The 288,358-nt window shown below is 44.9% G+C and overlaps 1 protein-coding gene across 1 annotated transcript; it reads right to left on the bottom strand.

The window, feature by feature from the left end:
- Window positions 1–82,456: 82,456 nt before the first annotated feature.
- On the bottom strand, window positions 82,457–210,487 carry SLC18A1 (solute carrier family 18 member A1). Its single transcript, XM_069213456.1, has 16 exons — window positions 210,069–210,487; window positions 188,219–188,422; window positions 187,041–187,395; window positions 184,502–184,560; window positions 178,769–178,852; window positions 175,385–175,477; window positions 165,898–165,987; window positions 162,219–162,262; window positions 160,768–160,828; window positions 151,486–151,581; window positions 136,188–136,266; window positions 123,628–123,679; window positions 116,156–116,219; window positions 88,822–88,941; window positions 84,502–84,635; window positions 82,457–82,639 (listed from the first exon to the last, which is right to left on the bottom strand). Exons 2-16 carry the CDS (start codon window positions 188,337–188,339, stop codon window positions 82,529–82,531), a joined length of 1,563 nt encoding a protein of 520 aa, XP_069069557.1. The 5' UTR covers window positions 188,340–188,422; window positions 210,069–210,487; the 3' UTR covers window positions 82,457–82,528.
- Between the last annotated feature and the right edge of the window lie 77,871 nt (window positions 210,488–288,358).

Here is a 288,358-nt window from a genome sequence, read left to right as displayed (position 1 = left end):
AAAGCATAGCTATTTTTTTAGAGAAAAGAAGAAAACTTTTCAGAACTTTGTAAAAACGTTTGCAAAGTTTAAAGAAATTTTTAGAAAGTTAGAAAATTACTTATAGGTATATACTATGTATGCTCTAAGTATTGGAGCAAGGTATTCTGTGAAAAGCACCAGTAACAAAGTGGTAAAGCAATTGCAAGTGCTTATCCCACCGCTGCACCACCAATGTAGGAGGCTGGCCTGGTTTGTAGTGGGTACTTTGGGTACTTACACCTTATACCAGGTCCAGTTATCCCTTATTAGTGAAATGTAGTAGTGTTTTAGCAGCCTAGGCTGATAGAGGTAGCTATAGCAGAGCAGCTTAGGCTGAACTAGGGGACATGCAAAGCTCCTGCAATACCACGTATAGTCACACAGTACTTATACACAAGTAAAGACAATACTCACTGTTACCCAAAATAAAGGTAGCTTATTTTGGTGAAACAGTACTAAAAATATCTAAGAGACAATACTCCTTCTGGAGGTAAGTATTATACACAATATATACACTAGACACCAAAATGTGGTAAGTAATTAGACATAGGGTAGTACAAACAATAGGAAATGCTATAGAATGCAATGGGAGAAAAATAGGTCTAGGGGCAACACAACAAATGTACTAAGACAGTGGAATGTGAATCACGAATTCCCCCCTAGACAAGTGTAGTGTGTGCAGAATCGCTGGGAGAGTAAGAATACAGTAAAGGTAAGTAAATTACCCCACCCCAGAGCCCAGAAAAGCAGGAGTAAAGTACTGCAAGTTTCCTTAGGACACACTACAAGTTGTGATTAGAGTTATTGCAATAATCAACCAAGTCTGCAAACAACAAATGGTGGATTCCTGGACCTGAAGCCCTGCAAAGGAAGGAGACCAAGTCCAGAAGTCAAAAGAAGTTCCAGGAAGGGCAGGAGCCCCTGCTAACCCAGAAGAGGATGCAAAAGAAGAGTCCCCAGTTGAACGAAGACTGCAGAAATGCACCCAAGGAAGATGTCAGCGGGTTCATGTTTGATGCACTGGATGTCCCACTTCCTGAAGTTGGATGCAGGTAAGTTTTGGCACTGGATTCCTCCAATAAGCCTTGGTTTTGGCAAAATCGCATTTTGCGTCAACTAGGTGCTATCTGGACCCAGGAAGGACCTGGGGGCCTAAATTCTGTGTGAGGAGGAAGAGTGGGCTCTCAGCACTTCAGAGAGCCCTCAGAGCACCAGATTGCACCCATGCGAGTCCTAGGACACGGGGACAAAGGAGGTGCAAAATACGGTTGGTGCAGCACTGCAAAGGAAGGTCCCACGCCACTGGTGAACAACTCAGTGAGTTGAGCGTCGCAGGATAGAGTGCTGGGAACCTGGGCCAGGCTGTGCACAAAGGAATTTTGCAAATAGTGCACAGAGGCCTCAGGAGGTGATGAAGACGCGGTGCAAAGGGGAACTGTTGTTCTGGGGGAAGGCAAGGTCTTACCTCCTCCAAGTTGGGACAGCAGGACCTCAGGACAGTCCGTGTCAAAGGGGTCCACCCTCTGTGTAACAAGGAGCACGCTTGTCACCAGGAGAGGAGACCAAGAGAACCAGTCGTCGACTTAGAAGGTGCCTGCATGAGCAGGGGAGTGACTCGTCACCCCACGGGAGATTTCTTTGGTCCTTCTGGTGCACGGTGAAGACAGGGAGTCTTCAGAGCGTGCACGCCATGGAAACTGTTGCAGTTGCTGGCTTGAGCTGAAGTTGCAGAGGCAGCAGTTCCTGGAACAGGCTGCGGTTGATCTGAGGTCAGAGGATGAAGTAGTAAGCAGAAAGAGCAACCAGGGCACTCCGAGGTAATAGTTTCAAGAAGGAAAAGCTTGCAGAATAGTTTTTAATCCTTATAAATGAAAGATCGAATACAAATCAAGAGATATCAACGTCCATATGTTGGGATATCAACGTCCATATATTCAAACAAAAATATGTAAATTCAGTAACGGCCTAATCCTTAGGAATGAAAGATCTAATACATATACAGAGATGTTAACGTCCATATATTGTACAAATATAAGAGAACACGGTAACAGCCAACACGTGTTTCGTCCAAAGGACTTCTTCAAGGCTGAAAACAAAAACAGATTGGAACTTTTAACAGATACAATCACTACCAGCCGGTAGGTACAAATAGGAGTGACATGTCAGTTTAGGATAAAAGTTAACAGCAAGCAACATTATTTTTTTAGTATAAATTAAGGTTTGCTTTATCTTCCTGCACCACATCCGTATCACATTACTTTTAGACTAGAAACTCTTTTCAATAACTCAATGTCTCTTGGATCTCCTTCACAGATTTAGAATCCTCATTCGGAGTACTAACGGAAACATTTTAGATAATCCTACTTCTGTCCTCGAGGTAACCCACATTTCTCTAAGGACACTATTATGTCGCACTTACACACATAGGATGTGAGCTTTATCACTATCCTGTATCCTAGGTTTAAGGTGCACCATAGTTTCTGCACGCATTTCCTGTGTGATGGCTTTTCACTGTCTTGCACATTTGTACATAATCTTTCTCTCTCAACTTTTTATATATCCACTGCTATGTTTTCTAGAAAACGTTTCTCTTGATACACAACACTACAAGACTATGGGTATCTCTATTCTGTCTACTCTCATACTGTGAATGGACGTTTACTTTGTATGTCAAAAAGTAATGTCGCTTGCTGTTAACTTTTATCCTAAACTGACATGTCACTCCTATTTGTACCTACCGGCTGGTAGTGATTGTATCTGTTAAAAGTTCCAATCTGTTTTGGTTTTCAGCCTTGAAGAAGTCCTTTGGACGAAACACGTGTTGGCTGTTACCGTGTTCTCTTATATTTGCACAATATATGGACGTTAACATCTCTGTATATGTATTCGATCTTTCATTCCTAAGGATTAGGCCGTTACCGAATTTACATATTTTTGTTTGAATATATGGACGTTGATATCTCAACATATGGACGTTGATATCTCTTGATTTGTATTCGATCTTTCATTTATAAGGATTAAAAACTATTCTGCAAGTTTTTCCTTCTTGAAACTATTACCTCGGAGTGCCCTGGTTGCTCTTTCTGCTTGGCATTTTGTTATTTACAGCACGGGACATAGGTGGTTCTCCTGTATTGCCGCCATTGTTTCTGTGCATTACGAAACCCGTGGTGGTTGGGTTTCTGCACCAGGCTGGCACCCTCCACATGATTGTACCATCTGACTTGTTAACCTTGATTTCTCGGTCTCAGATGTGCGACGCTTAGCATCAACCACCGTATGGAATAACGTTGATCATAGAGGATGAAGTAGTAGTTGCAGAGGATTCCTGCTGAAAACTTGCAAGTAGAGTCTGAGGAGAACCCACAGGAGAGATCCTAAATAGCCCTGAGAGGGGGATTGTCTACCTTATCAGGTAAGGACCTATCAGGAGGGTCTCTCATGTCACCTGCTGGCACTGGCCACTCAGAGGCCTCCAGGGTGCCCCCACACCTTGCAAAGCAAGATGGCTGAAGTCTGGGACACACTGGAGGAGCTCTGGGCACCACCCCTAGGGTGGTGATTGACAGGGAAGTGGTAACTCCCCTTTCCTTTGTCCAGTTTCGTGTCAGAGCAGGGACAAGGGATCCCTGAACCAGTGTAGAGTGGCTTATGCAAGGAGGGCACCATCTGTGCCCTTCAAAGCATTTCCAGAGGCTGAGGGAGGCTACCCCTCCCCAGCCTGTTACACCTAGTTCATAAGGGAGAGTGTGTAACACCCTCCTCCCAAAGGAAATGCTTTGTTCTGCCTTCTGGGACTGAGCTGCTCAGACCCCAGGAGGGCAGAACCCTGTGTGTGAGGTGGCAGCAGCTGTAGCTGCAGTGCAAGCCTCAGAGAGCTGGTTTGGCAGTACTAGGGGTACATAGTGGTACCCCCTGGGTGCATGGAATTGGCTCCCCAATGCCAGATTTGGAATGGGGGGGCAATTCCGTGATCTTAGACACCTTACATGGCCATGTTCAGAGTTACCATTGTGAAGCTACTTGTAGGTATTGACCTATATGTAGTGTACGCGTGTAATCGTGTCCCCACACTCACAAAGTCCCGGGAAATGGCCCTGAACTATGTGGGGGCACCTTTGCTAGTGCAAGGGTGCCCTCAAACTTAGGAACTTTGCACCTAACGTTCAGCAAGTGAAAGTTAGACATATAGGTGACTTACAAGTTACTAAAGTGCAGTGAAAATGGCTGTGAAATAGTGTGTGCACTATTACACGCAGGCTGCAATGGCAAGCCTGTGGAAGGGTTTGTCTGAGCTCCTTATGGGCAGCAAAATAAATGCTGTAGCCCATAAGGATCTCCTGGAACCCCAAAGCCCTGGGTACCTCGGTACCATATACTAGGGACTTTTAAGGGGTGTCCAGTGTGCCAATTGAAATTGGTAAATGAAGTCACTAGCCTACAGTGAAAGCAGAGAGAGCATAAGCACTGATGTTCTGGTTAGCAGAGCCTCAGTGACACAGTCAACCACTACTGACAACACACACATAAGCCACAAACTATGAGCACTGGGGTCCTGGCTAGCAGGATACCTGTGAGACAGGCAAAACACACTGACAGTTGTTTTTTATCTATGAGCACTGGGGTCCTGGCTAGCAGGATCCCAGTGACACAGTACAACCACACTGACACACACTCTCAAACAGGCCTAATGTGGGGGTACATGCTAGAAAGAGGCTACCCACTACAAACCAGGCCATCCTCCCTCGTACATTCGTGGTGCCGTGGTGGGATAAGTACTTGCATTTGCGTTATCACTTTGTCACTGGTGCTTTTCACAAGAAAAGTGTACTCCAATACTTAGAGCTATATGCAATTATACCTAGCAGTCAGTTTTTCACTTCCAAAAGGTTTTTCCAAACTTTTTAAAAGTTTTTCAAAGTTCTGAAAAGTTTTTCTTTTCTTCTAAAAAGTTAGGTGAAATAGTTAGCTACTTTTTACTCTAATCCCTAACTTTTTCTATCACTATGGTGGTCATTATGACATTGGCGGTGACAGTTAAAGTAGAGGTAATTACCGCCAAATTAAGACCATGGCGGTGTAGCCTCCAAATGCCAGTCGGAAGACAAGGTACCGTCCACCATATCATGATACTGCAATCCGCCACGATTTCTGGGGCGGTACCAATGCCATCAAAAGCCTGGTGGAATCACTGTGCAGAAGGCGAAAGGCTCACCATCAGAGACACAGAGAAAAATAACGTTCCTGATGCTCTTCTATGCCATGCTGCATCTGGAACACCAACACCGACGAAGACGACGACGGTGAGTACAGCCGCCTAGCACACAAGGGAGGGAGGGAGAAAAAGGAGAGTGACACACAAACACACAACACACACCATTCACACACACACCATACACACAATCTGTTGCAGAGGAAAAACAATGGCACACAACACACGTCATAATAATGCAAGGACTACAGTAAGGCAGCACTGAGAATATATTGAATGGGAACAGTCACCAAATGAACCAATTGGATAACAAAGACATATGTACAATTGTCCAAAAAGAGCCAATGCCCAGCCCAAAGTACAAATGGCCTACATGGCCACAGGGCACAGTCCAAGGCCCAACTTGTTTCCTGATTACATCTGCACAGAACTGTGCAGGGGCATCATTTTGGAAGTGGCCAGGCACCTCAGGAGAAGGGGTGGGGGCACCTCAGCTGAAGTCAGGAACTTTCCCACTGGTTCTGGAGGGGGCTCCATGCCCATTATCCTTTGCTGGGGAATGCAAGGTCACATTCTCACAGGTGGGGTACTTGCCCACTGGTTCGGGAGGTGAGGGCTGCAGTGTCTCAGCTGGAGAAGGTGCCTCCTGGGCAGCCTCTGCAGGAGGTGAGGGCTGCTGTGTCTCAGCTGGGGATGGTGCCTCCTGGGCAGCCTCTGCTGGAGGCGAGGGCTGCTGTGTGTCAGCAGGGGATGAGGGCCCTGTGCCCACTGGTGGTGGTGGTGTTGGTACCCTGCCAGCCTCTGTAGGTGGTGAGGACTGCTGTGTCTCAGCAGGGGAAGGGGCCTCATGGGCAGCCTCTGTTGGAGGCGAGGGCTGCTGTGTCTCAGCTAGAGGTGAGGGCTTTTTCCCTTTCATGGATGGAGGTGAGGGCTTCTTCCCTTTCATGGCAGGAGGTGAGGGCCTCTTCCCTTTCATGGCAGAAGGTGAGGGTTTCTTCCCTTTCATAGCAGAAGGTGAGGGCTTCTTCCCCTTCCTGGCTGGTGGGTGGGATCCTTCCCCTTCCTGGCTGGTGGAGTGGGATACTTCCCCTTCCTGGCTGCTGGAGTGGGATCCTTCCCCTTCCTGACTGCTGGAGTGGGATCCTTCCCCTTCCTGGCTGGTGGAGTGGGATCCATCCCCTTCCTTGCTGGTGGAGTGGGATCCTTCACTGCCTTGCCTCCACGACTAGGAGGTGCGTCCACCTTCACCGTGGACTGTTTGGCTGAGGTGCTGGGCTGGGTTGCTGGGACCATGCTCTTACGGGCAGGATGGGGGGAGGGATAGGGAGGGATGGGGAGGGAAGAGGTCAATTTGGGCAAGGAAAGGCTTCTTAGGGATCGTGGGGTGGGATAAGGGAGGAGGGATGGGAGTGGATGTTGAGGGAGTGGTTGTTGGAGGAGTACGTCTGCTGGTCTTGGGTGCAGGTGCATGGGCAGTGTGCAGATGTGAGGTGGATGGCTGTTGGGTGTCTGAGTGCCTGCGTTTGTGCCCTTTTTAGGGGGACAGACAGGGTGGGAGAGGACACAGGGGACGAGTGGATGGATGTTGTAGAGGTGTCTGCAAGTGAGGTGCGTGTGCTGCTTGGTGTGGTGATGCTGGTGGTGGATGTTGAAGCAGTGCATGCAGGTGTGAGTGTGGACGTGACTGTGACGGAGGTGGAGGCGGATGAGGGAGAGACAGTGGAGGCAGTGGATGTGGTTGTGTGTGCAACTGTTTGGTGTTTGTGGGAGTGCTTGTGAACTGAACTGTGGTGCCTGTGTTTGACTGTGCCACTCTTGTGTGATGTCTTGTGTGCATGCTCGTCTGTATGTGTGCATGGGATGGGTTGGGGTTGAGGAGACTGGGACTGGGAAGTGGTAGTTGGAGGGGGGATGGTAGGAACAGGGACAATGGCTGCCATCAGAGAGGAGGACAGAGCCTGAATCGATCTCTGTTGGGCCGCCAATCCACCGTGGATGCCCTCCAGGAATGCATTGCATTGCTGCATCTGGGATGCCAGCCTCTGGATGGCATTCACAATGGTTGACTGCTCTACAGAGATGGATCTTAGGAGGTCAATAGCCTCCTCACCCAGGGCAGCAGGGCTCACTGGTGCAGGGCCTGTGGTGCCTGGGGCGAAGGAGATGCCCACCCTTATGGGTGAGTGGGCATGGGCAACCCGCTGAGGGGCTACTGGGAGGGTGGTGCTAGTACGGGGGCTGTACCTGCAGCTGGGGTGGTCACAGAGGTATCCGTCACCACCAGGGAGCTTCCATCGGTAGAGGTATTGAGTCAGTGTTGTCACCTCCTGTCTCCGCAGTGGTGCTCCCCTCACCCTCCGTCCCACTGGTTCCCTCGGCCTCCGTGGACTCTGCCTCCTGGGTCCTGTGGGATGCAGCTCTCTTTGTCGCCGGTGCCCCAGCTCCTCCACCAGATGATGGTAAAGCACACATGAACAGGATGACAGAAGGAGAAGTGGGGGGAGGGAGAGAAAGGGAGCACTGGTTCATTTACAGCACCAACACCACAGTTGGCATACACAGTACCGTCACACACAGGGATCAGCATTGAGCACTATGCATTGCACTGGCATTCAATTGGCTAGATGCCACAACAAGAATAAGGCCAACCACCGCTAACTTTACCCCTCCTGGGACCCACTATGCCCTGTCTGACATGGAATGGAACCTAGCTAGGGTACCTGGATTTGCTATACACCCATTACCCTGGAACTGGATCACGCTGCAATGTTTGTCCTGACATTAAAGGGCACCCACTAACTCACAACCACCACCCGGATCCCATGCCACCTAAGGCCCACTTGTTGTAAGGCCCACTGTGCTCACCCCCTTGTGGCTGATGTGATGCCTTCAAGCACCCATCCAGATCTAGGAAGGCCACTGCCAGTATGCGGGCCATCAGGAGGGTCAGGTTCCGACAGGCATCCCTTCCTCGTTGGGAGGCCATCCCCAGCTGGGCCTCCGCAGTCTTCCAGGCCCAGCTTCTCAGGTCCTTCCACCTTTTCCGACAGTGGGTGCTCTGCCTGCTGTAGACCCCCAGGGTCCGCATGTCCTTGTCGATGGCACACCACAATCCCTTCTTTTGATGGGCGCTGACCTGCAGGGGTGATACAGATGGGAGTAAGCCATTACATATACAATCCAGCCTGTCACACATATGGCCCACCAATCCCGTTTCCATCTCCATTGGCACACACACATCACCCGGTGCCCACCATGTACACTACCACCAGACATTCCCCCCGATGACACGATGCTTGCACACACATCTCCATGCATCCTTCCCACATGCATCCTGCCCAAGGTGTCCTCACCTGTTGGTCTGGAGGCCCATGCAGCAGACCATACTGGGGTAGGACCCCATCCACCAGTCACTCCAACTATTCCGAAGTGAAGGCAGGGGCCCTTTCCCCGGTCACACGGGCCATGGTAGGTTCCAGACACAGGTCACAGCTGCACACGCAGTGTAGGTGTTGCTCTGTGGGAAGTCAGGAAACACGTGAGGATTTAGATAGAAAATGGCAGTCACGTCCGCAGCGTGTACACCATCACCGCCGGCGCTAATCCTCATTGGCCACTGTGCTCCATAGAGCCCCATATTAGCCAATGAGCAATTGCACGGTGGTGCAAGACTGCCCTCTGCCACGATGCCTAACGTCGGCGGAGTTACCTCACTTCCATCTGTCCCAAGATCCAGGACAGGCGGTCGCCATTTCATGGTGATGTACAACTATCAGATTATCCATAACTGCGTCATTGTCTACAATTGCACATACATTGCAATTCCCACTGTCCCATCACATTGATGCTGTATGTACACTGAGGTAGTGGTTCCATTGTTCAAATTGTGACAGCCTACTCACTCGTGTCCCTTAGATACCTACTGGCTACACTGCAGCACAGACACATTATACTCACCTATAGACTGGACAGGGCCACAATCACAGAGCTGTGTGCCCAATTGGAATCTGACCTGATATCAGTTATCCGTCATCCCACTGGGATCCCCCCTCTTGTGCAAGTGCTATCAATGCTGCATTTCCTGGCAACTGGTTCTTTCCAAGTGACAGTGGGCTTGGCAGCAGAAATGTCACAACAAATGTTCTCAATCGTGCTGGCAAGGGTATTGTCTACCTTGTCGAAACACATGTCCAGCTACATTGTTTTCCTCCAGGTGGGAGATTTGGCCACTTTGAAGACAGGATTCTATGCAATGGGGCATATCCTCTATATTATTAGGGCGATTGACTGTACACATATTGCGTTTGTCCCCCCTCGCCAGAATGAACAGGTGTTCAGGAATCGGAAGAGTTTACACTCAATGAATGTGCAAATGGTGTACCTGACGGACCAGTACATCTCCCACGTCACTGCCAAGTATCCTGGGTCGGTGCATGGTGGCTTTGTCCTGAGGAGTAGCAGCATCCCAAATGTGATGGCCCAACTACAGAGGCACAGAGTGTGGCTGATAGGTGAGCCAGAGTCCCCACCCACTGTTTGTCAGTGTATGCCTTCAGGTGATATCCCAATAGCATTGTGTTAGGTTAAATTGTGTCCCTCAATATTTGCAGGTGACTCTGGCTACCCAAACCTATTGTGGCTCCTGACCCCTGTGAGGAATGCCAGGACAGGGGCTGAGAACCGTTATAATGAGGCACATTGGCGAACCAGGAGGATAATCGAAAGGACCTTCGGCCTCCTGAAGGCCAGGTTTAGATGCCTCCATCTGACAGGTGGATCCCTGTGCTACTCACCGGGAAGGTCTGCCAGATAGTAGTGGCATGCTGCATGTTGCACAACCTGGCCCTCAGACGACATGTGCCTTTTCTGGAGAAGGAGGAGGAGACTGGAGATGCCCCTGTGGCAGCAGTGGACCCTGAGGACAGTGAGGATGAGAAGGCAGAAGACGAGGATGTGGACAGCAGGACCTCAGTTATACGTCAATACTTCCAATGACATACAGGTGAGACAGTGGAACTGATCATTGCTATGACTATTGATTTAATCTGTATGAATGATGCATGATGGCATTCACTTTCTTTGCATCTCAACTTTCTGTCATCTATGGCTTGTCATTTTACAGATGTTCGTGATATGACAACAGAGTCCTAATGTGATTACTACAGAGTGTTACAGGTCATTAATTGTATGCTATCACAGTGTTCAGATCATTTGCACTAGATGTGACTGTTTCCATAAATGTACATTTTCAAAACATAAAATACTATCAGTCAAGTTGTATTCAAAGGTTATCATTTTAGTGCTATAAAATTGAGGGAAAAGTGCAATGGAATGGGATGATGGTAGAGGAAAGTTCAGGGTATTGTTTCAGTCTGTTTGTAGCACAGGTCCAGTGTCCAAGTGGCCATAGGAAGGGGAGCAAAGACAGTTCAAAGTGGACAAGGTGACAGGGTGGGACAGAAGGGGGACAATCAGGAGAGTCTCATTTCCCGGCAGTGGTCTTGGTCTTGGCAAGTGTCTCTGGCTTCTGTCTGGGTGGCAGGGAACATTTACGGGGTGGTTCACCTTCTGCAGAGGGAGGGGTGCTAGTGACATGTGTGTCCTGTGGCGGGGCCTCTTGCCCCCTAGCTGCAGCGGAAGTAGAGGGCTGGTCAATAGACTGGCTAGTGGCTAGTGGTAGTGGTAGAGGCCCGCTGCTGTGCTTTTGATTCCCTCGTGATGTTGGCGATGTCTGTCAGCACCCCTGCTATGGAGATCATGGTGGTGTTGAGGGCCTGCAAGTCCTCCCTGATCTCCTGATGGTGTTCCTCCTGCAGCCACTTGTTTTCCTCCATGTTGTCAAGGATCTGGCCCATCGTGTCCTGGGATTGTTGTTAGGCCCCCAGGATCTTGGTGAGTGCCTCCTGGAGAGTCAGTTCCCTGGGCCTGTCCTCCCCATGGCACACAGTGGTCCTCCCAGTGTCGCTGTTCCCCTGTGCCCCTGTCCTCTGAATGGTGTGCCCACTGCCACTGACCCCAGGTCCCTGATTGTCTTGGGGGTGAGGTGTGGACTGGGGTCCCTGTACAGGTGGGCACACTGCTGATTGACGTGTCCTGGGGACAGAGGTGTGGGGATGCTGGGTGGGTGTTGTGGTGTTGGATACTGATGGGGGAGGCTCTGTGGTGGACTGTGAGTGGGCTGGGGTGACCAACTGTCCAGTCGCCCTGGTGGGCCAGCTTGTTGATCCAGATCCTGAAGTCCAGAGTTACCGTCATCACTGGGGACATCTTCTGTGGGGGACTGGATAGTCGTGGCACCTCCTCTTTGCTGACATTGGCTGGGGCACCTGCAAGGATGTAAGTGATGTATTATGCTTCACGCCTGTGATATATTGTACATCCCTAGCTTCCCCTCTATCGTTGCTGTTGCCCTGCCACCTTTGTTTGTGTACGTTGTTGTGCTGTGGGATTGTTAGTTCCCCTATGCTGTGCATGCTTTTGTGATGGGTGTCCATGCAGGGCTGGTGGGCTGCCCATGCATTGGTATAGCATGCAGGGCTTGGCATTGGGGTTAGTCAGATATGTAGGTGCAGTGTGTGGGTGGAGTGGAATGATGGGAGTGAGGGTGAGGGTGTGCGATGACATGCAGGTATGGGGGTTGATAAGAAGTAAATGTTGAGTCACCAGTGTCCAGTCCTCCGGCAACTCCACTGATTCCCCCAGGATGCAGTAATACCAAGACTTTCTCCTCCTATGCTGTGAGCTGTGGGGGAGGAGATGGGGATCCACCAGCAGTCCTCTGTATGGAAATCTGGTGCCTTGCTGCTAAGGAACGTACCTTCCCCCGTAGGTCACTCTACCTCTTCCTGATGTTGTCCCTTGTTCTTGGATGCTGTCCCACGGCAGTCACCCTCTCCACGATTCTCCGCCATACCTCCATGTTCCTGGCAATAGATAGTTACTGCACCTGTGCTCCAAACAGCTGTGGCTCTACCCTGACTATTTCGTCCACCATAACCCGCAACTCCTCATCTGTGAAACGGGGGTGCCTTTGTGGGGACATGGGTGCTGTGTGGTGTGTGTAAGTGTATGGGTGTTGGGTACTGTGGTTTGGTGTGCGTAGTGGGGTGCGTGAGGGATGTATGGGTGTATGTGGTAGGTGTGTCTAGTTGTCGCAGTGGTCTTGGTGTCAGTCTGGTGGCAATAATTTTTTTCATAAAGGTTCGTGGGTGATGTGGATGTGTGTTTATAGTGCTGTGGGTGGGTGTGGTGTGCGTATGAGTGTCAGGTGTGTGTTTTTGGTATTGGCCAATGTTGTGTGGTTTAGTATTTGGGTGTCTGTTCTAAGCGCGCCTGTATGTACTGCCAATGGCTTACCGCCATTGAATGTCCACTGAGGTGATTCGTGGGTCATGGTGTAGTGGGCGTTGTTTTGTTGGTGTAACGGTATGGGTGTTGGTACCGACAGTTTAACACTGACCTCTGGGCTGGCGGATTTGTGTATGTGGCAGTATTCTGTCAGATGGTATGTTGGCAGCCGTCACCATGGCGGTAAGCAGGATTTACCACCAATGTCATGATGAGGGCATATGTCTTCTATTGAGGCTATCCCCAGGGTTGTCAAGACTACTTATGAAAATTTCCATTTCAAAAGTCTGAGGGGTCTCTACTTAGAAAGAAGCTTAGGGATTTGGAAGAACCCCAATAAGGATTTCCTCTTGAATCTCCTCCCACAAAATGACCAGGGGCATCCTTATGGTCATGTACAATCAGAAGGGGAGGTAGGGGGAGATTCTGACCAGGTAGATTCAGGAGAAGGTCCTGAAGATACAGGGGAAGGTCCTTCCACAGATCTTTCTCTCAACAAACCACCTTGTGTAGCTGATAGTGAGAAGGGGGCACACACAAGTAGGGCACCCTTCACCCCTAGAGGCCAGGTCACTAGGGTTACGCAGGGTAGGGAAAGATCAACCTCTGCTTACTCCCATGTCACTTCTGTGTCAGAAGTGTCCCACACATCCAACCCTGAGGACCAGTCCCTAGAGAGGGAACTCAGAAAGCTGAGGTTGGAGGAGGCCAGACGTAGGTTACAGCAGCAACAGTTGGCCTTAGATAGGGAATCCCTAGCTGTGGAAAGTGGAAGAGAGGGGTTGGGGTTAGTTCCCCATGGTAGCAGCAGCATTAACAGTTTCAGAAGTAATGAGGTCAGGGAGGACAACATTAGCTCCAGAAACGTACATAAAATTGCTCCCCTATACAAGGTGGGGGATGATATTCAAAAGTGGTTTGCTGCACTTGAGAGGGCCTGTAAAGTTCAAAGGGTCCCTCAAAAGCAGTGGGCTGCTATACTTTGGTTGTCCTTCTCTGACAAAGGGAGGGACAGACTCCTCAATGTTAGGGAGGAGGATGCAGACAACTACAACATTTTAAAGAATGCACTCATTGGTGGTTTTGGGCTCATCACAGAGCAATACAGAGTATAGTTCAGGGAAACCAAGAAAGAATCTTCACAAGATTGGGTTGACTTTGTGGACTGTTCTGTGAAAGCTTTAGAATGTTGGTTACATGGCAGTAAAGTGTCTGATTAGCAGGGCCTGTATAATCTGATTTTTAGACAGCATATAATGAATAGTTGTGTGTCTGAATTGTTCCACCAGTATCTTGTGGACTCAGACCTGACCTCTCCCAAAGAATTTGGAAAGAAGGCAGGCAAATGGGTCAGAACAAGGGTGAGCAGAAAAGCTCATACAGGGGGTGATAAAGAAGAAAGATAGGAAGAAATTTCAGGACAAGCATGGGGATAAAAGTAAACACAAAGATCCTTCTTCAGGTCCATAACACTCCTCTGGGGTGGGGATAAATCAACAACATCTTCTTCTCACTCTACACACAATAAAAAGCCCTGGTGCTATGTGTGCACAGGTAAAGGCCATAGGCCAGGGTATAAGTCCTGCCCAGGTAAAGCCCCTGAGCCTGCCACTACTAATACATCAACTTCAAACTCTAGTGCCCTATCAGTAGTAGTAATAGTGGTGGGACTACTGGCAATAGTCAAACAAGAGGTGTAGTTGGGTTCACGTTTGGATCCATCCTAGAAACTGGGGTAGGTATAGAAACTCCCTAGACAGTTTCTGTCACACCTGGTGGCATTGGCCTTGCCACCTTGGCTGCTTGTCCCCTTAACATGGACAAGTACAAGCAGTCAATTTCAATAAATGGTGTTGAGGCCCAGGCCTACAGGGACACAGGTGCCAGTATCACTTTGTTGACTGAAAACTTGGTGTCACCTGCACAACACCTCCTTGGACAGACGTACTAGGTTACTGATGTCAACAACTCCACTCAGTCTCTCCCCTTAGCTGTAGTGCAACTTAGTTGGGGTGGAGTTACTGGCCCAAAGCAGGTAGTGGCATCACCTAGCTTACCTGTCGACTGTCTCTTAGGTAATGACCTAGAGGCCTCAGATTGGGCTGAGGTAGAGTTTAGGGCCCATGCATCCATGCTGGGTATCCCTGAGGAATTGCTTCCTCTCATTTCTGGTGAAACGAAAAAGCAAAGGAGAGAAAAAAGCCTGAAATTTCAGGATCCCTCTCCACCAACAGGTAAAAAGAGTATCAAAGTATCCCTTCCCCACCCTGCCACTAAGGATACCAATCCTGTGGTGGGAGAAACCTCTCCTGGGGTGGAACCGGTACCAAGAGAGCCGTCAGCTACCACAGCTGGACTCTCAGAGGAAAAAGTACCTCTCTGTGGAACCACTAAAGCAGATGTCCAAAATTGCACCATTTGAGTAAATAACTCTCCAGCCCTCCCAGCGAAATTTTAGTGCAGCAGCCCTGCACTACCTCTGAACACTGAGGCATGCCCTTAACTAAATTAGCTCAGTTTACGTCTGTCCCTTTTAGGGTTGATACCCTGGGTTTGTGGGCCCAGTCTACCCATTGTAAAGGCCACCCCTGTTCACATACATGCCCATTCTCAGACCCTCGTCAACAGACAGATTTACAAGAAACTGACGCATCAACACTGATGCGCCAGATTTCTTGCGTCATCTCTGCCCCAGCTAACGACATCATGGATGCGCCGTATTTACAATACCGGGCAGCATGGTGGTCGTTAGGACAGTGGCGCTTTGATGCTCTAGCATCAAAAATTTTGGCAACTGTGCAGCAAAGTGCAGGAAGGCCCATTGATTTCAATGGGTGCGTAATTTTAACGCCGGCTCTGAGCAGACGTTATAAATGATGCCAAAAATGGCGCAGTGAAATCTTGTAGATTTCACTGCATCATTTTGTTGGACCTCCTAACACCGGAAAGTCCCCTTGCATACATTATGCCGGATGCAGGCACAATGTGGCGCAAGGGGTCGCAAAGTGGGGCAATGCATGCATTGCACCACTTTGTATATATGGTGTGATGAAAATTGCCTCCTTGAGCCACATTAGCATAAAATAATGACGCTAATGTGGCGCAAGGAGGCGCTAGGGGCTTGTACATCTGGCCCAGAACGTCTTCCTTCTCTCATCTCCACCTTTCCCTCGCAGGCACCTCTTTATTTCTCTCTCCACCTCCACTTTTTCTCTAGCCTCTCTCGTACACTGTTGCATCTCATTCAAGTACCTCTTGCTCATCTCCTTCTTCTCACTCACAGTTCCCACATAATTTCTCTTTTTCGTTCTCTAATGTATACAAACGCAGAAACATAAAGGGGAATATTTATACTCCGTTTGCGCCGAATTTGCGTCGTTTTTTTCGACGCAAATTAGACGCAAAACTAACTCCATATTTATGCTTTGGCGTTAGACGCGTCTAGCGCCAAAGTTCCTGGAATTAGCGTCATTTTTTTGCGTGAACACCTTCCTTGCGTTAATGATATGCAAGGTAGGCGTTCCCGTCTTAAAAAATGACTCCGATGCTATTGCGTCGGATTTATACTCCCGGGCAAAAATGACGCCCGGGAGTGGGCGGGTCTAAAAAACCCGGTTTAGCGCCGGATTTTAGCGCCTGGGTCAGGGCAGGCGTTAAGGGACCTGTGGGCTCAGAATGAGCCCAGAGGTGCCCTCCCCTGCCCCCAGGGACACCCCCTGCCACCCTTGCCCACCCCAGGAGGACACCCAAGGATGGAGGGACCCACCCCAGGGACATTAAGGTAAGTCCAGGTAAGTATTTTTTTTTTTTTTTTTTGTGGCATGGGGGGCCTGGTTTGTGCCCCCCTACATGCCACTCTGCCCAATGACCATGCCCAGGGGACAGAAGTCCCCTGGGCATGGCCATTGGGCAAGGGGGCATGACTCCTGTCTTTGCTAAGACAGGAGTCATTTCAATGGGGGATGGGCATCGTAAAAAAATGGCACAAATCGGGTTAAGACGATTTTTTTGCCTCAGCCTGACTTGCCCTATTTTTAGACGCCCAAACGCCATTTTTCCCTACGCCGGCGCTGCCTGGTGTACGTGGTTTTTTTTCACGCACACCAGGCAGCGCCGGTCGGCTAACGCCGGCTAACGCCATTCAATAAATACGGCGCCCGCATGGCGCTTCAGAATGGCGTTAGCCGGCGCTAATTTTTTGGGCGCAAAACTGCGTTAGCGCAGTTTTGCGTCAAAAAGTATAAATATGGGCCAAAGGATTTTTTTTAGGCTCTCGATCACTTGTGCAAATATGGACCGTTTCCCATTCTTACTGGTGAACACCAAGCTGTGCTCCCCAATTAGGCAATATCTAGAAAGCGTGCTTGCTGGTGGTGTCTGTAGAAAGAAACCCTAAGCATCGCTGTAGACGTAAATCAACGCAGGAATGATTTTAACATGAAATTTGGATAATTGTGAAAAAGAAGTAAAATAAAGTCTGATGGTATTTAGAGAGTGTTGGACTTAGTGTTGATCTGTAGTTTTTCGTGTTTTGGGCAGTATCTCTGTAACCTAACTGTTCACTGTTATTAAGAGCATCCCGCCACCTCAAAAGTAACTAAGTGCAAGCCAGGCACACAATTGCTAATTTCTTCAAAATGGATGGAGTATGTGTGGCCTGGAGTTTCCAGGATGCTTCAACTGCTCAAAACGATTTGGGCCTCCACGGCTGAGTAGTTTTGATTCCACCTTATGCCTCTCCCTTCCACCATCCTTTGCTTACACGTGTTTGTTTTTCATTCCAGTTTTCTTCCTTTGTCACTGTTTTGTTATCTTTCTCTTCACGCCTGCTTTATCCCTTTCCTACCTTTCTCTTTCTTGCTCTGGGTTAAAGACTTATGACGAAAAATGAGTCCTATTTGCGGAACATGGGTTCTGGTGCCCACCACGAACGCAGTCACCGGCACAAATTAAGCACTACCAGTCTCAATAAAACTGACATATTTTACCTGAGAAATACATTAAAGTACTTTTCAGGAGGTGCATGCATTGCATTTATTTCGTTTCTCTAAGTATATTTAGTTGTTCCTCTAGCTCTCTAGAGCTTTCCTCACCCACCGAGGGTTCCTTGACCCAGTTATTTCCTGGCAGACTCAATGACGCACTCTCTCAGTTTATACACTAGTCTCTTTTGATCTTCAAGTCATCGTTCTGTGGTAGTTTCGTCAGTTTTATTCTCTCATCGACCGTGATCTTTATGCGGGCCGACAGGAATCTTCTTGACGAGAGCAACAGAAGTTGATGTATCAATAAGCCAATTCTACAAACGCCTAAAAACCTATCATGGAGCCACTAGATACAGGCGTGCCTTTACATACATGCTGTCATACCCGATGCAGGTGAGAGAGACACAATTTGTAAGCCTAAAAGTCTTTTTTTAGCTGTCTCCTACTTAAAGTTGCCTGTGCTTCAATTTAAGTCAAAGGGGAAAATTTCAGCCTCCTGATTGTTTTGTCAAACGCCCCCCCTTTCCACTATCAAAATGTTGGCATGTATGAAATGTTGGCATGTATGTGCTAGACCAGGACTTTTAATAAAAATATTAATGAATATTCATGTATTCTGAGTAATGGATTTGCGTAGAAAATGTAATCACATAGAGAAAAATAATGGACGCATTTGAAAATGTGTCCACATGAGTGGCCGCCAGTGTTCACCAAGTAAACTTATTAATGGCTTATTAATATGAAATATGGAGCTTCTGTTTGATTAATGTAGTAATTTGTCATATTAAGGGTTATGCATTATGTCTTAGCTTTATTAATTGTAGGCCTTACCTTAGCGGAGGTCTTGGCCTAGTTGCACGGCCTCATGTCAAGCTGTATTTCTTAGGCGTTAATAAAATGTTTGCCTAGACGATTAAATTTTAATTTTCCACTGTGCTGACTAAATGTGCCCATAGCTAAAAGTCTTTCTCATGAGAACTGCTTGCTAGAGCTGTTCTTGTAAAATGTAACAGTATAAGTGTAATGTGTGTAAGTCTGACTTTCTCAGGAGGAGAACAATGGAACACTGACTGGAGTATAAGCTGCAACAATATTGTTACCTGATGAACTGGACGATGAGGACATTACAAGAGAAGCCAATCAGTGACATGTGAACTGTGTACTAATAGAAATTATAGATTTGATATTTTAGTTTTATTGGACAAAGTATGAACATACGATACCTTGACCACTAGGGACTTGGGAAGCAGTTTTAGGAAATCTAACTTAGCCGGACGCCCTGAGAAGAAGTTGCCATTGTGCATTTGCCTTTTGCCTAGCGCATTTGCCCATTTTCTCTTTGCCGAAAGGTCATACTTTGCTGAGCGTCTGGTTACGTGCTTATCTTTATTGCTTGAAGACTTTGCGTTTTTCTGAACTTTGATGCTGAATCCTGATGCCTTGCTGACCGAACTGATGTCCTGATGACGAAGACTATCTTAGCTTGCTGATCCAACTGAGGAGAGGTATACTTTTACCCATGTGTTTGTTATGTCTATTTGCTTTTTTCATAGTTAGATTTTTTCTAAATTTGTGTTGTCTAAATGTTTTGCATGAAGCCCAACATGCTAATCTGGTGTTAGATAAGAATCCTCAATAATGAAAGTCTGCTATAGGGGGGAATAATCGATGTATTTTCATTGCTAAATATAAATTTAAGTAATATCGTTTGCTCAAATGTTCTTGTTATTAATTTGCACTGGAACCTTAGAATGTGTAGTTGTTCAAGCTTTGATTAGATTATGTTTCTTTTGCCGCTTTGGGCAGCCAGTCATGTTTCTGTATGTTTATCATCTGATTTTGGGATTTTTTTATGTGACATTAGCATTGTTAATATAGGGAAATAAATATTATAACTTTTACTAAAAGGTATGGTTATTCCTGACTGAAAGGTCATGGTGTGTGATAATTACTGACTCCAACTGATTACTAATGCTATTGATTATCATTGATTATTGGTGTTACTGATAGGTTACTGATTATTGACCTGCATATACTGAATCTATAGTGGAAACATTTTAAATGCGAGTCAAAAGGTTCATCTACCTTTTTGCGTCCCCTTGTAAGTTTACTTATTAAGGTCTGATGCGTTAACATATGACTTCATCAGCCAAACTCCAACCTGCTACATAAGAGGTCTTCAAACTGAGGGGCAGGCCCACCTAGGGGGCCCTCACATGATCCTGGGGGGGCACCAGGGTCTTGCCAAGAGAAGCATTATGCTGATACCACAGCTTTGTTTTAAACTGAAAAAAAATGAGCAGCAGTAAACTGCTCTGTTATGGGCCTTCACTAACATGTTTTGCCATTTATATCCAAGCTGGGAATATGTGCCAAAAGAGAAGGGACTCCAAATACTCTGCAAAAACCCCACCCCACCCCCACTTCTAATAATCACACTGTGGATACATTTACACAAGGCCTGCCTGACCAGAATAGCATGTCTGACATCATCTATTTGAGTGCATTTTTCAAACAGTAAGAGAACTTAAATGCACTCTTTTAATGATTCTAGGCATATTTAAACATTGCAAGTGTAATAGAATAATTGTGAATAATTCAGAGGGGGGTGCGCAATGATTTTCTTTTCACTGGGGGGGCAGGGGGCACGGCAATACAAAGTTTGAAGACCTCTGCGCTATATGCTCCCAAGATCTCACGCATTCACCAGACCTTCGAGCTAGTCCAGACGTTACTTTTTACTCTAATTCATGAACTACTTCCAAGAGGCGGAAAAGGGAGGGGGTGAAACTGATAGTCAACACCACCAATCAGGACACAGTCAGTGACACAGTGTTTATGTAGTGTAAAAGGCCATTTATTTAGGACAGGATTGCCTCATATACATAACATTGTACATACTGAACTTCAAACTAACTTTAAAACCCCCACCCCTTTTAAACTTCTTCCCAGTCCTCTTTTCACTCATTCCCTCCATTTGCCTCCGTTTACCCATCTTTCACTTCAATTCACCCACACTTCCCCCTTTTCCTTTCATCCCCTGCCTGCTTCAGACATCCCCCATGCTATCATCCTTCACCTGCTTCTTTCTCCTCCCTGGAAGGGTGGCCAGGCCCACATCTGACTCTCCACCCTCCCCCATCTACTGCCCCACAACCCCTGTCAGCAGCGTGCCCTAACTGGCGTCAACCCAACCCCACACGAACCACACAGGACCCCCATCCTGAAACCTTTCCCCATGTAGGGCGGGTGGGTGGCCAATCTTCCGACCGCGCAATGGGCTGGCGCAGAAGAGGCCAGTCCCTCCCCCTCACACTATTTATTCCACCTCCTTGTTCCCACCCCCACGCACCCTAGCCCAATCCTGCCTCTTTTACGCCACTTCCCCTCCTGAAAGCTCCCGTGGAGAGACTAGACTGCGTCTGCTCTCCACGGGGCCCTCCGTCGGGACACAGTCAGTGACACAGTGTTTATGTAGTATAAAAGCCCATTTATTTAGGACAGGATTGCCTCATATACATAACATTGTACATACTGAAATTCAAACTAACTTATAAAAACCCCCACCCCTTTGAAACTTCTCCCAGTCCTCCTTTCACTCATTCCCTCCATTTGCCTCCGTTCACCCATCTTCCATTTCAATTCACCCACACATCCCCCTTTTCCTTTCATCCCCTGCCTGCTTTGGGCATCCCCTATGCTATCATCCTTCACCTGCTTCTTTTTCCCCCCTGGAAGGGTGGCCAGGCCCACATCTGACTCTCCACCCTCCCTAATCTACTGCCACTCAGCACAACCCTGTTAGGAGTTTTGCTGCCCCACCAGCGAGCCTACTGCAATATTGCACAACCATACACCTTCTCCTTGAGCTACATCCTTTCCCCGACAAATCCACCAAAAGTAAGTGAAGCTCCATGATGTAATATGCATTACCCAGCTCGTAGAGGTGCACACCATCAGACCTGAAAAGCCCCGCCTTTTCTTCTGTAATGTCCTAATTTCAACACCTTTATACCATGCACCCAGCAGAAAACCCTCATTGCTCTATTGAGCTTCCTCCGAGCCCTCTCCATATCCCCATGTTTCAGAGCCCCTCTCCACTTCCTCTGAGGTACAAACTCGGTCCAAACTAAGCAGGTACCGTGTATCTTTTGACAAAGAAACTCCAGATCCTGTTGCATATGTTGCAGTATGGTGAATCCCGAAAGTTTTACCAAGTCATTTTCCCCTAGGTGCAATAACAGCAGATCCGGACAACCCCAATTGGACATCATTGATGTTTGAAAAGGAAGCTAATTGCCCCACATCCTTCCGCTCTTCCCCCACCACAATACTTTGTGACGGCTACTTGGCAATCACAATGAGCGTCCATATATCTGCCTTTCCGCATATTTCGCCGCCCAATGGATGACTGAATGACCGAGCATCCAAGTGATCATCTTCACACTCCTGGGGCCGGCCACACAACCTGCAAAAAAAACAAATTTTAATACAACATTCACAGCTCCCCCACCCTTTTTCAGCACCGTCCCGTCCTACTCCCCAGTACCTACCCCACAAATCAAGACCTCACATAACGCTTGCAGCATCTAGATCTCCACCTACCAATTCGCCTAATCCCCACCCAGTCCCAACCTAAATGAGCTGCAGCTGTAGCCACCCCTATTCTGAAAGAATTAGTCCCATATCACTGTGCCTGTCTCCTGATCCTTCGTAGCTCCATCCGCAAAACAGCCAACAACTAGAACGCAGTGAGCTTCTCGCCACTCGCATGGGTAAAAATGCCGGCCCCACTAGTCGCCCATTAATACCGAAAATTGCTCCACTGATCAATCGGACAAGCAGCTGCATCACCACCTTTCTTCAGCCACACCCACTTCCTCTTTCCCAACTGATCCGTCTTTGACTTTCTAAGCCATATGCCCAAGCGTCCCCCTCTCAGGCAGATTTCACCCTTCTTCACACCTACACACCTGCCCACACCCAAAAGCTCAGACACCTGAAATGCTCCAAAAAACATCCAAACCATGCACAATTGAAACAACACAAGCTCACGAGGGTCAGTACAACAAACCGGCAGCACATGCAACTATTCCAACAATAGCTCAAACTTAATAGGTTCCCTCGCTGCCTTGCCTGTCCCCGCTCTACCCCACCCCTTCAACATTTTACCCAGGATATCATCCTTTGCCGGGTCGCAGCCCAAAAACTATTTCCCATAAAAAGACACGCCAGCTAACTTGCAAATCCCATCTCCCTGGTCCCACCTCCACGCACCCTAGCCCAATCCTGCCTCCTCTACACCACTTCCCCTTCCGAAAGCTCCAGTGGAGAGACTAGACTGCGTCTGCTCTCCACGGGGCCCTCCATAAGCATAATATGAAACATGCAAGATGTTTTCATAGAAGACGGTTATCTTATGCATCAGAAGAAAACACTCGGATGAGGAGTGCTGAATCTCATGAGAAAACATTTTGAAAGCATGCCAAAGTGCCTAAAACAAGCAAGTACACGGCCAAATTTTAACATTTTAGTAGTAAAAGGCAGATTTATGAACCCCTTATATGAATTCGACCCGGTGACACTGCACCCTGTTCACCAATTATGAATATTCCCTTAAATGAAGTCTGTTATGGGGGAGCAAGCACAAAAAAGAACGTGATGTCTTATCTGACTCATCTGTCCCAGTTAGGAGTACACAGTGCATGTGACTGCGCATTCCCTACGTGCCCTGCAGGCCCACTTCCGCTCCAGCACATAAGAAGCAGGTTCATATGAGTAAGTGAGTGGGTCGAGAATGGCCAGAGCGTCATGCACGCACACACACACAGAGGCCCCTGCCTCTAGCCTCTGAGGATGTTGCTTATTGGATGACGTACACAGGGGATATTTTAGGAGTCTGACAATGCAAGTATTTACTCTTACAGTATGTTTCCACCTTATCATCATTATGCCCACATGGTTTCGACATCCCTGCAGGGTATTATTTGTCTCTTATTTGTACTGCTTGACGGTGTGATTTTCTTTAGTCAAAAGCTACAATAAATATTTCTCAGACTTCAGGTTTTCAGAGTTCAACCAAGCCTCATTGAAGCACAACATGAGCCCCTCTGGTTTTAATTCCATCGTTTTTATGCCTGGCTTGACAGCTCAGATGTTGGATTATCAGATAACAGATCTTTAAAACATAAAGTGTGGGCTTTGGCACTGTCACAGTGGTGGTTTTCTCTCACCTCATACTATTGGTTGTTTAGTATATTATTTCACCTCCTACTGAGTGAGTGCTTACATTGCAGGGCAGAAGGGACTATTCAAAAGTACACTGAGCAATCACATATTTCATTCTTTATTTCATAGATACACTGTATACATAAAGTCGCAGTTTTACTTTTTTTTCCATTGCAGCAAGTTTTTAACTGTTCATTACTCAATATCCAAGCCAGACCTGTAGACATTGACAGTGAATTTTTAATTAACATGTCTTAAACTGCCACATATGGTAACCCCCTGGTTGGTTTTCCAGTTCCTTGAAAGCAGGGTTCTGATTTTTCAAGGTATCTCAATAGGCTATTCTCTTCGATTCAACTTGTCTTTAGACCACTAATTTATTCACTCACCTAGCAAATGGCCAAAACACACATTCATGAATTGATTGATTTAGCAATAACGATTCTCATTGAGAGTGAGGCGAGATAAAACTGAGGTTAGGCTGAGGTGATACTGAGGTTGAGAGAGACACACACTGGGAGTAAAGCTTTCTTAAAGAGTTCATGGGATAACACTTCCATTCAACCCTAAATCCTCATGGTCACTCCTGCTGTCCTCCATTGTTCCACGTGGAAGTGTCTGCCAGGGCTTGTAGAATGTGTGCAGTGGTGTAACCTATATCCGCGGTGCGAAATTCCGTATTCAATACGGAGTAGAGATATTGCTAATTCGAAGGAAAAAGGCTAAAATCACAAGGGCTCTCAAGGTGCATGAAAAATTATCACAGCATACATTATGTTTCAGCAAGTGTAGGATTCAATTGACTTGTGTGTTAGTTCTGTGGAAGATTTACATTTTCTATATTTTTAAAATTATAAAATTAAAAACCAGAGTACAAAAAACACAGATGTTCCTTGGGTCACACAGGAGTACTCCCTTGCACTGAGTTCTTAGAGCTTCCATTTGTCAGCACAAGCCAGGCAACCATGTTATGTTTGGTAATAGCAGGTGCTCTGAAACTAAAGATGCAGCAGTTACTACTGCAGCTCCAAACCTGGAAATTGATTAGAAACATAATAAATAATAATAATAACTAAATAAATTGTATTTTTATAGCGCTTGCTACCCCAGACGAGGCATTGAAGCGCACTGTGGTGAGTAGTCGGCAGCCAACTGGTTATTGGGGTTAGTTTCCATGTGGTAATGGTCGACACAGATGTGATCATTAGAGGGGAGGCAGGGGAGACACAATTCTTAGTTGGAATTAATAGATATTGTTATGGTTGCCAAAGAGCTTTAAGGCTGTTAGGCATGACATTTTTAGAGTGAGACAGAAAGTGGAAAGAAGCAGAGGCCGATTTAAAGAACATAAGTGAGAAAGACCAATTTTTCATGCAGGATTTTAAGTGTTGAGAGTTTTGCATGCAATTTGTGGATGTAAACCTGTTGAAAGAAACAGCTTTAAAGATACTTTTCACAGTAAAAAAGACACCATATTTAATACTATGCTATAAAGTACTGTTAGTTTATGCAAATTGTATGCACCATAAACAATATATACCCACCAACTTAAAAATATAACAAGGCAACTAAAATTGACACATTGCAGTAACCATTAGAATATTCAGTGCTGTGGATGTCACCTATTCAATGTCTCGTTTGGAAGGTGCTGCCCCTTCATCTGCCGCATGAGCACCCCCACAAAACAGACACCAGGTTCAGCAGAATGGATGTGTCTGGGTCCACCTTTTGCTTCCAGCATCCACTTTGCCTCGTGGCAATAATCTGTTTTAAACATTGACAGTGCAATTTTCAGAACAGTTCCTGGAGGGAAGAAAAGTTAGTACATTTTACAGGTAAGTACAAGACATACAGTTCCAGTCTACAGGAGTTACAAAGTCCACAGGTTGGGGTTCAAGTTAACCTTAAACACCTGCCACCAGCAATACAGGGCCGGCCGGGTGCCGAGGTCAAATGTGAGGCAACTTTAACATGGGCTCCTATGGAGACTGGGGGCACTATGGTTTCAGATCTGCTTGGAGGTAAGTACCCGCGTCCTCAGCGGGCAGACCTGGGGAGTTTAGAGGAGCACTGGAGGGGCCACAGGTAGGCATCAAACACACACCCTCAGCAGTGCAGGGGCAGACGTGCGAAGAGGGCAAACACAGCATCAGGCTCCCAATGCTTTATTATGAGGGTTCCCCCTGGGGTTGCCTAGATGCTGCAGACTGGGTCCAGGGGGTTGGTCACTCCTCTCTGCTTTCCCTAATTTTCCCAACGGACTTGCCGCCAAAAGTGGGCCAGGCATCTCCACTAGCTGAGTGCTCTGGTGCACTGTAACAAGAGACTTGAACCTTTGAGGCTCACCACCGGGTGTTAAAGTTCCTACAGGGGGGAGCTGTGAAGCACCTCCACCCACTGCAGGCTTTGTTTCTGGCCACCGAGAACACAAAGGCTCTCACCCCATGTGGCCAGAAACTGATCACTCAGTGGCAGGCTGGCACAGACCAGTCAGTCCTGCACTAAAGGATTGGGTTAAATTACAAGGGGCATCTCTAAGATGCCCTCTGGGTGCATTTTTCAATGAATCCAACAATGGCTTCAGTGTGGGTTTAGTGTGCTGAAAAATTTTATAACAAACTTCCCAGAATTCAGGGTCTAAGACTCTGTAGGGGCATATTCCTCATGCAGCTATGCCCTCACCTGTAGTATAGTGCACCCTGCCTTAGGGCTGTAAGTCCTGCTAGAGTGGTGACTTACCTTTGCCACAAGCAGTGGCCGGTGGGCATAGCACCCTGACCTTTCCTGGCCACAGGGACCTTGGAACCATGGGTACCTTTTACAAGAGATTTATCTGGGTGCCAGGGGTGTGACTATTGTGTAAGCAAAGGTACAGATTTTGGGAAAGAACACCGGTACTGGGGCCTGGTTAGCAGGATCCCAGCACACTCTCAGTCAAAGTTGGCACCAATATCAGGCAAAATGTGGGGGTTACTATGCCATCAAGGGCACATTCCTTCAGCTAGTTACTGGCCTGACGGTATGGGGAACCCGCTCCGTGAGGGGCAACCCTGAGGTTTTGAAAGCCAAACCCCGATCACCTGCCGGTTAACCCAGCTGGATGATGACAATGGACAATGACACACTGGTTTATATGGTTTGGACGGCCAGCGGTTGCTCGGCTACTGTTGGGGAGGGGAATTGGGGTTGATCTGTTTTGCCTATTGTAACCCGTGGTCACTTATGGGAGCATACTGCATTACTGGGGTACCATGTGGGGGGTTGTGGGGGGGCAAGGACTAGGTTATCTAACGAGTTTAGTAGATGCTATGGCGGTCACGCATTTTGCTCTTAAAGTAATTTCCTGGAATATCCGGGGTTGGGCTCGGTGGCCAAATGTCATAAAATTCTTATGTACATGAAACGCAAGGGGGTACACATTGCCATGCTGCAGGAATCACACCTCACTCAGGTGGAAGGGGAACGTCTCAGAAGGGCAACTATTTGCAACTACAAACTCTGCAATTTGCAAGAGGAGTGGCAATCTGGGTGACAGCAGGGGTACTCCTTGAGACCTCCTCAGTGGAGATAGACAAAGAAGGCCGTTATGTACTTGTGGAGGGATGCTTCTTTGGGAAAACTGTAATGATGGGGAGTATATATGCCCCTAACAAAGAGCAGATCCCCTTCTAGCATTCTCTGTCTGCCCGTCTGACAAAATTCATTGACGTCCCATGGAAATGGAAAACAAAGGGGCCTTTCCACTATTTTTAATTTTATGCATAAATAAATGTTTGTTGCAATGCAGTGAAAGGTCAGTAGCAATTAAGATCACAGAGAACAACTTTCAACAAAACACTGCACAGATTTTCTTGTTATGTATATTGAAGTACATTATGTGGCTTCAAAGGGATAACATTTGCCAACAAACATTTGTCAGTCTGATCCTATGAAGCATGACTGAATGGGGAGCAGGAAAGACAATGTTGTGCAAAAAAGCTTATTTTTAAAGTTTACAGCTACTAAGAAAAGACATTCATTTTCGTTTGAGTTTTTAAATCCTGGAATGTAGTCATAGGAGAGATTCAACGTACATTGAGAAAACAAACTAATACACATTTGTGCTACCCTCGAATGCACACTAGGCCAAAAGCACTCTGATTTATTAGTGAAGTCTTTTTAATATCTCAATTTTTGAGTACATGTTGACAAACATTACTCATATGTTCAAGAATATTAAATTACAATGCAGCCTTGAACCGCATTTTTGCAAAAATGTCTCGAACTACCATCTCATCCACCTCCTTCTCTATCACAAATGATCATCCCCATTGAAAGATTTTGGTAGTTTGTAGGCTCATGTGGAAATTTTCATTCCGCTCGCAGAATTGGCAGAATTTGGCGACTCTGCTTTATTCTTTTAATGCAGACTTCCAGGCAAAATCTGGCAATGGTGGGCTTTTTTTCTCCAGCGAGGCTCCACTGGCGAGCGCAAGAGAGGTTTGTTGTCCCCTACCGGAATTTCGGGTTGCTAGAAGAGCTTCCGGCAAGATTTTCTAACGCAGGAGGTTTCATGTGGTCATTGTCAGGGGGCTGCTCTCAAGTGGATTTTCTAGATGCAAAATCAACTGGTGTGGGCCTATGCTCATACGCTCCACGTGGTGCCGTTCACGCTGAATTTTCAGTGCGGAAAGGGCTACCGGCACCAAATCACAGAATGCGCAGTGCAAGGTGGAATGAAATTTGGCAAGTTTCGCCCATCCCTATGTGCATTATTATCGGGGCCACTGGATTTGTACGGCAGAGGAGGACCAGATTATGCAGGCTATTTGAGTAAATTAGGAGGCAAGAAAAAGCAAATTATGCAGCATAATGTGGCATATTTTGCCATAGTATTATTTGATTATTTTTTCATTTTTTACACATGATAACACTAACTGGCCACCCTATGAGTACCAGTTTAAGACGCAAATACAGCAATAAGCAGTTGAAAGATGATCAGTCAGCCTTTTGCAAAGGGCTTTCCTCTACACTGATATACGCTGCCAAACCTATATTAACTTTAGTAACTTTTGATCGGTATGAACTACAGACACATTTTTGGGGGGTAAAATTTGCAAATTATGCATCAGATGACGCATTAGGTTGCAAACATGGCAACTCTATAATTATGCGAAAATGCAGCAGCCACAGATTTGCATAATTCCAGTGGCCCTGATTATTATATTGTATGGTTGTGCAATCTCACCCTGTAATGTTACAGTTCTGTAAGAGGTCTAGTCAGGCTTGTTTGTGAAATCTTAGCACGATTATGGGTAGCTGTGACACAAAGCAGCCAGGCTTTATCGAAGAAGCAAGTGCAAACCATTTGGAGGTAACCTAACAATAAATTAGAAATGTTAGACCTGACATCCTTGTGTGGTAGTGTTTTGCCTTTAGCCCTCCTGTTTTGCTGAATTGTTTTTGTTGGCTTGAAGACTCTATGCACTTTACCACTGCTAACCAGTGCTAAAGAGCTTGTGCTCTTTCATTAAAACATGGTAACATTGGTATGCACCTGATTGGCACATTTAATTTACATGTAATTCCTAGTAGCACTACCAATGCCTGGCAATTAAATGCTACATGGGCATTCAGCACTCATTGTGCCACCTACTAAAGTAGAACTTCAAAACATGCCACAGGCCCTCCACTGCAGCTTGTAGTGCAGTTTTAAACCACTGTTTTGACCTAGCAAAATAAACATTTAACCAGCCCTAAAACATTCTTTTTAATACTTATGTCACTCCTAAGATAGGCCGTACAGCACCTTGGGCAGGGTGCATGATAACGTAGGACATGGGTACTTAAGTTTTACTGATCCTGTGAGTGAAAAACTCTGAAAGTCGTATTTTACTGAGGTAAGGCCTATCTCTTCCATTGACTAACACTCAGTTACTTTACTGCCTTTCATAACGGAGGCAGATAGAGATATGCGGTTTAGATTGAAATTAATTGTAACATTAAATCCTCTATAATGGTAAAGTCAGATTTTAAGTCACAATTTTGAAAAATTGCACTTTTAGAAAGTTGGAATGTTCTTGTTGCAACCATTTGTGCCTTCTGTCAGTGTCCTAGGTCACATGACTGTGAATAACTCTGCTGTTGGTGTTAGTGTATTCATCCCAGGCAGTGACACAAAAGGGACTAGGGATTACCAGGATGGGTCATCCTGCCAGCTTGACTGGGAATAGGGCTCTACTGATCCCCACCTACACTTCAAAGTGCTTTGTCTCCTACTCATACACAAAGGAATCTGACACAAGGCCTACCCTATATGTTGTCACACAAGACAGTTTGGAACCTTAACAGGGGAAGGGGAGAACTTTCCAAAACTAGATGTGGAAGTAGGACAAAGAGTTCACCCACACACAAAAGCTGGCATCTGGTTTAAATATTGCCCTCCCGCCGCAGAACCACTCTTCAGATCACTTCTGGACCTGTGGAAGACTCAGAAGAAAGATTGCACTGCTGCCCGCCTGCTGGAAGGACTGACCAGCTGCCCTGCTGTTGCAAGGGCTACCCTGCAGCCTGAGGATGGAAGACTGGACCTACTCTGTGAACCCAGGACCACCAGAGTGACACCCGGGGCTAGCCAGATGGCCTGCAGTATGTTCTATAAGAACACAAAAGATCCAGAGACTCTGCAACGTACTTGCCTGTTGCTACTAGTCCCTGCTAGATGAGTCCTAGCCAGCAAGTGGTGCTCCCCCCAAGTCTGGACCATTGGTGATAAAGTGGCCTCCTCCTACCAAAAAACAAAATCTGCAATTTGGAAACATTTTCATCAAAACCTGCTCTGGGAACCAACAGGAGACCATGGCCTACCTGCAAGTTGATCTGACGAAGATGCATCACAGGTGAGACTGACTTCTCTGCAACTTCCTCTATGTCCTTCTCCGCAGCAGCAAATCCTCTTCAGCGGGACCTCCCAAAGACTTGTGAAACCCTCTTGGGCTTCAGCCAGCAGTCTTGTCCTGCTGGGTGAATCCAACCTCCAGGAAAACACCAAAGTCCGAAGGAAGACATTTTAACCAGACTCGACGATGGCAAGCACTCCATCAACGACAAGACATCATCGGCCTTAAAATCCAGCATTCTCTTGGTCAGACCTTTTCCTGCCCTCATTGACGACTTCACAAAAACCGTGTCATGCGACTCCCTGTCAACAACTCATCCGGATGCCGCTTGGTGCCCTGCCTCGCTGAGATTTTACCTTCTCCAGAACTTTTTTTGAAAATTCTTCTGAGTCCAAAGGTTAGCTGAGACCAGGCCCAATCCACCCCATGGATCCAACACCTGCTCCATTGGAGTTGGCCTTAACTTTTGACTTTGACAGGTCTCTCGCGACCAGATGCACGCGGTTGGTGCTATGAGCTTTTAGGTGCTATTTTCACTAAAAACTTTTAAAATTCGTAACTCTGGTTCAACTGATTGGATTTAATTTGTTTTATGTCACTTTATTTATTGGAATTTACTCTATTTTGTAAATTGGTTTGGGATTTTTCTTGTGTACTGTTTTTATGTTGTTGCTGCTTGCTTGCAGCATAAATACTTTGCACGTTGCCTCTAAAATAGGTACGAATGCTTTTGTGCCAAGCTACAAGAGGGTTAAGCACAAGTTCACTCATTGATGTTTTTTGGTTCACACTAACAAGGATTGTGTTTAATACTTGACTGGGTCGTCTACTGTTCTCAAGTAATAACCCAATTTCTTGCAAGAAGAAAAATGGCACAATAAAATACCAGCATCAATTTCTAAACATAGATTATATTTTTATCTTTAAAACATCTGAAGAATGGAAATCTACTGGAGGGATCCAATGAATGATTCTTAGTAAAAACAATAATTCACTTATTTTTCACTCAATGTAATAAAACACTGTGGTCTACTGTAATAAGAGTAGCCACAACAAGCAAATTGAAGCCAGCACTCTTGGCTGTGCCAGCTTTGGTAGGATGCCAATCATAGGGTCCAGAGAAGTCTGAGGGGACAGTTACCTGACACTTTTACCAGTCTCCAGTTCTGTTATGAATCCTTAGGTCCAAACGTATTGAAGTTAATGGAATGGTGCTGATGCAAGGAAAACAGAATGATGAAGATTGTTGAAGGATGCAAGAGATGCTTGGGGTGCTGGGCAGGTGTGGGGGTCCTTCCTTTGGCTACCTGTTGCCCTCATTTATGGGGCCCATGCTTAGCCACAGGGGCCGTTTTCCAATGGGGTCCAGGCGAAGTACAACACAGATCCAATTGCCATTGGTCAACGGGTCTCTGGTTACAGCAAAACAAGAGTTTTCCTTTAGTTAGAAAGAACTTTTTGCAGTGCAAACAAACTGCACTCTGATGGCCTACACAGATCCAGTAAACTTAGGGGCACCTCATAAGGGTCAGAAGTCAGTCTTCCAGGCTCCTGCTCGGTGTCCAAGGATGGAAAAGCCAATGGTATTGGGCTCTCAAGGGGGAAGGCATCTCACGGCAACCCATGGTCTGTGGTTGTAATAGGGTGCCAGCCAACTGACTCCTGCAATCACTCCTTCTTTCTGGTACTTGTGGGCAACTTCTCCAAGAGTAGGTCACCGCAGGCACAGTCCTTCCTTTTCCAGTCATCAGGTGCAGCAGGTGCAGTTCAGTCTTTTGTGCAGTCTCTCGTTGCTGGATGCAGGTAGCAGCAATGCAGTCCTTCTTTAGTCTTCTCTCCAAAACAGTATTGATATGAGATCAGGGTGCCAAGGATGGTATTTTATGCCCGCTATGAGCCTAAGTGGTGGTTGCATCTAACAAGCCAATGGGCTACTAGGTTCGCTCTCACCTAATGACTAATGTCTGTGAAGTGGGGAATCTAACTATCCCAGTGTGCACTATTCTGCCAATTCTGAACAAGCCAAAACCCTTTTCTTGGTGTGTGGAACTCCCTAGCCCAAACCCGGAGATGAGGTTACCTGGGGGCGACACTCCCCTTGCAATACCTGTTTGACAGTGGGTTTTCCCTCTCCGCCCAAGATGCCAGCCTATTTGCCTAAACAAAAGTCTATCCACCTCCAAGTGTGAATATCATTTGCCCTTCAAAAGTGGCTTTCCCACGCCTCTTCCCTCTGCAGGTCCCTTATTCCTCTTCCTGAGTGTCATTCTCACCTCTCCCCAGGAGGACAGCAGACTATCTCAGGGGCAGCAGCTGTGTGCACCAGAAACCGGTCACTGGAAAACTTTAAGTAACAAAGTGGCACCTTTCTAAAGTGCCATTTATGAAATAGTTCCATTAAAATCAGCCTCCGCAGCAAGTCAGGCTTAATGTCACATTTCTTTTGATGCCTCAAAGTATGATATTTAGAAGGCCCATTTGCAAGTCTGCACTGCTGAGTTGTCTGTGTGTAACTTCATACTTTAATCACTAATGGGGCTGCTAACCTCAGTACAGTAAAAATGACAATGCAGGGTTTTTACTGTCAGGACATGTAACTTCATCACATCTTCTTCTTTTAAATATTATGCATCTTGCCTTTATGGCTTGTTAGGCCTACCGTAGTGACTTATAAATATTAAAAAGGAAGGTCCGGGCTTTGTCAACAGTTGAAATGGCAAAGTTGAGTTAGCAGTTTAAAAATCACTCTACCAGTCTGCTAACGCAGGCTGGAAATTATGCTTTGCTTTGTCACTCTCACAGTGGCACAATCATTGCTTCAGTTCACAAGGGACACTTAATATATAGGCCCTCGGTACCCCTGAACTTATAAGTAAGTTAACATGTGCTAACTGGGTGTAAACCAAACAAACAAATATTTTTTTAAGGATCAGCGCACTGGCAGTGTGGTCTGGTTGGCAAGTTTAATTGCACTTTCAGATTCATAACACCAGCTGCATCAGTCCAAAAGATTGAGGGTGGTTATGCAAAAAGAGGCATTCCCTTATACACTCATTCATTAACAGCAGGATTTTTTAGAACCCCTATAGTTGTAGTGTGCTGATGCCCCTGACTAGCACCCCCAGGCAGAAAATTGTTCCACCACCATTCAGTAATTGAGAAAAATCCATTTCAAAATGGGAAAACACAGATTTTCATGAAAAATATTCACACCTCTCACCTTGCACTGATGTATATTTCAATATGAGAACAACAAACTGCAATCCCTCCTAAGCATGGCCAGGATATACGAACCTTCTACTAACTTCCTACTGTGCTATCCACTTTTAGTATTACTCCTGCAATAATCTCCTTACCGCTATAATAACCTCCTTCTACTTGTGGCTACAGCAATGGCAAAATGTAAGAACCAATACCAACCCCAAATTTAAAGAAAGTGTTTACAATATATTTTTAGCAAACTGCATATTCAACAAGCATTGGCAAAGCCATTAGGTCTAATGTTGTCTGTGAGTCATTTGGCGTTGCCATAGGGCCTGATTTAGATCCAGGCAGGGGGGTACTCTGTCACAAATGTGACAGATATCCTGTCCACCGCTTTACGATTCCCATAGGCTATAATAGGTTTGGGATACCCATCACATTTGTGGCAGAGTAACACCCTCTGCCAGGATCTAAATCATGCCCAATACCTGTTTTTGGCCCAGGATCACAGACATTTCTGAGATGAATGATACGAAGGAAGGATAAGCAGCGGTATGTAACAATGGTGCCTTTATTGCATGAACAAAACTGGTTTATAGGGAACAGCCTTGATCATGTTACGAAGTAAAATGCCTTGATCACCCTTCTACTATGTAAAGACAACTATACTATTCCTACACAAACAACACAACTCATCCTTGGAGGGTGGGGCTATGCCCTAAATGCCCCTAAGTGGCAGGCCTTGTGGTAACCAAAATCATATGTCATGTCAGAGAAACTCCTGCTAGGATTGCTGCTCTTTTTCATTTTTGAGGAACTGCCTTTAACTTCTAGGTTATATGTTTCTTGCCATATAAAAAGGTGCCCCAGGGTCCTGGAGGTGTTTGGCAAACTATTATTATCAAGTACAAAGGTTACCTTCTGCAAGGTTCCTCTTTTTAATCATGATATCTTTGTGTCGGTGGAACCACTTTAGTGCATTGGACTCCAGGGCCATACATAACCGTAAAGTTCAAGGGTGGCTGACCAAAAGGGTTGCACAGAGCAAAGCCCACCAGAAAAGGACAGAAGTGGAGGAGGAGACTGATAGGCCACCCATCAGTATCCCTACTGCCAGCCCGGTAGCTGAAATCCAGCAGAGCTGTATGCATACACACAATAACATGAAGGGGCAGGCACCTTCAAGTTTGCCCCAATTTCAAATGCCTATTATTTGTATGATAGGAAGCGGTGAAGGCAGGCTGGCAGGCACAGCAAAAAGTGCCAACATTTCCAGAACTCGGTGCAGTCAATCTGCTTAAGCGGAGCCATGAGAAGAGCTTAGCCTCCCCCTTAACACTCTCCCTCCTACTCCTCTCCTTGGCTGGCCCATCAGAGAGATCTGAGTGTGGCACAGAGCTCCCAGCAGCCATTATTGCTCACACCAGTATTTTTCTAGCTCTAACTGCTTCCTTTTTTTGTGTCTACTACTCCTTGCCTCCTGGTCTGTCACTTCCCTGTCTTGTCCCTGCAGCCATGGTCCACCTCTTCAGCTTCAGTCAGCTTTCTCTGTCCCTTGAGCCTGTTGAGGGCTGGTATCATGTGGTTACTTGTCACAGGAGTCTGTTGCTCCCTCTTTCTGACACCTGCTTCCATAATTACTTGGATGCTGGAAGAAAGGATAATGAGGTGCTGAGGCCAGGATCACTGCCATACACCAGTATGTGAGAAGTTAACTCGGCTAGAGTCACCTATGTGTGTGGCTGTGTATGACTGAGCGTGTATCAAACCAGTTCTCTGTGACATATGTGACACAAAGGGAGCGAGGCAGCCCAGATAAAAACTATTGCAGCTGCCTTTAGAAACATAGGAAGTGAATTTTACAAAGATCTCCTCCTCGTCGTTGACTTTGAACATCAGGGACTAGCAAGGTCGAACAGTCAAGGCCTACTCTTGGAGAGTGGTGTGCAGCAGAATGAGGAGTCCAAAATGTTGCTCTGAACAAGCCAAAATGCTGGCATGCCCAAACTGGTTTGAATCAGGTACCACAAAATGAATTTCCTTCTCCTCACTACTACTTAATACTCCAAGCAAGACATATGATTTACACAGAATTCTGATGTGAGGAGCAGCAAAAGGTACCATGCAGTGAGAGTGAGAGCAGAGACACCAAGCACTGGCTATCACTAAACCCTTAACCCAGGCACTTTTTCATAAATTCAGACTAATACTGGGAAGTAACTCTATTACAGACGAAGGCCTCAGTACTAAGCCTGCTTCAACTTTTAGGAAATCTACATCCCTGCGGAAAGGGTTAGTTCCTGGTGATTTGCAGAAAGAGGAAACCAGCAGCTGGCTCTAGAGAGAGGAGGTTTTCTATAAATCTAAGAAGGACAAAACATGCAAATGTGGCAAGAATATAAAAATGCTGGAAAATACATTATTTGATATTAGAACATTGGAATGTTGAGAGCTCTATTGAATACAATGGAGTAGCTCCGAGCTTATAATGGCTGGTATAAACACTGAGGTCTGAAATTCACATTCCAATGTTTGAGTTCACGTTTCTCCCTTTTTTAATTTGGAACATTCTACATGTAGTAGGGGGAATGTTCGAATATCCATATATCCCTTCTGCCTCGGGCTATATCAGTTGTTAAAGCCCTTCCCCTTCATTATAGGCCCTCACCTATGGCTCAGCCTATAACTTGGGTTCGGGGTTTTTAACAACCTGTATATAGCCCTATAAGGCTATACCATGAATCCTACTCAAGAAACATTTCAGCTGTCAAAATGATTATGAAATATATATGCATATCTGCCAAAAAAGATACATTGGCAGAACTAATCTACCTGTAGATTTAAGAAGAATGCAGCAACTTCAAGCTATAGAACATAAAGACAATATGTATCCATTAGCAAGACATTTTCTGACAGTTATATGAGGGCAACAGCACACTACTTAAATATAGTGTCATTGATAATATACCAAGCACTATGAGATGGGGAGTTAGAGAGAAAGCTTTCCGGAGTTAGGAAAGTAGGTACATGTTAGAGTGTGACAGGATGGAACTGAATGGATTATATACAAATGAACAAAGGTTTGTTAATGTATGAAGTATATTTTTTTAGAGAATGTAGTTACCACCCTCTTAATTGTAATTAAGTTGGAATATGAGCTACTGTTGTTTTAATTTTTAGGTTTTCATGGGTATTGGGATGAGATCCATAGAGTACGCAAAATGAATAACTCCGGACGTTGAGCTAAGCACTTGTGTTTGTTTTTGCCTGCTCAGTTGATAATATGATTATTCAGACATGTGGCCTTATTAATTGATTTTGAAATAAAAGTGATGAATTATCCCACTTGGGTACAAAGTTGTTAATTGTGAGGGTTAACTTGAGAAGATATTGTCTAGACAATAAATGATGCACTTGGAGTGACTTTCTAACATCTCGGCAACCACCACAGACTCTACACCGCTGTTACAACTCTGTCGTCCCATCACTATGGGGCTCTGTAAAGGGACTGTCTGTAGCCTGGGAATCACCTTGAACACTTATCTAGAGTCCCTTTCTAACTCTTGTTTGTTCCCCTTTTCGCTATTCTATGCTTTTGTAGAACTACATTTGCTTCCTGGGACTGCAAATCCCATAATGCACTGCCTGGTAGTCAGGAAACCATGGATTCTGCTATACATTGTTTTCTATGGGAGAAGTCTAGTTGCTCCTTTTTACTGGATTCTCTCCTCCAGGACTTGTGAGTGTCTGAAACTACACACACCTGAGACCTCTCTTGGGTAGCCCAGTCATATGATGCCACCTGGGGTTTGCTGCAGCCTGGAACTGCTTATAAGCAGCCATTTCCTGAAGATCCTCATCGTGCATTGGAGTTCGATTCCTTTGTGTTCCAGACACTTTATCGGATGGTGTTCCAGTCTTGTTCCTGTTCTGTTACAGCTTGAACCTGCTTTCTGTTTCTCTGCCCTGTTCCTGCTTGTTCCAGCCAAAGTCTGCTCCCTGTCTCTTACCCTTGTTCCTGTTTGTTTCTTCCAGAGCCTGCTCCCTGTTTCTCAGTTCTGTTCCTGCCTTGCTTCAGCCTAAACCTGCTCTCAGTTTCCCAGTCCTGTTTCCGGCTTGTTCCAGCTCCCTGTATTCCAGTCCTGTTCTTGCTTGTTCCAGCCAGAGCTTGCTCTAAGTTTTCCAGTCCTATTCCTGTCTTTGCTTCAGCCTGAGCCTGTTCCCAGTTCCTGCCTCTGCCTCCTAGTTTGTTTCTTCTGCTTTTGTTTCCTCTTGGGTATTTGGGTCTGGTAAGTGTACTATCAGTCTTCACCTGTGTATGAGTCTTTCCTTTGTACTAGGGTTGCCTCCTGGTTTCCAGAGGGCAATTCCAGCCCCCATCCTTTGTCTAGTGTTATACGTAGTCTTTAGTGCCTAACAGTGACAGTGTGCTATTGCTGCTTTTTCAGAAATTGCAATTGTGTTTCCAAGTGGACCCACCAGGGGTTGTCTTTTCTATGTAAGTACAATCCTTGTTGTGCTCTAAGGGTCCAGAGATAGAATCACTTCTGCTGCCTCCTTTCTATGGGGCTTGCGGGTGACTATCTGTAAGAGCAATCTACACAGAGGCATTGACATTCCCTGTTGCTGTGGGATGTTCTGAGCCCTACCCTGTGTACAACCTTAGTGGTAACCCCAGTGTGTTTGTCCATTAGTGATCCGTTTCCTGTTTGTTCACACTAAGGTTGCTCTGATTTTACTTTCCTGTTTCCTGTGCCTGTCCACAGCTGCCCTTTCCCGTGTATGCCTTTAGCTGCTCTTCTGCCCCAGTACACTACCTCTTTGGGATATTCTGTGACCTCAAGGGGTGACCCAACCAGAGTCCTGATCAGACCCGCCCAAAACCGTGACAACCGCTGGACCACCCTCACCACAGATGAGACCAGCACCATCATGAGCAGCATCCACTCCAGAGCCCCTACGGACCCTATGCACCACATTTTCAACTAGGCCAACTCATCCATTACACCCGAGCTCCGACACACCCTCAACTGTTCCATAGAGACAGCCACTTTCCCAGAGGACTGGAAGCAAGCCGAGATTTGCCGGCTCTTGAAGGAACCCACGGCCGACCCCCTCGACCTCAAGAATTACTGCCTTTCCCAGCGAAGGTCATCGAAAAGGCCATCAACGCTCAGCTCCATAAGCACATCGAGGACAACAACATCCTGGACGCCTCCCAACCAGGCTTCAGGAGCAATCACAGCATGGAGACCGCCCTCCTCCCCGCCACAGATGACATCCACTTGCTCCTCGACCGCAGCCACACAGCAGCCCTCATCCTACTGGACCTCTCTGTCGCCTTCGACATGGTCTCACAATGCACCCGCTGCTCCAGGCTCCACGTAGCTGGCATCCGCGGAAAAGGCCCTACATTGGATATGCTCCTTCCTTCCTGTCTGGCTGAACACAGAGAGTCAGACTCCTGCCTTACCTGTCATAACCAACGGAGATCAGCTACGGAGTCTCACACGGCACCTCCCTGAGCCCCACACTCTTCAATGTCTACATGGCCCCGATCGTCCCCTACGCCGATGATACCCAGCTAATCACCTCACAGACCACAACCCCGACTGCTGCCAAGAAGAATTTCCACAACGGGATGGAAGCCGTCACCGCCTGGATGAAGGACAGCTGCCTAAAGCTCAACTCCGGCAAGACCGAGATCTTCATTCTGGGACCATCTACATCAGCCTGGGACGAATCCTGGTGGCCATCGACCCTCAGCACCTCCCCTTCCCCTACAAACCACGCATGGTACCTCAACGTCATCCTGGACTCATCGCTCACCATGACCCGCCAAGTCAACTTAGTCACATCCTCATGCTTCCACACACTCCAACTTCTCCAGAAGATCTACAAATGGATTCCAAAGGACTGCCTCTAAACTGTAACCCATGCCCTGGTTACCAGCAGACTCAACTATGGCAACACCCTCTACGCTGTACCACCCAGAAGAACCTCAAGAAATTACAGCACATCCAAAATGTCTCCACCACACTAATCCTGGATATTCCCTCCATGAACATATCTCCAATCACCTAAGAGACCTCCACTGGCTCCCTATCGGGACGAGAATTAACTTCAAGCTCCTCTTCCACGCTTACAAGGCCCTCCGGGACCTAGAACCCGCCTATCTCAGCCACCGCATCACCTTCTACTCCCCTACCAGACCTCTCCGCTCTGCTCAACATGCAATAGCCACCGTACTCCGCATATAAAGACCTCAGCTGGTGGAAGATCCTTTGCCTACCTCGCAGCAAAGTGCTGGAATAACCTGCCCCTGCACCTCAAGCAGTCACCATTACTACTCCAATTCAGAAAGGACCTTAAAACCTGTCTGTTCGACTGAAGCTCAGAGGACAAACCCCCTTAGTGCCTTGAGACCCTTAAGGTGAGTTGTTGTGCTTTACAAACTCTGATTGATTGGTTTGAGTGATTGTTTTTTCTAACACGCCTTACATTTAATTGTGCCTTATTTACAATCAATTTTAAAATTGTATTCTCATGTTTATGAAATATGGTTTTCGTACTTAATATCGGAGTTAAAAATAAGTGTAATAACTTTACTATATTGAAACATGATGCTATACTTTTCCATGTTAACTAAAAAGTGGAAACATTTTAAGTTTACTTGTTGTTGGTATGACGTAGCGCTGCATTATAAGTATGATTTCAATATGGCACTCTTTATTGTGACCTAGGACACACATTAGTCAAAACGCGTTGAGATTTCGGTCTTTGTGAGGCACAATAAACACCTTACACTTCTTTGAGTATCTGGCACCTTCTTTCATATCAGTGGAGAAAAGTAAGGGCCTGATTTAGAGTTTGGCCCGGTGAGTTACTCCATCACAACTGTGACGGATATCCCGTCCACTGAAATATAAATCCCATTATACCAAAAGGGATTTATACTTTGGCGGACGGGATATCCGTCACCGTTGTGATGGAGTAACCCCTATGTCAAACTTCAAATCAGGCCCTAAGTGACGTTAGTCCTGAGGAGGGCGAACCTCAGAGTGGTTCGAGAATTAACTCTGGTCAAGCACCTGGGACACCGCCACGCTGCAGGACGTACATTTTTTAATATAAACACATGTGGGCTTATGCAGGTATACATGCCAAACTACCTAATTGGGATCGAAATTGTGATGAGGAGAAAGTAAAATTAGATTTCTGTTGGCCCATTCAAGATCAGATGGAATCTTAGCATCTTCTTCTCTGAGGCAGTATGCCTGTGTATACTACTCTTGCTTCTGAGCCGTAACAAGTCGGATAACCTTCAATAGTGTGATATAATAGTGGTTCCAAGTCAGCATCATTTGACCATCATGAGCTTACTTGGGGCAGGTTTCAGGCAGTAGAAGACCCTCGCCTTGCTAGGGGTACTTTGGCCACCAGTAACCTCAAACTTCTGCATTTTACAGGTGTAAACAAGCATGTAGAGGTTGTTCAGCTCACAGCATCATCTGTTTAAAGATGTTACTACGTGCTGTGTTTTTCCACCATTTAATCACCCTTAAAAGACACCGTAAGCTTCTACAGATCCCTCACTTGCCTTGCCTTTAGTGGAATTAATTTATTTTGCTATTGGGTCGGATTGGTAAAGCGGGCACTCGGGCAATGGCCGGTGGGCCAGTGTCCGAGATGCAGCTGTGGGCCGCTTGTTAGGGCAAGTGGTGACCAATTTGCGATCGATCTCTGCTGTTCAGATGCCGCCAGCGTCTCAGCGAGGGCCTAAGTGGCCTTCCTGGAAGTCTGTACCACTAGGCAGATGGACTTCTATTACCTTCTTTTTACCAACAAACAGGTCAAGAGTCATCAATGCGAGAACCCCGCTGGGCCGGCCATTGATATAAGAAGCTAACTCAGCTAATGTATGTAGATCAGAGGTCTTCAAACTAGGGGGCGGGCCCCCCTTGGGGGGCCTCAAGTGATCCCAGGGGGGGCGCCAAACTCTGGCCAACAGAAATATTATACAGATAACATGCCATTGTTTTAAGCAGAAGCATGTTATTGCAGTTTTAAAAAGGTAAGAGTGCTAAACTGCAATGTTTAACGAGGTTTAGACCTATTTAAACATTGCCATCTTTCTAAAATAATTGTGAAAAATTCTGGGGGGGGGCAATGATTTTTATTTTTCAACTGGGGGGGCGCGGCATTAAAAAGTAAGTTTGAAGACCATTGATGTAGATTGAGAAGAGGAGTGGGGGCGGGCTGAACAGAGGTGACCCAATGATATTCAGCTTTGGATCACTTATGTGAACTAATCCATGCACAAGGAGTGCTGGCGATGTTTGCATTTTTTATTTTATTTTACTGGAGTTAAGAAAACAAAAGTTAAGTATCAATAACTATTTCATAGATCTTGGCCGCTAGACTGAGATAATTCAGTTTTTTAGATGTCCCTCCTTTGGAGAACACCCCCCTTCCTTATTTTGATAATACTTAAAACAGGGAAGCAGTATTATGAGAAAAGGAATAATCCGCAGTTGTGGGCCGCTTTTTTTATGGTGCCCAGGTCTATTTTTCATCCCAATCCGGCCATGATTTTGAAACATTGTTTCTGCTACCGCGGAAGTCCATATTGTATTTTATTAGGTCCCTTGCTCTTCTTTGTCACCGCTAAAAGCTCCTGCGCGAGAAAGACGCGTTATAAACGGATGGAGGGAAATCATTTGTCTTTGATCAGTAAATATGGTAAAGCAAACTGGAGGAAATTGCCAATAAAACCTAGCAGACAAAAGACTCAATCGCAGCTGCACAGCTGTTCCTTATTTCCGCCTCTCATGCCGTCCTCACGCTAGTCGAGAGCTTTTATCTAAGAAACTCACCTGTTAACGTCAACTACTCATTCATAATGTGACCCATGGCCTGAGGCTCGAAGATGACAGTGTGCTTGAGGTGAGCAGGGAGTCCGAAGCAGGTGCTCAAGCGTGTGTGAACGTTGACATCTGTTTTAAATCCTTTTCCTAGACCCGCCCCCCACCATTTAACTGGGGTAGTAGCCCTCCTTTGCCTTTTTTTAGTGTCATTGGCACTTCCTCTGCGGTCTTAGGGGCCATGAACATAGCAGGGGAACATAATGTAAACCGGGCCCTAATATTTCTGTTCACTTTTGAACAAGACTTTTCAGCCATGTCTTCGCAGCACCATTCAGACCTTCAGCCAAATGAAAATAAAGCTGGCGTGGTGCTGGGGGGGCGGGATGTCGGGTTGTTCAACCTCATTCATCCACTGGCACTCAATGTTGCTCCATGGGTGTGTGATGTCACTTCCGCTGCTCCTATCATTTCAGTCAACTGACATACATGCGTTTATCCGGGAGTACAGTGATGAGTGAACATCATATGCATTTTCCTCTCACGTAAGATGCATGTATAGTCAGATATTTAGAGTCATTCCAGGTCGGATCAAGTACTGCTGAATAACTTCTTTTAGTGAACATGAATGATAGTTTATGAAACATACTTCGCTATTTGCCCTTTAGCAGTGCTTTAAATGGAAACATAGAAGTGCAGGTGCTCACTATTCATGGTACATGTTTGCTCACGAGAAATGCTGGTATTCTCCACCTAAAATGTATTGCAGCAGTGCTGAGAAGTGCAGGTTCTCTCCCTTTCAAATGTAAGAAGTGAAAGTACTCGGTACCGGACGGTACCTGCCCATGTAAAGTACTGCCCTTTAGAAAATGAGGAGATTCCCCACTGGCTTTCTTCTCCAGTAATGCTACTGGGAGTAAGGTGGGATTTGTCAAAAGTATGCATAGTCCAGTGACCGTGAAAGAATGGTGTCTTGTGTAGTATGAATTCTCCTTTCAAGGGGAAATACATTTTTAATATCACTGTGATGTGGTGCCCTGTCCCATTGGGTGGATAGGGTGTGGGGAGCCCTCTCTCTCCATTTTTTGAGTTTATGGCACAACCACCCCTTTTGCACTGGTTTGCTGCTCATGTGATATGGAGAAGACAAAGGGCTGATTACGAGTCCGGCGGATAGAAGAGTGCCAGACTCGCGGTGGCAGTCGGACCACCGCAGCTTTGGTGGTCCGATCACCACATTACGAGGTTGGTGGGCAGACCCAACAATCTACCGCCATCCCCGCCAGGATCCAAAATCCCAATGGGCTGACGGCAGTCCTGGGTGTGATCAGCCGGGCGGCACTGAACTCAGCGCTGCCCTGCTGATTACAACCTTGTCCTCCGCCATCTTTTTTCATGGCGGTTTCACCATCATGAAAAACTGGTGGAGAGCAAGTGCAGGGGGCCATTTGGGGCCCCTGCACTGCCCATGGCACACTGCATGCATCAGCATTGCCGCTGGCTCAATTATGAGCCAGGAACAATGCTGTCACATCTTTCTTTTTTAGGGTCGAGCCTGCGTTGCATGCGCTCGCGCATGCGTATCGCTAGCGAGACGCTTTAGGTATTAGAAAAGGGCTCGGAGCCCTGTCGAAGTCACGTCAGTGTCTTTCATTGGCAGGTTGGCTTGCCTGTTAGAATCCGCTTCTTTTGATTAGTGGAAGGCACGCATATGTCATGCCTTTTCCGGAGGTGAGCCCTCCTCGAGCGCAGCGACCAAGTGCAGAAAACATGCGAGGCTCACTGGCTTTGTGGACTACTTTTTCTATTTTTAAAGCGCGATCTCGCTGGGCAGAAGTCCAGCACTTCGAATACTATCGACCTTGTTACTCAGTTGATTGCACTTTTGCCGATAGGTATGATAACTGAACTGTATTGAACTGTAGCAGCGCGATCGCGCTGTTTTTTTGTTTTGTTTTTAAAGAAAAATCCGTTTTGGAGTTTACAACTGTGAACAGCTGTAACTAGGACAAATGCGAGACCCTAGTGCATTGAAAAATGATTGTTAAACTTTTGACATAATTTCAGTGCTCGCAGGCTGCTAAAGAGATCGCATCTCATAATCCTCCTAAGCCCATATAGTCTCCCAGTTATATTGCCTTCTGCAAACCTACAGATTGTTTTGTTTCTTGAATGCATTCCTGTGCCTAACATTCTCCTTGACCGTCACTAGATCATGTCTACTGGAATAAATATAAAACCGCCCAAATTCTCGCTAGCAAAGTCTGACAGGTCTGCAAACGCCACTGTATGCTTCTCGTAGGCACCAGCACCCACCTGCAGCTTGTGCCACTTATGAGTTAAGCTTCCCTTTTACAGTGGAACTCAATCTTTGTGGTAAAACATACCTCAAGCACTGTAATATAACTGATGGTCACGTAAAGCACTTCAGCATATCTTCAGAGCGAGTTTGCGCCATTCAAAACTGAAAGAAAAAAACATGAGCAGGCACATAGAGACTGCGGAAATGGTGGTTTCACCCCCAGCTCAAGAGGGCTCAAATGCAAACAACAAGGGAGCCGAGTGGTGAGAGAAGGGGCCCCCTACATAGTGAAGCAGGTCTGTAATGTGTGGACCCGAGTGGTGTCCTCTGTATTGCGTTGGTACCCTTACTCTAGGGATGTAACCATCTAGGATATGCAGGCTTTTGTGGGAGTCGCTATGGACATCTCTATGAAGCATTGGAAAGACGGCATGTGAGGCAGTGGGAGATCTCTGTCTTGGCGGGAAATTCATTAGCCAGCAGGATGCGGTAGATGAATTTCAGTTGGGGAGAGGTCAGATCCTACGATATACAAAGATACCGGCGACAGCACATGGTCTGTGTCCTAAATTTCCTGATGAACCCCTGACCTCTGCTACCCTGGATGCATTATTGTCCCTGGGAGGGGAGCAAAGACTGGTTTCACGCCTTTATAAAGCTCTGAGCGAGGATGCCCCGAGTACTACTTCAGCGGCACAACGTAAATGGGGAGCAGTGTTGGAGGAGAAGGTTTCAGCTGCAGAATGGAAAGGCAAGTATGAAGCGGCTAAGACTAGCAGTTCAAATGTCAGGTTCAACCTCATACAATATAACTATAATCATCAAACATACCTGGCCCAAAACATTCTTCAGTGTATATACCCTGAGCAATCCCCTTGCTGCCCCTGCTGCGGCTTCTGCAGATTTGTTCCACATGGTATGGCAATGTAGTACTCTGAACTTATATTGGGAGTGTATAACAACGGCCTTGGAGAGGACTCCGGTATGGAAATTGTTGTGTACTCCAAGGTGATACTGCTGGGATTGTTGACTACTCATAGGGGAAAACAGTTAAGCTGCAAATTTATGGTGTTGGGACTCTTGTTGGCCAAACATTGCATAGCGATTAAATGGCTTAAACCCACTCCCCTGAACTATGGAGATTGGTATGGAGATTTCGCTGAATGGGCAATAGCGGAAGAAGTTCGTATGAAATATGTCTGCACAGATGCCAAATTAGCAGTAGATGTAACGACTTGGGCACATATGGTACAGGACCTTAGGGGGCCGTATATTCAACCAAAACACAATGAGTGATGACTAAACAATAATAATATGCATGTGTTGGGAGCTAATGAGGCTCAATGTAGCACACAGAAATGAGGGTTGAGGGAATACTAGGGTGTGAGATGCAGACACCAGTAAAGAGTGAGTGTGATGAATTTGCTAAAGACCATTCTTCAATGGCTGCTGCCTTGAAAGCACTGACAATTGTGAAAGCCATTTTAAATGCATTTAAAATTTATGTTTTTTAAAATTTACACATCATATTCAAGATTGCCACAATTGATGTGTATGCATTAATTGTAGCCTTCTTTTTAGGGGAGTTGTAAAAATTAAGCCTTTTAAGCACTGGCACTTGTAAGCGGCCATTTTGAAACAGTAAAAAAAAAATAAGATGGCCGCCCACTTGCTTGGAAGGACAAAGGACACTAGGTGAGCATTGGAAACTTGAAGGAAGCTAATACAGAGAGAAGCTGAAGGAGTGTGAGAGAAAGAGAGAGATAAAACAGTCCCTCACATTCACTGCAATGCAAGGTCTGATGTCAGCAAAGGAATGATTAATCTACCAATGAAAACTCTGTGAGACCAAAATGCTTCCTGGTTGGGACAGGTACAAGAATAGGGAGGTCAGTCATTGAAGCAGGAGCAGGGAACTGATATAGGCAAAAAAGTCATCCAGTGATGAGCAAGAGGCTGACCCATTGATCATTCCATGAACATGCAAGCTGTTCTAAACAATAGGTCTCCAAAAGGCAGCTACACTCCTAGTAGCCAATAATTAAAAATGAGCAGTAGGGGATTGCTTTAAGATTTAATGTTCTACCTAGGTGGGAAAACAGTATATGATAAACAATTGAACAGTTTTTACATAAGATGTAGCCTTAAACCTTATAGCTATTGGACCTTAAACATGAGTGCCTCCAAACATTTTCAAATCCATGCAAATCACTATTTGCATGGGTGCTGAAATCATACGTTTGACAGGTTCTAGCAACAGTTGGATTTTTTACCTATAATTTTCAAGGGGGTCAGTGTGACAAAAATTACCGGGTGAAAACAAGCCTAGGAAATATTGGGAAATGCAAATTTTTGTAAAGTACGTACTAAAATCCAAATGTTATGTCTCATTTTCAGGGAAAAAACTCATAGTTACCTTTAATTATCACTTCTGTTAATCACAAAAATGGTGTACTGGTATTTATCAGATGAAATAAGCAACATAGCAATAACTAGGAACTCTCAATTGAGGCCATAAAACAAACACGCATTTGTAATGCAATAGGTCTTGCATTTCCTTGAATTAGAGCTGTTGGCATTGTAAATTCATAACTGGACTTTTCTTGCCACATACATTGGTCAACCCTGCCTCATAAGTTTGTCTTTTCCTGCCATATAATTCCAGATGCCTAACAATTAGCAATTTTTGGGTCAGTGAAAATTTCTCCTTCTACTGACATTTCAAACGTCTGGAATTAACTTGGAGGGCGCTGTTAATACTGCACATTTGACCAGGACAGAGACTGTAATATTACTGCTCGCAAACAGCTCTACCGTATTTGTTTCTCAACGCCAAAATTCTGAGAATTGCCATTTTTTCCCCTGGTAAGTCTAAAATCTTTCTGTAGGCCACAAAAGGCTGCTGGAGGCAGTTTAGTGATTTACATGCATACGAATGGTGTTATTTCAGGGTACCCCGGTAACAAGCCTGTTTATTTGTAAAGACTGGTGCTTAGAATTGTGCAAAGCAGCAAAAATGTCGGCAACATGATTAGTGAACATTGTTTGCAGATGTGGGCTATAAGAGCACCATGATAAACAAAAATAACTCTACTGAAGATAAAACTGACAATCTCCCTGCAACAGGTCACATGTTGTGCTGCTGAGGTGTCCGTTAACTAGCAGAATACAAGAATAAGGGGTTAAATCCTCACACAGAGAGACATTCTCTTCACACAGATGTAACAGGTGCAGGCCTGGTAACAAAATAATCAAACAAGCACTCCGAGATAATAAAAACCAACACTGCCATCCCTTACCTCGAGGTTACTCCGTGTTTCCAGTGTGGTCCGAACCCTGAAACTCCACAAAAGAAGCAGCAACAGCCCCGCTGAGTTAGCAGCCAGCCATCTCCTCGGCAGGCAAGGACCCACCCAGTGACAAAAAAAAAGTTCAGGGCATTCCTCAGGGGCTCAGGAATGGACCCTGAATGGCAGTCGCAATGGCAGGCCCAAAGGTGGCACTGGCAGGCAGGCACAACTGGCGGCGCTAAAAGAGTGTCAGACGTGGGGGCACGGCTGGGGCAAGCAGCTATTCACATTTTTGCAAGGGCATTTTAAAAACGCTTGTGCCATGGGCCAAATGTAAAAGCCTTTTTTAATCTTTATTTAATGCTTTTGTTGGAAAGCGCGGCAGCTGTTGTTAGCAGTATCGGAGAACTATGCACAAGGGGTTGTCAGAAATATTTGCCCTGGAAGGTGGAGTCCATGTGGGGATGGCATGTTGGCTTTTCACTCATTTCCGTAGGAATCTGAAGAATGTGACCAGTTCTTCAATATCACCGATCGAGTTCACACTGTGGTGCCTGTTCGCACTGTGAGCACTATGGCCGTCATGCCACAGGAAGGGGAGAGACAAAAGAAACAAGCTGATTTCTAAGTGCCACCACCGCCATGAGCGTGAGAGTTATTGGCTCCCTGCGTGAATGTTTCAAAAGGATCGCGGCTAGGGTGAAAGGCACACCAAACCTGAAGGAGGGGCCATCACATGCTGTAACAGGCGGAAGCGTGACGTAATGTAATGGCCAACAGAAATGTTCACTTAGTTAAAATACCTGAGGAGGGAACTCAGCACACAAAGGAGGGACATTTCACAAAATGCACCAGTAAAAATTAAACATTTAAGACAAGCACAACAAAGAATGATAAGCAAAAGTGGGCGTGGTTAAAAGCCCACAGAGAGATAACAACAGGCTAGAGCGCTTGCACGCTGGTCCCTAAAAAGTATTGGAGACATGGGCATTTTGCAAGGGGCAGACATGCATGACAAGTACACTGAAAAACAAACACAGGTTGAAATAGGGGCATATGGAAACATACGCTTGCACTGGGAACCCTGAGCAAGGGCACTGGGACAGGAGGATAAGTGGTTTCTGCACGGAAAGGTACAACAACTGTCACAGGGATCTACAGTGAATAAGACAACGCAGGCACTGTTCAAAGGGACACCGCAACTGGGAAAGGACAGGCAGACAGAGCCACTGAGAGAACACGACTGAAGTACTTTCACTGGGTAACAGAGACCCAAAGAGACACAAAGGGGTGCAAGGGCAATGCAAAAAGTGAGAGTTATCAAGCCACGCAAGGCCACATTGCATGGCTTGATAAATCTAGAGTAAAGCAAGGCAGCGCAAACTGCTGCCTTAAATCACTCTGCGGCAGGGAGGCACCCTACAACACAAGCACCCAGGCACCATGACGCAGGGGTGCCTGCACTGGTGCTATGCAGCCTAAAGTGCACCAGTGCTAAGAAAGGGCAGGAATATGCCATATAATGTTAAATATGGTGCATTCTTGCACTTTCACACAGCACAGCAAGGTGGCTTGCTGCGTTGTGCTGCATGAAAGAATGATAAATCTCCCCTACAGTCTCCTGGTCAGGAAGACACAGACAGGATGATATGGGCACATACAGAGGAACCGGATTATGCAAGGACACAAAGAAATGGACTCTTGGACAAAGAGATGCAGACACGACTTGAAGTAAGTAGACACTGGACAGTGGGGCTGCCATTGTGATGGGGCTGCCATTGGTACAGGGTGGTATCATGCTACATGGTGACACAGACACTGGAAAAATAGCCACTAGGGCAAAGAGATGCAGCTATAGGCACAGGAACACACAGAAAGGGATAGAAAGACATGGGCCAAATTCAAAGCAAAGTAGTAAATCTCACCCATAGAAGTCCTACCCGTAAGACTGCCGATTCACTACTTTTGTGAATTCTGAAACATTCACAACTGTAAGCCTGGAAAGCTGCACCAAGTAATGGTTTCCTTCCATCCTACTGATAATTTCATGTGATATATCTCAGGGACTCATATTCTTCCTGTGTGGAAACCTACATTGCATAGATATAAGTACAGGAGAGGCTTTCCCCTAAACCTACATCAAATGTGGGGGTGATCAATTGTTCATCCCAGCCTGTAAGGGGAGTTACTGCAGATCTTGGCTGGAATAAATATTCAATAGTTTCCCGGTTGAGAAAGGGTCAACAGGAGTTTGAGAAACTTACAAATGTATAATTTTGTTGGGTTTCACAAATTTACCAGAATAACCATGCCATGTAAGGCTCACTTGCATCCCAGGCGTAGGATATTTGTTATTGTGGATTTCTCTGTAGATGTGGCGGAGAAATCAGGACTGGTACATGGATTTAAGTCTACCAGTAAACCTATTTGTGATGTGTAATGCATGTGATTCTTAGTAGAATTTAGAACAAGGAATCTAGTAGGAGAATCTAGGACTGTTGTACAATTGTGTGTTACCTGGATCTGTGTATTGGTGAGGTATATTCAAATAAACCTTATAATCTACTGAACTCACATTGCGTGGAGGAGTCTATGTTCAATTTCACACTGGTGACGAGGGGCCAGGGGATACACCTCTACATGGATATTACGGAATAAACTAAGGATATTATTTGCCACAATCTGAGAACAGCGGTGAATGCCTTAGACTTAGCAGCAGTTAAGGGGTATCGAGTGACATCAATCAAAATCAGAAATCATATGTTCTGTCCGCTGTGGAGGACTTGCTGAGGAGACTGGAGGCTACATTATCTATGGGGCAGAGGGATGGAATCAAGAGTCACTGCTCTTGCCATGGAGGCTGCGTTGCCTCGAAGGCGGAATTGAGACGCACTGCGCATGAATGGCTGCCATCTTAGGAGTCTAGGGTATGACTGTGGAGCAAACACACTAGACGCAGTAGGTACTGCCCATGAAATGATGAAGTAACACGCATCACACAGAGACAGAGGCCATTTTGGGTGCATCATGGTAAAGCGATTTTGCCTGTTACTGAATATTTGGTGATAGGCACACTTCTTATTCCTGCAGGTAGATCGGTGTATACAGAGTGCCACTGAATATTTGGTAACCGACACACTACTTTAGAATTTCAAAAACCTGTTTCAGTGGCAAGCACACTTTGCGGTGAGTGACATTGGCATTGGGAGACTAAATCAATACTTACATTAAGCCTGTTGTCAGTGATAGGCATGCTTTCTAAATAACTGGATTGACTTATGGTGTCTGCATTCAGTGACAGGCACACTTCTTAATCTATATGGGTTGACTATAGGAACCTGTTATCTGTGACAGGCGTTTGTTGAAAGTGGTATCAGTGACATACTGAACCTGTAAACAGTAACAGACACAGTCAATTTGTTATTAAGGAGAGCTGACATACTGCATCTCCTCTTTTGAATTATTAAGGTTTGTGTAAAATTTTTAGTTTCGACAGGGTGTGGAGAGATGGTGTACACTGTGCAAAATATAACTCTACAACTGTTCTTTTTAAACAGCCCAGAGGAACCACAAGTACACTGGAGTAAATGGAAAAAAATATTCACCCATTATGCAAGAATATGTGGTCCAATGCTAAGTGCGGAAAGGAAGCATGCATTATTGATGCATTATCTATGGGGTGACGGACAGGAAATTTTTGAAAATCTTCCAGAATTAAATGCACAAGAACAAAGAAACTTGAATGAATATGAAATTTGTATATTGAAAATAGATAGACACTTTCTACCAAGTTTTAGCACAGTCTTGGAGAGATATTAATTTGGAAAAAAGGGACAGGGAAAAGACGAAACTGTAGAAAAATATATTACAAGTCTTAGGAAACTAGCAGCTACATACAAGTTTGGCAAAACTTTGGAGGAGAGGATTTGAGATCAGTTTGTTTTAAGATGTGGGAGTAATAAGATCAGGGAAGAATTATGGTTGAAGGATGAGCCTCCATTGGAGGAGGTAATAATGGTGTCTAAAAGAGTAGAACACATGTTAAAGTGTGTCTCTGAATTAAGTTCTGAGAAAAATAAAAATGGAACGGTTTCTGAGAAGGTAGCGGAAATAGTACATGATGTGAAAAAAGAGCTGGATAAAGAGAAAGACACACAGGCAGAGTTCTTGGGTGAGTGTCTTAGGTGTGGCAGAATTAGACATAAAACGAATGTAAATGAATGTCCGGCATTAGGAGTATATTTTAATGGTTGTGGCAATAGAGGCCATTTCTTCAAATGTTTCCAGGGTAAGACTAAGAGAAATGTTAAAAAAGAAGTAGAAGTGGTGAACCAAGAAATTATATTTCAAGCAGACAAATTAAATGACAAAAAAGAGCATCCTTGAGGGTATGTGGTGATAGATGAGGTAAAAGTACATATGAGATTTGATTCCTGCTCACATTTGACGATAATATCACAAAAGATTAATGAAAGTTTCTTTCAAGAAAAAAATAAATTACATACCTTGGATGTGATGCAAAGAGCTTATGGAAGTTTGCCGATAAAGATACTAGGTGTCAACACTAGAGCAGCACGCGCTCTATTGGCGACAAAAATGCAAAAACCGAGCACTCTCAAAACAACGTAATTTATGCATTGTGCTGATATGTTGTGGTTTAACCTTTTGCATTGCAGAGTTCAATCCTGAAAACTTATTTTTAATATGCTTACAAATACTGTTCCTTTGCAATGTATTACTGCAGGTTTTCAGAGTGTGTTAGGGTGTGGCCCCTTTCCAGGGCCTTCCAGAGACTTTCCCTGCAACATGCCTGGGCGTGGTTCTGGGCGGGGCAAAGACTCTATAAAAGAGAGCCAGCCCAACTCCCAGTGCTCACTATTCAGAGGTCCTGGTGCAGAGCAGCAGCTTCTTCCTGCGCTCCTGTCCCGGCGGCCTATTTGGATCTTCCAGTCTTCTGCCCTTCATCCTTCATTGGTGATCTGTGTTCCAGGCGGTAAGACGGTGATTGGACTGTCCCAACACCGTTATTGAGAATTTTCATATTCTTGGTTTAATTCTGAAAAGAGTAACAGATTACTTGCAACGCTACCATTTCTTGACATTTATGTGGTAGTATACAAATAGGCAAGATGCGCTATTTGTTTCATAAAGGTTTGACTTTGTTATTCCTTGCGTGCTACCATTTCTTGACATGGGCAGGGTGGCTTAAGAATTGGCAAGACGCGCAATTTGTTTTATGGTGTTTAAACATTGTTGTCCATTGCGCGCTACTATTTCTTGACATTTACATGATGTTTTACGAATTGGCAAGACGCGCAAATCGTTTCATGAGGATTTAACTTTGTTGTTCATTGTGCGCTACCATTTCTTGACATTTACATGGTGGCTTAAGAATCAGCAAAAGAAACGCAATTCGTTTCATTGTACTTTGATCTTGTTATTTATTGTGAGCTGTTATTTCTTGACATTTACATCGTGTTTTACGAATCGGCAAGACGCGCGATTCTATTAATGATGATTTGACTTTGGTATTCATTGCGTGCTACCATTTCTTGATATTTTACATGGTGACACTCGAATCGGCAAGACGCACGATTCTCTCCTCGAGTTTATTTCATGTTGTTTATTGTATGCCACTATTCTAAGATATTTATTATGTAATATTCGAGTTGACAAGTTATGTGATTTGTTTCCTGAATCCATATTGTGTTATTCATGGTGCACAATCCTTTTATGGTGTTTGCTATATATATATAGATATAGAGAAGATCTATCTACAAAATACATGGCTCGCTTTTTAGATATGTACTAGATACAATCTTGGTTTAAGACATTGAATAGTTAGAAATAGAAAATTAAGTGTAGGTTGACACTGAAGTGGGAAATTGAAACTAATAAGATCAAACTTCACAGAACATAATTTAGATACTGTAATTTTTAATCGATAGGAGATCGAATTGATAACATATAATTGGTTTTTATTCTGAACTCAATGATGAATTTGATTTTATATATTTAAATGTCAAATTATAATCTCATTGATAATTATCTTGTCGATTGTTCTTAGACATTGATAAATTTTGTATAACAAACCTTTTATAAGACTTTACAATACCTTCTAATTGTTAATATTTTAATTATTAATATTTATAAGATCTGTGATAAATTGATCAATCATAATAATTGAAAGAATTACAAACAATAGCATACCTACGAAGACAATATATATCTCACAATTTTTTATCCCAAAAAAATATACCTCAAAAATATCTGACATATTTGAATCTTGTAGGTTGACAAGAACAACTGATGATAATGGTTTTAATGATGTATTAAAATGCAATGCTAGATATAGAATTGTTAACCCATGATTCTCATGAAAATGGAAAAACGAATTAATGATAAGCACTATACATTGTGGATATTTATGTGATTTATATGATATATGATACATCTATGTTTAAACTATTTAAACTATTGCAAGATATTCATGTACTAATTGTAGGTTTTAAATCCTAAATTGTAGGTCGTTGCATGTTTTAAGATGGCCGCTGCATTGGACCAAATCACTATGCCATGAAAACAAATGAAGGATCTTAACTTGTATTGACAACTTATTTCAGGACTCTGTGTTACCCTGATAAGAAATAAATTTAATGAACTGAATTGGCTCTTGCTCCATACAATGTTATTTCAATAATTGGGATCTGACTCACGGGACTGGTGCAGCCGTCAGATGGTTATGGTTCCATCTGTTGAAGATTTTATATATATATATATATATATATATATATATATATATATATATATATGCAATATGCGCTATTTGTGTTGAAACATTTTAAGAGTACACAGAAGGCCAGAGTTTCTAGATGCAATATTGTATGGTCCTAGTATACATTCTCAAAACAGGATTTATATGACTGGTTTAAAATTTTGTCAGAATGTTTTTCTGATCCTCATGTAAAGGAAAGTACTTGAATAAGAAAGTTTTCATTTAATTCATCTTGATTCCCCTACAGGTATCCGGCCACCTTGAAACTTAGTCATTTTAAACTTAACTCTTAGATTGTTCATGTTTTCAGAGTGACTAGGCTTAGAATCATAGTCTAGTATAGATTTCAGGAGATATAATTTTCATATTGTGTATTCTAACCTTTTTCTTACCACAGGTCTCCTTCCCAGCTGTTCCCTTCCTAATCTCCTCTTCCCCTCTTGAACTCTCTCAGTCTCTGTGATTTATCTATCAGAGTCTTGGAGGTGTTCAGTGGTGGACGTGTTGGGAACGTGCACAGACCCCGGGGATCTGGTGACTCTGACACTAGGCTACTTTGAAGGATGTCCTGAACTGGGAGGTAAATATGTGATAGGGAAAATCTATGTAGCAAAAATTGTGATAATTTGTTATGCTGGCCACATCAAAGACCTTTGGGGGGCGATACTTAATCCTAACAGAAGCCCACAGGTTCAAGTACAGGAAGATGAACAGAAAGGGGTAGATTGTGTCACAGAGTTTCCAGAAGTATTTTCTGAAGAGTTAGGACGCTTCAGAAAATATAAACATCATGTTAGACTTAAAAACGGGACGGTACCTGTTGTTGTGAAGGTGAGAAGGATCCCTTGAGGATTACAAGAACAAGTTTATTCAGAGTTAAAAAGTTTGGAAGCTACAGGGGTTATGGAAGCAGTCAAGGTGATGAAATGGTTAGTTCTGATTGTAGTAGCTAAAAATATAATGGTGACATGAGCTTATGTGTAGGTCTCAGGGCACTCAATCTTGAGTAGTTGGTGGTTCACAAATTTGCTTTCTCAAATGTAGAGGAAATAATTTAAACTGTAGGAGAAGCTACATTTTTCACTGCATTGGACTTAGCTTCAGCCTACTGTCAGGTGGAGTTAGATGGTAGGTCACAGAAATTAACAGCATGTGTAGCACCTATAGGAGCATACAAATTTAGACAGATGCCATGTGGGCCGGTATCAGCCAAGTCTGTGTTTCAATGGAAGGCGAGTAAAGTATTGGAGAGTATGAAAGAGATAAAGTGCTACCAGGATGATGCATTGATATATGGTAACACAATTGAAGTGCATAACAACCATGTGTGTGGTGTCTTGAAAAGATTGAAAAATGCAGGGTTGACACTGAAGAAAAACAAGAGTCAATTTGGAATGCCAGAAGTGGTATATTTGGGATATCTGATATCAGGAGACGGTGTAAGACCTAGGCAGATACTTGCAAATATCATTAGGGAGTTGCAAGCACAACAATCAAGAAAGAATTAAGTTTTTGTTTAAGGAATATTTGAATACTTTAGCAGATATATAAGGAATCCAGCTGGAAAGTCAGGCACCTTTTAGAAACATGTTAAATAAAGGTAAAGAATTTGTATGAAGTGAGTTATGTCAAGCAGAGTTTGATGCCATAAAGGATGAATTGAAGGAGGCACCATGTCTACAAGCATTTATTCCTAGAGAGGAAACATTTATTATAACTGATGCTAGCTCCACAGGGTTGGGGGTTGTCTTAATGCAAACACATGAAGGAAGTGAGAGATTGATTGCATGTGCCTCTAAATCATTAAATGATCTGACAAAAATATGCAGTAATAGAGAAAGAAACACTAGCAATATTTTGGGCACTTCGAAAATTTAAGAATTTTATCTGGGGAACAAAATGCGTTGTGTATTCTGCCCATAAACCTTTGGTGGGAGTGTTCAAGAAGAAATGGTTAGATTTTATTTCTGCTGCAATACATAGATGGATAATTGTGCTGCAAGAATTTAAGTTCAGAGTGGAATATCTATTGGGAGTAAGGAATGTTAGCTGTGATTGCATTTCTCCATTACTAGATGAAAGTAGGTAAGAGATCAAACAAAATGAAATTAAGTTGGTGGAAGATGATTTATGAGAGATCACTCTTGGGGCATTAACTGAAGAAGAATGGAAATTAGAGTTACAAAAAGATCAGCTATTAATGGAAGTGATGAGGGCCATACAACATGACAAGTTTAGGAGTTTAGAGAAAAGATGGAGCATGATAAAAGATTAATTATCAGTCAGTCAAGACTTATTACTAAGAGAAACAAGATTAATTCCACCGGCAAGCCTGAGAAGTAAATTGCCAAAACAAGCTCATATTGGTCATTTAGGTCTTGTGAAAACTAAAGAGAGTTTGAGATTTTTGGTGGCCAGGGATGGATGTGTAGATAGAACAATTTTTACGTATGTGGAATGCTCTTGTAATGGTTCAATTCTAAAAACACATCAAATTCCCATGGTCTGTAGAAATTTACTGAACCAACCTTGGGATGATGTGTTCATATACATTGCAGGCCCAATGCACAGAGAACATTTAACACCTTGTTTAATAGTGATGGTGGAGCGTTATTCTAGGTGGGTTGAAGTCACAAATGTGAGTGACACACATTCATCTGGAATTATAAAAGAGAACGTTTTCCCAAATATATATTGGCTGATAATGGTCCATGACTTGGTTCTAAAGGGATTGGGAATTACTTTGAACTATGTGGTATTGTTTGGTGTTGTTCATAAGAGAAGTGCCATTTATTATCCAGAAACTATTGGTGGTAGTGAACTCTTTAATACATATATAAAGGAGAGCATGCAATTAGCAAAAGTCAATTGTTTGGACTGGAAAGTAGAACTACAAAAAACAATAACTGAGTATCGCATGTCTCCACATACTTCGACAGAGAAAGCATGTTTTGAGCTGTTTAAAGGACGAGTGCCAAACACAATGTTGTGCCCAAGTTGGATGGACTGGGACAAAGGCGTAAAATTGTATGGAGGTGGTGATGGGAGAAATTGAGAAAGGAGACTATTACTTCAGCTGAAGGAAGAGTACGATGTGAGAAAGAGAGTTAAGGAAGTACAAATTCAGACACATGACTTAGGGCCTGACATAGATCTCAGCGGAGGGGTTACTTTGTCACAAAGGTGACAGATATCCCGTCCACTGAAATCTAAATCCCACAAAAAACAATGGTATTTAGGTTTTGGCTGATGGGATATCCCTCACCATTGTGAAGGAGTAACCCCTCTGCCAAGATCTAAATCAGGCCCTTAGTCAAGAACAAAACACCTGTAGGGTGTGACAGCTGGTCCAAATATACTAAATTCCAAAGTCATCAAAGTCATTCATAATGCTATAAAAATCGCAGATGGAAGGATTCTGAATAAAAGCTGAGTGGTGGTCATGAAGCGGAAAGAGAGTGAAAAGGAGGAAAATAAAATAAAATTTGCTTTGAGGATATGAGAAATTACAGTAGTAAGATGAACAGGTGTGAGAAAGTGGTGAATGGTCATGAGGAGCAATGTGGAAATAATAAAGAGTCTAATACAACAGTGAGGTGCAGGCAAAAAGTATGCCCTAAATATCCTAAAGATTTTGTTACTAATTTATAGATTCAGCAGTTGGTGCTGCAGCAAATCTAGAAGATTGCAGACAAGAACAATGTAATACATATATGAGCCTTGGCTTCCTTTGGTGCAGCAGATGCAGTGGCATCGCTCTACAGATGCCCGAGGGCCCCACCGACCCTGATTATTGATGTATTTTGCAGTTCAAACAGCAGCCAAAGGGCTAAATTCATTCCTTGCACTAGGACCCATGAAACACTGAATAGGCATGTGCTGTACATACAACAGTGCTTTTCCTTAATGCGCACCTGCTTGCATAGTTTCTTCAATGATCATTTTTTAGACTTCTATTCTATTCCGATTATATCCTATTATGTTCTTAAATATGTATGTTTTTCTCTTACTGTGAAGCCCTCCACAAAAATATTAACAATAAAAAACACGAAATCTGTGATAAAGTGTATCATGGTGTCTGTGAGTAGTGTTCCGAAGGGTAGTCTTTCCAATGGGTAACATCTTAGATTCTTAAACCAGGGATGGGTGTGGGGCTGTTAAAGTTTATAATATCCTGTGTTAAAAATAGAGTCTCTAATTGGCAGTGGGTTGCAACCTGTCCAGTCGGGACCCTCACTCTGGTAAGGGAGTCACACAGCTAAGATAACCCTGCTCACCTTTTTGGTAGCTTGGCACAAGCAGTCTGGCTTATCTCAGAGGCAATGTGTAAAGTTTTTGTACACACACACAGTAACACTGTCAAAACACTGCAAAAGTACTCCAGACAAGATTATAAAAATAGCCAATATTTATCTTTATTTATCAATATTTAATATTTATCAAGACCAAAACGACAAAATTCCAACATACACAAGACAAGAATTTTCAAAGATTAAATCTTAGTATAGCTCTTCCAAACACAATAGCTACAGCTACTGTCATAGCGTCATGACAGAGTCTCTTCCAACAGTCCAACACCACTCACAAGGGAGTGCCAGCTGGTCACGGAGTTGAACAGACCCTGGTACAGTACCTTGCAAACTGATAAACTAAGTCATTGCCAGGGATCGGGAAGGTGATGTGTTACTGGAGCTGGTGCAACGTCGGTTCCTTACTGCTACCGGGGAGCTGAGGTGTCAGATCCTTATTGCTAGGCAGGGGAGGTGAGGCGTCAGTTCCTTACGGTTGCAGGGGAGGTGATGCAGCATCGGTTGTGAGGCACCATTTCCTTACGACAAGGCAGGGTTGATAAATCCAGCAGGTCAAAATGCGAGGCATCGACTTTGCAGAATTGCGATCACACCACGGGGACACTGGTGCTGCGGCAGAGTCGGAGTCGGGTGGCATGGGTGTCAGTGACATGGCACTCTGGGCTCTTGTGGCTGGACTTCGGCTGCACTGCACCTGCGTATGTCACGGTCATTGCATGACAGCAGGATGTAGAAAGACAAATACACTCCTTTCACTCCCAGGAGAGAAGCAGCAAGCAGCAGGGCAGCACAACAAAGCAACAGGCAGAGTGGAAGTCCCTCTTACAGCATCCAGTTTTTCTTCCTGGCAATGTTTCCTCAGTCCAGATGGATTCTAACTGTGTGGTTTCTGAGGTCCAGTACTTATACCCATTTCTGTCTTTGAAGTAGGCAAACTTCAAAGAGAAGTCTTTGTTGTGCACAAGACCCTGCCTTGTCCTGACTGATACCAGACCTACTCCAGGGGGTTCGAGACTGCTTTGGGTAAGAGAGGCACAGACATAACTAGGTGCAAGTGTCAGCTCCTCTCACCACTCAAGCTCAGGAAGACCCATCAGCTTGGTGATGGGCCCTCAGGGTATGTAGGGCATACCTCAGCTCCCTTTGTGTGACTGCCTAGAGTGAATGCACAAACAGCCCAACTGTCTTCCTGACTCAGACATATATTCCACAGACAGGCAGAGGAACAGAATGGTTAAGCAATAAAATGCCCACTTTCTGAAGGATGTATTTTTAAACCTACAATTATAAAAACAATGTCACCAAACATTGTGTTTTTAAATTGTGAGTTCAGAGACCCCCCACTCCATATCTCTATCTGCTCCCAATGGGAAATTACACATAACAGGTATTTCAAGGCAATCCCCATGTTATCCTATGGTAGGGAAAGGACTTGCAATAGTGAAAACCGATTTTAGCAGTATTTCCCTATCAAGACATGTCAAATACACCAGTACGTGTCCTACCTTTTAGATACACTGCACCCTCCCTTTGGGCTGTCTTGGGCCCACTTTAGGGGTGCCTTACATGTAATATAAGGGAAGGTTTGGGTCTCATAAGTGGGTGCACTTGCCAAGTCAAAATGGCAGTGTAAAACTGCCCACACAAACACGCAGTGGCAGTTCTGAGACATGTCTACAGGGCTACTCATGTGGGTGTCAAAATCAGTGATGCAGGCCTACCAGTAGCATTTGGTTTACAGGTCCTGGGTACGCATAGTTCACTATACTAGGGGCTTACTAGTAAATGAAATATGGTAATCATGGATAAACCAATCACCACTACAATTTAAACAGCGAGCACTTACACTCTAGCACTAGTCAGCAGCGGTAGAGTGCTTAGAGTCCTAAAGCCAACAAAAACGAAATTCAGCACAGGATCAAAAACAGGAGGTCAGAAGCAAAAAGACAGTGGAATCCACGCCAAGAGCTGACAGGTCTAACATCCTGTTTATATCAGATATCTTTGCCTCAGACTGGCAGTCATGCCATCAAAAAGCAGACAAAATGTGGATATTTTCTAAGTCAGTCAATTTCTTTCAATGAGTTAACATATCTGAACATAACAGAACAATGCAATACAGTTGAGCTGTGTGGTAGTACCCTCAGAGGTCCCATATCACAATCTTCGAGTAGGATAATTGTTTTTCTTTGCACCAATCCCAACCACCTACAGGGAACGTAGAACAAAATATGTGGGCATACACTTCAATTTTTACAAATTATTTTAACGTTTATTGGAATCCAAAAGTGTGAAGCAACAACTTACATGTTTTGTGTTTGTTAGTTTTCAAGGCTGTTAAAACAAATGTGCTGCACTCCTATTCCTTTACTGTTACTTCTTAGTCACCTCTGAGTCCACGCCACATGATGTGACCTAGCTGGAGCTCTACAGTTAATTATGTCATGTGGTATGTCACTTCCATTTTATATCTGTAATGTCAAAACAGTTAAACCTTCATGAGCCTGGGTCAAAAACTTGACTCGGGACTCCACTTCTGCCATTTTTGGCTGGTGCCATGAGCTCCTGATTCTAAATATAAAAAGAATGCCCGCCAGGGAAAAGAAAACACAGCAATTCTAGCATCTGGTGGGATTTGGTGGTATGGCAATGTGAACTCCTTCATTGATAATAAGCAATTGCTCTAAAATGTATAAATACATGTTGTTGTAGAAGCATGGGACTCTGAAAAGTGCATGGCCTGTGTCAATGACCCTTTGCAAGCCTCTGACCACTATATTGATTCCATCTCATTTTTGTTACCACTAAGGCAAACCCACTAACATTATTTAGGTATGTACCATCACATGTACAATGTTAATTCAGTATCAGTATTCAATTGTTTATTTGATCATTAAAAAGATCATAAATTCATATTTTAAACATAAAATAAAATAAAATTAATCACACAAAAATACATCAATAATTAAAAATGATGTAAGACTAACTGCACCAAAATCATACCTACCCAGCTACCTCCCCGCCATTGAGTTTCTATTATGAATAGCCAGCTTGAGAAAGTAGCACACTATATAACAAATGTTAGGGCTGTTTAACATTTGAAGAAACATTAAGGATGCTCTACATTTCTCAAAAACTTTTTTTTTCAATAAAGTTTTAAGACAGAACTGACAGAACCTATGATAAAAGCTACAAAAAACATAAAGTGCAGCAATGATTGTTCTGCCTTTCCATTACAAGGACAAGGGGGTAGCAAGCTATTCCATGCATTAGCCCCATTATTAAAACATACTAAACGCCAGACAGCCCCCACCTAAATCTAAAAAGGAGGGACTTCTCCCAACAGGTTAACTCTTGAGTAAGTTGGAAAGCTGTATCACCAATTGCCAAAATAAAATAAAAATGGAAAATGGTAGGTTTGCGAATGGCGTCCTGGGTCCTCTGCAAAGAGGTGCGTTTGCCAAACCTCAACCCCACCACTATATAGGTCAGGAAGGCCAATATCGGCCAGAGATTTGCTGACATAATTCAGCCTGGGAATGGGGAGCCCATTATCTAGATTCAGACAATCCATTATTACTTCCCTGTTGAAACTTGCCTGTTTGTTACTCCACACACTCATCCAGAGCCACAGGAGCACCAATCTAATGTTATCTGAAATATATTCCAGATTCAATTTGGTGTGCAAAATAAAATTAGTTCTCGAGGGCAGGAGGTTCATCAATCTCCTACAGATTCTATTTTCTTCTAATTGTATAGCAGCAGCATTTTGGTACCCACACTGCCCAGCTCCATATACAACGGAGGGAATGCATTACATTTTATACATTTTGACAAATGGGGAAATTATCGACCTGACGTTTTTTTTTAACTAAATTAACCTTCCAAGTTTCCACCGGGCTGTATTTACTTGTGTCTGCCAAGTATTGCTTAAGGTAAAATTCAAGCCCAGGTAACAAAAATTCCCAACAACACTAAGATAATTTTCGTCCAGTTTTAAATCTGACAATGCCTTCCTACCCGGGCCATAAGTCATAATATGTGATTTTCCAAAGTTTGTTTTCATATCCAAGCTACACATTAATAACACAAAAGAATCAGTCAGGCAACATAATGCACAAGGGGTTCTAGCCAACAAAACTGCAACATTGGCATATAATAAAGCCGGAACAAGAGAGTTGGCAATTTTCAACACATCCAGAGTTGAATTAGATAAAAAAATTCAAACCATTAATATATAGAATAAAAAGTAGATGTGCTAACATGCACCACTGCCTCACCCCACTTGCGAATGGGAAAATATCAGACAGTTTGCCAGACTGGCCATATCGCACCCTAGTGCCCAAGTTTTCATGGAGGCCATGCAAAAAAATTAACTACGGTAACATCTACCCCTAATTTAATTAACATAAGCCATAGCTTACTTCTATTTATGCAATCAAAAGGGGTTGACAAGTTTATAAAGGCCATTTACTCACTATCAGGTGTAAATGTAAGCACTGTTCCACTGTACCTAGCCCTGGATGGAAGCCAAAATGGCATGGGGATAGCATTTTATTCTCAGTAACCCATAGTTGCAGTCGGTTAAAAAAGACCCTCCCCAATATCTTAACAGAACTGTCAACTAAAGATATGGGCCTATAGCATATCACAGGGATCCTACTGCATAGAGTTACTAAATAGGTTTGCAAGTAAGGGTACCCATAGATCTGAATCACTTTTAAATAGATCCATGGTGATTCCATCCAGACCTTACTGCCGGCTCTAGCATGAATAGCTCTACCTCCTGAAAAGTGACTTGCAATGGGTTCAAGTGGACGAGGGACTGTTTTTAGGTGTCCTCACACGCTCTGTCCCTCTCTATTTGATATATAATTATGAAATGTGTTACCCATTCCAGACCAGAGATATTACTACTCAGAAGGTGATTCGGAGGGACTTCTCTCTGATAAAGCCTATTTACTATTCCCCAAAATATCTTGTTACTATTATATGTAGTGACCATTTCAATGTTTCCCAATTTTTTTAAAACAGGAAGTACTTCCTTTATTTAATAGTCGATTTATACATTTCTAGCCTCCTGAATTGCTCTTACATCACTAGGGGTTCCAGCTAATGCCTTCCTCAAGCAACGATTAGCAGCCAAACAACTTGCATCTGTTAGAAATGGGGTCTCTAGTTGGCAGAGGTATACACCCTTGGCCAAGTAGGGCCCACAATCCTAGTCAGGGTAAGTCATAACACAATCCAAATTATCCTGTGCCCACCCTCTGGTAGCTTGGCACTGGGCAGTCAGGCTTAACTTAGAAGGCAATGTGTAAAGTTTTTGTGCAATAACTTATACAATAACACAGTGAAAACACCACAAAGATACATTACACAGGTTTAGAAAAATAGAGAATATTTATCTGAATAAAATACTGTTGAAAATATGAAAATATGATGTACTCAAGCAGTTATGAATTTTTAAAGATTAAATCCCACTAAAGCGCTTAGAAACACAGTAGCTCCAACTGGGGCTACCACGGCATTGTTTATGGAGTCATTCCCAAAATTCCGAAGCCACAAGCGCCAGTCACAGAGTCGCATGGACCCCCAGGTACAATACCTTTTAAACATGAACAAACAAAGATGTCTTATGGAGTCAGGGTGATGAGGCATTGCTGGGGACGGTGTGGCATCAGTCCCTTACGCGTCCAGGGAGATGAGGCATCAGTTCCGCACTGCGAGGCTGGGGGAGGCGAGGTCTCAGTTCCGTCTTGTTGCAAGGGGAGGTGGTGTGACGTCAGTGGCGAGGTGTCAGTCCCTTGTGACCCAGGAGGGTCGATGGATCCAGCCGGTCAAGACATGATGTGTCAACTTCACAGTGTCGCAATGACATTGCGTCACATCAGCGGTGTTGCAGCAATGTCAGACTTGCATTGCAGGCCACGGTTGTTGCGTGCAGCGATGTGCACTAGCAGGAGCAGACTGCGGCGTCTATGCTGGAATCACTGAAGTCGTTCCCGGTGTCGCTGAAGTCAGGAAACTAGCTAAAAGCTAGTAGGTGAAGTCTTTGCTGTCCCTGAGACTTCAGAACAGGATGCAAGCTCAATCCAAGCCCTTGGAGAGCACTTTTGGTTAAGGCAGATTCCTTCCAACACAGCCAGAGATCAGCAGGCAGCAGGGCAACAAGAAGGGCATCAGTTCGTCTCAGTAAAGTAGTCCAGATGAGAACTTTGGGCAGCCACGCAGTTCTTCTGACAGAGTTTAGGTGTAGATCCAGAAGTGTCTGATTTAGTGGGGTCAGAGACCCAGTTTATATACCCAAAAATGCCTTTGAAGTGGGGGAAACGTCAAAGAGTGGCTATGAAGTGCACAAGCTACCCTTTCAGCCCAACCCTGTCTACCAGGGACCCTGTCTGGGGCATTTCAGTCCTTTGTGTGAGGGCAGGCCACTTGCCTTTGAAATGTATGAGAGAGCCCCTCCACCCTTCCTGCCCAGGGAGACCCATTCAGTATGCAGATGTGGCTGAGTGTCCTGTCTCTATGGCTGTCTGGGTGGAATACACAAGGGAAGCTGTGAACCAGCACGGACCAGACATGGATTGGAGACAGGCACAGAAATGTCCACTTTCAACAAGTGGCATTTCTGAAATAGTAATATTAAATCCAACTGCACCAATAGGCAGGTTTTTGTATTACCATTCTGGCAATACTAAACATGACAGGGCTACTCCTTCCAGATCAGAATCTCCCTCTTAAAAGTATGTGAGGGCAGTTCTGATGCTAGTCTATGAGAGGAGCAGGCCTCATAGTAGTTGTAAAGAAATGGCTCCCTGTTGCAGTTACCCCCCACTTTTTGCCTGATACTGATGCTGACTTGACTGAGAAGAGTGCTGGGACCCTGCTAACCAGGCCCCAGCACCAGTGTTCCTTCACCTAAAATGTACCATTGTATCCACAATTGGCACACCCTGGCATTCAGATAAGTCCCTTGTAACTGGTACTTCTAGTACCAAGGGCCCTGATGCCAAGGAAGGTCTCTAAGGGCTGCAGCATGTCTTATGCCACCCTAGAGACCCCTCACTCAGCACAGACACACTGCTTACAAGCCTGTGTGTGCTAGTGAGAACAAAATGGGTAAGTCGACATGGCACTCCCCTCAGGGTGCCATGCCAGCCTCTCACTGCCTATGCAGTATAGGTAAGACACCCCTCTAGCAGGCCTTACAGCCCTAAGGCAGGGTGCACTATACCATAGGTGAGGGTACCAGTGCATGAGCACTGTACCCCTACAGTGTCTAAACAAAACCTTAGACATTGTAAGTGCAGGGTAGCCATAAGAGTATATGGTCTGGGAGTCTGTCAAACACGAACTCCCCAGCACCATAATGGCTACACTGAAAACTGGGAAGTTTGGTATCAAACTTCTCAGCACAATAAATGCACACTGATGCCAGTGTACATTTTATTGTAAAATACACCCCAGAGGGCACCTTAGAGGTGCCCCCTGAAACTTAACCGACTATCTGTGTAGGCTGACTAGTTTTAGCAGCCTGCCACAAACCGAGACATGTTGCTGGCCACATGGGGAGAGTGCCTTTGTCACTCTGAGGCCAGTAACAAAGCCTGCACTGGGTGGAGATGCTAACACCTCCCCCAGGCAGGAATTGTCACACCTGGCGGTGAGCCTCAAAGGCTCACCTCCTTTGTGCCAACCCAGCAGGACACTCCAGCTAGTGGAGTTGCCCGCCCCCTCCGGCCAGGCCCCACTTTTGGCGGCAAGGCCGGAGAAGATAATGAGAAAAACAAGGAGGAGTCACTGGCCAGTCAGGACAGCCCCTAAGGTGTCCTGAGCTGAGGTGACTCTGACTTTTAGAAATCCTCCATCTTGCAGATGGAGGATTCCCCCAATAGGGTTAGGATTGTGACCCCCTCCCCTTGGGAGGAGGCACAAAGAGGGTGTACCCACCCTCAGGGCTAGTAGCCATTGGCTACTAACCCCCCCAGACCTAAACACGCCCTTAAATTTAGTATTTAAGGGCTACCCTGAACCCTAGAAAATTAGATTCCTGCAACTACAAGAAGAAGGACTGCCCAGCTGAAAACCCCTGCAGCGGAAGACCAGAAGACGACAACTGCCTTGGCTCCAGAAACTCACCGGCCTGTCTCCTGCCTTCCAAAGATCCTGCTCCAGCGACGCCTTCCAAAGGGACCAGCGACCTCGACATCCTCTGAGGGCTGCCCCTGCTTCGAAAAGACAAGAAACTCCCGAGGACAGCGGACCTGCTCCAAGAAAAGCTGCAACTTTGTTTCCAGCAACTTTAAAGAACCCTGCAAGCTCCCCGCAAGAAGCGTGAGACTTGCAACACTGCACCCGGCGACCCCGACTCGGCTGGTGGCGATCCAACACCTCAGGAGGGACCCCAGGACTACTCTGATACTGTGAGTACCAAAACCTGTCCCCCCTGAGCCCCCACAGCGCCGCCTGCAGAGGGAATCCCGAGGCTTCCCCTGACCGCGACTCTTTGAACCTAAAGTCCCGACGCCCGGGAGAGACCCTGCACCCGCAGCCCCCAGGACCTGAAGGACCGGACTTTCACTGGAGGAGTGACCCCCAGGAGTCCCTCTCCCTTGCCCAAGTGGAGGTTTCCCCAAGGAATCCCCCCCTTGCCTGCCTGCAGCGCTGAAGAGATCCCGAGATCTCTCATAGACTAACATTGCGAACCCGACGCTTGTTTCTACACTGCACCCGGCCGCCCCCGCGCCGCTGAGGGTGAAATTTCTGTGTGGACTTGTGTCCCCCCCGGTGCCCTACAAAACCCCCCTGGTCTGCCCTCCGAAGACGCGGGTACTTACCTGCAAGCAGACCGGAACCGGGGCACCCCCTTCTCTCCATTCTAGCCTATGTGTTTTGGGCACCACTTTGAACTCTGCACCTGACCGACCCTGAGCTGCTGGTGTGGTGACTTTGGGGTTGCTCGGAACCCCCAACGGTGGGCTACCTTGGACCAAGAACTAAGCCCTGTAAGTGTCTTACTTACCTGGTTAACCTAACAAATACTTACCTCCCCTAGGAACTGTGAAAATTGCACTGTGTCCACTTTTAAAACAGCTATTTGTCAATAACTTGAAAAGTATACATGCAATTTTTATAATTTGAAGTTCCTAAAGTACTTACCTGCAATACCTTTCAAATGAGATATTACATGTAGAATTTGAACCTGTGGTTCTTAAAATAAACTAAGAAAAGATATTTTTCTATAACAAAACCTATTGGCTGGATTTGTCTCTGAGTGTGTGTACCTCATTTATTGTCTATGTGTATGTACAACAAATGCTTAACACTACTCCTTGGATAAGCCTATTGCTCGACCACACTACCACAAAATAGAGCATTAGTATTATCTCTTTTTGCCACTATCTTACCTCTAAGGGGAACCCTTGGACTCTGTGCATGCTATTCCTTACTTTGAAATAGCACATACAGAGCCAACTTCCTACATTGGTGGATCAGCGGTGGGGTACAAGACTTTGCATTTGCTGGACTACTCAGCCAATACCTGATCACACGACAAATTCCAAAATTGTCATTAGAGATTGATTTTTGCAATTTGAAATTTTTCTAAATTCTTAAAAGTCCTGCTAGGGCCTTGTGTTAGATCCTGTTTAGCATTTCTTTTTAGAGTTTAAAAGTTTGTTAAAAGTTTGAAATTAGATTCTAGAAACAGTTTTAGATTCTTTAAAAAGCCTTCCAACTTTTAGCAAAATAATGTCTGATACAGAGATGAATGTGGTGGAACTCGACACCACACCTTACCTCCATCTTAAGATGAGGGAGCTAAGGTCTCTCTGTAATATAAAGAAAATAACCATTGGCTCCAGACCTACCAAAATTCAGCTCCAGGAGCTGTTGGCAGAGTTTGAAAAAGCCAACCCCTCTGAGGATGACTTCACAGAGGAAGAAATTAGTGACTTGGAGGGCAATTCCCCCCTTCCAGTCCTAAATAGGGAGACCAGGGCCTCTCAAGCCCTGTCTCCAAAAATGATAGTCAGAAATGTTGCTTCCCTCACAGGAGGGTCCAGCATTTCTGAAATCACTGAGGATGCTCTCAGTGAAGATGACCCCCTGTTAGCCAGGATGGTCAAAAGATTGGCTTTGGAAAAGCAGCTCCTAGCCATAGAAAGGGAAAGGAAAGAGATGGGCCTAGGTCCCATCGATGGTGGCAGCAACTTAAATAGGGTCAGAGATTCTCCTGACATCCTAAAAATCCCCAAAGGGATTGTAACAAAATATGAAGCTGGTGATGACATCACCAAATGGTTCACAGCTTTTGAGAGGGCTTGTGTAACCAGAAAAGTGAACAGATCTCACTGGGGTGCTCTCCTTTGGGAAATGTTCACTGGAAAGTGTAGGGATAGACTCCTCACACTCTCTGGAAAAGATGCAGAATCTTATGACCTCATGAAGGGTACCCTGATTGAGGGCTTTGGATTCTCCACTGAGGAGTATAGAATTAGATTCAGGGGGGCTCAAAAATCCTCGAGCCAGACCTGGGTTGATTTTGTAGACTACTCAGTAAAAACACTAGATGGTTGGTTAACTGGAAATGAAGTGTGTGACTATGTTGGGCTTTATAATTTGTTTATGAAAGAACACATTTTAAGTAACTGCTTCAATGAAAAGTTGCATCAGTATCTGGTAGACCTAGGTCCAATTTCTCCCCAAGAATTGGGAAAGAAGGCAGACCACTGGGTCAAGACTAGGGTAACCAAAACTTCCACTGGGGGTGACCAAAAGAAAGGGGTTACAAAAACTCCCCAGGAGAAAGTGGGTGACACTAGAAACAAAGAAAAAGAGTCCTCTGTAGGCCCCCAAAAACCAGAACAGGTGGGTAGGCCCCAAGACACCACCCAAAACAAAGGTGGGTACCAGGGTAAGAACTGGGATGCCACTAAGGCATGGTGCCACAACTGTAAACAGTCTGGGCACCACACCAAGGACACTTCTTGTCCCAAAAACAAACCCCAGAACAAAATTCCAGGGGTAACCAGTGTAGCCATGGGAGATGACTCCTCAGATGAGGAGGTCTTCCTAGCCTTCAACTGGAAACAGGGCCCAACAGGTGAGTTGGAGATTCCAGAGGGAAGTAGACACTTCCACCACCTACTGGTGAATGGAATCCCAACCACTGCCCTGAGAGACACTTGTGCCAGTCACACTATTGTGCATGACAGGCTGGTGCTCTCAAACCAGTACATCCCAGGTGAGACTGCCAGGGTAAGAGTTAGCCTAGACAGGGTCACTAAGAGGCCTGTGGCTTTAGTGCCCATAGAAGTGGGTGGCACTCTTAGCTGGAGAAGGGTAGTAGTCAGTACAGACCTCCCCCTTGATTGTCTCCTTGGAAATGACTACCCAGAGGTTAGTCAGAGCCCAAGAGAGGAACTGGTCCAGTGCCAGTCCTCTCCCAAGGATTCTGGAAGTCCTGCCTCTGCAGTAAATGCAAGCAGGCCCCAGAAGAAGAAGAAAAGAAAACAGAGTAGGAAGGGTGGACAACCTTTAGCCAAGGTTACAGCAAGCCAAGGAGATTCTACTCCAGTAGGGGAGAACTCCAAAAATGGCCCTGATAAAGTCCAACCTGACCCACAAGAAGTCCTGGCTAGTCAGGCAACTGTTAAACCTGAGTGGGTGGCTCCTCAGCTAACAGAAGAAAGAGTGGAAGAAGGGTGTTTACTACAAGATGTGGTAACCCCCCACTCTAATACAGCAGACAGGCAACCTGAACCCAAAGAGGCCTGTAACTTAGCCCCTTCCCTTTTAGGTGAAGAGCTAAAGGTGTGGTTCTGGGCACTGACAGCTGTCAGTGGCCTCTGCTGGGTGTTAGCCTTTATGGCTGCACTATCCTTAGCATGGTGGTCTGACCCCATGCCAAATAGCAAGTTAGGCCCCCTGACCCTATTAGTCATGGTGGGGTTACTCCAGCTCTGGGTAAACTCTCTGGGTAAGCTAGGGGTAACCCTGGCCAAGATAAGGTTAGCAGAGGTGGATACCTCTAAGACCAAAATAGAAAGAATGGGTGGAGACATTGAAGAGGCAGACAAGAGGCAATTCAGACTAGGTCCTATCGCTGTGGAAGTAGGTCAGTTCCCCAAAGGGAATGACCTGAACAGAAGGATGTAAGGCAGAGTAGGCCCTGCAACTAACCAGCCTATTTCTCCTACTCTTCCTCGCCTGACAGACTAGGAAGACTCTCCCAGCTTGGGCTGAGTCTCCTGGCCTGTGGGCTGGGGGGGGCTTGTGTAAAGAAATGGCTCCCTGTTGCAGTTACCCCCCACTTTTTGCCTGATACTGATGCTGACTTGACTGAGAAGAGTGCTGGGACCCTGCTAACCAGGCCCCAGCACCAGTGTTCCTTCACCTAAAATGTACCATTGTATCCACAATTGGCACACCCTGGCATTCAGATAAGTCCCTTGTAACTGGTACTTCTAGTACCAAGGGCCCTGATGCCAAGGAAGGTCTCTAAGGGCTGCAGCATGTCTTATGCCACCCTAGAGACCCCTCACTCAGCACAGACACACTGCTTACAAGCCTGTGTGTGCTAGTGAGAACAAAATGGGTAAGTCGACATGGCACTCCCCTCAGGGTGCCATGCCAGCCTCTCACTGCCTATGCAGTATAGGTAAGACACCCCTCTAGCAGGCCTTACAGCCCTAAGGCAGGGTGCACTATACCATAGGTGAGGGTACCAGTGCATGAGCACTGTACCCCTACAGTGTCTAAACAAAACCTTAGACATTGTAAGTGCAGGGTAGCCATAAGAGTATATGGTCTGGGAGTCTGTCAAACACGAACTCCCCAGCACCATAATGGCTACACTGAAAACTGGGAAGTTTGGTATCAAACTTCTCAGCACAATAAATGCACACTGATGCCAGTGTACATTTTATTGTAAAATACACCCCAGAGGGCACCTTAGAGGTGCCCCCTGAAACTTAACCGACTATCTGTGTAGGCTGACTAGTTTTAGCAGCCTGCCACAAACCGAGACATGTTGCTGGCCACATGGGGAGAGTGCCTTTGTCACTCTGAGGCCAGTAACAAAGCCTGCACTGGGTGGAGATGCTAACACCTCCCCCAGGCAGGAATTGTCACACCTGGCGGTGAGCCTCAAAGGCTCACCTCCTTTGTGCCAACCCAGCAGGACACTCCAGCTAGTGGAGTTGCCCGCCCCCTCCGGCCAGGCCCCACTTTTGGCGGCAAGGCCGGAGAAGATAATGAGAAAAACAAGGAGGAGTCACTGGCCAGTCAGGACAGCCCCTAAGGTGTCCTGAGCTGAGGTGACTCTGACTTTTAGAAATCCTCCATCTTGCAGATGGAGGATTCCCCCAATAGGGTTAGGATTGTGACCCCCTCCCCTTGGGAGGAGGCACAAAGAGGGTGTACCCACCCTCAGGGCTAGTAGCCATTGGCTACTAACCCCCCCAGACCTAAACACGCCCTTAAATTTAGTATTTAAGGGCTACCCTGAACCCTAGAAAATTAGATTCCTGCAACTACAAGAAGAAGGACTGCCCAGCTGAAAACCCCTGCAGCGGAAGACCAGAAGACGACAACTGCCTTGGCTCCAGAAACTCACCGGCCTGTCTCCTGCCTTCCAAAGATCCTGCTCCAGCGACGCCTTCCAAAGGGACCAGCGACCTCGACATCCTCTGAGGGCTGCCCCTGCTTCGAAAAGACAAGAAACTCCCGAGGACAGCGGACCTGCTCCAAGAAAAGCTGCAACTTTGTTTCCAGCAACTTTAAAGAACCCTGCAAGCTCCCCGCAAGAAGCGTGAGACTTGCAACACTGCACCCGGCGACCCCGACTCGGCTGGTGGCGATCCAACACCTCAGGAGGGACCCCAGGACTACTCTGATACTGTGAGTACCAAAACCTGTCCCCCCTGAGCCCCCACAGCGCCGCCTGCAGAGGGAATCCCGAGGCTTCCCCTGACCGCGACTCTTTGAACCTAAAGTCCCGACGCCCGGGAGAGACCCTGCACCCGCAGCCCCCAGGAACTGAAGGACCGGACTTTCACTGGAGGAGTGACCCCCAGGAGTCCCTCTCCCTTGCCCAAGTGGAGGTTTCCCCGAGGAATCCCCCCCTTGCCTGCCTGCAGCGCTGAAGAGATCCCGAGATCTCTCATAGACTAACATTGCGAACCCGACGCTTGTTTCTACACTGCACCCGGCCGCCCCCGCGCCGCTGAGGGTGAAATTTCTGTGTGGACTTGTGTCCCCCCCGGTGCCCTACAAAACCCCCCTGGTCTGCCCTCCGAAGACGCGGGTACTTACCTGCAAGCAGACCGGAACCGGGGCACCCCCTTCTCTCCATTCTAGCCTATGTGTTTTGGGCACCACTTTGAACTCTGCACCTGACCGACCCTGAGCTGCTGGTGTGGTGACTTTGGGGTTGCTCGGAACCCCCAACGGTGGGCTACCTTGGACCAAGAACTAAGCCCTGTAAGTGTCTTACTTACCTGGTTAACCTAACAAATACTTACCTCCCCTAGGAACTGTGAAAATTGCACTGTGTCCACTTTTAAAACAGCTATTTGTCAATAACTTGAAAAGTATACATGCAATTTTTATAATTTGAAGTTCCTAAAGTACTGCAATACCTTTCAAATGAGATATTACATGTAGAATTTGAACCTGTGGTTCTTAAAATAAACTAAGAAAATATATTTTTCTATAACAAAACCTATTGGCTGGATTTGTCTCTGAGTGTGTGTACCTCATTTATTGTCTATGTGTATGTACAACAAATGCTTAACACTACTCCTTGGATAAGCCTATTGCTCGACCACACTACCACAAAATAGAGCATTAGTATTATCTCTTTTTGCCACTATCTTACCTCTAAGGGGAACCCTTGGACTCTGTGCATGCTATTCCTTACTTTGAAATAGCACATACAGAGCCAACTTCCTACAGTAGTGGAAAACGAATTTGTGAGTTTTTCACTACCAGGACATGTAAAACACATAGGTACATGCCGTGCCTTTTACTTACATAGCATCCTGCCCTATGGGTTACCTAGGGCCTACCTTTGGTGTGACGTATATGAAGAAAAAGGCCTTGCAATGGCAGGCCTGAGACATAGTTATGAGGCTACTTCGTTGGATGGCACAATCAGTGCTGCAGGTCCACTAGTAGATTGAATTTCATTTACTGACCCTGGGCACATGTAGAGCATTTTACTAGGGACTTACAAGTAAATAAAGTTTGCCAATTGGGTATGAGTCAATGTTACCATGTTTTAGGGAGAGGGCACATGCACTTTAGCACTGGTTAGCAGTGGTAAAGTATCCAGAGTCCTAAAGCCAGCAAAGATGAGGCCAGAAAAAAGGGAGGAGGAAGGCAAAATGTTTGGGGTGATTCTTCAGAGAGGGCCATTTTCCAACAGCATCAAACCATTGAGGGTGTTCTAACAAGGGTTCAAGAGTTTTTAATAAAGAGTTCTTAATAATGGCACATAATTGCTGATAACTGGAAAATAACTCATCCCTGGACCCCTCCTCTAAATAGCCCAGGAAAGTTGAACGATTTTCTTTAAGAGAGCCATTTAAATTCACTGTAGGATTTTTAAGGTGCCACTCTACCCTTAATCCATCCCTGGTATGTTTGCTGATACCATCACACGTTGATGGACTTTTATCCCCATAATATGGAAAAGCACCTTCAACTAATAGGGCATTGCCATTGCTCCAGTGGGTTTAATCACTACGCCATTTACACAATACTGCAAGCATCTTTTGGAGACAAACATATAGTCAACAACTGACCTTTGTTTCCCTCCTCTATACTTTGGCTTATCCAAACAAGGATCCTAAAAATAGTTGACTACATCTTCGAGATCCAATGCACAACTGAATCCCTTAGCTCAAAACCACTAGACTATCTGGATCAGAGCTTTTGGAACGAAACTCTGCATTTTCACTGCTCATCTTTGCATTAAAATCCCCCCAGATTAAAATTCATGGTTGGGAGATGGTACCCTTCCCTCTGGATTTCAAGTCTGCGATAAAACCAAATAGCTCCACATATTAACCACTATAGGAGTTAGAAAGATAATTATTATAAAAATTAACTAAACTAAAGGAGCACTTACAATCTCAGATAATCAAAGCTTCATAAGCGGAACTACCCATATTCATGAGTGACACTTTAATTCTAAGGTTAATCTTAACCTAGATGGCAAGGTCTCCTTTAGCTCTCCTGTGCAGAGAGGCAGTAGCCGGGCAAGAATAACACAAAAAAACATTACATACAATTGGTGAAACAGCCCAGGTTTCCTGAAAAAACAAATCAAAATTATTATTAAAAGAAAGCCATTTTGGATTGAAGAGCTTACTTTTAAGGCCAGCCACATTCTAACGAATCAAAGCAAAATCCTTATCACCGCTTGGACCTTCCTCATGCGGCTCTGTCTTTCTCTATAAGTCCCCCCCAATGGGAGTAATATGTGTCAAGGTTAGGGGAGTATTAGCTGTGCCCGACCCAATAGCGGGAACACAGGGGATCTTTTCAATAATTGAATAGAGAACATCCCTACTAAAATATCCCAGAGTTAATTCCCTATCATTGATACATAAATTCAGTTTCTGGAGACCCACAGACTGTCAATCCTGATAATTAAGATCCGTTAACGGTGCAAAACGATTATTACACACAATATTAATTTCATAAGAAGTCTTAAATGCTAAGGGTCCGAGGTTAGAGCCAGATGCCCCCCAAGAAAGGGGGGCCTATAAAAGAAGCCAAAAGGGAGAATCCTAACACCACCATTCCCAACAAACAACTGACAATTCTGAGGAAAAAAGTTCCTCACGATCATAGGGTGCCTAAATTTAACAACAATACAGTCTCCTTGAATGGACTTGATAGTGGTGCCAGCCCAGTTAGCAATGGTAATTATCGAAGTTACATTAAGGCTAACTTGCAATTAGATTAACTGAAGAAAACATAAATGGGCACCATGGATAGGGATAGAGTTAGTAGCCTGTTTAGAATAAGGGTAATTATTTAATGTGGTTTACTTGAATGAAAATTAATTCAGGGGTCGGTTTAGTATTGGCATTAGGTTATCATTAAATTGATTTAATATAATTTGAACTAATTAAGGAACTGGATTAAGTTTAGCATTTTGAGTTTGGCACAGAAAATTATTTAAATTAATATAATGTAATTCAGGGTGAATTTAGTCCTATTTATTTTTATTTTAATTAAATTTATATATGATAAAGGATAGATTAAAAATAATTACTCATTTAAAGTATCCTAGGGGCTAGTGCTACAATTCTGGTTAGTGTTAGGTGGGAAACGGCCTTAATAATGCGGGCTAAACCACGCATGCCGTTTCAACGCAAGCATAACAACGCTTACCTGAACCACGACTCTCCAGATCTCTGACTTAACCATGCATATGCCTAAATAATGTATATGCGTGGTTAAGGCAGAGAACGGTATGCGGTCTAGCTGTGCAGATGGGCAGAGAAGAACAGGAAGGATCGGGAGAGGTAAGCGGGCCGGGTTGGTGGGGTAGTTTTTAGGGGTGGAGGGCGGTTCTAGGGATCAGGGCAGGTGGGTGGTCGGGGTAGTTTTTTGGAGAGGAGGCAGGGTTTTAGGGTTCAATGCGGGGGGTCCGGTATTTTTAAGAAGGAAGGGGCAGTTTTCAGGGGTGGGGACAGTTTTAGGGCTGTGGGCGGGGGGGGGGGGCTGGCATTGGGGTAGTTTTTATCAAGGAGCCAGAGAGTGGAACAGGAAGGATTTGGAGAGGTAAGTGGGGCTGCAGTCGGGTTGGGGATGGTAGGTTTTAGGGGTTGGGGACAGTTTTAGGGTTCAGGGTGGGAGGGCTTGTTGTAACTTTATGGGCTGGGGATGGGTTTTAGGGCTCAGGGTGGTGGGTGAAGGGGTAGTTTTAAGGGCAGGGCGGGTCGGTTGTAGGGCTCAGGGCAGGGGGGGCTGTGGTAGATTTAAGGGCAGGGTCTGTTTTAGGGCTCAGGGAGGGTGGTCGGGGTAGTTTTAAGGGCAGTTTTAGGGTTCAGCGTGGCAGGGTCAGGGTAGTTTTGAGGGCAGGCAGTGTCAGTTTGGGGGTTCAGGGCCGGGGTTGCGGGGGAATGTTCACTTTTAAGGGCCAGAGCAGGGTGGATTGCAGGGCTGGGGTATTGGGCACTAGGGGTAGGACCGGGGGGTGGCAGGATGCAATTTACCACGCATATTCCTTTATCAATCATGCTTTTACAATGAAATTTATTGTAAAGGCACACGTGGTAAAGAAGCGGTTGCGGTTCAGACAGCGTTGTTTAGGCATGCATGGTTGTGTCATACAACCGTGTTAGTTTATTTATATAATATATTTAAATATAAATGAACTGAAATAATTATACTTTAAATCCAAACTGTTAATGCAATTGAATGGTCAAGGCTCTAGGTTTGAATGACTTATAAAACACCTTACAAGCATTTTTTTATTATGTAGTTAGTTAATTTGGACTGTAGTGGTACCAGAAGGTAGTGAATTCTGATGTCCTAACGTACACCCGTCAAACTTCAAGGTGTCTATATTTCCATTATTCCGCGTACGTTATTATATACTGTACATAACGAAACCCTACAGTCACAGTATCACAAAGAATAATGCTCACGTCATTGAATGGGACACATGTTCATACATCTGCTATTTTCCCAATTGAAGTCATTGTTTGGAAGCCAAAGAGATGGTAATGACATGATGCGATTACCTTAGCGAGGCTTTCCGTCACGTGTCATTTCCATTCTGTGTCTGTCAGAGCTGTGCGGGTTTCTATTGCGCCAAGCCTCTGCCTGAATATACATGGCCCGTGTCAATATTGACTCCTGCTTCTCACACAAGTGCCAGAGTAAAGGATGGCTACAAAAGGTCAGCCCGACTGAGCTGGAGGAGGGCGATCAAATACCCAATGCTAATTAATGACGGCGGGGCTGGACTACCGACGTAGAGAGCCAAAAAGGGAGAACGAATCTGTAAGGAAGAGAATGTGAATTTAGGGATGGTGAAAGTGCAGTCAAAAAAGAGAGTGAAGAACAGGGAAAGATAAAGGGCTAGTAAGTACCCTGAGAATGGCTCACTGTGATGCCCCAGCCTTACACGTAATTATTGTAATTACTGTAAATGTGGCAAGTTAGGCAGATAGATAGGAAACTGGAATAGCTAGAGCCGAGCCGGGGTCTGGCTTGGCTCTAAAAGCCACAGAAAATCAGAACCATAAAAAGACTCGCTGTGTAAGTAATGCAGCAAACGTTAAGTGAATACATGATAATCTTTCAAATTAAAGATTAGAATATTCTTGAGCGCCTGTGTTTCACTAGAGGGCATTAGATTATGTCACTGGGCTCTCACCAGTTAAAAGTAATAGTTCTAAACATGCACTTTTCCACCTATGCTTCCCTGACCACACTTGTATGAGGAAACCAAGAAATGTCAGGTTCTCATGTGCACTGTATTACAGTCCAATATTGCAGACTGCGGACCAACATTATCTATTAATCCTTACATTTGTGCGATCTTTATATAATACAATCCGGAACTAAATTCTATGCAAGGTGATCTCAGATTTGACTCGCAATCAACTGAAGCACAGTGCCGTAAAGTAGTTTGCATTGGATCTCACAGCTTGGTCAAGTGTAGAAGTGGGGTTTCAATCTTAATTTCCTGTTTACACATCGAACAATGCATCCATAGGATGGTTATCACTTTCTCTCTCCAATTTAACACACAGGGTCAATGCTTTGTATTTATTTCAGGTGCTAAATCAGTACACCGTATAAATAACCCACGTAATAAATGTTAAAACAAGCTGACCCAGGAAGTCTTTTTAGAAAAACGTACGAGTTTAGGGGGATGTACAGCACATTCTAATTTCTTTTTATTTTGCTATCACTAGGACCCCTGTACTTGCCAGTTAAGGTTCATCCCCACAGCAACCACAATTATAGTTCTTAGCAAAACAAATGTATTTGTTGCAAAGGTAAAGGTCTTCACAGAAACAAAGGTGAAGTGCAGTGCTCAGTTGCACACAGGTGGCTGCTTTGGTTTTCTACATTTTAGTTTGACTGTTGGGGTTGGTCCAGCCCTTGACAAAAGACTACTGCACAGTAGGAGTGTGGGTGACTGGGGACTTTAAGAATGAGGTGGAAGCATGGAAGATGTGCGTTGCTATGGGCCTGAGAGTCCTTCTGGACTTGGGGCCACTGGTGTAAGTATGTCAGACCGTCTATCCTGTTAAGGGCCGACGCGTTAATGTGCTTTTTCTTCTTATGACAACCCGGAAAAGCCTGGCAATCTCAAACAGAAAACAAAATACCCCCATATCCTGAGAGTAAACTCCCAGGCTGTCATTGTTATTTGTTTTTGTTTTGCTAAAACAAACTCCCACTTTGGGATTTTTGTATTCGAAAAAAACAAAAAAGTTTTCTGAGTGGCTGCTCAAGAAACGTACTACACTACAGAGAAGTTGAGGTGATGACGTCTCCTCTTAAGGCATATGGATCTCCACAAGACAGAGGGAAATCTCTAAATGTGGTGGGCAGTAATCCTCGATGCTGGTGGAGGTAATAACCTCTGCAACTCTGGCAGCTGAGGGGGGGAGCGCTTGCCACAATTTCAACTAAGGCCTTAGTTCCGACCTCAGATTTAAATCATTTAACATATTCACTTGTCTCACGGTAAATGAGTTACAGCTGCTCAGCACTTCCTGAAGAATGCCTAAACTGTGTCTCCTTATTACCCTTGGAGATAGTTTTAAGATAATGATGTATTCTATTGGAGCGTTATAGCATCTAAGGACCTGGCACATCAGTTGTGGGAGTCTAAACCACAGACAATATCCAGCAGCCACAATAGCACCAACATTTAAACAAAAGGCCTCATAGCCTGTATGGTTTGGACGACTTAAACATATACTGTTATCTTCTTGAGACCTAAGAATGAAAGACTTGGGTACACACAATGCTCTTAGTATTCAGTGATGCTGCAACGAGAAAGATAAGTTTTCTTGTGAGAATGAAAAATCTCGTTCAAGGCAAGCATTTAAAACATTCAGTCTTAGGTGTTACATTGATGTTTACAGCAACAAACCTGCACAAACTGTACAAACAGACAGATAGGTGTTCTAGGGCCTATACTTCTAATCCTTCATACGAGGTAAGTAGCTCTGCTGTGTCTAAACTTTGGTCATTTTTAACAGCTGGACAGACAGCGTACTATGCCAAAACATGGCAGTGTCCCTATCCACCAAACTGAAGGTACACCTGCTCTTTTTAGAGCTGGATGGACTGTTATGTTTCCATTGCTGGTGCTCTTGTTGGCTCCACTGACAGAAACCTTACACCGAAGGCCAGACGGACATGTGGCCTTTGTTGCAAATACCTCAGTGTGCCTGCCACATTAAGAGTGGAAGTTCTGAGGGATTATTTTCTGCTTCAGAACCACCATGTAAATTCCAGTGGTATCGAATAGAAAAATGAAGAAATGACTCCCACTCCATGGGAACGAATTCCCAGGCTGTCAAGTGTTTATTTTGTGTTTACAAAAGGAAACTCTAAAATGTAGGGTTTATTTTTGTAAACAAAATAGCTGCTGAGCAACCCCATGAATCATGGTGGCTGCTCAGCAATCTTTAAGTGCCTTCAGAGAAGCCACAGGGTAGATTGGCAGATGGCTGGCCATCTGCCATTTTCTAAATATGGGCCTAAGTAAGTAAGATGCACTTTGTATAAATGATAAGGCTCTACTTAAACCTTGACAACATAAGATTTGAATAACAATGTGATAGGGTTGTTACTCTGTTCTGCTAAAACTTAGGGCCTCATTAGGACTTTGGCGGTCAGAATGATCCTAGCGCTAAAGCCACAGAGAGGAGGCTGCTGTCATACCGGCGGCCTCCCTCCCCCTCATATGACCTCAAAGATCGTGTTATGACTTTTACGCCGGTCAGACCAGCAGAAACAGTGCCACAGCACTGGTCTTGGCTCCCTGGAGGGAGCCAAGACCAGTGCCGTGGCACTGCAGCACCCTCAGAATGCACACTGTCTGAATTGCAGACAGTGCGCATTCCGATGGTGCAGGCAGGGGGGCCTGCAATGCCCATGCCATAGCATGGACAGTGCAGGCCCCCCTCTGAGGCCCACAGCATTAGCTTTCTGCCAGCCCCCTGCAATTAAAAGACTGCTGGAAAGAGAATTCGTGATCAGCATGGCAGCGCTGAACTCAGCGCTACCTTGGCTGACCATAACAAAGACTGACACCACCCCGCCAGGATCCATGATCCTGGCAGTGGTCCCCTGGTGGTCAGACCACCAGGGTCGTAATAGGGCCCTTGTGCAAAATTAGGATAACCCAAGGGATAGCTCTGCTATTGATCCCAATCTTTGACTATCTGTGTAATGCAAGAGGACAGCTCTGTGTGGAATATTTATATATCTTGAGAGAAAGCTCTAATATCTGAGACAACCCTCTAATGTTTGTGGGCTCAGCTTGTAAGATTTGTGTAACCTCAGAAATTATATTTAGTTCTTGGATCTTTAAGGACTAATCTTTGTAATTTAAGTTATCACTCTGTTAAGCAATCCCACATTAAGATGCAGTCTTCACCCACAGTTCTGATTAGAATCCCTCACTTTAATATGACTATCTGAACTTCAGATTCTAGAGTGACCCTGTTCCCACCTATCTCTGAAGATAACCTTGCCCATTGAACACAGTTGCCTCTATGCTGCCTGCTTCACCACGGATATGTTGTGAAAGTGAAGAAAGGATGCAGGAGGTCTGAGATATTCTTATGAAGAACACACATTCCTTAATTAGAGATGGACACTTCTAAACTAGGTCAATGTACAAGGCATGGATGGGCACTTAGTTTGTGATCATATGCCTTGTGTTCCCATGCAGATTGCAATCAGTGAAGAACACACTTCTTTGGCCTTCTTCTCACTCAAAACCAATGATTTAGGCAAATAAAGTTCATCTTGTGTTTTCTCACATATTTATTATCTTGCAAAGAAGGATCAGTTACAGAACAGAAAGTGAAGAATGAATGGAGTCTACTATTCACTCGCTTCTTCCTCGTCACTAGGGTCTGACAGTGGGAGCTCCCGCAGGTTCTTCTGGGTCATGTAGCATTTTGTGTCCATGGGGCATTCCGAATTTAAAATGGCCTGCAGGCAAAAACATTACAGGTATAGTCATTAGGTGAGCCTTAGGCGATTTGAGAGTGTGCTTAATGTTTAAATAATACCTTGATCATTGAGTGGCAAATCTTTGTTCACAGCCAAGATGTTGGGAGCTGTACACATCATCCTCATGAACAGTGAAGATGTTGCATGATTTAAGGTTACCATTACCTAATCTGAAATTCTTCCTGGAATATTTTGTGCTAGATCTTTACAGATTTAGAGTGGCAAGGTTTAATTTAACTATGTAACATGTATATCTAAACAGCATTACCTGAAGAATAATCTGAAGTTGAAGGACAGAGTGGTTGAGTTTCAGCTTTAATACACTGTAACTCACAAATGGCCTCTTGACAGTCATATCTGTCACATTTCAGGTAAACCAGGAAATTAGGAAATAGAAAATCCTCCTTGGAAGCACTGAGGTCGTTAGTTGACAAAGTTACTTTTTCATTGCAGACCGGATGTAAAATTCAAGTTGTATTTACAAACTAATGCAAACAGCTTTGTGTTGTTTTGTAATAAAAAGTAATGCAACGTGGTACAATGTGCAGCCTTGTGTTACTTATCGTCAAAGGGGCATTGGATGGGTGGTGCATGAAGGCTCCCATGCATCCATCGATGGATTTTACACAATTCCATTTCTAGAATGAATTGTAGACATTGATTTATGGCAAAATCCTTTGCCTCCATGAGGCTGGTGTAACAAGGCAAAATATTTTAGTTTCTCCTTGTTTTTTCATCTTTCCATATGTTCTTCATTCTGCAGCCTACAGTCAAAGAGTAAATTGTCCTAAAACATGTTTTTTTATGACAGAAGGGACTCCTTCCTGCACAAAAACTAAACTGACAGCAATGCAAGCTGCCCTGAAAAATCTTTAAAAACAACCAAATGTGACACAGGGAGAAAACAGTGTCCTGCCCAGTAAATAATGCACAATCATTGTCTTAGGGCAGACATGCACCAAGTCTAAAACTGCTAAATAGATTAATACCAACATATTTTAAAGTTGCTTCTTATGAGCAGGTAGCCAGTGATCAAAGATTGCCTTTGTGATATGTTGAAAGGCAGAGAGATCGAAGGTGAGGCAAGTAAATGAATTTTGTAGCAATTAGTAGCTCCGAGTCAGGTGTACTACTTTTACAAATTACTTAAGAAGCTCGCTCTAGAGGGCACACAAAGCTGTACTACCAAGCAAAATTCTTCCTAAGAAACATGGATTTACCACAGCGCAGTAACTTGTGGAAAACACCAAGATATAACGGCATTAAACATTCACAGGGAACTGCAAGAAGCCCTTCTTGTTTCCTGAACATGGTGATTATTTACCCCTGAATTTAGAAGTAAGAAGATAGCCATAGGTTTCTAATAAGAAATGCCAGCAGACATTCAGTTATAAGGACATTCAATCAAAATGTACTGCCGAGTATCAACTCTACAGTATTGTTAAAAGCTTCTGTCATGTAGAAACTCTGGTGCAGATTCACAAAGGTATTTCTGAGTAAGTGAAGTAGTACTCCTGTAGTACTGCTTTACATACTGATACTCGTCTTTGCGAACTGGCCCCAAAACACCTACAAGGGGAATGCAATGTGAATATTTAGAGACTATTCATATACAAGTAGTACAAAAGACTATGCCATCCTTGTTGCACTTTCACCAGTATGGAGTTGGACATTTCTGTGCTCATTCACAAAGGCATTTATAATTATATGTGCTTAAATTCCTGTATTACTACTTAATGTCCTCAAAAATGCCTTTGTGAATACCTCCCTTTATGCTGCACGACTGGGTCATATGAGGCAATTATCAAATGTATCTAAGAGCCACTGGCTTAAGGACTCACCATCTTTTCTTCTTTGGATGGGGGGCTCCGTAGACATACGCAGATAGGCGCATAGGCAATGTTAATGACTCCAATAATGACCATGAGCCATGGAAAACCTATGGCTTTAACAACGGCACCTCCTGTAGATGGACCTATGGGTAGATAAACAAATGCCAACAGTATGTTGCATACTATTTTTTTTAAGTACATTCTTCACACGCCAGAATGCTGCCTTGTCTCGTACGTGCCACACCATTGTGCTATGTACTAAACATAAAATTCTAGTTCTTAAACATTTGAATTTCAAACAAATCAAAATCCAGAATATTTGTGTAGCACTTGAGCTTCAGAAGGTCATCCAATCACAATAAAGGCATCATCCAATGAACATCGCACACTGATCTTTGTTCCTTTCTGTGACAAACATGCTGTATCATCAGAAGACAGGAGCTTTAGTTTCCATCTGCTATACACTATGGGTTAACTTTCTGTAAAAGAAGTAAATGTGGACATACCATAAAGCATATCAGATATTATGCAAAAAAAATGTTTGAATTAGACGCAAACCTAGTTGTCCCAAAAGAGGTGGTACATTTGAACCCCTATTGGGGGGCTTAGTCTTAAACTCTTGCCAATGAATGCAGCTGGGTGTAATCCACATAATCCTCAAAATGTTTCTTGAGCCCTCATACCAACATCAGGAAACAGCCTTTACAATGAAGGCTGAACCCAGCATGTCATTACCACGCATGCATTCACAATGAATATGCCTTTACCACCCGTGCCATTACAACACATTTGGTTGTAAAGGCCTGAATGGTAAAGATAGGTATATATTATTATTATAATATATATATATATATATATATATATATATATATATATATATATATATATATTTATTTATATATTTTAAAACCAAAGGTTACAGGGACGTTATAGTTAGGCTCACATTTTAAATGTACCAAACCATAAAAATTCACCATTTATAGTTATCTCTAGTAACTATAACTCTTGCCCTAAGTTAACTATGACTCGCACCTCCGCCATGCACAGATTTTTCTTCAAAAATTTTACTACACATATTACATTAGTAATAACAATGTTTTTATCAAAGACGTCATGAGTGCTGTAATTTGTGCGGTATTTATCAGTGTATGGTGAGGGCGCAAGTAATAGTTACTTGATATAACTAACTATAACTGGTATATTTCTATATTTTGGTATATTTAAAATGTGAGCCTAACTATAACTTCCCTGTAACCTCTGTTTTTTAAGTGAATTTCTTTTTTTTTAAATTCTATTTTATTACTAAAACGTCCCTATAACCTTTGCTTTTTTCAGTGAATTTTGATTTTTTATTTAACGTAAAATAATTTTTATTAATGTATGTTTTCACAACCACCGCTGCGCACAGCCTTCAGCTGTGCGTGGCGGCAATTGGCCACAGGGCCTGGCCTGAATCCAAACCCTGAGGCCAACTCTCCTAACCACCCAACTTTACGTTGGGCACAGCCCTTTGGATGTGCGCAGTGGGAGTTGGCCGCAGCCTGTCTCTCTGGGTGTGAGAATAGGTGTGACAGGGTGCAACCGGGTGTGAGAGGGGCTGTGAGAGTGTAAGTCTGGGTGAGAGAGTGGGTGCCTCATTGTCTTAGTGGGTCTGTGAGTGGGTGTGTCAGTGTCTGTGAGGGTCTGTAGGTAGGTGCGTGAGAGTTTCAGTGGGTCTGTTAGCGGGTGTGTAAGAGTCTGAGTGGGTCTGTGAGTAGGTTCGTAAGTGACTGAGTGGGTCTGTGAGTGGATGTATGAGGGTCTGAGTGCAGCCGTGAGTCGGTGCATGAGGCTCTAAGCGGGTCTGTGAGTGAGTGCATGAGTGTCTGAGTGGTGTGTAAGGGTCTGAGTGGGTGTGTGAGTGGGAGAAAGAGATTGAAAGAGACAAAGAGAGTGAAAGGAAAAGGGAGTCTTTTAGGCTTTGATGGATGATATACTGAGAATGAGATATTTCTGAACAAATTGAAAAGAAAAATGTGTTTGTCAATTAATACAGTGAGATCACCTTTCAGTGTGATCCTTAAACTTTTTAAGTTTAAAAGAAATTAAAGGAGGGAGATGATCAAGGACACACCTTGAGTAGAACCCTCAATTGTCAGTGTGAGGGTCTGTGACGTTAACCATTAAGCCACAGGTGACTGTGCTCTGCATCAAAACGTAACGTTAACATCCGACCACACATGTTGCTGGTCTAGCTCTTTGAAGTCATTGCATGGAGAGACCATGCAGTGACAATCACTCTCTCTCTCTTCCAACCCATAATGGGATGGAGGAGAGAGAGAGAGAGAGAGAGAGAGCGAGAGAGAGAGAGATGACAGGACTGCAGGGCAGCATCAAGGCCCCCATGGTCCTAGCCAGCCCACCACATCCTGTGGGAGACAGCATTGCTCCCACAAGTAGGGAACTGCTTTTAATAGCAGCTCCCTGCTTGTGTATTCATCTGTTTGCCCTGCAAGCACATTTGCATGCTGGGAAGACAGATGAAAAGTCAGCTGTTTGACGGCTCACTCTGTCGGAAAGTGGACTTTATATGCTTTCGCTTGGCGGGAGTTGTCAAAGCTCCTACCAAGCAAAAGCAAACATCTTTTTCCTGGGGTGGGCACCCCAGAACATAGCAGGAGCCGGCCCTGGGTTTGGGATTCACCAGAGCCATCAGTAGCTCTACGAGGTGGGCCGCGTGGTCCACCTCCAATGTGCATAGCCCCTGGGAGGTGGTGGTCTCCGGGCTTCGTGGGGTCTGAAACAGACCTTCACTCTTTTGGTATACCCTGTGGAGGTAGTGTTCCACGGGGAAGCAGCGGGGGCTGGGTGGCCCTTCCACATTAAATTACTTTTGTGACCCAGGGATGTGTCAGTCCCTGGAGCTGCAGGGGGGGGGCAGGTGGCCTCCATGGTAAATTGCTCTTGTGCCCCGGGGAAGTGGCAGTCCCTGTGGCTGTGGCCTGCAACCCCCGCACACAGTTTAATGAATGCTCCGGGGAGCTGGTGGTCCCTGGGGCTGGGGGGGCCACGTGGCACCCCACCTGATATTAGTTGGAAGCCCTGTGGAGGTGGTGGTTCTCTGGGATGCAGGGGGGGCTGGGCAGCACCACCGCTTTACAAATACCAGTGCCCCCAGGAATGGGCTTAACCCGGGGGCTTAGGTATTATAAAGCACGGGAGTCGTGACCCAGTCACGATTCCACAGATTAAAACAGTGCTTTTTTCCCATTGGGGTTCTTCTGGACCCCAACACCAGAGCTAAAGGGCCAGGGTGTCCCTACCCTGGCCCCTTTTGTTTTTTTTAATGTTTTTTTTCTGGGACTTGGCTGAAGCCGAGTCCCAATATAGCTGCCAACAATTCCTTTTTGAAGTGTTGGCAGCCAATCAGATCTCAGAATGAGATCTGGAGGGGTCACAAATCCTTGGCGTCACTCTATGTTTAAATTTGGCTTTTCTTTAATTTCTCTAAAACTACTGAACAGATTTATAACAAATAACAAGAAAGTTGCTTTCTGGACCAAGAGCTACCTTTCTGCCAAATTTGGTGTAAATCTGTCCAGTGGTTTTGATGCTATCGCTGTTCAAAATCCTTATGGAAAAAATTAATGGGCAAAATACGTTTTGGGACACCCCTCCTTTTTCTCAGCCCCCACTTGACGAATCATCCAAAGCTTGCCAGACAGCAGCTGACATGACTGGTGATTTTTTGGGGAGAATGTTGTGCAGATTCATCAACTGGCGCCAAAGATATAGGCAAGTAAACATATGCTTTTTCTATAGAAAGTAGGTCCTAACAATTGCCACAAGGTTATATATATATATATTTTTTTTTTCACTCAAAAAACCAAAAGGTTACCGGGACGTTATAGTTAGGCTCACATTTTAAACTTTCAAAGCCATAGAAATTCACCTGTTATATTTAGAGTTATTTCAAGTAACAATTACTTTACCCCTAAGGTAACTAGAACTTGCGCCCCCTGCCATGCACAGTTTCTATGAATAATTTTACATGTATGCATCTGTGTATAAAATATAAATACATATATATGTATTACACTTATCACACACGTCTTTACCAATCATGCCTTTACAATGAAATTTTCATTGTAAAAGCATACATAGTAGAGGTTTATTCAAGGTAAGTTTTCATTTTAAAGGAATGCTTGGTAAAGACGCATTTGTTGTAATGACCGCGGGGTAAATGCATGCATGGTATTGGCATGTGTGGTTCTGTCATACAACCACAGAGATCATTTGTGGATGATTGCTTCCTACTCCTACTCAGGATGAGAAAGTTAAAAATATTACCAATGGCAAAACCCATGCAGAAGGCCACATCTGCTATGGCATATACACTCCCATACACGGATGTGTGACGAAGATCAACAAGATGGCCCATGATGGGCATCATGGAGGAATCCACCATGCCTAAAAGAGAAAGATTAGAGTTTAGACATTAGCCCTATCGCCTGGTAGGATAATTCAAAAGTCAAGTCTCTCATTGTGTACAGTATTTACTACTATCCAGAAACAAAGTACTTGAGATCAGGGGCAAAAATCTCAACATCTACTCATTCTTATCAGTCACAGATTAGAGCACCATAATGACCAATTAGTTCCACACCTCTGCTCCTATATTGTAGGAGCATGTGGGATTAAGAAACATTGAATGACAGTGCACTTATTTATTGGTCATAATAATTGTATGGTGCCAATATTAATCAAGGTCTATGACTGCCAGTGTTGCAGTTCCTAAATCATGAATGAACATAGGCATGACAGTCAGAAATGCAGATCATGTCCAGCAATGCATCCTTTATTTAGCCATTGCTAACACAGATTATGTCAACCAAGACTGCCTCTCTAAGACAGGGGAGAAAACAGACATTGCCAATTAGAATCAATAGTCATTGAAGGCACTGCTGTGAAGAGAATGCTGTTTGAGTAGATGGCCTTACCAACGGGAATCATATACCATGACTAAAAATACGTCCATAAAAAAGTATTATTTTTGGTATGTGACTGCCCACCTCAATGCATAGTACCAGTTCTTGTCACGGTATAACCTCAGAGTAACTAAATTAACATGAGTTCTGGTAGCCATGACACAGAGTAGATGGGCTTAAACTAGGGGAATTTGAAAAGTATTAAAGTAGTACCAAAACAGTAATAAAGAAAAAACAGCAATCAATAAAAATACCAAACCGAATTCGAAAGGTACAGTAAATTTGAGAAATAAAATGACACCTTAAAATCCAATATAAGGAACAGGCAATATGAATTTTTTAAGTTTTAAGGAAATGGTACCAAAAAGCACAAAGTGTTACTGATCGTTTATGGGAGCCGTAGGCTAGGACCTAGCCGACGGCAATGGAACCCTGGTAGTATACAACAAGTGTTTTAGTCAGACACTGCCATATTGTAGCCCCTGACATGGAACCGAAGGCTGTATGCCTGAAGCAAGTTGACGCTGCTGGAGCTCTCGAGCTTTGGAGCTTTCTCACAGAAATTTTTTCAAATCCCATTGCAGAATGGGACATGGTAATATTTTAGGAGGTTTTGGAAGCCGTGACCAAGACAAAGCCGAAATTCAATCCAACACCATGGAACTGCAGGTCAGATACTTTATCCTTGAGGTCTCCCTGAAACTCTGTAGCTTTGGTAGAACATTTTCTAAAGTTTCCACACTTTTTTCTTGTGCCCAAACACCCACAAAAGAACACTTGTAAAGCCCCCAAGACCTAACGGGAAGGGCACTCTGAGAGTCTCAAGGTATCAGCAGACTCCAACAGCAAAGACCAGTGCAGGTCCTGCTGCCACTGCTCACCTGAGCACTTCAGAATTAAGGTCATACCTTCTTGCATCCCTGTAACCACGTAGGAGATCAGCCAACTGACCCTTGAAGTGCACTTCTTTGTCCAGGATACGAGGGTGAGCTGATCCAGTCCTTCAAAACTCCACTTCTGCAGATCCAGAAAGTGTTCTGGGGATGTCTTGGGGTGCAGCATTTATGCCTGACATCAGCCTTTGGGTTTCACAGCTAGTTGTGGGCACTCCTTAATCATGGGGCAAAAGTTCCTGGGGTCAACCCTCTCACTTTATTAGCAGTTTCTGTTTGCTGTACTGCAAACAATCCCACAGTGTTTCCGAAATTCAAGATGGGGAAGATCTTATGATGGGAAGATCTTCTCCCCCTTGTGCCTACAGAAAGGTGTGGCCAGAGTAAGGGTCAATCTCTGTGCTGACACAAAACTGGTTCTGGGTATAGCTTTTTCCCCCTCTCGGTTTGTTGCCAGTCTGACTATGGGTACAAAGGCTGGGCTTTTCCGAGTGTCACCTAACATTTGCTAGTGACAGGCAGGCCCTGTTGAAGTTATTAAAGTTCCTGGATCTACCCTGGCTGATCTCACTTCAAGAAGAAGAAAGCACCTCTCCACGCTCAGGCCATTGTCTCTAGTCAGGGGGCAATTTTAACATCCCTTGCACATCTCATTTGGGCCAAGCATAGGCTGGGCAATGGTTGGAGAGATACTACAAATGAGCCTCCAGCAGCTTTCGGGACGGTAAAAGCTAACATTACTTGTCATCTATATTTAAGAAAAATCTGACTTCACCATTAGATTGTTTATTTATTAAATATTAAAACAAATCTTTGAATGGAGTCTGTAGCTGCTAAAAGTGAAACGTTATAGATTAAAGCATATAATCTGCACTTTGAATTATCATATGTACCAGTTAGAGCCTGGCCAGTGACAATGTTGTTTTGTGCTTAGTCACTGGGAGAACATGCCTTTTGTAATGTCATTCATGTTCCACTCCTTAAAAGTTTGCACCTTACCTTGCGAGCAGCAAGGTGCGCTTAGTGATGTTTTTTTAATATTTAAAGTCAGGCTTTCCAACTTGTCAGAAGGGTGACTTTGACAGGTCTCGGCAGCAGGGTTCAAACTGCTGCTTTGAGACTACACAGGATAGGCCTTATGGCATATTTTCCTTGCCTCTGTAGGCGATGGCAGAAGAGTTGCTGCAGTCAAAAGGTTGTACTTAACTCTCCATGTAAGCGGTAGCCTTATAAAAAAGTGAATTGCACCAATCAGAGCTAGGCCAATGTCGACCTGTTTAAAGAGGGAGCCCAGACAGTTTACTACTGTTTATCAGGGTTAAAATGCAAGGAATTCTAACCTTAGTAAAGCAGACAACAACAATTGTTGGGACATCACACAGAAGATGGTTATTTCCCACATGCCCTCTCTCCTCGCAACGTCAATGGGAAAATGGAAATATTTGACACCCTCCTTCCTGGCTGCCTGACTACTCTGCTTGTGCCGGCACACAAGTTCCTGTTGCCCCATCTCTTCTCAAGCTTCAATGCCAATGATGAGCCCATCGGCTGGTTTTCCACACCTTTCTCTGGTACTCTCTCCACACTGCACCTTCCTTCTCCATGTTACTGTCTTTCCACGTGGTAGGCCAGCTGCACCTTAATTTTCTTCTGCCTTCTGCTTTTGTTTATGTGGAGGGGAGCAGAGGAGGGAGCAGTTCCTTTTTGTGGCTGAGGTAAAATCCAGCTGGCTGCATTTGGGCAGGGGTGACTGAGCCATTGGGAGGAGCTTTCACAATGCCCAGTTTTGGGGGAGCAGGGGGTTCTTGAACATGCGACTGGATGTGTGCCCTAGCCCTTTGTGGCTTGTCTCACCCCCTCCCCTTTGCAGCTTATTTAGAGGGCTAGCACTGGATCCACCACAATCTTTTAGCCCCTGTTATTGTTGCTGGGCTGAATAAAAGAACACAAGAGTAGAAGAGGAGCCTACTGCACCCACTATGAGACAACAACCATGACTTCATCCATCAGTGAAGAGCAGTGACTAGTAGAACAAATGTTCTTAAGTGGCTCTGAGAGAAGGGCAACTTCACCTCTGTGGGTGGTGTCCGTGTCTGTTGTAAGGCTATAGGGAGGAGGTAAGTCTTCTACTACTGTTGCAGCTATAGCTGTGTTATAACTGTGCCAACCATTGTTTTACCTTTTTCACTCAATTTGCCACTCACCATCATCCACTGCTCGTCTTCTGACCAGGCTTCCACCTGGCTGTCTGCCCGCCCGGTCTCACGTGGACCAGCTCCACTTCCTCACTCCTCTGCCCAGTGCAAAACTCTGGGGCATTAAGTTGTGTGGTTGAGCCTACCCTGCCAAACTACTATCAAACTATAAGAGCTGTTGGGGTCTAGAGACTACTGGACTAGCTGCTAGCTACAAATCTGCACAAATGATCTAGCAGTGCCTTGAGAGGAGAGATCGGCTCACTATACCCTCTGTTTACACTTGTGTCTTTGGTGCCGTGTTATTACAAATCATTATATTAAGGCACTGGTTATATGTGGGTTGTAGTGTTTCCTGTGTGTTTTTATCCAGAAATGTGGAAGTGTAAACTTGGGACAACCATATCAAAGATATCCAAGACACCTGGGTCTACCTCATCCTCGAGTTCGTCTATTTCAGCCACTATGACAATCAAAGGTTTTCTAGCTCAGGCAGCGCGGGTAATATTTAAAGAGATTAAATTGGCAGAAAGACAATTGTCACTCATGGGAAAGCCAGCTGCTTTTGCTTCACATGAATCCTGATGTTGATCCCCAAGCATTTGCATGCGTTCCCCAGCTGGCCCAGTCACCTCAATTCCACAGTGTGCCTGTGGTTCCTGCAGCTAAGCATAAAAAATGACTGCCAAATTCAATTCATAAGAGGGAGAGTGCCCAGCCTTCTGCTATGTCCTCGGATGGTGTGGGAGCATTAACAGGACCCATGCCAATCAATCACGTTGCCCCCAGGGAGTTGTTATGTTCCAAGGTTGCCTCTATTTAAGACAGCAGGTTATGTTCTATCCATGCTCATCTAGACTCAAATGAAAGATGTTAGGAGAACTACGGGGGAAAGGAGTGAGGATGCTGCCACTGGGGGCAACCCACAATTCCCTGTGATCAAGAACCACCTTGACTTCCTATCCAGGTATTGTGTAGGAGGTCAAATTAGGCATCCAAAGGGGGCAACACAAATCAATTACCTTTCTTGTCACCATCCCAGCACCGAGCCTTTCCTTGGTGAGGGGGAAATTTATTCCAGAGGCCACAAGAGGAGACCCTGACAGATTGGGCAACAGGCAGTTAGAAACGTTATCAGCCTGCTTATGGGCCAGTTTACCTGGCCATACGATCGATCTCCCTCTGGAAGCAAGCCTTATGTAATTGTCTTAGCAAATGGTCCTCCTCTGAATCCTCATCCCCCGGAATCAAAAGAGCAGCTATAGAAATGTAAGGCATAATATCAATGCATTGGATAAAATGTATTGGTGCAAACGGTGGGTTGGATTGGTCCACTGCCAAAAATCTACTCTGACTATTGTGTTATTATCAACTTCAGGAACCCAGACATCTCCAAAATGCTTTTACATCACTTCCATCAATTTCCTATCTATTCAGGTCGGGTAAAACACTTGCCATTGGGTTACTTTTATAGACACTTGAACCTGGCAACATGGAGAATACTTCCATGCACCCCTGCCATTAATGTGCCCCCACCTATTTCCACTGCTAAACAGTTCTCTGCATTGTTGTTACTCCAAGAGGAAAATTAACTCTCATATATCTTGCCTACTCTGTATGGTTTTAGGTACACTGAGCCCAACAATCCATTTATTGTGCTTGATGACGTTCTGGGAAGAGGGAGCGGCTGCTAACCCCAAAAAACATCAAACCACTGGTGCTGTACAGATGCAAGGGATGGGTCCAAAAAAAAATCTCTTCTAACAGCCCCTATCCACTGTCTGGTGGAAACTTATTGATGAATATCAATTATATGTGTTCCAAGAGACACGGGCTATAGACAATGCTTTTGTTGTTAGTTTAAGGAGTTTTTTGTTCCTTCTGTCCCGTCATGGGCTGAGAGATCTTCTGGAGGGCTTGGGGTATGGATAAAATGCTCCCTACAGTGTTCTGAAGAGAAATACCAAGGGACTGAGGGTTACATCTGACTGGGATATGCCCTTTCTTTTAGTCAAATCCTCAAACAGAATCGGCCACACTTCAACTACATAATATTCTCCTGACTAACTACTCTCATTCTCACCATCTTTTAGTCACAAGAAATTTTAACCTAACATACAAACCATCGTCAGTGGCAGGTGACCTAATGAAAGATTAGGATAAACTGTGGCTATACCACATCTAACAACCTTATCCAAGAGACATTTGAAAAGATAGTCTTTTCACATGATTGATATGACACGCCCATGCCTGCAATGGTCGCTCACCATTCAAAACCAGTGCTTGATCAACCTCTTGAAGAGCGGCCTATAGTAGCAACATAGACTATGGTCCTCATTATGACCTTGGCGGCCTCTGCCAACCCGCCATATCCTCGCTCAGACCATCAGGGCAGTTGGACCCCCCGAGCCAGCGGTCCAATGAAGACCACATTTTGGGCAGAAAATCTTCAGTAGCCGTACTGCAGGTGGAGGCACATGGGACGGTTCTACCACTAGCCCCGCCCCGCCAAAAGACTCTGCCAGCCATATTACGACCTGTAATAAGGCCTGGCAGTGTCCTGACGGTGGGGCGCTGCTGGTGGTGGAAGCACCCGTTCCCTTCCTGATGACCTCCTCGCCGTACAAGATAAGATAGGTGTCCAACGGGGGTGGGAGGGTGGTAGTTGTTGTGTGTGTGAGTGCGTGTTGTCTACGTGTGTGCATGTATGTGTGTATGGGTGTTTGTATGGGTGTCTGCATGGGTGTGTGTGTATGTGTGTGTGAATGTATGTGTGTATGCATGGTTGACTGCATGTATGAATGCTGAAGTGAGTGCGTGTGTGAATTTTTAAGTGAGTGCATGTATGAATGTTGAAGTGAGTGCGTGTATGGATGCTTGTGAGTGTATGCGTGTATGGATGCTTGTGAATGAATACGTATATGTCAGTATTGGTGTATGAATGTATGCAAGGTGAGTGAATGAGTGTATGCAGGTTGCATGTGGGTGTCTGTGTGCATGTGCGTGTATGCTTGGGGTAGGGGGTGCTGTACAGGAAGAGGGGGTGGGGAGCGGTGCTGTATGAGAAGGAGGGGTGGGGTGCTGTTCTGGTAGGGGGGTGGGGGTTCTGGTGTGGAGGGGTGGAGGGAGTATTGTGCTTGCTGGGGGTGGGTGGGGGATTCCTCTGCCGGTGACAGGGAAGAAATTGCCTGGCCCTACCCCGGCCAGTAGTAGCTGAACTACTACATTTTCAAGACCTGGACTATATACTCCAACAGGCACAATCTAAGGGCTCCTTCCCTGTTAACAATGCACAGGTCTCCATCTTCCTGGGCTTTATAGTACCATTGCATCATCTGCAGGCCTCCTTCTTGGCAATGAAAAAGAGACCGCATGAACGTGGGATCATCTATGCCTTGTTGTTTCCTGCCATGCTTCGGATTCAGCTGGATGGAACTTCTAGAATCCTCGCCACACCAGAGGAGGTAGGACAATGGGCGGATACCTATGACCCAGGGAGCCTCTGCAGAGGGACAGCACAGATGCAGAGTGTTCTCTAGCTTGAAACAGGGTGGGTGTACTGCTCACTCAGCAGCAAGCACATGAGGGGAGATAAGGAGTCATTGCAGCAGCGGTAATGTTGACAAAGGCTGGGTCTTGGGGGGGCTAGCTCAGATAATGATGGTCAACCTAATGTGGGTAGCACTTTGGCTTCTGATGTTAGTGTCCTGATGCCCATAGTCAAACGCCACACAGTAGACAACCTTATTTGACTACACAGGGCATGTATACCACATCCCCGGTCTGTTCTTCCATACTGGTGTGAGAATTCTGGCTATATCATGATACTCCTGCACTAGGCCATACAGTGGTTTTGCTATATTTCTGTTTAGCCCAGGGCTTTATTGCACTTTTTAGGTATTACTATGACTCCCCCCAGTGGTGGCTCGGGAGAGAGGTAGGAAGCCGACTTCTGCAGGAGCACCAAGTTATTTCACAAATTGGACAGTTTGGACAAGTTGCTACGGCGCTATCATCATGCACGGGCACATTTGGGGTTTGTTTGAATATGGTTTGTTTTCTTTTTCTTTTTTTAGTATTGTTACCACCTTCTGTAATGTTGGATGTGTGGAGATTGCTGGATTTGGAACTGCAGGTTGGGTTCTGTGTGGGACAAGTGAGGGACGTAATACAGGATAAACGCTACTCTACACTCTAACGTTAGAAAATTCTCACAAGAAATGTGCATGCTCTGAACTCCCCTAGCAAAATATATAAAATCTTTAGACGTAAGGTATAGATTGCCCTACTACAGGAAACAAACCTCACTCAGGCAGAAGGTATAGCCTTGGAAAAAATGCAGCGGGCAGAGTCTACTCTGCAACCTACTCTGCCTTTTCCCCCAGGGCGTACTCATAGGATTCTACCTAGAGTACCCTTTTTACCAAACTTTGTGGAGATAGACATGGATGGGTGATTCCTAGTGTTGGTAGGCAAACTAGATGGGAAAGATGTGGCAATAGTGAACCTTTATGTTCACAATACTGACCAACCAGCTTTCTTGAAATCAGTCTACTGACCTTTCAGAACTTTTGCATTACTCATTGACAGTGGGCTGGGACTTCAATTGTTTAGCTGATACCAACCTGATAATGGTCACACCCTCCCCTACATTCCTCCCCAACACATGCAATGTCCAGGGCATCAAGAGTGGGAACTCAAAGATATATAGGGGGCGCACCATCCCCAGCATAGTGTATATTCTTATTTACCGGCATGCACATTCTGTCCATGCAACTAGACACACTACTTTGTTGTAAAACACTTAGGGCCTGATTTAGAGCTTGGTGGTGTTACCACCATGCCGTGTTGGTGGCGGTCCCGAGAAGAGAGTCAAATTGGGAGTGTTCTGTCCGTCGCATTTAGATCTATTGCAGCTGAGCTGCAGACCGCCACAATAGAGTGCTTTTCATAGCCATCAGCCAGGAGGGTTCTCGACGCCCATATTTAGACGTTACAGTTGGACAGGAGGTGTCCTGCTGGTGGTTTGCTGACCAAGGGAGGACATCCGTGGACCCAATGGACATCGGACTATGGCAGTGGTTTATGGAATAGAGGTGAGTCATACACACACACTCAACCCTTCACATATGCGATCTCCTGCATCACCCATGACACAACCACCACAACTACTCACTCATCTACACAAACACACGCACACACATGCACAAATACACTTAATAACTGTGAGTGCCACACAACACCCACTTGAATTCTGCATGCAGCAACACACAACACAACATACACAACAACATCCACGCCATATGCAAGTGCCACACATACTGACACAACATCACCCACTACACCTCCCTCCACATCACCCAGCCAATTGCATTGCACACACACATACATATACTGACTCACACACACAACTTGAAGCACAATATGACAGATTCCTTGCAATGTGGTCACATCAGCACAGTTGACAAGTGTGGATGTACCATCATTATGGTGCCAGCATTCATTTGGCAATAAATACTGGCACCATCATGACAGTTGTATATGTGTGTGATATGTGTATCAGTGTGTCCTTGTCCATGTCTGTAGAGGTCCGGCTGCTACGTTTTGCTTGGTGGTAAGGCACATTCAAATCTGCTCGGTGGTAAGTGTGGCTGGAGTCCCACCGTCAGTCACTCTTTCCTATGGCGCCATTGTGGCTGATGGGATTCCTCAGCGGAGTCGGTGAGACTCGGGCGGGTTAATGTCTATGGGACCATAAACATATAAATCTGCGGGCGGACCATCATTGGATTTCAGTCGCAAAACCGACAGTGGGGCTGTTACCGCAAACATCTAACTCAGGCCCTTAATTTCATGGTGATTAGCACAATGTACTTGGGTAAGACGCACTCAAACCATAACACCTTCCAACTAATGCTTAGCTGGGAATCCCATAGACCTCCAATTCTGACTTGGAAATTAAACACAGACACTTTAGAGGACCTGTTGTTCCGGGACTCCCTGGCAACCGCAGTGCAAAATTATTTCTAAGACAATGATCGGACTACAACTTCAGAACTGACTGAAGGGGGGATATTCAAGGTAGTGGTGAGAGGCACTACATTGCTACAGTGGTGGGAGTATGCACATTACTACTCAAAGAAGTTGCCTAGCAATAACAGTTACTTGATGTGTTAGAAAAGAGAGTCTCCATGACCCTGTGGTGCAGCAACATCACTCAGAGGCTAAGGAGAAGCTTTTGGAGATGTTAGAAAGGCTGGGATTTTATGATTACCGCGTATATCTTACCAAACCACATAGCAAGTGAGACAAGACAGATTGCTTACTAGTCTGTCTTGCCAACCCCTCGTGCAGCCACAGGCAAATGCTAGTAATCGTCATGGGCTCTGGTGAGAGGGTGCACATCCAAGCTGATATTACTTCAGAATTGCGAGAGTGATACGCAGGCTCTGCAGGACCTCACCTGATACCAACCTGCAAGCTCTGCACAGATATGTGCTTAATGTCTGGACTTCTAGGGTGGGCAGCTCAGTGGCAGAGATTGTGGGGGGATATCCGAATTCAGGAGTTGCAGGGTACTAATAAGTCCCTGCCCCAAGGCAAGGTCCTGTGGACAGACGGGCTTCCCTTCGAGTTCTACTCGACCTTTAGGGATATCCTAGCCCCTAAGCTGACTCAGCTTTATAAGGTCGCAAGGGACAGGGGCATCCTACCCCCTACGATGCAAGAGGCCTTGTTCGTGCCTCTCCTGAAACCAGTGAAAGAGTAGGACCTTGTATCATCTTATAGACCCCTTTCCATTCTAAATGTGGATTATAAAATTCTTAGTTAGAACTGGTCACCAGACTTCAACACCATCTGCAGGAACTTGTGCATCTGGACCAGTCTGGATCCATATGCCGAATATCAGACAACTGGTCCATGTCTTGCACTTCCCACTGACGACTTACCCTAAAGCGATGGTAATGGAGAAAACATTTGACTCTTCAATGGGAGTACTTGCACTTCATAATGATGACTATGGGTCTTGGTAGGGGATACCTTAGCTGGGCCAAACTTCTTTACATGGACCCAGAAGCCTGTGTCAAGACTGGGCCTTTCCTCTCAGTGCTGTGCCCCATTGAAAGGGGCAACCAACAGTGTTACCCATTCTTGCCAGTGTTATTAACCAAGGTTGTTAAACCCCTGGCACTTATGCTCTGGCAAGGTCATGCATACCGGGGTCTAACATTTTATGCCTCCACACTGTACATTTCCCTGTACACGGATGACTTACTACTTTGTTTTTCTAGGGAGCACACCGATGTGGAGGGTGTGATTACGGTGCTCAGTGAATTTAGTGAGATCTCCCTAGGTACCCTGTCTATGAACCAGTACCCGATACAAGGTCCATGAACATGGGGTACAGCTATGCTGGGAACTACATGCTTTTTGTCACTTGGAAGTGAGGATCTATTGTGCTACCCCACTATTAATTGAGGGTAACATACGAGCGACGTTGGTCTCCCAGCACCCTCCAGGAGCTCTTTGGCATAAACTCCCTCTTGTTGGTTAATGGTCGAGCAGCCCTTGGGAAAATGATAGTCTTGCAGCGACCGCTGTACTTCTTCTCCATGCTCTTTATATGAATACCCCACACAATATTCCAGGAAATAAGCAATTTCAGTTTTGACTTTACTATGGGATATGGGACGCCATAGGATCTCCCTGGCCAAAATCCGACTGTCTGTGACTGAAGGTGGTCAGGCGGTACCAGATTTTGAGCTACATTATTTGGCCGCACAACTGACCTGGATGACCAATTGGAGAAGTACACTCTGTAACTGGCAACAGGCATTGCAAGGACTATTCCCACCTGAGCTGAGTGGGTTCACTTAATACTCCACCCTCTTCAAAAGACATAAGCTGCTACCACTCATATACTAGTGGAATCCTTAGAATAGTCTTGGTCCAGAGAACTACAGAGAATGTAGCAGGGGCGGCCTTATGCTCGTGGCCTCCCTTTGGCGGGCTTGACTGTTCTTCGCCAAGGGGCGACTGGAGGGTTTAAGGGATGGGGAGGTGGCTGAACTCGCCCCGATAAGTGATTTATTTGAAAACCGCCCTTTAAGGTCACTGCAAGACATTATTGAAACTTTTGGGACCCCCCCATCATTTCCTCCTGTATGGGGCTGTTAGTGCCATGGTGAAAGCACACTGGCATACAGGCAGAAGAGAACCATTAACTCACAATGGACTTCAGATAATTTGTACCATGACAGGCAGGGTCAAAGCCATCCCTCAACTTTATACTGCACTCATATGGCAAGCCGCTGGGTTTTTGGAGGCTCTGCACGATGTTTGTCATGACATGGAACTCTCCCTCTCTGAGAAAGATTGTGTTTCTATTTTAGAACATACTCCATGCACTCAAGGAATGCCAGATTTAAACCCGTACAATACTATTTTTTTAAATAGATCATATATCGCGCCAAAGTGCATCAACCTAATGTTCCCTAAAGTGCAAGCACCATGTCCTGTACGCACTTAGTTGGGGGCAGACTTTTATCATATGGTCTGGGTGTAACCGGCATGTAAAAGCTGGCGAAGAGCGGATTCATAATCCCCTGGGCACTGCTGCTTGCAGCTCTGCTATGGCGGATTGAGACCGCCGGCACCGCCAGGCCATCAGCTGGCGAAAAAGTGGCGGTGCCGGCAGTCCGCCCATGGCGCGTTTGCCACAGTCATAATCTGGAGGCCGGACTGCCGCTTTGCCGGTGGTCCGACCGCCACTGCGAGTCTGGTGGTCCTAGGACCGCCAGACTCCTAATGAGGGCCTAAGTTTGTGGTTTTTTTTTTTTTTTTTGCAAGAAAACTTTTAGGGGAGTTTTGGAGGTTGTGGGAGAACCATCTTGAGAGAGTCTCTGAATTTGAATATCTGGGGATTAGTTGGATGAATAACTTTCGAATGCCATAAATTACAAAAAGCTCTCTTCTTGTAAAGCACAAGGCTGCAGCTATTCTCAGGTGTGCAAACTATACTTCAGATTATCCAATTTCCCCTGCAACAGAAGTTTACAAATCTGAAGCATTTAATGCTGGTCTTTATGTAGCAAAACTTTGGGGCCATTGTGACATCTTAGGCCTAGGGTCTGAAGAAACAAATGCATTTTGAAGGCCAGGCGACTTCATTTCTGGAGCATCAATGAGTTAAGTTCATTCAGGATTGTACCCATGAAATAATCACTCAGCCTGGGACATCAAGGGTCCCCTGACTAAGCAACATCAAGAAATCACTGGTAGAATTTGGCTTGAGGGAATACTGGCATATCCCATCTTCCAGTTGCCCGAATGCTGCTGGTAAACTGAAGGCAAGATACTGGGATTTATTTATGGAAAAGAGAGAACCCTGTATAGGCACTTTATTGCAAGCATTTCTGCACCACAAATCGTTTTTAAGTTTGAGAATTTTTGTAATCATATTAACCCACCATTTTAAAGATCTTTGTACTTGAAGTTTAGATACAGTTCTTTACCACAGGTCAAATTTACATACAATCGGTCTTCATCTGTGGGTAAGCCCAAACAATGTCCTTCAAGCCAATAGACCGAAGAATCTGAGGCGCACTTACTATTCTTTTGTGTTGCTTATTCTTGACCTAGGGATAAATGGGTCGCATCCTTTTCGTCGGATAGAATAAATGCCCTATGAATATGTAGAGTGACTGAAGAAAGTTTTTTATGGTGTATTTTGTTTCCAAATTTCTTTACCAAACAGGCTAACATGATCTCAAATATGGAGTTTGACACAGTTAATTCATAACAAAGTACTGATTGTTTAGCCCCTATGGTGCCCAGTACGAGACCAGCTCGTCCTGCACCCGGATCATGGGCACGGATGGAAGGGGAATCGCTTCCCCTTCCACTCCCGACAACCCCCCTCCCTCCCCCCCCACCCCTCCAGTGACGTCCGATGTCGTGTGCTGACCTCATGAGAGATCACCTCCCATTGCGCTGGATGATCGGAAGAGAAATGCATAGCATTTCTCTTCCGATCGGGAGGTGGGGCAGGCAGAGGCTGGAAAGGAAAGGACTTTCCTTTCATGCCTCTAAGCATTTCTTCAGCCCAATCGTGAAGCAATCGGGCTGCAGAAATGCCCACTAGACACCAGGGAGTTTGTTTCTTTTTTCTTTCTCTTATATTTATACATAAGGGGTGCGACCCCTTTGGCAAGGGCCACTCCTCAGGGGGGCAATTAAGTTATTAGGCCTCAGGTTATTAGGCCTTTCTGCCCACCCATGGGGCGGATTGCCTATTTTAATTAGGTCGATCTGCCCCCAGAGGGGGCAAAACCCACTAGACACCAGGGATCAGTTTTTTTAAAGTTTTTTTTTTTACATGTGGGGAGCGACCCCTTAGGCAAGGGTCGCTCCCCTGGGGGCAAATTGGTTTTTAGCCATTTCTGCACCCCTTGGGGGCAGATTGGCCTATATTTTAGGCCAATCTGTCCCCAAGAGGGGCTGAAACCACTAGACACCAGGGAATTTTGTTTTGTCAATTTCACGCAAGGGGAGAGACCCCTTAGGGAAGGGTCACTCCCCTGGAGGGGCAAATTTATTTTAGGCCATTTCTGCTTCCCTTGGGGGCAGATCAGCCTATTTTAATTAGGCTGACCTGCCCCCAAGGGGGGCAGAAACCACTAGACACCAGGGATTTTTACTTTTTTTATTTTTTTACACATCGGGAGCAGCCCCATAGGCAAGGGTCACTCCCTAGGGGGCAAATTTATTTTAGGCCATTTCTACCCCCCTTGGGGGCAGATTGGCCTATTTTTATCAGACCGATCTGCAGGGCAGAAACCACTTAGGCACCAGGGATTGGTGTGTGTGTGTGTTTTGTTTGGGGGGGCAGCCCCTTTGGCAAGGATCGCTCCCTGTGGGGGGGGCATTATTGTTGGCCATTTCTGCCCCACTTGGGGGCAGATTGGCCTATTTTTGTAAGGCTCATCTGCACCCAAGGGGGCAGAAAGCCCACCAGAGACCAGGGAAGATTTTTTTCAAAAAAAGAGGGTCAGGGTATGACCATACCTCCACCCAAATTGGGGACAAAGTTGTTCTGCCCACCGGTGAGCAGTTGGGGAAATTACTCCAAATCTACTCCCCGGGGGGCAGAAAGCTTACTAGATGCCAGGGAATTAAAAAAAATAGTGGGCTGGTGGCTACCAACCAGTATGGGCACAGTTATGCCCACACCCCAACTGAATGGGGTAACAGTCTTTCAGCTCTCTCCTCGCACACTATAACATCTTATCTTATTGCAAGCAAGAGGACATTTGATTATTTTGGGTTTTGGTTTTACATTTGGGCCATGAGAGCTTGTACAACTCTCAAAATCTTCCCACTTGGAATGATGAGGGCTGCATTTGTTTTACTTTGGGAAGCTGCCATGTAGAAAAATCTATGAGACCTAGACACATCTGAAAACTAAACATCTGGGTGAGTCCAGGGTGGTGTGCTTTAGATGCACCCGCACCATTTTATTACCCATGATGCCCTGTAAACCTCCAACTTTGCTTGAAATCACACATTTTCCCCATATTTTTGTGATGGAACCTTCTGTAATCTTCAGGAATGCACAAATTTCCTACCACCCAGCATTGTCACATCTATACTGATAAAAATTCTGCCCCATTTGTCAGCCTAAAAACATTTTTTTTTTTCAAACTGCCTTTTTGGATCCGCTTTCGTTCCCCCTCATTTTCAACTTATTTTTGGCTCTTCCCTGTCACAGGCACTTGGCCCACATACACAAGTGAGGTATCATTTTTATTGGGTGACTGAGGGGGAACGTTGGGTAGAAGAAAATGTGTGCGACTGCGGTGATCCCACACAGAAATGAGTGAAAAATTCGATTTTTTTTTTAAGCTAAATTTGAGGTTTGCTGAGGATTCTGGGTAAGAAAACACTGGGGATCCACGCAAGTCACACCTCCCTGATCTCCCTCGGGTGTCTGTTTTTCAGAAATGTCCAGAACCTTGCAGAACCGAAATGTGAGGAAAAAGTGTTTCTTTTTGCTAAATTTTGAGGTTTGCTAAGGATTCTGGGTAACAGAACCTGGTGAGAGCCCCACAAGTCACCCCATCTTTGATCTGTTAGGTCTCAGATTCGAGAACTTTCGGTCACTAAAATATGAGGGGAAAGTGGTTGTTTTGCCAATTTTTGAGGTTTGCTAAGGATTCTGAGTAACAGAACCTGGTGAGAGTCCCACGAGTCATCCCATTCTGAATTCCCCAAGGTGTCTAGTTTTAAGAAGTGTACAGGTTTGCTAGGTTTTCTTAGGTGCTGGCTGAGCTAGAGGCCAAAATCCACCGCTAGACACTTTCGAAAAAACACATCAGATTTTAATGTAAAAATGTGATGTGCCCATGTTGCGTTTCCTTTCGTGGGCATTAGCCCTAACCACACAAGTGAGGTACCATTTGTATCAAGAGTCTTGGGGGAACACAGAATAGAAGAAGAAGTATTATTGTCCCTTGTTTTTCTCTACATTTTCCTTCCAAACGTAAGACAGTATGTAAAAAAAAAAACTGTTTGAGAAATGCCCTGTAATTCACATGCTAGTATGGGGACCCCAGAATTCAGAGATTGCAAATAACCACTGCTTCTTAACACCTTATATTGTGCCTATTTTGGAAATACCTATTTTTCACTCTATATTTCACCAAATGAATTGCTGTATACCCAGTATACAATGAAAACCCATTGCAAGGTGCAGCTCCTTTATTCCCTCTGGGTACCTAGGGTTCTTGATGAACCTACAAACCATATATATCCCCACACCCAGAAGAGCCCAGCAGACGTAATGGTATATTGCTTTTGAAAATCTGACATTGCATGAAAACTTTGCAGAGTAAAAAGTGGAGAAAAATGACAGTTTTTTCACCTCAATTTCAATATTTTTTTATTTCAGCTGTTATTTTCTGTAGGAAAACGTTGTAGGATCTACACAAATGACCCCTTGTTTAATTCATAATTATGTCCACTTTTCAGAAATGATTAGCTGTCTGGTATTCTGCAATGGTTTCCTGCCCATTTCTGTCACTAACTGGAAGGAGGCTAAAAGCACAAAAAATACTGAAAATACACACACCTGATACACATACACACACCACACCCACACACCCAATCAATATAAAGCACACACCCACAAACCCTTACTACCAGAAATTTGAAAGCAGGCCAGAGAGAGACACTACCTAAAACAACACCAGCATCCACAGACACACAACACCAACACTCACACAACAACACATCCCCTCACACATAACAACAGACACCACCTTACACATCACCCACATCATGGCACCTCAACAACACTCCAGGTTCTCTGAGGAGGAGCTCAGGGTCATAGTGTAGGAAATCATCCAGGTAGAGCCACAGCTATTCGGATCACAGGTGCAGCTGACTTCCATTGCAAGGAAGATGGAGCTATGGCGCAGAATTGTCGACAGGTTCAACGCAGTGGGACAGCATCCAAGACCACAGGATGACATCAGGAAGAGGTGGAACGACCTACGGGGGAAGGTGCGTTCCGTGGTCTCCAGACACCAGATTGCTGTACAGAGGAATGGCGGTGGACCCCCACCTCCTCCCCCACAACTAACAACATGGGAGGAGCAAGTCTTAGCAATACTGCATCTTGAGGGCCTCGCAGGAGTAGCAGGAGGACTGCACTCTGGTAAGGCAAATCTTAACTACTTTATCCCCCACCCTACCTGCATGCCATCACATACCCCACCCTTACCCTCACACCCATCACCCCAACAACCCACAGATACCACACCAACACAACCCACACATCCCAAAAACAAGCCCTGCATGTAACACCAACGCATGGACACCTATCACCAAAGCATGTCCACTACAGATAACCACACAGACCCCAAACCAACTATCACACAAGGACAAGCCAAGAATGCAAGCACTGGAGTACAGGGTCACTCACCCATTGCACACAATGGCACACACAGATGCAATAATCATGCCTTTGCACCCCTACAGGTCCCCTACCACCGGACAGCGGACAGGAGGTGCCAGACATATCCTGTCCCCCCACAGAAGAGACCCACAGTGATGAAAGCAGCTCTGCACAACTGGATCAAGATGACCAGTCCCGGCCCATCAGGGACCTCGGGAAAGTTGGTTCCCCTGACACAGTCACAAGCCACAACAGAGCCTCCCCGCCTCAGGAAACACCACCATAGCACCCACTCAGCGGGCCCATCCCTCTGTCCCCAGGACACGTCAATCAGCAGTGTGTCCACCACTACAGGGAACCCAAGCAACCCCACTAACACAGGATGATCAGGGAATTGGGGGCAGTGGCAGTGGCAACACGGTTCAGGGGACAGAGGCACAGGACAACAGGGAAGCTGGGAGGACTGCTGTGTGACAGGGGGAGGACAGGCACAGGGAACCCACTCTCCACGAGGCACTCTCCAGCATCAAGGAAGCTTACCATCATTCCCAGGAGACAATGGCACCGGTACTGGCCAAGTTTCAGGAGACTCAGCGGCTGCAGGAGGAACACTACCTTGGTATCAGGGAGGACTTGAAGTCCATTAACAACACCCTGGTCACCACTGCAGGGGTGCTGTAAGACCTTGTCAACACCAGGAGGGACACAGTGGCACAACAAGGGGCACCTGAAACTAGCCTGGATGATGAACATCCCTCCTCCTCCACCGGCGCTTCTGGACAGGAGGCACCGCCACAGGAACACAACACCAGCACCCCACCGCCTGCAGATGGAGAACCATCCCGCAAACGGTCCCTGAGATCCAGGAACAAGACAGAGAACATTGCCAAGACCCCCGCAAGGAAATTAGACCCCCCTGAATGTCACCCTTCTATCCCACTTTGTCAACCTGTCCATCCTTTAACTGCCATTGCTCCACTTCCTATGCCCCTTTGGACAATGCACCTGTGAAACAAATAGACTGGACTCTGCCATGGACATTCCTCCACCATCCCCCCAGCCCATTTTACAACCCCCTCCACTTATTAGCACAGAAATAAACACACTTCAATCACAAAACAATCTGGATTCAGTCTGTGCTTTCACAATTGTGTAATTGCAATAACCATGGAATATAGCAATGTCAATTTACTTGTGCACATACCGATGTAACACAGCTGTAGGCCTGGAGGAAATATAGCAGAGGGCACAAAGTGGGACCCACATATGTGAAATGGAAAGTCAAAGTGACAAGTCAGGGTCCATACACTGAGTGAAAATGACAGACTTATACTAGCTCCAGAAATTGTATGAGATGTGGTAGGCAGTGACATCTTCTTACCTGTGTCTCACTGGAAGTATTGCATGATTATGTTGTTTCGGTTGTCGACATCCTCTTCTTCTGCCTCCTCTTCTTCACTGTCCACAGGCTCCACAGCTGCCACAAGACCACCAGCTGGCCCATCCTCCTGCAGAAAAGGCACCTGGCATCGCAAAGCCAGCTTGTGCAGCATACAGCAGGCCACCATTATCTGGCACACCTTCTTTGGTGGGTAGTAGAGGGAACCACCTGTCATATGGAGGCAGCGGAATCTGGCCTTCAAGAGGCCGAAGGTTCGTTCGATTACCCTCCTAGTTCGCATATGTGCCTCATTGTAGCGTTCCTCTGCCCTTGTCCTGGGATTCCTCACTGGGGTCAGTAGCTGTGACAGGTTGGGGTAACCAGAGTCACCTGCAAATATCGAGGGACAAGTGTTAGACACACACACTAACCCGTAGGGACAACCCCATACCCAGACACCTATTCACACTGTACTGGGTTCTTGGCCTCACCTATTAGCCACACACGGTGCCTCTGGAGTTGGCCCATCACATAAAGGATGCTGCTATTCCTCAAAATGTAAGTGTCATGCACTGAACCTGGAAACTTGGCATTCACATGGGAGATGTACTAGTCTGCCAAACACACCATCTGCACATTCATAGAATGGTAGCTTTTTCTATTTCTGTACAGCTGTTCACTCCTGCGGGGGGTACTAATGCCACATGTGTCCCATCAATGGCACCAATGATGTTGGGTATATGTCCCAGGGCATAGAAGTCACCTTTCACTGTGGGCAAATCCTCCACCTGAGGGAACACGATGTAGCTGCGCATGTGTTTATGCAGGGCAGACAACACTCTGGATAACACGTTAGAGAACATTGGCTGGGACATGCCTGATGCAATGGCCGCTGTTGTTTGAAAGGAACCACTAGCCAGGAAATGGAGTACTGACAGGACCTGCACTAGAGGGGGTATCCCTGTGGGATGGCGGATAGCTGACATCAGGTCTGGCTCCAACTGGGCACACAGTTCCTGGATTGTTGCACGTTCAAGTCTGTATGTGACTATTTTGTGTCTCTCTTCCATTGTCGACAGGTCCACCAGCGGTCTGTACACCGCAGGATGCCACCATCTCATCACCTGCCCCAGCAGACATGCCCTATGGAGGAAAGCAGAGAGTCAGACAACACTGAGGTATCCCAAAATGTAATTTGCACTAATTTATTAATCCACAATGTGCCTGTAAGTGTGTGTATTCCAGGCCTACATAGGTGTGACACAGTTATTATATGCCATGTGGCCCCCTGAAATGGCAGCTGCCTGACCTGTAAGGTGGCACAAGGGGATCTGAGGTAACTGCGCTGGCGTTGTACACCGTCACAGTGTGCGGTCGAAGACGATGTACGCCGGCGGTGACGGTACGCACCGCCGCGGACGTGACCGCCTTTTTCTGTCTGTTCACTCACTTGATACCTGACCTTCAACAGGAGAGGACCTGCAATGCAAGTGCTGCTGTGACCTGTGTCTGGAAGGGACGATGGCTCAAGTGTCTGGGGATAGGACCCCTGCCTTCACTTCGGAGGAGTTGGAGAAACTAGTGGATGGGGTCCTCCCCCAGTACACACAACTGTACGGTCCTCCAGACAAACAGGTGAGTACACTGTAAGCATGCTGAGTGGGCAATGCCTGCTTTGAGTGGTGTGGATGGAAGATACGGGGGGGCTGAGGCCTACATGTGCGGGTGGGGAGTTTGTGTGCTTCCTTGCATTGGTGGGAACTGGTGGGCAATGAGTATGACGGTCCGGACGGGTGAGTAATGTCCTTTCCCCCTGTACCATTCCCCTAGGTCAGCGCCCACCAGAAGAAGGGTATTTGGCGTGCCATCGCCAAGAACGTCTGGACCCTGGGGGTCTACCACAGATGGAGCACAAACTGCCGTAAAAGATGGGAGGACCTGCGCCGCTGGAGCAAAAAGACGGCGGAGGCGCAGCTAGGGATGGCCTTCCAACGTGGGAGGGGTGCCCGTCGCACCATGACCCCTCTGATGTTTCGGATCCTGGCGGTGGCCTATTCGGAGTTGGATGGGTGCTTGAGGGCATCACAGCAGCCACAAGGGGGTGAGTACACTCTCATTCAGCTGACTTTGCGTGCATTACGAGGTGTCTGGGCGGGGGAGGTGGGCAGTGGGATCCCCTAGGCCAGGGCGATCTTGGTAGGCAAGGTCCCTTCTGAGGTAGGCTATGTGGCACCCCAACCCCACTAGTGGTTAGAGCCATCTACACCTAGTCAGGCTCCTGTGACTTCCATGTGTGCAGCAATTGGGCTTAGGCCTCGTTCCCCATGGGCATGTGATAAATCTAGAAACTATAAGTGCATGGCGTAGTGCAGAGGGCTGCTCACTGTTTGTTGTGTCTGCCAACGGTAGTCTTGTTGCTTGCACTGAACATGTTTTTCTTCTGTCTTTCTCCCCCTTTTTGTGGTCTCCCTGTTCTTGTGTGCAATAGCATCATCAAGCGGAGGAGCATTGGCACCGGAGCAGGAGGGAGCTGCATCCCACTTGGCCCTGGAGGGTGAAGCAATGGAGTCTGAAGGCACCAGTGGGATGGAGGGCGAGCGGAGCTCCACGGCGGGGACAGGAGCAGAGACAAGCAACAGCTACTCCTCCTCTGATGGGAGCTCCCTTGCGGTGGCGGGCCCCTCAGTGCCATCGCATCAACGGGTACAGCCGCCACCCCCCCTACCAGCACCGCCCTCCCAGCAGCCTCTCAGCGTCTGTCCCGTGCCCGCTCACCCAGGAGGGTGGGCATCTCCTTCGCCCCAGGCACCTCAGGCCCTGTCCCAGTCAGCCCTGCTGCCCTCAGTGAGGAGGCTATTGACCTCCTGAGATCCCACACTGTTGGGCAGTCTACCATTCTGAATGCCATCCAGGGTGCTGAGAGTCATTTGCAACAAACAAATGCATACCTGAAGGGCATTCATTCTGGCCAGGCAGCTCAACAGAGAGCATTTCAGGCGCTGGCCTCAGCACTGATGGCAACCATTGTTCCTGTGTCCAGCCTCCCCCCTCCAACCTCCTCCACCCAGACCCAATCCCCTGTACCTCAGCCTATCCCAAGCACACCATCAGATCAGCACGCACACACATCAACACACAAGAGTGGCTCAGGCAAACATAAGCACACACATCCCACAGGCACTCACACAAGCACCCTACCCATGCACACATACCAACATCCACTTCCTCGAATTGTGACCCCCTCCTCCCTCCCAGTCTTGCCTCCACTCACACCTGCATGCACTACATCCTCAGCCACTACCACCATCACCAGCACGCCCATCACCACACACCGCTCACGTGCACTCACCACCCCCACTACCATTCACACATCCCCAGTGTCCTTTCCCAGTGGGTCTGTGAGCCCTCCTCCCAAAGTACACAAACGCAGGCACACACCCACCCAACAGCCATCCACCTCACAACAGCCTCCAGCCCATGCACTTTCACCCAAATTCATCAGAAGTACACCTCCTACAACCACTACCACTTCCTCCACTCCCAAACCCCCTCCATCTACCCGTCCCAGTGTGTCTAAAAAAAATTTCCTGTCAAACCTTGACCTCTTCCCTTCACCTCCCCCCCCCGTCCTTCCCCTAGGGCCAGGCTTTCCAGGTCCTAGCCCAGCACCTCAGCCACCACATCCCGAGGCACAGTGGTGCCAGCAGCTCCGGAGTCATGGAGTGCGCCAATCAGGGCTGCCAGTGTGCCACGTAGCGACAGCAAGGGCATTCCGCCACCTGCCAAGGTGGAAAAGGTGCCCACATCCCAGAGGGAGAAGCTAAAAACACCAGCCACCAAGGGGTCAGCCAAAACGAAAGGGGATATTGGCAAGACAACTGTGCCACCATCAAAGGTGGGGAAGGGCCAAAAACTGAAGGGCAGGTCAGGATAGGGCATGGTGGCACAGACTGGGGGACCAGTGTCATACCTTCTGCCCACGTCAATGCCAACCTGTACGGCTGCGAACACCGCCACCTGCACCGCAACCTACACCGCCTCCGGCACGTCTACAGTCGCTGCGACAGTCCTCAGCCTCTTCCCCGGTGGGCAGCCATCCAAGGCTGCAGGAGACATCCTGCTTCCTCCCTCAGCAGGTGCTGACACATGCCCCTCCACCACAGACCCCGCAGCCAGCACCGCCGCCACAGGCCCAGCAGCCAGCACCGCCGCCACAGACCCCGCAGCCAGCATCACCACCACAGACACCGCTGCAAGCACCGCCAGCAGCCCTGCGACGTCCTCGGACAGTGGCACCATCACTGACATGCCTACCATACCCAGTGGTCAGTCGTCCGAGGCTTGTGGTGAGTTCCAGGACCCTGGGCAGCTTCCATGAAGCATTACTGTCATCCCTGTTGTCACCTGCAGGTGGAATGCGAAGCCACAGCAGTGTGGGGTATGTCGCTGCCTCCATGGCGTATCATGCTACCTGTACCTCGGCAATCTTGTGGCACACACACCCAGGTGAGGGAATTCTACCAGCCACACTGCACGTGGAGCACTCTGGGCACTAGGCCCCCTCCAGAACCAGTGGAGATTGGCATCCACAACCTCAGTCCTTGGCAGGATGAAGCACTGTGGGTACAAAGTCCCCTCCAGAACCAGTGGAGATTGACATCCACAACCTCAGTCTTTGGCAGGATGAAGCACTCTGAGCACCAGGCCCCCTCCAGAACCAGTGGAGATTGGCATCCACAACCTCAGTCCTTGGCAGGATGAAGCACTCTGGGCACAAAGCACCCTCCAGAACCAGGGGAGATTGACATCCACAACCTCAGTCCTTGGCAGGATGAAGCACTCTGGGCACAAAGCCCTCTCTAGAACCAGTGGAGAAAGGCATCCACTTGAGAGACTGTGGCTTTGCACTCCCCAGGATAAAGCAGTGGGCAAACCACCCACTGAAGAGACTTGAGAGACTGTGGCTTTGCACTCCCCAGGATAAAGCAGTGGCCAACCCACTCACTGGAGAGACTTGAGAGACTGTGGCTTTGCACTCCCCAGGATAAAGCAGTGGGAAAACCACCCACTAGAAAGACTTAAGAGACTGTGGCTTTGCACTCCCCAGGATAAAGCAGTGGGCAAACCACCCACTGGAGAGACTTGAGAGACTGTGGCTTTTCACTCCCCAGGATAAAGCAGTGGCAAACCACCCACTGGAGAGACTTGAGAGACTGTGGCTTTGCACTCCCCAGGATAAAGCAGTGGGCAAACGATCCACTCGAGAGACTTGAGAGAAATGTGCCTTGGCACTCCCCAGGACACATCAATGGTCATGGAGCCCCCTCGTGCAGCAGTGGTGTTGTGCGTTCATCTGGCTGAGATGCCCCCCCACCCCCTGAGGTGCCTGTTTCATTTCGATCTGATGCCCCAGCAGTGTTCTCTCCGTTTCCAGTCAGGTAACTTGCGTGGGCTTCGCCCATGCATTTTGGGCCCAGTGGTCCACGGACAATGATTGGTGCACTATCCGGACTTGTGTAGTTGGTGTACATAATTGTGTTTACTGGATTTTGAACTTTGATAATGAGATTTCACATGATTACATTCGTTCATATCAATTCCTTTTGTCCTTGCGTTCTTTCAGGGGGTGGGGGAGTATGTGTACTGTTGCTGCATGTATTTATGGGTATGGTGTTGTGGGTGTGGGAGGGGGTGGGGGTGGAGGTGTTGCGTGGGTGTGTCACTCTCTTTTCCCTCCCCCTTCCCCTGTGTTGTAGGTGCAGTACTTTCCGTGGTCGTCGCTGCCGTCGTTGGTGCTCCTGATAGAAGAGAAGGAAGACCAGAATCAGCAGTATCTGCAATTCGGGCTCCATGGCGTCCTGGTTCCTCGTGGGGTGAGGAGAGGTGAGTGTTTTCCCTTCTGTGTACTGTTTCTGCCATGTTTTTGTTCGAGTGGGTTCCGCCCCAGAAAAGGTGGCAGATAGGCATCTTGTGTTAGGGTGGGCGGTACATTGTCTGACGCCTGTCTGTTGGCGGTTACCGCTGCTCTGTTTGTTTGTTCCGCCGTGGTGGTCGGAGCGTTAAAGTGGCTGTCTATGTTGGCGGTTTCTGCCACGGTCGTAATCCCATTTTTTTTTTCCACCAGCCTGTTTGCGGTATTACCACCGCTTTACCACCGACCGCCAAGGTTGTAATGAGGGCCAATGTGTCTCAGAGAAGCAGAGTCGAATGACTTAAAATTTAAAATCTAGGCAACATAACTAGATACTTGATTAGAACGCATACTTCTAAATTTAATATTCCCCTATCAATCAGGGCTCAATAAAGAAATCAAATACCAAACACTACAGAAAGACACTTTTTTAATGCACACAATCAGGAAATCGGTTGACACTAAAACTTTAATTTCACTAAAGGGAAGAAAGGTTTCAATTGTGCTGAACGTTCCTCTCATAAATATTATTATTTGATCTTGGGTCTGGCCTTAGTTTTTGTGAAAGGGTTATGGCTATTTAAAAAGTTTGAAAACTTTGGGGCTCATTTAGAGTTTTTATGTCATAAACGTGATGGATGTCCCATCTATCGAAGTTTCTCACCACAATGGTGTTGCAGAACAATACATGTGTGATGGCCTGTTGACTTTAACTGAGGAGGGAAAAGTATATCCCAGAAATGTTTGTGTACATTAGCAGATTGGTATCAGAGAGATAGTTTAGTCAATTGCAAATCTCAAGGATTTAGACGATGAAGAAAGTGACTGGGAAAACCTGTCAACATGGAATTCATTTAGAAGCATAAGATCAAATGTATTCTGGTGGTTGGATGTGATTAGGAGAAATCTGATCTTTTGCGGGTTCAACATTAAGAAGCTACCCTGCATTCACTGTTGGATTTGTAAGAGGCAGTATCAAAAGAGGAAAGTGTTCTTTAAATGTGGTTTAAAGCACAGTTGTGCATTCCCTGAATAAAACCCCTGACTCATCAAACAATAGACTCACTAGTTTGGAGTATAAGTTGAACAAAGGCGTTGCATGTATTTAAGCCTGAGTAACTCCATATTGCATTGTTGCCCTTCCAGAGATGTGATTTTCCATCCTTACCAACTGAAACTGTTTGGCTTTAAGGACATTGATTGCCTTGCATTCCGATCCACTGCCCAGGTGTTTGTAGCAGTCTAGAGTGGTCAAATATATTGAAGACAACTGAGAGTTAAGACAAAAATGAGTGGCACTTGTCCATTTTATCTAATATGGAGCGAGCAACACCCAGGCTTTGAAGTGCAGCTGTTTCAATGCTACAGGTGGGACCAAGGCCTGGGTGTGAGTTGGCCAAAAGTGGTGGGCTCCTTTTTTTCCGTTTGTAACCTTGTTCTTTTGATTCCCATTTTCTAAGCATATTTTTATATGTGTACCACTTCACAGGGTACTAACCTGCACTCAGCATGAAAAACCCACTAAGAAAATGTGCCAAAAAAAGAAAGGACAACATGGTGATTCTGTAGAGGAAGGATCATAATAAATAACCAGAATAAGCCAGCTAGTAGTAGAAAAGTAATAGGCTAGACATGGTGCAGTAATTAGAATAGATGGACAGACTCACACATATATTCTTTTGCTTATAATATGCTAATTAATAAGGTAATGTGACAAAATGACTTAGCATGTTTTCATGGGAGAAGGTTGTAGTCACTAACATCTACAATGGAAACAGGAAATAGGTAGGAGCCATCTCAATCCTATACTTATACAAGCAATGGAAGAGGAGTTCAATGTCTTCAATAAGTAGCATTACACATAAGCAAGACTGTAAGCGAATTTCCCATCTCCAACCATTCTCTATTGAATGACACATGGACAAAATCTCTATCTAGTTAACCTGAAATGGAGCTGAGAGATGATTGAACTACTTTGAAAAGAAAACCAAATCAGTATTAAGGTCAATACTAAGATGACTGAACGGAAGGATCCAGGGGTACTTGAAAGATGTAGATATGGTAACTGATTATACATGAGCAAATTAATAACTTGTCAATAATGCTAGAAAATCAATAATAGCTGGGAAAAACACAACTACCAAAAATTGCATTTTATTACTGGAAACTGTTCCACTTAGCGGTGATACAACATAGCACAGAACTTACAGGGATGCCATAAATCACACTATTGATCATAAAATTGGGTGACTGCGTTACTGTCCAAGGGTCATGAGAGAAACCTAGTCAGCAACCCAATGATGGCATTTCATGACACCAGCAAGTGTAGTATTTTTTCTGTGTGAAGTGTGAGACTTACCTATTGCAAATCCAAGACCTCCATTTGGGCCAATCAGTCCATAGATGTTGTTGGCAAATGGAACCTTTAGAGGACGAGAAGCAAGTGAGATTATACCTCAAGTTTTTTTTCAAAAACTAAGGATTCTTCAATGGTTATATTTGCAAAAATACCATTCCAAATCAGCCAGACAACAATGTGCCAATTTAGTCATGATAATCAATTTGGATGAATACAGACCAGACAAAGCATACAGAACCCTTGCTACCCAACACACTTCTGCCTACCTCTGCTTGTCCTCACTAGCTCAAACGTGATAACCTCTCAAATCTTAAGCACTTACCATTTTAGTTTGCAAACTAACTGATGCTTCTAGCATCTTATTTTTTAATTCCATAAACTTCTGATTAATATTTCTCATTGCAGGAGTGCACTATACATCTCCTCTGGTAACAGCTATTGGTTGAATCCGTAGTCCCCAACTTCCTCAATGACATTAATTTTTCTGTCAACTTTCTCCTAAGTTATCCTGGGTCTTCTATCCTTGTGGTCTTCCTCTATTCCTTAGGGACTTATACAGTTAGAACTACAACTACAAATAAAAATTAAACAATTAGATACAATATGAGTTATTTTATGGCCTTTCCCTTTCGAAGGTCATGAGCAGTTGAATTAAAACATGTGTTCAATTAGCATCTAAATAAGACTTCAGCCTCATTATGAGTTACCTGTAATAACACCTTCTCATGCCTATGCATTACCGTTCTTAAGAGTACCAGAAACTCTGTGGGTAGAGGAATAGCAGGAATTACAAATGTTGGAGTGATACCATGCAGGAATCATTGCTTCCAAACAGATTCCCACATTTTATCCGATCCTTTACATCAAGATTCCACCTGCTTAAACAACTCCCCTCTTTCAGTAGCTTTGGCCAAGCGTATGACTTATTTTGAAAGAACGGATCGCAAGAAAATCTGCTTAAAACAATTGATCGTACAGTAGAATATCGACACCAACAATATCTAGATACAAGAAAATCAATGGCACAATCTTGTGGGGCAATACATTGAAATTTAAGTCCATATAGGGAAGTACAGATTTGCTATTCCTAACTCCTTATCTATGTACCTTGAAGATATAGATACTGCATAGATACCATATATGTGGAGCTAGGTATAGAAAATGTAGACTTACTTACCCATCAATATTTTTTTCGATATTTTGGCCTCGGTTTTCGGTACCACAGATATTGTGGATTCGATATTCAGGGTGAACACCTAAACAACGTATTTAGTTTTAGAATAAAAGATGAAAAATCTGCTAGCTTCTGTTCTAAAGATAATTGACATTTACTATTCACAGGCACTTGAATGGAAAAGTATGAAGCCTGATTTAATGGAAACAAAAAGAAGCGTGAACATGGAGAAAATGATATAATAAAATATCAGAGATTAAAAGTAATTTTAAGGAAAATGTCCTAGAATCCTATTTTCTTTTGGGGGGGTGGTATCTTAAGTGCATAGGACGGAAATGTTGAAAGCAAAGCAAAGGTTCAGGTTTCAAATTGTACGAGATGCAGCTTTGTAAACATCTGCAATTGTAATACAGAGGTTAGAAACTGTTTGTAAATCTTTGCTCATTTTCTCACTGGAGCAAGTCTGAATTCTGTCAAGCTCCCTTGGTTTCCCTGAGATCTTGCTAGCAGCATTATTTAGTGCGACTCCAGGTCAAATCACACTTTAGCAGGGGTCTTCGCAGCCAAGGAGAACGGGGTTGACTCCAGAGGTTAAGATATTACCCGAGTTATCCACAGCCACCTTTGGCACGACCAAAGTTTGACAGCTCAGCATCAAAGAACTGGTTGAAAAGATTCCACCACCTAAAGGGTGAAATGCTTTGCTCATATTCTTTCTGTAAGTCTGGGTCTTTGAAGCTGGGCTGTTTGGCACTACCATCCTTTATACTCACCTCCTGGCTATGCAAGCTAGTAAATGAGGTGTAGTTATGGCTCACAAAGCGAATCACCACAAGAGCTCAATAAAGACTGGTGATCGATGTGGTCCACTCCAGAGCTGAAGGACCACCTATCCTAAACGAGCATGTGGTTTGGCAGCCCTGCTGGTTCACCGATGCAGTGATGGTATGATATGTATTAGGAGGGTTTCCAGGTAAGCCAAATTCTCAAGTGAAGGATTTGTGGCATTATAATAGCGATAAGCAGCATGGTTGGGGTCGGAGTGTTGTATGGAGGCAAGGTTCAGGCAAGGGCGTAGTGTGGTGGTGGTGAAGGGACCTGATTCTGGAACGCTGATTGGTTTAGGTATAACGTGGATTTTGACAGGGTTGAGAGAGTTTTCGGACAAGAGTCTGTGGCCATTGCTGTTTAAGTAGCAAGGAGGGGCTGTGTGTTTCAATGTTCATGTTGTGCTGGTGGGAACATTTTTGTGAGACACAGTATTGCGTGATGCCTTTTCTGGCATGTTTCAATAAATGATTGGCCACGTAGAAGTGATGCTTTTTGTTTCAGGTGCAAGTGGTGATGACTATTATAGTCCTAAGGTGTCGAGAAAACACTGGTGAGACACTGTGGGGGTTATTCTAACTTTGGAGGAGGTGTTAATCCGTCCCAAAAGTGACGGAAAAGTGACGGATTTACCACCAGCCGTATTACGAGTCCATAATATCCTATGGAACTCGTAATACGGCTGGTGGTATATCCGTCACTTTACCGTCACTTTTGGGACGGATTAACACTCCTCCAAAGTTAGAATAACCCCCTGTGTGTGTCCAAGGCAGTCATCTAATCCTCCTTGCCATTAGTATGTATGTTGACCAAACCGTGAAACCATGCTAGGCACATACTCTGCAGACAGCATCGTATGTGACCAAAATGGGAAGCTTTTTCCGTGAATTCTGACATCGGTGACATGCATGCCTACACAAGATGCCTAAACCTGCACACAGCATCAGCCACCTCTCTCTCTCTCGCCTATGTAGCATATTCTTAGGACCCGGTCCAATCCTACTTCTAACCTTTAAACTGTCTTACCCTCTCTGTTTTATGTCTTTTTTATGTCTATGCGTCAGGACCTCGGTTACCCTCTCTGTTTTATGTCTATTCGTCAGGACCAGAGCCCACCTGACTCTAATTCCTGCATCCTTTTGTTATAGCAGGCGTTCAAATCTGAGCACTGTCTACTGTCCAACGACACCGAACATTGGATATATTCTGCCTGTGCGGTCTGCTGATCAGAGAGAACGAGCAGGGTGGGTGAAGTCCCTCAAGGGCTAACCTTCAAGTGAATAAATTAAATGTGTCCAAACAAAGAGTCTGCTTTTTCCACAACCTGCATTACGCATTAAGCAATCCATCAGCTGTTCCTAAATAGCATTTACCACATCGGGTACGTTATGTCCTGAAGCCCTGATCGGATTGATATGACATTACCTGCCTCCCTTTCGCCTTAGCTGTTACTTGTTCGCCCTTTATCTCTATTGTTTTTCTCTTTTTCTTTCAGTCAAGCATTTTCGCACTTATGATCGTTTGTTCGTTCTTTTTCCTTCTTTCGCTTTCTATATGTGTCTCCTCTATTCATTTCCCTCATTACTTGTTCATATTGCTCCTTTTCTTTCTTCCGTTTCACCGCCCTCTACCCCTTCTCTCTCTCTATCGCTCTTCCTTTCGGTTATTCCCTCACACCTTGCGTGCTTTTCTCTCTTTGTAATTCTTTCCTCTAACTCACATCTCCCCATAGCACATTCTCTTTCCTTCTCTTTCTTGTAATCCCCTCTCTCTTTTACTTGTTATTATGGTTCCCATTAGCTTCTCTCCTTTGGGTGACTTTGTTATTGCTTTTATTTGCTATATAGCTTTTCTTGACTCCACGTTATTTCTTTTTTCATGACATTTCTTTATGCATCATCACTTTCTCATTTCATCGACCTCCTAGTGTCTCTTTTCTCGTTTTCTTTTTCTCTTAGTCTCTTTCCCTCTCTTCTACTCTGCATGATTTCCTTTCAAGTGTCTCTTGCTATATTTACCCTTGTCTCTTCCTCTCACCTTAGCCTCTTCCCCATCCCTCTCTTTCCAGTCTCCCTTTTTCAATCTCTTTTCCTTCCCATTTTACTCCCCCATCCCCTTTTCATGCTTACTTTGTCTCCTGCTTCTATTTCTTACTCTGTCTCCTTTTATAAGTTAACCTCTGTTATTTCCCACTTCCAAATTTTCTGTGCGTTTGCATTTGTATCGCTCTCTCTCTAGCTCACTGTTCTTTCCTTACTGCCTTCTCTTTGTCTGGTTCTCAGGTGTTTCATTCTTTGTCGTTCATAGCTTTTCCACAGTGTTTTTTTCTTCTTCTATTTCTCTCTATTATTAATCTTTGTCATGAAAGCTTTTATGACATCCCTGTAGTGACCATGTCCAAACACTCAGCCCAGGAGCCTGTTAGTCATATAGGGTCAGATGTAGCAAAGGTTTTAACCCATTCTGTGTCTATGGGAAAAAGTGTTCGTACATATGGCCCATAGTCTGTGACACCTGCTTACTGACACTTATGGACTTAAGTGAGAAAAGGAGAAGCGGCATCTGCTAGCTATGACTTGCCCTTTGCCACCTCTTGCACACTTCCCCTGGTCTCAAGGGTCATGAAGGCAGTGGCAGGAACAGGAAGAAAACTGACGTCCTATGGCCCTGATTTTTTCTGTAGTTGAATCTCTTCAGCCATCAACAGGTCCCCCAGATACAGAACAGTTGACGGGTTAGTTCTGAGCTCAGGGACATAACCCATCTGTTCCACAGATTTCTGCACAACACACACTCCTGCCGTCACCTGTATTTCTTTATTTTACATTTCCTTGGGTGCAACTTGATGGCTTTGCTAAATCACCGGTGCTGGATTTGGGACACACTGAGGGGCAAAGGCTTGCTCGTATTCTAAGCCCTTCATCTAGAAAGCTTGCACACAGGGCAAAAGGTCCTCTGTCGTGCCCTCTGAGATCCCTGGCACAGCCTTTGCAACCCCTGGTCTCGAGTGAAACAATTAGTGCCAAAAACACAATAGTGGCTAGTATTACCAGTGTCAGGCTCCAGTCTCCTTTTCGGTTCATTTTTTAATACAATAATAGTGATTAATAAAAATATATGTCACTATTACTGTAATAAAAAAAGTGTAGCAGCAGGATCTGGAACAGAACCGTTACTGGCATCTTAGTTAAGTAAATTAAAATACTTTTCAGTTTATGTTATGTGAGTGCACATGTGTGACAGAGAATTTGGGTAACAGAATGTGAGTATGTGTGAGCATGTATGTTAGTATGTGTGTGAAAGTGAGTCAGTGAGAAAGTATAGGTGAGTGAGAGTAAGAGTGAGCACGAGAGTGCAAATGAGTAAGCCAGGGTGAGAGTGAGTGCATATGTTGTGATGTCATGAGCGTTAAGGTTAAGTGACATCACTTCCTGTGACATCATTAAGGTCAAAGGGTGTATGATGCCACTTCCAGTACCCCTGGCATTTTGGTGAATCGACGCCCATGAAAAAGTCTCATTGTATACTTTACGGGACTCGGGCTAAAGGTGTGCTTTTTGATTTAGATATACCATAACAACTTCATCCTGCAGCCATATCAACTTCATTCTGCAGCTCCAGAATTTGAAGATTAGGGAGGCTTATGAACACAATGGTGAAGTAGTTTTACAACTAAAACAAACAAAAGCATACCACGTTGTGTGAATAGAATAGCCCTTCAATTTCTGTAGAAGTCTGGTAGTGCGCAGCATGCTCCGATTGTGTGTCTTAACATAACATGAAGTAAAGTTATACCACAGACAGAGACTAAGTGATAAAACGTTCTTTAGTTTTAGAATGACATTTTTTCTGATCGAGATTTTGGTTTTTTATAAGCGGTTAAAGTGGCATTAGGAGGCATGGCATGGGCATAAAAAGACTAAGTAAATGTTCCTTTAGAAGTTTTAATTGCGTTTTGAGAAAACCTTTCTAACTTGATAGGCTCCATCTTCACTTTTCGAGTTTTTATAGAAAGTGAAAAGAATATTACACATGTAAAATCACAGCAACCTTGGAAAAGCTAGTGACGGGGCAACGCTTCAGCGACATTATAGAACTTGGCATACCAGATTATTTACTCTGTATGTAGCTTTAAAATCAAGTAGCTTTCTGCATAACACCTGCTTTACATTAAATTGTATTTTTTGTTGTTTTATACCCCAGGCTTATCACGGCCATCATTTTCCTATACTATTTGATTTCTCCCAAGGACTCATGACTACCAGCAGCTTGATCTATGTACCTTTCGTGTTTACACATAATGTTTCATGTTTACATATAACTGCAAAGAGACAATTTTTTTTACATCTGAAGGTACCTTACCCCCTTTCTTCACACTATTTATAGATCTTCTATCCACATCACAACACACTTCGCATCCCCCCTTGTTTCTTCACCACTAAGATTCAATGTTTTCTAAAACATTTTTTAAAGCACATGTACTGTATGACACTGTGTAGACACGTTTATGACAATATCACCTCGCATGATGTTACCGTTTTATTCCACTCTAGACTGACTTGTTTGCCTTTTTCTTCTGGAACGTGATTCAATTAGTCACCTATAAGACCTATTGAGGCATTAACACTACATTCTGGTCGTCACATTAACGATACACATCCCTGCACTTAATTCACACAATTCTATTGCTCCTTCGCTCGGATTGTTCTCTTTACCTCTGTACAAAGAATTTTAGACGTTGTGAAGTCACCTTGCGCAATTATACTATACCGGCATGTATGTATTTTTCATCTATGTTTCCACAGCCTTGACAAAGTCTTGAAGACGAAACACGTGTTGGCTGTTTTGCTGTATGGACTTATTGTTACATTCGAACATCCTATTGTAACTTTGACCATGTATCACCATCTGGCTGCTCTGGACACATGGTCATTTTGTTGAGATTTCTACTTTCTACCTGCACTTATAATAAATATCTACACATCATCTTCCAAGAACGAACTTTCTATTTATTCTTGAACATTATCAGGATCAGGATTCATGCTATTGGTGTGCCCTGGCCACTCTTCTTTCAATATTTAGTTCTACATTAGTTGTATCAGTGTTTCACTTGAGGAGGACTTAGAGGTCCACAGTCTAAATTATGGAACAGCCGCCACATGGAAGTTGGTTACCCTTTGTTCACAAACATCTTAACTGCTAAAAGACAATTTTTTTGAATACGCTTTATGTACTCTGAACAGCTCACTAGTTTTTCTGCTTAGCTTCTGTGATGTAAAGTAGCTTAAGTGGAGTGTAGCACTTTATAAAACGATTGTCTGAATTGCTATCTTTCCAGCTATCCTTTTTGTGCAGGTATCTTCCTGCTAGCCACTCCCCTATATTTGATTAATTTTGTATTTACTTTCTTTCTGTTTTTTTCTCTCCTAGCACAGCTCCTTTTAAGCCTTACAAACTCTTCTGTACTCACACAAAGAAGGCTGATTCCTACGACCACCATCCCAATCATGGAACATAGCCACCTGCAGCAAAAAATAAAATGTAAAATTAGAGAGGCAGAAAAGTATTCAGTTCAATATCCCTTTCTCTAGAAAAATATTAGCAGCATTACAATGCTGAAAAAAAAACAGTACATAGGCTTAAAAAAGTCAATTTTGCTTGGAAATTAATCTTACCTGATATGTTGTGGCTGCCCAAAACTAGTGAAGATTACCACCTCTAACTATAGAAAAGTTTTTCTGACGCAATACTACTGACTATCGCTAAATATGTTTCTCTGATGTGATAGTATTGTTCCTAATTATGGAAATTTCCTCATCATAGAGCTACCACCCACAATGATAGATTGATCCACAGCTATAGAACAAGGTTTTTGTGATGATTTTGATACTCATAACTGCAGAGGCTTCCCCAAAAATCTTTCTATAAGGAAGATTCCAGACAGGGTGCTACTACCCATATCTATAGTAGAAGCTTTGCCAACATGATACTATCAATCAATCAATCAAATACTTTTTACATTGGCACTTAATGGTAAAACAGTTAAAAACTTGGCAACTAAAAGTCATTTACAATCATGAACAAAACGTTTAAGCTACTACTTTATGAATTACCCTAAAGCAATCTTCCGAAGTCTGCCTTATTAAGTTTCTTATGAAGTAGTTGTAAAAATTTTACCCCCACAGCAAAATGGAATTGACTCACCCTTATGCCAGTTTATTACCGCAGGTCTACATAAGCGGATGTTATTAGCTAGGAAATCATGTTTTAAAAATGTTCTTCTTTCCAGACTTCAATTTATTTATTTCATGATTTGGAACTCTAAAGATGTCCACATGTTCACCCATCATTTAATCAAAGATATAAATAATACGGTCACTAGCAAATGTATACTAACCCATCTTAAATACTATATAAAAGACAAGAAAAAATAAAACAGAATTATATTTCAGTACAAAATAATCAGTTCACGGCCCAACATTTGTCAGTTAAATATCATACAATATTTACATACAAAACACTATTTGATAAATAACCAGTTTAAAATGGGAAATACAAATAAATACCAATTAACAGAAGAATTAATGCCTATACCCAAACAAGAAGGCCTACCATACGTCCCAAAATATGAAAAATACCAGAAAATTCAACATTGTGACAACCTCTTTATAACTACCGAGAGAGTACAAGAGTCAATAAAAAATTTAAAAGGCCTTAAAAAATGTAAACATCCTAAAACAAAATATTTTCTCCTTTCCAGACCAAGAGCGGGCAAATGCAAAAGGCATGCAGCAATGATTTCTGGTTGTAGTCGCATAAGCGTCAGTTTAGATCAGTATACTCGCCTTTCCAGGATGGACGATCTTTTTTGGTGTCGAAAAATCCTATACGATTTAACAGGAATTGATGTTTGCAAACATAAAAGTGCTCAGCTAAATACCCCTGTGGGAACAATGTCAAGTAAGAGCTCAAGACTGCCCAGGCATGCCGTCTTTTGGCCAGAATGGCTTTGTCTGTAGTAAGCGAGAGTGAGCGAACGGCAATGTTGACTAGTCTATTAAATTTGGACTTCCCTATGTTACATTTCCATGCTTCTTCCATTCCCAAGTTGATGATAACCTGGCTTAGAAGGTTTCCCCATGTTCCTTTCCTGTTACCGAGTTGTTGCACCTGTACTTCTTGCCAGCAGGAGTAGAGTAAGGAGAAATTCTCTGCCACTCGTAACCTCCATGATGCTTTAAGAAAGGCACCTTGACGCTGGAAAGTTTGATTTTTTTAAGCCCATCTCCAGTCTGACCTGGGCCCAGGAAGCAATTTCAGGATATTAAAAACGGCCTTCTATGTTTTGACTTGACTGTTGTTCAATGCATAGATCTCCCGGCCCTTCAATATTTCGGTCCCATAAGAAATGGCTGGAAGCAGCTGTGCTGACATGATTTTGAGCAGATGGACCAGTTGGAGCAATCCAGCTTCTTTTTGAGCAGGTTAAAGCTATTTGTTAATGAATTGGCTTTTGCCTTGATCAACTGTAAACGGTGTTTTCATTTCAGGCAAGGTTCAAGATAAACTCCTAGATATTTATACAACTGCACCATCTCCACTTTTTCCTCTCCCATGTACCAAATAAATTGTTTATAGTTTGTCCCTAGGAACCTTATCTGTTTAGTTTTCTCCAGATTTATTTCTAGGCCTTGCTCGGCCTTAAAGTGCTGAGCTCTGTTATACTCCATTGCAGACCTTGGGGGGTATGACTCAACAGTACGATGTCGTCTGCATATTGTAAACAACCAATTTTCTCTGAACCCAATGCCAGGGGAAGACTGTTTACTTGTTCTAACGTGCCAGCAACATCTGCCAGATATAGGTTAAAGAGGATTAGTGCCAGAGCACAACCTTGCTTTTGGCTAGATTTTGTTGGTATTCTATTTGTTAATCTTGAGCTATCTCCAACTTTGATCTGAACCCAGGTATCAGTGAAGACATCTATAATGGCCCTCAGTAGGTTGTGATGGATACCCCAGTTAGCCAGCTTAGCCCACAACCTTTCCCTGGGGACCCGGTCAAAGGCTGATTTGAGATCAATAAAGCATGCTTAAAGGCCCAGCTTCTTTTGGCAGGTTTTTTCCACTATAAGGGATGACGTTCCCATGCCTGCCCTAAAGCCTGTTTGAAACCTCGGGAGTAGCTTGTTTTCATCAACCCAAGTCTGGAGGTGCTGCAACAAACAGGAGCGATAAAGTTTGGCTTCTACATCAATGAGGGCTATCAGCCTATAATTTGATGGCAGAGCGGGAGTTCCGCTTTTATAGACGGTATGAATTATACTGCCTCTCCATGATTCTGGGATCTGATTGATTTAGGCAATGGAGTTGAAGAGTGGCAGAAAATACTGCACCCAATATACCAGGTCGGCTTTGAAGATTGCATTCGGAAGGCCATTTAGTCCAGCTGCCCCTTCGGACTTCAGCTTTTTGATCAGGCCGACTAGTTGTGCAAGCTCCCAAACTAGATTTTGGTCTTCCTTCTCGGCAATGCCTGAAGGACTACCCTTGTCATGGAGATTTGGCAAGCGATTGTTACTCGTAGATGGTTCAGTTCCCGTCAGTACTAATGGGAGCCTAGCTCAGCCTTTTGTCAGCCTATTTGTTAGCCCATACCGATTGCTGACATTGCTCCCCCAGGCGGCTCGGTTTATCTCACAGTTGTGGTTTCTGTTCTTCCCCAAGGCCAGGTCGTTCACTAACCCCAAAAGAGTATACTATTTGGCCTTCGGCTTGCCCACAGTATTTTTGACCATGTATGTTCCTGAAAGCTTTTCTTTGCAGACCAACAATCTAAGCAATACTTTTTTTTCATGGCCCATAAAGTGAATTTCTCTCGGCCTTCTCCCTGATGGATTGCTTTTACCAGTTTCCTGGTGTGATGTGCAATTTGAGTTTCTGATTGCGCAAAGCTTTGCTGAACCAAGGTTGTCTAACATCGGACCCTATTTGAAGCATGAGAGGATCCCTGGGAATTCGAATAAAAGGTGGCCGGAAATTTTGGCAACAAGCCGCGACATAACATGGCCAATCCACTTTAAGAGTTGCCTCCTTTTGTTGCATGTCTGCAAGGTTTTCTCTCTTCCAGGGCACCGGCCAACTGGTACACCTCCTCCATCACTACCACTGACCCTTTCTCATGCCATTTCAATCTCCTAAGATTAAACATCACTGGAGCACTTAATAGGTCATTTGAGGGCAGCAACAACTCAGGTTTCTATGCTAGCTCCAATGATTATGGAAAATGATCACTCACCGTTCTGCATTTAATTTGAAAACTCCTTACCAGGGCCCTTGCAGAAGTATTTACCAGTGTGTAATCAATGGTTGAGCTTTTTTTACCAGTTACAAAGGTTATAGGTGCCGGAGAGTCCTTCTCACTGTTTCCATTTAATAAAGCTAGACCTAGTTTCTCTAGCTGTTGCCTACAGGCACTTGCAACTTAGTTCTTCACATTTCTTCCTTTCGGGGGCAATAGGTTAAGCTTGAAATTGCAACTAATAATAAATGTGGACTCCTGGTATTGTCTCAGCATGCTTTTAATGAATGTACCCAGAGTTTCCATTTTCTCTCCCTTTAGAGCTTTTTTGGGTGAATGTACACATTTATAAGAATTAAGGGGGTCATTCGGACCCTGGCGGTAATTACCGCCATGGCGGAGGTTGGCGGTAGCACCGCCAACAGGCTGGCGGTGCTCCACCGGGCATTCTGACCACGGCGGTACAGCCGCGGCCAGAAGCGGAAAGCCGGCGGTGTACCGCCGACTTTCCGCTGCCCATGGGAATCCGCCATCTCTAGCCCCAGGAACAGGATGGCGGTATGGGGTGTCGTGGGGCCCCTGGGGGCCCCTGCAGTGCCCATGCCAATGGCATGGGCTCTGCAGGGGCCCCCGTAAGAGGGCCCCACAAAGAATTTCAGTGTCTGCTTTGCAGACACTGAAATTCGCGACGGGTGCAACTGCACCCGTCGCACCTTCCCACTCCGCCGGCTCCATTCTGAGCCGGCTTCCTCGTGGGAAGGGTGTTTCCCGCTGGGCTGGCGGGCGGACTTTTGGCGGTCGCCCGCCAGCCCAGTGGGAAAGCCAGAATGACCGCCGCGGTCTTTTGACCGCGGAGCGGGCTTTCGGCGGGAACCGCTTGGCGGGCGGCGACCGCCGTCCGCCGCAGTCAGAATCACCCCCTAAGTCTAGTTGGCTGCACCAAGGTCTTCCTAAAGTGATCTTTGTTGCCTGGATCCAGTTTGACTCTGTGTCAAATGAGATTTTGTTGGCATATGAGTGCCGTAGAGACCAGGGTTGCCACGCCTCCTTTTGCATGACCATATTTATTATTGGATCTTGCTGGAATATGTGAGGCATCGTACCCAGACCCCGCAAACTGTGTTCCAGGTTTCTTGGAGTAGCATGATATCGTACTCCTGGAAAAAAGATTGTACTTCTGGATCATGAAGAAGCAATTAGATGTCCTGGATTTCCATAAGCAAATTTTGACACATGGACTAATTGCACCTTGGTTCCTGAGCTTTAGACTGTTGTCAGGGACATTTTTGCAGTATAGGAGGAAGGGAGTCTTTGGAGCCCCCCGAGAATGTGGCCTAGTCCTGTTTCACCATCATTTTTCACAATTGTTAATTTCCCGTTGCCAAAGTGGTTGTATCTGCCCCTGTCGTCCCTTTTAATACTGATTTATTACTGGTCCTGGGGGCCCATAGGAGACCTGGATAGCGGGGACGGTCTATTTGTCGTAGTGCGATGCCCCATGAATAGAAAGTGTCAGAGTGTGATATTAGTTGATGCACAAGGTCTGCTTTGGACCAAGTGGTGAGTGCAGCCTCTCGATCACTCCTGAGTGGATGGGCTTTAAATTCAACAGAAAGCAGGGATACGTCTCTTATTTCTCCTATCAGTTTTAAAATATTTGCTTTATTGAGGGTGTCAAAATTCCCCTCTGATTTAAAATGCGGAATGAGGAGCAATTTATGCGCCTCTATAAGCGCCACCGTTAATGAGACTTTCGTAAATACTTCAATGCCATGATTCGATCGCTTATGACCTTTTTCCTGTTGATACTGTGATAGATAGTTTGACTGCAAACTAGGGCTAGATGGACTCCTTTCTTTCCTTCTCTAGCCCCTGATCACCTTCTTATGTTCCTGATTGAAGACCTCTCTTGGCATATGCAGGCGTTCTGCTGTACCACTAGACTCTGTGGCCCATTTTTATACTTTTTTAGCGCCACATTTGCATCGGTTTTTGATGCAAAATCAGCGCAAACTTACAAAATACAATTGTATTTTGTAAGTTAGCACCGCTTTTGCATCAAGAAACGACGTAAATGCGGCACTAAAAAAGTATAAATATGGGCCAGTGATTGGTGGTAAATTCTCTGGCGTACCTTCCCTGGGAACAGGACTTTTGCTTATCCACTTGCTGGTTGAATACAACAATTTTGCCACGTTGGTTTTTCCCACCATTATATGTTCAAAAAAGAAACTTTGTTCCTTACATCTTTGGCCCCCGACTACCGGGGGTGCAAGAGCTCTTTGAGAATTTGAGCCTCAAGTGGGACTTTCTTCAATAGCTATGGATTGTTTAGTATCAGTTGTTAAATGAGCATTAGCATTGGCATTACTGCTGTTCTGTACAACTGGCTGCTTCTGCTGTGTCAAGAATTGACATATGCTTTTCTGCTTGACTGATCTTGCTTTTTTCCTTGCTTTCCTTTTCTTCTTCTATTCCCTTTTTGACCTTAAATACTCTGGGCTTTGTGAATCGCTATGGAAGGCATTCATTTTTGTTGTTATAATAGCGCTTAAATTCTTGCTATTGTTCCCTGTATGATGGACTCCTTCATGTGGACCACTGGGTGAATTTTAGGGCTCTATTTGCCCCGTGGCCTGTGAGGGAGTTGCATTAAGAGGTTCCCTTGACAAATTTTCTGTGAGAATGTTTTTTTCTTCCCATTTCTCTGGTTCGTCAAATTCTAAAACGCAGAGTCTTTCCCTTGCACTTAGGACCTGGGCTCTAACTTCCACTAATATATCATTAGGAGTGGGGATAATAATCTGAGAATTATTCCCTGAAATTGAACAGTTGCATGCCACTTGTTGGACATAGTTATTTTTTTGGGGCTCTCTGGATCAAGTCATTGAGGGCTTGTAGCTTAGACTCAATGCCCACAATATATTTTGCCATGATGTTTAGCAGGTCGACTTGAATATCTTGTTTATCTGCCATAACGTCCAATGTCGACAAGAGTGAGCCCCATGTGTTGGCTGTGAAATCCGACTGGGGCTGGGAATTGTGGGTACGATCCTGAAATTGACTTAGGGAAATGATAGCATGCACCATATCCTCTTCATGCTTTTGGTGGATTGGACTGGATCATGAGGTAGAATTTTTTTTCCTTGTGCCGTGCTTGTGTCACCCTCAATGGAGTCCATGTCAACCAGCTCTATCAGGGTATGGTCTTGAGTACCACCAGAGCCCGGCAAGTCCATCTCCTTCCTTATCCAAGGGCTTGGGGATTGATCCTCCCAGACACTAAAATCCAGGTCTAAAATGGACCCAGAACAATCTGGACTGTCAATTTCAACCTTCAAGCTTTCCTTATTGGAGTCTAACCTCTCAGGCTCTTGCGAATTAGAAGACTGATTTCTTGGGGGGAGATCTTTCTCAAAATGATGCTCTGTTACCACGTCTGTTATCGCATCTGTTGGTTCTGTTAGCTCTTTATGTTTCTGCAATCGTAAGTGCCCAGTAGTAAAGAAATCTGTAATTTTGTACTCAACTTTTTTTGCTGAAAACATTGATGATAATTCCGAATTGATTTCCCTCTGTTTCACGGGCTGTATCCCTTCCATTCCAGAAGTGCTTAAACTTACTGCTGGCGGATTCACTGGGGAACAATGCCTTGCTCTTTTTAGGGGTCTTATCCTCCCTCCATTGGGATCCACCCGCAGCTTGCTGGATCGCATTATGCTAGCTTAACTGCTGACGTTGAACAGGGCAGCAGCAGTGGCGAGATTTATTGAAAGTAGTCCTTAATCCTCCAAGTGATCGGGATTCACTGCTTTCGTGTGTGCTTTGTTGATGACTAGATTAATTCTGTAGCCTTACTGACAGAGTTTCCCGGCAGACACTGGAGAGGGCAGAGAGCTCAGGGGTACCCTCTAGGTGGGGAGGCAAGCAGGTCTCACTAATGAGCTCACAAGCTGCACCCAGTCTAGCTGGGCCGCTTCTGTTAACCCACAGGGCTCACACTGCGCAGCAGCTGACTACAGCAGCTGCGCTCGTCCCCCACCTGAACCGAACACGTGTGCTGACTAGACGCCATGTCCCTCTGCTACTTCTGCGACTGATGCTCCTACTGTTGATGCTCTTTTAATGTCCACCACACTCGCTCCACCTCACCTATCCCATGCAGCCTGCAGTCCACTGCTGCCCCGACTCCTTCCACCTCAAGGAGCAGCCCGGGTGAACTGGAACTGGGCAGAAGGTAGGGCACCCATAGAACAACAACAGGCCGAAAGAAGCTGAAAGAGCAGAGACAGGGGCGGGAGAGAAGAGGAGTGGACGTCGACGAACCCCCTAGCATCGAAAATTCCATTGCGGAGCTGCGGTGTTGCGGCTGGGCTCCAGTTTTGATGAGGGGTAGAAAGTGCAACCCGGCCCTCGCCCCGGCCCCGGGTGGGCTCCGCAAGCTCCTTGAGGCCTCAGCTTCCTCCGCTTTGCTCCGCTGCAGAACTGCAGCTGGGCTCCGGTATTGTTGGGGGGTTCGGGAGTAAAAAGTCCAGTGCGGCTGGCCCCAGCTGGGCTCTATGAGCTCCTCGCAGCCTCTACTCCACTGCTCCATTCCGATTGGCAGGAGCTGCGGTACTGCGTTCTGGATTTGATGAGGGGTTCGGAGTAGAAGGTTCAGCCCAGTCCGGGCCCCGGCTGGACTCTGCTCCGATCCAAGTGGCAGGAGTTTTGGGGCTAGGGTTTTGGTCCGGGACTCCGCAAGCTTCTCCTCGCAGCCTCTGCCTCTGCTTCTCTCTGACTCGGCTCCGCTCGACTGCTCGACACTTGACACTCGACAATAAAACATAAATAAATGGCCACCCAGAACTTTAGATGTTTCCATGACAGGCCACTACCACAGAATTTTCGCAAACAGAATGCTAGTGCCCTCAACTTTAGAAGTTTCCACCACATGATGCTACCACACAAAGCTATGCAACAAGCCTCTGTGATGATGCTAGTGCCCACAACTTTTGACATTTCTACCATAAATGCTACCACCCATACATATATATAGGTCGCCACTAGGTAGTTATAGTTAGGATATAGTTTCTAGAGAAAAAAATGTTGTTGTTTTTTTGCCTATCTCTTTGGCTCTGGCTGAGAAATCTCAGTTCCTGAAGGCTTGGTGCAAAGTTACTCTGTGTGTGAGGGCACCCCTGCACTAGTAGAGGTGCCCCCGTGTTGTCCAGGACCAATTTCCCGGAATTTGTGAGTGCGGGGACACCATTATAAGCGTTCACTACATATATGTCAATATATATATGTAGCTTCACAATGGTAACTCCGAATATGGGCATGTGAGGTGTCTAAGATTGTGAACTTGTACCCCCAAACCGATTCTGGTACTGAGGGGTCAAATCCATGCACCTTGGGGGCTCCGCCACGGACCCCCAGTACTGCCAAACCAGCTATCTGAGGTTTCCACTGCAGCCCCAGGTGCTGCCACCTCACAGACAGGTTTCTGCCCTCCTGGGGATTGAGCAGCTCAATCCAAGGAAGGCAGAACAATGCATTTACTTTAGGGGTGTTACAACCTCTCCCATTGTAAATAGGTGTTACAGGCATGGGAGGGGTATCCTCCCAGAGCCTCTGGAAATGCTTTGAAGAGCACAAACGGTGCCCTCCTTGCATAATCCAGTCTACAACAGTCCGGGGACCCCCAATCCCTGCTCTGGTATGGAACTGGACAAAGGAAAGCAGAGTGACCACTTCCCTGTCCATCACCACGGGTGGTGCCCAGAGCTCCTCCAGAGTGTCCATGGGTTCTGCCATCTTGTTTTCAGGGTGGTCAGGGAATTCTGGAAGCATCTGAGTGGCCAGTGCCAGCAGATGACGTCAGAGACCCCTCCTGATAGGTCCATACCTGGTTAGGTGACCAATCCCCCTCTGAGGGATATTTAGGGTCTCTCCTGTTAGTGTTTCCTCATATTCAGTTTACAAGACTCCACCAGGATTCCTCTGCATCCTTTGCTTTAGCTTCTGACCGTCGGATCAACCGCAGACTGCTCCAGGAACACTGTAACTGCAACAAAGTATCCAAGAAGACTACTGCAACTCTGTAATTTGAGCTCATTCCAGTAACTGCAACAGTTTCCAGGTTGTGCACACTCTGAGGACTGCCTGTCTTCATTCTGCACCAGAAGAACTGACGGAATCTCCTGGGGAGTGACGGAGTCACTTCCCTGCTTCAGCAGGCACCCTTCTGCAGCAACAACTGGTACTCTGGGTCCCTATCATCTCGACAAGAGTGATCTCTGGAATACAGGTGGTGGACCGAAGTGGTCCTGATCATCCAAAGGTCCAGCTGTCCAAATTTGGTGGAGGTAAGAGCTTGCATCCCCATGCCAGACAGTATCCCTGTGAACTGCATGTTCTGCACCTCCTTGGGCTTCTGTGCACTTCTTCCAAATATCTTTTGTGCACAGCATAGCCTAGGTCCCCAGCACTCTATCCTGTGAGGCTTAGCTCCCCGAGTTGTTCTCCGGCGGCATGGGATCCTTTTGTGTAGTGCTGCAACAATGGTGTTTTGCAACTCCTTTATCCCCATATCCTGGGACTCCTGTGGGTGCTTCCTGGTCTTCTGAGGGCTCGCTAAAGTGCTGAGAGCCCCCTCTGTCTCCTCAGTCCGAGTTGAGACCCCCAGGTCCCTCCTGGGCCCAGGTAGCACCTTTTCCCGCCAACCGTATCATTTGTGTGAGCCAAGGCTTGTTGGTGGAATCCAATGACGAAAACCATCCTGCATCCAACGACTCAACGTGGGACATCTCTTACACCAAGCAGGAACCCGCAGCTGTCTTCTTTGGTGCATTTCTGACTTTTTCTTCCAACCGGAGAATCCACTCTTGCACCTTCATCTGGGTTAGCCGGGGCTCCTGTTCTTCCTGGACTCTTCATCGACTTCTGGACTTGGTCTCCTCTCTCCACAGGTCTTCAGGTCCATGAATCCATTGTTGGTGTCTTGCAATCTTGCTTGGTTTTTGCATAATCCTTTACCACAACTTCTAGGGTGTCCTGAGGAAATTTGCTGTACTTTACTCCTGTTTTCTGGGGCTCTCTGTGGGGTATTTTACTTACCTTTGGTGTTTTCTTACACTCCCTGCACCCCTCTACACACTACACTTGCCTAGGGGGGAAACCGACATTCGCATTTCACTATTTTAGTATATAGTTTGTGTTGCCCCTAGGTCCATTGCAACCTAGAGTGCTTTTCACTGTTTGCACCATTTTATGACTGTTTACTTACCTGATTTTGGTTACTAGTGTATATATTGTGTATAATACTTACCTCCAAAGGGAGTATAGCGTCTAAGATATTTTTAGCCTTGTGTCACTAAAAGACACACAGAATGGAAAAGGTTGTTTTATCGTATTGTGTTGCACTACATTACAGCACTTACAAACCACGTAAACCCTTATGTGGAACGCTGAGGCCCTTGCCACCCAGGGAGAAAGTCACAATGTGTGAAGTGCGTGGTTGGAAGAGTGTTTTCTGAGCCTATCTACCAGGAGTTGTGGTATTGTGTGTCAGCGACCAGAGAGTTGACATTATTTTCTCTAAGATCGCATTGCTTACTAGTGAGGTGATGTAAAGAAGTGTCAGAGATAGAGTGTGCACAGTTTACACTGATGAAACCCCTTAAGGCACCTTCAAATCAACCAAGGTGTGTACATGGATTCTGCCCATTCAGAAGCAAACAACCACAATGAAGCTGGTAAGAGTCCAGGGCTTAGGTGTTCAATTTTAGAGAGGGGCTTGGGGAGCATCAAGGACTTCGGCTCCTACATAGCCCCATCCTAGTCAGAGGAGCAGTGGGTTGCTGTGTGGTTTGAACCAGAAAGAGTGGGAATCACAGAAGACCAAGTAATCTTAATAGCACTATGCGCAAGGCTCAAGACTCATACTGTCAAGTGAGTAAAACACTGACAAAAGGGTGAAACAAGATATGGAGCAGGAAGGGAAGATGGTGATAAAATAAGTTTACATACAGCTTTTAAGGCAGAGATGCTTCTTCTGCACAAAAACACTTAATTAATGAACAAGAAGTTGAAGAAGAATGTAGGTCGGCAACCTGGGCAGAATCTACAAAATCCTTAAAGGTCTAGACTTCGTCTCCTGCGAGGCTGAAACAGGACAAATATATTTTTAAGCACGGGTTTGCATTCCAAGACCCTCTCAAAAGAGGGCAAGCACAGTCATGTTAGCCCTAGATACAGTCTGAATCTGTTTCTGGAACATCTAAAAATGCGAACAGTGATTATTACTCATGCCTCTGCCTTATCAACCCTGCAAGAAGAGGGTCTAAATCATTGCACGGCTAAAATGTCCACTGATCTTTTTGCCATCGTGAAAATTTCGTGTTCTAGCTGCTAAATTCAAAGAGACTGTTCATGATTTAGGTACATAACGTCACCATATAAAGAAATAATTGTCCCTGCCCCCAGGATACCTACACTCAGAAGATTCTGAGATAAAGGTAGTTACTTGGGTGATAGTTCCATAGTGTCTTTTCACCACTTCTATTTTATGCAGTTGTCATTCAGTATGGCCGTGGTTTCAATCCCACATCCGCTGAACTTGTTCAACATAAGGTGTGCGCAGCCTGCCATTGCTTTGTATTGCATTTCTAGCATCCTGAAAAATGTAAAAGTATGCACTGTCCACATTTGGTTTCACCACAGTTAAATAGATTGCTAGGAGTCACTTACCGACCCATTTTATGTGCCAAAACTCCAAAGAGGTTGGTGCCAATGAGGTAAGACACACTTGCTGGCAGAAAGGCCAAACCTAGAAAACAAAAACAGACTTGAAAATAGTCAATTGGGTATCTATTAGAGATACATGTTAGCTCAAAACGGGAATTTACACTTAGTGCAACATGGTCAGCCGGCGGGTCACCTGGCAGACTATAATAAAAAGAACAACTCAAGGCAGTCTTTGTTGGTTAACCTAAGCTGTGGGAGGAATCCTAATAGTTCTAATGTGATCTGGCCCTAGAGGATCTGATAGCCCTCAGTGTTTCAAGTCGGTGTCCAAGACATCTTAAATCAAATCATCTGAGGCTCCTGAGCACATAACACCTTTCCATAGTTCAAACTCAGTGTCTAACATCATCTAAAGCAGGGGGCTTAGGGGGCCCTGGGCCAAACATATTTTGAGGGCCCCTGTTCGGAACTGCTTTGAATTTATGAACCAATTTGAGCTCTTTCATGCCCTCTTTGGCCTGGTCACTGGCAGTGCACAGGCACATGTCCAGGTTCTAAATGTGAGCACAAAGAATATTCAGGGATAGCGACATTGTAAGACATGAGCAGCTCACTAATATTACTGCAAATAATCTTTGTGACACGTTCCCATTTCTCATATGTGAGGTCCTGTATTGAACTAAAAAGAAACTTTGTATGAATGATGCATGAAACATAAACACAACATTTCCCTGGACAATGTCTGTAATATACTCTCACAAATCACTCACATTAAAAATAAATTAAAGAAAAACTGTATTTAAAACAATCTGCTTAAGAATAATTCCATATCATCAAACCAAGCTTCTCTACGGAACAGAGCTGGCTGTATCCGGGGGACCCTGAAATGCTGGAGCCAGGGCCAGAGCCCACTTTTTTCATGCCTCAAAAATCTCTGATCTAAAGTGGGCACACTTCTCACAGTACTCTAGGTGATACCAGTGTTGGGTCTGTTAGTCACGGCATACTTTGTTTTGAACATTTCCTTGATGATGCCTCAAGAATTTTGCAAAGTTCAATGAAGTTTCGAACACTGATAAGGAGTTCTAGGTTTAAAGGTATGGGAGCATGTGTGAAAACAACCCTATCTTTTTGAATTTCTGTTACGGCTGACATGGTTAAAGGAAGATAACAAGTCCACTAAATCAGAAAAAATCGTGGACAGGGATAATAGTGCCCAGACTATGGCATTTACGGCCGTAAGTCAAGCACATTAGTAGAGCAAAGGAAAGGGGCTATGGTGGAACCGGGATACAATATAACTAAAATGGAGCTAAAAGAAAGACTCATATTTGGCAGTGCCCCAAGAAAGTCTCATTCAATTTACGTCCATTAAAGCGAGAAATTCAGAGCAAAGTACCTACCTGGTACAAACTTTTCCCCCATAGGTGTGTATGCTTCGACAGATACTGTGACAAAAACACCCTAGCCACGCACGCACAATCCCAGCTGATGAACGCCTGCTTACCTAGTGCGACCGTGTGACTCCCTGTCCCTGTTTCAATTACTGATTTTATTCTGGGGGTTGTAATTTTGGATCACCATAATTGCACTAAACGTCCAGAGTGCCAGAAAATGTTAGTGTCCCAATGAGATGAGCAGACAGGTTCACGCAACGTTCACCACAACCGTACTTGCTTCCCTCAGCCCCTACAAAGTCATCAAACAGTGGCAGATGATTTTCAGCCAATCGGCTAACCTATACAATTCCAGACATAGTGCTCCTAGTCAGATTAACTGAAGGTCAGCGAGGTTTTGCATTAGAGGAAAACAAAGTTGTAGACTGCACAGAACAGACAATCAGAGAAAGGTGGAGAGTGAGAAAAGTGCTTGGAAAGGCAACTCAATGTCAAGACGCGCTTTCAGGACCAGAAAGGGAGAGAAACAGAAAGCGATGGAACGTGCGAGAGACCGAGAGAGACACAAGTACACACAAACACACACACAATGACACTATTTACTTGCATATTTTTGGGCATACGCTATTCAACCCCCACACATTTCCTGCGTCCTCCCTCACATAAGTACATTCACCCCGGCTTTAGGGCGGTGCGAGCGGTGCGGCCGCACCGGGTGCTGACCTGGATGGGGGGGGGAGGGCGTAGGGGGGCACTGACCTCAGGACGACTCTGTGATTAGCAATGACTTACAAAACTTTAATTTTAAAACCACCTGCTGAAAAGTTTCTTGTGCGTCCAGCCTTCAGGAAACAATAAAAATGTCAAGATACTACTTGTGATTAATGATCCTGACAGAGAGAAATCGGAGTTTCGTGGCAGTTTTGACTCGCCATAAAGTAGCGGAGAGGGTTAACCTGCCTGCTGCAAAGAACAGAACTATATTTTATATGGATAGCTGAGTGATTAGTAAAGCCAGACTTTATCAGCGATTTAAAACTCACGAAATGTATGTGGGAGGTGCTATGGAGAGATGAGGGCACATTTGGCAGGTGGTAGTGGGTGAATCCGAGGAGGTGGTCATGGGGTGGGGGCGCCAAAAAAGACTGTCGCACAGAGCGCCACCAGCGCTAAAGACGGCCCCCTCTATAGCGGCCCTCTCACCCCCTGCACCACAACCACCTCCTGGAGATGACTGATGTCGGAGATAAACCAATCATTGGGCACTTAGGACATTATCTGGATTGATTCTCTGGACCTTTTTTTTTTTTTTTCTAACACATTTCTGGCTCATAGATGCTCCAGGCCATGCCGTGCCGTGGCTTCAGCTGGTCCCTAGTCCGTCTTCTGCTAAATTAGATCTCCCTGCTCAGGCCGCAGGACACATCCTCTGCTGATCGGATTAAGGAGGCATTGACTAATAAACACAGAACTTTCTTTTCATTTTGCACTAAACAGACCGCACCTAACATTTAACAAGCTTTTCTCCCGGGAGAGAAGAGCAAATGTGCTCGTACATGGCGGGGGCATGGCCTGTCCTTTCATAAATGGCATCTCACACAAAGCCTCTCGCACAAGGTGGCATTTGAACCCTCTTTTACACTGAGCCCATCATAAATGTCTATTAAAGCTCCACAGTGATATCTCTCGTGGCCACTTATATGGTACATTGGAAACTCCTTCACAGAAAATCTCACTCACGGGTTTTCTCACATATAATTTCTCACATATGGCAACTCTCTCGCTCAGTAACTCTCATTCACTCATTGGCAGTTTATAGGACGTCTCCCAAAGGCCCTGCATTTAGGACCCGCCCATCAAACAGGACATTATATGCATATCCTTGCTAATAGAATTTCCGAAATAAAACATTATTCATAGATGTTCACACAAGACCTTTGCCGTGGGACATCACACACAACAGACACCTCACAACCTCATTGATAGCCTGCAAGACATGGGGCTCTTACATACCAGATATTGGGCTAGATGTAGTAAATCTTTTTGCAATATAGGTTCAATATATACTTTATCTCGGCTTATGAAAACCATTAAAGTGTTACATACACAAAAAGATTAAAATACATTGTAACATACAGTTTTCAACATTACAAAAGGACATTATTAAATTCACCATAAAATACATAATTAAGAATGAGAGTGTAACCTCTATAAAGTGCAGTTGTGGCATGTGATAGAACATACAGTGGCCCCAATTCAAGCTGTCAACCTTCTCTCGCTAGCTTGCTCAATCTACTTCTCCATGCCCAGAGAAGGAACCTAGAGGTGGTAAAAATGATTTGCTCCTTTGTGTCACATCTTAGAAGCCTAACGGCTTCCAATAATGTACTGTATCCAAAAGTTTACAGATTGGGACAATCCACCTTCTTTGAGGAAGAGCATAGCCAGGACAAAAGTAAAAGGAATGCTCTTCCATCTCTGGTAAAGTCGGGCAAAAAGGAGAATTGGTAGATGACACAGTGCTCTTGTCCCATTTGCGTGTGAATGCAAAATTGTGTCTTTTGCAACCGCAAACAGGCCTTTTGGTATGTAATAAATACAAATTGCGATGCAGTTACACATTACCAAATCTTAATGAGTACATACGGAATGAATGGGATGTATTGTTATTTAGAGACCAAAATCCAGATTCAAAACATTAACATATTACCACCTACACAGAGGTAACCTATTCACGAATGGGAAGGGGTCCCCAAAGACCTCTTTTCACTTTGTCAATGATGACAGCGACAATTTTTAAGAGTACTCAGTGGTCCCAGGAACCACTGCCTACTCTTAAAAGATGTTAAATAAACTTTTGTTTCTTTTTTTTTTTTTAATTGCACCTCATTTTTCTTTAAGGAAAACAGGCAGCATTTAAAAAAACGCTTTATATAAATGCAAACACAGGCATATTGGTCTGTGGACCCCAGCAGGCCACCATACATATGATGGCTATGAATCGCAGTGGTTTGCAATTTGTGCCCTACTCGGAGGCATGACACAGACCCATGTAGCTCTTGTGAGCATCGGGCCCCGAATCCTTCAAGGGGGCCCCAATCCTTTAGGGGAGCACCCACTCATCAAAGGCTACTGTAATATGTGAGATATGGGAAACCTAGGTCCATTCTGCAATGGGGCCTGGTCATTTTGGTTTACGCCACTGGGCCTTCTACATTAACATTCATGAAGTGGGGCCAATTGTGACCCACAATGATTCTGTAGTTTGCAAACCAATGTATTAGTATAGAGGTTGGTTTGCCAACTACCACACTGATTGCAAATATATTGGTAACAAATTGCGACCAGTATTTTGCAACAAGTTTTTAGTACATCTTGCCCATCATTTATAACCTGTGACAGGACTTCTCACACAGGGCATACAATTCAAAACCTGTGGCATAGGGCCTCTTACATAGGACATCTCCTTCATTGCCTCGCACAATAGGCTCCCACATAGAAACTCCAATCTTTTGCATCTCAGATCAGACATCTCTCACACAAACTCTGACAAACAGCATCGCACTACAGGCCTCTGACATAGGTTGTCTCATTTATGGCCACCCTTGAAGAATTTCTCCCAGGCTCTCACAAATATAATGTATAATAGTAATCTCACATGCGGTATAAAATATATGGACTTCCATATATGGAATGTAAGTCATGGTATCTCTTACAGGGTCTCCCAAATAGCCCTAGATACAGCCTTCTATTGGGAAATCTATCAGAATACTTTGATGTACAGTTGGTGACTTTGATCTTCACACCAGTCCTCATTCATGGTTTCTCAGATTTGACACACCACATGTGACATCCGACTCACAGTTGTCCACATAGGTCCTTAAGCACTTGGCATAATAAGTGACCTCCAACATAACGTTTTTTTCTCAAATGACCTACCACTTAGGCCCTCCCTCTCACATTGTCTCATTCAGACCATCACACACATGACCTCTCAAAAACAAATTGCATAGCCTTTCAAGTTAGAACTCTCACAATGTACATTCATGAAGGGGCTGTACCTCTGGGGCTCTCACAGATGTGTATAAGCCACAAGAACTCTCACACTTAACACCACTCACAGATCAGCACAATTATTGCCTCTCACATTAACTCTAACTCAGGGGATTTCACTCACTGCCTGTCACATAGGGCCTTGTGGATACAGTCTTTTCATCTGGGCCCTTTGAACACAAGGGTCTATACAAATTTTCAACAAGAGAATGGCTGTGATATTTTTAAAAAAGAACCATGAAAGACAGGGAAGGCTTCGGGCTGCTATTTGGATGGAAGACATGAAAGCAGACCAAGAAATGAAGAAAAGAAAAAGAATGGAGAGGTCTGCCTCACACCACTCTCCAGAAAAGCGGCATACAACAGATATTGACTCCCACAAAAGGATATCTAAGGCTGAAAACTCTCCCTCTTGGACTGACACCGTCATAATTCCCATTGATGTCGCTCACCACCATCAAAAACTAATGTTATTGTCGAGAGGTTTGGTGCCTACCAGTACACCTTAAAGGGAAGGCTCCACGTCCATGGTACTTCTCCACTGCCACCAACTGACGTCAAGAGCAGCCAGGGGACTTATCTCAATGCCGAGAAAGGCCACAACACCACAGTTGGGATTGAGAGTAATGTCAAGATCTCACTATTCGACAACAAGATCACACCGATTGAGGTCGCATTCACATCACTTGGTGTCAAGTTTTCACAGTTCACAGACAAAATCCCACTTATCTACGTCAGCGTCGAAGACCAAGTCCCACATGACATTGAAGTGCCACAATTCTCCACCCAGGACACCTTCTATGGTTAAGAGACCATGTACAATGTTGGGAACTCCACTCTCAATGTTGAAAGTCACTCATATGGAGATTTCCCCTTCTTTTCATTGGTCAGGATCATAGAAGCCTGTGACTCCTCCTCAAACTATGGTTCTTCCACCAAGCCAACCCATAATTCCAACGTCTGACCCTGTGCAAGTACCTTTACAACCTTTACAGTTAGACAATTCTCTAAAGCAACATCAATGTCCCCTATTCGCAAGTGGAAAGCTCCATCTCCGATTAGAAATTCAACCAGAAAATCTCTAACTCCCACCACATGATCAAGATCCATCTGTGCGGACAAGACTTCTACTTTGTCTTACATTCTGATGTCTCTGACTGAATCACCAACTAGGGTTTCACCAGAGGATGATATCCTTACCTTCCAAGATGCCCTGGTGAGTGGTGCTTCTAAACTTAACATTCCAGTAGACACTTCTCAACCAACGGTCCATGTCATCATGGAGACACTACAACCTAGAGCGACTCTGAGACCTCTTTTACCTCTACTATCAGGTCTAACAGACATAGGGGGTCATTCTGACCCTGGCGGCCGGTGGCCGCCAGGGCCACCGACCACGGGAGCACCGCCAACAGGCTGGCGGTGCTCCCACGAGCATTCTGACCGCGGCGGTTCAGCCGCGGTCAGAAGCGGAAAGTCGGCGGTCTCCCGCCGACTTCCCGCTGCTCGGGGGAATCCTCCATGGCGGCGGAGCACGCTCCGCCGCCATGGGGATTCTGACACCCCCTACCGCCATCCTGTTCCTGGCGGGTCTCCCGCCAGGAACAGGATGGCGGTAGGGGGTGCCGCGGGGCCCCTGGGGGCCCCTGCAGTGCCCATGCCAATGGCATGGGCACTGCAGGGGCCCCCGTAAGAGGGCCCCACTGTGTATTTCAGTGTCTGCAATGCAGACACTGAAATACGCGACGGGTGCAAACTGCACCCGTCGCACCCCTGCAACTACGCCGGCTCAATTCTGAGCCGGCGACCTCGTTGCAGGGGCATTTCCTCTGGGCCGGCGGGCGCTCTTTGGAGAGCGCCCGCCGGCCCAGAGGAAATGTTTGAATGGCCGCCGCGGTCTTTTGACCGCGGTGCGGTCATTTGGCGGCGGTACCTTGGCGGACGGCCTCCGCCGTCCGCCAAGGTTAAAATCACCCCCATAGTCCAGAAACATTTTTTGACCCCAGGAACAGTCAAATGTGCAACACCTAGGCTGGTGAAAAAATACAAACCTCCACAACAGGATCCAGAATTTCTTGAATCTGATCCTAAGCCGGACTCTATCATCGTCACAGGGGTGAAAAGAAGACATGTCCCGGCTCCAGAAACCACAGCTCCACCAGAGCAAGAAAGCAAAAGGAAGGACGTTATTGGAAAAAAGAAGTGTGGCACAGCATCGGCACACTTACGCAAGTCCTATTCAGCAGCACTTTTGGGCAGCTACCATCACGAGATTTGGGAAGGCATGAAATATTTTATGGACGACCTACAATCGTACAGGCAGCAATTTATATTGAGATGATTAATGAGGGCTCTCTAATTGCCAATGAATCAGTTAGTGCTGCAGTGGACTCAAAAGAGCTTTCAAACATTGCTTTTTCTCATGTCATCTCACTCTGTCGTACATCATGGCTAAGACGGTCATCTTTCAAGCCAGAAGCACAATTAAAAAATGCGAACATAACATTCTTTGGCTCTTCTCTCCTTGGGCAACACACAGGAGAAGAGATGCTCCACATGAATAATGAAGCCGAGGCACTGAAGGCTGTTGGCATGGAAGAACAGAAGAAGGCCTTTAAGGAACAATACAAGACCAGGGAGTAGAGATACTGCTACCATAGGGTTCAACTCCCTAGGTGGCCTTACCGATGTCCACAACAACGACAAAATCAAAGATCCTTTCAAAGCTGTTATCAGAAACGCAGTTCTTTGCCGCAAAAGCCCTCACAAACAAAAGGCAAAAACTCATCAAATACAAACAATGAGCGCTAAACGGTACACACCTGTCCACAGTTTCCCAATCCTGAGGGGGGAGCGGTGACATATTTCCCGGAGAAGTGGAAAAGAATAGCAACGGACAAATGTGTCTTAAACATTATTCGCAACAGATATGCTCTATTCTTCACAACTACTCCACCATCTGTCCCTTCACAGCAAGTTGTCACAGCTCATTTATATGATCTCAAATAGGAAACATATATTTTATTGCAGAAAAAGCAATAGAAGAAGTCCCATTACATCAGAGTAACCAAGGGGTTTATTCCAGATATTTTCTTGTTCAAAAGAAAAATCAGAACCGAAACTGAATATCAGGATCCTTAACAAATTTATAAAAAGAGAAACATTCATAATGCTGTCACTACACCTAATCTTCCAGTGCATCACAAAGAATGATTGGCTTTGTGCAGTAGATCTACAAGTTGCGTACTTTCACATTCCAATCATTCACCATCACAGACAGCTCCTGAGATTTGTAGTAGGAACGCACCACTACCAGTACGCTGTACATCAGTTCAGACTCAAATCAGCCCTTGGTACCTATTCCAAATGCATGTCAGTGGTAGCGGAGCATCTAAGGAAAAAAGGTATTTCCATATATCTATACCTCAATAACTGGTTAAGACTAACTCGCTAACCAAGGCAAAGAAAGTCTATGGCACCACAAAATGTCTTCTAGCAAAGCTGGGATGACAGTTCCACTCAGAAGAGTCAATCTCTATACCAGTACAACTTCTCTCATTTCTAGGAGCAATGCGACACCCAAGAGGAGAAAGTGTTTCCTTTGGAGGAGAGAGTGTTATCCATTCAAACAAAGTGCACATGCATCCTACTGCAGAAAAAAACAACAGTTCACAAAGTAGCATCTCTTCTAGGATCAATGGCATTCTGCATTGCATAGTCCCCAACATGCATCTTTAAAAGAGACCTCTTCAAATGTGTCTAGAAGATCAGTGGTCACAAAGGAAGGGACACTGGGAAGATCACATTCTCCTAACAGCAAATGCTTGTTACTCTCTCTCTTAGTGGACCAACCCTCAGAATCTTTTGACAGGAGTCCCTTTTCAGAAAGTAACACCATCTCAATCCATCCTAACAGATGTATCAATGAAAGGATGGGGCACTCATATGAATCATATAACCGTTCAAGGTTTCTTGTCTCAAAAAGAAAAATCATATCACATCAACTTATTGGAACTGGAAGCTGTACACCTAGCTCTCAAGGCCTTTCTTCCATCTGTAAGATCATCAGCCCTCATGATTCAAACAGACAACACCACTACGATGTATTATATAAACAAGTGAGGTTGAACAAGATTAAGACAATTGTGTATCCAAGCTCAAACAATGTGGCATTGGGCTTTCACAAGAGGTCTGTCCATATACCTGGAGTTAAAAAAATAGAGGCAGATTTTCTTAGTTGAGTCCACAAAGATAATCACAAATGGGTCCATTACAACGAAGTAGTCACTTACATCCTCAAAGAATGGGAACCACCAGCCTTAGATTTGTTTGCCACTGCCCCAAAAAATAAATGCTAAGACTAAGCGTCCAGGGCACCAGAGCCGCGTTGTCTGGGCAATGCCCTTTTGATAGACTGGTCGACTCCAACTGTGTATGCTTTTCCACCAATCCCACTCATTCCGAGGGTGATTCAGAAACTCATGAGTTCGAACACCACAATGATCTTGATTGCTCCGGAGTGGCCGAGACAATGGTGGTAGACAGATCTCCTATACTTATTCATAGCCCACCACAAACATCTGCCTTTAAGACCGGATCTCCTCACCAGACGCAAGATTCTGCCTCCAATGATCCAGCCTTTTTATTTGGCAGCATGGCTCCTGAGATCTTCCAGTTTGGTCACTTAAACCTCCCAGAAGATTGCATGAACATCCTAAAAGAAGCTAAACATCTGCTCACAAGAACCTGCTATGCTTCTAAATGGAAACGTTTCTGCATGTGGTGTCATAACCAAAGTTATGACCATATTACAGTACAAGAAAATGTCACTCTCCTTTAATTGTTACATTTCGCAAAGTCAGGACTACAATTATCCACTATCATATTACACTTAGCAGCTATCACTACGTATTGCAAGTCACCAATGCAACAACCCTTTCCAAAATCCCAGTAATCAAAGACTTTCCTGAATGGCTAAAGAAGGCTTTTCTGCCAGTCAGAAGACCTATTCGACCTTGGGAACTTAACTTGGTGTTATCAGCACTGATGGGTCCACACTTTGAACTCATCCATAAAGCAACGCTGCAACACTTTTCATGGAAAACACAATTTCTAGTGGTAATCACTTCCACTCATAGAGTTAGTGAATTGCAAGCACTCTCCTCAGTAGAACCTTTAACAGTTTTCCATCATAATAGGGTTGTTCTACGTACACACCTTTGGATTCTACCTAAAGTGGTATCAGAGTTTCAGATCAATCTATCACTCTGCCTACCTTTTTTCCTAACTCTACCTCCACAGGCGAAAGGTCTTTACATTCTCTTGAGGGTAAAAGGGTACTATACTTTTATTTGGATGAATCCAAATCTATTAGAAAATCTACCTTCTTATTTATTAACTATGGTCCTTTACGACAAGATTTAGCAACATCCAAACAATCCCGAGCTAGATGAACTGCCTCTTGCATTTCTTTATGCTACCAACTTGCAAATAAAGCACTTGCTAGCCAAACCTAAGCTTCACCCAACAAGGGGGATGGCTGCAACAACTTCTTGGATTAGACTAGTGCCAATTCTAGACATCTGTAAGGCAGCCACGTTTAGGTCGCTTCACACATTCACAAGATACTATTGTCTAAACACTGACACTCAGGCCAAGTCTAGGTTTGGCTAAGAAGCTCTCAGAAATGCATTTAAATTATTGCTATTTTCACCTCAAATCTATTTCACTTTATACATACATAAAAAGGTACAGCTTGAAAGCTGCTATAATGAGCTTTTGTTCTTAGCTTGCTACTTTAGTCAAGGCTTATGACCAGTGGCAGATCCTCTGCAATGGCGAAGGAGCGTCGCCCCACTGGCTCAGAGCCAGCAGCTGAAAAGTAAAACAATACTTGATTATCGCTTTATATTTCAGAAGCTGTCTCTGCCAGCATGTGCAGGGAGGGCGGGGCTGGGCCAAGTAAGGAGGGAGGAGGAGTGTAGCGAGTGCACCTAGGTGTGCATGTCAGTTTGGATGGCCGCCTTAGGCCGGCCAAATTGACAGGCACAATTAGGTTTCTCCAACTCGGCTGTGTTGCATAGCAAGGCTGGAGAAACTGCACTGACTCCCATGCAGTGTTTGAGCGGCAGACCAAGCAGTTCAGACCAATCTTGTCGCTGCTCCCATGCTAGGTACAGCATGAGAGCAGAGCCAGGATTGCGTGGGGAGTCTGTGCTCGAGGCAGCTGGAGGAGAGGTACGTTTTTTAAAATTTATTTTTTATTTTATTTCCCCCCCCCCTCATTCCAACCTCCGCATCCCTCCTTGAGATTTGTGGCGGCCACCAGTGTTTATGGCTATAAATGAAGATCCTATGACGCAGAAGGAAAAATTATATACCTGTAGACATAGTTATGTATCGTAGGAATCTTCTTTGAAGGGATAAACAACCTCCCTCCTCCCCGGCTGAAAAGAACTGACATCCTCCGGCAAACTGCCAGTTAGACCCTATGCATTCTGGGACAGGGTCTATCTTGGGTCCTTGAAAGTACGGGTCCTTTTTTTCAAAGTTTCTGTGAGGCTGTCTTTTCCTTTCTATGCTGTATATAGTATTGGTCAGCCTTTTCTATGACGATGTGTTGAAAGTGTCCAAAAATGCCCTTTGTAGTACAGGGAGTGCAGAATTATTAGGCAAATGAGTATTTTGACCACATCATCCTCTTTATGCATGTTGTCTTACTCCAAGCTGTATAGGCTCGAAAGCCTACTACCAATTAAGCATATTAGGTGATGTGCATCTCTGTAATGAGAAGGGGTGTGGTCTAATGACATCAACACCCTATATCAGGTGTGCATAATTATTAGGCAACTTCCTTTCCTTTGGCAAAATGGGTCAAAAGAAGGACTTGACAGGCTCAGAAAAGTCAAAAATAGTGAGATATCTTGCAGAGGGATGCAGCACTCTTAAAATTGCAAAGCTTCTGAAGCGTGATCATCGAACAATCAAGCGTTTCATTCAAAATAGTCAACAGGGTCGCAAGAAGCGTGTGGAAAAACCAAGGCGCAAAATAACTGCCCATGAACTGAGAAAAGTCAAGCGTGCAGCTGCCACGATGCCACTTGCCACCAGTTTGGCCATATTTCAGAGCTGCAACATCACTGGAGTGCCCAAAAGCACAAGGTGTGCAATACTCAGAGACATGGCCAAGGTAAGAAAGGCTGAAAGACGACCACCACTGAACAAGACACACAAGCTGAAACGTCAAGACTGGGCCAATAAATATCTCAAGACTGATTTTTCTAAGGTTTTATGGACTGATGAAATGAGAGTGAGTCTTGATGGGCCAGATGGATGGGCCCGTGGCTGGATTGGTAAAGGGCAGAGAGCTCCAGTCCGACTCAGACGCCAGCAAGGTGGAGGTGGAGTACTGGTTTGGGCTGGTATCATCAAAGATGAGCTTGTGGGGCCTTTTCGGGTTGAGGATGGAGTCAAGCTCAACTCCCAGTCCTACTGCCAGTTCCTGGAAGACACCTTCTTCAAGCAGTGGTACAGGAAGAAGTCTGCATCCTTCAAGAAAAACATGATTTTCATGCAGGACAATACTCCATCACACGCGTCCAAGTACTCCACAGCGTGGCTGGCAAGAAAGGGTATAAAAGAAGAAAATCTAATGACATGGCCTCCTTGTTCACCTGATCTGAACCCCATTGAGAACCTGTGGTCCATCATCAAATGTGAGATTTACAAGGAGGGAAAACAGTACACCTCTCTGAACAGTGTCTGGGAGGCTGTGGTTGCTGCTGCACGCAATGTTGATGGTGAACAGATCAAAACACTGACAGAATCCATGGATGGCAGGCTTTTGAGTGTCCTTGCAAAGAAAGGTGGCTATATTGGTCACTGATTTGTTTTTGTTTTGTTTTTGAATGTCAGAAATGTATATTTGTGAATGTTGAGATGTTATATTGGTTTCACTGGTAATAATAAATAATTGAAATGGGTATATATTTTTTTGTTTGTTAAGTTGCCTAATAATTATGCACAGTAATAGTCACCTGCACACACAGATATCCCCCTAACATAGCTAAAACTAAAAACAAACTAAAAACTACTTCCAAAAATATTCAGCTTTGATATTAATGAGTTTTTTGGGTTCATTGAGAACATGGTTGTTGTTCAATAATAAAATTAATCCTCAAAAATACAACTTGCCTAATAATTCTGCACTCCCTGTATATACAATCTGCTGTTCTCCTCCAGTATTCACCAGGAAAATACATCTGACAGTCTACACCAACTTTATATAGGAAATAGCTTCCAGTAATGAACACTATGCAGATATTTTCCTGAACTTTTAAAAAAATATATATATATATTGAAGAAGGTGTTCCGGGGTCCACGCATGCAGCACAGAATGATTCAAGGGTTATGACTTCCGTGAAGATTTCTACGATGTAGAATTATGTCTACATTTATGTAACTTTTCCTTATCAAGTCTCGCCGGAGACAGAACTTGCAATGTTGCTGGCAACAATCTAACGCTTCTTCAAGCCCGCCCATTACTTACAATTGGTTGTCTTCATCTTCACTCTCATTTCTTAAATTTTCATTGGTCAGTAGCAGCTATTTTTATTTTATTTTGTTTGTCTTGCTACAGGCAGTTTTGGAAGATTTGGGTTTCACCTTCTTAGATTCGACACCAACACACTAAAACCCTGCAAGGAATTCGTGGTACAATCAAACTCTTGTGCTTTACTGTAATATGTTCCTCGTCAAAAGGCATAAACCCCTAGGTCCCATCTACATTATCGACCAGAACATACTTTTAGAAAATTTCCGATATGTTTTGACTCCTTAAGCAGCGCAGTCAAGTCTGGGTTTCATGTGATGTTACAAGCTCATGTATATATAGCGGTATTTTGCCTTTAATATACCCTGCTAGCTCCAGAGCCGCGGGGTCTTTTATTTTGGAGGGTCTGTCTTCTGATGCAATTCGAGCAACGTTACAGCTTGAAAACGTCTCTCTGCATCGAGGTTCATGTTTCTGCACATGAATATTTCTTTCTTGGATTTAGCAAAGTCACCGAGGAGGGCTGGGGCTTTCAGGGTTGTACTTTAACCTTAATTAACTTTGTTTACTTGAGGCAAACGTTTTAAAATGCAAAACAAACATCGGCATGATTACTGCAGCCTTCCATACAGCACCTTAATGTATGTACATCACTTTGTGATCAAGGATCTATTTTTCTTTTGAATGCCGAACGGATATTGACTGCATGTATTTTATGTGTATATGAATACACCATTTGTATGAATTCAAAATGTGTATATGAATACACAGATGTTATGCGGTGCTCTTAGCGTTTCTCACGGGCAATAGTGGCTTAAGGAGAGGCAGAAATATGTGTGTGAGTTAGAGTGCAAGTTCTACATGCCCTTTAGCGATAATTAGCATAATTTCAGTTTTCTTGGAATTAATCAACTGTTGGTGCTACTTTCCAGCCCTTTCTGCATATATTTGTTTTAGCATGTGACACAGTTTCTGTGTACAATGCAACACATGAACCATGAATCAGTCATTGGAGACATAACGTGATGGTTAATTTGTTGCTCTGGCGTAGTTAGTTTATATTTTCAAACACGGCTAAACAATTTGACAAAGGCAATGGATCTTTTCTGGGCCAGACCCATTTGCTTTGCCAGTGCTTGTTTATCTTATCATACCTTTTTCTCTGCGGATAAAGCTGTCTCCTAAAGACACTCCTGCTATCATTTGTCTCTCTCTTGAACACAACGGAGGATAAAGCCAAGGATGACAATTCTGGTTCACAGGCTAGGCCTGGGAGTCAGCACACAGAAGCGGCACTTACCCAGCTCCCAGTCCGAAGAGCACATGGTCTGTAGCATCCAGATGGGCAGGGTAGGCTCCAACATGGCCACGCCCATGTTGGCAAAACAGATGGAGCCTGTAGAGAAATGACAGCGGCACATGAATATAGAATACTTTCACCGGTACCACAGAACTCGTGCATTTGTGGTTAATGTATTTTGTCCTGGTTGCACAAATGATTCTTCCGGCCTGGTGCTTATTTAACTGAACTCCTTTGATCAACTTAGCTGTGCTGTTGAGCATGTTTCCTGGGGCAGACAGGGATTACTGGACAGAACCCACTGACCTGGCATCCCAGGGTTTGGGTACAACAGCACTGCTTAGAGTTGCCAAAGAATCCTATTTGGTGATTGACTTTATAAGGCACATTGAAGTCGATTAGTCATAGAGTAATCCTTGACGTGGTTTTGGCTTATGACCTTAGATTTAAATATCAATAAAAATAAAATTGTTGCACATAGGACCGTATATTGCACATCTACTGTTTCGAAGCTCTGTGCGGAACGGGTGTTGCTGCCTCAAGGCGCTAAGGACAGTTTAACAATGAAGCCTATTGTTAACAGGGAAATAACTAACATTTCTTTGTAGAGCAATGAGGGCTTGGGACTGCATTCAGGATTGCTGAAGTAGTCTCCAACTCAAAGCACTCCAGTCACGGACAAGTCAACATTTCTCACACTCATGCAGGTTTGCTGTAACACAGTCATGAAGGTTCATCCCTGAACTCTGCACACCCAATAAAGAATGCAAATGATTAGAAAGAAAACAGCACAGCAGCAGAAGATTTGCAGACCACATCACCTTCAAAAATGCACTGAACAAATATGATCTTTACCTCAGAGAAGCAAAAAAGCTCACTCTACACAGCTGCATCAAGGAAAGCACCAACAGCCCAAAGAAAATGTTCAAGATCATTAAAGAGTTCTCCTGCCCAGTAGCCTTTGAAAGCGCAATCCAACCCTCTCAGACCATCTGTGATGCTCTAGCTGACTTCTTCCACAACAAAATCACAGCCATACACAGCAACTTTGACCCCCAATTCACCAGCACTAACCACCAGCTGAGCCATCCAGGCAATGCCCTCCACCACCTGATCACCGACTAGAAATATCTCTTGATCCAAGAGACAGCAGCCCTCATGAGTTCATCTCACTCTGGCTCACCCAACGAACCATGCCCCGATCCACATGTTCAACCTGGGACAGAAGTAAATCAGCAACATCCGCGCCTTATCCTCATACCCTTCTATCAGGACCACCTCCATCCCCGAGTCTGGAATCAAGCAGTGGTTGAGCCACTCCTAAAGAAACCATCATCTGACCCCAGCAAACTCAAAACCGTCACCCCATATCTCTTCTCCTCTTCCCAGCTAAAGGTTTTAGAAAGAGCCATCAACCAACAACTCTCCAACCACCTGGAAAAACACAACCTAATGGATTCCACCCAATGCGGTTTCCACACCACCCACAGAACAGAGACCACCCTGATTGCCGCAACGGATTACATCAGATCCCTGCTCAACCACAGAGAAAAGGCAGCCCTGATCCTCCTAGATCTCTCTGCCGCATTTGATAAGAACTCCCACCACACCATCACCGCCAGACTCCACCACAAAGCCCTCAAATGGATCCACACTTTCTCACAGGATGCACTCAGAGAGTCCAACTCCCTCCCTTCACCTCAGAACCAAAGACATCCAATGCTGTGTCCCCTAGGGGTCCTCACCTAGCCAAACCCTTTTTAACACCTACATGACACCATTAGCCAAGATTGTTCGCTCCCACAAACTCAACATCATCTCATACACCGACAACACTCAACCTATGCTCTCCCTCTCCTAAAACCACACCTCCCTATGAACCAACTTCAACAGTGCTATGGCCCACACAACCGAATGGATGAGATCTAGCAGCCTAAAACTAGACACAGACAAGACCGAGGTGAACATCTTTGGAAACAACACCTCCCCCTCGGATGACTCATGGTGGCCCGCCATGCTCGGACAAACCCTGACTGACCACGCCTTCAATCTCGGCATCATCATCAACAGCAAACTCACCTTCAAGCGACAGATAAACATAATGACCTCTTCCTGTTTCCACAACCTCTGCATATTTTGGAAGATTTTCAGATGGATCCGCATTGAAATGAGAAAGACGGTAACTCAGACTATCATCTCCAAAAGACTGGACTATGGGAACGCCCTTTACGTCAGACTCTCCAACCAGCTCATTTGCCACCTCCAAACACTCTAACACTCTGCGGCTAGACTCATCCTGGACTTCCTCAGGCAGACCTGCACCAGCCGCAAACTCAGAGATCTCTACTGGCTGCTCGTACATAAGAGGTGCAAATTCAATGTTCTCACTCTTGCATACAAAGCCCTCCACAACATCAGAACCAAACTCATCAGCCACAGACTCTCCTTCCATCGGCCCACCAGGAAGCTCCATTTCACAACCCTTGCCCTCGCTCAAGTCCTGAGAGTCAGCCACAGTCACAGCGGTGGAAGATCCTTCTCTTACCTCGCCGCCAAGACCTCCACCTGTGCACCACTCTCACACGCACTGACTTCAGAAAGAAGCTAAAAATATGGCTCTCCGACGAGAATCCAGCAGCCTGCAGCAACATCCCAGAGTGCCTGGATACCCCGCAGGGGCGAGAAGCCTTGCTCTATAAATCTATTGATTGATTGATTGATATCCAACCCTGACTGAAAAGGGAAGAAGCACATGAATGGCAATAGGTAGGTTGACAGTTTACCAGGTAGGTTAAATGCTCCAGAAATTGACATTTGCGAACCCTGGTAATCCCACCACCAAACCATCACCCAAAGGATTCAGTTGAACCACTTCCATCATGGTAGTTAAGGAGCAAAAGGATACCGGGACTAAAGCACTCTCAAGCCAAATGTTAGGGAGACATGTAGGCCCAGATTTATCCTTGAGTCGTCACAAGGCAACGTAAGGACAAATCAAAGGCTTCAGTAATAATTACAAAGCCATGCAAGGGGTTATTCAGGTGCATTACAAAGGACCACACAGCCCCTGCAGTGGGCCTCTAAGCTCCAGGCGCCCCCCTCAGTGCAGTACACTGTGCACAGCCGGCAGGCTTCTGACTGGGTCCAGGGGAAAGGCCCCTACAGGTACTTTGCAGGAGGGCCCCTTTAAGTTTTGTTACCCCACTGGGGTGATTTGCCCTGCCATGCTTGGCTTTGTAAAGAAATCTAACATGAAGTGCTACATCACATTACATTTCAAGCTGGGAGGCGTACCATAGATGGCACATGATTGTTCCCTTAAAACCACTTATGGATCTTGGTGCATTCCCAGATTTACAATAGCTACTAAACCTGGGAATAAAGCAAAATGCTACATCTTCCCCAGTGTGGCATTACAAGGAGAACTATCTTTATTCCTCCTTGATATTTCGTCTTTTCACGTGTGATAGAAAGAGGAGAATGCTTCTAAGGATTTTTTGTGCAGGAAGGTGTCCTTTCAAGCACAAAAACAATCTCGCCTGTAATGCAGGTACCTTTGCTTTATGGTGCAATGGTGCCTGCATTGGCACTAGGCTCAACACACTGTGCTAGTGTAAGAAGAGCACAGAAATGCTTCATATGTTTTATAAATATGGAGCATTTTCCGCTCTCTCCTCTTCACACAATACAGCACAGCAAATTTGCATGCTGCCCTGTGTTGCATGAAAGATTAGTAAATGTGCCCTTTAAACTTTTCCAAAATTTCAGGAGTTTATCACTCTAGAAGGATGCAACCAAAGTGACTCAGGTAAATGGATATTACCTTTGTCTTCTACAGCAGACAGACAAGGGATACCTCCAACAGGGCTGACATGGCAAATTCTCAAGAGAGGCTCATGAATTTATTAATTCATACTTGCACAAGAACGAGACAGAACCCTGCTTGAGAGAGTCTGATTTAACAAGAGGAAGATGTGTAAGTGATGTTAGAAGAGGCAGAGCTGGAGAGAAGGGCAAAATACTAAGGGCCAGATGTATCAAAGGGTTTTACCCATTCTGTGTCTATGCGAAAATGCATTGGTACATATGGCCCTAAGGGCCTTATTTAGATTTTGATGGAGGGTGAGCCAGGCTTTAAGTCAGCAGGATTGTTTTTTGCTTAGATTTTATTTTAAAGAGAAAAGGCCTTGGTAGGGCGTTCACTTGGACAGCAATGCCAATTTTCCATAGTGGTAAACACCACTGCAATACTTTAAATACCACACTCTACTTTTTTGAGATTGGATTAACAATGTGGAATCAGCAGATTCACTGCATAGTCCTTACCATACCATCATTTGGGAGGTGTTACTATGCCTGACATTTTCACGTTTTATAAGAACCACTGGCATCCTAAAGACTTCACTGAGGCAGCCACACTGCAAACCTTCCCTACCTTAAAAATATGGTTTTGGCCATTCACAAAATCCAAGTGTAAAGGTACAACAAAGTGAAATATTAAGCTACACAAGTAAATTACTAAAAAAGTGTAAGTTATCTTTGGGAATAGCCCATGCAGATTGTAGATGGCCCACAGGCCCTTCAAATTTGTGGAAACATGTTAGTCACACCTTTGGGGTAAATTTACATTAGGATTTTGTGAATAGCTAAAAAGTAGTAAACTTACTCAAAAGTGAAAACTACTCAAAATATTAATCTACCTTCATGAATCAGGTTCAGCGTGCCCATCTCTCATGAATTCTCTTACCCCAATAGGGAACTCCCTGAAAATTCCAGTACTGCATGCCCTTCTTCACTACCCCCTCCATACTTTTGTTCTCTCTGATGAATATCCTCTCACTAGCACAACTCTCGCCCTCCCGTGACAACTTATTTTTCACCTGACCAAGACTCTCCTTGTGATAGCAACATCTCAATAATGTTGTGAACCACTTCTGTTTTCTGCTTGTAAGCCTCTTTATTCCCCTTTCTTACATCTCTCTCTTCTCAGTCAAACCCAGCTCGCTATTTTCCTGAGCTGTTTGTCCTTTTGCTTGTCCATAGTCAACTCAGTTACTCTTATACCTGTAGCTTCCTGGGCTCTGGAGAAATAATTAGAGTTAGGGTGCACCAAGATTAAATGTCTCCTTTATGGTGATATTTAGGTTATTCTGTCACCCACACACAAGCCATACAGCATAGTTCAGCATCCTAAAAAAATACTGTACCCCATTGTCCATAAGCTAAACAAAAAAAACAAACAAAATGATGATTTTCCAGACCAGACAATGAAAAGCACATTTTTCATCTCATCAGTGACATCACAGAACATAACATGCACTCTATCCTCCTTGGCATAATTTTCTATGAGTCAGGAAGCCATTCCCAAGCACTGAAATCGAGACAAGAAAAAGAACAACTTGACTGAAGTGCAATAAAACGCAAAATGAAAATTATGAACAATGATGTACAAACCAGCTGCATCAATAAACCATTTCTTCTGTTTGGAAGTGATGTCTTGTGGATGGCACAAAACTAAGTTGTAAGTGGGAGACAACTTTAAAAGAGAAGATGTACCAAACAGGTACTTAGCTTTGCAGATATACACATAATGTAGAATGGCAACCGGAAGATCGTGAAATTGAAAAATGAATTATTGAGTTCTGGATCCACCTCAATGAAATTGGTACTAATACCTATCACTCTAACCCAAACAGCCCGCAAAATGGAATGGTGAGAACCCATAAAAATTGCCTTAGGTTTAGGTGAGCAAAGGGAGCAGAAGAAACATCAGATGCTCAGGGCTGAGTTCCAAGATGTGCATTTGAAGTATGAATGTTGACTGCAGAGATAAATTACTGAAGAAGCAAAGTTCTGAAGATCTTGGATGAACACATTTTGCGATACTTTATAGAAGCACAACAGTGTAACTCTGGTCAGGAAGGAAAGATGACAATCTGGTCTCCCTGGAACTGAGTTCAGTGTAAGGGACAGTAACTTCAGGGTGATGGAAACAGTGTACTTTGGCAGGGATGTGATGTTTCTAGAGATTTTGAGTATGTGTCACGGGATACAGTTCAATGTGCCACCTGAATAGCAGTTCTTTCAGGTCTTTTTCTATTTTCCATTACAATAGAGGGGAGGAGGAAGAGAACATCTCACTTCAGTAGGGTCCAAATCAGGACAGGTCCTTCTTCACCTTCTTGAGGATGGACCAGGTTGTCATAGTAAGTCCCCCAGAAGCAGGAAGAACTTAGAATGGAAAGGTGACACAGGAACCCACACCCACTGATTCCTATTTAGGCTGTAATTGAACGATGCGCTCTGAATCACCATCCTGTGGGCTAACAACCAACATGCATGACCTTTAAGGCACTTGGTGGAATATTACTTTTCTGACATGTTTGACTTGCTCACGGCATTGGCTGTGAGCAATGGCTGAGGCCACCAACTTTCCAGGTATGAACTCTATGCAAAAAGTCTTGTTTGGTCATATCCATGGAACTTTTTGTGATCTACTGTGGTACTGTCCATCTAGTGTAGATGTTACTTGTCCATGAGCCATGCATGGCTGCTCAACACTGCACATCAGTATGTCAGAATATCTTATAGAGAAACATTGTTTGGCATACATTTCGTGTCCGAAATGTGATTTATAAATATATTGTCCCATTGGGTGCAGATTTTCTATTATCTTCAACGGGGTAATATTTTGTAGTGGATATTTGGGCAGAATATTTTTGTCTACCAATAATCTGTCAACTATAATCTGTTAAAACACCGCCCTACCCCTCTAACAACCCCAAGGGTAGGTGGCAAAGAGGTTTTAACATTCCTGTTGAGCACAGAAGGAATAGAGTGTCAGGATGAGGCACTTTGGCTTCATCCCTTTGGTTTGCTGGATATTTGTTATGCAAACTGGGAGTGCTAGAGAGTGTACCACTCATGGGAAGACCTTGGCCCTCATTTCGAGTGTGGCGGTCTGAAGGCCGCCACACTCGCCATGGCGGTCTTACTGCTGCGGGGCCAGCGGTAAAGACCGCTGTATTATGACATTGGTGGTTTGGCCGAAGCTGAAGCCAAACCACCACAACATCGCCAGTATTTTGAGTCGGCACACCGCCAGGCTTTCTGTGTCAGTCGCACCGTGATGAAAACCCTGGCGGTAAGGCACCCGGCGACAGGAATCTCCATTCCTGTCGCCGGCCCATACACCCCTACACGTCCACACACCTTTAGACACCCTTCCTCATCCACACACTTGCACACTCCCCCTCATCCGCACACTTGCACACACTCCGCTCATCTGCACACACCCCTCCATCCGCACACTTGCACACACACCCCTCATCCGCACACTTTCGCACAAATACCCCCACATCGGCACACTTGCACACACACACACACCCTCATATGCACGCATCCACACAGACACCCCCAACTCACTCGTAGACTTGCACACATGCACCCCCCACTCGCATGCATCCCAGTACACACACCTACTCACTTGCTTCCCAACACCCCCCCTCTGCATACATGCAGACACCCCCATCCACACACATGCAGACACACACCCCCAACCGCAAGCATACATCCAGACACCCTCAGTCACTTGCTCACAAACACGCACTCAGACATTCCCATTCGCACATATACACGTAGTCAGACACCCCTATTCGCACACAAACATGCACTCAGTTAGATCCCCCTCCCCTCTGCATACAAACACACATCCACCCCAACACCCACCCTCCACTCTGCTTCCAGTCGGGGATACACACCCTCCACGCACACATACATACACACACGTACTAACGCACACTCATACCGCTACTCATACACATACACGCACACAAAACACACATGCACACAACACCCCTTCCATTTCAAATAGTCCACCTACCTGCCTCAGCAAGGCAGTCATCCGGGAGGGAATGGTCTCAGTGTCAGGAAACCGCTGTGCCGTATTACATATCGTAATATGGCAGGCAGTGTCCTGTTGGCGTGGCGGTGCTGGCGGTCGAAACTCCTCTCTGACTTAACTCGTTATACGGTCTTCTGTCACCCGTGACTTCGGCAGTCTTGTGAAAAGACCGCCGAAGTCGTAATGAGGGTCTTTGTCATCCAACCAACAATTTTATTAAACCACATTCCCAAATATTCTGCATTAGGCAAACTGCAAGGCTGCCTCTTATTGGTATCATGTAGTCTTTTCAGTAACCTGCAAAACCAATGCACGAAAATCTGTTCAGCCTAAATATCCCTTTCAATATGATTTCTCCTATTACAAAAATATAAATTTAATACTTTCAATTGTTTCTCCAAATGATCGTTTACTTTGAATGCAGCTTTACCATCCGTAAAATGCATAACCTTAAGAGTTATATTGACCAATCACTGAAATATATAAATAGAAACTACCTGTTGCCTTCATTTACCATGAAATATCAAGCATATACGGATGTCAGCATAATCCGAAAATGAAAAACACATTTATTAGGTTTCACCTTCTTTCTGTATCTCTGCGCCAATCTAAAGGATCATGGAAGAACAATACAGTACAAGAATCCTTATGCTCATTATGCCTTTCTTATAATAAAACTATTAAACATATTTTAAGTATGTGTCCCAAACTACTTGGTCCCCATAAGAAATACTTAAAACACATTTTAAAAATCAAAAGCATTATGACAATATCTGAAGCCCTTGCTTTCAGTTTCGAGGGATGGAAATGAAAAATCATTGAGTTGCACTATGAAATGTTTGCCCAATCCTATAATTTCTGACATGAACAAGAACAGTTTGATCATTCAGAAAAGCTCCGGCTAAGAAAAAACAAACAATTTGAATATCCATGAAGACTGCTTTGATCTCTTAGTGACCTATGATTTTAGAAACCAATTACAATACATTTTAAGTAACATTGTTCTTAATGGCATTATTTAGGACAATTTGCAAAGATTTTTAGTCTGTTTTATTCGTATTAAGAAAGGTTTCACAAAAATTAAATAAATAATAGAATGAAGTACAGTACAATTAAATTTTGTGCTGAAAATTCAGTCCAGAATTGAATCTTTAATCCACATTGGATACTATTGTTGTAAACCTCAGTCCTCCAGTTGCGCTTTTGCCTCACATGGACTTTAAGATAGATTCTAAATAAGACTAAAATTGAAGTCTTTTTTCTGTCATTGACGGGCGCTATATATAGATTAAGGGGGCTGGAAGAGCAGATGTGCACGTAGGAAGAGCATGGTGACAGGAGAAGAGACTATCTAGACATCAAACATGCTGGGATCTTACCTGCAGCTGCCAGAATGTATGGATCTCGAAGCAGGGTGAAAAGCGTTGCACCTTTTGTACTCTTGGAAGAAATAAGGATATGCAGTTATTACAACAGAGCTCTTGAACCTGACCTTATTCCCCTGTTGTCGTTTCATCGCAGCTCCAACAGCATCCAACCGAATGCAGTACCAATCTGGCATTTCTATCACAGTGCTCAACTGGCATTTTTTCCAAGGACATTGCCTAAAAAAACCTTTCCTTAGGTGCAGTACCAGCATGGCCTCCCTGTCCAATGTCGCTGCAATAACAGAGTGCTCATCTCTAGCACGTTTATTACAAGTATGACATCTTCCCATCATGCACCCTACTCTCCCATGTGCCTTACTAACTCTGCTTTGAGACCACTTGCTTTATCACTCTTCCATGGAGCCTTCGATCCTTGCTTCCTTGCTGTACCAACCTGAGCTTCCAATGGCACACACAACTAGTCCGAAGTACCACCACATGCAAAATCAGACTGCAATGTGTTCATTTTGTGGCCATCCCTAAATGCAGTTCTGCAATGAACTTTCTGTCCCACTGTGTGCTTACCTAGTTCCACCAGTACCTATAGTATTGATCTGTTCGTGCTCTTCTGCAGAACCAGCGTGGGTTTCGCTGGTCACTAGGAAATTCACTGACAAGAAAATGGCAGAAAGTGGAGTGTGAAAGTGACATTCTGGATGGGACACCGGTCTGAGAACATATGGTGGCCGTTAAAGGAGATGAGCAGTTATAGTGGATGACGAGGTGGAAGAGTGGTAGGGCGTTGATGGAATGGTACTGGGTGGTGTATAGTATTACTGGCCTGGTGCTAAAGAGAAGACGTTTATTAGTTGTTAAACAGGAAAGAAGAGTAATTGTTTCAGATTAATTTAAGAAATCTGCAACACACCACTGTTCATCAGATGATGCTAACAGACCGCCACTGCAGGTGTCAACTAACTACATGCGATCATTGTTTCTTGATGACCTAAAAAGACAAGTACATCAAGGAAGGCAGTAACACAGCCTAACACGGTAGATCTCCAACCATGTCTCCTCCAACCTATGCCTGCTCACATAAAATGTCACCATGAAAAACACAGCGAGGTAACCAGCATAGTGGACTGAGAAGTTAAAGAATACTACAAAGTAACCTGCAAAGCTGATAAAAGTGGCTAGCATACAGCAAATCATGAACTGCATGCCTACCACACTTTCTCATCAATCACTCTGCTAAGAGCTACACCCATAACAAAATAACCACATACTGTGGTCATCACACCAAGACATCAAAACACTCCCCATATAGGTTCAAAGCAAAAGTGAAACCCTTCCAACCACACACCCTGCACAACGTAGTGCGCAACCCCTGTGAGCAAGTAGTTTAGCATCCTACATTGGGGTAGTAAGCACAATATAAATGTTACAGAACAATTGGCACTTACTTCTGGTGAAATCTTGGAAGGCCTTAAGATGCAGAGCTGCAGAGCTGTGAGAAGAAACATAGGGCGTTAGTACCAAAAGGTTAACTGCCTGGTATCCCCATGCTCCTAATTTTGTCCCATGTTCCTTATGCACGAATTGCCTCTGGGCATCTGGGTTGGTCAGACATCCCTTAGTAGTCAAATCAACTGATAAGTTAAAAATTCATTTTTATTGGATTAAATGTTGTTAATAGTATAGTAAACAATGTGGGTGAGATAAGAGCACACAATGGGTATTCATCATTAACTAAAGTAAGTAATTAAGTGACCAATGTGTATTCAAGCATGTTTCCAATAGTGGGTGCAGCAACGTTTTGTGGCCTCCTTGTCATTTTGCAATTAAACATATGTAATAACAAGATGCAGAGCCAGATTTACTAACAAGTGGCGTGCCACAAAGCAGCAAGCACCAATCGTCAAATAAGTGGCACAGTTCTGCTCTCTATGCGCTGACACCCTTCGTGCTGCCTAGTGCCAGTCAGGAAACCCTTGTACCATAATGCATACCTGATGCAAAACCATTGTAAATGTGAGCTCTGCCGCATAGTAACCATTCGGAAAGGTGGGCAAAATGAACTGCCTAAAGATTAATAATTAGGAGGGTCTTTATTTGCGACCCCCTTCAACTGAACACAAGCTCAGGGACGGTGGCCTACACAGGACAGCAGACCTCCATCCCTGCCCTGGCATTCCCAAATGAGAACATTTGTTTTAATGTTTGAAGAAAAGCAGTCTGTTTCCTCCAAATGGACAGTTCTACTTTTAAAAAGTATTTGACAAGACACCAAGGAGAGAATGCAATGAACCCCGGGACCGCTGCCTGCTCTCCGAAGCTACTCATCATGATTTCTTGCCCGGCTAGTGGGGATCTCTTTCCATGGCAAACAGTCCTTCTGCATGAGAGTGGAGGTCACAGCCTTTTCAGACTTGCATGCCATCTCCATATCATGAAAATAAGTCCTAAATGGGGCCTGCACTTTCTCAATTAAAACTAGTCGTGGTGTTCGCCAGGGGTGCACCTTGGCCCCTTTCCTTTTCTAACTTCGTGTAAATGGTCTGGAGACCTTTTTAGTTCGCAATAGAACGGCATTCTACAAATGGTGAGGTTAACAATCCCAGGCCTATTGTATGCAGATAATGCTATTATTATTGCCAGGACAGAGAATGGATTGCACGCCCTGCCGGACTTTTTTGCCCGATTCATGAACGTTTTAAATTTAAATATTGAAATATCCAAGTCTTTCATTGTCCTCTGTGTTCAGTCACAGATTAAGGTCAACACTCATAAAATAAGGATGGTCCAGATTAATAGAGTTAAATGTTTTAATTACCTTGGTTTTACCGTTGTTGGCGAATTACATTTAGGGTTATTTAATTGAGCTGAGACACACGCAGTTTCAGAGAACGATTGATCAGTTTCTAGGTTTGGTACAAGGCTTCGCCATAAACCTGTGAGGATCCCATGCATATTTATAAATCAAAATGTATTCCGGTTGCGTTATACGGGGCCGAAGCCTCGGGATATTACACCTTTGTGCATCACCTTCTCTCGGTACTCAAGAGTACAGTGAATGCAACTCTCTTGACAAATCTGGGTTAAATTATTTTAAGCATCCAGTAGATGTGGCTTCTTTGTTCTTGTAAAGCAAAACACAAACGCGTGGGATAGCGTAACTGGATGGACGGAATGTGGAACCAATCAAACATTCACCCCCAGTCACAGAGCTGGGTTTAATCCATCCATTATTTTGCTCACCATGCCACCCCAGATTGAACCCAGCCACATGCCAATCAGTCTTGACCCTGTTCCTCATGGGAACAGTCCAGCCCGAACTGCCAGGCCAGGTTCTCCCTGGACCCGAAACAAGCATCCTGGGACCGGTTTCACCCCTCATCAGCCAGGCTAGCTTGAATCCAGTGGCACAGTGAGCCCGGGACCCACGTCTGGGCATACCCTGCGCACTTAGGGCGGCAAAAGCAAAGCAAAACACAAACGCTGTGGGATAGCGTGACGCCCTAAGTGGGAAGGGAATGCCCAGACGTGGGTCCCGTGCGTCCCATGCCACTGGATTCAAGCTAGCCTGGCTGATGAGGGGTGAAACCCTGAAACCGGTCCCAGGATGCTTGTTTCCAGTCCAGGGAAGACCTGGCCTAGCAGTTCAGGCTGGACTGTTCCCATGAGGAACAGGGTCAAGACTGATTTGCATATGGCTGGGTCCAAACTGGAATGGCATGGGCAGCAAAAAAACGATGGATTTAGGCCCAGATCACTGTACTGGGGGTGGATGTTTGACAATGTTCAGCATTCCGTCCATCACTTGTTGTTTTAGCATTTGTCGCCCTAAGTGGGAAGGGTATGCCCAGACGTGGGTCCCGTGCTTCCCATGCCACTGGATTCAAGCTAGCCTGGCTGATGAGGGGTGAAACCCTGAAACCGGTCCCAGGATGCTTGTTTCCAGTCCAGGGAAGACCTGGCCTAGCAGTTCGGGCTGGACTGTTCCCATGGGGAACAGGGTCAAGACTGATCTGCATATGGCTGGGTCCAAATTGGAATGGCATGGGCAGCAAAAAAATTATGGATTTAGGCCCAGATCACTGTACTGGGGGTGAATGTTTGACAATGTTCAGGCTTGTTGTTTTTGCATTCTTTGTTCTTGTGGCATAAAACCTGGCGCTCACCAGATGATCGATTTGCAAGGTTATTGATAAGGGATGCCTTAGCTTTTGATCATGTGGCTAAAATCCCATGGCTTTTGTACTCGAAGAGGACTTTTACTGAGATGGATGTGCCAGACTATTCTGACTCAGCTGAACTGCTGGAAACTGCTTCTAAACAGACCATGAAAAACAATTTTTTAGCTACAAAGGTGAGTTACAGAATGGGAAGGTTCAATCCATGCAGACTGTTGTGCCTCATTCTGTTCTTTGTATTTCTTAGTGGTTTGAACCCTACTTGATGCTTACTGAAAATCCCCAGTATAGATTTTATCTCCCTCGTTTTAGACTAAGTGCTTTGCACTTTTTGCTGGCCTTCCCATTTAGGGGACATGGTATGATCAACTTCCTATTCGTCCATGTGGGAGTCACAGCATTAAAGTCCCAATGACCTTATGCTCTTTTGCATTTTTAATATTAATTCCCATAAGCATTTTCTTCTTCTTTGCTTATGTCCTGCAAAGCTTAGACATCATCACCTTCCTCTATTGTTTTTAGAACAATTAACAACCCCTGAACTATGTTTTGCTGTTTTGAATTGTATCCGAGCTGCTCTGAGCATTCGATAACTTTATGAGTTTCCTGTCCTTCTGTAAGCATGTACGATATTAGTTACGTAGAAGTGTCTGTTCAGCATATTACTATTTCAATGTTTTTGTACGATTGCTGGTAAGACTGTACGCCTCCTAGTAAGCCAAGGTTTCTTCTTTAATTGTGTGAAGCTGATGTATTTTCCGTGTGCTTTTCTGGATATTTTGCCTAACAAAGGGATTATGACTTACTGATTTCAAGAGTGTTTGACACACAATTCACTGCTATAAATTGAAGGTTTGTGGCTACCATGTTCTTTAATCATTTATTTGTCTAGGCCTTGCCTGGGTGGAGTAGAGAGAATTATCCACACCTACCATAGCCAGCTACTCACCTCCATCAAATAGCGCCAAGAATGCCAGAATCAAAAAGGGGGATGATTTCCCAACAAAGGAGTACATCAGACCTCCGAAGGGAGCACCTACTGCAAGGAGAACAGAACTCAGTGTTATACAGGCTAGCATACAGAACCCTGTTGACATACAGACTTTGACAACCACATCATCACTGTCGGCACAGAAACAAACAAACCGAGGTAACCATACTTTGAGGTTTGTAGAAACGAGTGATTGAGACGAAAAGGCTCATAAAATGGTAAATAGATAACCTATCTCCTGACAAACTGGAGTATTTTGATTTTAACTGTGCTGAGTATATTCTCAATCTTGATTGTAAACATCAACTCGGTGTGCAACCTCAAACTTGACACGTATATAAATATTTGAAGATTGTTACATTCCTGACTTTATTCTCTGTGATGCTAACAAAATAGCCTTTCAAAGAATGTCACTGACTGACTCATCTGTCTAAAATTTACAAACATTCAGGCTTGGCTCCTCCCCCTCCCCAACCCCCCCACCCCACCGGCAGCCGCAGTAGCTGCAAACCTTTCACTACAAAACGATAATAAACTATGTTTATTATCGCTTTGTAGTAAAATGGACAGGGCATTGGGGATGACATAGCACTAAGGCTGTGTGCACAGCATGACCCCTCATTGCGCATATATGTTTGGCCGGTCGTCTTGGGCCGGCTAAACACACATGCGCACTGTGCTCTCTCCATCACAGCACTGTGTTGCTGGGCTGGAGGGAGCAGTCACAGACTCTGAGTCCGCTTGGGAGCGCCCTGGCTGGGTACTCCCAGCCAATCCTAATGCTGCTCTGAGCAGCATCAGGATTGGCCGTAGGATATGCTGGGAGCCTGCGTCTGCAGCCTGCAGCAGAGGATCGGCACATGGTGGCGGCGGTGACGATGTAGGTAAGTGGGTCTTCTTCAGAAATAATTCCCCCTCAGTCCCCATCCCCACGCGTGCGCCGCCCCGCTCCTACAAAGTACCACAAGCCGCTCCTGCAAACTTTATCACGTTTGGAGAAAGGAGTAGTCTGTACTGTGCCTTGGTGATAGTTAAATTATGCTGGTAAAATTCACAATATTTCTAGATTTCAGGTTACGCAAAATTTTTGCAATTTCTCAAAAACATGTATTAAGCTACTTGGTGGAGCTTTCATCTGCAGTAGACTGGTTTGTGCGGGTAATGTATCGCCGAGAAACATTTTGTGATCGAACAGCCTTCTATCAAGTTCTTACACAGCTTTTTAAGATGATAAATGCGCTCAAGTGAAAAAACTACATTTTGCTCTAAAAGTGCAGTTTTGCAACATTTTCATGAAGTGTCGAGGAAAATATAAATGGACGTCAAACTAAATAAAATCTCTCATAACTGCCCACAGCTTGGTTGATACAGTGCAAATTTGTCCTCACTCACCCTTGCAATTCGGTTGCAACTATAACACAGTATATAGAAGCTTTACGCACACATCCCTCCACATAATCAGCGGAGGACACCTCATTAGTTACTGCACCCTTACCTATAAAACTTCTTCTTTTATCTAAAGTGAACTTAGCTCACACATCTTCTGCCTCTGGAAAATACTATACTTCAATTTGGCCGCATGCTGTCTACAATGTAAAGATTTCGCCGTTCATCATTGTTATGATGACATTTATTCCGACAAGACTGTAACAATCTTTACAGGCCTTTATGTTGGTATAACAGTGACAACGTCATGGCCTTGTAGCAATCTGGAAAGTTGTTTGTGTGCTTATGTTCGAGTTTGCAGGAATGTTGATTATAATAATAGCTGTAAAAGAAAGAAGAGCCCTATGTACTAGAGCATTTTCCTATAGACACAAAATGGGTGAAACCCTTTGATACATCTGGCCTGAAATCTTCAAAATGTAAAAGCTACATCATGAATTCAAATCCAAATCCAAGGTTCTGTTCCCCTGGCATGGTGCTTTGCTTATATACTCCAAGTCGAAACACACTGTGTTGCTCTAACCTGGTACAACCAACACCCAAACCCAGGTTCTGTCCCTTGTATGCCATACGCACTTACAGTGGAGCTGGAACAGTTGTCAGAGTGGGGTGCTAGACTTTAGTCCTTCAGGGGCTTTAAGAAACATTTGTTACTGAAAAACTGAGTACAACAAATGAGCCATACTATCCCCATCTGGAATGTGGAGGATCTCAAAGAAATTTCTTTAAAAATGGTGGGTTCCTGTGGTGCATATTAAAATACATTTTCCTAAATATATATGTAAAATAGGAAACCTATGTAGTACAGTTGAGCATCGCCATTTATAGTGGGCAAACTGTTCATCGAAATGGCACCTGGATAGTTCTTTGCTTTTTGACTTCCGTGGACCTACTCCTAATCATTATTGGAATCTGGGGACCCCCCACTGAGTCATTACTGGAAGTAGAGGACCCCAGCCTAAACTTTGTTGATGATTTGAACCTCAAACAATACACAAAAAATACAGAAACAAGTATTCATCAAACAAATACACAAAAGATAACACATTTTATTGAATTTGTAAACAAAAAGATAAAAACTTTAATTTGAATAGGAAGGTTGAAGCTTATATAAATTTCATTAAAGCCACACATCGTCCATTCTGTTTGCTGCACCTGACACTCTCCCACTTATCAATCTGAGAATACTAATTTAATTTTTAGCTTCCAATTTTAAAATACTTGATACTTACAGTTCATTTTAATATTTTGAATTGTACATTTAGTCACTTTATTCATATACACTTTATTAAACTGTTCATATCATTGAATTTTCTAAGTAGTTGCGGACACCTGATGAGGCTTCGCGGACCCATAGGCGTCCCCGGACACAGGTTGGGAACCACTGACCTAGATAGCCAGGTGTTAGACCTGGCATCCTTGTTGTGGTCTCCCCTAACTTTTTGCCCCTGTTTTCAAGGTTGTTGCTGTGTGCTGGACTCTGTTTTTGCTGTTTTTGTTACTCTGGGCACTTTACCACTGCTGACCAGTGCTACAGTGCAAGTGCTCCCTTTGTGAAATTGTATGTGTAATTGGCTTTTCCATGATTGGCATATCTGGTTTACTAGTAGCCCTATAAACCTAGCTCAGACCTGCCACTGCAGTGTCTGTGCATGCAGTTTTAAACTTCCAATTCGACTTGGCAAGTGTACCCATTTTCCATGCCAAAACCTTCCCTTTTTATACATGTAAGTCACCCCTAAGGTAGGCCCCAGATAGCCCCATGGGCAGGGCACAGTGCATGTTAAAGGTGGGACATGTACTGATGTGTTTTACATATCCTAACAGTGAAATTCTGCCAAATTTGTCTTCCACTGTTGCAAGTCCTAACCCTCTCATAGGTTAACATGGAGGCTGCCTTTAAATATTCTTAAAGTACAGTTTCCCCTTGAGAGCAGATAGAAATATGGAGTTTGAGGTCTTTGAACTCACAATTTAAAAATACATATTTTCCGGATGTTGGTTTTTAGATTGTTAGTTTGAAAATGCCACTTTTAGAAGTAGGCATTTTCTTCTTTAACCATTCTGTGACTCTGCCTGTTTGTAGATTCCCTGTCTGGGTCAGACTTACAGTTGGGCTGTTTGTAACTCTCCTCTAGACAGTGACACAAAGGGAGCTGGGGTGTAGTCTGCATATTCTGATGAGCCATCTGGGCTAGAGTGGGGGGAGGAGTGGGCACTTACACCTGAATGGGCTGTGCCTGCCCTCACACAATGCAGTCTCCAACTCCCTGGTGTGTGTCTGGAGCCTGGCCTGGGCAAGACAGGATCCTGTAAACAACTGAGAAGTTTCTTTGAAGTCAGTCAACTTCAAAGGCAGAAAGGTGGATGTAAAGCCTCAGATTTGCTTCTAGAACCAAGAGGAACCTCTGCCAAGGAGAAGAGCTGAAGAGCTGAGAAGTCCTGCCCCTGCCCATGCTTCATTGGGCTATCCTGTAGTTGCTGCTTCTGCCTGTGAAAGGGGACAAAGACTGGACTTTGTGGTATATTCCTGCTTGAGAAGAATCTCCAAGGTCTTGGACTGAGTTTGCCCCCTGTTCTGAAGTCTCAAGGCCATCAAAGATTTCCTCTGCCAGCACCTGGACTCTCTGATGAGACTCCTGGCCCACCAAGTGGTGCCTAATCCAGTCCCTGGGCCCTTGAAAGGAGACGATGGTGGAAAATCAAGAAAAACCAAGAGTACCTACTTTGGATCACCCCGCACTGACGCCGCTGCCGGATTCGGCGATGCCACCTGCACTTGAACTGAAGCCGTGGTCCTCACTACAGTGTGATGACCCCGCAGACCCGACACCACAGCAGCCCCGCTGAAATCCGTAACTCCGTAAGTCCCAAAGTACGGTGTCACCGACGTCTGTGTCACCTGAGTTCGCCACATCACGCCGTGTCCGCTGGATATCGACTCCGCCAGAAGTGCAGAGATCCAACACTTCGCACGACACCGTCTCACATCCACCACTCTGCAGCAAGGACCCAATACCTCTTCAAGACGCCTCCACTCCTTCGCCCCGGAGCCCCGGAACCAACACCGCACCGGATCCAGCAAAGCCTCAATCCCCGACTCTGTGCACTGGCTTGTTTCCTCATTTTCACAAGGTACTGCCCCTCGGGTCCATGTGACTCTGTGACCGGCGCCATTAGTATCAGATTGTTAGGAACGACTCTGTCATGCCATGATATCACCAATTTGAAGCATTTGTGTTTTTAAGCGATATATTGAAGTTTAATCTTTTAAACATTCATAACTTTGCTTGTGTATGTAGGTTTTATGGCATTTAGGTCTTGTTTTGCTCAGGTAAATATTGGATATTTTCCTAACCTGGTGTTGAGTCATTTGTAGTGTTTTCACTGTATTACTGTGTGTGTTGGTACAAATACTTTATACATTGCCTCTGGGTTAAGCCTTTCTGCTCGTGCCAAGCTACTTATGGGGGTGAGCGGGAGTTAACTGGGTGTGTTTCTCCTCTGCCCTGACTAAAGTGTGGGTTCTTGCTTGGATGGGGGGGGAACCTGATTACCAACCAAAGTCCCCATTTCTAACACCAGGTTTTAATTGTTTTCTCAAATTATGACTGTCTGTTTTAAAGACTGATTTAATAGGAACTAAGCTGCTCCAACTAAAATACCGCACTTCTCCTCAGTGCCCTCTAAAATAATATGCATTGGGCAGAAATAATTTCTAAAAGTAGTGCTTTATAAAGGAGTGCTTTGCACCTCTTGCAAGTATACGGCAAAGATGATGCCCATAGATTACTGGACCACAAATTTGTCCTCAAATTTGTTAGAATAATGTCCTCATTATAAGCTATGTGCTGTAATAAAGACCCTTGTATGATTATATGATAATGCTTGCAATAAGCCGTGCTGAGGGAAAGCATTTATAGGAATATTATGGAAAAGGTTTGTCTGTTTTACCCATGTAAGCTGTCTCGTCTCTACACGATCAAGTCTAAGTGAATTAAGTTGAATGCATGTCATTTTGTTCTATAAGTGCCATTTACTTTGGACCTGTATTATTATTCATTTATTCATTGTTAAAAATTGGGTCTCTAGTTGGCAGAGGTATGCACCCTGTCCAAGTAGGGACTACAATCCTAGTCACGGTAAGTCAGAGATACACCCTAAATTAACCTAGGCTCACCCTCTGGTAGCTTGGCAGAGAGCAGTCAGGCTTAACTTAAGAGGCAATATGTAAAGTATTTGTGCAACATTTATTTATAGTAACACAGTGAAAGACACCACAAAAAGACTCCACACCAGTTTAGAGAAACTGACTATATGTATATGAGAAAAAAAAGACCAAAACAGCAAAAATTCATTCAGTAGAAGTCGAGATATACATTTTTAAAGATTAAACTAAGAATAGTGCTTAGAAGTCGTTAGTGGTCAAAAGACTACTTAGATAGCGAGGGACCGGTGCAAATCCAAAGTTGAGACCAACCGCAAAGGAGGGTCGGCCGGCTACAAAACCCATGCAGGGTCTGCTGAAATAGTACCTTGGTTGCAGCAACTGTCTACATCGAGGAGCAAATGCAAAGGGTCAATATTTTCCACCCAGTCGAGTCACTGCTTCGTCGAGGGGCTTCTTTAAGTTGAATGCAATGCATCGTCATCAAGATGCGCAGAGCATTGTTGCAAGGCTGCAGAGTCTGTGAATCTGCAGTTGTCAAGCAGCCTCTGTGTTGGTGTCGAAGGGCAATGCATGAGTTAGGACCAGCACAGTGGTGCCAATGCATAGGCTTTTGCAAAAAAACAGCTGCAGAACCCACTTCTGAGACCCCAGACTGGATGGGGGCACCTTAGGCAAGGGTAGGACTCACAGATGGCAGAGTCCAGCAGCACCAGGAGAGTTGCAGGCAGTCTTTGGTGTCCCTGAGACAGCAGGAGAATGAGGAGCAAGCCAGGAAGCCCTTGGAGAACTTGGGGTAAGAGATGTAGAGAACAGGTCCAGTCCTTCTCAATCCAGGCAAAATGCAGCAGGCAGCAGGTCAACATATCAATGCAGTTAGCAAAGTGGCAGTCCCTCCAACAGCTCAGCAATCAGGAGGCAGCAGGCCCACACTGCAGAGCAGTTAGCAAAGTGACAGTCACTCATGCAGGCCAGCAGTCTTCTTCCAGGCAGAATGTCTTGGTTCCAGCAAACTTCTGATTTGGTGGGGTTTGGATTCCAGTACTTATAATACCCAGTTGAGCCTTTGAAGTGAGGGAGATGTCAAAGAGAGGCCTTTGAAGTGCATAAGGTCCCTGACCTTTCTTCCCTGGCTCCAGACATTCTACAGGGGGTTATGAAGCCCTTTGTGTGGGGTAGGCACAGCCCTATTCAGGTGTAGGTGTCAGCTCCTCCCTCCCATCTAGCCTAGTAAAACCCATCAGCCTGGTGATGGGTCATCAGAATGCAAATGTCACACCCAAAGCTCCCTTTGTGTGTGACTGTCTAGAAGGAATGCACAAATCCCAGCTGCCATCCTCCCTGTATGTGTATTCAGAGAAAGGTAGAGGCACAAAATGGTTAAAGTAAGAAAATGCCAACTTTCTAAAAGTTACATTTTAAGACTTACAGTTTAAAATATGACTTCACCATAAGTTGTGATTGTTGTGATTTTAAATTCTGAGTCCGGAGACATCATACTCCAGGTGTCTATCTTTTCCCAATTGGAGGTTTATCTTTAAGGATGTTTCAAGGGAACCCCAATGTTAACCTATGTGAGGGATAGGCCTTGCAGTAGTGAAAAACGAATCTAGCTGTTTTTCACCAGGACATGTTTAACTTAAAAGTACATGTCCAACCTTTTAAATACACTGCACCATGCCCATGGGGCTAATTAGAGCCTACTTTAGGGGTGACCTATATGTAATAAAAAAGAAGTTTGGGGCCTGGCAAGGTGCACATGGCAGTTTAAAACTGCACACGAAGCCACTGCAGTGGCAGGCCTGATACATGTTTAAAGGGCAACTGTAGTGGGGGGCACAATCAGTGCTGCAGACCCACTAGTATCATTTAATTTACAGGCCCTGAGCACATATAGTGCACTTTACTAGGGATTTACAAGTAAATTAAATATGCCAATTGTGGATAAGCCATATCACCATGTTTAGAGTACAGAGCACTTGCACTTTAGCACTTGCCAGCAGGGGTAAGGTGCCCATAATCATAAAGCCAGCCAAACGAATTCAGCAAAAGGTGGAGAGAAAAGGCAAACAGTCTGGGGATGATCCTGCAGAAAGTGCCAGGTCCAATATTTCAAATACAATTTACATCAAATACTCATGTAATATTTGTGAGCATGCTTCTTTCTAATAGGGTGTTTCAAACTTTTCCTAAACACTTATTATTTCAGAAGTACTTCCTTAATCTATTTGTAAAGCTCCCAAAAGTATGCGAGTTTTGTAAGCACTATATTATTTACACCTTAGAAGAACTCATGGTGTGTAAACAATATGGGAGAGCATTTATAATCTTAGTTAGTGAGTCAGTCCGTCAGTAAATCAGTTAGGATTGGAGGATGAAGAGCATACCCGAGAGAAGCATTTGAGTGTCTCTTTTAATGGCGTGGTAAACCAGAAAACAAAACTAAGCCACTGAGTACAGCTAACTGCAACAAGACCGCATAAGATAGCACACAATAATGGGGTATATTTGGTCCAGTAGCTTAGCATTTGATATACCATACCTAATGAGTGGTTTCTAATATGTGATACTGGTCAAATCGCTTTACTTTAAAAAGAGGTGAGCTGTCTATTACTGTGTCAGTTACTACGGCCTATTACTGTGCTAACTGCATCTGAGCCAGCCCTCTCCTATCACACCCTGATTTATTTAATCTGGTTTCCACCAGTCTCGGTAGGCACACACCCCATTCTGTCTGCAGCATCCCACGTTTGAGATCCGTTTGCTGCAATAAAATATTCACTCTAAAGCGCTGTTTTTCTACCTGGTGTGTACAGTATATGACTAAATGCAGTAAACAAAGTATAACAGGATACTCTTAAAAAACGGGAACATTTAAAGATGAAAAAGCTGGAAAATGTCATGATGTGGTAAGGTAATAGACAATATTTGCCAATAATACACTGGATCTGCCCGTGATAGCAGTAAAATATATTGTGGGCCTGCAATAGCAAAATATGCATCTCAAGTAGGGCATATTGAGAAAAGAAGCAGAATAAATTGCTGTTGTGATTTCCTTTCTTTACTGAGTCTCGATTTGTTTTTGACACTGTGTAGAACATGAGCTCACCTCACTATTCAGCACAGAGTATCACTGTCTCATTTCTACTTCTGTTAGTGGCAACATATTTGAAAATATTTATAAACTATGGAAAATAATCTTGTAATGTTTTTCTCTTCTGTCGGCGTTTGCAGCTTTTTACACAGCCTCCAGCATGTGTGTCACTAGAGGTTATGTTCTCAGATCATCACATAATATATGGTAACAAAAATATACATACTGTTCAATTCGATGTTCATTTTGTCAAACCAAACACCTTTTAGATTAAGACAAAGTACACAGTGCTGGCAGACAGGCAATTGTAAATATAAATATAAACGATATAGAATGACTTATTAAATGGTTTATATATTGTATTTTCTCCTGCTAAGATCAGTGCAAGTGTTTTTTGGGGCGTGGGGGATGTCTGTAGCACCTGCCGTACCCTTACTTTCTATGTCTTTGCACACTTGCAGCGGTCAGATTCAGAGGTTCGGCTCTCTTGTTACCCTTCTTTCTTACTCACTCCTCCCAACCCACAGTTCTCAACCAGCATACTTAAAATCTGCCTTAGTTTATATACCGACAAGATGATATTATGCTGCTGTGGAAAACTGGACATAACGTATTAATGAGTACTCCACTTACCTACTGCCGTCATTTACACCCTAAAGTCAGCATACATGGTACTCTACATATCACAAACACTCAAAGCCCTAACCTGCATTCTACCCCACCATCCTTTAACTTACCAAGAACACCCAACGCAAGACCCCCAAGGGCTGTGCCCATGGCATGCCCTCTCTCGAAGTCATCCGTGTACACACTGGCAAGCATCCCAAGTCCTATAATATTAGGAAAAAACGAAAAGAAAAGGAACACAAAAAGTCACCAAGACATTGAAAGGGAGGACAAGAAAAAGGATTTAGCAAAGGTAAAAGACAGAGACATACAGAAAATTAGGGATAGGGTTGGGAGAAACAGATGAAAAAGAGACAATCGTTAATCGTTGCCTGTAAACATTTCTGGTGTCTTAAATTAAGCTAATTCTGAAAATGTAAACCATATAAAAATGGAAATGGTTCCATCAAAATTACATGTACTTAGCAATATCAGACTTAAAACAAGTTAGAGCTATTAACGTTGTAAATTCCTAACTAGACATTTCTTGCACCATAATTTGAAAATGAAAACTAAAACAGTTTACATAAGAAAGTCAATTCAAAGCACCATGACCGCCATGAGCTTGAACGCGAAGGAGAGACACAAAAGGAAAAAGAAGTTTGCGCAAGAAGTCAAACATATCAGCAAAAGTGCTATTATCCATGTAACAGGGTTGGTCTAAAAGGTGGTAAGAAATCCGCCCCAATGAGGGGCAAACGTAAAGCATTTACAAATGTCATCAAAAGATTTTTGAAAGGCAAGCCCACGAATGAATGAAAGTAATGGCGTGAGGTGGGCATGGTAAAAGCCCACATAGATACCAACACATCAGAAAAGCAGCGCTTGCTTGCTGCTACGCTCGACCTACAACAGCACTCCTGATTAGACATGATATCCTGTCTGTGTTGAGGTGGAAAAGCATGTACGAATCTTCTTCGCTCGGTGTCCCATTACCACAGGGCAAAGGATTGGACTCCTCACCATGCAAGATTAGCGCAAAGCAAAGAGAAGGCTAGATGGTAAAAATCGGAGTGTTATAGGAAGAAAATGCCCTAATGCATTCACCCATTCGCACACTGAAGTCCAAGTTTCCCTCTTTCATTAATTTAACACTTGATTATCGTTCCTCGGTCAGTGCTGGAAATGGAAACAAATGTACTTTGGTATTAGAAAAATTGGGCGTGGGTGGGATGGCAGCAGAAAGAGGTCTGAGGGGTGAAGTCTTGATAATTGAGCTTGACAGTCAATATTTGTATGTATGTTTTTTTTTTTAACTGCTGCAAAGATATTGGCAACAGGGACAAATATCACTCTAAGGGGCATATTTATACTTTTTGGTGCAAAACTGCACTAACGCAGTTTTGCATCAAAAAGTTTTGCACCGGCTTGCACCATTCTTGAGCGCCAGCCGGGCACCATATTTATGGAATTGTGCAAGCCGGCACATAGGGTAGGTCAGCGTAAATAAAAATGATGTTAGCCGCGTGGGGGTTTTGCACCAAAAAATTACGTTAGGCAGGTTAGAGTGGGAAAAAATGACTCCAACCAGCCTAGCCTCATTTTCTGAGACAAAACCATCCACACCACATGAGTCCTGTCTTAGAAAGGACAGGAGTCATGCCCACCACCCCAATGGCTAGCACAGGGGACCAGGGTCCCCTAAGCATGATCATTGCACCCAGTGCCATGTAGGGGGGCCTATTTCAAGGCCCCCAATGGCACTTTAAAAAAAAAAAAACTTACTTGTACTTACCTATACTTACCTGGGATGGGGTCCCCATCCTCTGCTGTCCCTCTAGTATGGGTGAGGGTGTCCCTGGGGCCTGAGGAGGGCACCTGTGGGCTTATTCTACGGTGTTCCACCATGGAAATAGGCCCACAGTCCCCTATCGCCTGCCCTGACCCAGGCGTTAAATAATTTGACCCCTCCTCCACTGTGCGTGATTTTAACACGGGGATAAATATGGCGCTAAGGCCATAGAGTCATTTTTTACACGGGAACGCCTTCTTTGTATCTCATTGACGCAAGATAGGTTTCCACGTCTAAAAAATTTATTTAACTCCATAACTTTGGCGCTAGACGGGTCTAGCACCAAAGTATAAATATGGAGTTAGTTTTGCACCGAATTTGCGTTAAAGAAATGACACAAATTCGGCACAAAACAAGTATAAATATTCCCCTTTAATCTGTTCTGCCTTAATTACTCAAAAACAAGCTGCATTTTAAAATATTTTATGGGATTGTGGAGCATGCTGTAGAGGTCACTATGTGCCTATTATAATGAGGTAATGCTGGTGTTTAATTACTAGAGAGGTTTTTGTTTAATCTAATCCCAGTTTTGAATTATCATAATGTAGCAGAAAGGGTTAAAGTGTCTGCTGCGAAACACAACACGTAGCACACAGATCACAGATTAGTATTTTACAAAGCTAGTTTAATAAGTTACTGCTTGAGTAACAGGGATTCTTTTATTATTTGCAGTTTCTAGGTTACAATCCTTCTAATACAGAACAGTGAGCTGTGAACCCCATGCAAAACCCATGCCATAGGTTTGGAACTTTATTGTTCTCGCTCAATCTTCTGTTACTCTAAATTTGCTAAAAGAAATGTGTTTTGGGTAAAAATATTCTTATTAGTAACACAAAACCGACCACTTTGTTACGTTTTAAATTGTTTTTGACTTTCTCCTGGCCTTGCACCTTGTAATGACTATCAGTATGGCATATATGTGACTCCTGCATCTTGTAAACCTCATTGGCTTGTGTAACATTTCCTGTACATTGATTTAGACACGTGTACGATTCATTATCTCCAAATAATGTGTGTGTAATGTAAAGCACTCTATGACCCTAAATTGGTTTGAGAAGCGCTATAAAAAGAAATAATAAAAAAAAAGTAAGTGTTATTTAAATCATTAATAGTGTAATTATTTATACAGACTGACACATCTGATAGTCTCACTGTGCATGTGTATCTTTTACTCACTGAAGTTGAACAAAGTCAAAACTGTGTCTCCAACCATAATTTCTCTTAAGCGCTTGTGAAGTGGTAACAGACTGAGTGCCCTCCCTTCCTCCATTACATTGGCATCAATATATTAGGTTCAATATAGCTCCCAGGCAGAACAAGAGTCCAACTAAAGCAGGACTGACAGCCCTTCAAGTGAGGTCTTTGTGTTGGGCCCATTTAGAAGTGAAAGGAAGAAACTGTCCTCACCCCATGCAGGCTGCTGCTGCTCTGAATGGAAAGCAGAGGAATTGCAGGCGTTACTGAATGTCATGGTATCAGAAAATGACACAGGGTGAAATTTAACATATTTCACTAGATCCCATATCTTGCTCATTAATAGATGCCAGATACAGGATCCAGCTGCACCCCCCTCCTTTTATGTTCTGATCTCGGTCATTCAAGGATGCTTGGCATGTAAAACTGTCAAAAGCTGAAACACTTGGCATTTTAGTTTGCGGCTCACCTGCCACAGATGAAAAGGAAGACCCGATTCCCTGCAGCATCCTCGCCACAAACAGCAACGTGTATGTTCCTGAGAAAGCAAACACTGCAAGGGAGAGAAGAGCAAACAGCATCAGCAGGCATTGGACTACCTATGTTAAACAGCCTTCATCACACCCGGCGGCTGCTCCTCTGCTATGGCAGGGGAGCGTCGCCCCCCCCGCCAGCAGCAGAAGCTGCAAACCTTTTCCAATGAAAGGATAATAAACTATGTTTATAATCCTTTCATTGTGAAAGGGGCAGGGCCACGTGGGATGACGGGGATGCACTCCCCTCAGTGCGCATGTGTGTTTGGCCGGCCGTCTCGGGCCAGCCAAACACACATGCACACTGTGCTCTCTCCAGCCCGGCACTGTGTTGCTGGTTTGAGAGAGCAGGCACAGGCTCCCAGTCTGCCTGGGAGCGACCTGGCTGAGCGCTCCCAGCCAATCCTAACGCTGGTTTGAGCAGCATCAGGATTGGCCTCAGGGCAGGCTGGGGGCCTGAGCCTGCTGAGGAGACAGGGGAGCAGCGGTGCGAAGGTAAGCTTTTTGCCCCCCAAATGTAATGTATTTGTTCCCTCTTCCACTACATACCCCCTGTGCACCACCCCACCCCTTCAAAGAGCAGAAAGCCGAGACTGATATCACCTTATTCAGGGTAAGCGAAGAGGAATTCAAATGGACATGTTTTCTGTTCAATTTGAAACTGGACCCTGGCTGTTTTCCCAGAACAGTGGTATGGCTTGATCTAGAGCGAAGGTCTTCAAACTAGGGGACAAACACCCCTGGAAGGACCTAAACTGGCCTGGATAGAAAAGTTTCATGATCTGACAAAGAGCAGAATGTATTATGCCCTCAGGGAACAGAGATAAACATCACAGTTAAAAGAGGAATGTATTTTGAGTCCAAAAAATCAGAGTGGCTGGGAGTCACTCTGAAATGAGCCATCAGCAGGGCCTGACTGCCTGGTTATTCCACTGGGCATTTTCCAGATGGGCTGAAGCAAAAGGATGCTGTTTTTTTAGGGTAGATGGTTGCCGCTGGCATCTCTGTGACTTTCTCCTGCTCCCCCAGGCAATTAAACCAGCGGTGGTGGGTGCTTTCGATGGGAATGAGAAAAAGAGAGAGAGAAAATGAGATAGGAGGAATGGAGCGAGCTCAGTGTGAACATTTTTGCCAGGGATGCTTTGGTTCCCAACCCAGCCCTGGCCATCAGTAATGTATGTTTTCACTCAAGTCTTGGCTGGAAGTAGGTGTCTAAGTGTAGGGTTATAGAGGGCTCCAAATACCTCTCGATTTTTCTCACTTATTTCTGATAAAGGATCACACGTTTACACGTTTAGGGACATTGAGCTGCCAATTGCTTGTCAGCAATCATGTATTTGATTGCATTTTTAAGATACACAACTGAACATAACTGCGATGTTTGAAGTGCTAAATATGTTCAGGGTTGATAATTTTATAGAATAAGTATAAGGCAATATGCCATTTTGTGGGCCTAGATTTTTTTTGTTTGCTCGACAAGGGGGCGTGGTATATTGCTTTAAAAGGTTTGAAGACTTTTGATCCAAGGAATCTTTTCCCGGAATGGCTGAAGCAACATGCAGTGGGCTGCTGGCAGGCCTTCATATTATCGAAGACATGTTGAAATTAATAAATGAGGTGGAAGAGGCATGGGGGTGAGACAGCTCCAGACTTTTCAGTAGGTGCAGTGATGAAATGACGGCTTAGCCGTGGCGGCGGAGGGATTAACATAGGGGTGGAACTCAGTGCAAGAAGAACGCTACAGGGGTGTTGGCCATGAAGGTAGCTGAGATCTCACTGCCCAAGGGTGAAGCAAGGAAAGCCAACATGGTGGCACCAGGGTGGAGGGAATCCAGGCTGGGACAGGAACTGGGCAGACTTGTTTGCCTTGCCACTTTCAGCGTTGCGTGGTGGTACTGGCCTGCCTTTTCCCACTCAAAGGGGCAACAAGGTCTTGTGTAATGGAACTTCTCCTTGCAAGTGGAGAGTCTAGCACTCATGCCCCAAGAGAAGATAGAAAGAGGTAGCTCTTGTTGATTATGCCCCAGACCCTGCCCTCACGTACTGCAGCGGTCGCACTCCAGCAAACCTGCATCAGCAGCGTGGAGGAGATGGGCATGTATGTCAGTCTTTGAAGATTATTTGTCCGAGGACTCTCATTCTTGAACTCAAGGTCAGCAGATCCAGGAAACAAAAAAATAGTTAAATTCCTAGTTAACTGGAATATGGCCAGAAACCAGCTTTTGCATAGGAAACCATCAGATTTTAAAACCACTCACTTTCTGTATGCCCTGGGAAATGTAACTTATTTTATAACTGGCTCTTGGAGTCTCTCATTTCTCTGTGTTTTGGAAGGTAGGGTAGTGTGGAGATGTTACCATTTGGGCTCAACCTCTCCTGGTATCTAGTTGACATGTAGCCAATATATGCAGTTAAAACACCTTCTGTTTTACCGTAGAGGGAAGGGTTACAAACGAAAAGGGGCTCCTTTCCGAATCTCACACTGCTCAGATCATAACACCTGAGCATTCTTGTATTTTATTTTTTGAATGACTGTAATAAGCCTCACCCTTAAACCTCGAATCCACACATTACTACAGCCCACTTACAAGCGTGGTGAATACCTGCACTGCCCCTATTTCATGTGATACATTGTGACAGAGGTGATGATACTTGTAACAGTTCAAACAGCCGAACCATTTCAGAGTATGTCGTTTGATTTGCTTGCTGAATGTGTGATTTTTTAAAATGTAATTTATGATAACGCTGTGATGGCCCCCACGCAGCTTAGGAGATACTAGTCTGTATTTTGGGCACCAGCTCCTTACTTTCAGTACAACAATTGCGGGTCTTGTGAAATAAAGATGCCACTCAACATATTTCAGTGAAATTTTTATTTTGGTATTCAAACTCCCTAATTTTTTCAAATAAGGTCCGTAAGTGTTTTTCTAAAAGTTCACAAGAAATGAAGCCTAAATTACCATAACCCCGGCAGGACTCAGCTGATCCTGACCTTGGAATCATCAGTGAGGCTCTATAAGGCTTAAAAACTACTGAGGGTGTTTGTAGGGTCGGAATCGCAACGTGGACAACTGACCAATGCCCGAGGGGAAAAGACTGAGGTCAGCTGTGGCCATTTTTCCCTAATGTGTGCGGAGTGCTGGGTGGTTAGAGAAGGGAACCCGGACTACGAGTCCCAGAATGCCTCTTGTAGAGGAATTAAGGCACAGGAGTGAACCACTGCATCCTTGGTGACAACGGGTCACATGGGACCCTGTAGCAGCACAGTAACCGGATTCTCAGCCTAAGAGGCCAAAAGCTAGAGTGTGCGATGATTACAGCCTAAGCTGGACCCGGCCAGTCCTATCACTCCTACTGCACTCTGTGAGGGACAGGTGATCAAAAGGGACAGTGAGTGGACCTGGGGAGTGGGAAGGAGATAGAGCAAGCCTCAGCTCCTGAATAAAGAGCAGGGTTTGACGACAAGAGAGAAGAGCTGAAGAAAAACGACGATAGATAAGCACACAGAACAGGATAATGATGACAGGAAAAAAAGACGTTGTATGAAGGAGAACAAGGCTCATGAAAAGAGGACGGAGGATAGCGGAGGGACAGTAAAAGGGGAGTAGGGGCTGGATTTAAAGAAAGGGAGTGTAAGATGTGAGAGGTGAAAATAAGGAGAAAGAAATAAATGTTGGTGAAGGCCTCACTGGAGGTTGCGGGTGAAAGGAAAAGAAGGGAGAAGTGGGAAGAGTGGAAACGACAGAAAGAGAGATAAAGCGAGGAAACTGGCAGAAGAAAGACAAGGATGAACAGAGGCTGGATGGGAGGAGCGAAAGGGAGGCGAGAGGAGTCAACTAAACGGTAAGATGTGCTCAGAAGAAGGATCGATCAAAATTGTAGTGGAGAAGATGGACAGAAGGGAAAAGAATAGGGTGAGAGAAAGGTATAAGGGAGGGTGAAGAAATGAGAAGGGGAGAGAGAGAAAGTTGAAGGAGGGCTCCATGAATAATTCTTCACTTATGGCATATTTTGCAATAAATGAGCCATCACAACTAACCAAGTAAATGTTTGTTAAAGGTCACGATCCGCAAAAGGGGATCGCGTTTTATTGGATGTGGGTGTCTCTTTTTGGTCCTAATCTGATTTTGGGATTTTATCATCATTTTTGAAGGTTAGTTTAGAATTTCAAAACAAGTGAATAGAAGCTATTTGATCCATGATAAAAGCCTCGGAGGGATATTAATGATTTCACTTTGAAATACTATTTTAGCTTAATGTTTATTTTATCTTGAAGCACTCCCTACAGCAGATTACATTTAGAAGCAGACTGCTCATCTCTCCCTTGTTTAGAGAGTGACTCACTCTTTTTCGAAGGATCTCTCATATACCTAACCTAACCTTATGGGTTTTGGGGAGGTCTCTGCTACAGACACATATAGCTGTCTATTAAGAAGCTCTACTATTTTCAATGCATTACATATAGAGTGGGCTTTGGGTCAGCCTCTACCTCATGGTCAGTTAGTTTTGTTGACTACCTCACTTCTCTGCCCCTGTTCGAATTACGTTCTTCACTATTCTTCTGTCTGTCTCAACCAGGAGTGTTTCGGCCTGTAGTGTTTTAAAAGGATGAAGGACCTTCCACTGCTGATGTCAGACCTTGTTTGCATGGGAGGGGCTCTTTCCACCCTCTTCCACCACACTTCATTCCCCATATTCCCCATATTCATGTCTTCCCTATCCCCCTACACCCAGAATAATTTTGTCTCCTACTTTCTCATTTTGTTTAGCTATTTCACACCTGTGCCACTGTCAGCAGGTTCCCATATAAAAATGTTTTCCAGATCATTCCAAGATGGCTGACTGCACGCCCATGATCGAGAAACATTTATGAAAATGTCTGTTTTATTTATTCAAACTCCATCCAAAGGTGGTCACCACTGATATGCTGCATCTGCAAAGGCCATGTTTGAAAGGCATTTCTGAAAACACTGCAAATTCCTTTTAAATGTGGCCAACTCCAGTGGCTAGCTTTTACTGCATTTTGTAGGCCATCTGAAGTGGTTAGCTTGTACTGCATTTTGTAATGTTTTAAAACTCCCTTCAAGATGGACCCTGCAGATGCATGTGCAGTTACAGTGTTTAAATAAGCCAAAACTATGCTTTGGCGAAGCCAGTAGGTTTCATGGCCAAAACCTAAACCTATCAGCTTTGCTAATGCTTGTCTTACTTCCACTTTCATGGGGCAAGAAAGTATTTCTCCAGTACAATTCAAGAGAATGTAACTACATTTTAAATTATTTTCATAGTTATGTTTCTTTGTTTCAGTTATGTTATGAATATTTTTGTTGCAAGACGACGGCTACCTTTTATAAACACTTCAGAGGATCAGCAGAAGTGTTTTTTACTTATGTTATTGCTTTCTCCCAACTACATGAGAGACAATTTGTAAAACCTCTGTCACCGAGAATGGAAAGCCTTCTTAACTGCAAGCCAATTATAGTGGCACTGATATCTAAAACATTTCAAAATGCACCAATGAAATGGCAACATTTTACCAAATAATAATAATAATAGCTCCTTTTGATTTACGCTGTCCCCAGCCCATGAGGTACTCCATTACACTTCCATTCCCATTGCCCATTAGTGAAAGCAGCAGAAGAGAACTGACGAAGAAGCAATTTACTTACTGAGGGTGGACAGGAACATGATGACAAAGCCAGCAAACATAGGAATGTGGTAACCAATCCTGGAAAAGGAGAAAAGGAACATTGCAGAGCCCAAGTATATGAGAAGGGTATTTAGGAGACAAACCCCTGCATAATGTAACACTGCAGTTATAAATGTGTCTATTACTTTCATGACCATGCACCTACCCATCATGGTATCACCATCTATCATAATGCTCTCTTTGGTACATTACATATCTAGAGAGGTTTCCTCCCTTCAAACATGCTTTAGGCTCCACATCTTGGACAAGAGTTCAAAGGCAGCTTGAATCTTGCTCCTAGTAACAGACTAGATGATCCTTCAGGATGACACCAGCAAGGGTACACCGGAGTACCCCACTAGTAGCAAATGTGACTATAGTACCATAGGGGGGGTGGCAAAATCTCACTAAGATTAGGATGCAAAATTCTTTGCGCTGGCCCTATTGGTTTATAAGCAGGGAAGTAGACAATGACTGTCTTTCTAATTATGATCTCATATGCTCCTGATAAAGTCACACGATATCTAAAAAAAATGCCTCAATATGATCTTTGACCAAGATCATTTTTATGTTTTGTCTCTCATTTGTATAATTGGACACACACTGAACCAGACACGTCCTCTGTTGTGGACATCTGTGAAATTAAATAGCTAATTATTAGCAAGAGGAAGAGAAGGAAAAGCTTAATACAGAAGTCTTGCCACACTGTTCTATCTCTGAGAGTGATACACATGAACGTTCAATATGGAACATGTTATTTCGATGCGTTCTGCAATTATGTTTAAGCAAATTCCTAAATAAATTTGCTGCCACTGCTTGAAAGAGGTGTGGTTTCTCTGTAACAACATGTCATAGATAATGTGACAGTCACAGATTGTTGCACAACAATTCGAACCCTCTTTTACCATATAATTCTTGAGCACCAGATAATAAGTACAATATCCCGGAATAACAGTTCAATCGTATTTATTGCTGGGTCATTGCCAATATCTAAAACACAGTAAATCAAAGGTCCCAGCAAGGTTCTTCTAGGCAAAAGAGCATGTAGAGCAAACAGAAGACAAGACAGTAAGAACATTATTTGATACAAATGTTCTATTGTATGAGGCTCATAGGGCAATATATTGAAAAGAAAGATATGTCTGCCCTGATAAAAACTAGGCCTGGGCGGAGTTCTAATACGCAGAAGTCCGAGAAGTGCTAAAAAAAACTCTGCTGCTCTACGTGGAGTTCCATGAACAGCAGAGTTCGGGTAAGTTGCGCTGTTCACGCTGATTTTCAGAGGCAGGAGTTTCTCCAGCGCTGTGAAATCAGTGCAAACAACATGATGCAAAGTGCCAGAGGGTGCTAGCTTCTTTCTGCCGCGCAAGTAGATTTTCTACTCAAGTGGCAGCTTCCTCAATGTGAGTGGCAGCTTTCACAACACGGGCGGTAGCGACCTCCAGCTACCACCCACGTTCAAAATTCTCACATAAATTTTCGTTTTGCAAAAGAAAACACCCACTTTTTGAATTTGTTTTTAAAAATTGAAACCCTCTGTAAATGTTTGTTGAGAGGCCAGGAGTTTTGACATAGCTGTCTGGGGGGCTGACAGAGAACCCAGATTTGGCAGACTAAGGCTTGCTTCAGTTGACAATGTCAATGTCCTCAATCATCATGATGGATTCACAGGACCGTAAATGGTCTATTCCCATACAAGATGGGACTTACTCCGGAATAGTACTTATTAGATTCCGAACAAGAAGGACAGCAGGGTACCTCACATTTGTGCCCAAAATATATTAAGATCAGCCCTGAAGAAGTCCCTTGTGATGCATTGGCTACAGAATCTTTTAAGGAGCAGATGAATAAAGAAAAAATGTTTTTAAACCATTTGGAGGAGTCATGGAATATGTGATGATGTGTATACTAATGCTTTACTCATGTAATAAGGAGTATAACTAAGATGTCACAATTTGAATAAGCTGGGTGCTGAGTCATTTGTGTTATTATCACTATTGAGGAAGATTACCTTTCACCTGCTTGAAGAAACTATATGTGCCTTAATCACCTCTGCTTCCCCGTTCTGCATTCACCCAAAGATACTTACAGTGTAGGCCAGTGGTTCCCAAACTGTGCGCCGCGGCTCCCTGGTGCGCCGTCAAAACTAGCCAGGGGCGCCGCACACAGTCTGGAAACCACTCGGAGGTGCTTTGAATCAGTAGCTTTTCCTCGTGGTATTGGAAAAAAACACCCTGCATTAATTATTCTGACCAGCGGAGGGCGCCAAAGTACCATTAATAATATCCCTGTAACAAAAGTTGTTTCCAATAAATGTTTTTCAGCAACGTGAAGGAGAGAATAAAGAAGACAAACGGTAAATAGTGTAGGTACAGGTACAGGCTGGGATTACGTTCCCCCACCCGCCAAAAAAAGTTAAATAACGGGGAGCCGTGGCCAACACGGCCAATAGGTCAAAGGAGCCGGGGATCAAAAAAGTTTGGGAACCACTGGTGTAGGCAATAGATGTTGTTGCTTACCTGTTCGTTAGAGGGCCCACAAATGGATTGATAAGGAGCTGCATGAGGGCCTTGGATGCAAACATTAGTCCCACACGCATATTCTCGTCCTTTAAGAAGTCTTGCCCACTTACACAGTTATTCTTTGGCACTGCAGTGGGTTCAGTTGCATAAGTAATGTCAATGTCTGTACTAGTCACATCATCAGTAAAATTGCTGGTAGCGAGGATGTAGGTAGAGTTGTCATAATGAGAAAACACAGAAGTAAAGTCGGAAACATCCGGGAGTGGCCGAGCTGCTGGCAGCTGTTTCACTAGTTCAGATCCATTTAGGTTTTCATACTCTGTGGCATACAGGAACATTGGGACAATAGGCACTGGAAGAAAATGGGAGATATTAATACACATAACATGTACTGGTCACCAGGAGTAGATGCTCCTGGAAAGATAACAGGCCAAAGCATTGCTCAAAGTGTTTAATTTGAGCAGTTGCATTCCAGGGCTCAGCAAAAGAGCACCACAGCTCATTTTGAAGTACTGGGACCTACTTGAGTGGCTTGTAGTCATTATTATGATGCAGCCTGGGCAGGGGCCACACATTTGTATATTTTGAACAAGAGATGCTGCTACAACTATTCCATTGCCGAATGTGAGAGACATGCAGGCATTTTATGTCAAGACTTGTCTCTTTACACCAATAAACCATCAGTGGTACTGATGTCATGCAATGACTGAAGGTATAAGGGTACACACAGCTTTGCGTTTTGTGTTTCATTCTCACAGGAGAAGATACATGTCACATATTAATAATAACGATGATGATGATGATAATAATAACAAAGGCACTATCCTTTCTGTGATTATGCAGCTTTCAGAAAATGGTGACGTGCTGTGTGGTTGTTTTGGGTAGACAAAGAAGGGAAGGCAGCATCAAGAGGTAGTTGAATTCATGGAATACACCTCAGTTTCTAAAATCAAACACTTCCTCTGGGGGTTTCCGAATTTAGAGCTTTTGGGTGCCATTAACAAATCTGATTGTGATTCGTTGGTACTACTGTCTCTGGTTGAAAGAAAGGAAACACACAGCCAAATGCTGACCACTTGACTCATACACAGTCCTCCTCAGATATCTGTCCATGTGGCCTGACTTCTCATCACCACCTCCTTCATTAATATGAAAGAAGCATGCACTACACGTACCCACAACTGTGAGGAGCATGTTATCCAAGAGCAAAGCCACGAACACCACCACCAGAACCAGTTTCCTTGATTCTCTGCTTTCTCTGAGCCACCGGAAGGGAGAATATTCACCAAAATTCATTGTGAGCAAAAGGTCTTAAGGTGCAGAGAGGCGAACTGGTGGACTTTGACAAGGCTTAGAGGGATCCCAGCAAACATTCAGAGCTGAAATGGAGAAAACTTAACAATGATAACAGTATCAAGAGAACTGTAAAAACAATTTGGTACAAGCAAACATTAAGCTTATACTATGTGCAGGAGAACAAACCTATCTACGTTCATGTGACGTGTCCTTAATACCAGACTGAGCTGCATGTCCTTTCTCCTCTTTCAAGTCCCTCCTTCTCTTGTTTTTATCTTTACCTTGCCTTACTCTTCTTCAACCAGTACATGCAGCCATTTGGCACTCTACTCATAGATAAAAGCATCATCTGCACCACTATGCAGATGGTACACAACTCTACTTGAATGTCTCCTGTCCATCAGACATCCAACACCTCAAAGACTGCTTGCACATTATGCAAACCTGGATGTCAAACGCCCACCTGAAGTTCAGCCCTACGGAGATAGAGAGCCTAAGTTACAAAGGTAATTTACATTTATTAATATTTTACACTTTTGAGGAAGTTTACTACTTTTTGCTTATTCACAAAATCAGAGTGTAAGTTACTACTAATAAAACAGTAGTAATTCAAGCAGCACACATGGCCAACCACTGGTACTGCACAACCCTCTAATGGAAAAAAATGGTGGTCAGGAATTAAAATACACCCCCTTAGGAAATATTGTTACATTAAATTAAATTTTATAAAATAGTTTTAAATATAAATAGATACAAGTAATGCTAAATAAATATACAACAATAATATTTATTAAATGTTTAATAAATATGTTTGTCTTGGCACACCGGCAGCCAGGACACCATTAAGCTGCAGACTAAGGGCCAGATTTATTCATATTCGGTGCAGCACAAGGCAACAAGACAACATGCTAAGAAGCTTTGAGTCAAATGGAGAGTGAATGCACCATAATTACTAACATATGGTGCCTTCCTGCTTTCTCTCTCTCTCTCTCTCTCTCTCTGAGCTGGTGCACCTGTGACTGCCAAGTGCCAATGCAGGGACCCTTACAACATGGTGCAAGGGCGCCTTTCCTGCACACCTTACTTCACAAAAACAACCTTTAAAGGATTTTTCAAATTTCAAGGTGTACTGCATAATGCAACACACTTAGAAACAACAATAAAAAGAGGCGAAAATAAAGCGTTTTCTCCTCGTGCCTCTACTACGAAGAACTACAATTTTGACACACTCCCTGTTTTACTTGTCTTGATAAAAATGGGAATGCAGCGCAATACATGTGTGAATGAGTGGAAACACTCACTATCCACCCATGTAACACCCTCCCAGCACAGAGTAACGCAAAGCATCGACTTGCACTGACTTACGTTACTCCAGATTTACCAAGCCATGCAGGGTCAGGCAAGGTGGTTTTACGTGGCTTGGTAAATTTGACTGAAAGATTGCATTGCCCTCGTGTCACGGTGGGTGACACAAAGACAAAGCAATCCTTTGATAAATCTGGTGCTAATGTTAGAAAAGAAAAAACAAGACAACGAACGTTTTCCATTCATGTACCCAGGGCCTGGAACAACATCCTCATTTCCTTCAGGTCTGCCACAACGCTGCTCTAATTTAGGGACTCACCTCTTTAAAGAAACACAACATCACAATGTATTAACTGTCTGCAATTCAGCTTCCTCTTCTATAATTCCCTGACTTTAAGCCTGCCTTTGCCCATGAACAGCACCCTGCTGCCTTTTGGCTAGCGTTGCCATACAGAAATAATATATATTTCCATAATGCATACCTACATACATACATACGTTGTTATTTCCATTTTACTTCCACCTTGTACCTTATATCTGACATCAATCTAAGAGCCAGGCTCTTTTTTGATCTTCTGAAGATTGTTTGTACTCAAACCAATATTTTAATTAAGGGAGACCATATAATTAGCATTCATGAAATGGGAAGGATAATGATTTATTATAGTAACAAATGGTTGGGAACTGCCAAGGCAATACAGGTTACGTACCTCTGGGTATCCTCAGGCATATCAAATCAGGCCACCTCATAAATTAAAAGAAAGGCAGTCACACAACCTAAGCCTCCGTCCTACGCACTCTTTAAAAGAACATAGATTTAAAGGGGCTCCTGGGTCCCCCCAAACGTGAACCCTATCGGCTAGGCATAATACTTACCAGTGGAAGCATCCTATTCAGAAAATTGTAACAAGTTCAATCCGTCTGCATATGCATGCAGTAAGGCTCCCTTTTCACTCAAACACCCTGAAACCAGATCTCTGTGGCATTAAATGTGACTAGATTTAGAATGGTTCAATTAATATTTGTTCAGCAGCCCAAATTTCAATGGAAACTTGTGATCTGTTGGAAGAGGAACACTGAAATATCCAAAAGGTTGATGAGACACATTTCTAATCAGTAGCAAATACTACCCTTGATACCAACCATCCTGTGAGGCTAAAAATACTAATGAAAAATAGTAGTGGAGTATTAGCTTTGATTCATATTGACTCATTAACATAGCATGTCAATATGAATCAAAGGTTTTGCAAAATGAACAACCACTAGCGGATCTCTTTCCAGTAATAGCAAATAGAGAAACAGAATAAAATGTGTGACTTAATGAAGACCCTATGGAACAAAAAGGCCTTGAGTTCTTTTCTGGTGTGGAAATGATCAATAATAGATTTTAGAGCCGGCAATAGAGCATTCCAAATTTGGAAAAGCCAATACCAAAATGGAGGGGTTAGTACAGGGAACTCTAGAGTATTGATGAACCAAAAACAAGAAGAGTCGCACAGGTCGAGGAGGTAAGTTATTGAATTACTTATAAGATGAGAGAGAGGAGATAAAAACACTGAAGAACCAAGGATAGAGTAAAGCACAAAACAAATGACTCTGTAAGAAATCCTAAACAAGCATTCTGTAGAGATTTTACAATGGAATCTGAGTGACTGAAGTGGGGTGTTTAACCTCGTAACTATTGAGGCTTTCACCCTCTAGTGCTGAGCCCTCTTATGCTATTTGGGGTAGTTTGCGCTTACACCTCCATAACTTTTTATTTACGCCAAATTTGTGTTCTTTTTTTAATATCCAGATGATTCTAAAGATACCCAGGTTCTGTGGATTACCCAGGTGTGGAATGAGAAGAGGCAAAATATAGCTACATTTGTTTTTTTGAGGGGAAAAATAGCAAAAAAGTGCTCCAGATTAAAGTGTCTGTTTTTTCTCCTAAATATTTTGTCAAAGAATGGTTTGCTGCACTAAAGTCACCATCTTCCCAGCTTTCAGGAACATGCAGAGCTGAATCAAAAAAGCATACATCTTACCACAGATTTGTGATTTTTCAAAGAAGTAGCCCATTTTTTCTACTTTTATGGTTCAGCCTACTGCCAGTATGTGGTTGATTCTGTGTGAAATCCATGTGTGATCTAGGAAAGCTATATATTTCTGAAAATTTGATAAAATTCCTAATTTATCAAGGAGTGTAGGTGTGGATCCCGCAAGGTTTTCCCTCAAAAAAACTAAGGGCATGATATAGGTGTTGGTAGTATTACCACCAAGCAGCATCAGTGGTGGGCCTGAAAAGACCTTCATGTCGGCAGGCTCCAACCTGTCGTATTTAGATGATAGTGGTTGGAAAACAAACAGCCACGGCGGTGGTTTCGCATTGCTGGCTGATCGGAATCCGCCGGCAGCAGGCTGGCTGTGTACCACCGACCTGATTTAGATGTTCCTGCTGTACTAGTGGTGTGATGGCGGCAGTTCAGCATCGTATGGAGAGTGTCCCATTGGATAGCTGTGTAGAAACAGGTGTGTTGCATACAATGTATGCAACAATCTAAATCAGCACATATTCCGACCCCAAGAAAAAAAATAAAAGCATACTTACATGTACGTTGACGGTCGGGTCGCCTTCGACTATAAATCATCACTCCCTCATGTACATGTCCCATGTACTTGTCACCTTCGTGTTCAGCGATGACGGGGTCGGTGTCTTGTGCTGAAATGTCAGAAGCATTAGCAGAGATCCTCCAGTCATGTTCCAGCGGAAAATATAAATGAAAATGGGGGAGAATGAGGGTTTTTACCCCCTTACCACCCCAGTCTGCCAGCCTTGGGTTGGAAGTTTTCCAGCCACAGGCAGCCTAGTGGGAAGGTAGATCAGAATCCGCTCGGCGGGGACAGTGGCTGCAGTCCCTCTGCCAGCTACTGTTTCTCATTACTCTGTCAACGCAGGATCCCAAGGCTGGTGGAGTCAGCGGAACAGTGGCGATCTTTCGACCATGGTCCTGCCAACATCTAAATAGGGCAAGTGGACCACCAAGCGGCGGGTGGGAAATCTGACGAACATCTAAATCAGGCCCTAACTGTTGAAATACAAAAATATAGTAAATAAGTTGAAAAAACTGCCAAGAAGTGGCAATGTTTTTATCTGTAACTTCTTGTCACTGTGGCCGATTTATAAAGGCAATATACCATTATGTCCCCTGGACCCTTCCAGTTGCAAGGATGTATAGGTTATGTAGGTTCTCCAAGAACACAAAGTTCCCAGAGCCAACAGCTGTATTTCACTATACAATGGTTTTTATTGTGTACAGGCATGACCAGACTGGTCGTACCGGGGATCAGGCATTTTCCAAGGAGGCTGGAAGGTTGGGGGCTGGTTTTGTTACTGTGGGATGGTTTTGTAGCTTTGCTTCAATATTAGTCCCCAGCTAAAAAATCAGCAGGCCTGGCCATTATAATCACTGCTCACTTCTACATCTTATTTCTAGCCTACTGGTGCCAGTCAGGACCAACATGGATTCAATGTTGTTTTTTTGAACAACAATTAAATGAACACCACATGACCACCTCTGGTGGCATGTTTGCTCACAGGGCCACCAATCAGTATTAGTGCAAAAGCGTTATGAATGACATCCCTGGTATAAATCATTTTGCCAGCCCCTGCAGCACGTCAAACCCAGCCTCGCCTCCAAGTCCTAGGACCTTATGGTTGTGCTTGTGCACTCTCTTTCGGTGTCAGTCAGTGCAGACAGCCCTAGCCAGCCAGTTCCAGGCCAGCTGCTAATCCTGGGCCAGCTAGAATCAGCAACCAACAACCAGTTATTGGTAGCTGACTGATGCTTTAGCATAGTTATTTGTCCTTCCCGGCCCCTGAGCTCTCCGTCAGGCCCCTTGCTTTTATCTCCCCCATCCTGCGCTAATTTACCCCACTTTGGCCAACATGTCAGACGAACAGTTTGAGTTAAGGTAAGAGGGAGTACCACATTACCAGTTGCCTCTGACAACCTTTGGGTGGGGTGCACTGTACTTTTCGATCGCCACTGCGGCCTCTCTCTCAGGAAGTACCTAACAATTTGGTGCCTATTCTGTAATATAACTTTCTTTTAAACCCCTTGAGTCAAATGGCAGGGTCCTAGCTTCAAGGAGAGTGTTCCGAGTGTTACACCCCCCAATAAATGTATTTTCTTATAAATAGTTGTTTACAGGTCCTTTCAGTCAGGTATTGTGAGATATCAGTCAGATTACAGCAGGTATTTTCACATACACACAAACAAAAAACGCACAAACACTCTGTGTGAAAGTCCTAAAAAATATTAGTTATTTTTCAGAATATTGTGTTTTCTCTCCTAGTAGTCCTACCAAACCGCATTTCTCTCCCTCTCTTTGTTTCGAAAGTCCTAAAAAAATGTTCGCTATTTTACCAAATAATTTGTTTCCACTCATAACGCCTACCAAACCGCATTCATCTCCCTTTCCACTGCCCCTTATGCCCCACTAGGCACCCTGCTTGTCGTATAATGTATTTAAACATTGTATGCCAGCCTGATTGTTGGAAAATCTGAAGCTCACACCCCCTCAATCTTACTTACCAAGCTATGCCCCTGTCAATGGGTTGACTGACCGCCCCTCAGTAAAAACACTACCAGTTTTCCCAGTGACTTTCTGAGCACTTTAGATACTAATCTGATAAGCCTTTAAGCCCCTCTTCGTTAAAGCATCATCTGCTACAGGGCACTGCTGTAAAGCACACCCCAACATTATTAAAACACAAAAACTGGGCAGATTTGCGTCCAACATAAAGAAAGTGCCACCACTCGCTTACAGAGACAGCTTTTGAGTTGAGAACTGAACGGGTCTTTCTGAATAGTAAAGATAGAAAGGTGTAGGTTGCAAAACTTGTGGGCATGTGAAGCCCCTTTTCACTCCAGTCCCATACACCAAACAGGGATCTCTATAAACTGCAGGGTTGGACTGGCCAATAGGGCAATCTGGTTGTGCCCGATGTGCTAGTCTGATTTTGAAATAGTTGCAAACAGGTTTTATGGGCAGGTGAGGCAGTTATCACTGTTGATTTCCCTGCTATTACCACTTTTTATCTATCTGCTTTGTTAATATGGGCCACTTTTATTTTGGTGCTTCGGTCTCATTTTTGTCCCAGTCTGACCCCAAGTTCCGAATGTAGACCAATTCATATGGTAAAATATGTAGAGTGAAAAATGGGTATCAGGGAAACCTATGTAGTTCTGATATGGGCACAAGATATGGAGTTTAGGAGCAGTGGTTATTTGTACATCTCTGAATTTATGGGTACCCATGCAAAGATTTGATTCAGCGGGCATTTTTCAAAATATTTCTTTCACACTGGCTTACATTTGGAAGGCACAAATGCAGTGAACTCCAAGTGATAATAACAAATCTTCTACTATTCAATGTTCCCACATGTCTTCCTATAAAAATGGTACCACACTTGTGTGGTTAGGCCTGTGCCCATGACAGAAAATGGGCCAAAAGGCACCATGGATGCATCAAATTTCTCCACTGAAAAATGCTACTTTTTCACCAATGAGCTGTGGATTTTGGGCCCTACCTCTGGCACCACCTAGTGAACCTAGTAAACCTGTACCTTTTTAAAGCTAGACAGAAAGGACTTCAAGGTGAGGTGACTTGCTCTCATCATAATAGAAATACAAGCAATCCCACACTTAAAGTAGCAGAAACCAAAAAAAGATTAATAACAAAAAGTAAAAAGAAAACAAGGGGAAATAATAAAACAATATGAGTATATGCATCATATAATCGAGATCAATATACACTTGTGTGAGAAGCCCTAGTGTCTGTGATGGGAATGGGCACCACATTTTTCTACTGAAAACTTTTTTGCAATGAAGGTAGCTGTGGATGTTGGGTCCTAGGTCAAATGGCCCCCTAGGGAAAGGTAGCAAACCCACACATGTTTAAAAACTATACACCTTGTGCAATACAGGGTGAAGTGATTTGCATGGCTCTTCCAAGTTCTTATCCAGAAACCCTTGCAAACTTCAGACTTTGACTAAAAAATACATTTTCATCATGTGTCTGTCTTAGAATGTTCTGGAATCTGCAGGGGGCCACAAAGGTCCCTCCACCTAGCACTCTCTCAAATCTGATGATAAAAATGGTGCCTCACTTGTGTGGGTAGGCCAGGTCTCCGTCACAGGAAATGGCCCAAAATGCAACATGGGACTTTACATTTTCCACTGAAAAATCACCCTTTTTTGTAATGTGTGTAGCTGTAGATGTTGAGCCCTAGATCGAACGGCACCAAGGGAAACCTACCAAACCTATACATTTTTGAAAACTAAACAACCAGGGTAGTCAACAGTGGGATGACATGCAGGGCTCTCACCAGTTATTTTTATCAAGTAGCCTTTGCAAGGTTCAAACCTTGAGTAAAGACAAACATTTTCCACACATTTCTTGAGGAAAACGTCTGAAATTTGTGGAGAGCCACACATTTCCTACCACTCAGCATTTACAAAAGTCTTCTGATAAAAATTCCGACCTCACTTGTGTCGGTAGGCCAAGTGCCCATTGCAGGAAAGGGCCCAAAGCACAACTTAGACACATCACAGTTTTTGTACTGAAAACAGAACATGTGGGTAGCTGTAGGTTTTAAGCCCTAGCTCAGTTGGTACCTAGGGAAATCTAGAAAACCTGTACATTTTAGAAAACTAAACAGACAGAGAAGTCCAAATGTAAATGATTTGCATGATGTCAGCAGGTAATTTTACCCAGAAGCTTTTGCAAGCCTCAAAATTCAACTAAAGACACACATTCTCACATATTTCTGTGAGGATAATTTCTGGAATCTGTGGAAAGCCACACAGTTCCCACCACCCAGCAGTCCCGCAAGTGTTCGGATCAAAATGCTACCTCACTTGTGTGGATAGGCCTAGTGCCAACAATAGGATAGAGCCAAAAGCACAACATAGACACATCATATTTTTGCCGTGCAAAGCTCAAACTTTGTTTGAAATCATTTATTTTCCTTATATTTCTGTGATGGAATCTTTCGGAATTCGCAGAAATTCACAGAATGTATACCACCCAAAGTTAACCCACTTGTGTCGATAAAAACGATGTGCCACTTGATTTAGTGACTGAGATAGGAACGGGTCAAACCAAGGTCAATTGAGCCCTTGTGAAGAGGGACTTGTTCTAAGGTGGACTATTATTTAAACTAAATTGGGTATGGTTCAAACCAACTAATAGATTTTTCTGCCAGTCAAGCCTGCCCCTATTACTGCCTCCAGGAGGAGCAAGGACTCAAATACATTTTTAACCACCTTCCATAGTAAAGCAATTACGGATGGAAAAGGGATTTATGAACAACTTGGAGGTATCATATATTTATGTGTCTGAATGTTTGTATTTGCTTTTGTGTTTTACATTCATAGAATTGTTTGATTAATATGTTGACCCTAAGTGGTTGCCATTGATATATATTTGTATGTACTTTGCTTTGAATATTTTGCAGCAAAACTCTATTAGAATATGTACATTAGTAAACAAACAGATAGGTGTGTTTAGTAGTAGTAAATGAGTTTAAATAGCCAAATGTGATATAGTTGTGAGCAACATTTAGTTGAGTTAAGATTGATTTTTTAAAAAGAGTATCTTTAGTATTTAATGTATCCACACTTGTTACTGTATCGTTATTGTACAAGTTCCCTAAACAGCACATCCTAAACTACAAAGAGCGTTACTTTGTGACACACAGGGTGGTTAGTGAGAACATGGTTTCCACTGCTGTGTGCAGTGCCGTGACTGCAATGCACTTGTCAAACGGCAAACTGAACATCTATTAAGTTCTTACGGAGGATGAACATGGCAAGCAGGGCACATATGTCACCCATACATGTAGTGTAGGGTGAAGAGTTCTCTGTAATGTTTTCTGTTTGTAAAGTGCAATATCATCCAGGAGGGTATTCTGACGCTGACGCAGAAGCAGTCAGAACTGATTCACCTAGTTGAAGAGCCAAGTATTTAGCTATGCACATAATGCAATAATTTAAGGGATGGCGCAGATGCATAGTGGCAGGTCATTCCAGCCTTTCCGAGCAGGTTAGGATATCAGTTCTCCCTGATGAGGAGCTGCATTTGCATGTAAAGTGTTTGACTATGAGTCCAGCTGAGCAAAAGTGTGTAGGAGGTTTCAGAATTATGAGGTGGTATTGAGTTATGCTGGGCCAGTGTTGTGTAAGGTTTTGAATGTGTGTGTGTCAGGGGTTTGAAAACAGCTGTGGATGGGTAGCCAGCGAAGCTGTATGAGGTGCAAGGTGTGTGCACAGTGGGAGTCTGAGGGGGAGACTGACAGCTGCATTCCATATAGGTTAGAGTCATCTGCTTAGTTCAGTAGTTCAGTATTGGGGTAAGTGTGGCACCGGTGTAGTTAAATCTGTTAGTGAAAATTAAATGAGGGCATGTGTATTTATACTACCTTGCCTACCTGCATTCTACCTTTGTGATATCCCTGCCAAAGCAAACCTAGCCCAAGCGTTTCCAACCTGTTCCTGTCTCTGTTCCCTTCAAAGTCCTGGCTAATCTTGTATACTTGCTAAGTGCACCGTTACTAACATCTTCCATTGCTAATTACTTGAAGCTCCAGAAAATGTCTTTTATAAACCTTCAGCACACTGACTGTGCTAAATGCAACTACTTCCACTTTGAGGATGAAAGTTGGGGGTGTCTGCACTGGGTGCAAAAGTGAGCATGTCCATATCTTCAGAGTTCCTCTCAGGTCAAAGACAGCAGGTCTAGTCCTCTTCTGATCTTATGCAGGTACAGAAAGTGGCCTGAGGAGGATGCTTGAAGGGGCCCCCTTTGTGCCTTGCACAACTAGTGAGTGGGCTGACTCCTCCCATATTTCCTTTTTCCTATTCCCGCTTACCTTACTGCAATAGGCCCAAAATGCCATGTGTCAGGGCATTTGTGAAGATGGCAAAAGTTTTCACCAACACTGACACTAAACTTGGGCTCGAGGGCTAGGGATGTTTTTGGGAGTGTCCTATAGTAATCCTAGTGTCCTCCCACGTCTTACTCTAAGATCCTGTGTAATACGTGCACTGGACCCACAACATCCCAAAGACAGAAATCTGGTAGGGCAATAGCAGGTCTTTCATCAACCAGACAGAAGAGCCATAATAATTGGCTTTGCATCATTTCAGCTCCCTTCCAAGTATGCCCCAAGTGTTATATGTGGGTTAACATCCTGTCAATCAGGATTTGGCACTGTAGTATCACAATGGATGCACACAGCTCCCAACCTGCACATTCAAATCAATTGATTGTGTGCTCCTGGGAGGCATATCACACCTTTTTCTCCCCTATTCAATGAGGAGAATTTATGCTATTTAGCCATCTAACATGTCAGGCTGGTAACTTTCTAACAGTTACTTTTCCTTACTATTTATTAAAAACTCGACATCACAGTTGAATTGGATTTTTAGTTTAGCAATGTATTTATTTGGTACCATTTCTGAGATACAGTATTAGAATTGTAGTCTGTACTATGGTTTTCTACATATGACAGCTAGGTCTGCCACAGTGAAAAACACGTTTAAGGGTTTTTCACTGCAGGGGCATGGTAATATGAATTTTCTACAGGCCCCACTTTTAAATACCATGCAACCTGCCTTGTAGGCTACAACACTAACATGGGATGACTTATGAATGTTTAAAAGGGGTGGTTACTTGTCAAAAAGGTTTATTTCATGAGGTAATACTTCATATTAAGCTTTCATGCATCAGGCTATGATAGTAGGCCTGAAGACATGTTTTCCTTGACACACTAGTGGATGACGCAAAAAGTGTTACAGTCCACAGGTAGCATTTAACATCCAAGCATTGGGTGCGCTTTTTACACCATAAATTAGGGACTTATAGGCAAGTTAACTATACTAATTAGAAATGGGCTAATTTCATCATATTTAAAGAGAGAGCACAGGAACTTTACTACTAGTTAGCAGGTGTAACGAACACAGAGTTCCAAAGTCAGCAAAACTATAGGGAGCAGCAAAAGCTGCAGACTCAGGTGTGACCACTCAGAAAAGGCTGATTTTTTACACACACTGTTACAGCTATCCAATCTGTTCCAAATCAAGACTATAATAGTAGATGTGCATGCTTTCAGAGATAGAAGAGACATAAGAGGGCAGAGTTCTATTGGTGTACAAGCGCACAGGGATACAAATTAAGTAACCTGAAATTGCAAATAGAGAGAGTCACCAAGCTTAATACCCAAACCGTTCACAAACTGAGAGGCAATAGGACAATTTCTGTAATCAGGGACAAAATCTGGGTTGCTACATTGTGAAGAGCTCAATAGTGACCAGTATCTCATGAGTGTATTTTAACCAGGGGCAGACTGAAAACAAAAATCTGCCCTGGGAAAAAAATGTTCAAATGAGCCTCACAGCATAGCAGTCTCCATGGGGGCAATGCTGAGTCATGGCAACCCATCATTCCCTGAAAGCAGCCCCTCACATTGCAGCCTACCTGGGAAATACAAGAGTGGTAGAATGTGTAATGGCCCTCCCAGCATGGAGCGATATTTCGAGATCAGATTACAGTTCTTTACAGTAGACAGCACGACGTATATCATTCAGCAGCGACTCCTCATTCATCAGAGTCTTAATTTATGGAAAAGCCAGGAAACTATCTTATCATCAAGGATTTTTCAGGTCTAGTTATGGGAACCCAAGCTCTCACAAATGATCCTAGTTAAGCGAGATTTAAAATGTTGGTGGGCTGTCCTGAAGAATATGCAAGCTTCTTAAGACATGGAATAAGTAGAAACACTAAGCCTTCTTCAACAGATATCCTCTCCCAAGTTTGCACTAGGTCTTAGATAGGGCCTTGTTACACTACTTCTTGGAAGAACATTTCTTAATCACTTTTACAGCCAATGTTGGAAGAAATTACACAAGGGAAGCAACTAAGATCACCCGCTATTCTTGATAATTTCAGAAGAAATGTCAATTACACCCGATTCCAAGAAACCTTGACCTCTCTGACAAGCATCTCTTTTGCGCTGGCAGTAATGCAGAGGTGCATCTTGGGTCCTAAAATGTACAAATTCCAGAACTCTTGACAGAGTAGCTCCTCTTCAATGTAAAAAATCAAGGCCAGCAGAGAACACGTCCTTTATGTGGCCAAATCAGGATGGGAAAACATGAAAATGCAAAGCAAAAAATTGGAAAGACATTGGAGGAAAAACTCTGCCATTATTTGACACAGAATTAAAAAAATATCATATGATAGAATACTACTGGGCGAACAGGAAAAGATATAAGGAAAGCAAAGAAAGACCACTCAACCAACTGAACTCTGTCAGCCTCTACTCAAACGAGGGAATAGTCTACTGAAATGTGAAAGAATCAAACACTGACGTCTATGAGCAACTTTGTGAACAGTAATCCTATGTCCCCTTTAAGAACAAGTATTAAAGCTTCATATGGGGAGAGCAGAAAACTCTGGTTAATGATCTAACAACTAGATTGGCCTCCACCAAAATCCTACTGATGACTACATCCTTCGTGGTTCTAGGCCTAGAATAAATGAGTATACAGATATCAAAGTTAATGCTGTATTCAAGCAATACAATAAACATTCCTAATTATATATTTAGGGGCAAATTTAAGCACCACCATAGCATAATTTTTTTGACGCTAAGCCGGCAAGAGAGTGGCTTTTTCCCCACGCCATTTTAACAAAGTGGTGCAATGCATGCATTGCTCCACTTTGTAAACGCATTTGCTACATTATGCCAGCGCCAGGCATAATGTATGCAAGGAGGCGTTCCGGCGCCAGGAGGCCGGCAAATATGGCGTTAAAATGATTCTCCTATAGAACCCTATGGGCCTACTTGCATTTTGCTACACTAGCATCAAAATTTTTGATGCTAGTGTAGCAAAGTGCCGTAATATTATCAAAAATGTTGACGCTATTGTGCTAACGACCGCCATGATACGCCGTATTATAAATATGGTGTAACTATGATGTCTTTAAATGCTGGTAGAGGGGTGCAGAAAAAGCGGGGCATCAGCTCTGATGCGACACTTTTTCTTGAATATGGACCCTAACCTATTAGAACTGAAGCTCACAAAGCAGTAGCTCAGCAGAAATAGGATCTTTAATACTTAACACACCTGACCCCCATAAAACCTGTGAGTTGGATTCAAATGGGACCTTGGGGAGCTGGTGGTGTAAAAAAGAATGAATACAAAAATGGCTTCATGCTTTGTCCTCGCATCTTAGAATCATCCAACTCAAATGATTCCTTAGGTTTAATTAAAACTCAGCAAATTTAGGATGGAAGCCCAAACTATCTGGACTGTAAAAATGCTCTGGATACTTTCTTCCATAAAGTATTCAGTATTGGAGGCAAATACATAAGACATTGGAGAGAGTTGCAAGTAGACCCATGCCAATAAATCCCAGCCCTCAACAGGTTGGAGGGCTGGGATGCCTCCAGCAGGCACCCAAACCTATCATGTCATTGGAGAAATTAAGCAACTCCTAGATTTGGAAAATGGACGAGGGACATGTACTACTATGCTAAAACTGAGTAAATGGTGTACAAGGCAAGAGACTGCATTAAAAACATCAGAAGATTTGGTAGCCTTGGTGGGAGCATTTTCAAATGATCCTTCATGTAGTGTTATCAGAGAACCCATACTTGCGGAATAGAAATATGTTATGAATATGTGTCAGGATATAAATACTTCTTTGCTGCCTGCGATGTCAAGTGCATGGTTGTTATGTTGAAGTTTGAAAACAATAAAAGGAATAGTAAAATAAAATCCTAATTCAAAATTCCTACACCTTCAGTGGTGCTGTGCTCTCTGACGCAAAGTGCATCAGACATACAGTTCAATAATGACCCTAGGCTCAGAAATACAGGGTTTTTCAATCCGAATAACCAGATCCATATCCTCCATAAATACTGCCCTTAGAAGCCTACCATAGTGTGTATTACACAAAGAGGCTGGCTCAGCCTGTTACTGCACAAACTGCAAATACTTTGAGGTTTGCACCATAATTGAGGAAATGTTTGATAGTTGAGAATTAAAATTCATAACATCTACTAAAAGCTGTTTTTTTAAATAAATTTTTAATTGTTTTTAAACATTTAAAGGTTGTGTCAGGCGGGTCAACTGCCAACACATACGGCAAAAGTTGCTCATTACAAGTACTATTGTAGCGATATAGAGATAGACATTGCCTGTTCAGGAGTGTGAGTAGTGCATAACATTGTGTGATAGTTAACCTGCTCTGGCCTAACCCCTGTTCCTCCCGCTTCCCCCTCCCCACCACTATTCCCTGCCTTGCAACAGTATCAAGGTCACAGTACCAGTCATCTCCCCTATACGACAGGGAGCCAACATTTGCATTGTTCAGTTATGCTTACAACTCAGGTCATCCCACATTTATAACTAGCAGTGTTTATCCTCCCTTGAGTCTTAATCTCCCAATAAGGAACTCTCAGGAGAGACAACAGCAGGTTCCCTCATGCGTTCTATTAAGGTATGCCAGCCCCTGGCCTTCTCAGTCGTTGTGCGTTCCTGATGCATCTCTTGGAACAATACTGCACTTTCATGTCCAGCCCATAAAGTAGGGCTCTCTTTTCATCTGTGTATCTGGAGGCCAGTAGTGGCTTTCCATTTCAGTGTAAACTCCCTCTTTGCTAGCACTAGTGAAAGAACTTATTAGTGATTTTACATTTGACCGGAGATGGGAATTCCCCCAGAAAACATGCCAGTGAGGTACAAGGAATCGTTCTCTCATTGACCTTGTTTATACATGTAGTAACACCATCCCAATATTCGCACAAGTCAGGGCAGATCTGGCAGTTCGGGCTGGACGGTTCCCATGGGGAACAGGGTCAAGACTGATTTGCATATGGCTGGGTCCAAACTGGATTGGCATGGGCAGCAAAAAAACGATGGATTAAACCCAGATCTGTGACTGGGGGTGAGTGTTTGCATTGTCAGAACTCCGTCCATCATCCTTTTGTGTTGCTAATGTCGCCCTATTTGGGAAGGGTATGCCCAGACGTGGGTCCCGTGCTTCCCATGCCACTGGATTCAAGCTAGCCTGGCTGATGAGGGGTGAAACCCCGAAACCAGTCCCAGGATGCTTGTTTCCAGTCCAGGGAAGACCTGGCCTGGCAGTTCGGGCTGGACTGTTCCCATGGGGAACAGGGTCAAGACTGATTTGCATATGGCTGGGTCCAAACTGGAATGGCATGGGCAGCAACAAAACGATGGATTAAACCCAGATCTGTGAATGGGGGTGAGTGTTTGCATTGTCAGCACTCCGTCCATCATCCTTTTGTGTTATACATGTAGTAACACCATCCCAATATTCGCACAAGTCAGGGCAGATCCAAACCAAGTGAAATATTACCACTTCCTGTTCCCCACATCTAGGTCAGCCCACATCTCGCGCTCCTAACATTTGCATGATTTTTCCCGGTGTAGGGTATGCTCTATGTGAAAAATAAAAGTTGATGAGCTTAAACCTAGCATTGCAGGAGTCAGTGTATGTATTAGCTAGGACAGAGGTCCATTGCAGGTCAGGGAGCATGAGTGCCATGTCTTCCTCCCACGTGGGTCTCAGTATAAACAAGGAGCATAAGTATAAACAGGAGCACGACAGGCAAAGTTTTGCCTGTGGTCCTGCTGAGAGTCCATCTTCTGTAATGTGCAGGCGGGTCTACCAGTCCCTTGTCCCAGTGATCCCACATCGTCATCACCACCATGCGGTGCAGAAGGAATTAGCCCTGGGGCATTTAAAATGTTTTCGACAAATCTTCTAATGACAGTAGCTCACCATCTCTGTAAGGGTCTCCCACTCAGGATATGCCATAAGCTGTCCATCCTTATATTCCCCTTAGGGCACCAGTTGTATCAAGCACCTCTTAGCTCCACAGTAGCAGGTCTGGTATGTAAGGTGGGGGGTATTTGTGTGCTGCAAGCAGCGCTGCCAGCAAAATTTAATTTTCCACTCAGATTAGTATGGGCAATGGAGTGAAAAAATACAGCATTCAGGGGAGTATGACCATTTTGGCAATAGTAATTCGGCCCACTACTGACAGTGGGAGGCTTTCCAGAAGGCTACACTTGCACGGATTGCCCTGACCGCTGCACCAATCTTACCGCCCAGAACACCCCTGGCTGTGTGATATTTTTTGACTCCAAGGTATTTCATACAGGATCCCTCCCAGACTAGACCTTGCAATTCTTAAGGGCATTGTATCTGGTTGCTTAAGAGGAACAGGAGTAATTTCTGCCAATTTATATTAAGGCGTGAAATAGTGCTGAATTGTTCTAGAAGCAAGATCGCTCCAGGCAATCCCTCCTCAGCGCTAGCGTGGAACAAAAACTTATTGCCAGCATATAATGCTATTTCATGAGCTATTCCCCCACATGTCAGTCCCCGATATAACGCCTCTATTTGTGCTCCACAGGCCAGTGGTTCAACAGCTATAGCAAATAAAAGGAAAGAGAGGTGACATACTTGCCTGGTGCCCCATCCCACCACGTAAGAGTTGGATATTACTTTGCCAATGCAGAGCAAGTGGGTCTGTGAAGCTTGGTCCACCAGAGGAAGCCAATTCCCAGCACTAGTTTGTCCAATACCTAATACAGGCAGTCCCACCGGAGGCTGTCAAAGGCCTTTTCAATATCTATAGAGACTATCACTGCACAATCCTCATCTGGGCTTATGATTTCCATGAGGGAAAAGAGTCTACGGATATTCAGGGATATATTCAGTCCCAGAATTAATCAGTTTTGATTGGGATATATAAGTGTAGGTCTGTGGGGGAGGAGGCGGGAGGCCAGAATATGGCTCAGCAGTTTATAGTCCATATTCAGCATTGATAATGGACGATAAGCCCGTACATCCTGAGGGGGTCTACCTGGTTTTAGTAGGGTAATCACCAAATCCTCTCGCGTGGTGCCTGGCAGGTGACCAGCATCCATAGTTGCTGTGTATAATTCCACTAATTTAGGAGCTGATTCCTCAATGTACCCAGCATAAAATTCGACGGGAAGGCCGTCAGTCCCCTCCCCTTGCCCCATGCCATGGCTACGATGGCAGCACGCACCCCTTGCAGGGTTACGGTGCCCCCCCAGGCCCTCAGTGTCCTCTACACTCAGTCATGGGAGTGCTATTGGTCCCAAAAAGTCAACCAGAGTCCCCTGTGGAAGCTCAAGAGAGGGGAGCATTGCATGCAGGGTTGCAAAATAGCTCCAAATCTCTGATTGACCTAATTCAGACTATAGAGACCTTCGCCCATGGCTGATTCTATTTTCAGTATCAGAAAGCTTCTGGGATTGGGGTTTGTGTGCCACTCCAATAGCATTCCCGCTTTGTCCTGTTCTGTGTGAGCCCTCATCATAGTTTTGCGAAGGTCAAAGCTTCTGAGCTACCCCAAAAAGACTGAGAGGTGTTCTTTTGCATTCAGGAGCTCCTGTTGAAGTCCACTATTCCCAGGGCGGGGTCTCTGAGGGCTTGCTCCTTTATCTCCAAATCATGCAGCAGAGTATGCTAAACACCCACCACTTCAGCAATACAATTATCCCATTTTACGGCCTTGAAAGCATCCCACTCAGTCAAAATGGATGCTGTTGAGTGCATATTATCCACAAAGTAATTTCTGATAGCATCATCTACAGATTGTGTAAACACTGGGTCTTCCAAGGCCTCCACTTGGAGGCGCAGTCCATGACTTGGGAGTTTCTTTCTATGCCAGCCCAGTTTAGGTACATCAGGTTGTGATCAAAGACTGTGCAACAGAGATATTCTGCATGTCATATGGACCCGTGCATGTCTAGGAATCAGGAAAACGCATCCAACCTCACATGGAGGTTGTGTAGTCCCGAGAAAAATGATTAATACCTTATACCAGAGTTTAGCTGTCTCCAGGAGTCAACAAAGCCCCATAGATGCTGCCAGTTCTGGAACTTTTGCACTAGTCCCAATACTGCTGAATCACTTAGAGGTGGATGGGACCTATCGAGGGCTGGGTCAGTTACGCCATTGTAGCCCCCTCCGAAGAGATAGGTTGTGTCAAGTGTGGTGCTGGTATTCCAAATAAGTCATCAAAAAAGTCCTCTTTCCAAATTAAGGGCATATATCCCAGCAATGGTCAAATCCCGGCCTGCAAGTTGGCATACCTCCCCTTGTGGTCAATCAGTTCCCATTTCAATTGGACTGGGACCCTGGGACGAATCCAAATCAGAACCTCCCTAGCAAATGCAAAGTACCTGGTGGCATTTGTCTCCGTCATCTCTTATGCAAGGCGTCCACTGGGTGGCAAAATACATGCTGCAGCCCATAGGGATCTCCTGGAACCCAAATACCCTGGGTACCTAGGTACCATATACTAGGCAATTATAAGGGTGTTCAAGTGTGCCAATTAGAATTGGTAAAAATGGTCACTAGCCTTCAGTGACAATTTTAAAGGCAGAGAGAGCATAAACACTGAGGTTCTGATTAACAGAGCCTCAGTGACACAGTTAGTCACTACACAGGGACACACATTCAGGCCACAAACTATGAGCACTGGGGTCCTGGCTAGCAGGATCCCAGTGAGACAGGCAAAAACAAACTGACATACAAGTAAAAATGGGGGTAACATGCCAGGCAAGATGGTACTTTTCTACAATGTCTCCTTTGGCTCTTGCTTGACAAAGGATGTGATCCCAATCTTTGAAATGCAAGACCTTGGCTACTACAGGATGGCGTCCTGCCCCAGGCAACGGGGGTCGGGAGCTTACGCGGTGGGCACATTCAAGTACCTGAAAAGTGGAGAGGCCCTCGGGCGCCACCTCACTGCAGCACCGGTTCTAAGAAGGTAGTCATGTCAGTGCCTTGTCCCTCAATGTGAAAAACAGAATTCTTTGTATGAAAGCACTCGCTATCATTTTTAATCCATCCTGGTCTTTATCAGTACCTCATTGTTGGAGGGAACTAACATTTGAATTAACCCCTCTCGGACCCACAAGCTTAGGCCAGTAATAGGGCCCTGTGGAGTTGTATTTTGTTTGGCAATATGGTTCCCAAAAAATGGATAACAGGGTCATGTATTAGGCCTTATTATCCCCTTATTTTTGATAGTGCAGAACCCAAAACAGGCTACACATTTAGGACCTGAAGAACGCCTACAACATTTCAAAAGGGGACAGTTACGGGGCTGAATGTGTCGGCCAACAGCAAAGTTTGAAGTTTTCCCCTTGAGTTTTAATCATAAGAGGCAAGAATGCAAATAAAACATATTGTCTTACTTTAGGTATTTTCAGCTGTTCTGTATCTCTCTATCAGGTCTGATCAAGTTCTCTACCTTCACTCCTATCCAGTGCGGTATCCCTTACTACACCTATTCATTGAAGACCAATTACCCCAGAAAAACATCCACAAGAGCTCCCCTGTTTCACGAGGGTGTCGCCAACTTTGGTGGCGGCTGTTATCAGTCTGAAAAGGTACTCTATGGTGAAGCATGCCTCCAAATGGTGGGTAAGGGTAATCATCCTTAAAAGAGAGGACTCCTCCACAGACTAGCATACTACAACACTAGTATTGTTGCCTTGGTAGACCATTTGTCCATTGGGTTCTCTTGGATTTGGTAAAAGAGAATAATGTCTACTCTCGGAACTAAACAATTTCAAATTTGTGCGGCGATGGCTGAGCTAAATTAGGTTTTGCAGTCTCTAAAAATGCTGGTTACAGTTGTTTTATGGCAAAGAACCTTCTGCTCCAAGCCCATGACCACCAACACCTGATCTAGTGTTTTCACCTGCAGTAACTGCAAACCTCTCATATGAAGATGGGTCTTTCAACTTTGCTGTTTAATTGAAAGCTAAATACAAACTTAATCACTAGTACCCACCCTGGTTATTTATTTCACAGGATCTAAAACATGATGGCCCTTAGATCTTGTTGATATGGATTTTTCATTTAGCACATGAGATTTCTGCGATTTTCTGTTAGGTTTTGTATTATTACATTTTTCATACAGACAAAGGACTAGATCATACTGCCCTTGTTTAGGAGGAATGTCAAAATAAATCCCAGGAAACTCTAAAATTGACTTTTCAGGACACTTATTTCGTCACAGACTTGGTGTTGTGGGTTTGATTACCACAGACTGTCCACTGTTCTTTTTCATGCTGAAGACTGCCAAAGATAAGCAGGTGGTCTCTAACAGGAAATTGCAGAAAAGACCCCACACTCACAGAGTGCAAGGGAGTGTTGTTTTACTAAGACAAACATTTCAGGGCTTTGTGTTCATATGACAAAAATATTTGCTGTGCGGCCGCAATGAACACGGCAACTGCTCTGCAAAGCTACAGTGCTTTCAGTGGAGTCGCTGTGGTTGGAGCTCCTGTGAAGACACAGAGGTCTCTGTCAGGCAGATGTAGATCACTAAATATGATCCTCTGTCCACCATGAGTCACTTGACCTGTACCTGACTGGTGTGTTACTCCTAGTTGATTGTATACCTTCAAACGCCTATGAGCCATTTTCCTCCTTTTGTCAGAGGGGATAGCGTTGTTTTGCGTGATGTAAAAGTGAGTTAAGGAAGGTGGAGATTAAGAGGGGCAGGGAGTCAGAGAGAGAAGAAATTAAATATTGGAAGCTCCTTGTAAGCTGCTAGTGAGACAAAAGCCTGGATGGGGAGGGGACGGGAGGGGAGGGGAAGGGAAGGGAAGAAGGAGGTAAGTGGTGGGATGAATAGAGAGAGGGGAAGGGAAAGCAGTAGAGAGTAACAAATGGGGCATGGTAGCTAACGGTGGAAGAAGTGAGGAACCATGGAAGGAGGGAAAGAAAGAAAGAAAGAAAGAAAGAAAGAAAGAAAGAAAGAAAGAAAGGAAGAAAGAAAGAAAGAAAGAAAGAAAGAAAGAAAGAAAGAAAGAAAGAAAGAAAGAAAGAAAGAAAGAGGTCAATAGAAAAAGGAGAAAAGCAGAAACCAATAGCAGAAGACAAGATAGAAGGAGAAATATGGATGTGTGAAGAGAGAGGGAAAGAGATAGGAGTAATGAGTAAGTAAGGTAGACAGGATGGCAGTAAAGAAGCAATTGTACAAGGAAAGTAGGAAACTGGCAAGCCTCAGAATATGAAGAAAAGACACGGGAGAGAAAGTTTTTGTAGCAGAAAACGTAGGTGCGATATTTAGATAAAGCCAAATAGTGAAAGAATAAAGGGGATGGAAAATGAAATTAATTAGGAGGGAAATTAAAAAAAAAAAAGAAAACGAAAGAAAGAACCAAAGAGAAAAAGAAAGAAAGAATTAAATAGGTAGTGTTTAAAAAAAAAAAACAAGATCAAACGAAAACGGAAAAGAAATGTAAATCGTTAGGGTTACAAGCGGCACAGAAGTTAACTTACCTCTACAATGTCAACCTGATGAGCCTGGTTTCACGCATCACGCTATACAAAAACAGCCTTCCCTGAAACGAATGCCTGGGGCTTCACAAATGTGCAAATGTTCTGCGTGGAGTACTGCTCTCCCAAGGTGTAATAGTCCAATGGATTTCAAATAGATCTTCCAATGCGCAACAGTTCGAGTGTGTGACAGATACTCTCCCTATATGCAGCGGGTCCGCCAGCGCCCCTCAGTTCAGCAGTACCTTGCTTGACTGGGTACAACACCTCTTCTGCTCTGCAACAGTTCAGGTGTGCAGCAAGTCAATGTGAGTCCTGTTTCAAGCGCCTAGTGGTTAGCGCAGGTGGTCTCGGGTCGAGCCTTATTCGGTCTAACCTCTCTAGGTGCTATCCCGGAGCGTGGTGCTGCGCGCGGACTCCTCTCTCATCAGAACGACGCGTCTCCCTTTTTATTCGGCAGGAAATGAGAGTCCCAGGCTGCGGAGCGCGGTGCGAAGCTTTAAGTTCTCATTGGCCGGATATGAGTGTCCGCTGGAGCAGGAGCTGTTATCTAGAGCTAGGCAGGGAACTGAGTCCCGGGGCTCCGGCTGCGTCAGAGCCAGGAGGAGGAGGCGATGGAGCGATACCGCAGCCCTGGCTGCTTTTCATTAAGTCGTACTTTTAGCTCCTGCTTCATTCTTCGTCCCCTCGGCAGATACATATCACCGACGTTCGACGTCAGCGTCGTATCACTTTCAACATAATTTAAGACTGGTTATTCGCCTGCTATTTTTGAGGTGTTTTCGAAATCGTGTCAATTTTATTTCTGTGGAAATTTGTGAAAAAACTCAAAATGTGTGTTGCGGATACATCAAGTGAATTCTCATGGAAGGTCAATGATACCTTAAAAAAAACATGCTGGATACCTGCACGAGATTGATTCGAATAGACGCGGCCTCACAGTCACATTTTATATCCAGTACAGTCTCCCATGGCCAAAATTGCCTCATGTAAAATTTCCGGTGATTTTTTGCAAACTCATATAATGCAAAATTTGCTCATTTCACCAATAAAGTAAACATTCTATCGAGACTTACATTCTATGTATCTGCTTTCAGATCGTTAGTCAATATATGAACTGCAGATATGGATTCCGCCTTTTTCATCCGAACCTCTGGATCTGTCAGTTGGGATCCTGCAAGGGTTAGCATTGAGCCCCACACTCTTTAATATATATATATGCCCCCTTTTGTTGGGCTTGCTGAATCTCTAGGCGCAAAGGTAATTTCCTATGCTGACAACAGGCAGCTCTTGTTCTGTTGTGAGAGGGTCTGCGAGCTCCCTATGAGCCAGATAAGAAGGTGCCAGAGGGCTGTATTCTACTGGATGACTGAACACTAGCTTAAACGTAATGCAGAGAAGACTGAAATTCCTATGTTTGGTAATCTGCCTCCCAATGGCTGGTTGTCCTTCTGGCCTAATAATGCTCCTCCCCGAGGCATTCAGAGCGGCGCTGTTGAGAATCTTGGAGTGAAATTTGATGGCCAGCTATCCTTCAAGCCTCAAATTAAGGCAGTGGTTGGTACCTTCTCTGGGATTCTGCATTCGCTAAGAAAGTTTTCGCACTTCGCTTTGGTAACATCTAGGCTTGATTATGGCAATGCTTACCTGAGTATCTTCTGGATCAATTTCAGAGGGTACATAATCTGGCAGCTCACCTACTTCTCCAATTACTGGCGAGACTGCATATCTCTCCTCACATATGGGAGCTGCAATGGCCACTTGCGTGTAGGCCAATTTTATAGTGGTTAAGGGAGAAAGACCAAGCACTTCAGCACTGGTTAGATGTGGCCAAGTGCGTAGAGTCCTAAAGCCAACAAAGCCGGTTCAGAAAACAAAAGGGGTGAAGGTAAAAAGTTTGGGGCTGAGCCTGCAGAGAGGGCTAAGTCTAACAGTCTGAGCCAAAGGCATGGGAAGAATTACTTTGCATCCTAGGAAATTCCTCCAATAGATTCTTGCCAAGATTTAGATCTTACTGCAAAAATTGGAAGCTTTTTCCTTTCAATCCAACTCTAACTGGGGCTCAAAGATTATTGCACACTAGAGTTTCCTCATTACTTGTTCCACAAGCAAGAAAATGACAGAACAATATTATGCCCTCATACTCCACAAAGCAAATGTATTTCAGTCTCCTAGGGCTTTTTGAGGGCAGTAATATACTTAATTATGGAATAAGTCCTCATTCACACATGTGTAAAATATAAATGTATCATAAAACCAGGTACGTCTATGATAACCACACATAAGCATAAATCACACTTGTGTAGTGCCATTAAATTGGAATTATGTGTATGAGTGGGATAAATTATATAATTTTTTGCATACATAATATTCATAATTTTCATGTAAGTTGCGCATACTAGGCAAAATATACCTGGACAGTTGTCCCCATGAACACTGTTTGTGAGGAATGCTCTTCTTGTGCACAAAAGCTGTGTTACGATACCTGCGCATTCTGTTGTTTGCCTTTTGCTAGTGCATTGCATGCAGCTACAGACTGCAGGTTAACAGTTCCTATAAGACTTTAGGTGCTCAAAGCAGTCCCCCACTGGCAATATTTATGTGAAATCCAATAATCATTATTCATACAAAACTATGCTTATGTGTATAAAATCGCCTGGGCCTAATTATGGGGGTCATTCTGACCCGGGCGGGCGGCGGACGCCGCCCGCCTGTCGGGAACCGCCAAATGGCCGCTCCGCGGTCAGAAGACCGCGGAGGCCATTCTGACTTTCCCCGTGGCCAGCGGGCGCCCGCCAGGGGAGTGCCCGCCGGCCCAGCGGGAAAGGCCCTGCAACACAGAGGCCGGCTCCGAATGGAGCCGGCGGTGTTGCAGGGGTGCGACGGGTGCAGTTGCACCCGTCGCGATTTTCACTGTCTGCTATGCAGACAGTGAAAATCATGCTGGGGCCCTGTTAGGGGGCTCCTGCACTGCCCATGCCAGTGGCATGGGCAGTGCAGGGGCCCCCAGGGGCCCCACGACACCCGTTCCCATCATCCTGTTTCTGGCGGTCAAAACCGCCAGAAACAGGCTGGCGGGAAGGGGGTCGGAATCCCCATGGCGGCGCTGCTTGCAGCGCCGCCATGGATGTTCAGCCCAGCCAGGGGAAATCCGGCGGGAAACCGCCGGATCCCCTTTTCTGACCGGGGCTTTACCGCCGCGGTCAGAATGGGCACTGAAGCTCCGCCAGCCTGTTGGCGGTGCTTCCGTTGCCCGCGGCCCTGGCGGTCTTAGACCGCCAGGGTCGGAATGAGGGCCTATATACTTAATGGTAAAAAGGCAGCAGACTTTTGATTATGCTGGAGTCATTTTGGCAAATCAGTATAACTCTTTGATGCAGAATTCCTGATGAGTGAGCAAGCAGTACTCCTCAATTAAGAAGAGTTTCTTGGGGAAAAATTCTATTGCGAGAGCACATTTAGCAAGATGAGCATCTGGCTATTTGTGTTCTGCTGTATTTTGCTCTGTATCCTAGCACAAAATGCATCCTCAATCCATTTTGGATGCAAGAGTACATTTTACATTAGGACAATAGTGATAAATGCAGGTTTTAAGCTGGGAAATAATCTTACCCCTAGAGCACATTTACCAAGCGCAAGCACTCGCTATTCTTGTTCTGTTTTGTTTAGCGTTATTTCTTAACACAAAATGTGTCCTCACATCCATTTTGGATGTATGGGGAGCATTTTTGTACAAAGAAATAGAGCCACTACAGAATCACTCTTCTTGTGTAAATCAAGGGTGATCTCTTCATTCCTCTACACAGAAATATGTAAGTTACACCTACCCCTAGGTAGCACAGGGGTGCAGTGTGGGGAAAAGTGGAAGTGACCAAAAGCATAAAATGCAGCTGAAGTTCACTCCCACACAATCTATATTACCAGAGATTCACAGATGTTTAGAAATTATTAGTGCCATCTCAAAGCACGTTAATTTTACCCTCAAATGGACTTGAGCAAGGAACATTAAAAAAACATAACGCAAAGGCTGAGTTTTGAGTTTACATGACGAGTGCACAATGTCTGAGATGTTTGGGGTAAATACTAATTTATCAAGTAAATTTTACTCAGCTGTGAAAAACGTGCAAGGTGATAACATCAATTTTGAATCTGCCCTCAGTGTGAAAAGCCCACAATCAAATATCCAAATCATGCACATCAACCTAAGACCTGAGCATTGCTAATTCGTGTCTCCTTAACAAAACTATAAAATTAAAATATAAAACAAAATACAACATGATTTAACAGAGCTTCTCCATGTCTCAGAAGAGTTGCAGGCTGATACCAGCTGCACGGCAGGCTGGACATCTTTCCCTCTGTGCAAACAGCGATCCATATTAACTATGCACAGACAGGAGTCTGCGGGCAGATCATGCTGGCAGGCCTGTTTTGAGGCAATAATTGTTGTGTTCCTGGACAAACACCAGATTAGAGGCGTCCTGCGTCATGTCTTTTTCAAACAATAACCACAGCAAAAGGAAAAATAGGTGTTGCCAGTCATGGTTTTTGATGTTTTCTATTCAGCAGTCATGACGACGTGATGTGATGGAGTCTACTTGGCCTAGCACAAGCACATCAATGTGTCCAGCTACGCTGAGGCTCAGGTTCACATAGTTATCTTCAGCCATAAACATATGCTTGCCAATGAAAACAGCTGCATTTACGCCTGCTCTGGGTTTACAAAATGATACCTATTTAGTCCTCCATAATTTTATACCACAACTGCTCACAATCGCGGTGAAGTTTCTTACACATAAGGAACGGGAAGTATGTGTTGCAAGAATGATCAGTCATGGGCTGAATAAAGCTTAATATTCTGCATCTATTGTGTTGGTCGCTTTTCAGGTAAATAACATAAAATATAATACACACACCTGAAATGAAAAACTGAAGGCAAGTTAAAATAATTGGTTGAAAACCCACTCTTGTATGTTATGAAAGCTCATTTGGTTATTGCAATCACTGCAGAGCTCTGTGTGCTGCATGACAACCAGAAGTCACAGAGCTTAATCCTGATTGGTGCAGTGAGGAATAGTGAGATGTTTATTTATAGAGATCCCGGACTCAAAGAAGTGTGAATATACAAGTCAGTTTCAAAAGATGAAGCCAAGCAAGAGGACTCAGTTCCATCATCTGTCAGCACGGGACGTGACATGACTGCATTATCCCTCTGCACTGGAAGTGATATCATTCTTTCACCCTCCCAGGACCTAATTGATGGTGGCCTCAGTACGGATGTACCAAAGACATACGAAAGGCAGTCTAAAGGCAAGCCCGTCTTTGCCCTTCCATGCCTGGACCACACCCAGAGGCAGGAACCCTGGTCCTTCCCCGCCTGGCACTACCATACTATGACCCTCCTCACCCTGAACTCTCCCCACTGCTCTTCCTCTTCATGATGCTGCCTCGCTGCACACACAACACAGAGGGACTGTTCTTCTGAGCCTCCTGCAAGTTTTCATGCACTTACCCACACCCAACACTCACAGGACCAGTACCAACAGCACCCAGCAGCCCCCTTTCTCACACTCACACAGTCCCAAACCGCCCACACAGTACCCGCAGATGTATGATGGAACAACACATGCGCCAACCATGCATGCCTGAACAGCGCGGTCGGAACAACAACCGCGTTGTTTCCTCGAATGCCTTTACAACAATTTTTCATTGTAATGACATGCCTAATAAAGGCATGTGTGGAACGAACAGTATGTGTGGTTTTTGCATGCCAACCACCCACTGCCCTAAAAATACAACTACCCTAATACACCCCACCCACCCACCCTGAGCCCTAAAACCTACCCCAATCCCCCCACCTGCCCTAAAAACAACCGACCCCACCCATAAAAATAAAACTACCCCGCTTCTAAAAGCAAAATTATCCCAACCCACAAAAAACAATGACCCGCCACCCCCAAAACAAAACTACCTGACCCCCACCCCCAAAGAAACAAACTACACCAATCTCCCACCCCCAGAAACCAAACTACCCTGACCCCCATACCCAAAAACATTAGCTACCACAACCCCCCACCAACCAACCCCAAAAACACTAACTACCCTGCCCCCACCCCAAAAATGAAACTACCCTGTTCCCCCATCCACAAAAAACCCAGCTACCTCGATCCACCCACCCCCAAAAACCACACTACCCTAACCCCACCCCCAAAAACCAAACTACCCCGACCTCCCATCCCCAAAAAACAAAGTACCCTGATCCCCCACTTCCAAAAACAAAAGTACCCCCACTCCAAACCAAAACTACCCCAACCCCCCAGCCTCTCCCCTAAAAACAGAACTGCCCCGATCCCCTGCCCCGAAAAAACAAGACTACCCAATCCAACCACCCCTGCCCCTAAAAAAAAAAACTACTCCGACCTCCCCCCACCCCAAGCCCTTGATCTACCCCACCCCTAAAAACTACCTCCCAACCCTGCTCCAGCCCCACTTACCTGACTGCGTCCTCTCCCGATGCTGACTCCCTTTTTGTCTGCCTTAACCACGCATGTGCATTGTTCAGCACATGCGTGGTTAAGGCAGAGAAAAAGGGAGCCGTTGTTAACGCAAGCGGGGTTCCGCTTGCGTTAATAAGGACGTCGTGGTTCTGCAGTCATTGTTCCAGATGTTCCCCAGTACCTGCACTCTCGTGCATACTCCTCACTATCTGCTCACTCAGCAAACAGGCCACAGAGATTTGGGACCTGCTCCAGCACAAAACCCGGGGCCTATTTTTCCTCATGGATACCTGACTGAACCCCGCATTAGCAACTGACATTGCCACAACCACCTTCCCTTGGTTACAAGATAGCCATTCAAAGCAGGCTTCATAAGCCATCATCCACAAGAACGCTGTCAGCTGCACTACCTCTAGGAACATGTCATCCTCCAACATGCAATACCTGTCATTCACACTCCACCTTCACCCTAAGCAGCATTTTCATCTAGGGGCAACGGGGCCCATGCTCCAACTTCATCAACACGATCACAGACTTTGTTGCACCACTCGCCCTCAACACTCGCAATTACTTCCTGCTCAGAAGCCTGAACTTCCAACTGGAAGACCACACTGACCCCCAACCCAAAAGCACTTATTGAAGACAGTGGAAGCCTGGGCCTCATTCAATGAGTAAAGGGATGTAGACACATCGCCAGACACCCCTTGGACCCTATTTTTACCACCTCCCACAACATCTGAGTCAATAATCCCACATCAGACTGCTGGACAAACCACCATCTCAGCAAGTTCAGCATCCTTGTCCCATTCCAACACACATCTAGAAACAGGAACAGAATCACTGACTAGGATTGGTACATCACTCTCAAATCCACTGACCAGAATACAGAAGCAGACTCCCCAAAGCCATCAAGAATTTCAACAATGGGATCACCTCTTGCCCCGACTGCCAGGTCCCCCTCAAACAGAGCAATACCACAAGATCTAGACACCCGGCCAGCTGGTACATGGAAGCACAGACTAATGAAATGCTTCTGCAAACAATGGAAGTACAAATGCAGAATGGGCCAGGACAATGCAGACAACAGCATGTAAAACTCCACCCTGAGATTCTACCACCAAATGATCCAGACCCCCAAATGCACCACTCTGGTGGACTGCACTGATGCCAGCCCCAAATTAAGCAAAAAACTCTTACCATTGTGAAGAATTTCACCATGCTAGCAGCTACATTCAACTCGAGCACCCCCTCATAGGACCTCTGCAACAGTCTTTCAAGTCTTCAGCAACAAAATCACCACCAATTACAGCCACTTCAACTCGTAACTGGACCCAACAGTCCTCACCAAACACCTCTCAATCTTTTCCAAAGAACCAATGCTAATCAAATGGTCCATCATCACCCAGGAAGAAACCAAAGCCACCATGAATTACATCCACTTAGCAACTCCATTGGACCCCTGCCCCCACCATGCAGACTCCAGAGGACTGCCCATCAGAGCCATGCTCAAACCTATTTTGAATGTCTCCATCTCTTTCACGACCTTCCAACATGCTTGGAAACACGCAACTGCCCTCCAATCGCTGAAGAAATCCTCTGCGGACCACTCAACACTTGCTAACCACAGACTAGTCTCCTTGCTACCACTCCTGGCCAAGGTCTTAGAAAAAATCATCAACAGACACCTTATCAAACACCTCAATGATCCCCAACTTCTCAACACCATTCAGTCCTTATCACTGCCACTAATGACATGCGCATGACTGGACAGAGGAGATACAGTGGCCCTCATCCTCCTGCAGTTCTCCACAGCGTTTGACATCGTCTCTCACCCCATTCTCATCCAATGCTTACACTACATTGGAATCTAAGGATATGCACTCTAATGAGTCTGCTCCTTCCTTACTGGAAGGACCATTTCAGTCAGCCTGGCACCATACACTTTGAGCACCTGCAACCTCATATGCAGAGTTCTGCAAGGATTCTTCGTGAGCCTGACCTTCTTCAACACATATGTAACCCTTCTAGCCATCATCATCTGCCTCACAACATCAGTGTCCTTTCCTATGCCAAAGACACACAACTCGTTCTCTCAATGACAAGTTCCTCAGTACCCGGAACAAGTTCAATGCCTGCATCAATCAATCAATCAGTTTTTGAAAAGCACAACTACTCACCCGGGAGGGTCTCAAGGCGTTGGTGGTGAGTTTGTGCCTCATTCGAAGAGCCATGTTTTGAGGTTCTTTCGGAAGATGGTGAAAGATGGGCATTGTCTGAGGTGCGTGGGCAGGCTTTTCCAACTCTTGAATGCAGGGTATGCGAAAGATATTCCTCTGGCGGTGGTTTTCCAGATGCATGGGAACGGTAGCTAGCGCCTGCTGGGCGGAGGGGTCTGACGAGGTTATGGAAGGAGATGCAATGGTTCAGGTAGACCGGTCCAATGTTGTGCAGGGCCTTTTAAGAGTGGGTGAGTAGTTTTAAGTTGATTCGCTTCTCTACTGGGAGCCAATGGAGGGTCCTCAGGTTTTGTGTTCTTGGTGGGAGAGGTTCAGGACGAGTCTTGCAGCGGTGTTTTGGATAAGTTGTAGTTTCCCGATGTTCTTTGTTATGGTGCCAGTGTAGAGGGCGTTGCCGTAGTCGAGCTTGCTAGAGACTAGGACGTGGGTGATTGTTTTGCGGCAGTCGACCGGGATCCAATTGAAGATTTTGCGGAGTTGGCGGAGGGTGTGCCAGCAGCAAAGTTGACCACGTTTACCTCTCAGGTCATTCATAAGGAGTCGTCAAGGATAATTCCTAGGTTTCAGGCGTGGTCAGTCGGAGTAGGTCATGCGCTGAGTGATGTGGGCCACCAGGAGTCGTCCCAGGCTGAGGAGGAGTTTCCAAACATGATGAGCTCGATCTTGTCTGAGTTGAGCTTGAGGCGTCTCGCCCTCATCCAGGCAGCAACAGCTTTCATTCTGGTGTGACAGTTTCTCTTAGGTTTGTCCGGGTCTTCAGTGAGGGATATGATGAGTTGTGGGCCATCAGCATATTACACGATGTTCATTTTATGGTTTCTGTCAACAGATGCCAGCGGGCCATGTATATGTTGAGCATTGGGCTCAGGGAGGATCCCTGAGGGACTCCGCAGCTGACTTCTGTCGGTCTGGATATAAAGAGTGGGAGCTTGACTCTCTGTGTTTTTCCAGTGAGGAAGGAGTGGATCCATTGCAAGGCTTTTCCACGGATTCCTGCATCATGAAGGCTGGTGCAAAATGTGTTGTGGGAGACTGTGTCGAACGCTGCTGAGAGGTGAGAGCTGCAGTGTGTCCATGGTCAAGGAGTATGTGGATGTCATTGTGGCTGCAAGAAGAGCTGTATCTGTGCTGTGGTTGCGGGGGAATCCAGACTGAGAGGCATCCAGAGGGATGTTGAACTCAAGGAACTGTTGCAGTTGCAAGTTTATGACATTTTCCAGGACTTTGGCTGGGTAGGGTAGCAGCAAGATTGGTCAGAAATTCTTGAGCTCTGATGGGTCGGCTGTGGGTTTCTTCAGGAGGGGGCAGACTTCGGCGTGTTTCCAATATTTGGGTAAGGTAGCTGTTGTAATGGAGCAGTTCAGCATCTTGCACTGGTTCTGTTGTAGATGTGGTGAGGACAGGGGTCTGTTGGAGCTTCAGGGTGAATGCTGGTCATGATGATTTCAGTCTCTTCTGTGGTGCGCATGGACCAGCTGTGGTTGGTTTGGGTAGGTTCAGGGGGTCTGGGTCAGTCGTAGGTTCTGACACTGGGTGGATTCTGTGGGAGGAAGTTGTCATAGATGTCCTTAATCTTGCGGGGTGAAGAAAGTGGCCAGTCTGTCGCAGAGGTCTTGCGATAAGGGGATGTGGTGGCTTTGGAGAGGGGATTGGTGAATTTGTTGATTACCGCGAAGAGGTCTGCAGGGAGGTGTTGGAGAGTTCACGGAGTGTGGCATTTTTTACATTCTTGATGCATTGGTGATGGGTGGCAATGGAGGCTCTGAAAGAGGCGAGGTCGTCGCTGGTTTTGCTGTTTCTCCATTTCTTTTCTAGGCAAATGCAGGTGCGTTTGGATTCTTAGAGTTTGGCGGTGATACAGCTGGCTTTTTTTTGGGTACCTGACTGAAGTTGCTCAGAGTGGGGCTAAGGGGCGCGGGGGCTAAATTGTGCATTCGGTGATCCAGGAGTTGAGGTTGCGTGCTGCGGTTTTGGCACAATTGGTGCAGGACGGGGGTGATTTGGCGAAGGTCGTGGTGAGTTGCTCATTGGTGATTCCCTTCCATTTCCTGTGGGGGGGGCCTGGGGACGCGGAGGCGGATTTTGGGTGCAGTGATGGAGAAGTGTATGCAGTGATGGTCGCTCCAGTCTAGACTGGAGGTATTCTTGAAGGTGATCCGGTTGCTTGAGGTAAAAATGGGGTCTAGTGTGTGCCCTGCAGCATGCATGGGAGCAGTGATCATATGCTCTAGGCCGAGGGTGATGAGATTGTCGAGTAGGGAGGTGGTGTTTTGGTCGTTGCAGTCCTCGAGGTGGAAATTCAGGTACCCCAGGAGGAGGTAGTCGTTGGACGCCCGGGTATGGGGGCTGGCGATGTTTACAATGGTGTTGATGAAGGCTGGGCAGGGGCCAAGCGGTCTGTAGACTAGGGTGACGCAGAGGGAGGAGTTGTGAGTGGTGTGGATCAGGAAGTGTTGGAGTTGTAATGGAGGGTGGCCAGGGAATGGCTCGTCGGTGATCCAGGATTTCTGGCGCTGGGTGTGGTTGAGGCATGGACAGGTGCAGGCGGGCGCAGACGGGCTTGCCTTTGGTGCGCCGGCGCTGCACCCGCTGTGCACGGCTGTCATTAAGAAGGGACAGGAGGTAGGGGGTCCGGTCAGCTGGGAAGGCAGGAAAAGTGCTTCATGGGGAACCAGGGGGGCGGGCTGCAAGGGCAGCAGCGGGAGGGAGAGGGGAACAGAAAGGCAGAAAACAGGAGAAGAGACAGAAAGTAGAAAAAAGAACCAGAACAAAGTAAAACAGCAGTAAAATGCATAAGTAGAAAGCAGGAGTAAGGCGAGACAGAGAGACGGAGATACTTACTTGTAGATGGCCACTAGGCCACCAGGGATGAGGTGCAGGCAGGAGCCTGCGGGTGAAGGAGGGCAACGAACTGAGAGTCAGGAAGACCCTCAGTTCGTTCCCTGAGGCAGAAGCAGTAATACCAGCAGGAGGAGCTGGGGAGGGCAATGGACGCTGGCCAGGAGTTCAGTGGAGTTGCCCTCTCACAGCGCTGCGGCCGCCATTAAGAAGGGGAGGGAGGTGGGGGGTGGTAAAAGCGCTTCAGGGGGGAAGGGGGCAGGGCCACAGGGGCAGCAGCAGCACACGAGGGAGAGGGGAACAGAAAGGCAGAAAACAGGAGAAGAGACTGAAAGAACCAGAACAAAGTAAAACAGAGGTAAAATGCAGAAGTAAAAAGCAGGAGTAAGGAGAGACAGAGGGAGACGGAGATACTTACTTGTAGATGGCCACAAGGGCACCAGGTATGAGGCTGAGGTAGGAGCCTATGGTTGGAGGAGGGCAACGAACTGAGAGTCAGGCAGACTCTCAGTTCGTTCCCTGAGGCAGAGGCAGCAGCAGCAGGAGGACCTGGGAATGGCAACAGACGCTGGCCAGGTCAGTGGAGTTGCATGACTGCATGACTGAAATCGCTCACTGGTTAAAGACCACCTGTCTGAATCTGAACATCGATAAGACCGTAATTGTGATCTTCAGAAAGAGCACTTCACTGTAGGACTCCACCTGTTGGCCAACAGAGCTAAGGCGGACACTTACCTTCATTACCCACCAAGAGCCTCTGGATTGTCATCGACACGAAACTGACATCATCGGCTGAGTTAACACCGTCACCGCCATCACCGCCTCATGCCTCCATACCGTGAAGATGCTGAAGAAGATTTTCAAATGTCTTCCAGTTAGGACACAGAAAACTGTCAAATGCCCTCATGACAAGCAGTCTGGACTAAAGGGACATCCTCTATGCCAGGGTCAACAAAACACTCACCCGAAGCCTGCATACCATTCAGAACTCAGCAACCAGAATCACTCTCAACCTCCTATGCTGCATTCATCACACCACACCGGAAGGAAATCCACTGGCTCCCCATAAACAAAAAAACACAATTTAAACTCCTATGCCAGACTTTTTAAGCACTACATTACAATGGTCCAGCATACCTCAACAGTCGTGTCTGCTTTCATAAACCTTCCAGGCACTTCCACTCATCCAGATTCGTCGAAGGTACTTTCACACATTTCTTTTATAGACGAGGCACCAAGTCTTACATATGGGCAGATAAATCCCCTGAAGTTGGTGGTGGGTTCAACATGTAGAGTACACATTGCATATTCATACACCCGTCATATTATGAAAAGTGAAAGGTCTTCTTCTTTGGCAAGATTGTGTGCATGATCTAGTGAGGGGGAGAATGTAAGATGGGTGAATTAATAGGTGTAGAGTTGGCGAAGTGAGTAAGGCATGGATTAATAAATTGTTGCTTGAGCGAGAGTCTGCATGGATAATTAATGGATGAGTGCATTAATAGATGGATGAATACATGAGTGAGCTATGGATGCTCTGGATGCAGTGCGGTTAAACCAATCTAACGGACAGAAGCCTCTGACTGCCGTAAACCTAATCTTATAAAAATCCAACAGTTTCCAATTTTATGCCAGTGCAATCCTGACACTAGGGCTGGACATAATCAGACGAAGAATGTGCCACTCATTCAATAATCATTAGTCTATTGTTAGATTTTCACTATCACTTACAAACCCATTTAGTATTATTCATTGCATACTGATACTTGCACCATAAAAATACATGTTATTCCATTCTACGCTTGCACAGTTATTCAGAAATCTGGACTGCATGATCAGATTTGAACCATTAATAAATAGTGAATGTTCAATTTAGCCTACCACTCAGCAATCCTTGATGCATGTTTATATTTATCTCATCACTCAGTAGCCCATAGTGTAGTTGTAGATTTTCACAATCACTCAGCAATCCTGACTACCGGTTCAAACGGACGTCATCAGTTAGTAATAATCAGTACATGCTGATATTTGTGTCACCTCTCAGAAATATTGAGTGCCTGCCCAGTTTTTCACCATCTCTTGGAAATGTTAAGTGCAATCCTGTGTCTGAATTACCATTGTTTTGCCTTATGCCTGTGTGCCCTAGAGAAGCTTTAGTAGGAGCAGGTGGGTTATATGGACCAGGCCATGTTCCATAAATTTCTGAAAACTGCTAAAGAGTCATGCAGGTACACTGAGGCAGAGAAAAGGGAAGGGGGAGCAAGCAGCCATGGAAGGCAGACAGAAGCGTTGAGGCACTCGGACAACGGTGTGCATTCAGAACAAGCAGCAAGCAGATCACAGAGGGCAGGCAGAAAGGGGTAGGGAGCAAGTGGACTATGGAGGGCAGGTGGGTAGGGCAGGGACAGTAGATGGAGAATGGAGGGCAGGAAAGAGGCATGGCTCAGCAAATGGTCCATGGAGGACAGGCAAGATGGAGCAGGATCAGCATAAGGATAATGGAGGGATGGTGGGATGGCCATGGGAAGCGAGCGTACCATGGAGGGCAGGCAGGAGTTCGCAGAGCCAGCAAATGGACAAAGGAGGGCAAGCAGGAAAGGCATGGCAGAACATGGACAACAGAGGCCACACAGGAGGGGCAGTGAAAGACATACTATGGAGGACAGGTGAGAGGCGCATGACAGCTCAACAGATCATTGAGGGCAGGCGAGAAGGGCAGGGGCATCAGACACTATGGAGAGCAGGAGAGAGGATCAGGGGCAGCAGGATGACCACAGAGGGCAAGTGGATGGCGAGGTGCAGCCAACAGACCACTGAAGGCAGGTGGGAGGGGACAGGGGCTGCAGATGAACAAAGAAAGGGCAGGCAGGAGCGGGCTGGAGAACATCTATCATAGCAGAGAGGTCACACTATTTCACAGATATAGGAATAGATAACCATTGTCGCAGCAACTGTTAACGAATAATGTGTAGATTCTTCAAGAATGTGGCAACCATTCTGAAATGGAAATATCCCTAGTGTATATTATCAAATTACAGTTTCAAGATAGATGCCACATTCAGGACTAGTCACTGCTTTATGTTTGAGAGCTGTTATGACACCATCAAAGCCTCAGTATATGTGGAACCACAAACCTCTTTGCCTGGATGCAGGGGTATCCACTCCTGTTGGTAGGGTACCAATGTGAAACAACAATGCTACCAGGAGTTGAACAGAGGTTTTTGATTACTGTATAGGGGTAAGCCTCTCCTACATTATCAACCCCATTTTTGATAAATGTAATTTGCAGAAAAAAATATTTTATGAATTGTTATCACAAAATTCAGTAGTAGTTCAGTGGTTACAGGTGTGCCAGAAAGCGAGCTAGACGTATGTGGTATCTTTTGATATTATTTGCCTAATAATATAACATAAATCAAGCAATAGTCATCTACTTTCAGGCACTGCTTTTGCAAGTGTTATCTAAATTTTGGATGAGGACCATGAAAGCCACTGGAAGTAGAAATTGTAACTTAGTGCATAGGGAGTTTTGCGTATTTACTGTTGGGCCCTGCAAAATGAAGTAGATCAACACTGGATGTGCAGCCGATGGGGTTGGTGGCATGCCCATATCTCATGCAAGGGGAACTCAGATGAAATAAGAAAGACTTTATCATCTTCCGATGAAAACACAATTAACAATATCAGGGAGAAGGCTTACTACATGAAACAACGACGTAACCTCACATCCCTGCATACAGCCTCGAGATGGCTATTAAAATGACTCTCGCCCACAGGTTCTCTTTGACATACTTCATCAACAAATCCATCATCCAGAATGACAGTGCATCTGGATGGGCTCGACATCTATGTTGGAGCTTTTGATATTTCTAAGGCTTTTAGGCAGATGAGTTAAAATTACCAAGGAGGATATCCCATCAGATAATTGTATTCTTATGTTCCCCTGGTAAGATTAAAATCTCACCAGGTGTAGAGGCAGGCGCAAGCAGCTGATTTGTACTCCAGCAATGTGGAGTCTACATATTACGGCTGCCCATTACCATAAAGATCAACCAGCCCTCATCAGGACCAAAAGATGCCTATCACTTTATACTATTGAACTCTGCTGAGGTTCAGTACTACATCTGAATACACAATTGAGCACACATTCGTGCAAATGTACGCTCCACTTATGGGTAAGGAAAATTGTTTTCTGTAAAAGCACGGGAAAGATAATAAGAAACACGTAACTTTAGTCGTGATTCCAAACATGTTAAATAGTTGACACGCTTTTGAATGATCCACTCTTGGTGATTGTGGGATGGGTAATCGCAAGACACCACATGTTGGCATAGAACCCGGGCCTAACATTTTCATAGAATGGAGTCATAGCTTTATTAGCAGTACCATCATAATTTTGTGACTTGAATATAATTCAAACTATGTCAGAGCTAGGGGAATATGAATCACTCGCTGATCCCAATTGCAAGTAGATAAAAACTACAATACACTGTGTAATAATGACGAATAATTTAGGGCAAATGCAATATGAAGGGGACTATTAATTACCATTGAACCCTCATATTTTTAGAGGACATGACTCTTACAAAGGAATGGACACTGATAGCATGGCACTGCCAGAGGGAGTGGCTGATCCTTATTATAAAGACCACCAAAACATTATCAGAAACAATTATCATTAGAATTGAGGTAAGTGAGAAAAAACTGAAGACTACATTACAGATCATCACTATAAAAAAATGTAGAGAAACTCACAAAAAACTCAATGAGTTTAAGGAGTTTCTAACACAACCGGAGATTACAAAACTACAGAAGGACATCAAGAAGTTCTCTTATACAACAGTTTACCCTTGCACGACAACAGACTATTACAACCAAAGCAAGAAGAGCAATGATGCATAATTGGTCATCTGATTCCCATGAATGGAGACGGTGGGAGGATTTATCAAGGATTTAGTAACCCACCATTTTTCAACCACCAACACCTCATCAATTTCACTAGTGTCCTAGTCTATATGTACATTTGACCGCCTCCCAATCCCAATTATTTCCTAATAAACCACCTTTTTTAGGACAAGGCTGGGGGTAGCTCAGATGAAGGATGTAAAAAGAGCAACCAGTACACTGGAAGGAGAGCCCCTCCAAAATGGACTGGAGGAGCAGGATCAAACGATAGGGCTCCAGGGACAAGCAGTACACTGAACTAGTGGTCAGCTTACCCAAGAGGACTCTGTCAGACACACAAATCACAGTATTTAAAACAGTCTTGGGTTTGTACCAACTCCCAAAATACACAAATTTAAAATATGCTGTAGATTGGAGGATATTTTTTAGAATTGAATTAAAAGCTTATTTCACAGTCGTAGATACTACTGACAGAACTGTTATAAACAGTCATAACTGAGATAGGAAACACTGATCTATCAAAAGTGAATTATTTTACAATTTGACAAGAGATGAGAAGTTAACCATAGATGAATTACGGCAATGGCTTAGTTATAAAACCAGCTGACAAAAGGGGGTGGGTTTATGACTTTTAGGTGATATCAAGAACTACTGTAGTCTAGATCATGACCCCACAAGGTTAGTGACCATTAAGATAGGGAACATTATTGAAGAAGCTAAGTTAGGAATTTTCTGAAAGCAAAAGATTCAAAAGTCCCATAATTCTATACCCTACCAGAAATTTATGAAAATGAAACTCTTCCACCAGGATGTCTTATTGTGTCCAGAATAGGTGCTCCTCTTGAACCTTTATTGATTTTGGAAACTACATTTTATGAACTATAGTACAGAATACCTGTTGGAAATTGACCTTTTTGCAGGGATACCCTAAAGTTTTTGACTTCCTCCTCCCATTTTAGCCAAATGTGTTAGCTGTAGGAGTCTGAGCACTTTACCAGTGCTAACCAGTGCTTAAGTGCATGTGCTCTCTACTCTATACATGGTAACACTGGTTTACACCTGTTCGGTATCTTTAATTTACTTGTAAATCCCTCAGAGGTATACTATATACCCAGGGCCTGTAAATTAAATGCTATTAGGTACCTTCAGCACTAATTGCGCTACCCACACCAGAAGCCTTTCAAACCTGTCTCAGTTGGCCATTACATGGCCTCTGTGTGCAGTTTCACTGCCACTTCGACTTGGCATTTACAATCCCTTGCCAAACCTTTAACTCACATTTTTTTTACATGTAAGTCATCCCTAAGTTAGGCCCTAGGTAGACAATCAGGCAGGGTGCTGTATATGTAAATGGCAGGACATGTACTTAAGTTTTACATGTCCTGGTGGTGAACAACTCCCACAGTTATTTTTCACTATTGTGAGGTCTACTCCTCTCATAGGCCAGCATTAGGGATTCCTTATTATACTTTAAAGCTGTTATTCCTGATCAGAAAGGAGTAGTTACATCATGTTTCATTTCATTGGAACGGTAATGATAAATCCTCTTTACTTGTACAGTCAGATTTAACATTACTATTTTAGACATCCCACTTTTAGAAAGTGGGCATTTCTCTGCTCTTACTTCGCTGTGTGCCTTGCAGCAGGTCTCTAATGCTCTTCTGGGCTAGGTGACAGCTACACTTTGTGCATTCCCTCTAGACAGCCACAAATATAGGAAGGGTGGGTGTGACAAAGGACTCATCTGCATTCTGATTGGCCTTTCAGAGCTGGAAGAGTGGAGAAGAGCTAGCACTTACACTTCAATAGGGAATTGCCTGCCCCCATACAAGGGTCCAATTACCCTCTACTGGTAGTCCGGAACCAGGAGTAGGAAGAAAGGATCTCTGGTCACTTCAAGGAGTTGCTTTCAAGTCACCCCTGTTTCAAAGGCACATTTGGGTAAAAATACCGGGTCTCTAACCCTACCAAATCAGTACACTTCTAGACTTGGGAAGAACTCTGCTGAAGTATGGACTGCTGTGCTGTAAGGATTGTCAATTTGCCTGGACTGAGTGTTCCAAGGAACTGCTTCTTTGCTTTGCTGAGCTGCCCTGCCCTGCTGCCTGCTGATCTCTGCCCTGCTGAGGACAAGGACTGAACCCAGAGTGAGTCCAAGGGCTTGCAGGCTTGTCCCCCTTTCTTCAGCAGTCTCAGGGACATCAAAGCCTGCCAGCAACTCTCTAGTGCTGATGGACTCTGCCATCTATGAGATCTACCCTTACCTGAGGTGCCCCGTCCAGTCCTGGGCCTCAGAAGTGGGTTCTGCCCCTGATTTCTGCAAAAGCCGATGCATTGCCTCGAGTGCATGAGAAATTCCTCCACATCGTTCGTTTGACACCGACACAGAGCTGTTCAACAACAGCAGATTCACAGGCTGCAAGGCTAAACAATGACACTGTATACAGCTTGATGACAATGCATCACATTCACTTTAACAGAGTTTGACATTGACGCAGGACCTGACTGCGAGGATCAGAACCAACCCATCGTGCCCTGTGTGGTTTCTGTAGCCGGCCTACCCTCCATTGCAGTTGGCCTGAACTTTGGAATTGCAAAGGTCCCTCATAACCTAAAGTAACTTTTTGACCGCTGGTAACTTCTAAGCACTACTTTTGATTTAATCTTTAAAAATTAATGTCTCGACTTCTACTTATTGGATTTTTGTTGTTTTGGTCTTGTCTTACTCAGATACACAGTCTCTATTGTTCAACACAAACTGGTGGGGAGTCCTTTTTGTGGTGTTTTCATTGTGTTACTGTGTGTGTTGCACAAATACTTTACACATTGCCTCTTAAGTTAAGCCTGCCTGCTCTGTGCCAAGCTATCAGAGGGTGAACACAGTTTATTTGAGGTTGTGTAACTGACTTACCCTGACTAGGATTGTGGTCCATTTTTGGACAGGGTGTATACCTCTGCCAATAAGACACCCAATTTGTAACAATACCCTAGCATAGTTCAAAGATACAAAAGACCTTCTTAATTTACTGAGGAATATCGTTTTTGACCCTGAATCAGAACCACAAGTAGGACTCGACATTGAAGCACTTTATACTAGCATTCCACAAGAAATTACATTCTGTGTCCTTGACAGGGACAGGGATGACATGACTCCTACACACTTTGGGCCAGATGTACTAAGGCCTTGCTCTGCCTTTGTGTCATGCACGGTGATGCAAGGTTTAGCAAGCCCTTAAATGGGATTTACTAAGCAGTGCAAACCCACCTCCCTAACTCTGTATGGTTTATGAATCCAAGGTAATGCAAGGCAGCGCATTTAGCTGCCTTGTGTTACCTTACCGGTGGGAGGTATTTCAATGGTGGAATGTGACCATTCCTATTTATCCATAGGTGTTAGCCTAAAAGGTGAGCTTCAAAGGTGAAGCTGCCTTTGAGGGGCTGCTGTGACAACAATCTTGGGCAGGATGCCTTTTGTTTCCTTCAGATATAGCCATGCTAAGGAAGTAAAAACAGTTCATAAACAGGTTTTCCAGGGGCATGTAGCCTATGGTGGCCACATCTCTGGGGTTGGGCCACTAAGGTCCTTACATCCAAGAAAGGGCTGGCTGTGGCAAGAATGTTGCACCCTGGGATAGCCAAATGCCACAGATCACTGGAATTGTGTCACCAGAGAGAAGGGGACCAACTAGCCCATTGGCTAGTGACCACGTAGTCCCCTCAGGGCAATTTACTGTGATATAATGGGCACCCCTGGCACCCGAGACTTTAGTACTCTCTGGACCTGGAAAGCGGACGAGAAGGAGAACACGCTGCACCCATTGGGTGTGGGCAAAGAAAGGCTGCAATGCTGGAGTGACTGCATCTGCTGTACCTTGGCCTAGTGGAGTTTGGACCCTGTTCTGTATGCCTAGCTCAAGGAAACACTGATCCCCAGTCCAAAGCAAAGAGACTCCAAGGGACAGTTGGCTGCCCCCCCCCCCCCCAGTACAGCACTGGGGAAATTAAAGCTGAAGGAGCCCAAGTCTCACTTCTGAAAGCGCTGCAAACATCTTGCCGCTATCAGATGCTGCCCATCCCATAGGACAATTTGGAGATAGCCAAAAAGTGCATCTATGTCTGCTGGACCCATGAGTGTTGGTTGTGATCGGATTCATCACCTGAGACGGGCGCCAGCCTCCACTAAAGATTTGTACAGTGACCGCTGTGTTGCAAAAGCATATGGTCTCCATCTGCAGCCCTTGGAACCCTGCATAGAGGACTTCATGAGACCCCTAATTCCATGGACAGAGTTGCCCCCACTCACTTGTGAACCATGGATTCAACCAGATTTTGACCCCAGTAGACTGCCCAGCACCTGGAACATTTTTGAGCATCTTTGAGTCTGCATCCCTCAGCAGCAGGAACACTCCATTATCTTCCATGGTGGTTATCCTGTAAAGTTTGGATCTTGCTCTAAAAATGTTCTGGTAGCCAGGTAACTGTCCAAAGTCTCCTCTGCCAGACTTGGTCCCCCAACTTGGGCCAGAGATGCCAGACTAACTTTTCCAAACTTTTCAAAAGTCTTAAGTTTTAGTTGACCAATGCTTGCTCTGTGGTTCATGCTAAAGTTATATAACTCTTTACAAATCTATATCTTCAGTACCCTTTGGGGGATGCTGATGCCAAGGTCTCTAAAAATACATACAAATCCAAACTATTATTCTAACCTGGTGTCTTGTTTCTTTCATGTCATGTGACTCTCTTACTCTGTTGTTTGGTGTTGTTAAATGCTTTACACATTGTTCATTTGCTGAGCCTTACTGCTCGCAGCCACAGCTGCTCAGGGTTGAGCTTAAGGTTGAGTAAACATACCTGACTGAACCTAAGATTGTAATTTCGAGTGTAGCGCATGGTAGGGCTACCCAGCCATACAATATAGTACACCCCAAAACCTTACAGCTCCCTAGTTGGTCCAGTGGCCTCACACAGGCTCTGGCCTCAGACAGAGTTCTGCCCACCAGGAGAGACATCTGAATGACTCCCAGGCTTATTAACAAAGGCAGCTGCCGTAGCGTAGGATGAGTAATTACCTCCCCTCTCAGGAAGACCACTTGGGATGTTAGCCCAAAAGGTATGATTTAAAGTGGAAGTCGCCTTTGAAGGGCAAATGCTGAAAACACTCCTGTCATGCAGACAAGCAGGAGACCGGGACAGAGAGGAAAAACTCGCCTCCAAACTGGTTTTCCAATGGGTGTGTAGTTCCCAGGTAGCCACACCTCTAGGGTGGGCTACCAAAGTCCTGACGACCCAAAGAATGGCCCTGATGTCTTGAGAGAGGTTTGAATAGTTCACACTGGGATTGCCAGGTGCCAGACATGGCAGGAAATTTGTCACCAGAGAGGGAGGGGACCTGGTAGCCCACTGGCTAGTGACCGTATAGTCTCCTCAGGGCACTTTCCTGTGATAAATAGTGCACCTCTGGCACCCTGCAAGTCGGATCACATTGGATTTGGAGCAAGGACTAAAGAAGGACTGCCCTTGAAACTGTCACCAGAGAGAGAGGGGACCTGGTAGCCCACTGGCTAGTGGCCGTATGGTCTCCTCAGGGCACTTTCCTGAGATAAATATGGCACCTCTGGACCCCTGCAAGTCAGATCACATTGGATTTGGAGCAAGGACTAAAGAAGGACTGCCCTTGAAACTGCACAAAGAGAGGCTGCACCGTCCGAAGGATTGTACCTGCCGCACTTTGAGCTATTGAAGTTTGGACTGTGCCTGTGACTCCTGGTTCAGGGAAAAGTTGATTCCCAGCCCCAGATCAAAGTAGTGACACCAAGGATCAGTTGACTGACCCCTTGCAACCAGCTTGGGGGACATTAGAGTTGAAAAAGCCCAAGCCAGCAAGTTGGTAGCCACTGCAGATGTTTTGCTGCCATCAGCTTCCGGGCAACTGAAGAAACCAATCCTCAATGGCCAAAACGTGTACCGGAGTCTGCTGGACCTAGAAGTGTCATCAGAGTCTGGATTCATTGCCCGCGAGGGACTCGAGCTCCCACCAAAGGATTTTGCCCCAACTCCAGCGCAAGGAGATCAGTAGCACAGTATTGGCTGGCCAGTTACTTTTGTGAAGAGGACTTTGTGGGACCCCGACAAAGTGGCCAAAGTCACCCTAGATCTCCCATGGCCCAAGGAATCACCACAAAGGCACACCCGTCGACCGCAGCTCAACCAGAGCATCTTTGGGCTTCTTTAACTGTGCACCCCCAGCATCAGGACTACTTCCTTATCATCCATGGGGGATGCTCTTTACAGGCTGGTACTGAACTAGAACTGGACAGGTAACTCTCCAAAGTATACTCTCTCACCACCTAAGCCTCCATCCTGTTGGATTTTCACCCAAGTCAGGCCAGAGTAGTCAAACTTTTTACAGACTTTTGAAAAGTTTCCAAACTACAATCTGTATCTCTGGAACCTTCTGTTTTTCCGCTGCCCTTTAGAATCCGCCGCCATGGGGATTCTGACACCCCCTACCGCCATCCTGTTCCTGGCGGGTCTCCCGCCAGGAACAGGATGGCGGTAGGGGTGCCGCGGGGCCCCTGGGGGCCCCTGCCGTGCCTATGCCAATGGCATGGGCACTGCAGGGGCCCCCGTAAGAGGGCCCCACTTTGTATTTCAGTGTCTGCTATGCAGACACTGAAATACGCGACGGGTGCCACTGCACCCGTCGCACCTTCACACTCCGCCGGCTCAATTCTGAGCCGGCGTCCTCGTGGGAAGGATGATTTGCCCTGGGCTGGCGGGCGGCCTTTTGGCGGTCGCCCGCCAGCCCAGGGCAAATCCCAAAATACCCTCAGCGGTCTTTCGACCGCGCAGCGGTATTTTGGTGGTGGAAGTCTGGCGGGCGGCCTCTGCCGCCCGCCAGACTCAGAATCACCCCCTAAGTTCCTTTGTGCAAGTCTTGCTGCTTGAAAGCCATAGCCACCTAGAGTGAAGCTTAAGGTTGTTCAAACGTCCTTGACTGGACCCAAGACAGCTTTTGCAAGTGTATTCCACGATAAGTCCCCACAGTGATACCATATAGTACACTCAGATTCCCACAACCCCTTTAGGGGAAGTATGAGGATTTAATTACTTAGAAATATTAAAAAGGAAGGTTTGGGCTTTGCCATTGGTTTAAATGGCAAATTCAAATTAGCAATTTTAAAACTGCTCTACCAGTCTGCAGTGGCAGACTTGGAGTCAGGCTTTGCTTTGTCAAATTTGTGGTGACATAATCAGTGCTTCAAGCTACAAGGGATCCTTCACTTACAGGCTCTAGGTATGCCTGGTACCATAGTCTAGGGACTTATAAGTAAGTCAACTTATGGTAATTGTATGTAAACCAATTAAACATATACCTTTTAAGGGTCAGAGCACATACTCTGAGGCCTGGACAGTTGTTCTCAGTGCTTGTAGACTTGATCAATCAGTATATACTGTGTGGGCATAAAGTGCGGGTGAACCTGCAGAAAGCCATTGTCTTGCAATACCACCATCAGATATGATGGTTTCTAGAGTCTATGAAGCCTAAAGGTATAGTTCAAAACCCTTAATTTTGAAAACTAATAAGCACAGCTAGGATGGTAGTGAATTTTCTGGAAGGTGGCAAGTCTACAAGGACATCTATTGACAATGCAAACCAAGGTTGTGTTAGTGTAGGTCTGTAATAATCCTGTAGGCTTCTTGTGAGAACGCTTGGTCACTTCAAAGATATACTGTTTTAGAAAGGTTTTTAGTAAGTCTCTCTACCCTGGCCACTAAAAATGTCTACTGTAAACTCAACGGTTTTTCATTGACCAGGATGCTTTTCCAGGGATAAATTGTGACACAGTTTCACTACTTGTTCTTGAAAGTCTTTACTATTGCGATACAGGGCTTATGTTCTATAGAATCAGGTCTTCTCTCTGTTGAGCTTTAAGAATCTCTGACAAAAAACAATTTTTCTGTGCTGGAGAAGTGGCCAAAATAATACTCGGTCTTTTGCTTGTCTAAAGAGTGTGTCAGACATGATCTGTCTATGATGAGGACAATTCATTATTTCATCATGAAAATAAAAGAAGAGAGTCCACTTAGCATGAGGAGTACTGGCACACTTCAACCATGAAATAGAGGAGATTCTTTTGGTCTGTCCATAAAGTAACCTTGTGATTCTATCCTAAATAATGCCTCTAATGTGAAAAGGCCTCTTTTTTAGCTATGAACTCCCTGTCATAAATAGTTTTATTCTGTACTAGAAAGAGACCTAGAGCAGTAAGCCACAGGATGCAAAGTATGTGCCTTGGGATCTCTTTGTGATACTATTGCCCCTACGCAAATGAAGGGGCACGCCTCTACAATAAAAGGAAGATTCATATCCAGAGGTAAAATAACAGTAGTTCTTGTGAAGGCTTTCTTGAGTGGCACGGAGGACCTTTCCTATTCACCTCTCAGTCAAATACTCTTACTTTTTTAGTGAAAACAACTATAGGCTAAATTATAGTTGAAAATTCACAGGAGAACATGATATAATACAAGTGGAGTCATTTTCTCTTCAAAGGAAAACATCTAGTTATTTTTGTTGTTGAAAATTAATGTCTGGCAACCTTATGAAAGGCCTCCAAACGGTCAAAAAGTGTTCATTTTCAAACGTTGCTTCTTTTATCTATTTATTACTTCTGAATGCAGATCATTACATTTGGAGTTAAAATAAGCACGTATAGAGTCATTTTGATGTTCTTATTAGGCCAAAACACATTTTGATTATGTGTAAAAGTGTATGAAATAGCCCAGTTTTCATGCTCTTATTTGGCCAAACCACAAAATATTGATTACGTGCAAAATTGTATGATCTACCTCAGCTGATCAATGTAAGTTTTGCCAAAAAAGTGTATTTATTATGGAAAGTGATGTAAACAACAGTTTTTCTGTTCAAGCAAAAACATCGGATTTTTTTTGAAAATCGGTGACCTGCAGCCTTACGAAATACTTCCAAAAGGTCAAAAAGGGTTTCATTTCAAATGTTTCATCTTTTGACTGTTCATTACGTTTGGATGTGGAGCATCACTTTCAGAGCTAAAATAAGCATTGTTAGAGTAATTTTCCTACTCTCAGTAAGGCAAAACAGAAGATTTTGGTTATGTGTAAATGTCTATTACGGTAGACCATTTGGTCACACTGAGGTGCTCATTCTGAGTTTGGCGGTCATACCCAAAGACCAAAGGACTAAAGAATGACTGCCCTTGAAACTGCACAAAGAGAGGCTGCACCGTCCGAAGGATTGTACCTGCCGCACTTTGAGCTATTGAAGTTTGGACTGTGCCTGTGACTCCTGGTTCAGGGAAAAGTTGATTCCCAGCCCCAGATCAAAGTAGTGACACCAAGGATCAGTTGACTGACCCCTTGCAACCAGCTTGGGGGACATTAGAGTTGAAAAAGCCCAAGCCAGCAAGTTGGTAGCCACTGCAGATGTTTTGCTGCCATCAGCTTCCGGGCAACTGAAGAAACCAATCCTCAATGGCCAAAACGTGTACCGGAGTCTGCTGGACCTAGAAGTGTCATCAGAGTCTGGATTCATTGCCCGCGAGGGACTCGAGCTCCCACCAAAGGATTTTGCCCCAACTCCAGCGCAAGGAGATCAGTAGCACAGTATTGGCTGGCCAGTTACTTTTGTGAAGAGGACTTTGTGGGACCCCGACAAAGTGGCCAAAGTCACCCTAGATCTCCCATGGCCCAAGGAATCACCACAAAGGCACACCCGTCGACCGCAGCTCAACCAGAGCATCTTTGGGCTTCTTTAACTGTGCACCCCCAGCATCAGGACTACTTCCTTATCATCCATGGGGGATGCTCTTTACAGGCTGGTACTGAACTAGAACTGGACAGGTAACTCTCCAAAGTATACTCTCTCACCACCTAAGCCTCCATCCTGTTGGATTTTCACCCAAGTCAGGCCAGAGTAGTCAAACTTTTTACAGACTTTTGAAAAGTTTCCAAACTACAATCTGTATCTCTGGAACCTTCTGGTGGAGTTTGCTCATCGAGCTCTATAGAAATTTATAAAAATCTACTCTATCATTATAAATTGGTGTCCTTGTTTTTTCCTGTAGTGTGACTTCCTTAGTATGTTGTTTTACACATTGATATGCTTTACACTAAGGGGGTCATTCTGACCCCGGCGGTCAGAGACCGCCGGGGCCAGGGTCGGCGGGAGCACCGCCAACAGGCCGGCGGTGCCCCGCAGGGCAATCTGACCGCGGCGGTTCGGCCGCGGTCAGATGCGGAAAACCGGCGGTCTCCCGCCGGTTTTCCGCTGCCCTTTAGAATCCTTCATGGCGGCGGAGCGCGCTCCGCCGCCATGGGGATTCTGACACCCCCTACCGCCATCCTGTTCCTGGCGGGTCTCCCGCCAGGAACAGGATGGCGGTAGGGGGTGCCGCGGGGCCCCTGGGGGCCCCTGCAGTGCCCATGCCAATGGCATGGGCACTGCAGGGGCCCCCGTAAGAGGGCCCCACTTTGTATTTCAGTGTCTGCTATGCAGACACTGAAATACGCGACGGGTGCCACTGCACCCGTCGCACCTTCCCACTCCGCCGGCTCAATTCTGAGCCGGCGTCCTCGTGGGAAGGATGATTTGCCCTGGGCTGGCGGGCGGCCTTTTGGCGGTCGCCCGCCAGCCCAGGACAAATCCCAAAATACCCTCAGCGGTCTTTCGACCGCGCAGCGGTATTTTGGTGGGGGAAGTCTGGCGGGCGGCCTCTGCCGCCCGCCAGACTCAGAATCACCCCCTAAGTTCCTTTGTGCAAGTCTTGCTGCTTGAAAGCCATAGCCACCTAGAGTGAAGCTTAAGGTTGTTCAAACGTCCTTGACTGGACCCAAGACAGCTTTTGCAAGTGTATTCCACGATAAGTCCCCACAGTGATACCATATAGTACACTCAGATTCCCACAACCCCTTTAGGGGAAGTATGAGGATTTAATTACTTAGAAATATTAAAAAGGAAGGTTTGGGCTTTGCCATTGGTTTAAATGGCAAATTCAAATTAGCAGTTTTAAAACTGCTCTACCAGTCTGCAGTGGCAGACTTGGAGTCAGGCTTTGCTTTGTCAAATTTGTGGTGACATAATCAGTGCTTCAAGCTACAAGGGATCCTTCACTTACAGGCTCTAGGTATGCCTGGTACCATAGTCTAGGGACTTATAAGTAAGTCAACTTATGGTAATTGTATGTAAACCAATTAAACATATACCTTTTAAGTGTCAGAGCACATACTTTGAGGCCTGGACAGTTGTTCTCAGTGCTTGTAGACTTGATCAATCAGTATATACTGTGTGGGCATAAAGTGCGGGTGAACCTGCAGAAAGCCATTGTCTTGCAATACCGCCATCAGATATGATGGTTTCTAGAGTCTATGAAGCCTAAAGGTATAGTTCAAAACCCTTAATTTTGAAAACTAATAAGCACAGCTAGGATGGTAGTGAATTTTCTGGAAGGTGGCAAGTCTACAAGGACATCTATTGACAATGCAAACCAAGGTTGTGTTAGTGTAGGTCTGTAATAATCCTGTAGGCTTCTTGTGAGAACGCTTGGTCACTTCAAAGATATACTGTTTTAGAAAGGTTTTTAGTAAGTCTCTCTACCCTGGCCACTAAAAATGTCTACTGTAAACTCAACGGTTTTTCATTGACCAGGATGCTTTTCCAGGGATAAATTGTGACACAGTTTCACTACTTGTTCTTGAAAGTCTTTACTATTGCGATACAGGGCTTATGTTCTATAGAATCAGGTCTTCTCTCTGTTGAGCTTTAAGAATCTCTGACAAAAAACAATTTTTCTGTGCTGGAGAAGTGGCCAAAATAATACTCGGTCTTTTGCTTGTCTAAAGAGTGTGTCAGACATGACCTGTCTATGATGAGGACAATTCATTATTTCATCATGAAAATAAAAGAAGAGAGTCCACTTAGCATGAGGAGTACTGGCACACTTCAACCATGAAATAGAGGAGATTCTTTTGGTCTGTCCATAAAGTAACCTTGTGATTCTATCCTAAATAATGCCTCTAATGTGAAAAGGCCTCTTTTTTAGCTATGAACTCCCTGTCATAAATAGTTTTATTCTGTACTAGAAAGAGACCTAGAGCAGTAAGCCACAGGATGCAAAGTATGTGCCTTGGGATCTCTTTGTGATAATATTGCCCCTACGCAAATGAAGGGGCACGCCTCTACAATAAAAGGAAGATTCATATCCAGAGGTAAAATAACAGTAGTTCTTGTGAAGGCTTTCTTGAGTGGCACGGAGGACCTTTCCTATTCACCTCTCAGTCAAATACTCTTACTTTTTTAGTGAAAACAACTATAGGCTAAATTATAGTTGAAAATTCACAGGAGAACATGATATAATACAAGTGGAGTCATTTTCTCTTCAAAGGAAAACATCTAGTTATTTTTGTTGTTGAAAATTAATGTCTGGCAACCTTATGAAAGGCCTCCAAACGGTCAAAAAGTGTTCATTTTCAAACGTTGCTTCTTTTATCTATTTATTACTTCTGAATGCAGATCATTACATTTGGAGTTAAAATAAGCACGTATAGAGTCATTTTGATGTTCTTATTAGGCCAAAACACATTTTGATTATGTGTAAAAGTGTATGAAATAGCCCAGTTTTCATGCTCTTATTTGGCCAAACCACAAAATATTGATTACGTGCAAAATTGTATGATCTACCTCAGCTGATCAATGTAAGTTTTGCCAAAAAAGTGTATTTATTATGGAAAGTGATGTAAACAACAGTTTTTCTGTTCAAGCAAAAACATCGGATTTTTTTTGAAAATCGGTGACCTGCAGCCTTACGAAATACTTCCAAAAGGTCAAAAAGGGTTTCATTTCAAATGTTTCATCTTTTGACTGTTCATTACGTTTGGATGTGGAGCATCACTTTCAGAGCTAAAATAAGCATTGTTAGAGTAATTTTCCTACTCTCAGTAAGGCAAAACAGAAGATTTTGATTATGTGTAAATGTCTATTACGGTAGACCATTTGGTCACACTGAGGTGCTCATTCTGAGTTTGGCGGTCATACCCAAAGACCAAAGGACTAAAGAAGGACTGCCCTTGAAACTGCACAAAGAGAGGCTGCACCGTCCGAAGGATTGTACCTGCCGCACTTTGAGCTATTGAAGTTTGGACTGTGCCTGTGACTCCTGGTTCAGGGAAAAGTTGATTCCCAGCCCCAGATCAAAGTAGTGACACCAAGGATCAGTTGACTGACCCCTTGCAACCAGCTTGGGGGACATTAGAGTTGAAAAAGCCCAAGCCAGCAAGTTGGTAGCCACTGCAGATGTTTTGCTGCCATCAGCTTCCGGGCAACTGAAGAAACCAATCCTCAATGGCCAAAACGTGTACCGGAGTCTGCTGGACCTAGAAGTGTCATCAGAGTCTGGATTCATTGCCCGCGAGGGACTCGAGCTCCCACCAAAGGATTTTGCCCCAACTCCAGCGCAAGGAGATCAGTAGCACAGTATTGGCTGGCCAGTTACTTTTGTGAAGAGGACTTTGTGGGACCCCGACAAAGTGGCCAAAGTCACCCTAGATCTCCCATGGCCCAAGGAATCACCACAAAGGCACACCCGTCGACCGCAGCTCAACCAGAGCATCTTTGGGCTTCTTTAACTGTGCACCCCCAGCATCAGGACTACTTCCTTATCATCCATGGGGGATGCTCTTTACAGGCTGGTACTGAACTAGAACTGGACAGGTAACTCTCCAAAGTATACTCTCTCACCACCTAAGCCTCCATCCTGTTGGATTTTCACCCAAGTCAGGCCAGAGTAGTCAAACTTTTTACAGACTTTTGAAAAGTTTCCAAACTACAATCTGTATCTCTGGAACCTTCTGGTGGAGTTTGCTCATCGAGCTCTATAGAAATTTATAAAAATCTACTCTATCATTATAAATTGGTGTCCTTGTTTTTTCCTGTAGTGTGACTTCCTTAGTGTGTTGTTTTACACATTGATATGCTTTACACTAAGGGGGTCATTCTGACCCCGGCGGTCAGAGACCGCCGGGGCCAGGGTCGGCGGGAGCACCGCCAACAGGCCGGCGGTGCCCCGCAGGGCATTCTGACCGCGGCGGTTCGGCCGCGGTCAGATGCGGAAAACCGGCGGTCTCCCGCCGGTTTTCCGCTGCCCTTTAGAATCCTTCATGGCGGCGGAGCGCGCTCCGCCGCCATGGGGATTCTGACACCCCCTACCGCCATCCTGTTCCTGGCGGGTCTCCCGCCAGGAACAGGATGGCGGTAGGGGGTGCCGCGGGGCCCCTGGGGGCCCCTGCAGTGCCCATGCCAATGGCATGGGCACTGCAGGGGCCCCCGTAAGAGGGCCCCACTTTGTATTTCAGTGTCTGCTATGCAGACACTGAAATACGCGACGGGTGCCACTGCACCCGTCGCACCTTCCCACTCCGCCGGCTCAATTCTGAGCCGGCGTCCTCGTGGGAAGGATGATTTGCCCTGGGCTGGCGGGCGGCCTTTTGGCGGTCGCCCGCCAGCCCAGGGCAAATCCCAAAATACCCTCAGCGGTCTTTCGACCGCGCAGCGGTATTTTGGTGGGGGAAGTCTGGCGGGCGGCCTCTGCCGCCCGCCAGACTCAGAATCACCCCCTAAGTTCCTTTGTGCAAGTCTTGCTGCTTGAAAGCCATAGCCACCTAGAGTGAAGCTTAAGGTTGTTCAAACGTCCTTGACTGGACCCAAGACAGCTTTTGCAAGTGTATTCCACGATAAGTCCCCACAGTGATACCATATAGTACACTCAGATTCCCACAACCCCTTTAGGGGAAGTATGAGGATTTAATTACTTAGAAATATTAAAAAGGAAGGTTTGGGCTTTGCCATTGGTTTAAATGGCAAATTCAAATTAGCAGTTTTAAAACTGCTCTACCAGTCTGCAGTGGCAGACTTGGAGTCAGGCTTTGCTTTGTCAAATTTGTGGTGACATAATCAGTGCTTCAAGCTACAAGGGATCCTTCACTTACAGGCTCTAGGTATGCCTGGTACCATAGTCTAGGGACTTATAAGTAAGTCAACTTATGGTAATTGTATGTAAACCAATTAAACATATACCTTTTAAGGGTCAGAGCACATACTTTGAGGCCTGGACAGTTGTTCTCAGTGCTTGTAGACTTGATCAATCAGTATATACTGTGTGGGCATAAAGTGCGGGTGAACCTGCAGAAAGCCATTGTCTTGCAATACCGCCATCAGATATGATGGTTTCTAGAGTCTATGAAGCCTAAAGGTATAGTTCAAAACCCTTAATTTTGAAAACTAATAAGCACAGCTAGGATGGTAGTGAATTTTCTGGAAGGTGGCAAGTCTACAAGGACATCTATTGACAATGCAAACCAAGGTTGTGTTAGTGTAGGTCTGTAATAATCCTGTAGGCTTCTTGTGAGAACGCTTGGTCACTTCAAAGATATACTGTTTTAGAAAGGTTTTTAGTAAGTCTCTCTACCCTGGCCACTAAAAATGTCTACTGTAAACTCAACGGTTTTTCATTGACCAGGATGCTTTTCCAGGGATAAATTGTGACACAGTTTCACTACTTGTTCTTGAAAGTCTTTACTATTGCGATACAGGGCTTATATTCTATAGAATCAGGTCTTCTCTCTGTTGAGCTTTAAGAATCTCTGACAAAAAACAAATTTTCTGTGCTGGAGAAGTGGCCAAAATAATACTCGGTCTTTTGCTTGTCTAAAGAGTGTGTCAGACATGACCTGTCTATGATGAGGACAATTCATTATTTCATCATGAAAATAAAAGAAGAGAGTCCACTTAGCATGAGGAGTACTGGCACACTTCAACCATGAAATAGAGGAGATTCTTTTGGTCTGTCCATAAAGTAACCTTGTGATTCTATCCTAAATAATGCCTCTAATGTGAAAAGGCCTCTTTTTTAGCTATGAACTCCCTGTCATAAATAGTTTTATTCTGTACTAGAAAGAGACCTAGAGCAGTAAGCCACAGGATGCAAAGTATGTGCCTTGGGATCTCTTTGTGATAATATTGCCCCTACGCATATGAAGGGGCACGCCTCTACAATAAAAGGAAGATTCATATCCAGAGGTAAAATAACAGTAGTTCTTGTGAAGGCTTTCTTGAGTGGCACGGAGGACCTTTCCTATTCACCTCTCAGTCAAATACTCTTACTTTTTTAGTGAAAACAACTATAGGCTAAATTATAGTTGAAAATCCTGGTTAAAATGTCTTGCACACCGTACAAACACACACCTTTACATTTCCTTAGCAATACTAGGTTGTGCTAAGTGTAAAATAGTTTGCAGTTGGAGTTGTCCAAATTCAATGCCTTCCCTGAAATGTAAAAAATCCATAAAAGATACTTTACAATTTTCCAATTTGGCATTCAATCAACATCTTCTCATTCCGGTAAGCACTTTACTGTGCATGTTCTCTATAAAGCTGCAATTTTTATGGACTATAGGAAGGTATTTGAACATATTCAACATGTCTCTAAATATGTGATTAATAAAGTACTGTAAGGTAGTGAGGAACACTGCTCAAACTGTAGGGTACAAGGTATTCATGCATATATGGTGTGTTCAATGCAGTCTTCAATTAATATCCTCCTCAGGGACCACTATTCAGACAAGATTGTTAGCTCTGTACAGATCTAACTCGGAAAATGTAGGTTGATTTAAATTTATCTAGAAGTACAGATATGAGAGAGAGTAGTAGTTCCTGATGTAATGATGTTCAACACATGATAGTCAATACAAGGTCTGTACTCTCCATCAGTTTGTGTATGAGAAAGAAGAGGGCCACTGTAGGCAATGTTGAGTGTTCAATGAACCCTTTCTTTAGGTTCTCCGGAAGGTACTTTTTCAATACCTCATCTTCCTTCATCATTAAGGAATGTATTGTTTATGGAATCCTTGCTCCAGGCATTAAATCAGTTGCACAGTTGTTCTCTTGATGTGGAGAAAGTGTACAGGCTGTTTATGTACTCAACACAATGGTAAATCATTTATACACTTCGAGAATCTTATACTCTGTTGACCAAGTCTTGGTTTCTGCAATGGATTGGAACTTTTAAATGCAAAACATTTTAATTCCTGAGTCTGTGCACTTGATGAGGATGGATTACACTTATTAAAACAATAAGAAGAGTGAAATGAAATGTTCTGTATTTTCCAATCTATTTCAGAATTAGGTTTCCTTAGCCATTATGTTAAAAGAATTATGGGAAAGTTTAGTGAGTTAATAACATCAAAACAGATCTGTGAATATGAGTGAATGTCTAAGAAAATGGATTATATGGTCACTTTAAAGCCTCAAAAATGATCATTCACTAAGGGGTGCGACATAAAAAACATTAGGAATCATTTTCTGTTCAACTGAAAATGTTCAATTTATGACAAAAATTGTTGACTGCAAACTTCAAAAAATTCCTTTAAAAGGGGCACAAATGTTTTCTTTTAAAAAAAATTGCACCTTTGCACCTTTTGAATATTTTTAACTTTTGTACATGGATCAATGTTGGAGCTAAAAGAAGCATTTTAGAGTAATTATTATTCTCGATCTAGGCCAAAACACAAGATTTTGAGTGTGAGTAAGAGCATCAAAATAGCTTATTTAGATTCTTTGAGGCCTTGGAAGTGGTAATTGACTACCGGTAATTATATAAACATCACTTGGAGTTAATTGCAGTTCATGCAAAAACATCTGTTTTTGATGAAAATCAACGACCGTAGTCCTTAAAAATGTGCTTGCTTCAAAGTCTCAAAAAGTGGTTGTTCACTAATGGATGTGACATATACAACATTAGGAGTAATTTTCTGTTCAAAAGAAACTGTTCAATTTATGACAAAAATTGTTGACTGCAGACTTCAAAAATGCCTTTAAAAAGGCCAAAATGTTTTCTTTTCAAATGTTGCATCTTTTGAAAATCTTTAACTTTTGTACATGGATTACTGTTGGGGCTAAAATAAGAATGTTTAGAGTCATGTTCATGCTTGAAATAGGCCAAAACACAGTGCGAGTAATAGTATATGAAAATAGCTTATTTGAGATTTTTGTATATATATATAGATATATATATATATATATATATATAGATATATGTATATATTTTTTTATTTTTATTATTATTATTATTTTTTCCAAAAAGGTAAAAAAATTTAAAATTGTTTATTTTTTAATGCTGCATCCTTCGACTATCACATTTGGAGCAAAACTAAACATATTTACAGTAATGCTCACAATAGGCCAAAGCACAAGATTTTGATTATGAGTAAAAGTATACGAAAATCACACATTTAGTCACTTTAAGGCCTTAAGAAGTGTTAATTCACAAAAGGAAGTGATGTAAGCAACATTTTCTGTTCAAGCAAAACATCCAGTTTTATTTTATTAACAACCATCACAAGCAAACTAATAAAATGCAACCAAAAGGTCAAAATGGGTTCATTTTCAAATATTGCTCCTTTTGACTGTTTATGACTTTTCAATGTGAATCTTCACTTTTAGAAACAAAATAATAATGTTTAGAGTCATTTTCATGCTCTTAATAGGTCAAAACACAAAACATTGACTGTGAGTAAAAGTGTATGAAAATGGCCCATCTAGTCATTTTGAGGCCTTCAAAAATATTAATTCACAGGAGAACATGATATAATACAAGTGGAGTCATTTTCTCTTCAAAGGAAAACATCTAGTTATTTTTGTTGTTGAAAATTAATGTCTGGCAACCTTATGAAAGGCCTCCAAACGGTCAAAAAGTGTTCATTTTCAAACGTTGCTTCTTTTATCTATTTATTACTTCTGAATGCAGATCATTACATTTGGAGTTAAAATAAGCACGTATAGAGTCATTTTGATGTTCTTATTAGGCCAAAACACATTTTGATTATGTGTAAAAGTGTATGAAATAGCCCAGTTTTCATGCTCTTATTTGGCCAAACCACAAAATATTGATTACGTGCAAAATTGTATGAACTACCTCAGCTGATCAATGTAAGTTTTGCCAAAAAAGTGTATTTATTATGGAAAGTGATGTAAACAACAGTTTTTCTGTTCAAGCAAAAACATCTGATTTTTTTTTTAAATCGGTGACCTGCAGCCTTACGAAATACTTCCAAAAGGTCACAAAGGGTTTCATTTCAAATGTTTCATCTTTTGACTGTTCATTACGTTTGGATGTGGATCATCACTTTCAGAGCTAAAATAAGCATTGTTAGAGTAATTTTCCTACTCTCAGTAAGGCAAAACAGAAGATTTTGATTATGTGTAAATGTCTATTACGGTAGACCATTTGGTCACACTGAGGTGCTCATTCTGAGTTTGGCGGTCATACCCAAAGACCGCAGTGCAAAAGGCAGCCAATACACCACCAGCGATGGCGGAGTGAAGGCCGCCGCATTACGAGTGACAAACACAACACCACCAAATTTTGACTGAAAAAGCAACACCGTCGGAACAAACAACGGAATGAAGGAGGCGGTTGCACCACCACCACCGCCAAGCCGAGAAAATTCCACCCGCCAAATTCCGATACACAAATAAGTAACGCGGAAACCAACACAGCGGTAATCCATTGGCGGTCAAAACTGCAGCAGGAAAAAAAGTAGCCACCACTGCAGCAACACTGCACCAGATAGGATCACACCAATAGCAACACCTGAAACACATACACACACCTGTCCACAGCACTACAAAATACACCCCCACACATACCCAGAACCCTTTGCAAATAGAAACCCTGACAGAGCAAGAGAAGAACATACTGAAAGGAGGCACTGCACCTAGATACCACAGGCACCATCATACTAAGCACACAGCACACAACACACCACTGCATACAAACACCACAGAGCACACGTATATACTATTACACATATTCACAACTGCAAACAGCACACACAGAATCCCTTCACACCATACACCCCTACCCACAACACAACCACCGTGGCACCACAGAAAAACCCCAGATTCACAGAAGAGGAGCTCAGGGTAATGGTCGAAGAAATAGTCAAAGTGGAGCCAAGGCTGTTTGGAGCACAGGTCCAGCAGACATCCATAGCCCAGAAGAACGACTTATGGAAGAGGATAGTCAACAGGGTGAATGCAGTGGGGAACCATCCTCGCACAAGGGAGGACATCATGCAGAGGTGGAATGACCTTAGGGGGAAGATACGGGCAATGGCTTCCAGGCACCAAGTGGTCGTCATGAGGACTGGTGAGGACCACCACCACCTCCCCCAGAAATGGCACGTGGGAGGAGATTGTCCTGGCCATACTACATCCGGAAGGCCTGACGGGAATTGCTACTGAACTGGACACTGTTAAGTCCACTGTACCCACTGGCCACCATGTCCCTGTGCACAGCATGTACCTCCACCACCTTCTCACCCCTACAAACCACACAAACATGCACAATCCCATCATTGTCCATATACCCACACTTGCATGCCACATCTCCCCACTGTCACCATTCCCTGACAGCCCAACTTAGTGCATGTATGCCTCACACAACAGAATGTACCACAACTACCACAAGGCAACACTCCCTACCCTTGCCTGACTGCTACGTCCATATCACAGCTCTGCAACTGCATGTTAAACCATGTCATTCCCCATCAACAATAAGAGGTAGGAATGCACATCAGTACATGGCAAAGACAGTAGCAAGACAAATGTAAACTGTACTGCAAATTAGGGCCATTGAAACCTTCCACTGATGGGAACACAAGAAGTGGACTGGAAACTGTCAATGCCATTACTGCCCTGCAAATACTGTGAATGAGGGAATACAACCATGTGTGTCACCGCAAAAATAACATCATCTGACACAATACCTCTCATCTCACAGGTCTCCCAAGTACTGACACACAGCAGAGGAGCCCAGTGACAGGAAGCCCAGGCCTGGATACAGCACCAATAGCGGACGATTCACATGCAAGTCTGGATTCGGACATTGAACCTGGCCCATCAGGCATGAGTGGTCAGTCCACCACCACCAGCCTCACCCTGCCCACCACTCAAACCACCTCCCCCGTGGCAGCCAGTGCGCAGCAAAGCCCACCTTCCCAATCCTGTGTCCCAAGGTCTCATCAATCATCAGTGTGCCCCACAGGACAGGGACAGAAGTCAACGGTGCAAACCCAAGACAATGACGGTCCTGGTGTCAGTCGGAGGGGGCACACAGCACCAGGGGGACAGGCACAGGGGACAAGGGCCAGTGGGAGGACAATCGTGGGACAATGGACAAGACAGGTACAGGACACGACTGGCCAGGAGGCCGCCTCCAGGGTCCTGGGAGCCTACCAGCAAACCCAGGACCAGTTGGGCCTGATACTCACCACCTTGCAAGACATACAAAGGCTGCAGGAGAAATACCACCAGGAGGCCAGGCAGCAGTGGAAGACACACAATGCCACCATGGCCTCCATATAAGGGGAGTTCAAGAAACTCAACTGCATCCTGCGGACATTCTCCACCCAACAGCAGGCCACATCCAGTAGTCAGTCATCACCACTGCGCTCAATATTAGCACCTGCTACTGGAATGGCGGCCCAGCAGGAGGACCCACAGGACAACAGCACCCCTACCCCTGCAGCTGAGGAACCCCCCGTAGATGAGGTCGCCCATCCAGACAATCTGCAGGACCCCAGGCCAAGACCAATCCCCCCACCAGGAAGTGATCCCCTCTTCTAAAAAGTCACCCTTGTGCGCCACTGTAACACCCTGTTGGCTGTCCAACACACGTGTGGGACAGGAAAGATGATACATAGGTAACATCCTGAAGTGCACAACTCCCTGAGAAGTCATGAGTAGGTACCTGACACCCAGCAGATGTCAAAGCATGATATGCCTACGCAGCAGTACAAGAGTGAGAGGTCCTCCTAACATATCCCTAAAGAGGCAGTCTGGGGACCCAAACCTTTAGTACAACTAGAAGGCTGTACCACAATGGCACCAACATTCCACAAATTAACTTAGCAGCTGTGCATTTCCACTACCTCTCATGGTGAGTCACCTAACCTTCAAGGTCGTTACCCAATGTCTAAGGCTCCAGTCCCCACACATACATTGATGCATGCAAATACTGGCTACAGATTGCCTTCAACAATGCATCTCCCATGCGCAGATGATATGTAATGCAGACATACCTGTACATCAAGAAAAGTGGTGACGAATCATGTCAGTCCTGTTGTCATGTGCTTCATCCTCGTCAGCCTCCCCCTCAGCATCAGAGTCACCGGCCACAAGCATAGCTCCAGCATTAACGTCCCCCTCCTCCAACAGTGGGATGTGCCTTCTGAGGCCAGATTTTGGAGCATGCAGCATGCAACAATGATCTTGCAGGCTTTCCCTGGATTGTACTGTAGTGCACCACCAGACATATGGAGACATGAAATCTGGCTTTCAAGAGACCGAAAGTACGTTCAATCACATGCCTCATCCGGCCATGTGCCTCATTGTACCTGTTCTCCCCTAATGTAGTTGGATGTCTCACAGGTGTCAGGAGCCAGGGCAGGTTGGGGTATCCGGAGTCCCCTGTGTGGAAAAGGAAACATGGCCATGGGTAACTTTGCTAGGCGGAGTGCTGACTGTGTCATGGGGGTATAGAAGTCAGCCAGTCCCACTGTGCTCTGAAATGAGCCACTCGCCAGGAAATGCAGGACTGACAACACCTGGACGGCTGGAGGGATGGCATGGGGATTCCTCAAATGCAGAAGGAGGTCTGCCTTCAACAGGGTGACCAGTTCCCTGATGCACAAACGGTTCACTCAATAGGTCAGGATGATGTGGCGCTCTTCCATGCTTTCAAGATCTACAAGTGGCAGGTAAATTGGTGCATTCCTCATCACGTTATTCTGGCCAAATCTGTGTGGGGATACAAATACAAATCAGGATATCTGTCACAATGTAGGCATACAGTATGACACACAACAGCCATTATGTAATAGTCATGCAAGTTGCCTGTAATGTGTGAGTACACATTACTCTACCCTCCATAACTAACCAGACGATGGCACACGATTCCTGTGTGGATGAACGTATACAGGACATGTACACCTACACCTTCCCAGTGTTTTACCATACTGGTCAAATATGCTGACAATTGTTGTGACAAGTCTGTACATTTCACTAGACACGCACTACGTGTGTCTATATTCACTATGTCAGACCTGAAGTATGTATTTGTGAGGACAGGCAAGTAGTTACGCTGTGTAAAATCAGGACAGTAATGTCACAAACTAAAATGGCATCCGCGTGTCCGGATTGTATTGGACTGCTGGAAGTGACCTCGTTCCGCCGGCGGAAGTCATCATGGCGGAGTGCGGTCAGAACCGCCATGCAATTCCTCATTGGTTAACACTGATGTCAATGGAAGACTAGGACTAATGACGAGCACCACTGGCAGTGACGGTCATGACCGCTGCGGTCGTAACCGCCATTTTGTGTGAGACAGCTCACTTGACTCCTAGCATTCGGGAGATACAGACCTCCACTTTGTGTGCTGTTGTGTCCTGTCTCTTGGAGCAACAATGGCACGCACTGCAGGGGAAAGGGCCCCAGCCTTCCCTACAGAGGAGCTGGAAAAACTGGTGGAAGGAGTCCTATCCCTGTATGGGCGGTTGTAAGGAGCTCCAGGACAACAGGTCAGTACAACATCCTTGGTCCCACAAGTTGTGTGTTGTTTGACGATGTTTATGTGAGCACATTCACATGTCATGACTGATCAGGTGTGTAATATGCACATGATATGTGTGGGATATTGCCAGTGTGCATGGGCAGTGTTTGTTGTGTGTCGCCTATGCTCACTGCTGGATTGGTATCATTTACGTCTTGTCCCCCTTTTTCTCATTGTTTCCCAATCAGGTCAACGCCCACCAGAAGAAAGGGTTGTGGCGAGCCATGGCCAAGGAAGTGCAGACCCTTTGGTCCATTGCCAGCAGAGCACCCACTGCGGAAAGCGGTGGGAGGACCTGCGTCGCTGGGCCTGGAAGACGCCAGAGTCCCAGCTGGGGATGGCCTCCCAACGTGGGAGGGGTGCACATCGGACCCTGACCTCCCTAATGGCCTGCATACTGGCAGTGGCGTATCCTGATTTGGATGGGTGCTTGAAGGCAGAAAAGCAGCCACAAAAGGGTAAGTGTTGACTGTCAGGTCGCTACAGCATTGTTGTGCACTGTCACCCTCCTTGGACTTGGAATAAATGTAGTCAGATGTGATTTAGGGAATGTACAGTCCTGGTTGCCACCCACATCAGGTAGGAGTGTGTGATGTACGCTATGTTGAGCCATGTAGGACGAGCAGTGGTGGTACAGTGACACATGTTCAGCTGTAGGTATGGGTCTCTCAAGTCTGCTATCATGTCAATGGCTGCATCGTCCATCTCTGCATGTACTGTAGTAGTTGAAGTGGTCATGATGTCACTGTATATGGGTATTGTTAGGCATGTTACGTGATGGTTGCAGTTGCATCACTCCCTACATCAATAGATCCTCTGTCCCACAAGTACTCCTCACATTTCTATGAGTTAGTTAGTATCCAGAGTCCCTCTCTGCTCAGATTAGTATCATCCTGTAGTGAATGACATGTGATTGGGCATAGACCTGGGCTTGATCCTAGGAGTAGTCATTTTGGCATTGATGGGCATGTAGGTGTCTTCGTGCAGTAGTTTGGTCTGCAGGGTTGTTATGGGTTTAGACATAGCTTGCATGACTCTTTTTGGTATAAACTGCTAAATGGTCTAATGTTTGGCATGCAGGGACTGTTATCTGCATTGTTTGTATGTGAAGGGGATGTGTGTGTTCTAATATTTTCCTCCCTTTCTGTTTCTGCCACCCTCCTTTTCTCTCTCCTCCTCTCTCTATGTGTGCATTAGCATCACCCGGCAAGGGAGTAAGGGAACCGGCGAGTGGGGATGCTGCAGCCCACGGGACCCAGGAGGCGGCCAGCCGTGAAGCTGAGGGGACCATTGAGTCAGAGGGCGAGGGGAGCACGACGGCAGAGACTGGAGCTACCACAACATCTGACTCTGATTCCTTCTCCGATGGTGGCTCCCTGGCAATGGTGGACCCTTCTGGTACCACACCAACACCATCTTTGTCCGCCACCCCCCTTTCCAGCACCGCCCTCCCTGTAGCACCCCACCCAGTTGCTCGTGCCCGCTCACCCAGGAGGGTGCGTGTCTCCTTCGCCGCAGGCACCTCTGCCCCTGCCCCAGTCAGCCCTGCTGCCATCAATGAGGAGGCTACTGACCTCCTGAGGTCCGTCTCTGTGGGGCAGACAGCGATCGTGAATGCCATCCAGGGACCGGCATCCCAGATGCAGCAGACCAATGCGTTCCTGGAAGGCATTCACGGTGCCTTGCCTGGCCTCCAGAGATCATTTCAGGCTCTGGCCTCCTCGTTGACGGCAGCCAATATCTCTTTATCTTCCGTTCCCCCTCCAGCTACACGTTCCCAATCCACAAGCCCTCTCCCTACACCCGTCCATGGCATACCACCACACATGCATACACCCGGTAAAACACACAAGGTTTGCAAAGACAGACATGGGCATCACAAACGTTCACACAGGCATGCACACACACAACACACATCTGCAGACACAACAACAGACACTTCTCCCATACAGTCACATCTCCACTCATACATGCCAGCACTGCATCATCACACTGGTCCTGCTGTCATTCCTGTCATTGCCTCAATCACCATAACAGCAGACTCACAGTCACATACACCACACACCACATCCGCACTCACCATGACTACCGTCTCTGCCACCTGTAGCACATCCACCTCACTTGCACACACCACCTCAACATTCACTCACACATCACCCATTCCCTCTCCCTGCATCTCTGCCCCCCAAGAAATGTATACGTACCCACTCACCCACCCACTATTCAGCCACCACACACATCAAGACACTGCACACACCAGGATCCACTTACAGCACACAGACACGTCAGAGAGAGTTTTCCTTGCTGCCCTTGACCTCTTCCCTACTCCTCTACCACCCCGTCTTCGCCATACACAGCGTGTCCCCCTGCCCCTCTCACGCCCTTCCACCTCCCATTCCTTGGGTCTCCCCCTCTGGTGTTTCCCCTCATCCTCCAACCAGAAAAAAAAAAAAAAAAACTCCCAGTGCCAAGGGCACCCATTCGAAGCCCAAGCCAAAACATGCCCCTTCCACTTCCAAGCCTCCCCCACCACCCCTACGCCCCTGAGGTGCCTGCCTGTCCCATTGCTGCCCCTATGAAATGGAGGCATAGCTTCAGTCAGGAGTCAAGTTGGGCCTTTATTGATGGACAATGTGTCCTGCTAAATTGGGCACTTGAACTTGCCATTGGCACTTTTTGTATATAGTTTATTGTTTGAATACAACTGCCCACATTGCTGTGGTTGGCAAGATAAGATGCTTGTCCTGGTTTCCTTCTACATAGTGACTTCTGTGTGCAAATGTGTGTGGGGTCTGTGTATGGATTGTGTCTGTATTGTTGCATGCGCTTCGTAGATGGTTTGGGCCATGGGGACTTTGTGATGTGTGTGTCTGCTTGCTTGTGTGTTTGTATGGAGTGTTGTGTGCATCCGTGTGTCTAGTGCTGGATGTGTGTATTTCCTTGATTGTTGGATGTACGTGTTGTGACACCCGTATGATTGTTTGGAAGTGTGTTCACAGCTTTTGATTGTGTCAATGCTGCATGGAGTTCATGCCGTGGTTGTATGCGTGGTGTCGCACAACGTGCCCATCTATGCCATCATTGAGGTGTTTGTGGCGTAGTTGCCATTGTGTGGCTATGGGATGTGTTGGTGGTGTTGTGCGTTGTGCTGCATGTTTGGCACGTATCTGCATGGCTTTGTGTGTGTATTGGGTATTTGGCATTGACGTATGTTGTGTGTTCGTGTGTGTGGCCTTCACTGTGTGTGGGGTATGTGTGGTCTGTGTGGGAGTGTATCACTGCCATTTTCCTCCCCTCTGTGCTAGGTTTACTTACAGTGGTTGTCTTCATCATCGTCGGTGGTCCTGAAGGTGTATGGCGAGATACAACGCTGGGAAGACTAGCAGTTAATTTGCCATGGTGGCTTCTCTGTGCCTGGAGGTGGGTGTTTCTATTTACACTTTCTGTTGCCGTCAGGTTTTTTATGGTGGTATGGCTCCACCGGATATCCTGGCAGAGTGGTTCCTCGGAATATGGAGGGCGGGATGTTGGCTGCCTCCTGCCTGAAGTTGTCTACCGCCGGTGGATGCTGCTCATCGGCGGTGGCAGGGCTGGCAGTGAGTTGTCTGTATTGCATTGGATTCACCGCATTACTCGTTATTTGGCGGTCTGCACTGCCACCCTGCCGGCGGTCACAAGACCGCCATCAGCGTGGCGGTTCAGTTACCGTCAAACTCGGAATGAGCACCTGAGTCCTTAACAAGTGTTTATTCACAAAAGGAAGTGATAAAAGCAACATTTATAAAATTTTTGGTTCAAGTCTAAATGTCTAATTTTTTACTAAAATTCATGACGAGTGACCTTACGAAACTTCTCGGAAATGTAAAAAAATATACATTTTCAAATGCTGCATCTTTTAAGTATTTATGATTTATGAATGTGGATCATAATTTTTGATGACCCTCAGCCCTATGGAATGTCCCCAAATGGTCAAATATTAGTTTTCAAATGTTACATCTTTCCACTATTTATGATTTTTTGGATGTGGATCACCACTTTTGGAGCTAAAGTAATAAGCATTTTTGAAGTCATTTTCAAGCTCTTAATGGGCCAAAACACAAATTATTAAATATGTGTAAAAAGGTCAGTGAAAATGTCCCAATTTGTTTCTTAAAAAGGCCTTTTAAATGTGTATTCACTATGGGAAGTGTCATAAGCAAATTTGGAGTAATTTTCATTTCAAGAGAAAATATTCCGTTTTTGATGAAAATCAATGACCAGCGACCTTGCAAAATGCCTCAGAAAGGACAAAAATGGTGAGTTTTCAAATGATCTAGCTTTCAACTATTTATGATTTTTGGATATGGATCATCACTTTTGGAGCTAAAATAAGCATGTCTAGAGTGTTTTTCATGCTTTCAGGTGATCAAAATATAACATTTTGACTATTAGTAAAGTGTTTGAAAATGGCCTAATTGGTCACTTTGAGGTGTTGAAAACTATTTATTCACTACAGACAGTGATATAAACAACTTTCAGAGTAATTTCCTATTCAAGCAAAAACATTGAATTTTCGATGAATATCGATGACCTGCAACCATACTAAATGCTTCTGAAAGGTCATAAATTGTCAACATCAGGGCAGTGTGCGCTCTACGGGCGACTAGAATGCAAAAACCTAGCAATTTCAAGCTAACATAATTTATGCATTGTGCTGATAAGATGTTGTTTTACCTTTTGCATTGCAGAGTTTAATCTTGAAGACTTATGTTCAGCATGCATATAAATACTGTTCACATGTGATGTACTGCTGCAGGCTTTTAGACTGTGTCAGGGTGTGGTCCCCTTCCAGGGCCTTTTAGAAGTTTTCCCTGCAGCATGTCTGGGTGTGGTTTGTGGGCTGGTCCAAGACTCTATATAAGGGAGCCAGCCCAGCTCCACGTGCTCACTATTCAGAGGTCCCGGTGCAGAGCAGCAGCAACTTCCTGAGCTCCAGTTCCGGTGGCCTTCTTTGATCTTTCCGGCCTCTGATCTTCATTAACACTGGTGATCCTTGATCAGGGCGGTAAGACGGAGGTCGGGCTGGGCCCCGACCCCATTATCGAGGACGCTCAAGTTCTTGGGCCTAATCTTTGTATGATAAACAATTCTACTCTTGTGCGTGTGAATGTGCGCTTGGTCGTTTGTGGCATTTGCATGTGGATACTCGAATCAGCAAGACACGCGGTTCTTTCTCCGTGCTTAATTCATGTTATTCATTGTGCGCTACCATTCTTTGGCAGTTACATGGTGGCATTCGAATCGGCAAGAAGCGTCATTCGTTTTCTTGTGCTTTAACCCTTGATATTCATTGTGCGCTACCATTCCTTGGCAGTTACATGGTGGCATTTGAATCGGCAAGACGCGCAATTCTTTTCTCATGCTTAATTCATGTTATTCATTGTGCGCTACCATTCCTTGGCAGTTAAATGGTGGCATTAGAATCGGCAAGACGCGCAATTCGTTTTCTTGTGCTTTAATCATTATGCGCTACCATTCCTTGGCAGTTATATGGTGGCATTCGAATCGGCAAGACGCGCAATTCTTTTGTCGTGCTTAATTCATGTTATTCATTGTGCGCCACCATTCCTTGGCAGTTACATGGTGGCATTCGAATCGGCAAGACGCGCGATTCGTTTTCTTGTGCTTTAACCCTTGATATTCATTGTGCGCTACCATTCCTTGGCAGTTACATGGTGGCATTCGAATCGGCAAGACGCGCAATTCTTTTCTCGTGCTTAATTCATGTTATTCATTGCGCACTACCATTCCTTGGCAGTTACATGGTGGCATTCAAATCGGGAAGACGTGCGATTCGTTTTCTCGTGCTTAATTCATGTTATTCATTGTGCGCAACGATTCCTTGGCAGTTACATGGTGGTACTCGAATCAGCAAGACGCGCAATTCATTTTCTGTGTTTGAAAACACGGTGTTCATTATGCGCTACCGTTCTAAGGCATTTACTTGGTGGTTTTCGAGTTGACAAGTCACGTGATTTATTTCTCGAGTCTAATTTGTGTTATTCATGGTGCACAATTATTCTATGATATTTACTACCTATGTGAAAATCTGCAATGTGCGCAATTCATGTTCCAGCAATTTGAGAGAACAAAAAAAGGCCAGAGTTCTAGATGTAATGTTGTGTGCTCCTAATATGTTTTCTCAAAACATGATTCATATGATGGTTTAGAAATCATTCAGATTGTTTCCTGATTCTTATGCAAAAGAAAGTACTTGAATTTGATGGTTGCTTTTAACCTTTAATGATTTCCTCACAGGTATCTAGTCATCTTGAATCCTAGTCATTTTAAGTCTATTGCTTAGGTTGATCATGTGTTTTCAGAATGACAATGCTTAGGGTCATAGCGTAGTATAGATTCATATGATATAATCTTAATATTGTGTGTTTTAACCTTTTGCTTCCTACAGGTCTCCTTCCCAGCTGTTCCCTTCCTAATTCCCCTTTTCCCCACTTGGACTCTCTTAGACTCTATGACAATTCTAATCAGAGTATTGGAGCTGTCTTGTGGTGGAAGTGTTGGGAGCGTGCACAGACCCCGAGGATCTGGTGACTCTGACAGAATAGTGAGCCCACAAATTATTATCCTCCTGGTTTGTACATGTTCTCAACATGGCCACACTGGACGAGCTAGTCAAGGCTATCACTCAGCTCCAAGCAGAGGTGGTATCATCAAATGAGTTGGCAACTAGCCTAGCTGAGAGAGTGAGTCATTTATAGGATAAGTTAGAAAAGAAGGAACAAAATCCCCCAGGTGTGTCTTTGCCAGGTCCTTCTTCTCAGACTTCTGCAGGTAATCCGACAAACATTTCCCTAAATGTTCCTTCAGCCATTCCTTTAGCTCCCCCAGAACGTTTCTCAGGTGACCCCTTTAAAGCGCAATCTTTCCTGGTTCAAGTGGAATTACACTTAACCTCCAGACCACATAATTTCCCCGATGCCCAGTCCAAAGTAGCTTTCTTGTTATCATATCTGTCTGTAGATGCAGCTACCTGGACTATTCCTCTTGTGCATAAAGATAGTCCTCTGTTGTACAACTGGAGAAATGTTGTTCACGAGTTTGAGCGAGTTTTGATCGTAGAAATGTAACAATATCAGCAGATAGTGAATTATTAGACTTTCGCCAAGGGAATCAGGACTTAGGCCCTCATTACAACATTGGCGTTAAAAGCCACTTACCGCCGTGCAGAAGACCGCCAACACACTGCCGCGGCCGCGGAATTCCACCACGGTCATTAACACCCACAGGTCGGAATCTGCCAAAAGTTTGACACCCACACAAGTCCGCCACACCAAAGGTCAGTAATAAACTGGCGAAAACAAAACCTCCACCATCACGCCAACAGGAATACGCCCACACTATCACGACCCACGAATCCACGCAGCGGTCTTTCAACCGCGGTATTCCATTAGCGGTACACACCGCCGCGCTCAAAATACACACACACTTACAAAACAAATCCACATTGGACAATTCGAAATACACACACCTGATACACATACACACACCACTCCCACACATCCAATACAATATAAAACACACACCCACATCACCCACAAATCACTACGATAACAACTGCGACTGAAGGCCACAGAGAGACACCACCATCTAGAAACTAGCATCCACAGGCACTCAACACCATCACCCACATAACATCCACGCACCTCACACAACACACCACTAAATATCACCCCACACATCACAACACACACCAACCCACACATCACCCACACCACCCCATGGCACGGCAAAGACACCCCAGGTTTTCTGAGGAGGAGCTCAGGGTCATGGTGGAGGAAATCATCCCGGTAGAGTCACAGCTATTCGGATCACAGGTGCAGCACACCTCCATAGCTAGGAAGATGGAGTTATGGCGAAGAATCGTGGACAGGGTCAACGCAGTGGGACAACACCCAAGAAATAGGGATGACATCAGGAAGAGGTGGAACGACCTACAGGGGAAGGTGCGTTCCGTGGTCTCCAAACACCACATTGGTGTACAGAGGACTGGCGGCTGACCCCCACCTCCTCCCCCACAACTAACAACATGGGAGGAGCAGGTCTTGGCTATTCTGCATCCTGAGGGCCTCACAGGAGTAGCTGGAGAAATGGACTCTGGTAAGTCAAATCTTTACTACTATATCCCCCACCCTACCTGCATGCCATCACATACCCCCGCCCTCACCCCCATCACTCCTACTCCTCACAAATGTCCCAATATCACAAACCACCCATCACAACACCAAGCCCTGCATGCAACAACAAAGCATGGACACCCATCACCAAAGCATGGCCACTGCACATACCCATACTACACCCCCCAAACCATCATCACACAAGGTCCCACACAGGAATGCAAGCACTGGGGTACACGGCCACCCACCCATTGCACACCATGGCACACACAGATACAATAATCATGCTTTTACACCCCTGCAGGACCCCTACCCAATGTCACCGGACAGGAGGGTCCAGACATGTCCACTCCACCCACAGAAGAGGCCCACAGTGATGACAGCAGCTCTGTCCAACTGGATATAGACAACCAGCCTAGCCCATCGGGGACCTCGGGACAGTCGGTTCCCCTGACACAGTCACAGGTCACCACAGAGCTACCCCCCTCTGGAAACACCAGCACAGCACCCACCCAGCGGGCCCATACCTCTGTCCCCAGGACACGTCAAGCAGCAGTGTGTCCACCACTACAGGGAACCCAGGCCAACCCACCACCCCAACAACAGGGACCTGGGGGCAGTGGCAGTGGGCACACGGTTTAGGGGACAGAGGCCCAGGGAAACAGGGGAACTGGCAGGGCTGCTGTGCAACAGGGAGAGGACAGGCCCATGGAACCCACTCTCCACGAGGCCCTCTCCAACATCAATGGAGCCTACCATCATTCCCAGGAGACGATGGCAACGGTACTGGCCAAGTTTCAGGAGACCCAGCGGCTGCAGGAGGAACAGTATTTGGGGTTCAGGGAGGAACTCATATCCATCAATTCCACCCTGGGCACCATTGTAGGGGTGCTGAAGGAACTCCTCAACACCAGGAGGGACACTGTGGCACAACAAGGGGCCTCTGACACTAGCCTGGATGATGAACTGCCCACCACCTCCGCCGGCGCTAGTGGACAGGAGGCACCGCCACAGGACCACCACACCAGCACCCCACCCCCTGCAGAGGGAGAACCACCCCGCAAACGGTCCCTGAGATCCAGGACAAAGACAGAGAACGATGCCAAGACCCCTGCCAAGAAATAAGACCACCCTGATTGTCATCCTTTTGTCCCACCTTGTCACCCTGTCCATCCTCAAACTGCCCCAGCTCCACACCCTATGCCCCTTTGGACAATGCACCTGTGAGACTAATAGCTTGGACTCTGCCATGGACATTCCTCCACCATCACCCCTCACCATTTTACAACCCCCTCCAAGAATGAGCACTTAAATAAACACCCTTAAAGCACAAAACTATCTGGAGTCTGTCTGTGATTTCGAATTAGTGTATTAGCAATTACAGTGACAAAATGCTCTTTCAAATTTAATGTCAACATACCTATGTCACACAGCTGTAGTCCATGAGGAAACAAAGCAGATGTCACACAGTGGGACCCACATCTGTGAAATCGTAAGGGAAAGTGACAACTCACTGACTATACACTGGGTGAAAAGGACAGACAGTAGAGAGGTAGTAGTTTTAAAGTGCATGTAGCAGATAGGTTTGTCTTCTTACCTGTGTCTCACTGGAAGTATTGCAGGATCACTGAGTTCCTGTTGTCGATGTCCTCTTCTTCTGCTTCCTCGCCTTCACTGTCCACAGGCTCCACAGCTGCCACAACACCTCCATCTGGACCATCCTCCTGCAGAAAAGGCACCTGTTGTCGCAAAGCCAAGTTGTGAAGCATACAGCAGGCCACAATGATCTGGTACACCTTCTTTGGTGAGTAGAATAGGGATCCACCTGTCATATGGAGGCACCGGAACCTGTCCTTCAGGAGGCCGAAGGTCCGCTCTATAATCCTCCTAGTTTGCCCATGGGCCTCATTGTAGCGTTCTTCTGCCCTTGTCCTGGGATTCCTCACTGGGGTCAGTAGCCATGACAGGTTGGGGTAACCAGAGTCACCTTCAAATGGCGAGGGACAATTGTTAGACACACACTAACTCTTAGGGACATCCCCAGAACCAGACAACTATTCCCACTGATTTGGTTCCAGGTGCTCACCTAATAGCCACACCCGGTGCCTCTGTAGTTGCCCCATCACATAAGGGATGCTGCTATTCTGCAGGATGTAAGTGTCATGCACTGAGCCAGGGAATCTTGCATTAACATTGGAGATGTACTGGTCTGCCAAACACACCATCTGCACATTCATCGAATGGTAACTCTTCCGGTTTCTGTACACCTGTTTACTCCTGCGGGAGGGGGGGGCCAAGGCCACATGTGTCCCATCAATGGCACCTATGATGTTGGGGATATGTCCCAGGGCATAGAAGTGAGCTTTCACTGTAGGCAAATCTTCCACCTGAGGGAAAACGATGTAGCTCCGCACGTGTTTCAGCAGGGCAGAAAACACTCTGGACAACACGTTGGAAAAGATAGGCTGGGATATCCCTGATGCTATGGCCACTGTTGTTTGGAATGACCCACTTGCAAGGAAATGGAGTACTGACAGCACCTGCACTTGAGGGGGGATTCATGTGGGATGGCGGATAGCTGACATCAGGTCTGGCTCCAACTGGGCACACAGTTCCTGGATTGTGGCACGCTCAAGCTTGTAGGTGATGATCACATATCTTTCCTCCATTGTCGACAGGTCCACCAGCAGTCTGTACACTGAAGGATGCCGCCATCTCCTCACATGCCCCAGCGGACGGTGCCTATGGATGAGAACAGTGAGCACAGAGTCAACCAATTCTGAGGTACGTAAACACAGCTTACTCAGAAAACTATTCATAAACCTAAATTTGCCTTTATGAGTGTTTAGCCAAGGCCTAGGTATGTGTGACACAGTAAAAAATAAAGCCATGTGGGCCCCTGAAATGGCGGCTGCCGGACCTGTAAAGTGGGACAATGAGATATGAGGTAACTGCGCTGGCGTTGTACACCGTCGCGGTAGGCGCTATTCCGCATTGGTTAACATTGGACCCTATGGGTCCCAGGAGCCAATGACGATGTACGCCGGCGGTGACGGTACGCACCGCCGCGGACGTGAGCGCCATTTTCTCACTGTTCAATCACTCGATACCTGATCTTCGACAGGAGAGGACCTACACTGCAAGTGCTGCTGGGACCTCAGTCTGGAAGAGACAATGGCTTGTGCGTCTGGGGAAAGGGCCCCTGCCTTCAGCACGGAGGAGTTGGAGAAACTCGTGGATGGGGTCCTCCCCCAGAACACGCTACTCTATAGTCCTCCAGACAAACAGGTAAGTACACCGTTACCATGCTGTATGGGCAATGCCTGTGTGGAGTGGGGTGGATGAAAGATAGGGGGGTAGAATGAGGCGTGCATGAAACAACGGTAAGTCTATGTGCCTCATGGCAAGGGTAGGGATGCGGGCCAATGACCGTGACGGTGCAGTTGGTAATTACTTCTCTTTTTCCCCTGTACAATTCCTGTAAGTCAGCGCCCAATAGAAGAAGGATATTTGGCGTGCAATCGCCAAGGAAGTCCGGACCCTGGGGGTCTACCACAGACGGAGCACCCACTGCCGGAAAATATGGGAGGACATTCGCAGCTGGAGCAAGAAGACGGCAGAGGCCCAGCTGGGGATGGCCTCCCAACGTGGGAGGGGTGCCCGTCGCACCATGACACCCCTGATGTTCAGGATCCTGGCGGTGGCATACCCGGAGTTGGATGGGCGCTTGAGGGCATCACAGCAGCAACAACGGGGTGAGTACACTTTCATTCAGCTGATTCAGCGCGCATTGTAGGTGTCTGGGTGGGGGAGGTGGGCTGTGGGTTCCCCAAGGCCAAGGCGAGTTTGCTAGTTTAGTCCCCTTTTTCAGGCAGTCCCTGTGGTGCCCCACCCCGCCTGGGTACAGTGCCAACTACACCTAGTCAGGCTCCTGTGACATCCATGTGTGCAGAAATCGGCCATAGCCTTGTAAGCCATGTCCCACGGATTGAATAGTGGACCCCAAGTGCGCGGCGTAGTGCAGGGGGTTTCTGTGTCTGTCGTGTCCGCCAACGGTAGCGGTATTGCATGCACTCAACATGTCTTTCTTCTGTCTTCCCTCCCCCCTTTTTGTGGTCTCCCTGTACTTGTGTGCATTAGCATCATCAGGCGGAGGAGCAGTGGCACCAGAGCAGGAGGGCGAGACTACGGACTCCGAATTCACCAGTGGGACGAAGGGCGAGGGGAGCTCCACGGCAGGGACAGGAGCTGACACCAGCGATATGGACTCCTCCTATGAAGGGAGTTCCCTTGTGGTGGTGGCCCCATATGTGCCCCGGCATCTACAGATACAGCCGCCAGCCCCCCACCAGCACTTCCCTCCCAGCAGCCCCTAAGCCTTTGCCCCATGCCCGCTCACCCAGGAGGGTGGGCATCACCTTCGCCCCAGGCACCTCAGCCCCTGCCCCTGTCACCCCTGCTGCCCTCAGTGAGGAGGCCATTGACCTCCTCAGGTCCCTCACTGTTGGGCAGTTTACCATGTTGAATGCCATCCAGGGTGTAGAGAGGCAGTTGCAACAAACCAATGCATTCCTGGAAGGCATTCATTCTGGTCAGGCAGCCCTTCAGCGAGCTTTTCAGACTCTGGCCTCAGCACTGATGGCTGCCATTGTCCCTGTCTCTAGCCTCCCCCCTCCAACTTCCTCCACCCAGACCCACACCCCTATACCTCAGCCTATCCCAAGCACACCATCAGACCAGCATGCACACACCTCAACACACAAAGGAAGCTCAGGCAAACATAAGCACCACACATCCCACAGGCACTCACACACGCATCAGACATGCAGACACACCAACATCCACTGCCTCCACTGTGTCCCCCTCCTCCTCGTCTCCCTCCTCCCTCCCTGTCTCGTCTCCACTCACACCTGCATGCACTACATCTTCAGCCACTACGTCCATCACCAGCACACCCACCACCACACCTCGCACAGGTGCAGTCACCTCCCACACTACCATTCACACATCCCCTGTGTCCTCTCCCAGTGTGTCTGTGAGGCCACCTCCCTAAGGTACACAAACGCAGCCACACACCCACCCAACAGCCATCCACCTCACGACAGCCTCCAGCCCATGCACCTTCACCCAAAGACAGCAAACGTACACCTCCTACGACCACAACCTCTTCCTCCACTCCCAAACCCCCTCCAGCTACCCGTCCCAGTGTTCCTAAGAAACTCTTCCTGACCACCCTTGACCTCTTTCCCTCACCTCCGCCACCCCGTCAGTCTCCCAGGGCCCGACTCTCCAGGTCCCAACCTAGCACCTCAGCCACAACATTGGCGGGACCAGTGGTGCAGTAGTCACCGGATTATGGAGTGCACCAGGCAGCAGGGCAGCCAGTGTGGCAAGGAGCCACAGCACGGACAGTCCCCCACCTGTCAAGCATCAAAAGTTGGCTAGTGCCCGGCGGGAGAGGAGAAAGACACCAGCCACCAAAGCCGCTCCCAGGGGTACAGTTGGGATTGTGGAGACAGCTGCGACACCATCCAAGGTGGGGAAGGGGCACAAGAAAACCGGCAAGTCTGGGAAGATCAGCACGGCGGACAAGACCGCCATCCGCCCGCTGCCCAGGAGGCGATCGCCATCAGCCCGGCTGCCCAGGAGGCGACCGCCAGCAGCCCCACTGCCCCAGACAGGATCGCTAGCAGCAGCCCCACTGCCCAGGAGGTGATCGCCAGCTGCCCCACTGCCACAGTCAGGACCGCCAGCAGCTGAACCTCTGCCAAGGACACAGCCGCCACAAGCAGCGCTGCCAAGGACACCGCCGCCACAAGCACCGCTGAACAGGACAAGACTGCCAGCAGCTGAACCGCTGCCAAAGACACCGCCGCCACAAGCACCGCTGCCAAGGACACCGCCGCCACAAGCACCGCTGGCAAGGACACCGCCGCCACAAGCACCGCTGAACAGGACAAGACCGCCAGCTGCTGAACCGCTGCCAAAGACACCATCACCACTGAACAGGACAAGACCGCCAGCAGCTGAACCGCTGCCAAAGCACCACTGCCAAGGACACTGCCGCCTTAAGCACCACTGCCAAGGACACCGCCGCCACAAGCACAGCTGCCAAGGACACTGCCGCCACAAGCACCGCTGCCAAAGACACCGGCGCCACAAGCACCGCTGCCAAGGACACCGCCTCCACAAGCACTGCTGCCAAAGACACCGCCGCCACATGCACCGCAGGCCCATGAGCGCCAAAAGCTCTGATGCTACTGAGGCCGCCACGAGCAGGATGAAGCACTCTGGGCACAAGGCACCCTCCAGAACCAGTGGAGGTTGACATCCACTACCCCAGTCCTTGGCAGGATGAAGCACTCTGGGCACAAGGCCCCCTCCAGAACCAGTGGAGATTGACATCCACTACCTCAGTCCTTGGCAGGATGAAGCACTCTGGGCACATGGGCCCCTCCAGAACCAGTGGAGATTGACATCCACTTGAGAGACTGAGGCTTTGCACTCCCCAGGTTTGAACAGTGGGCAAACCACCCACTGTAGAGACTTGAGAGACTGTGGCTTTGCACTCCCCAGGATTGAACAGTGGGCAAACCACCCACTGTAGAGACTTGAGAGACTGTGGCTTTGCACTCCCCAAGATTGCACAGTGGGTAAGGGGCCACCTCGTGGATTTGGCGTTGAGCACTCAACCGGCTGAGGTGCCCCCTCCTTCCCTTCCCCCTGAGGTGCCTGTTTTATTTCTATCTGATGCCCCTGCAGTGTTCTCTCCGTCTTGTTAGGGTATCTTGTGTGGGCCTCGCCCATGCCTTTTGGGCCCAGTGATCCACGGACTATGATGGTGGGCTCCCTTGGACTTGTGTTCTTCGTGTATTTAATTGTATATATAGTATAAATGTATATATTTGTAAATATTTTTGATGTATGTAATTGAATATATCACAATTATTCGACTCATTTCCTTTTGTCCTTGCATTCTTCCAGGGGGCTTGGGGGGTGTAACTGTGATGTATCAATATGGATTAGCGTGTGTGTTGTAGTGGGTGACTGTGGGGGTGGGGGTGTTGCGTGTGTGTGTCACTGTTTTTCCCTCCCCACTCGCCTGTGTCGTAGGTGCAGTACTCACCGTTGTCTTCGCCGCCGGCGTTCGTGCTCCTGGTAGAGGAGCAGGAAGACAAAGGTTGGTAAAATCTGGAGTTCCGGTTCCATGGCGTCCTGGTTCCTCGTGGGGTGTGTAGAGGTGGGCGTTTTCCCATCGAAGTCCTGTTTCCGCCGTGTTTTTGTTCGCGGTGAATCCACCCCGGAAAAGGTGGCGGATTGGTGGGTTGTAATACTGTGGGCGATACATTGTCTCCCGCCTGTCTGTCGGCGGTTACCGCCACGGTGTTTGTTTGTACCGCTGTGGCGGTCGGAGTGTTAAAGTGGCTGTCTATGTTGGCGGTTTCCGCCACGGTCGTAATTCCATTTTTTTTACCGCCGGCCTGTTGGCGATCTTATCGCCGCTTTAACACCGACCGCCAGGGTTGTAATGACCACCTTAGTGTCATATTTAGCCAACTTTAATCGGCTGGCCGCTGAGACATCCTGGACTGAAGAAAAACAAGCGGCCTTGTTCTATAAGGGACTCAAAGAGGAGCTGAAAGATATCCTAGCTCAAATCGACCCGCAACCTACAGACTGTCAAGAATTGATAAACCTTCTCTTGAGGCTTGATCATCGTTTATCAGAACGAAAAGCAACACGCAAAAAGACTGAAAAATATTTCTGGCATGTTCACAATAATAGAGACTCAAGAACTCCGAAAGAAAGAACGCCAGAACCGATGGAAATTGGAACCATCAGGAGACCGTTGACCAAAGATGAAAAAGACCTACGTAGAAAGACTGGACAATGTCTCTATTGTGGGCGCAAGGGTCATTTTTCCAAAGATTGTCCAATCAAACCAAAGAGCAAACGAGGTCCAGTTCAGAAGGTTGCAGCCAATGCACAAGTCGAGTCGGAAAACTAAAGCATCCAAGATGCAGAGAAGGTTTGCTCTTGGGTGTCACTGTGGACCCTTCACAATCCAGACATCTCAAACTGGGAATAAGAGTTCAGGTTAAGAAAAAGACCTATTTCAAGAAGGATCTTGTCGATTCTGGGGCTACCGGGAACTTTGTTGATGCCCAATTGGCTCGTGCATGGGGGATCCCATGTATTGAAAAGAAGACCCCAGAAAACATCCAGGCAGTCGATGGAAAACTCTTGACTGTAGGTCCAGTAACTCTTCAGACTGTCCCCTTGTCAGTAATTTGTGAGAATAAGAATCAAAGAAAGAAACATAAAGAGAAACTTATCCTTGACGTGCTCCATGCTGCCCAGTATGGAATAATCCTTGGCTTACCACGGTGGACTCATCACAATCCAGAAATTAGCTGGGTAGAACGAAAGGTCGTGTTCTCATCTGCGCTATGTAAAGAAGAATGCCTCCAAATGATTCCAGTATCAAAAGTTTGCAACTCTTACATAGCTACTGCCGCGGAGAAAGAAATTCAACTGCCCAAACAGTATTCATCTTACGAGGATGTATTTGATGAGAAAGAAGCAGAGAACTTACCTCCTCATAGATCTTATGACTGTCAAATTGATCTAGTCCCAGGTGCGATACTTCCCAATTGTCGTGTGTATGCCCTGTCAGAACATGAAAATCAACATTTACGAAAATATCTAAATCAATTCTTGGAGAATGGTTTCATTCGCCCTTCTAAGTCTCCTGCAGCTTCTCCTTTGTTTTTTGTTCTAAAGGCGGATGGAGAACTTCGAACTTGTATCGACTATAGAGGACTGAACAAAGTCACCATCAAGAATAAATATCCTTTTCCCCTAATTCCGGTCTTACTGGAGCAAGTAAAGAAAGCAAAAATCTACACGAAGCTTGATCTTCAAGGTGCTTATCATTTGGTCAGAATGAGAGAGGGTGACGAATGGAAAACAGCGTTCAAGACAAGATATGGCCTTTTTGAATACACCGTCATGCCTTTTGGTCTGTGTAATGCTCCAGCAGCATTTCAATTTTTCTTGAATGATGTTCTTAGAGAGTACCTCGACATATTTGCCATAGTCTACATCGATGACATTTTGATCTACTCAGACAATGAAGATGAACATGTCCAACATGTCAAGAAAATTCTTGTAGCTCTTCGAAAGCACCATTTATATTGCAAACTAACCAAGTGTGAGTTTCATGTTACCACAGTTGAGGTTTTGGGGGTTATCCTTACCCCTCAAGGTATGGTGATGGCAGAAAAGAAAGTAAAGGCTGTATCTGATTGGCCCACCCTCACAGACTGTTCGTGATGTACAATGTTTCCTGGGGTTTGCTAATTTTTACTGGAGGTTCATAAATCATTTCTTCCAGACAGTGGCTCCAATCACTAAGTTATTAAGAAAGAAGGAGAAATGTGTATGGTCCCCAGAAGCTGACCAAGCCTTTTCAACTTTGAAAGAAGCTTTCTCCACTGCCCCAGTCTTGACCCATCCTGACGCGGATCGACCCTTCATAGTGGAAGCTGATGCTTCAGATGTGGCAATAGGAGAAGACTTGTCGCAATGAAACAAGGACACTGGTCAACTTCATCATGTAGCTTACATGTCCCAGAAGTTGAATGAAGCCGAACAGAACTATGTCATTGCTGAAAAAGAGCTTATGACGATTCGTGACACCTTTAAAGAATGGAGACATAATTTGTTGGGTGCCAAATACACTGTCACGGTATATACTGATCATCGCAATCTTCAGTTCATGAGTTCTCGCCAGACTTTTGACTCCTCAGCAATTACGCTGGGTGCTGTTTTTTGCTGAATTTTATTTTGTGGTAACCTTCCGGCCTGGTAAAGACAATCGCAAAGCTGATGCCTTGTCCCGCCAAGAGTCTACCACGTTGCCTGCAGTTCAAACCTCCAGAGCTATCATTGCTCCCGACAAAGTCCTATGTATCATCAAAACTGAAGATTTCTTTGAAGACATCCACAATTCTTTCACTGTTGAGAAATGGCAGACATGGGCCCAAGCAGATCCCAAAAGGTCAATCAAGCAAGGATTACCTTTTCATGACGCTCGTTTGTTCGTGCCCACTACCAAACTTCGCAAGATTGTGTTTCATTGGTTGCATGTTATACCTACGGCAGGTCATCCAGGTATTCCAAAAGCTCTTGAATTAATCCAACGCTATTTTTGGTGGCCTACCCTAACAAAAGATGTAAAAGCGATGGTAAACAACTGCGAAGTCGGTGCTCGCACTAAAACAAGTCATTCAAAACCGAAAGGGTTGTTGCATCCACTTCCAACTCCAATTCGTCCGTGGGAGCACATTTCTTTAGACTTTATTACCGGTCTACCAGTGGTTCAACAACATTCAGTAATTCTGGTGGTAGTAGATAGTCTCACGAAATATGGACATTTCATTGCCTGTAAGAAATTGCCCACCTCTAGTGAACTGGCAACTATTTTACTGAACAGAGTGGTTCGTTATTATGGACTGCCAAAAATTATCCTCTAGGATCGGGAGTCGCAATTTGCCTCCAATTTCTGGAATACATGGTGTAAAACACTCCAAGTGACATCTACACTATCTACTAGCCACCGTCCTCAAACAGATGGTCAAACAGAGAGACTAAATCAGACTTTGAAGCAATACCTACGTGCTTACGCTGAAAAAGCACTTCATTCTTGGACATCAATGCTCTGGTTAGCTGAGTTAGCCTACAATAACTCATTCCACACTTCTACTGGCGTTACATCTTTTTTTAGCTTGTTTGGCTATCATCCTGACACCTTGCCCATCACAATCCCTCAAGAAAGTTCTCTTACTCCAGCTGTGTCAGAAACTATTCAACATTTGCATCAAACCCAGAAATTGATTCATTAGCAATTAGAAAAGGCCAAACAAAAATACACAAAGCATTATGACAAGAAACATTGTGAGGGACCGGACTATCAACCAGGTGACAATGTGTGGCTTTTCACAAAACATTTAGACTTCAAGAAGAAACACATGCTCAACCCCAAATTCATAGGTCCTTACACTGTCCTTCAGCAAATCAATCCTGTGACCTATAAACTTCAATTGCCAAGATCATTGCGGATTCATCCAGTGTTCCACACTTCCCTCTTGAAAAAGGCAGTCCAGAAGGTCTGCCCTCATCCAGCTCCAGTTCTAGTACAGGGGGAAGAAGAATACGAAGTCAAGAAAGTGTTGGATTCTAAACTGAGAGGGCGTAACCTATGGTACTTAATCTCATGGAAAGGTTATGGCCCTGAAAGTAACTCATGGGTTTCCGCATCTGATATCCATGCTCCAGCACTTGTGAGGCTTTTTCATCGTCTCAATCCAGACAAACCAGGCCCTAGAGCGCGTCTGGGAGAGGGGAGTACTGTCAACATCAGGGCACTGCGCGCTCTACAGGCGACTAGAATGCAAAAACCTAGCAATTCAAGCTAACATAATTTATGCATTGTGCTGATATGATGTTGTTTAACCTTTTGCATTGCAGAGTTTAATCTTGAAGACTTATGTTCAGCATGCATATAAATACTGTTCACATGTGATGTACTGCTGCAGGCTTTCAGACTGTGTCAGGGTGTGGTCCCCTTCCAGGGCCTTCTAGAAGTTTTCCCTGCAGCATGTCTGGGTGTGGTTTGTGGGCTGTGCCAAGACTCCAATTTAAGGGAGCCAGCCCAGCTCCACATGCTCACTATTCAGAGGTCCCGGGCAGAGCAGCAGCAACTTCCTGAGCTCATGTGCCGGTGGCCTTCTTTGACCTTTCAGGCCTCTGCCCTTCGTTAACATTGGTGATCCTTGATCAGGACGGTAAGACGGAGGTCGGGCTGGGCCCCGACCCCATTATCGAGGACGCTCAATTTCTTGGTCCTAATCTTTGTATGATAAACAATTCTACTCTTGTGAGTGTGAATGTGCGCTTGGTCGTTTGTGGCATTTGCATGCGGATACTCGAATCGGCAAGACGCACGATTCTTTCTCCGTGCTTAATTCATGTTATTCATTGTGCGCTACCGTTCTTTGGCAGTTACATGGTGGCACTCGAATCGTCAAGACGCCAACTCGTTTTCTTGTGCTTTAACCCGTGATATTCATTGTGCGGTACTATTCCTTGGCAATTACATGGTGGCATTCGAATCGGCAAGACACGCGATTCTTTTCTCATGCTCAATTCATGTTATTCATTGTGCGCTACCATTCCTTGGCAGTTACATGGTGGCATTCGAATCGGCAAGACGTGCAATTCGTTGTCTTGTGCTTTAACCCTTGATATTCATTGTGCACTACCATTCCTTGGCAGTTACATGGTGGCATTCAGATCGGCAAGACGCGCGATTCGTTTTCTTTTGCTTTAACCCTTGATATTCATTGTGCGCTACCATTCCTTGGCAGTTACATGGTGGCATTCGAATCGGCAAGACGCGCAATTCTTTTCTCGTGCTTAATCCATGTTATTCATTGTGCGCTACCATTCCTTGGCAGTTACATGGTGGCATTCGAATCGGCAAGACACCCAATTCTTTTCTCGTGCTTAATTCATGTTATTCATTGTGCGCAACCATTCCTTGGCAGTTACATGGTGGTACTCGAATCGGCAAGACGTGCGATTCATTTTCTGTGTTTGAAAACACGGTGTTCATTATGCTCTACCATTCTAAGGCATTTACTTGGTGGTTTTTAGTTGACAAGTCACGTGATTTATTTCTCGAGTCTAACTTGTGTTATTCATGGTGCACAATCATTCTATGATATTTACAACCTATGTGAAAATCTGCAATGTGCGCAATTCATGTTCCGGCAATTTGAGAGAACAAAAAAAGGCCAGAGTTCTAGCTGTAATGTTGTGTGCTCCTAATATTTCTTCTCAAAACATAATTCATAAGATGGTTTAGGAATCATTCAGATTGTTTCCTGATTCTCATGCAAAAGAAAGTACTTGAATTTGAAAGTTGCTTTGAACCTTTCTTGATTTCCGCACAGGTATCCAGTCATCTTGAAGCCTAGTCATTTTAAGTCTATTGCTTAGGTTGTCCATGTTTTTCCAGAATGACAATGCTAAGGGTCATAGCCTAGTACAGATTCATATGATATAATCTTGATATTGTGTGTTTTAACCTTTTGCTTCCAACAGGTCTCCTTCCCAGCTGTTCCCTTCCTAATTCCCCTTTTCCCCACTTGGACTCTCTTAGACTCTGTGACAATTCTAATCAGAGTATTGGAGCTGTCTTGTGGTGGAAGTGTTGGGAGCGTGCACAGACCCCGAGGATCTGGTGACTCTGACATAAATGGACCATTTTCAAATGTTGGGTCTTCAAACTAGATTAGTCATGACCTTTGGATGTAAATCATCATTTTGGAGCTAAATTAAGAATGTTTTGAGTGGTCCTCAAGATATTGAGAATGAGTAGAATTCAATTCATATTGCCAATTTTGTCACATTAAAAGGTGTTCATTCGCTATGGGTACTGATATAAACATAATTTGTAGTTATTATATGTTCACAAAAAGTCTGAATTTTGATGATGTTCGTTGACCAGTGACCTTATGAAATCATTCCAAAAGGCCAAAAAAGTTTTGTTTTCAAATGTTGCATCTTTTGACTATTTATGAATTTTAGATATGGATCATCACTTTTGGAACTGAAATATGCACATCTAAAGTAATTTTTATGTGCTCATTCTGCCAAAACACAAAATTTGGTTACCACAAAAAGTATATGAAAATGGCTCATCTGGTCACTTTAAAGTGATGAAAGTGTTATTCACTATAAGAGGTAATATAAACAACAGTTGGAGTAATTTTCTGTCCTAGAGAAAACTTCCAATTTTGATGAAAATCCATTACCGACAATCTTACCAGATGTCTCAAAAAGGTCAAAAATGTTTAGTTTTCAAATGTTGCATCATTCGACAACTTATAGCTTTTGGATGTGGTTTGTCACTTTGGAGCTAAAACTAGATTTAGAATATTAGTAAAAGTGTATGTAAACAGCCCGTTTGGTCACTTTGATGCATTGAAAACTCTTTATTGACTACAGCAAATGATAAAAAGAACATTTGGAGTCATATACTGTTTCAAGCTAAAATGTCTACTTTTGATTAAGTAAGTGACCGTAGACCTTACGAAATTCCTCTGAAAGTTCAAAAATGGCTTGGTTTCAAATGTTGAATCTTTATACTACTTTTGACTTTTGGATGTGGATAATCACTTTTGGAGCTAAAATAACCATGTTTAGAGTGAGCAGCTGTTCTTCTGAAAGCTGAGAGTACTTATGAAGCGCCCCCTTAGTTCGGAAGTGCAATCCTGTCTCAGTGAAAGTGGGTTCCTTGTCCTAAACTCCGTCAGGCATGTTGTGGGCAGTTTAGTTAAACAGAGGGGCAGGATGGCTGATTGTTTTGCTTAGAGGTGAGGATGACTCAGAGAGATCATAAAATGGCTCCCCAAAACTTCCTTTATTGAACCTCCTGCTTTTTATTTCCTTGTGTCCTTTCATGTACCAAATCTTTGTTTTATGGAGCAACTGCATAACTTCCGCCACAAGTGTGGAGTCTCCGCCTCAAGTGCATATACTTCGCATCCGGGGTGGAGACTCCGCAGTCAGGCCGGAACTCAAAGATATTCTATATATTTTAATTAAAAAGATATTTTTTACAATTCAATACTGTGTTGAGTAATACTTGATGATGGTCAATTGGTTACTGAGGTTATAGGCATATATGTGATGATAAATGTGTGTGAGTAAGAACTGTAGATCTGTAGGATCATCTGTGTACTGAGGTAGATTTCCATTCTTTGTATCCAGCGTAATAAACCCACAACCCAGAGATATTTTCAACAAAAATGTATATATTTTAGTATATAATTTGAATAAAACAACTGTCCATTGGAAAGGAAGAAAGGACGATGCAGAACCCGACGCCCCACGAGAGCAGTAAACATGAGGGGAACGAGGTATAGCAGAGTAAACAGAGAGAAGAGACATACTGGGAGACACTACAGCATTGGTCTGGGTGGGTCGTTGGGCCAACACAGACAATATGGCTGCACCCAAGGAAGTGATAGAGGCAGAGAGGTTGGCCATTTCTCTGGGATATGTCTCTTGGAACATACAAAATTCATCTCTGAGCTCCTGTAAGATCCGAGAGGACACATTCTGATCAACCTCCAATGCCATCATCACTTCCTGGGATGTAGCCACAAGAGTAACAATACATGGAGGGGTTTGGGTAGAATATGAAGGGTGTGGAGTGTCGGGCCAGGTGTCTCCATCAGCTCTTTCAGGCAGGCACTTGGAGGGGGAGTAGTGGTAAAGGGTGCAGCTGGAAGCCCTGAAAGAATGAGGGCCTCAAGAGTTAGGAAGGGGTCAGTAGCAGGCACAGATAGTGATGTGGTCTGCCCTAGGAAACCATTTCAAAATCCAGTTCTTGTGAGACAGGTGGAGACCCACATTCTTCTTGCCTCAGCTGTGTGGAGAATATATATGTTACAGTAATCATAGGGGATCTCTATTGTGACTTACAATAGTGGTGGTGAAGATCTTTGTAAGTGCATTTGCTATGTTAGTGCTAATGGTCTGGTGGGTGTGGTGCATCTACCTGTACGGTTGATGGGTGTGACTGTTCAGGTGGTGAGGGTGCCTGTACAGGTGGGGGAGGTATCTGTACAGAAGGTGAGGATGCCTGCACAGCTGGTGGGTGGGCCTGTACAGCGAGTGAGGGTCCCTGTATAGGGGCGGAGGTTCCTGTACAAGGGTGAGGGTGCTTGTACAGGTGAGGGGGTGATTGTACATGGGGTGAGGATGCCCGTACAGGTGGGGGGGGGTGACAGGGCAGGGGGGATATGCCTGTATACGGGGGACGTGACTGTGCAGAGGGGCATGTGCAGGGGGGTGGTGCTTGTGTACATAGGGGGTGCTTGTGCAGGTTCTGATACAGGTGGCTGGGTAGGGTGTGGTGAAGGTAGGTGTGCTGGGTCCCCTCTATGTATTAACCATGAAGGAAGACTTTGAAATAGTTTCAACAGGCTCTCCATCATTTTCATGGCCAAGGTATGGTGTCTTACACTCTCTTCCCTATGGATTGCTAAAATATCATTTTACCTCCTTAACATTGCTTGGCAAGATTTATCATTCCTGTTCAAGACACAGGCCTGTCTATCTTTCGAGGTATTTTTTGTAGTGAGTCTGAAACGTGAGACAGAGTAGCCCCTTTGGCACAAATGTCCTACTTCACATCAGCCAAAACATTCATCCTCCCACTGGCCACGATGACCATCTGCTAGCCCCCTCCGCTGGCCTCTGATATGACTGCCGTGTCCATCAGCACAAGGAGGGGTGGCAAGTGGGAGGCTGTTGGGAGAAGATTGGTGCCTATGGGATACCTGCTCCTCACCAGGGGTGTTAGGAGCCTCAGATGCTTGAGAAAAGGCCATAAATGCACTGTCATGGGAGGAATTCCTGTGCTGCTAACAGCAGTGGCTTGGGCAATATATGCATGCTGAAGACACAGACAACAATTTAGGATGTTTGCACATGGGGCAAGTCCCTAGAATGGAAAGGTGTTTAATAAGGCCTCTCCTTACCCTCATAAGGACTATCACAGTTTCTGTTCAACTTGACTCACACTTTGAGGACTTGTAGGGAGTTTGTTCCCTGGAGCAATGAGGCCAGCTTTCTGAGACACACCCCCGTGAGAGTGAGAAATAACACACTATGACACCAGATTCTGCATAAACCTGCAGCTACATTTGCCTTCTCCTAAATGCACCTATTTGACTGACTAGTGGGGGGGGCTACCCCTAAGCTAGGACACAGACAAAATCGCTCTGCAATGAAGGGAGTTGTAAAGTGCATTACTATTTGTTAGACCTGACAGCCTTAGGGTGGTCACCCCTAAATGTTTGCCTGCCTCCCTCCACTTTTTGGATACTGTTTTTGCTGGTTTTAGGACCCTGCATACTTTACCATTGCTAACCAGTGCTAAAGTGCATATGCTTTCTCCCTTTAAACATGATGACATTGGATCATACCCAACTGGATTATGTTATTTACTTATAAGTCCCTAGTAAAGTGCACTATGTGTGCCCAAGGCCTGTAGATTAAATGCTACTAGTGGGCCTGCAGCACTGATTGTGCCACCCACTTCAGTAGCCCCTAACCATTTCTCAGGCCTGCTATTGCAAGGCCTGTGTGTGCAGATTCACTGCCAATTCAACTTGGCATTTAAAAGTACTTGCCAAGCCTAGAACTCCCCTTTTTCTACATTTAAGTCACCCCTAAGGTAGGCCCTAGGTAACCCATAGGGCAGGGTGCTGTGTAGACAAAAGGCAGGACATGTACCTGTGTAGTTTATATGTCCTGGTAGTGTAAATCTCTTAAATTTGTCTTTGCACTGCTGTGAGGCCTGCTCATTTAATAGGCTATTATTAGGGCTGCCCTCCTATACTGTTGGAGGGGTAGCTGCAGATCTGAAAGAAGTAAGGAGGTCATATTTAGTATGGCCAGAATGGTAATACAAAATCCTACTGACTGGTGAACTTGGATTTAATATTACTATTTTAGAAATGCCACTTTTGGAAAGTGAGCATTTCTCTGCACTTAAATCATTCTGTGCCTTACAATCCAAGTCTGGCTAGGTTCAGTTGACAGCTCCCTTGTGCATTCACTCAGACAAACTCCAAACACAAGATGCCCAGGCTCACTTGCATACATCTGCATTTTGAATGGGTCCTCCTGGGCTGGGAGGGTGGAGGGACTGACAATTACATGTCAAAGGACAGTAGCCTGCCCTGACACAAAGGACTCCACACCCCCTACTGGGACTCTGGCAGATAGGATTGAACTGCCCCTACCAACTCAGATACTTCCTGGAGAACAGAACCTGAACCAGAACCTGCAACCTGCCAAGAAGAACTGCCTGGCTGCCCAAAGGACTCACCTGACTGCTTTCTGTGAAGGACTGCTGCCTTGCTGTTACCCTGCTGCCTTGCTGCTCTCTGGCTTTGCTGAGAAGTGCTCTCCAAGGGCTTGGATAGAGCGTGCCTCCTGTTCCCCGAAGTCTCAGGACCAAAGAGACGTAATTCCTGCAAGAAGAACTCCTTGTGCAGCGAAAATCGATGCACAGCCGGCAGAAAAAGACGCACAGCCTGCATCGCTGTGAAAAATTCACCACACACCAAACCGGAAGGAAGCAGCCCGACTTCGCAAGGAGAAGATCGACTCAGCGTTAGAGAAGCAACCAAAAATTAGTCGCACTGCCCACTTGATCAACGCACAGCCGAGCCGGAATGACGCAGCCCGACTTCCTGAGAGGAATCGACGCAGCGCCTGCCATGCAGTAGACATTTCCATGCAACGCCCACCGGATCGACGCAGCCCCTGTGACTTTGTCCTGCCAGTGCCAGATTTCAACGCATTGTCCCCGGGGCGTCCGGAAACCCCGCAACCCGAAGAGGATACAAGACCGAGCGCCAGAAATCGACGCAAAGCTTTCCCTACGTGAAAAACAAATGGCGCATCACCGTGTGCAGCCCGAGAAATCGACGCACACCTCCCTGTTTTCCACACATCTCCTCCTCTGCGGTTCCTTGTGGATATTTTGAACGCAAACCTGGTACATTGTGTTTGCAAGAGGCATTTGTTGCTTTTAAGAGACTAAAGACACTTTATATCATTTCTACAGTGATATTTTCAACATATACTTATTGCATCTTAATCGTTTTGACCTCCATTTATCCAGATAAATATTATATATTATTCTAAACACTTTGTGGTGTATTTTTGTGGTGCTATACTGTGTTATTGCAAGATTTATTGCACAAACACTTTGCACATTGCCTTCTAAGTTAAGCTTGACTGCTCAGTGCCAAGCTACCAGAGGGTGGGCAAAGGATAATTTGGATTGTGTGTGACTTACCCTGACTAGAGTGAGGGTCCTTGCTTGGACAGGTGGTAACCTGACTGCTAACCAAAGACCCCATTTCTAACACTATTCCTTACTACACTGGGTGTGTCTCTCCTGTAGTGCTGATTTGAGAGAAATGGGGACAACCAAGCAAAGACAGACAAAGCTGCCTTTTAAAAACAAACGATTCACAAGAACGACTGACGAGATAAAGGTGGGATAGACCCCAGACTCACCTGCTGCAGAACACAATGAATAGATAGTGATGTAAAGGCATTGCCATAAGAAATTAAGTGCAGTCTCCGGATAGTTGACACTGACAATGCCTCCCTCACAATGTGCCATGCTTTTATGAAGAAGCTCACTGACAAATAAACTTCCAGACACAACACTGCTGAGGAGAGGATATCAGATCTAGAGGATGGATCCAACACCTTCAATGAAACACTGCCTAAAATGAAGAGGATGCTATCTATATATCAGAGCAAAAATGAAGGCTTCAAGGCAAAATCTAGCCACAACAGATATGCACATAGTTGGGGTACCGGAATCATAGGCAATATGAAGATGGAAACATTTATTAAAGTTTTGCTGATTGACCTGTTTGGTAAAGAATGCTTCTCAGTTATTTGTGATTGAGTGAGCGCATAGATCCCTTGCACAAAACCCTCACCAGGAGCACCCCTTTAACCCATAATTGCCGGATTCTAGAATTGTAGGGACTCTGCCCTCTTCTGGACAAAGTAGTGCTGATCCATCAAGGGTATAAAAGCTGGCCCTATTCCTTTACTTTTCAGCTGGTGTGAAGGATGCAACTTGTGCTTTTCCGGAATTGACAAAGAAACTAATAGCAGTGGAAGCGAAATGTGCATTGCTCTATCCTGCCAAAATGAAAGTAGAATATAATGGGAAAGTGCATTTCTTCATGGCACACGCTGAAGCTGCACAATTCCTTAAGAAACACACTGGAAAAAAGATTTGAAGGATGAAGAGGATACTACAGCACAGTGTTCCATAGCCATATCAAGTTTGGTGGTTTGCAGTTCTACAAGGTACAGTATAGGTTTGAAAAGTTGAAATGCTTTTTTGTTTTTTTAAGCCTGTGTGTTTTATTCAGATCATCTTCTTACGAAGCTTAATGTAAAGCAAGCTGCCTATTGATTAACAGTTCACCAGTTCCAAATGTATGTACCACCAAGTTTACTACTAAGCCATGTTTAAGGGTAGTTTGGGTGTCTTCACTGAGTGTTTTGTTGTTCGGTGTGGGAGCGGGGAGAAGGGATAGAATGTGTTTCAGACTATTAACAGAGCTTTGCAGTGTTGTCAACTTAGCAGACAACACAGTGCACAGAGATAGCACACCTAAACGATTCTAAGTTGATTGAAATCTATGTCTAGGCAAAACTAAAGAATACACTCAGAGTACCTAGAATGTCAAGGGGGTGAATAACCATAAGGTGAGAATGATATCGTATGGAAATGCCTCTTTTTGCATGTTCACCATCACATTTTTGGACTGATGCTGCTGGTTTATCAACTCTGAGAGAGCACTGAGGCCTGCTAATCAGATCTCAGTGCCAGTGTTCTAACCCATTACAAAGTGTATGTCGAATTGGCTATTCCCAAACGTCAAGGACTGACTTACTTATAAGTCCCTAGTATATTGTACCCAAGGTACCTTGGGCATTTAAGGCAGAGAGTCCACCCAGGGCTGCAGCACTGATAGTGCCACCCTGTGTGTGAAACAGAGCAAAATGGCTCCCAGTCAGCTGCCACTGTCGAAAGGAAGGACAGTGATAACACTGCTAATTCGACTTTGGCATTCCAACGAATCGCAAAGTCCCCACTTCCCTTAACAATATATGTAAATCTACCCTAATAAAGGCCAATCAAGCCTTAAGGCAGAGAGCTGGATATTATTAAGTGGGTCATGTATTTTTATATATGTCTTAACAGCAACACTTCGAAATTGTTGTTTTGCTGTGGAAGAGTTACTAGCCCCATTGGCTAACACAGGGCTACCCGCTGACATCACAGCCCAGCTAACTTCTGAATGAACTACCTAGCGGAGTACTGTAAGATATCAAATTAATTGTGGAATTAAACCTGACTTTATGCCAAGTTACATTTAATGTCACTATTAAAGAAATTGAACTTTTAGAAAGTTGGCACTCAGTGACCCTGTTTACCCAGTGGCATCACATGATCACTGGCCACCAAACAGCTTTCTGCCCTCTTGGAGAGTGGTGTGAATGACTCCCAGGCTTAAGAACAACAGAAGCCTGCTACAGGGTGCGGTGTTACCTCACCTTTGCGAGAAGCCACTCAGGGTGTTAGCCCAAAAGGTGAACTTCAAAGGCGAAGCAGCCTTTGATGAGCACATGGCGATCACACTCCGGAGGAGATGCCCTTTGTCCAGGTAGATGAACTGGTGACAGGGACAGAGAGGGAAGACCAGTGCCTAAACTGGTTTTCCCATGGGCTTGTAGCCGACAAGTGGCCACACCTCTAGGGTGGGCTACTTATCTCCGAGCATCCAAGGAAGGGTCCTGACATCTGGAAAGTGGGCCGAATAGTGCCCTCTGGGATTGCAAGATGTCACACTTAGCGAGAAAGCCATCACCAAGAGGGAGGGGACCAGGCAGGCCATTGGCTAGTGACTACATCATCCCCTCATGGCACTTTCTGGGAATAAATATAGCACCCGTGATCACATCGAAACTTGAACAAGAACTGAAGAAAGACTGCCCTGCTGATCCCTGAACTGCACAATGAAAGGCTGTACCATCTGCTTGATTGCACCTGCTGCACCTTCGGCTAGGGAGGAGAGGACTGTGCTTGTGGCTCCTGGCTTAGGGAAAAGTTGTGCCCCAATCCAAAGCAGTGACTCCAAGAGTCAGTTGACTGGCCCCCTGGAACCAGCACCATCAAAGCTGAAGTAGCCCAAGTCGGCAAGTCAGTAGCCACTTCAGAAGAATCTCCACTACTGCCGCTGGGCGCCACAAGGAACCAATCCTCAATGGTCAAATGTTGCACCCAAGTCAGCCGGACTCAGGAGTCTCATCAGACTCCTGATTGGACACCCAAGAGGGACACCAGCCTCCACCAAAGGATACCGCTGGGACTGCTGTGTAAGGAGATTGGTAGCCCAGACACAGCAGGCCTCCTAGTTTCTCAAAAAGGACTTTGAGGAACCCCGACCTCGGTGGTCAAAGTTGCCCGACCTAACCTGTGGACCGAGGAATAACTGAAAAAGCACCCCCCTTAACTGCACAGCGCCCAGAGCATCCTTGAGCATCTTCATCTACTGCATCCGCAGCATCAAGATCACGCCATTGAAGTCTATGGTCGTCATGCTGTAAAGTTTGGAAATGGACTGGAAAACACTCTGGTGGCCAGGTAACTGCCCAAATATTCCTAATTCCTCAGTGGCCCAGATCTTCTCCCAGTCAGATTTGGTTGTCCAAGTAAGGCCAGAGTAGAAAACGCAACTCTTATAAACTTTTCAAAAGTTTGCAAACCCTACATTTCCCAATTGTTTTTTACGGTTGAATTCAAAGTTAGGTTTTCTTTTACAATCTGTATCTCCGGAACCCTCTAGTGGATTTTACTCATATTGGAATCTAAAAACTCATTAAAAAATAATCATTTTTAAAAAATATGTGCTCTGTTCATGTCTTGTAGTGTGGCTTTCTTATTTTGTTGTTTTGGTACTCTTAACTGCTTTACATTAGTTCCAGTTTTTCTGCATGTATTACATAGTAAGACTGCACATCCATACCATATGATACACCCAAATCCTCAGAGGTAGTGTCTCTCTTAGAATGCTATAACGTGGATACAGCCTTCCTACAGGAAATGCATACTTCTCGATAACAAACAATGTTGACCCAGAGGGTGGAGCTCTGAAGCTTATGGCCACACCATTCCAAATACATTTGAGCAAATACACCACAATAGACAAAGGAAAGATACACCGATAGACAGACAGACAGTAAGACAAATAGTTAGATGAAGCAAGACCAAAGGCTAAAGGAAAGAATATCCTGGAAGTCTAGCCCTGATCATTTTACAAAACAGAGTGTGAATCTCCTCCTTCAGATTCAGTACCGTACTCCAGAGCCCATTTTCTGTAGATGTTCTGGTCCTGTTACTAGTGATTCCGGGTGAGTCCTCATGACTTGATGGCGGTCCATTAACTAAGTAATACTACAATGGAATATAATTAACCCAATTAATCAAACATCTACAAATCCTCATCACTCCAGAAATAGTGGATGATTAATGATTTTAAACAGAGAAACAAATGTATTGATTCCATAACATACATTCTACTTGTCATAAGCCAAATGACAACATCAATATCATGTGAATCTCAGTCCCCTTATAACAAATGTTTGACCTTGAGCCTATATTGAATGGTACATTTCATCTATAAGGGTTCATTCACAAAAGATTAAGAAAAACAAATAAATCAAATTTAATAGAACTCATTGTAAATTAGGATTTCCAAAAGTACTTCCTAATACACATAAACATATATTTACATAATGATGCTAATCATGTAAGTCTTTTGTAAGGAACCACCTGTGTTTGACTAAATCAATTATATTAACAAAATCTCCCACGAGTTAGAAAAAGGTTCATAACACAAACTTGGATTTTTTATTTAAGCATATTTATAATTCCCCACAGTTGGCAAGCAGCAATGGACATGTGTGCAAACAAATACAAATGAAACAGGGAGGCGAAGATAACAAAAAGATGAAAAACAAGATAAGGGAATAATGTACAACCTTTAATATCAAAACTCCTGCTAATCACAAAACGCACATTCAAATGCGCACTGCGATCCAGGACCATAGATCACTGTTGTCCTAAGCCACAGCAACAAAGCTACAGAAAAAAAGAAACAAGCATCAACCAGAGCCGCAAAATCGTGTTTCTCTATGTCACTATGAGCAAGTGTAAAAACTTCAGACACATCATATTAGAACAAAGCTAAAATCACTTAGCACTGCACTGCCATCTGCTGTTCGTTTTCATCACTAGTGTGTTCACATAAACCACTCTTCTCTTCTCCAGTCGAATTCTAAAACAGACAAAACAGAAGGTCAAGAAAAAATAAATTAACAGAACATCCAACTAAAAGCACGCTTCTAGAAAATTATGCAACCCTGAAAACATTCAAAAGTCACTCACACTCTCACTCTATTCATGAACTGTTTGCAACAGCGTGTTCTCCCGTCCTCAATCAGAGAATCAGAAAGAATGCCGAGGCACAAAATGCTGGTTTCAACTCGGAGCTGGCGTATCAACAACAGGCGCTGCTCTTGGCGCCTGGTTATCGGTGGACAAAGAAGAAAGACTTTGCCAAGTCATTCTTGCCCAAATAAAGGCAATCCTTTCCCCCCACCGGATTCTATGGAGGCTCCGATTATGCCTTCTCTTTCTTTACTGACTTAAACAGCAGCCAATCAAATACAAGTAACAGAAAAAACTACACATCCCAGGATGCCTAACATCCTGTCACATGGTTCAATCACCATCCATGTCCTCTGCCATGAGTCCTTTGACCCATGAAGTCACTCCCTCTTTCTTTGCTGCTTCGCAGCAGATAAGTACACGTTTTTTATTCTCTCCTATATTACGGTGTTATATCTTATGTTAATTCTTATAAAAATGCTGATTTAAGCGTCGCGATTCAGCGTGCTTTTATTATTCTTGTTTAAGCGCCCTCGCGCTTCGATTTCTTGGCGTTTTGCCAAGTTTCAGAGACCGTTTTTGCCTGGTGGAGTGGGAGCGGGAGCGGAGCTGCTCTCTGGCAGTCTCCTTTCTATTTTTGGCACGCGCGCGCGCACCTTATCAAGCCAATCTCCTTCCAATTTTGGAGACGATCGGCTCGTGTGTGCTGCGTGCTCGCCTGTGTTCCCCTTTAGCCTTCACTTGCTCCCTGACGCCCAGCAGATTAACTGACTGGGTTGTAAAATATTAAACAGGCTGTTGCCTAGAGTGCCTTTCAGGCTGCTCCCGCCACACTTTAAATAAAGGGCTACTTTTTCATTGCCTGAATTTGGGGGTTTTGCACTCCCCCTGTTTGATCCCTGTTTACTTTTCTCCTCAATACTTTTGTACCTTTATACATTAGTCATGGCTCAGTGGGATGACCAAGAAGCAGAGTACTATACAGAGGAGTTGGGCAATCAACTTGAAGTTGATCTGGTGGAAGCCCTTGATACCAGGGTTCAACAATCAGTAAATGATGCCCTGGTGAGAGCTCTGGGTCCCTTTTCAGGGAAAATATTTGACTTCGCTCGGTCACAGGGTTGGACTCAGGGACAGCAATCACAACACAAACCTAAAAAAGTAAAAGACAAAGCAAAAAATTTGGAAACTGGAGCAGAGGTCAGTGGTGTCCACGATGACGCACTTGAGAAACTGCGTAAAAAAAGGCAGTGGCGAACATAATTGCAGTTCAAAAAAAGGAAACTTCCCTTTCTACCTCTTCCTCTGATAATAATTCCTCCTCTGACGATTCAGATGATTCCGACGTTCCTATGCCTAGCAAGAAAACTAAGAAAGCGTCCCCTCCCTTCCAGGTTCTAGACTTCGATCCCACAGAAATCATTCACCCCAGGGCCTCCAATTGGGTCCCCCCTCCCGAAGTAGCTCAATATGTTCAATCCAATTTGCGGAAAAGCTTTGATAAAGAAGTCAGGTCACACTTGAAAGCAGAGTGCCCCAGGCCCGACCTGGAGGGCAAGGTTTCTGATACTCCAGAAATAGACCCCACCATGGTCACCTTTATGAAAAAATTTGCTAAGGACCCCAAAAAAGGCAAACTGTTGGATCTTTCAGGACCTTTGACTAAGATCCTTGAGATGGCGTATGTAGCCAAGGAATCTGGCTCCCGGGTGGACACCGATGTTCTTATCGGATGGGCACAAAGAGCTGTGTGCCTGTCAGGAAACTCTAATTGTGCCATTTCTACAGAACACAGGAAATCTGTGCTAATGCGCATTGATCCCAAGTTATCGGTTCTTGCAACTTCAGAAGCGGGCCCTTCGGCTGAAGGACTTCTTTTTGGATCCTCATTTATCAAAGACTAAGCCAAGTTCTGCTCCACTTTTTCTTCCCTTGACTAAGCACAAATGTCGCTCAAGAAGATTTTAAAACAAGGCCTTTTTGTCAGGGCCGGTCGTTACGGGGGACGTATGTCCAGCTGCAGCTCCTTTAGCAGTCCCCAAAACTACTACCCGAGAGGCAGAGGTGGCTGGTACGGAGATCAAGACTCCACCTTCTACCCCACACGACCCAGGGGAGGTCGACCCCGCTTCCGCAGGGGTCATCGCAGAGGACAACAAGGAGCCATTCAGGACTCAAGTTTCACAGGTGAGCATTATTCATTTTTCTCAGGTCAAACTTGGGGGCAGAGTTGCATCTTGCTTGGCAAATTGGAAACGGATATCCGGAGACCCATGGGTTCTCCAAACATTAGAGGGATTTCGGCTGGAGTTCATCAGTACTCCCAAACAACTCTCCCTTCCGTTACAAGTGTGTTTTTCCCAAGCAAATCAAAATGTTATAGACAAAGAAGTGCAAACTCTCTTAGACAAAGGAGCTGTACAATTTGCTTCCCCCCATCCTTTTGGTTTCCTCAGTCCTATTTTCCCAGTAGACAAGAAAGGAGGAGGACACCGCTTAGTCTTGAACCTAAAGGATTTCAATCATTGGATCCTATACAGACACTTCAAGATGGAGGGCATCCACATGCTAAGGGATATCCTTTTGGAAGGGGATTGGATGGTTCGACTGGATCTAAAAGATGCCTATCTGTCGATTCCAATTTTTCCTCCCCACAGGAGATTCCTACAATTCCAGTGGAAAGGACAGTGCTTGGAGTTTCTGGCACTTCCATTCGGACTATCGTCAGCCCCTTGGTGCTTCACGAAGCTCCTGAGACCTGTGATGGAGTGGCTCAGAGCCAAGGGAGTCAGATTGATTATATATCTGGACGATATTCTGCTGAAGGCTCAGTCCCCTCAAGTCCTAATCTCACACTTGGATTGGACCATCAGTCTCCTGCAAGACTTAGGTTTCCTTATCAATGTACAGAAGTCATTGTTGAAACCTTCGCAGGTGATAGAGTTCCTGGGATTCCAGATAAATTCCATTTTATGTCAACTTCTTCTTCCCTCTCAGAAGATACGCAATATCAAGAGGGAATTGAGATCAGTTTTAGCCAGACAGACCGTCTCATTGAGGAATATAGCCAGAGTAGTGGGCTTACTAGCTTCATCTATTCAGGCGATCTTCCCTGCACCCCTACATTATCGAGCACTTCAAAGACTCAAGATCAGACATCTACAACAGGGTCTGAGTTATTCAGAACAAATCCCATTGACTGCCGAAGTAAGATCAGAAGTTTAGTGGTGGCTACATCACATGGAAGCTTGGAATGTCAGGGCGATTTTCGGATCTCACCCGGAGGTAGTGATAGAATCCAGCAGATGGGGATTGGGAAGCTCGTTGCAACTCCCTAGTGATGGGGGGCGGATGGTCAGAATGGGAACAAAGCCTTCATATCAATTGCCTGGAACTTCTGGCTGGTTCCTTTGCCATAAAGAGCCTCTCCCCGCAGAAAACAGATTGTTGCATACTCTTACGGATGGACAATGTCACAGCAGGGAGGTATGTCAACAAATTAGGAGGCACGAAATCCAGAATCCTGGCGGAGATTGCCAAGGACTTTTGGCATTATTGCCTAACTCAGCGTCTAGTGGTCATAGCGGAATACCTTCCTGGGGACCAGAACATCATAGCAGACTGGAACTCCAGATACCTGTCGGATTCCAGCGACTGGAAGTTGGATCCCCTGATATTTGCTCAGATAGTCAGGGAATGGGGCAGTTGCTAAGTGGATCTGTTTGCCTCCCGGCTCAATTGTCAAATTCCAAAATTTTACATTTGGCGCCCAGACCCTTATGCATTAAAGACAGATGCCTTTCTTCAGGACTGGTCCCACTTTTGAGGTTATGCCTTCCCTCCTTTTCTGATGACTGCCAGGGTTTTGTCTCAAGTGCGGAGACAGAAAACAGAGATTGGTCTGGTGACTCCATTTTGGTGAGCACAGCCTTGGTTCCCCATTGCTCTTCATTTAGCCTGTGCCTCTCCTCTTCTGATTCCTCCTCATCCGAATCTTCTCTTGAGTCCAGAGGGCCTTCAACATCCACTGGTCTTGTCAGGGAAGTTGACTCTTCTAGTCTGGTTAATCTCAGGTCTAGATGGAGTACCCCAGATGTTTCGAAACACGCTGCGGAGTACATTAAACAGGCCTGGGCCGGTAGTACCCATAAGAGATATGACTCAGCCTCGCGCAGATGGTCTGGTTGGTGTGATGGAAGGGGTGCCAATCCAGTGGAAGCACATATTGGTATGATTGTTAACTTTTTAGCAGAACTAGCTAGTTCTAGTTTAGCTTATCGGACGATCAACAATTTTAGATCTGCTATTTCAGCAGGACATTCCCATTTAGAAGGTAAACCCATTGGGGAACATCCACTAGTCTGCAAGCTTTTGAGGGGTATACGTCTTTCTAAACCCCCTCAAGCTAAATATTCTGTTTTATGGGATGTTAGCACTATTTTAAAATTCTTAGATTCTTGGCCTACCAACAGGTATTTGTCTCGTAAACAGCTTTCAGCCAAGCTGACCATGCTTTTATGTCTTATCTCTTGCAAAAGAGTTTCTGACGTCAGAGCTTTATATTTAGCAGGCAGAACCTTTTCACCAGAAGGAGTCACCTTTTCAGTGACAAGAAGAATGAAAACAAATTGCAGGTCAGTATCCTATCCAGTTTATACTGAAAATTTGAAATTATGTGTAGTTCAGTGTTTAAAGGATTATGAAGTTGTCACAGAAGAATTACGACAAGATGTTAAAGGTCAATTGTTAATAGCTTTGCAAAAACCTTTTAAACCAGTTACCTCAGCTACCTTAGCAAGATGGATGAGATGGTTGATGAGTGAAGCAGGTATTGATACCTCTGTCTTTGGGGCCCATTCTGCTAGAGGGGCTATGGCTTCAAAATTGTTTGCCTTAGGTTCCCGATTAGAAGACATAATGAAGGCAGCAGATTGGTCTTCAGAAAATACTTTTCGTAAGTTTTATCATAAACCAGTATTGGATGTAGCTACTGTTGTGATAGAACAGCTTTAAACTAGCATAATCGGAGCCTCCGGTCCTGAAATAGAACAAAAAAAATTCTAGCTATCGCGTCAAGAATTTTCAATTCTATTAAGGACACGGAGGCGAGGATTATCCCCCCGTTATATATACAATGAATATTGAATATCAATTATTGTGCATATTTATGATATATTGTCATTTAACCCTCCCATTTATTGTCAATTATAGAGTTTTTGAGACATTTCAATTTTATTGGGATATTACTTACCTGTTCTGATCAGAAGAACTCCTGAAATTCGTATCCTCAGGGAAGTTTGGTTTTAACGTTTTACCCGGTTGTTTCTCCGGCGTGGAGCTATCCAGGATTCGGATCTTCAGTAAGGGGAAGAAGTTCATGACTCCGGATTTCGGGATGGCGTAAGAAGTTTAGTTTTCAAGTTGATCTTATCTGTTCTGACCAAACAAAGAGGAAGTGACTTCATAGGTCAAAGGACTCATGGCAGAGGACATGGATGGTGATTGGACCATGTGACAGGATGTTAGGCATCCTGGGATGTGTAGTTTTTTCTGTTACTTGTATTTGATTGGCTGCTGTTTAAGTCAGTAAAGAAAGAGAAAGCATAATCCTCGCCTCCGTGTCCTTAATAGAATTGAAAATTCTTGACGCGATAGCTAGAATTTTTTTTATTCTCGTTTTGTGAGAATCGCTGCTTACTGCTGTACACATGCAGCCAACGTACATCAAATATAGATGTCCCAAATTCAACTCAGATGTTGTTTTAACACATTATAAAACATAAAAGTATAGGGGGTTACCC

The sequence above is a fragment of the Pleurodeles waltl genome, chromosome 11, assembly GCF_031143425.1.
Source record: "Pleurodeles waltl isolate 20211129_DDA chromosome 11, aPleWal1.hap1.20221129, whole genome shotgun sequence".
NCBI classification, from domain to species: Eukaryota; Metazoa; Chordata; class Amphibia; order Caudata; family Salamandridae; genus Pleurodeles; species Pleurodeles waltl.
This window is presented reverse-complemented; position numbering and strand designations above follow the sequence as displayed.

Coding starts and splice junctions, on each gene's coding strand:
- SLC18A1 (XM_069213456.1), bottom strand. CDS start 188,339: ATGAATTTTGGTGAATATTCTCCCTTCCGGTGGCTCAGAGAAAGCAGA. Junction 184,561..187,040: donor GTGGGCCCTCTAACGAACAG/GTAAGCAACAAC, acceptor CTCCTTTTCCAG/GATTGGTTACCACATTCCTA. Junction 123,680..136,187: donor TTGGCACATAAAATGGGTCG/GTAAGTGACTCC, acceptor TTTTTGCTGCAG/GTGGCTATGTTCCATGATTG.